This window comes from Canis lupus, chromosome 18, assembly GCF_003254725.2.
Source record: "Canis lupus dingo isolate Sandy chromosome 18, ASM325472v2, whole genome shotgun sequence".
Classification (NCBI taxonomy): domain Eukaryota; kingdom Metazoa; phylum Chordata; class Mammalia; order Carnivora; family Canidae; genus Canis; species Canis lupus.
The window spans coordinates 14,138,799-14,382,591 of NC_064260.1; the positions used below are offsets into that span (position 1 = coordinate 14,138,799).

At 39.3% G+C, this 243,793-nt stretch overlaps 2 protein-coding genes, 1 long non-coding RNA gene and 1 other non-coding gene across 13 annotated transcripts; 2 read left to right on the forward strand and 2 right to left on the reverse strand.

Moving 5' to 3' along the window:
* The first annotated feature begins 28,792 nt into the window (after nt 1-28,792).
* NAMPT (nicotinamide phosphoribosyltransferase) lies at nt 28,793-73,124 on the forward strand. Its single transcript, XM_025449478.3, has 11 exons — nt 28,793-29,154; nt 50,174-50,330; nt 51,775-51,878; nt 54,033-54,161; nt 56,851-57,009; nt 57,566-57,702; nt 62,787-63,012; nt 64,958-65,077; nt 67,097-67,237; nt 68,394-68,528; nt 70,480-73,124. The coding sequence occupies exons 1-11, from the start codon at nt 29,098-29,100 to the stop codon at nt 70,588-70,590; spliced, it is 1,476 nt and encodes a 491-aa protein (XP_025305263.1). The 5' UTR covers nt 28,793-29,097; the 3' UTR covers nt 70,591-73,124.
* Nucleotides 69,931-218,894, reverse strand: LOC112661428 (uncharacterized). 9 transcript variants are annotated; one of them, XR_007403667.1, is made up of 8 exons: nt 218,411-218,613; nt 214,481-214,818; nt 207,292-208,414; nt 201,388-201,468; nt 200,889-200,949; nt 83,547-83,612; nt 73,454-73,573; nt 69,931-70,181 (listed from the first exon to the last, which is right to left on the reverse strand). It is a non-coding gene; the product is annotated as an uncharacterized LOC112661428 (long non-coding RNA). The 9 variants fall into 9 exon arrangements; XR_003137685.3 differs by lacking the exon at nt 83,547-83,612 and having other exon boundaries at nt 207,292-207,609; nt 208,309-208,414; nt 218,411-218,610; XR_007403668.1 differs by lacking the exons at nt 83,547-83,612; nt 218,411-218,613 and adding an exon at nt 218,794-218,894.
* LOC112661543 (U6 spliceosomal RNA) lies at nt 117,885-117,989 on the reverse strand. The gene has a single exon (XR_003137775.1). It is a non-coding gene; the product is annotated as a U6 spliceosomal RNA (small nuclear RNA).
* On the forward strand, nt 217,755-243,089 carry SYPL1 (synaptophysin like 1). 2 transcript variants are annotated; one of them, XM_035701994.2, is made up of 6 exons: nt 217,755-217,849; nt 218,103-218,174; nt 233,345-233,466; nt 234,942-235,149; nt 239,804-239,992; nt 241,643-243,089. In XM_035701994.2, the coding sequence occupies exons 1-6, from the start codon at nt 217,799-217,801 to the stop codon at nt 241,775-241,777; spliced, it is 777 nt and encodes a 258-aa protein (XP_035557887.2). In that variant the 5' UTR covers nt 217,755-217,798; the 3' UTR covers nt 241,778-243,089. The 2 variants fall into 2 exon arrangements, with proteins under 2 accessions (XP_035557887.2, XP_035557888.1); XM_035701995.2 differs by lacking the exons at nt 217,755-217,849; nt 218,103-218,174 and adding an exon at nt 218,917-219,033.
* The last annotated feature ends 704 nt before the right edge of the window (nt 243,090-243,793 follow it).

Sequence of the window (243,793 nt, forward strand, 5' to 3'; positions counted from 1 at the left end):
AAATGGTCCTGTTCCATTTCACTATCATTCACTGAGCCAAAAAAAAAAAAAAAAAAAGTAGTCGTCAACATGCATCCATATGAATAGTACTTCAGAAGATATAATTGTCTTAAGCACTCTGAGAGCATAAGACAATGAAAGATCAATGACTATGGCTTCTAGGCCTACCTATTTTCTTTCTTTTCCAGGATCTTAACTTACTGGTCTCTTTTGAATCCTTTTATCCCCTTTAAACACACTCAATTTTCTCACATTAAAAATAAAGAATAAAGGCAAGAAAAGAAAAAATATTTTAAATTCACCTCCCTTCTGAAGATACTCCTTCACCACCAAACTTATCAAAGATAATGGTTACACTTCCTGACACCATTTCCTTATATATGTATGTTTAGGCAATCTCAAACACACCCACGTCTTAATTGCCATAGATTGTTTTTCTTGGGTAACAATTCGGTTTTTTGTTTTTGTTTTGTTTTGTTTTTGTTTTTAATTAAAGTATAGTTGAGATATTAGTTTCAGGTGTACAACGTAGTGATTCAACAATTATATACATTACAAAATTCTCACCACAATAGTTACCATCTGTCACCATAGAAAGTTATTAAAATATGCTGTACTTTTTATCCCTGATACTTATTTTACAACTAGAAGTATATACTTTTTTAAAGATTTTATTTATTTATTCATGAAAGACACGGGGGGGTGGGGCAGAAATACAGGCAGAGGGAGAAGCAGGCTCCATGCAGGAAGCCAATGTGGGACTCAATCCCAGGACCCCCGGATTGTGCCCTGAGCCAAAGGCAGACACTCAACCGCTGAGCCACCCAGGCATCCCAAAGTATATACTTCTTAATCCCCTTTACCTAGTTTGCCGATTTGCCACCCTCCCACTCTGGCAACTACTAATTTGTTCTCTATATTAATGAGTCTGTTTCTACAGTTGGTTGTTTGGTTTGCTCTGTTTTTTAGATTCTACATATATAAGTGAAAGCACATGGTATTTGTCTTTGACTTATTTAATTTAGCCTAATAGCCTCTGGATCCATGAATCTTGTAGCAGCCCTTTGAAAAATACCCAGACTTACTATGAAAGATTCATTTGCTAATTCTAAAGTGTTGGTCTGAAGCATAGAGGCCTGGGAGTTACTCTCCAAGGATGCAGGCTGATGGGCACCATTTTGTTTTCCCTCTGCCTTGCCAAGGCCAGTAGACACTATCCTTTTCTCTTTTTTTTTCCTTTAATATTTTTTCTTTTTTTCCCCTTTTGAAATTATTTTTCTTTCTTCAGAAAATGCCATCTTTTCTTGTCCCCTCACTTACTCCAGCCAGCGGACACCATCATAATACTCACCTTTTGCTGTGCTCCAGAGTGCCTGTATCTCCCAGAAGGGAATTTCAGCTCATATCTGGTGCCCTAGTTTTTACATCTGGTGACCTAGTATTTGTAGCTGGTATTAGGGAATACCTCTTGATCACCTGGCTCTACAGGCCAGGGTAGCTTGCATTCCAGGGTCCCATAAGATTGTAACAGAGAGACAGTTCTTGACAGACTACTGTTCTAGGCTCCTCAGACAGTATACCAAAACACCCCGACCCCCCCCCCCCCCAGCCTTTCTGTGGAAGAAACCTACTTGCTTATCCTGGAGTTTTGACATTAGGAGGAGGCTTCAGGTTTGGCACACATCTCGAGGCTATGGAGCTGCTCTTGGGGTAAGTCAGAAAATATTATCTTTATGCCCCCCACTGCAGCTCACTGATATTCCCAGAAAGGAATTTATACACTTATCAGGGGCTCTGATATTTTCAGCTGCCACCAGGAGACACCTTCAGAGAGGCTACCCCCAAGGTGGCTATGGGGCTTATACTTGTGGTCCTATAGGACTCTATATTTGCATTCCTTAAAAGCTACTGCCTGCCAGTCTGGCTTCCAATTAGCCTGAATCCAGGTACTAATTGAGAACCTCCCTTTGTGATACTGACTGGTCTTGGCACACCCTCAACTACTGGGATCCATTAATAATAAAATGGGCTGCTTGAACAATCATAAATGCTTGAGAGACAACTAAAACCTAAGGTAGAGTTGACTGATAATGTTCATCTCCTACACCAGACCAGCTTTTCAAAAGTAGACTTGGCTATTTCATCCAGTGCATAGAAACCAACATAGAAAGTCAAGAAAAATGAAGAAACAGAAGATGTTCTGAACAAAAGAACAAAATAAAACCTTGGGGAAAAAAATAATAAAATGGAGATAAGTAATTTACCTGGTAAAGAGTTTACAGTAGTGATCATAAATATGCTCACCAAACTTGGGGGAAGAATGGACGAATACAGTGAGAACTTCAAGAAAGATTATATAAGAAAGTACCAAAGGGCAGTCACAAAGCTGAATAATACAGTAATGAAATGAAAAATACACTGGAGGGGTTCCCTACCAGACTAAATGAATCAGAAGAAAGTATCAGTGAACTTGAAGACAGGGCAGAGGAACTCAGCCAATCAGAGCAGCAAAAAGAAAAAGAGGCTTATGAGACAACAATGAGTGGACCAGAACTGTATTATAGAGGTCCCAGAGGAAAAGAGAGAGAAAGGAACAGAAAGTTTATTTGAGGAAATAATGTCTGCAAACTTCCCTAACCTGGAGAAGAAATAGACATCTGGGTCCAAGAAGCCCAATTAGTTCCAAATTGAACACATGACCTATCCCCCCAACTTAGTTCATCTATGGTGTCTTATATTTCACTAAATGGCACCAAAATCCATTCAAGTGAGCAAGCCAGGAGTTTGGAGGTTGTCCTTGCCACCCAATGCTTGCTCATTCTCCATATCCAAACACTTATGAGGAGTCAATTTGCTTTTATTTTTTTTAAGATTTTTATTTATTTATTCATGAGAGACACGGAGAGGGAGAGGCAGAGACAGAGACACAGGCAGAGGGAGAAGCATGCTCCACACAGGGAACCTGATGTGGGACTCGATCCCAGAACTCCAGGATCACGCCCAGGGCTGAAGGCAGGGGCCAAACCGCTGAGCCACCCAGGCTGCCCCAATTTTCTTTTAATCTCCTCTCTTGCCACCATAGTTCAATCTACCCCCTACTCTCCCTAGACCATTTTATCAGCCTGTTACCCGGTCACCTCATATCCTCCTTCCAATTGTCTACTTTGTTGGCAAATTATTTCTTTTTAATTTAATCTAAATATAAGCATGTCATTTCCTACCTTAAAAGCAATGGATTCCAATTGCTCTAAAGTTTAGAACCAAAGCTTTCCTTGTATATACAATGTTACCCCTGCCCCCTTTTCCTGCCTCATTTCTCAATACTCTTCCCTGATGGGAGTGACTGTCAAACCTCTGGTCACTTTGGTCTTCTTCCACTTCCCAGAACACGCCATTCTCAGTCTTGCCTACAGGCATTGTACAGTGTTTTTTTTTTTTCCCCCTCTCAAATACACTTTTCTTCTCCTCATGTTTACCGAGTTAATTCCTTCTTTTCCTGCAGATTTTAATTCAAACAACACTTTCTCAACGAAGCATTTGCAGAACTACCAGCACAGGTCAAGACCATCTTTTTAGACATTATTCCAGCCTCTTGTATCTTTCACACCACTTTTCATGACTCATAATTCAATATTTGATCCCTCTGTCTTGCCAACTTGACTGTAAACTCTATGGGAGCAGAAATAGCTTCAGTGTTTCCATCACCAGAGTAGCTCAAGCACCAGGCACAGCAGTTGGCACAAAGTCGATGCTGAATAAATAAACAAGTCAGTAATGCTGTTTTATTGTGCAAGGCAGGCAATAAGAGGTAAAGAAAGATATTAATTCTATGCCTCATGTAATAAATATAAAAGGACTCAGGGGAGGAAAGAAATCAATATAAATAACATTTCCAGTGACATATTTATGAACCTTTTAGGAACTGGACCAAAAGGTGGTTGGGAAAGCGTATATAACTCTCTGCCATGTCCTCTGCAGTGCTGACAGATTTAATCTGGAAAGATAAACCTCCCAATAACAGATTCTTTAAGAAAACTGAAAAAAGAATGGACCAAGAGTTTATGATTTGTGAGACAATTGGAAATTTGAGCACTAATTTTGTTATATTAAGGAATTGTTATGGTTTGTTTGATAATGGTATTGTGGATATATTTTAATAGAAAATATTTATCTCTTTTTTTAAACATTTTTTAAAATTTTTATTTATTTATGATAGTCACAGAGAGAGAGAGAGAGAGGCAGAGACATAGGCAGAGGGAGAAGCAGGCTCCATGCACCGAGAGCCCGACGCGGGATTCAATCCCGGGTCTCCAGGATCGCGCCCTGGGCCAAAGGCAGGCGCTAAACCGCTGCACCACCCAGGGATCCCAAAAATATTTATCTCTTAAGAGATCCATATCGAATATTTATACATAAAATGGTGCAATATTTAGGATTTTCATCAAAATAATATTTGAAGTGTTAGATTTAACAATATTGATCCTGAGTGACCATTGTTGAAGCTGGCTGATGTGTGCATCAAGTTTTATAACGTCATGCTCTCTATTTTTGCATAAGTCTGAAATTTATAATTAAAAAGCCATTAAAAAGAAACAAACCAAAGAAATGCACCAGGCCAAATTTGTTCCTGAAAGAATTCCAACAAGGAACTGTTATATTGTATAAACTTTTCCAGAACATAGGAAAAGATGCAAAATTTCTCAACTGATTCTTTGCGATTAATTTAACTCTCATATGAAAACCACACAAGGATATAGTGTTTAAAGACAACTCTAGACTAATATCACTCCTGAACATACACATAAGTAAGTAAAGTCAGTTCAATATTAGGAAATTATTCTATATAACTTAATGCTCTGAAGGATGAAAAGAAAAAGCCATTTCACTAGATACCAAAAAAGTATTTTAGAAAAGTCAATGCCTACTCATGTTTTAGAAAGTGGAATCCATAGCAAAACAGAACATAAAAATCAATTTACAATGTAACAGAACAGATGATAACTACCCTGGTGGTAAACAGTATAATGTATAAACTTGTCAACTCACTAAGTTGTACACCTGAAACCAATGTAACATTGGGTATCAAGTATCCTCAAAAAAATCAATTTACACTTTTTCCCCTGTATAGTCCTGAATTCTATGAATATTCAAGATAACTTATGAGTTTACTATTCCTGGCATAGAGGGTAGAAAGTTCTCAGGCTTAGTATGTCCAATGCAACTGAGCAGTGACAGAGAGGGAAGAGAACAGAACTCAGCAGAGGGGAAGGTGGGAGGTGACGCTATCTCTTACTTGAAAGAGGGCAGAGCAGGAAGAGGAAAGAAAGATGGGTACCTACTCCACCCCCGGGTGTAAGACAGAGCTCAGGGTTTTGTCTAGTTTGTATGTAATCTTTTATTTTTAATTAAAGAAGAGTTGACATACGGTATTATATTAGTTTCAGGTGTACAACATAGTAGTCTGAAAATTATCTACTCGCAAAATACTGTAACAAGTGTTGATTACTATCCTTCACTAGACATTATTATGGTATTATTGACTACACTTCGCTGTAATTTTTTTTGTTCTTTGTTTCTTCGTTTTTTAAATACCACCTGTAAGTAAAAACATAAACTTTTTATCTTTCTCTGACTTATTTCACTTAGCACAATACTAGATAGTTATTATTATATGTTGTCTCAAATGGAAAGATCTCATTCTTTTTTTTACTGCTGAATGATGTTTCGTGTGTGTGTGTGTGTGTGTGTGTGTGTGTGTACACCACTTCTTTATCCATTTATCCATCAAAGGGCACTTGAGTTGCTTTCCTATTTGGGCTTTTGTATATAATGCTGCCATAAGAATAGGGATGAATATATCTTTTTTTGCACTAGTGTTTTCCCTTTATTTGGGCAAATACCCAGGTAGTGGAATTACTGGATCATATGGTATTTCTATTTTCAATTTAAAAAAATCTTTAGGGTAGACTCTCCATACAGTTTTCCATAGTGTCTGTACCATTTTACATTTCCACCCACAGTGCACAAGAGTTCTTTTTCTCCACATCCTGGCCAACATTAATTTCTTGTCTTTTTGATACTAGCCATTCTGATAAGTTAAGGTTTTGATTTGCATTTCCTGCACAATTAATGATGTTGAGCGTCTTTCCATGTATCTGTTGGCCATCTGTATATCTTCATGTCCATTCAGGCCATCTCCCCATTTTTTAATCAGGTTGATTTTTTTTTTTTTTGGTTTTAAGTTGTATGAGTTCTTCATATATTTTCAATATTAACTCTTTATCAGATATATCATTTGTGAATATCTTTTCTCATTCAGCTGGTGACCTTTCATTTTGTAGTTTCCTGCACTGTGCAAAAGCTTTTTATTTTGGAGTAGTCCCAATAGTTTATTTTTTATTTTCCTTTGCCTTAGGAGACATATCTAGAAAAATGTTGCTACTGCCCATGTCAAAGAAATTGCTGCCTATGGTTTTTCTATGACTTTAATGCCTTCAGGTCTCACATTTAGGTCTTTAATCCATTTTGAGTTTATGTTTGTGTCTGGTGTAAGAAAGTGGTTCAGTTTCATTCTTTTGTATGCAGCTGCCCAGTTTTCCCAGCACCACTTTTTGAAGAGACTGGCTTTTCCCCCATTAAATGTTCTTGCCACCTTTGTCATAGATTAGTTGACCATTTAACTGTGGGTTTATTTCTGGGCTCTCTATTGTGATCCATTGATCAATGTGTCAACTTTGTGCAAGTACCATACTGTTTTGATTACTACAGCTTTATAGTGTACCTTGAAAACAGGAATTTTTTGAAGGTTTGTTCTTCTTTCTCAAGATTACTTTGGCTATTTGGAACCCTTTGCAGTTCCATATGAATTTTGAGATTATTTATTCTAGCTCTGTAAAAATGCTGTTAGTATTGTGATATGGAATGTGTTGAATCTGTAGATTACTTTAGGTACTATGGACATTTTAACAATATTAATTCTTTCAATCCATGAGAATGGATTATCTTTCCATTTGTTTGTGCCATCTTAAATTCTTTTCATTGATGTTTCATACTTTTTAAAGTACAGGTCTTTCACCTCTTTGGTTAAGTTTATCCCTAGGTATTTTATTCTTTTTGATACAATTGTAAAAGGGATTGTTTTCTTAATTTCTCTTTCTGCTAGTTTGTTATTAGTGTACAGAAACACAACCAATTTCTGTATATTAATTTTGTATCCTGCAACTTTACTGAATTCATTTATTACTTTTAATAGGTTTTTGGTAGGCTTTTAAGGGGTTCCTATCTAAACATAATCTGTAGGTATGACAGTTTGACTTCTTCACTGCAATATAGATGCCTTCTATTTCTCTTCTCTGATTTCTGTGGCTAGCACTGCCTACTATGTAATAAGACAAGGAGTATCCTACAAGTGGTATCCTTGTCTTGTTCCTCATCTTAGAAGAAAACTCTCAGTTTTTAATCATTGAATATCATGTTAGCTGTGGGTCTGTCATATTAGGCATGTTCTCTCTAAACCGACTTTTTTGAGAGTTTTTATCATAAATGAATGTTAAATTTTGTCAAATGCTTTTTCTACATCTATTGAAATGATCATATGATTTTCTCCTTTCTTTTGTTAATATGGTATAGCATATTGATTGATTGTGAATTTTGAACCATCCTTGCATCCTTGGACTAACTTCAACTTGATCATAGTTAATGATCCTTTTAATCTATTGTTGAATGTGCTTTGCTGATATTTCATTGAGGATTTCTGTATCTGTATTCATCAAAGATATTGGTCAGTAGTTCTCTTTTTTTAGTGTCTTTATGTGAATTTGGTATCAGTGTAATTAATGCTGGCTTCATAGAATGTATTAGGAAGCTTTCTTTCCTCTTCTGTTTTTTGGAATAGTTTGAGAAGAATAGACATGAACTCCTTTTTAAGTATTTGGTAGAATCCACCTGTGAATCCATCTGGTCCTGAGTTTTTGTTTGTTGGTAGTTTTTTTATTACTGATTCAATTGATTAGTAGTAATTGGTCTGTTCAGCTTTTCTATTTCCTCCTGGTTCCATTTTGGAAGATTGTACATTTCTAGAAATTTTTCTATTTCTTCTAGGTTGTCCAATTTTTGGCATATAATTTTTCTTTTTTCTTTTTTTTGGCATATAATTTTTCATAGTAGTCTCATAATCTTTCATATTTCTGTGATATTGGCTATTCCTTTTCCTACTTTGTCTCTGATATTATTTATTTTAGTCGTCTCTTTTTTCTTGATGAATCTGACTAAAGATTTATCAATTTTGTTTATCTGTTCAGGGAATTAGCTCTTGGTTTCACTGATCTTTTCTATTGTTTTATTATTTGCCATGTCATTTATTTCTGCTCTGCTCTTGATACGTCCTTCCTTCTTCTCCCCTTGAGCTTTATTTATTCTTTTTCTAGTTCCTTTAGCTATAAGGTGAGATTGTTTATTTGAGATTTTTCTTGTTTCTTGAAGTTGGTATCTATCACTATAACTTTTCCTTTTAGAACTACTTTCACTGTATCCCAAAGATATTGGATCATTTGTGTTTTCATTTTAATTTTTCTCCATGTATTTTTTCTCTTTGATTTTTTTGTTGACCTATTTGTTGTTTAGTAGCATGTTGGTTAGCCTCCATGTATTTGTATTTTTTTTCCAGTTCTTTAATTGTGATTGATTTCTAGTTTCATACTGTTGTGGTCAGAAAAGATTCATGCTATGATTCAATCTTCTTTGTCTTTTAAACTTTAAGGTGGATCTTGTTTTTTAATACATTCTGCCCCTCTCTGTCTTTTGATTGAAGGCCTTAAACCATTTACATTTAGAGTAATTACTGATAGGGACACCTGAGTGGCTCAATCAGGTAAGCATCCAACTCTTGATTTTAGTTCAGTTCTCAATCTCAAGGTTGTGAGTTCAAGTCCCCTGTTGGGCTCTACACTGGGTGTGAAACTTAAATAAAGAAATAAACATAATAAAGTAATTATTAATAGATATGTACTTATTGCTGTTTTGTTCATTGTTTTCTGGTTGCTTCTATATTTCTTCCCTGTACCTGTCTTCTTCTCCTGCTCTTTCTTTATGATTTATGACTTTATGAAGTATTATATTTGGCTTTCTTTCACATTATATTTGTAGATCTATTATAGGTTTGGGGGTTTGTCATTACCATGAGGTTCATTTATAACATCTTAGGTATATAGCAGACTATATTAAACTGATGGTATTTTTCTTAAGATTTTTTTATTTATTCATGAGAGAGAGAGAGAGAGAGAGTGAGAGAGGCAGAGACACAGACAAGGGACAAGCAGGCTCCCTGCAGGGAGCCGGATGCGGGACTCAATCCTGGGACTCCAGGATCACGCCCTGGGTTGAAGGCAGGCAATAAACCACTGACCCACCCAAGCATCCTAGTTGATGGTCTTTTAAGTTTGAACACATTCTATTAAAAAAGAGTCCACATTTTGTTTGTATGTATACAAAATGTCATATTTTGTCATATTTTGCATCTTTTTATTCATAATTTTTCATGTCCAATTATGGCCTTTTCTTTTCCACTTAAAGCATTCCCTTTAACATTTCTTAAAGGCCAGTTTAGTGGTGATAAACTTCTTTCACTTTTGTTTGTAATGGCAACACTTCTATTTCTCCCACAATTCTCAATGATAACTTTTCCAGGTAGTGTATTCTTGGTTATATTTTTCCCCCCAACACTTTGTATATATCATGGAGCTCCTGCAAAGTTTCTGCTGGAAATCTGCTGATAGCCTTATGAGGTTTCCCTTATACTTAACTTTTTGCTTCTCTTGGACTCCTTTTTAAAAACTCTCTTTATCTTTGACATTTTAATTATATTGGGCCATGGTATGGACCAGCTTAAGTTCACCTTTTTAGGAACTCTCTTCTCTAGATTAAGGACATTGCAGCTAACATTTCTTCAATTAAGTTTTTTGCTTCTTTCTCTCTCTCTTCTCCGTGTGAGCCCCCTGTGATGCAAATGTTTGTTTGTATGGTGTTGTCCCAAGAGGTCTCTTAACCTATCCTCGTTTTTTGAAATTCTTTTTCCTTTTTGCTGTTTAGTTTAGGTGCTTTCCATTATCATTATCATTTCAGATCATTGGCCCATTCTTCTGCATCTGCTAATCTGCTGTTGACCCCCTTTAGTGTATTCTTCATGTCAGTTATTGTGTTCTTCAGCTCCGTTGCTTCTTTATTATATTTTCTTTCTCATTGTTGAAGTTCTCACTAAGTTCTTCTCCTCTTCTCTCCAGTTTAGTGAACATTTTTATAATCATTACTTTAAAATCTTTGCCAGGCATATTGCTTATCTCCATTTCATAGTTTTTTCTCTGAAGTTTTGTCTTACTCTTTCATTTAGGGTATATTTCTTTTTTTAAGATTTATTTATTTATTTATTCATGAGAGACACAGAGAGGCAGAGACATAGGCAGAGGGAGAAGCAGGTTCCCTGCAGGGAATCCCATGTGGGACTCAATCCTAGGCCCTCGGGATCATGACCTGAGCCAAAGGCAGACACTCAACCACTGAGCAACCCAGGTGCTCCTTAGGGTATATTTCTATGTCTTCCCATTTTGCTTGACTTTCTGCTATTGTTTCTATGACTTAGGTGGAAGAGATGCTTGTCCTAAACTTGAAGTAATAGTTTTATGCATGGTTGTTCCCTGTGTAGACTTTGTGCGCTTGGTGAGTTTTTATTAGCATGGTCTGGGGGTTCCAGGATTCTCTGTGCTGGGGTTGCCCTGGTGAAATAGTCACATAAAGTGGGTGTGGGGTGTCACAGTCACAAAGCTCCCCACATAGAAAGTACCCTGATGGGACAGTTGCAGCTGAAGTGGGCACAGAGTCATGCAGCCCCTGAGCTCTCTGCACAAAGGGCAATTGTGTCTCTGTCTCTCTTCCTATTCTTTCTATCTATTTTTGTGCAGAAGCTGTTAAGTAATTCCTCAATCCTTCAAGAGGAGTTGCTATATAAATAGGTATAGTTCTGGTGTGTCCATGGAGGAGATGAGTTCAGGATCTTCCTAAGTTCCCATCTTGGCCCAGAACCCCATCTCTGTGACCTACTTATTTTATAAATTGAAGTTTGTACATCTTAATCCTGTTCGCCTATTTTGCCCATTAATCCACCTGCCTCTCCTCTGGCAACCACCAGTTTGTTCTCTGTATTTATGAGTCTATTTCTGTTTTCATTTAGTTGCTTGTTTGTTTTGATTTTTAGATTCCACATATATGTGAAGTCATATAGTATTTGCCTTTCTGCCTGCCTTATTTCACTTAGCATAGTACCCTCTAAAACTATCCATATTGTTGCAGATGGCAAGATCTCGTTCTTTTTATGGCTGAGTAATATTCCTGTGTGTGTGTGTGGGGGGGGGTGTATCACTTATTCTTTATCCATTTAGCTATCGATGGACACTAACGTTGCCTCCACATCTTGACCATTGTAAATAATGCTACAATAAAAATAGGAGTGCAAAAAAAAATAGGAGTGCATATATTTTTACAAATTGGTGTTTTCTTTTTTTTTTTTTTCAGGTAAATACCCAGAAGTGGAATTACTAGATTATATGGTATTTCTATTTTTGATTTCTTGAAGTACCTCCTTACTATTTTCCATAATGGCTGCACATTTACATTCCCATCAATAGTGTACGAGGTTTTCCCTTTTTTCCACAGCCTCACCAACATTTGTTACATCTTGCTTTTTGATCCTAGCCATTCTGACAGGTTAAGGTGATATCTCATTGTGGTTTTGACTTGCACTTCCCTCATAATTAGTAATACATCTTTTTATGTACCTGTTGGCCATCTAAGTGTCTTCTTTGGGAAAAATGTCTTTTCAGGTTCTCTGCCCATTTTTAAATCAGATTGTTTGGTTTTTGGTGTTGAGTTGTATGACTTCTTTATATATTTTGGATATTAACCTCTTATCAGATATATCATTTGTGAATATTTTCTACTATTCGGTGGGCTGTCTTTTTATTTTGTTTATGGTTTCCTTCACTACACAAAACTTTTCATTTTGGTATATTTTCAATGGTTTACTTCTGTTTTTGTTTTTCTTGTCTTAGGAGGTAGATCCAGAAAAATATTGCTCTGGCTGATGTCAAAGAAATGACTGCCTGTGTTAATGGTTTCAGGTCTTACATGGAGGTGTTTAATCCATGCTGAGTTTATTTTTGTGTAGGGTATAAGAATGTGGCCCAGCTTCATTCTTTTATGTGTAGCTGCCCAGTTTCCCCAACACCACTTATTGAAGAGACTATCTTTCCCATTGCATATTCTTGTCTCCATTGCCATAGATTAACTGGCCATAAAACTGTGGGTTTAGTTTTGGGCTCTCTGTTTTGTTCCATTAATCCATGTGTCTTTTTATGTGCCAATGCCATACTGTTTTGATTACCACAGCTTGATAGTATAGCTTGAAATCTGGGATTATGATGCCTCCAGCTTTGTTCTTTCTGATGATTACTTGGGTTACTCATGTCTTTTGTGGATCCATACAAATTTTAGGCTCATTTGTTGCAGTTCTGTGAAAAATTCTATTGGTATTTTGATAGACATTACATTGAATATATATTCGTTTGGGGTAGTATGGACATTTAAACAATGTTAATTCGGGGATCCCTGGGTGGCTCAGCGGTTTAGCGCCTGCCTTCAGCCTAGGGAGTGATCCTGGAGTCCCAGGATCGAGTCCCACATCAGGCTCCCTGCATGGAGCCTGCTTCTCCCTCAGCCTCTGTCTCTGCCTCTCTCTCTCTCTCTTTCTCTCATGAATAAATAAATAATAATGACAAATACCCACCATTTGCTTCAACGTGGATGGAACTGGAGGGTATTATGCTGAGTGAAGTAAGCCAGTCGGAGAAGGACAAACATTATATGTTCTCATTCATTTGGGGAATATAAATAATAGTGAAAGGGAATATAAGGGAAGGGAGAAGAAATGTGTGGGAAATATCAGAAAGGGAGACAGAACGTAAAGACTGCTAACTCTGGGAAACGAACTAGGGGTGGTAGAAGGGGAGGAGGGCGGGGGGTGGGAGTGAATGGGTGACGGGCACTGGGTGTTATTCTGTATGTTAGTAAATTGAACACCAATAAAATAAAATAAAATAAAATAAAATAAAATAAAATAAAATAAAATAAAATAAAATAAAATAAAAAAAAGAGAAAACAATGTTAATTATTGCAATCTATGAGCATGGGATATTTTTTCATTCATGTATGTTCTCTTCAGTTACTTTCATCAGTGTGTTATAGTTTTTAGAGTACAGGTCTTTCACCTATTTGGTTAAGTTTATTCCTAGGTATTTTATTCTTTTTGGTACAATTGTAAAAATGGGATTATTTTCTTTCTGCTAGTTTGTTAATATATAGAAATACAGATCTCTATATTGATTTTGTATCCTGCAACTTTACTGATTTCTTTTACTTCTAATAGTTTTTTTTTTGTTGGACTTTTTAGGATTATCTATATTTAATATCACATCATCTGCAAGTGGTGACTGCAACTACTTGCAGATGATGCAAGTAACATCTGCAACTAGCGAAGTAGTTTTACTTTTTCTTTAGCAGCTTGGGTATTTTTGTTTTCTTTTTCTTGTCCGATTTCCTGAGTAGGACTTCCAGTACTATATTCAATAAAAGTAATGAGTGGACATCCTTGTCTTGTTCCTGATCTTAGGGGGAAATTTTTCTACTTTTTATAGTTGAATATGATGTTATCTGTGAGTTTGTCATATATGGCCTTTATTATGGTGAGGTATATTCCCTCAATACCAAGTTTATTGAAGTTTTTATCATGAAGGGATGTTGAATTTTGTCACATGCTTTTTCTGCATCAATGAGATCATGATATGATTTTTATTATTCACTTTGTTCATTTGGTATATCACATTGATTGATTTGGAGATATTGACTCATCCTTGAATCTCTGGAATAAATCTCACTTGATTTTAGTGGATGCTTCTTATAATGTATTGTTGAATTTGGTTTCCCAATATTTTAAATATTGAGTACTTTTGCATCTGTTTTCATCAAGGATATTAGCCTGTCATTTTCTCATTTTGTGCTGTCTGTCTGTTTTGGCAACAGGATTGATACTAGCCTCATAGAATAGATTTGAAAGCACCCTTTCCTCTTCATTTTTTGGGGGAAGGAGTTTGAGAAGGATAAGTATTAAGTTTTTTAAATATTTGGTAGAGTTTGCTGGTGAAGTCATCTTGGTATTGGACTTTTGTTTGTTGGTAGTATTTTGATTACCAATTCAATTTCATTATAAGTTATCCGTCAGTTCAGATTTTCTATTTTCCTGATTCAATCTGGGAGATTGACTTTCTAGGACTTTATGCATTTCTTCTAGGTTGTCCAATTTGTTGGCATATAGTTTTTTCATAGTAGTCTCTTAAACCTTTGTATTTTTTTTATGTGAATTGTACCTTCCCTCTTTTTCTGATTTTACTTAAGTTCCTTCTCTTTTTTTTCCTTGATGAATCTGACTATAGGTCTGTCAATTTCATTTACCTTTCCAAAGAACCATCTCTTAGTTTCACTGATTATTTTTTGAGTCTCCATTTCATTTATTTCACTCTGATCTTTTTTTTTTAATTTTTTTTTATGATAGTCACACACACACACACAGAGAGAGAGAGAGAGAGAGAGAGAGAGAGGCAGAGACATAGGCAGAGGGAGAAGCAGGCTCCATGCACCGGGAGCCCAATGTGGGATTCGATCCTGGGTCTCCAGGATCGCGCCCTGGGCCAAAGGCAGGCGCCAAACCGCTGCGCCACCCAGGGTTCCCTCACTCTGATCTTTAGTATTTCTTTCCTTCTACTAACTTTGGGCTTATTCTTTTTTTTTCCCCAATATAAAATATGTTTATTTGAGATTTTTCTTGTTTCTTGAGGTAGGCCTGGGTCAATATAAACTTTCTTCTTAAAATCACTTCTGCAGGGCAGTCCAGGTGGCTCAGCAGTTTAGCGCCTGTCTTTGGCCCACAGCGTGACCCTGGAGACCCGGGATCAAGTCCCACATCCGGCTCCCTGCATGGAGCCTGCTCCTCCCTCTACCTGTGTCTCTGCCTCTCTCGTGTGTGTCTCATGAATAAATAAAATCTTAAAAAAAAAAATCACTTCTGCTGCATCCCAAAGATTTTGGAGCAATGTGTTGTGTTGTCATTTTCATTTGTCTTCAGGTATATTTTATTTCTTTTTAATTTTTTATTTCTTCATTGACCCATTTGTTGTTTAGCCTCTGCGTTTGTGAGGTTTTTTACTTTTTTTCTTGTAATTGATGTTTAGTTTTCTATCCCTGTGATCAGAAAAGATGTTGATAAGATTTCAGTCTTTTTAAATTTATTGAGACTTGTTTTGTGGCCTAATATGTTGCCTTTAATGGAGAATGTTCCACATGTACTTGTAAAGAATGCAGATTCTTCTGTTTTTGGATGAAATGTTCTATATATATGTTAAGTCCATCTTATCTAATGTGTTGTTCAAAGCCACTGTTGCCCTACTGATTTTCTGCAATAGTGTTTAATGAAAAACATTAACAAATAATGCATAAATGATCAATAAGTTATATTGATCAAATTTATTGCATAATTTTCCAGTTCACCGCTTTTATATCTTTGTCAGCCTAGCATTTATTATGTGATCAAAAATAATACAAATTTCTAAGTGTGTAAAAATAATCAGGATGAGTAAATATAATCTGTATAAATTTAATTCCTCTTTGATTAACAAATATCCATATACCAATTAGAATTTGGGACTCATGGAATATTTCTGCCTATTTATGCCTTCTCAAATTATGTAAGTCCTCACATTTCAGCAGATTCATAGCATCAATAATTACTTTGTATAATTTCATCATGAAGAACCTTGTGAATTTTTAGTAAATGCAATCTGGCACAGAGCTTCTAAAATCATTCTTAAAACTTGAATATTGTTGGCACATGAAGAAATATACAAGAATATCCAGAATATGGGGATAGCGTAAGGGAAAAAATTATCTGAAAGCGAAAACAGAAAGCAATGTAATTGTAACACCAAAAGCTGAAGAAATGGTTTACAAATGTGTTACTTGATTTGGAAAATGGTTGATTCCTGTGTCAAGAAGACATGGTTCATATGTCTCTGATGTAAAATAAAACTGTTTCCCCACTCCAATTGCATTGTAACTTGCCTGGCATACTGAAATGGTACCTGTGGGATTTGCACTGTTTTCTGATCTGATACTATCTAGGAGGTACTTTGATTCCAGAAGACCAACAGCCCTAACCTTGACCCCATTGCCTAAATAAAGCTAATTTCTCAGACTTAAATGACTTAATGAAGCTATCCTTTGAGAGTATCTAACGCTCTATGTCTTACTCTGTGTCTGCCAGCCAAATTACTAGTATGTACACTCATTTTCAGAGGGAAACTGCTATACAGATAACAGAATCCCATTGTAAAGTCAAGTTTGTTTCACATTGCAATTTATTAAATTTTCTCTTGAAGTGACCAACCTTGAAGTTACTTATGAGCTTAGTTAGTGTTTCACAGTCTTCGTAGTTTATTATCTTTGAACAAGCAATTGATAGAACTATTCTGGACCAGATACCCTTCAGATATTTTTTATATGAAGAACATAATGGCTTCTCTGGTGTGTCTTTCTTCATTTGCAATAGGTATTTATTCTCAAAATAAGAAAATATCAATAATAAATACCCAACTTACTAATATTTATTTAGTATTTGGCAATTTTCTAAAAATATATTTTATTTCCTTGCTTACGCCCATGCAATGGACAAAAAAGAAAATTACACAAGACAAAAATTTCCATGATCTTGTTCTACTTGAAAAAATTATTTGTCTATTCCCAACAGTCTCATCTGTGTGGACTTGACTTGTGGAGTCCCCAAGGTATTCTGTGACTACAGAAACATAGGCACAGAGCTCACTCTGGGGACAGAAAACCAGTGTCAGGCAGGATAGAGCTCAGAAAAGTGAGAACAACAAAGACTGGTCTGAAAACAAGTGGCCAAGAAAGTCCAAGAAAAAACTGTTGAATGAATAAGGACACAAATTTATTCCTAATTATGGAAGCCTTTGGGACCAGGTATCCATTTAAGCATCAGGCTATAGGAAGGAGAAATCCAACTAGTCAGAAACTCAGTAAGCAAGCAGGTAATCTTATAATTATCTAATAGAAATATCAAGCATAAAGCCCAAATTGAGCTTTTAATTTGATCCCCTAAATCTCTTTCTGAAGTTGTCCACAACTCATTTAATAAAACCACCCTGTAGTTAAAGCCAAAACAAGAATAATTATTGATTTCTCTCTTCTCCATATAATTCTCATTCATAAATCTCCTCCTACTCTCCCACACAATTCTTATTCTCAGTAAGTCCTGTTAGTTCTATTTCCAAATATCTCAAATCCGCTCCCTTTCTCTCTTTCCACTGCTGCTATCTTTTTAAAAATTTTTATTTAAATTCCAATTTGCCATTATATATTTTAACATCCAGTGCTCATCCCATCATGTGTCCTCCTTAATGCACGTCACCTAGTTACCATAAACCCCCACCCACCTCCCCTTCTGCAACCTTTTGTTTGTTTCCCAGAGTTAGGAGAGACTCTATCTTCTTCTATAATTTTTCCCTACTCAGTTCCCCCCCTTTCCTCATGGTCCCTTTCACTATTTCTTATATTCCACAAATGAGTGAGACCATATGATAATTGTCTTTCTCTGATTGACATGTTTCACTCAGCATAATGCCCTCCAGCTCCGTCCACAAAATGTAAATGGTAAATATTGATTCTTTCTGATGGCTGAGTAATATTCCATTGTCTAAATATATACTACATTTTCTTTATCCATTCATCTGTTGATGGATAACTCAGCTCTTTCTACAGTTTGGTTATTGTGGACATAGGGTGCAAGTGGCCCTTCAGATTACTACATCTGTATCTTTGAGGTAAATACCCAGTAGTGCAATTGCTTTGGGCAGTAGGGCAGCTCTATTTTAAAATTCTTAAGGATCCTCCATACCATTTTCCAGAGTGGCTATACCAGCTTGCATTCCCACCAACAATGGGAGTAGTTGCCCTTTCTGTGCAGCCTTGCCAACATTTGTTGTTTACTGTCTTGTTACTTTTAGCCATTCTGACTGGTGTAAGGTGGTATCTCATTATGGTTTTGATTTGTGTTTCCCTGATGCCAGGTGATATGGAGCATTTTTTCATGTGTCTGTTGGCTCTGTGTAGGTCTTCTTTGGAGAAATGTCTGTTCATGTTTTCTGCCCATTTCTTGACTAAAGTATTTGGTTTTGGGGGGTCTTGAGTTTGGTAAGTTCTTTATAGATCTTGGATGCTAGCCCTTTATCTGATATGTCACTTGCAAATATCTTCTCCCATTCTTGAGATTCTTTTAGTTTTTGTGACTGTCTCCTTTGCTGTGCAGAAGTTTTATTTAGATGTAGTCCCAATAGTTCATTATTGCTTTTGTTCCCTTTGCCTTCATAGATGTGTCTTGCAAGAAGTTGCTGTGGCCAAGTTCAAAAAGATTGTTGCCTGTGTTCTCCTCTAGGATTTTGAGGGATTCTTATCTCACATTTAGATCTTTCATCCATTTTGAGTTTATCTTTGTGTATGGTGTAAGAGAACGGTCTAGTTTCATTCTTCTGCACATGGCTGTCCAATTTTCCCAGCACTATTTATTGAAGAGACTGTCCTTTTTCCAGTGGATATTCCTTCCTACTTTGTCAAATATTAGTTGACCATAGAGTTAAGAGTCCACTTCTGGGTTCTCTATTCTGTTCCATTGATCTATGTGTCTATGTTTGTGCCAGTACCACACTGTCTTGATGATCACAGCTTTGTAGTACAACCTGAAATCTGGCATTGTAATGCCCCCAGCTCTGGTTTTCTTTTTCAATATTCCTCTGGCTATTTGGGGTCTTTTCTGGTTCCATACAAATCTTAGGAGTATTTGTTCCAATCTGTGAAGAAAGACCATGGTATTTTATAGGGATTGCATTGAATGTGTAAATTGCTCTGGGTAGTATAGACATTTACACAATACTTATTCTTCCAATCCATGAGCATGGAACATTTTCCCATCTCTTTGTGTCTTCTTCCACTGCTGCCATCTTAGTCCAAGTCACTCATCTCTCATATGGACTGCACTGGTCACTTAGTTGGTTTCCACGCTTATACTCCTAACCCTTTAATCCCATCTGCATACAGCAGCTGTGTTGATGCCAAGTTGATGACCATAGTTGGAGCAGCCAATTTAGACCACAGGATCCAAAGCCTTGAGTTGCAGATAGCAAAGCAGGAGGACAGAGAAAGAGCATGAATTCCCAAAGCATTATATAATTTCTGCATTGCTTATTCTCAGAAAAAGAAATAAATTTTAATCTTATTTAAGGCATTGGGTTTTGTGGGAGGTTTTGGTTTTTTTTTCTTTTGTTATGTTTTTGTTTTTTTGTTTTTTGTTTTTTTGGTTTCTGGTACAACCAACTAAGTGTAGCTGCATCCAAATACAGACTCTGAATGGAATATGTGCTCTAACAAGGGACATGCTTTAAAAGAGGTAAAGCCTATCCCATGTTTCTCTGCCTTCTGTGGTGGCCCTTGCTGACAGGGCCCCATAACATAGAAGAAGGCTGCAGTCTGTGCATCCCAGGCTCTAGGAGCAGCAAGTAATCAGTGATTTGAAGTGGGACGTCAGCAGAGCAAAGCTAAAGTACACCATTTCTGAAGGAACATGAAGAAGGGAAAACTGATTATTGGGTTTCCCTGTAAGATTGTTTGCCCTCAGTAGGTAGAGTTTCTATCATATAAATCCTTGTAGGTCCAACAAGATGTTGAGCATAGTAGCTGCTCATGAAACAATGGAATTCAATAAAGGCCTTTCTGAGAGGCAGCCATCCTTTTGAGCCCAACCTGAGCTTGTCCTTCTCTTGGTCAGCGAAAATTATGAATTTTTAACTAAATCAATTATTTTCCTACGTTTAGTACTAAACCTCTTTGTAAAATCTGTTGCATTGTTTTGTTTATATACCAACTAGATAGAATAGTATTATATGGAATACAGTGCTTAATAAATACTTTGGGATGCTAGTGATAACAATTTATTGAACAGGAGCTCACATGAATTTTTTGAAAGCCTAAGCATTAATGCATGAAAAGGTATCTAGATGGTACCTAGAAACTACTATTGACAGTATGAGAGCCATTACTGTGTTAGATTTAGCATAATGATACACTGGGCACATGATGCAAGATTACAATGAAACTAGTTGAGTAGAGATGAGAATAAGTCATTATTTTGTACGGAGTCCTCAGAGATTTTGATGATCACACTAGAAAAAAGTGTACACATTTTTGCTTGCCCACACACATTTCTCTGAGACTGCATAAAAGTAAACATGGCCTGTTGCTTTACTATAGCAAAACAGGGACAGGGGCCAAGCAGGATGGGAGAATAAGTTGCAGAGGTAGGATTCATTCTACACGTTCTACTCAGGTTGATTCTGGAGTACCAGGAACGCTGCTAGGTATTATATCTGCACTAAGACCACCTGGGAATGGTGAGATTATTATCCTGTAACAAGGAGACCGAAGAGGCCAAGTGTAGGGGCAGATTCCTTCATGTAGACAGAGAATTAATTCACTCAGAGACAGAAGACCTCTGAGGCTTCTTGGCTCATAGCTGGTAGTGATATGATTACTGTTGTTATCCATGCAACAGACATTCCTAACCCTCTTCCTTCTTGCAGGTGGAGCTTTCCTCCCATTCTACAAACTGAATAGTATTCTCACTTTTTCATCCTCCCTCACAGCCACAGCATGGGCATACATCCAGATCTGGCCAGTAAGGCAAAAGGGACGTCTGTGGGCACCTAATAAAGAGAGAGATGCGTTCAAAACAAAATCTTACTTTCTCTTCTTGCTTCTGTGTGTTCTTATGTAAGGTCATGATAGTTAGAGCTATGGTAATCATCTTGTGACATGTGTGACAAAGACACATCTTTAGTACATTGAAGGTAACAATGGGGAGAAAATGGAGAAGAGCCAGGAATCTTGATACTGTTGATGTACTGAGCTCTCCCTAGTAAAACCTACCTTAAGACTTCCTGTTGTAGGGGCACCTGGGTGGTTCAGTGGTTGAGTGTCTGCCTCTGGCTCAGGTCGTGATCCTGGGGTCCTGGGATTGAGTCCCACATCAGGCTCCCCGCAGGGGCCCTGCTTCTCCCTCTGCCTCTGTTTCTGTGTCCCACATGAATAAATAAATAAAGTCTTTAAAAAAAAAAGACTTCCTGTTGTGGATGTAATGAAACCCTATTCCTTAAGCCACTTTTAATAGTAGTTATATTACCTGGAACCAAAAGTATTCTGTCCAAGGAAAGTGAGGGAGACCGTCATCTTAAGACAGGATGGTAGCACCATTCAAATATCCTCTAGGATAAGTAAGCCCCTGAAAAACTGTCCTAAGTATCTGAGACGAGAGAGCTACAAAAGCCAGGATTATTTTTAAGGCTATACTATGAGCTATAATTACTGGTGGTCCAAGAGTCTTACCCAGCACTACAATTTGCAGAAGTATAAAGCCACCATATGAGCACAAGTGCAAGACATGTGGCTGCAGAAGGATGACAAGTGGGCTAGAAGAGCCCACCATCAACCCCAGCAGAGAGCAGAGACAGTGACCCCCAAATCCAGTGCATTGAAGTGAGTCTCTTTGAAGCCTTGAGAAGGGAGGATCTGGGGCAATTTGGAAGGGAAGACTCTAAGTCCTAAATCATGTTGTTTGTTTCACACATTCTTGATTATCCCATAAGGTTGATGAGACCTTGAGAAACAAAAGAAAATCTAGAACAATTTATCATGTGTCTATAGTATCATAGGTGTGGTTCAGGAGAACAGAACACTTAAAAAGCCTTGGCAAACACCATGAGCTTTAATTAAGTTAGATTATTTTAATTGACTAGTATATACAGACATACTGTTCAGTTTTCAGGGTGGTGGCCATGTTCATTCTTATTGAGTCTGGATGAATTTGAAGAGAAGATTAATAGCTGTCTATGCAGCTTAGAGCATTAATTATCTGTGGGAAATCTAGTCTATGTGCCCAACTCAGAATTCTGAATTTCAGAGAAGGTCACAGGGATTCTAGTATGCATGAGGAGCCCCTTAGCCTCCTTTGAAAAACAGGAAAAAGCTCTTCAGGACTGAAGTTGGCCCCAGGATAGTATGATTAACACCCCTGGATAAAGATGGGATCGAAAATGCTCTCTTGCTTCTAATTAACAGATGCAATAGGTGAGCAGAAAATTCACCTCCAGGAAAGAAAGAGGCATCTGGTCCAGTCCCAGGTAAATTCTGAGGTAGATAACAGGTGGTTACTGCTGAGACCTGTAGTCAAGTTCCATGGCAAATGTATAATAATAGGTTCAGACTTCCTTTGGAGAAAATGCTGTCACTCTGGTGTCAGAGGAAAAATGAAAGGGATAATGGTTCAATGAAGAAAAAAAAGGGTTTTTTTTTTCTTTTTATTAGTGTTACTAGCCAATATCTATGAAGTATAAGCATTGAGTCTGCCAAGCTTGTTTGGCCAAAGTGTCAGTGCCACACAGATTGAGGTAGGTAAGAGGAGGAAAGAGAGCAGAGATGGGAGGCAGAGACCTCTTTCTCTGGAAAAGTAGAGGGATATTGTGGTAACTGGAAAAGGAAGTTTGGCTCTTTCAGTTTGTTCTTTAAGATGAGAGAAATCCAAATACATCTGTGTGCCAAAGTAAGTCAACAGGAAGAGGAGTGTTTAAAGGTTCAGAAGAGAGAAGGGTTGATGTCCACTTGAGCAGCTGGAGGAGATGGAATGGGGGTGGGTAGGGAGAGGTGCACCTAGAGCACAGATGAGAGAGATTCATCTGGAGTAGAAGGAGGGACTCCTCTTTCCCTGAGCCTGGAGAAGAGAGAAAACACAGTGTGTTTCCTTCAGGATAAACCTGGTTATACTGTGGTAGCAACCTCTAAAATCTCCATGGCTCGCAAAAGAAAAGGTTTATTTCTCACTCCCACTATGTGTCCGGTGCCAGTTGGCTCTGATTTGGTTCTCTGCTGCCTGCACTTCAGGATTTAGGTACATGGAGCAGCCCCTCTGTGGAACACTGCAGGCTTTGGGGCAGAAGGAAAAGAGAATGACAAGCCATGCCTGAGCTCTTACAGCTGCTCCTGGGAGGGATGCTCATCCCCTCCATGCACATTTCATGGCTAAAGCAACTCCGTGATCACGTCTGAGCTCACCACTACAGGCACCCAGAAAGAGGACTGTGATTTGGGGTGAACAATACAACCTGCTACAAGGCCCAGCCTGCTTTTCTTGACGAGAGAAGTTGCTCCTTCCTTCATTCAATAAACACTTGTTAAGCCCCTACTATATGCCTGGTGCTACACTGGGCTCTCGGAATAAGACAGATCTGCTGCCATAGCTAGGATCACTGACGAGGCTCCCACTGATGGACTTGCTGTTCCTGACTGACAGAGAGGACTCCACAATCTGCTGAGAAGCGAGTTGTTTGCAGGTAATGGGTTTAAGGAGAGAGGTAAACATTTCAAATAACCTCTGAGTTAAATGGGAGAGAAAGCTGAATGGAGGGAATGAAAATGGACCTCCAGACAGTCCTACACATCCTGCTGAGGATGCACACTCATGGCTGTGTGATGTATCCTATCAATGCTCAGTAGCACAGATACTCTCATAGCAGAAAAGGTAAGGGTTTCGGACCAGGGGGGAGATGATGGAGACAGGGATGATGTGGATAATATGAAGAAATGGGGTCTAGGCAAGGTATCAATAAGCAGTAAAGGAAAGTCATCTGGGCAGGTGCTGGGTCTTGAGAGCTAGGTTCAGGAGGACAGTGAGTGAACCAGAAAGGCAGGTGTACTGACCCAGAATGCAAGCCTGCAACTGAAGGTTTCACAGGTAGAGCCTTTCTTGGTACAGAAACACCCCAGGGCATGGATGTGGGTGGCGCTGGTAGGCCTTTTTTCAGGTCTTGCTTTGCAGCAGTCCCTACAGTTAAGGGTTATGTCCACAGGCAACTCTATATTGATCTCAGCATCCCATGCTGAATTTGTTGGGAAAAAGAAGTAACTACCAAAATTTTCTTGTCTCCCTTCACACCAGATCCCAGGGATTTCATGGCTGCTTTGGAAAAGAACCAAGGATAAATATGACATTTCTTGTTGAAGTCCACCAATGCTGCTTCGGATGTGTTTATACATTCCTACTGAATCAAATCACATTGGGATTAATTCCTTTTCCTGCTTCCTACTGAATGGCAGGAAATTCACTTTTGATATCCAGGTTCTATACATGATCACCAGCTTCAATATTTGATATCCGGGTTCTATACATGATCACCAGCTTCAATACTATCCTCTCTCTCTGAGGTGGGTAAAAAGGTGTTCATCTCCAAATCATGTAAAGGAAGATGGAAACAATAAAACATGTAAATAGAAACATAAGAAAACAGAACAGGAAAATGTTTAAAATGGTTTCAAGAAAATCAGCCTTTTTAAAAATTCAGTTTGAGATACAATTTATATACGATAAAATTCACCAATTTTAAGTATAGAATTTAATGAATTTTGACAAATGTATACAATTGTATAATCACTACCCCATTTATCATTTCCATCCCCCCAAAAAGTTTCCTCAAATCTGCCTTTTTACAGTCAATCTGCCTCCCTTAACGCCAGCCTCTGACAATCACTGATCTGCTTTCACCGTTGTTTTGCCTTTCTAGAATTTCATACAAATAAAATTATGTGATACATAGCCTTTCATGGTTAGCTTTCCTCAAGAAAACCAGTCTTTTATCGAGGATAAGAAAATCTTCAGTTATAAGTTAGGAAAGGCCAGGAAAATAGTAAGTTTCACCAGTCTGAATGTCCATCTACTTGGGCTTCATCCTCAGTATCAATTCCCAAGAAAAATCGAGTCTTATATGTTAGGTATATTTCTCTAAAATCCATTAGAAATAAATGTCATTATCGAAATGAGAAATGCTTATCTGAGTACCACTGACACCCATCTGATATACCATCAGTGATAAGCAAGCCACACTCAAAAAAAAACACTGCATTAAAAAACCCTGACAGTTTTTACAGCTCTAGCGGTCTCATTCTCTCAGTCACTGGCTTTGGCCAAGGAGTCTTAAGGTCACCATCAAGAAAATGCATAAATAATTATGATACTCAAATCCTCACACACAGCATCTTAACATGTGCACATCTGCCTTACTTTTAAAAGCGAACTCAAATCTTCTTTTTTCTCTCCACCATTAGTTTCCACCTTATATGGTTGGAATTAGAAAAATTTATGTTTGGGCACAACAGGAAACAACACAACTAATAACAATGGGAAAATTGATGCAGCATACATAGACTGGGAAGATTTCCTGCAGGATATACGATTTGAAGAGGGTTTAACATCAGACAGATGATGAGCCCAGCATTGTCCAGGTATACGATGGGTGTAGCAGTCAGACCACAAGGACATATGCAATGCAATGACTGTGAACAATCCAAGTACATGTGCTAATCCTTCCTATTTGTGGGTTACACTTACGCTATCACTTCTGCTTCTCTTCCAAAAGACTCAGCAGTTTTCTGTGTGTTTGTGTGTGGTTGCAGAGGACCCAGCAGACTGAGTCATTAAAGAGTGCTTAAAAAAAAAAAATAAATAAAAAAGAGTACTTCAAGGGTGGGCAGTGCTGACAATCAGATCTAAGAAGACCCATGTCTCTTTCTCTAGATGAGTAATTCCCAAGGAATTATAACTCTGAGAGGTCCCCAAGTGCTAAGGAAGTTTGAATTTAAAAAGGTCTAAGCTTAATTAAAAAGCTCCTTTACAGTTGTCTTTGTGACAGTTGTTGATGCTAGGTAAAACTAGAGGAAGTTATAAAGGGTGATGGGCAGTACCATTGTCAGGAATTGCAGATGGGTGAATCCCACATTTGCTTCTCTAGGGGTTTTCCCATTTTTTTTAATTAAAAAAAAATTTTTAACAGTGTTCCTTACTGAACACTGAATGAACTGAGGTCAGACTGGAATATCTGAGGCAACTTTGAAATACATAAGTGTACCAAAGTCTGTCCGGGAAGTCTGTGTGGAAAGTGGTGCAGTAACACCCACTTTTCCTGATCAAATATACAAGTGACAAGCTTTCATAACACTCTGAGGGACTTAAATCAGGAGCTAGATGTCCAATTCACCCTGCTTGACTGGCTGTTTGGTAGGAATGGTAGATTAATCCAGGTCTTTGAATAAAGTGAGGGGACCCAAATGAGTCTTTGTATTGACATTATTTGTCATGTGTAATAACCACGAGAAACAGTTTCTTAGAAACTTTTACATGCTACTAGATAAACATACTAAACGCTAGCTGTTAAACTGTTTTTCAAGGGAGGCTATTTCAAAATGAAATCTTAACTTGGTATTTGGTGATAATTTTATAGTTCTAAAGCCTAATCAATTCAAAATTGGTCCCGTATTAAGCATGTAAGTACCTATACAGAGTATGCCTGATTTTTAGGCAAATGATTTTTTTTTAAAGATTTTATTTATTTATTCATGAGAGAGACAGACACACAGAGAGAGAAAGAGAGAGGCAGAAACACAGGCAGAGGGAGAAGCAGGCTCCATGCAGGGAACCTGACGTGGGACTCGATCCCGGGACTCCAGGATCAGGCCCTGAGCTGAAAGCGGCACTAAACCAGTGAGCCACCTGGGCTGCCCAGGCAAATGACTTTCTTTCTTTCTTTTTAATTTATTTATTCATGAGAGACACAGAGGGACAGAGCGGCAGAGACACAGGCAGAGGGAGAAGCAGGCTCCACGCAGGGAGCCCGATGTGGGACTCCAAGAGCGTGCCGTGGGCAGAAGACAGGTGCCAAACCACCGAGCCACCCAGGGAACCCCCGCAAATGACTTTCTATTGCTAACATACAGCTTTTCTTCTGGAGACTGCTGTGAGGGTTTAAGTCACTATTATGTATGCAGGCCTTGTGACTCTTACGCCTAACAATGTGAATACCATATTAACATTTTTGCTTGTACCGATATTAAACTTTTTCACCTTAAAAATATGCAAATTTAACTCAAAGACTGCAAGATCAAGTTTTACTTTGCTTTACAAAAACAAAAATGCCAAAATAATAAAAATTAAAATTAAAATTTAAAAAATGCCTCCATAAACAAAGCCCATTTTGTAATCAGAACCCATTTTTTTTTTTTTATTCCTGCATAAGGCAGCGTAGAAGAATGGTCAGTTATACACACAAGGATTCCAGGAAGCTAAGCCAAAAGAATTTGTCATTTAAGTAAGGTAGGTCATGAAAAATTTTAAATGAAGGAAAAAGTACCAAATCAAGAGACTCCTAAAGGATCATCTTCTTTCTTGGGGTCGCACTGCTTGACTTAATAAAATTTGCCAAAATAAAAAAAAAAAATCTAAATAACTTACTTAAAGGTTTTAAAAAGTAATTTCCCCTTGTAAACACAAGGATCAAACAAAGTCTCTTTTCAACTTTTTTGTTGAAAATACCCTTATTCTATTATCCTAAATGTATTATTTACGACCTGAGTGCATTATTAATTACACTCCAGTGACCTTTGCTGTATGGACTCTACAGATAGGAGGCGACTGTCAAGAATCTATACTTACTCCAAGACCAGTTTTGGACTTAAGTTGCTTCTAATTAATGAGGTCTCCGTTTTGTTGTGATGAAGCTCCCCATTCCCGTCTCAACCCACCCCACAGATAAAAGGAGATCTCCGCTAACTTGAAAAACAGTCTGCAAAGTTCCTGAACCCGTTTTCATTGAACTGCTTTTTCCTGGCAACTTGTATCTCGTAAAACCTAAATCCTAGAATCAAAAAAAACAAACAACAAACAAACAAACAAAAAAAGGCAGCAGCAACAGCAGCCCCTGACCACGTGGACAAAGGAAATTTAGTTTTTACGCAAAAAAATGCAACCACGTAGAATTACGCAAGTGGATGGTCTGCACTTCTGTGAAGTCATCCGACGTCGCTTCCCGTCTTATGGTGGAAGTTACCAAACCATTTCCCAAGATGTAACGATTGCGGAGGATGACGAGGTGGATGCCCTGCACCGCGTCAGCCCTCGGCCCGCGGCCGCCGCCCTCGCCGCGCTCCTGGATGCGGGGGGGCCCGGTCCTGGCGCGACCCGAGCGGCCCGAGGTCAGCCCCCGCCAGAGCCGCAGCGTCCCCGGGCCCGGCCGGGAGCTCGAGCGCGCAGGTGCGGGGAAGCGGAGCGGGCCGAGGCGCGCGGACCCGGGGAGGCCGGCAGGGGCGGGCGGCGGGCGGCGGCGGCGGCGGCGGCGGGCGGGCCGACCCCAGCGCAGCCGGAGACAAAGGTGAGCCGCCGCGCCTCGGGGATGCGGAGCCCCTGGCAGCGACGCTCCTCGCCCGAGCCGCGTGGCCTGACCCGGGGGGCGGGAAAGCGAGCCAGGGTCGGCCGGGAAGGGGGCAGCCGGGGCGGGGCGGGGCGGGGCGGGGCCGGGCCGGGCCGGGCCGGGAATCCCCCTCCCCGCAGTGCCGGGAAGCCAGGCCGAGGCCGGGCCCGCAGCCCCCGGCTTCCCGCAGCCAGCGCGCGTGCCCCACGGCCGCCCCGCCCCGCCCCCGCCCCCGCGCGCTGCGCACGCGCGGCCCCGCCCCGCCCCCCGCGTCCCCTCCGCGGCGACGGTGACGGCGACGGCGACGGCGACGGCGCGGGGGGCGGGGAGCCGAGGCGAGCGGTCGGCCGGAGTCCCCGGCGCTGCAGCGCGAGAGCCGCGGGCGCCGCCAGCCCCCCGCCGCGTCACGGCTCACGGCGCGCGGCCCGCCCTCCCGCGGCCCCTCCTCCCCGCCGCGCTGCCACCTCCCCTGCCCCCGCCCCTCCGGCCGAGCGGTGACTTAAGCAACGGAGCGCGCCGAAGCCCATTTTTCCCCTTCGTCGCCGCCGCGCCGGGCAGCTCGAGGCGCGTGGCCCGCGCAGTCCCGCCCGAGATGAACGCTGCGGCGGACGCCGAGTTCAACATCCTCCTGGCCACCGACTCCTACAAGGTAGAGGCGCGGGGCGGGGGCGCGCGGGGCGGGGGCGGGGGCGGGGGCCGCGTCGGGACCGGCGCGGGGCGCGGGGCGCGGGGCAGGTGAGGCTGGCGCCGCAGTGGGGAGGATGGAGAGATGGACGGCGGGAGGCGGGGCCGCGGGGCGCGGGGCTGCGGGCCGGGAGGCCGGGGCGCGGGGCGCGGGGCCGAGCGCACGCCTCGCCCGGCAGCGCGGCCTCCTGGCCTCGGGCCGGCCTGGGCCGCGGCTGCGGGCGGAGCGGGTCGCTTAGGTAACGGCCCCGGGACTGGCCCGGCCGCCGAGGAGCGGGTCCCCCCCCCCCCCCGCCCGTCGCCGGGCAGGTACGCGCTCCCCGAGGAGGCGGCGGCGGCGGCGGCGGCGGTGGCGGGGAGGACGCTGCCCTGCCCGCCCTGGGCGCCCGCGCCCGCTGCCCCGACCCGCCGCGCCGGCTGCGTTTCCAGCTCCTCGGCCCCCGGTGATCACGCGGACTCCGCATCCCCTGTGGCAAAGGCCGGCCGGCTGCCCTCGTCCCCGTCGGGCAGCTGCGGGATCCCTGGGAGAAGGAAAACGAAACACGAGTTAGATGAGTTGCAGCCTTCACCTTGGAGAACTCCACGGAGCTGTGGGGCAGCCGGCACACGCCTCTCCGACACTTGACTATTGCCGCCCCCATTCGTTTTTGTTTGAAACTCAACACAAACGAGTCAAGGAAAGCATGATTAAGAGGAAAATCTGGCAAATGTCCTTTCCCCTAGTTTCCAGATTACATGCAGTAAACTGAACTACACTTTGCTAAGCTTTGTTGGCCCACACACTCAAAAGATGAAATGTCAGACCAGACACCCTATACCTGGATAAAATGAAATTTGGTGCTTACCTAACGACTCGGTGATCTGGAGTGGGAAGGAACGCATAATGCTCTCACATCTTTGGTTCTTGTTGTGATTTTTTTTTTTTTTTTTCCTTTTTGGTTTCGTTCCTTAAATACTCGGCGGAAGTGTTTCGGAGAATCCCGTGTTCCTTAAGTTGCTGTTTTTCTTCCCAGTCGCATAAAATTCTATTTGTGATCATTTAGACGGATACTTAGGTAAAATAGAGCCAAGTTTCGTTATCATGTAGTATTTAGAAATGGGTTTTTCAAAGTGGAAATCCGCACCATTCATTGCAAGATCAGAGTATTATCAAGTCTAGTTTACTTGGCCTTAAAACTTTGTCTTGTCTTAGTTCCTAGTGTTCTGAGTGTCTTCAGTAGTGATTTTAGAATGATCTCATTGATAATTTTTTCATGACTGAACTTTTTTTCCTGGCTTTATAAATCTTTAAAATGATTTCCAGAAGTTTTCATAATGTAGCAATTAATGATTTCATTGGAAATGGAAAATGTAAACCGATTCATTGGACTAACTTTTAAAAAACAAAACAAGTACAAATTCCTTTAGTTTGTAGCTCCTGTAGCAGTTATACATGAGGAGTGTAAAATTCCCTTAACATCAGTTTTCTGGGATGCTTTTATTTTTTATTTTTTTAATTTTTTTAATAGATTTATTTTTTATTGGTGTTCAATTTGCCAACATACAGCATAACACCCAGTGCTCATCTCAAGTGCCCCCCTCAGTGCCCGTCACCCAGTCACCCCCACCCCCCGCCCACCTCCCCTTGTTCTCCCAGAGTTAGGAGTCTCTCATGTTCTCTCTCCCTTTCTGATATCTCCCACTCATTTTTTCTCCTTTCCCCTTTATTCCTTTTCACTATTTTTTATATTCCCCAAATGAATGAGACCATATAATGTTTGTCCTTCTCTGATTGACTTATTTCACTCAGCATAATACTCTGGGATGCTTTTAATTAAAAGAATGAATTACCTTAAAGTTTTCTAATCTAACAGGACATACTGAATGCACTATTAGAATTTGCATCTATTTAGTAAAGTCTATTTCTGTCCATTTTCACATTAGACCAATGTATTCTCTTTCTCATATGAAACTTTTGTTCTTAATGTGGTTTTAAGTTTTTGTTTTAATTCCAGTTAGGTAAAATACAGTGTAGTATTTATTTCAGGAGCACAATATACTGAGTCAGCACTTGTATACCATCACCCCGTGCTCATTGGGACAGGTACACTTTTCAATCTCCATTGCCCATTTTAACCCATCCCTCCACCTTCTTCTGCTTTGGTAACTATGTTTGTTCTCCATGATTAAGAGACTGTTTCTTGGTTTGCCTCTCTCTTTTTTTCACCTTTGCTCATTTGTTTCTTAAATCCCACATACCAGTGAAATCCTACAGTATTTGTCTGTAACTGATGTATTTCAGTTAGCATTATACTCTCTCTTGCTCCATCCATATGTCCTTGCAAATGGCAAGATTTCATTCTTTTTTCATGGCTCAATAAGCCTTTTTTGTATTTATACCACCCCTCTTTATTCATCAATCAAGGCCACTTGGGCTGCTTCCATATCTTGGCTATTGCAAATAATGCTGCTATAAACATAGGGGTGCATGTATCTCTTTGACTTAGTGTTTTTGTGTTTTGGGGGTAAGTATCCAGCAGTAAAAATTACTGGATTGTAGGGTAGTTGTATGTCTGACTTTTTGAGGAATCTCCATTCTGTTTTCCAGATTGGCTGCACCAGGTTCCATCCCCACCAACAGGGCAAGAGGGTTCCTTTTTCTCCACATCCTCGCAACACCTGTTGTTTCTTGTGTTGTTGATTTTAGCCATTTTGACAGGTGTGAGGTGATAACTCATTATAGTTTTGATTTACATTTCCCCGATGATAAGTGATGCTGAGGATCTTTTCATGTGTCTTTTGGCCATCCGTATGTCTTCGTTGGAGAACTGTCCATTCACATCTTCTGCCCATTTTTCAAATGGGTGGGTGTTGAGTTGTAAAAGTTCTTTATATATTTTGGACACGAACCCTTCATAGGACATGTCATTTGCAAATGACATTCTCCCATTCAGTGGGCTGCCTTCTGGTTTTGTTGATTGTTCCCTTCGCTGTACAGAAGCTTTTTATTTAGATGTAGTCCCAGTAGTTTACTTTTGCTTGTTTCCCTTGCCTCAGGAGACATGCCTAGAAAGAAGTTGCATCGGCTGGTGTCAAAGTTACTGCCTGTGTTCTCTTCTAGGGTTTTTATGGTTTCACGTCTCACATTTAGGTCTTTAATCCATTTTTAATTTATTTTTGTTTGTGGTAAAGGAATGTGGTCCAGGTTCATTCTTTGCACGCAGCTGTCCAGTTTTCCTAACACCATTTGTTGAAGAGAATGTCTTATTCCCATTGTATATTCTTTCCTACTTTGTTGAAGATTAATTGACCATGTAGTTACGGGTTTATTTCTGGGCTTTCTATTCTGTTCCATTGATCTATGTATCTGTTTCTGTACCAGTACAATACTGTTTTGATTAGTACAGTTTTGTAATATATCTTGCACTCCAGAATTGTGATATCTCCGGCTTTTCTTTTCTTTTTAAGATTGCTTTGGCTATTCAGGTGGGTCTGGGGGTCTTTTGAGGTTCTATACAAATTTTATGATTGATTGTTCTGCTTCTGTGAAAAATGCTGTTGGTATTTTGAGAGTGATTGCATTAACTGTGTGAATTGCACTGGGTATTTTAGACATTTTAAAAATATTTGTTCTTCTAGTCCATGAGTATGGAATGTCTTTGCATTTCTTTGTGTCATCTTCAGTTTCTTTCATCAGTGTTTTATAGTTTTCAGAATACAGGTCTTTACCTCTTCGGTTAGATTTATTCCTAGATAGATATCTTACTATTTTTGGTGCAAATGTAAATGAGATTGTTTCCTTAATTTCTCTTGCTGCTGCTTGAGTATTGGTGTATAGAAATGCAAGATTTCCATACATTGATTTTTGTATCCTGTGACTTCACTTAATTCATTTATCAGTCTGGCAGTATTTTGGTGGAGTCTTTTGGATTTTCTATATATGGTGTCATATCATCTGCAAGAAGTGAAAGTTTTACTTCTTCCTTAACACTTTGGATGCCTTTTATTCCTTCTTCTTGTCTGATTGCTGTGTTTGTCTGATTGCTAGTACTATGTTGAGTAAGAGTGGTGAGAGTGGACATCCTTGTCTTGTTCCTCATCTTAGGAACTGAGAACTTTTCCCCATTGAGGATGATGTTCGCTGTGGGTTTTTCATATGTGGCTTTTATTATGTGGAGCTGTGTTCCCTCTACACCTACTTCGTTGAGGGTTTTTATGAATGCATGTTGTTCTTTGTCAAATGCTTTTTCTTACCTTTCTCTGATTGATGTGATATATCACATTGATTGATTTGCAAATATTCAACCACCCTTGCAACCCAGGAATAATCTTTCTAATGTATTCTTGGATTCAGTTTGCTAGTATTTTGTTGACGATTTTTCTAACGATGTTCAGCAGAGATATTGGCATGTGGTTCTCTTTTTTAGTGGTGTCTTTATCTGGTTTTGCTGGCCTCATAGGATGGATTTGGAAGTTTTTCTCCCTTTTCTATTTCTTGGAATAGTTTGAGAAGAATAAATATTAGCTCTTCATTAATTAGTAGAATTTTCCTGGGAAGCTGTCTGGTCTTGGACTTTTGTTTCTTGGGAGTTTTTTTGATTACTGAATCAGTATCTTTGCTGGTAATCATCTGTTCTAATTTTCCATTTCTTCTTGCTTCAGTTTTATAGTTTATATGTTTCTAGGAATTTAGCTGTTTCTTCTAGGTTGTCCGGTTTGTTAGCATATAGTTTTTTGTAGTATTCTCTTATAATTGTATTTTTGTGATGTTGCTTATTATTTCTTCTCCCTCATTTGTGATTTTATTTGAATCCTTTTTCTTTTTTCTTGAGTCTTACTAGATGTTTGTCAATTTTATTGAATATTTCAAAGAACCAACTCCTTGTTTTATTGCTGTGTTCCGTTGTTTTTTAAGTTTCTGTATCATATACTTCTGCTGTAATCTTTATTACTCCTTTTTTCTACTGGTTTTAGGTTTTGTTCTTTTTCTAGCTCCTTTAAGATGTTTATTTGAGATTTTTCTTGCTTTTGGAGATAGTCTTGTATTGTTATAAAGCAGTTTTAAAACTGTTTCTGTTGCATCCCAAAGGTTTTGAACCATTGTGTTTTCATTTGTTTCCATGTACTTTTTAATTTATTTTTTTATGTCCTGGTTGATCCATTCATTGTTGAGTAGCATGTTATTTAACTTCCATGTATTTGTCATCGTGCCAGATATTTTCTTGTGGTTGTCTGCTAGTTTCATAGTGTTTTGGTCAGAAAAGATGTATGCTGTGACTTCAATCTTCTTAAATTTGTTGAGGCTTGTTTTGTGGCCTAATATGTAATCTATTCTGGAAAATGTTCTGTGTGCACTTGAAAAGAATGTGTATTCTGCTGACTTAGGATGGAATGTTATGAATTTATCTGTTAAATCCATCTGTTATTCAAAGCCATTGTTTCTTTATTGCTTTTCTTTTTAGATGATCAGTACCCTGATGTACGTGGGTGTTAAAGTCCCCTATTATTGTATTATTATCCATTAGTTCCTTTATATTTGTTATTAACTTTTATGTATTTGATGCTCTTATGTTGGGTGCATAAATACTTAGAATTGTTATATCTTCTTGTTGGATTGTCCCCTTTATTATTATATAGTGTTCTTCTTTGTCTCTTGTTACAGTCTTTGTTTTAAAGTCTAACTTGCCCAATAAAAGTATTGCTACTCTGACTTTCTTTTGACCTCTATTTGCATGATAGATGTTTCTCCCCCTCATTTTCAGTCTGCAGGTGTCTTTAGGTTTAAAAGGAGTCTCTTGTAGGCAGGATATGGATGGATCTTGTTTTTTTTATCCTTCATGAATTTTGATTGGAGTGCTTAGCCCATTTACATTCAAAGCAGTTATTGGTAGATATGTATTTATTGCCATTTTATTTATTTTATTCATTTTATTTATTTAATTTTTTTGGTGGTTTCTGATGATTTTCTCTGATCCATTCCTGTTTTTCTCTCTTCTGTGGTGTGCTGGTTTTCTTTAGTGATGTATTTGGATTTGTTTGTCTTTATTTGCATATTAATGGCTTTATATTTGTGTTTACCATTAGGTTTGTATATAATCTCTTTGGCATTTAGCAGTCTATATTACATTGATGGTCATTTAAGTTTGAGCCGGTTCTTTATTCCTTTTCTCACTATATTTTAAGTATATGTTGTCATATTTTACATCCTTTTATTTTGTGAGTTTCTTGACTTATTTTTTTACAGAGCTATTCATTTTCAGAGTTTTTGTGTTTTCCTACTCTTATACTGTCACTTTTGGTCTCTGTGTTCCACTCAGAGATTTCCCCTTTAAAATTATATATATATTTGTTTCAGGGCTGGTTTAGTGAATGAACTCCCTTAGTCTTTGGGAAACTCTTAGTCTCTCCTTCTATTCTGAATGATAGCCTTGCTGGATAGCATATTCTTGGCTGCAGATTTTTCCCACTCAAGCACTTTGAATATAACATGCTCTTCTGCCTTGAAAAGTTTCTGCTGAATGATCCACTGATAGCCTGATGGAGTTTCCCTTTGTATGTGACTATATTCCTTTGCCTGCTGCTTTTAAAATTTTTTCTTTATCACTGTATTTTGCCAGTTTAATTACTTTATGTCTTGCTGTGGATATGATTTTTTATTTTGGTGGTGTGTGTGTGTGGGTGGGTTCTCTGTGTCTCTTGGATCTGGATGTCTATTTCCTTCCCCAAGTTGAGGGAAGTTCTCAGATATTATTTCTTCAAATAAATTTTTTTCCCCCTTTTTTCTGTCTTTTTCTTCTGGGACTCCTAGACTATGAATATTAATACATTTGATGGTGTCACTGAGTTCCCTATACATATTCTCATTTTTCATGATTATTATTTCTCTCTTGTTCTTGACTACTTTTTCCATTACTGTCTTCTAGGTCATTAATTTGTTTCTCTGCTGCTTCCAGCCTACTGTTCATTCCATCAAGCTTATTTCTTATTTTATTTATTGAGCCCTTTTTATTGGCTTTGATATTCCTTATCTCTGTGTTAATGGTCTTACTGATGCCTTTCACTCTTTTCTCAAGTTCAGTGAATAGTTTTATGGTCATTACTTTAAATTCTCTATCTGGCATGTTACATATATCTGTTTTACTTAGATCTCTGCCCTTACCCTTGTCCTGTTCTTTCATTTGGGACAAGTTCATCAGTCTTCTCATTTTGTCTTAGTCTCTGTGCATGCTTCTGTGTATTAGGAAAATCAGCTATATCTCCTATTTTGAGGGTAATGAAGAAGAGGTCATGTAGTGCTGTGCCATGTAGTGTCTCCTGTTTCCCAGGGCCTGGCACTTCTGGAAGTATCTCCAGTGTGTGCTGCATGTGCTCAGCTGTTGTGTCCTGGCCCCTTTATCCTTCAGGCCAGTCATCTGCGGAGCCTCTCTTTGCTTGTTTTTGGCAGTGTTTGGTCCCTGGTCTGAATGTAGCACATTAACTAGGTGTGCTTGTGGAATGAAGTTTGTCACCACCACCACTGGAACCGAGGCCCTGCAAATATCCCGCCTCCAGAGGCACTGTGTGAGCAAGGATTTGGGCCAGACTTCTGGGTGAGGGAGCCCACAGTGCTAAGACTGAGGCAAACATGACTGGGAGGGGCAGTTCTATCCAAGCACAGGGCAGAGAGGCTTGGTGTAAGCAAGTTAGGTAAGGAGTGTGGATGCTGCACTGGTTCCCATAAGTGGCCCTGTGCTTATGCTGAGGGGCAGGGAAGGGAAATGGCTCCTGCCAGTTCCTTTGTTCCTTGAGGGGTCTCTCCATGAGTGCTGCCCCTCTGGGACATTGGCCTAGATGAGCAGGTAACATCCCCACTGTGTGCCCCCCAGGTGCTCTTCAGATCACTGTTTCCACACTATGTTCATGGGCTTCTCTCCAAGAGCAGTTCAGTGCCCTCTGGGCTTTAACCCAGCCAAGCCTGCTGACCTTCAATACTTGGGTCTTTGGGATCCCTGGGTGGCGCAGCGGTTTAGCGCCTGCCTTTGGCCCAGGGCGCGATCCTGGAGACCCGGGATCGAATCCCACGTCAGGCTCCCAGTGCATGGAGCCTGCTTCTCCCTCTGCCTGTGTCTCTGCCTCTCTCTCTCTCTCTCTCTCTCTCACTATGTGCTTATCATAAATAAATAAAATTTAAAAAAAAAAAAAAACTTGGGTCTTTAACCCAACTGGTTGTAAGAACTCATGAAATTCAGCTCCTCTCTTTCCAGTTGTTATGGGGATTCATATTCTGGTGTGCTCTCCTTTGTTTTAGTCTGTCTCTAGCACTTTTCTCTTCCACTGCAGTGGCCACCATCCATTTCTCCCAAACCTCATCTCTGTACTTCCTACCTTCTTCTGTGTTGAGTCTTCTCTACCTTTAGTTGTGGGTTTGTACTACCAGTTCATAGATCAGTTTCTAGGGTATTTAGGATGATTTGATAGTTACCTAGTTGTGGGATGAGGCAAGTCTTGTGTTCTACTCTGCTACCATCTTCCAAGTGTGTATAGTATGAAACCTTTTAAGATTTTCATCTTGGGGTGCCTGGGTGGCTCAGCTAGTTAAGCATCTGCTTCGACAGAGGTCATGTTTTGGAGGTCCTGGGTTTGGGCCTTTTGTTGGGCTCCCTGCTCAGTGGTGAGAGCTCACTTCTCCCGCTTTATCTATCCCTCCCTCTAGCTCGTGCTCGCTGTCTTTCAATCTCTCAAAAGATAAAATATTTTTTAAAGATTTTCACCATAGTATGATTTTTTAATTTTTCCCCCAAAAAAATCTCTCAAGAGGATTCAGTCAGGTTGATGTTTTATACCAATCCTTTACAACAGTACACTAAAGTAGATGGTGTATTCTACACTGACGTTTTTAAGTTTTGTTTACCCTACATATTTTGTGGTCCTATAACCTATATTCCATTCCATTTTTACCTTTTTATCTTCTTAGATGAAGAAGAGACAGAAATGATAATCTTGAGATTAGAAATAATGAAATTTTTATTTGGCAGTTACACAGGGCTATTATATTCTTATCAGTACTTACAAACTAGTGGCCAGTTAAAGTAGGTAGGGAACCTAGTGGTTTTAGACGTGTTGATGGAGGAGAGAATAATTGTTTTCTTCTTTCTAAAACTGAAGAAAAAATGGTTGGTTGTCTAAAGACTACAGAAAGATTTTTTGCAAGTAGTAAGGTAGTGTCCAAGCACATAACAATGTGGTTATTTTATCTTTACTTGTATCCTCTCTGGAGGGTTCAAGACAATTTGGACCAAAGGAGGAGCATTGAAAATATATATTCGTTTCTGTAATTTCATTATGTATTCTACGTAATAAGGAACTGAGAAATACGTAAATGTGATTGTTTCTCCATTTTAATCCTGGGCTTTTGTTTAAGCATTTTCAAAATGGCATAAAGGAAAAGTATCTACTGGGTTGTATTTATGTTGTGCTAACCCAGCAAGGGAAAGTTGCATTGGGCTGCTTTAGGCACTGCAGTATTTAAAAAGCATTTGGAACTTTTCATAAGGGGACAGGTCAGATTTTTGTTTGTTTGTTTTTTCTCACCTATCTCTGGAGTAGCCATTGATTAGTTTAGAAATAACTCACCCGTTAAAAGTGCATTTCCATTCTTTGTTCCTTTCCCTTACTTTTATGTAGATAATGTTAGTAACAAACTAAAGCAGAGAAGAGTTTCATTTATGAACATCTTACCTAGTAGCAGATTAAAATGGAAGATGTTATCAACTAAGTTGAAAAATATATATAGTGTACAATACTCATCTCTAAGCAATTTACACATTACACACTGTTAATGAAAAGTGTGTTAAAGCACATCAGCCATTGTTACGAATTGTGCTATCCAGTGTGGGTTGCTTCTCAAAAGGTCATTTGTAAACTGGTTATCTAGAACTCAGCCCATTTTCATTAATTCATTTAATAAAAATTGGAGATCTCCTAGGTATTATAAAAGACAAAGATACCTCTTAAAATTCAGGATGGGTGAAAGTTGTCTTTGGAGAAGTAACAGAAGATTGTATAATTCATGTATGATGATGATGGGCACCCAGTAGCTTTTCTAAAAAAGATTTTGCAGCCTCATTAATGAGAAATTGACAGACTTTAAATATTTGGGCTTTTTAGAAAAAAGAGTTGGAGTCAGACCTCATTGGCAAGTTAGTCCTGTGGAACTTTCTCTGAGGTGTCTTTGAGCTGTTCCTGTTTTCATAATTGCTTCTCTTTCATTCTGAACAGTCACAGTGACTCTCATGGCAGCCTGAGCCTTGTGAGGAGTGGCGTACTGTTGCAGTTCATATGTTAGAAATTACCTGTACATTCATACAGTGCTATTTTCCAGTGAGTTTTATATTAAAAGTTACAGGAAAAGATAAAGCAACAGAAATAAAATCCTGTATGTAAATCACAAATGCACTTCATAGGAAGAATAACTTAGGTCAGTTGTAATTGAATAATATTTTGCAAAAGAAAGATACCAGAAGCTGGTGTGGACTTTGTCAGTTGACTACATCTTTTTCAAAATTGTGGCAAAAAAGTAAAATTGAGGGTGGGGCAAGATGGCAGAAGAGTAGGAGTCCTCAACTTACCTGGTCCCACCAACTTACATAGATAACTTTCAAAACATCCTGAACACCTATGAATTCAACCTGAGATTTAAAGAGAGAACAGCCAGAATGCTACAGAGAGAAAAGTTTTCGCTTCTAACAAGAATCATCTAGGGTGAAATTTACTTAGGTCGTGTTTAAGTTTTCACTTCTAACAAGAATCATCTAGGGTGAAATTTACTTAGGTCGTGGTTGATATTTTTGACTCAGCCCACTCATACAGCCACTCTGCACTGAACAAACTGACTAGAAAGAAGAACTCACCACAAAAGAAAGAATCAGAAACCGTACTGTCTGCCACAGAGTTACAGAATTTGGATTACAATTTGATGTCAGAAAGCCAACTCAGAAGTACAATTATAAAGCTACTGGTGGCTCTGGAAAAAAGCATAAAGGACTCTAGAGACTTCATTACTGCAGAATTTAGATCTAATCAGGCCAAAATTAAAAATAAATGAGATGCAATCCAAACTGGATGTCCTAAAGGCTAGGGTTAATGAGGTGTAAAAAAGAGTGAGTGACATAGAAGACAACTTAATGGTAAGGACAGAAACTGAGGAAAAAAGAGAAAAACAAAATTAAGAGACCATGAGGAAAGCCTTAGGGAAATAAATGATAGCCTGAGAAGGAAAAATCTACATATAATTGGGGTTCCAGAAGACGCCAAGAGGGAGAATGGGCCAGAAAGTATATTTGAACAAATCATAGCTAAGAACTTCCCTAATTTGGGGACAGAAGCAGGCATTCAGATCCAGGAGAGGTCCCCGCCAAAATCAATAAAAACCCTTCAACACCTCAACATTTAACAGCGAAACTTGCAAATTCCAAAGATAAAGAGAAAATCCTTAAAACAGTGAGAGACAAGAGATTCTCAACTTATATGGAGAGAAATATCAGATTCACAGCAGGCCTCTCCACAGAGATCTGGCAGGCCAGAAAGGGCTGGCATGGTATATTCAGTGTCCTAAATAAGAAGAACATGCAGACAAGAATACTCTATCCAGCAAGGCTCTCTTCAGAATAGAAGGAGAGATAAAGAGCTTCCAAGATAGGCAGAAACTGAAAAAATATGAGACCATCAAACCAGCTCTGGAAGAAATATTAAGGGGGACCTGTAAAAGAAAGAGGGAGCCCAAAGGAAATAATACACAAAAACAGGGACTGAATAGGTATTATGATGATGCTAAATTCATATCTTTGAATAGTTACTCTGAACATGAATGGGCTAAATGATCACATCAAATGACGCAGGGTATTGGACTGCATAAAAAAAGCAAGACCCATCTATTTGCTGTCTATAAGAGACTCATTTTAGACGTAAGGACACCTGCAGCCTGGAAATGAAAGAGTGGAGAACCATTTACCATTCAAATGGTCCTCAAAAGAAAGCTGGGGTAGCAATCCTCATATCAGATAAAGTTTATCCCAAAGACTGTAGTAAGAGATGAAGAGGGACACTATATCATACTTAAAGGGTCTATCCAACAAAAACAATCATGAATATTTATGCCCCTAATGTGGTGTGGGAGCTGCCAGGTATATCAATCAATTAATAACCAAAGTAAAGACTTACTTATAATAATAAACCAATTGTAGGAGATTTCAACACAGCACTTTCAGCAAATGACAGATCTTCTAAGCCCAACACCAGCAAAGAAACAAGGGCCTTAAATGATGCACTGGACCAGATGGACTTCACAGATATATACAGAACTTTCCATCCAAATGCAACTGAGTACATTTTTCTCAAGTGCACATGGAACTTTCTCCAGAATAGATCACATACTGGGTCACGAATCAGGTCTCAACTGATACTAAAGGATTGGGATTGTCCCTTGCATATTTTCAGACCACAGTGCTTTGAAACTAGAACTCAGTCACAAGAAAAAAATTGGAAGAAACTCCAACACATGGAGGTTAAAGAGTATCCTGCTAAAAGATGAATGGGTCGACCAGGAAATTAGAGAAGAATTAAAAATATTCTTGGACTAATGAAAATGAAGATACAAGCATTCAAAATGTTTGGGATACAGTAAAAGCAGTCCCAAGAAGGGAAATACATCACAATACAAGTCTCCCTCCAAAAATTGGAAAAAACTAAATACACAAGCTAACCTTGCACCTAAAGGAATTGGAGAAAGAACAGCAAGTAAAACCTATACCCAGCAGAAGAGAGTTAATAAAGATTCGAGCAGAACTCAATGAACTAGAGACCAGAAGAACTGTAGAACACATGAACAAAACCAGGAGTTGGTTCTTTGAAAAAATTAATAATATAGATAAACTATTGGCCAGCCTTATTAAAAGGAAAAGAGAAAAGACACAATAAAATCATGAATGAAAGAGGAGAGATCACGACCAATACCAAGGAAATAGACGATTTTAAAAACATATTATGAGCAGCTATAAGCCAACAAATTAGGCAATCCAGAAGAAATGGATGCATTTCTGGACAACAACAAATTACCAAAACTGGAACAAGAAGAAATAGAAAACCTGAACAGGCCAATAACCAGCGAGGAAGTTGAAGCAGTCATCAAAAACCTCCCAAGACACAAAAGTCCAGGGCCAGATGGCTTCCCAGGGGAATTGTATCAAATGTTTAAAGAGGAAATAATACCTATGCTACTAAAGCTGTTCTGAAGGATAGAAAGGGATGGAATACTTCCAAACTCGTTTTATGAGGCCAGTATCACCTTGATTCCAAAACCAGACAAGTCTCCATGAAAAAGGAGAATTAAAGACCAGTATCCCTGATGAACATGGATGCAAAAATTCTCAAAAAGATACTAGCCAATAAGATCCAACAGTACATTAAGAAGATTATTCACTATGACCAAGTGAGATTTATCCCTGGGATGCAAGGTTTGTTCAACACTCTTAATAATACCACGTGGTAGGTCATATCAACAAGGGATAAAACAAGAACCATATGATCCTCTTAATAGATGCAGAGAAAGCATTTGACAAAATACAGCATCCATTCCTGATAAAACTCTTGAGAGTGTAGGGATAGAGGGAACATTCCTCAATATCTTAAAAGCCATTTATGAAAAGCCCACAGTGAATATCATTCTCAATGGGGAAAAACAGAGCCTTTCCCCTAAGATCAGGAACAGGACAGGGATGTCCACTCTCACCACTGCTATTCAACATAGTACTAGAAGTCCTAGCCTCAGCAATCAGGCAACAAAAAGAAATAAAAGGCATTCAAATTGGCAAAGAAGAAGTCAAACTCTCCCTCTTTGCAGATGACATGATACTATACATAGAAAACCCAAAAGACTCCACCCAAGATTGCTAGAACTCTTAGCAATTTGGCAATGTGACAGGATACAAAATCAATGCCCAGAAATCAGTGGCATTTCTATACACTGACAATGAGACTGAAGACAGAGAAATTAAGGAGTCAATCCCATTTACAATTGCACCCAAAAGCATAAGATACCTAGGAATAAATCTAACCAAAGAGGTAAAGGATCTATACCCTAAAAACTATAGAACACTTCTGAAAGAAATTGAGGAAGACACAAAGAGATGGGAAAATATTCCATGCTTATGGATTGGAAGAATTAATATTATGAAAATGTCTATGCTACCCAGGGCAATTTACACATTCAGTGCAATCCGTATAAAATACCATGGTCTTTCTTCAGAGAATTGGAACAAATCATCTTCAGATTTGTGTGGCATCAGAAAAGACCCCTAATAGCCAGGGGAATATTGAAAAAGAAAACCAGAACCGGGGGCATCACAGTGCCATATTTCAAGTTTACTACAAAGCTGTGATCATCAAGACAGTGTGGTACTGGCACAAAAACAGACTCATAGATCAATGGAACAGAATCCAGAAATGGGCCCTCAACTCTGTGGTCAACTAATTCGACAAAGCAGGAAGGAATATCCACTGGAAAAAGGACAGTCTCTTCAATAAATGGTGCTGGGAAAATTGGAAAGCCACATGCAGAAGAATGAAACTAGACCGTTCTCTTACACCATACACAAAGATAAACTCAAAATGGATGGAAGATCTAAATGTGAGACAAGAATCCCTCAAAATCCTAAAGGAGAACACAGGCAACACCCTTTTTGAACTTGGCCACAGTAACTTCTTGCAAGATACATCCATGAAGGCAAGGGAAACCAAAACAAAAATGAACTATTGGGATTTCATCAAGATAAAAAGCTTCTGCACAGCAAAAGAAACAGTCAATAAAACTAAAAGACAACCTACAGAATAGGAGAAGATATTTGCAAATGACATATCAGATAAAGGGCTAGTATCTAAGATCTATGAAGAACTTCTTAAACTCAACAGCAAAGAAACCAACAATCCAATCATGAAATGGGCAAAAGACATGAACAGAAATCTCACACAGGAAGACATAGACATGGCCAACAAGCACATGAGAAAATGCTCCACATCACTGGCCATCAGGGAAATACAAGTCAAAACCACGAGATACCACCTCACACCAGTGAGAATGGGGAATATTAACAAGACAGGAAACAACAAATGTTGGAGAGAATGTGGAGAAAGGGGAACCCTCTGCACTGTTGGTAGGAATGTGAACTGGTGCAGCCACTCTGGAAAACTGTGTGGAGGTTCCTAAAAGAGTTAAAAAGAGCTACCCTACGACCCAGCAATTGCACTGTTGGGGATTTACCCCAAAGATACAGATGCAGTGAACCAGGAGGACACCTTCCCCCCAATGTTTATAGCAGCAATGTCCACAATAGCCAAACTGTGGAAGGAGCCTCAATGTCTTCGACAGATGAATGGATAAGGAAGATGTGGTCTATGTATACAGTGGAATATTACTCAGCCATTAGATACAACAAATACCTACCATTCGCTTCCACGTGGATGGAACTAAAGGGTATTATGCTGAGTGAAGTAAGTAAATCAGAGAAGGACAATCGTTATATGGTTTTACTCAGATGGGGAATATAACAAGTAAAGAAAGGAATTATAAGGGAAAGGAGAGAAAATGAGTGGGAAAAATTAGGGTGACAGAACATGAGAGACTGCCGACTGAAACGAACAAGGGGTAGTGTGGAAGGGAAGATGGGCAGAGGGATCGGGTGACTGGGTGATGAGCACTGGGTGTTATACTATGTGTTGGCAAATTGAACTTCAATAAAAAATATACATATAAAAAAAGTACAAATTTTCAAGAACTCTGTGTCAGGAGGTTTAGGGGAAGGGGCAATATGATTATAGTGATTTGACAAAATCTCTTCTCCAAAATTTAGTCCAAAAATCATTAAGCCATATTTTTGAGGTTATTATTGCTTCAGAAACCAGATAACAAAAAAGTACTTTCTGCAGCAATGGAAGGATCTCCAGGGCTTGAGAAATCTTAAATAATGTTGAAGAAAAGAAAGAATCATTATTATTATTTTGCTATTTCTAGCACATGGGCATTGACAAGGCAGAAAGTCTGAGGCTAAGTGGATTCTCTTCTGAGTGCCCTTACAAATTATATAGATAATATAACTTATTTGTGACATTATATATATATTAATCCATGCGCTCTTATGTACACATGGTATGTTAAAATTTTGGTTTATGATCATTTCTTAGCTGTTAAAATTATAACTGGTAAAGTAGGTTAGTAGTGGTTGCCTTTGATCTTGTAATCTCACTGTGAGAGGAAAGCTCTTGGAAAAAACATCAAATCAATTTTACAGGAAATATGGAGAAGCTTCAGAACAACTTAGAGTTTGCTCTCGCAGAAAGATTCTCTGCAACTTAAATATTTCTCTTCTATTTTTTTTATTTTTGGTGGGGTAGGAGGATGGGGAGCAGAGGGAAAAGGAGAGAGACACTCTTAAGCAGATTCTGTATCCAGCACAGACACCAACACAGGGCTTAATCTCATGACCCTGAGATCATGACCTGAGCTGCAATCAAGAGTTGGATGCTTAGCCAACTAAGCCACCCAGGGACCCCTCATATTTCTCTTTAAGTATCATACTTGGAACAAGGATATTTAGCCTAAAGATTATAATTTTTAGTTTGTCATGAAGTTAATCACATGAGTGTGAAATTAAGTTCTATTAAAAGAGCTAAAATTTCCTGTGTGTCTATGTTCTTTACATGTGTTTGTGACTGATAGTGCTCTGTTAGCTGTAGGAAAATCATTCCAGTTTAGGAAACATTTTTGGGGGTAGAGTTTGCTGAGAATATATTTTTTTAAATTTTTATTTATTTATGATAGTCACACAGAGAGAGAGAGAGAAGCAGAGACACAGGCAGAGGGAGAAGCAGGCTCCATGCGCCAGGAGCCCGATGTGGGATTTGATCCCAGGTCTCCAGGATCGCGCCCTGGGCCACAGGCAGGCGCCAAACCTCTGCACCACCCAGGGATCCCGAGTTTGCTGAGAATATTATAGAAATTAGCTATTTTCATCATATAAATAATGTTAAATTTATTGTAGAACCATTTTATCTATTTTTTTTCCATTTTATCTATTGATAGAAGTCCAAGTAGTGCTAAAAAAATATATATATATGATTTAGGAGCTCCCTTTCTGTAGTTGTTTAATTTTGAATACTATGAAACTTTGTTTGTATTACTTGATATATTTAAAACTGAGCTCTTGAGTTCCAAATTTATTCCTTCCTCCTCTCACTAAATGGCACCATTATTCACCCAGTTGCTCAAGCCAAAACTGTAGAGAACATTCTTAATCCTCCCCCATTTTATCCCCCAAATAGAATCTATTAACCTAATTCTCCTTTACCTCCAAATGAGCCACTTCTCTCACCTAAGCTAATCTTTAGCCTCTTACCTGATGGTCCTGCTTCGTCTTTAGTCATCCTGTAATCCATTCTCGACCTCACTGTCAAGCTGATCCTTGTAATATATGAACAAGATCATATTTGTTCCAGCTTAAAACATACTAATGGCTTTCTGTTGCACTTGTGTAATATTCAAGCTCCTTGTGGTAACGTACAAGCCTTCCATGATCTTGTCCCTGCATCTTGCTGTGACCTTACCATCTACCTCCTCCTCCCTACTCTGCAAGCACCAGCCACACTGGTGTTGTGTTCTGTCCCTTAAATCAATGTACTTCCTATTTCCCTGTAGTTTAAGTCCTGTCACATGTCACCATCTCAGAGAAGCCTTCCTGGCCCCCTGTGGACAGCAGTTATCAGGCTCCTCTAGCCCCTCATTGTCTTTTAATTTTTCACCCACATTGTCTTTTAATTTTTCAAACCTAAATCTTGATCTGAAGTTCTTTTGTTGATTTATATGTTTTTCTCTGACCTTCGAACCCTCATTTGCCCTTTGAGAATAAAAGCCATCTCCATCCATTTTACTTTCCCATCCTCAGTACTTGAAACATTGTCTGATACCTAGTGGATACACAGTATATATTTGTGAATAAACTATAAAATAACAATTGATTTTTTTTTTTTTTTTTTTTTTTTTTTTGCTGTATCTCATTTTCTAGTGAAGGTTCCAAGGGGTTCAGAGAGAGCAGTTTAGCAGAAAATAAAATGAAGAGAATAGTAAACCTAGTAAAACCAGAATCATTAATTCTCTATTGGCTGTGTTCTTAGAATACTCTTTACTAAGGAGCTCTGTTTAAAAAGTTTTTTCCCAGGGGATCCCTGGGTGGCTCAGCAGTTTAGCGCCTACCTTTGGCCCAGGGCGCGATCCTGGAGTCCCGGGATCGAATCCCACGTCGGGCTCCCGGTGCATGGAGCCTGCTTCTCCCTCCTCCTGTGTCTCTGCCTCTCTCTCTCTCTCTCTCTCTCTCTACATCTATCATAAATAAATAAATCTTTAAAAAAAATAAAATAAAAATAAAAAGTTTTTTTCCCATTAAAACAATGGTACAAGACAATATAAATAGATCCAAACATACTATTTTATTCCATAAATATATCGGGTGCTCATTGGCAGGTGGTTAATTGCCTGAGAATTAGCTTCTTCAGCTAAATTCTACAACAGTTCTCTAAAGTTCTCCAAAGAAGATTTGAGAAGTTACACTTCATTTCTAATTAAGCAGCCTAGACAGTTTCGTGTTTTTAATGACATTTGTTTTTAGAGAAGGCATTCTGAATATTTATACAAAAGTTTTAAGTACATAATAAAATAACACAGCAGAAGTAAAGCTTTAAAATTATAAACATACTCAGTTACTGTCTAGAACTGGAATTGTATTTGTATGATTGAAAAGTTTTAGTAAACTTGTAGGCCAAAGTGGAGTTAAATAGTTTAGAAATATTTCCATTCAGCTTTTCACTGTTTGGTCCACTCAGAAGATGAAAATAATTTATTTGCCTTCTCATATTTTTAAATTCTGATATAAAAAAAGGTAGACTTAAAAGGTACACCTTTAAGTATCTGAACTGCAGAAAGGTCAGACTAACTACAGTCACAACTCTGAATCTGACTTCTATAAACTTGCCTGATGTGATCCAGACCTTTATTTGATTTTTACTTCACCATGGTTGACTTTCTTCTGCTTCACTGATTATTCCCACTAAAGGAATTAGAGATGTTTACATTGTAAACTGGGTATTTTAGTTTTTATATACATCTTAGGTATGTTTTTAGGCGTTGCTACCTTTTTTCTAATTAGTGTCTTAAGTTGAAGTAGTGATGATTTATCACTAAGGTGTCATTCATATATAAATTTTGTTGTCTTTGCTCTGGGTTTTGTTTTAACTATTTCAGTGAGCTACTACTTCAGCTTCCAGTGGTATCAGTGTCAAGGTTCTAACCTTAAAAAAGCCAACCCCCAAACCAAACTCTGGTGTCTATCTCTGGGTTTAAGATTTACCTCACAGTTTGCCTTCAAACAGCATAAGGGCACTGTTTTCTTTTTCTTTCTTTCTTTCTTTCTTTCTTTCTTTCTTTCTTTCTTTCTTTCTTTCTTTCTTTCTTTTCTTTTCTTTTCTTTCTTTCTTTCTTTCTTTCTTTCTTTCTTTCTTTCTTTCTTTCTTTCTTTCTTTCTTTCTTTCTTTTTTTTAAGATTTTATTTATTCATGCATGAGAGACACAGAGAGAGGCAGAGACACAGGCAGAGGGAGAAGCAGGCTCCATGCGGGAGCCCAACGTGGGACTCAATCCCGGGACCCCAGGATCAGGCCCTGGGCCAAAGGCAGGCACTAAACCACTGAGCCACCCAGGGATCCCAGGGTGCTGTTTTCATAGAGTTGCAAGTTGCTTCTTTTGGAGAGGAAAAACTTATTAAACATTTGTGTAGGGTTTTTATGGTGGTTTTTTTTTTTTTTTTGAGGGGGGGGTTCTCTATATAGAGTATATTTATTGTAGAATTTTTGTGCTAAACTACAAAGGCATTTTAGGTTAAAGCCAAGTTTTATAGGGATTGTGCAGTCAGACAAGGAAAACATTGGATTTCCCTAAACTTAGGAACAGAGCTAAACAGGAAGGATGGTCCACAGTGGTCATCCTTGGAAGTTGTTCTGCAACAATCATTCCACTGTTACCTGCTTTACTGCCTTCTATCTTAAGCTTTAAGGCACTTTCATTTCTACTGTTTGAGCAAAGCACATACACATTATTTTTCCAGTTACTTTCTATTGGTAAAATGTGTTAACCACATTAAAGTATAAGCAAATTCAAATTATAATGAACACATGTTTTTCTTAAAACAAAAACATTAACTTTCAATGGTGACTCTTAATCCAAATTCATGGGAGAGAAATGTATGATAATACTTATTCAGCTTTTTAAACTCCTAAGGATTTGATGTTGCATTGGACAGGCATTTATTTCCCAATTCAGGGGGAATTTGAGAAAAGTAATATTATAAAACAGGATTTCTTTCCTGCTGCTGTTGTTTACATCAAGGTTTTCACAGTGTTACTGAAGACCAAAAGGAGTCCTTCTCACTACCTCCCTAAACAGATGAAGTAGAGTCATGGGAAGTCATTCACTAGTGACTTATCAAACATAGCACATTTGGATAGTAACTACTAAATTCTGCTTCCAGTTCATTTTTTATATCATAGGTATGCCCCCCCCACCCCCATCCCAGTCAGCTACATCTTTCTCTGAATGAAGACCATTCCCCAAGATGAAATGAGATACCTTTCTTCAGACTTTGATTTCAAGTGTCCGTCTGACCCCTTAGAGGGCATGTACCTCTTTAGGTTCAGTTTCTTGATTTATAAAATGTAATAGTCTCCTTTGGTTTTGAAATAAAAATCCTGAACTATTAAAAGTATCCTAATAAATTTGATGCTTATTTTTGTATTCTTTACAGCTAGGAAAAGAAGCTGATCAATAGCAAATAAGTGTAATTTCTCTGGTTTTAAATAATTTCAAACCGTTTCTGTCATGATTTATATTCTATTCTGATGTTCTCTAACTCAAGTAATTCTTTTCCCTTTAGGTTACTCACTATAAACAGTACCCACCCAATACAAGTAAAGTTTATTCCTACTTTGAATGCCGTGAAAAGAAGACAGAAAACTCCAAAATAAAGAAGGTGAAATACGAGGAAACAGTATTTTATGGGTTGCAGTACATTCTTAATAAGTACTTAAAAGGTATTATTTTTCCTAGTACATTTAAAATGCTGCTTTTATGTAATGCTTCACAGTTTTTCTCCTATATTGTTATATTCTGTGATTGAAGTAACTCTTTGAATGGTTTAATTACTTATTACTTTGACTATTTTAAGGCTTATTTTGGGATTATAGAAAACCTGTTAATTTGAATGCATTAAATCTTATAATTTGGTATATGTGCTTGTTCTAAATATGAGAAAGATTTTTCTGAAACTAATAAATTTGGGAATAAATTTATAAAAGTCAGTAATTTTCTGAGGCTAATCTGGTAAGTTAATAGATTGAAGTCAGTTCACAGTAAAGGATTCATTATTCACCTGGGAACTCATTTTGAATTATGGTAGCAAATAAAAAATATTTTTCATAGTCCATTTTATCTTAAAGGCCTATGTTTCAGAACTGCCTGACACTGTGGCTTTAGTCTCCGATGCATTTTAAGGTGGAAAAAAACCCAAAATAATTTATTTGCCTTTTTATTTGAAAGTCCACTTCTAGTATGTTTTATAATGGTATTTCTAGGGGGAGAACAGTTCCCAAAGGTTTTATACATTTTGTGAACTTACAATTTCATCTCTGAAGCCGTATAAAATAAAAATAATCTCAAAAATGAATACAGATTAGTTGAATTTTACACAGATAATTGCCTTTTTCCATAATCTTGGCAATTTTAAGGTAGTTCAGATATGTTTCACCATTGAAAACCTATTTGAGTATCCAAAGTACTTTGCAGCAAGACTTCCCAAGATATTTTAAATGAGTTTACTAAGTGACCTTATATAAAGTCACTAAAGACTGATGCCATTCTTCAGTTCTATAGCTAAAAAACTTTATTATTTATTATTAATTATAGCTAAAATTAAGTGCCTATTATAGAGGCCAGCATTATGCTAAGTGCTTCATGTCTTAACCCTCTTAGTCCTCACCGTCATTCTGTAAGTAGGTGTTCTACTATTATCCTCATTTTACAGCTAACAATAACTAAAGGTGTATTTGAGGAACAAAAGCTTAGTACTTGTGAAAATTACTGGATTAGTAGCCCTGAAGATCCCCTTTATGAATAAAGTAAAAAGATTTATCTGGAAAATTATCTGTATCCAATTTGAAGAATATATAAATTAATAATGATAGAAAAAATATCATCTTAGAAGTTAACTTATTGTGATTTTTTTTTTTAAAATACCACATGCATAGTAATTTCTTCTGCACATCTGCTTTTCAGATAACATATATGCTTAGGGTGAGTGAGCAGAAGTGTAAATTCCTTTTCTGGCTGTGCTGTTGACTCTGGGTGATCATTTAACCCTTCAGTTCTTGTTTTTTTATACACAGAATGGTAAAATAGCTAGAGAGATTATTCCTACAGCATCTCAGCAATTTATAGAATGCCTTTAGAAATGTAAACAGGAGAAATTTGTCTTTTCAGGTAAAGTAGTGACCGCAGAGAAGATCCAGGAAGCCAAAGAGGTGTATAGAGAGCATTTCCAGGATGATGTCTTTAATGAAAAGGGATGGAACTACATTCTTGAGGTAAAATAGGGTTTTCATGTTTTGCTCTACTTTGGTTTGCTTTTAGTTAAAAATGTCTTACAAAGGAATTTGAATAGTAGACTATAATTACAACTTTTTCCTGTCTGTGACCCAAATATAATGGCTATTTTAGACAATCTTGTGAAAAGTTAAGGGTAACATTTAATTTTTTTCTCTGGTAGCAGATCATTACTATATAGCATCTATAGCAGGTCTAAGTAATTGGTTATAATATAAATGAATTATAATTTATATCAGTAGCATTTTTCAAAAAGGTGATTTAATCTTTTCATTGAAAATACACTATATAATGAAGAAAGGGCATGGTTATTTGGCAGTTTTGAAATTTAAGTCTATTTTCTTGGCTATAGATTATTTAAGGGAATCGATGCAGGAAGTCTAACACTATCTAGTAATTCTAGGACATTTCCCCGACTGAATAATTGGAATGGTTCTATGTTGATCCATAAAGTCAGTTTTTATTCTTTGTCATACTCTGTCATAACCTAGTATGTTTGGATCAATTACTTAAACTTTTGAGCATCCAAATACCTGGGAATTGAGTAATAAGAGGGTGAATGTCCTCTGGTGGTGGCCTTTACTACAAAGATAGCGTGGGAATGGGATCTTTTGGCATCTTGCCATGTATGTAAACTGTTAATTTTATGTTATAAAAACAAATGTCTTTTCTATCGTAGACTATCAAACACAAAATAATTAGAAATACTTTAACTTTCAGGACTATATCGTAATACTGAGGTTTATTATTTTTTTACTTATTGGTCTTTGAAGAAGTCAGGTAAGCACTCTGTGCTGTACTTGCCATATATCTTAAGTAAGGTCAGTAAAATCTGCTAACTCCTGCACTTACCCCATTTGGCTTATTGAGAAGAGAACGGTAATAGATAAGTTCAGTGTTGAGCTTATTAATATAATTCCCGGTAGCCAGGGTGATAAATCTTTTGATTTTCAGAGAATCTTAGGGATCTGATCTAGTCTTCTCTAACCCTGTTTTAAGATTAGAGTCTGAGACCTAGAAATGTTTAAATGACTTGCCCAGAATCCAAGTCAGTGTTCTTGAGTCCATGCTAGTTTTTCTAAGACAGTATTTCTGCTATATCTTGAGGCCTTCCAGTGCTTCTCATTAAACAGATTTTTCTTTTACCTAGTACCTACCTCAAATCCCATAAAAACTATTAGGATTTCTGAAATAATTTGCCTTCCTAGCCAAAATATAGCTACAGCTTTTACCTTTAAAAGAAGGGAGGCATAATTAAGTACCTGATAATAATGTTCTCTAGCAAATATGTTTCAGCCTAGGTTTGGAGAGAATTGTTAACTCCAATATTGATTGCCAAAGTTTTAGAAAGTACACTTAATGGTTGTCCTGTCTGCTACTAAATTGGTTTCCAGTCTGCTACCAGGATGAAGAGAAAACCTATTTAAGGTTCTTCTACTGGCAGGGATCTCTCTCTTTTCCCCTTTTTTTTTAAAAAAAAAAAAAGATTTTATTTAGTTGAGAGAGACAAAGATAGTGACAGAAATAGCAAGAGAGACCACAAGCAGGGAGGAGAGGGAGAAGCAGGCTCCCCACTGAGCAGGGAGCCTGAAGATGTGGGGCTTGATCCCAGGACCCTGAGATCATGACCTGAGAGGAAGGCAGGTGTTTAACTGACCAAGCCACCCAGGTGCTCTCTCATTTCTTTTTTGTTTGTGTCATTATTTTATGTTGCTAATAGCAGTCCCTTATTTTGTCTTCTAGCCTTCACCTTTTCTTTTATGGAAATGGCTACTTAGAAGAAAGATGGTGTTCTTGGAATATTTTTGGAATATGTTGGAATAAACTTTTTTTGAAAGAATGGGAAAAACTTTTGATGAGTTTGACATTATCTTCTAGTGAGAAATGTTCTTAGAAGTACTTTAATAACATAGAATTTAAAGATTAATATCAATGCCTAAACTATTAATCTTTTTAGCCAATTTTATTTTAAGAGAATAAGGATATTCTGACTACATTACTAGTAGTATAGTAACATGTACAATTGCAGTATCTATGACAGTAAGTTTAGCTCTGTAAGATGTAAAGAACCTTATTAAAACAGGTAAGTACATATCATCTGTTGAATTAATAAATTCATTATTGTCTGTTACCAGAAATATGATGGGCACCTTCCAATAGAAATAAAAGCTGTTCCTGAGGGCTATGTCATTCCCCGAGGAAATGTTCTCTTCACAGTGGAAAACACAGATCCAGAGTGTTACTGGCTTACAAATTGGATTGAGGTGAATTTATTTTAATTATATAACATCAATTAAAGATATGAAAGGATTCAACTGGGATTCTAGTTTTAAAATTTTACTAATAAACCTGTGTAATCTCCTATAATTTACTAAACCCTTCCAGGCCTCAGTTTTCTCCTTTATAAAATGACAGTTGGATTAAATAATCTTTAAGGTTCCTTCCAGTGAAGTCTAATGTTCTGAGACTTTAAGTGAAATTGTTAAGAACTATTATTGTTAAAAGTCAGTTGGCTTCCATCTTGCTCGTTGCAGTCCTAAATGTATATGATCATAGAGAAAACTAAGAAAAATAGCATAGGTTTATTTCTAGTAACTTAAGGTATATTGTAGATGTTCTGTTCTAATTATAATAAAGCAATTTTGTTCAGATTTTTAATAACCGCTTTCTTAATTATCTAATCAGTTTAGAGCCTATGCTTTACCACCTGATATTTCTCATCTAAACACTCTCAAGACTTGCTGATTATTTCGTTTAATATCTGAGCCCAAAAAGGAGGAGGATACATTAAGAGACTGAGTTTATACCGCAAGTCTCTTTGTTTTTCTTTCATCTCTACGTAAGCAGTCCTGTTTTCACATGCTCATAGTTTTGATATTAATAATCTACTTAGCTTCTCAATAGCTTTAGATTTTTCTCTACTAGAGGAAATACCCTAGAAAGTGATTATAGAAATACCACCTTACTATCTAAGAGGTGTTTACGCAGTGCCTAGAAATAATTCTTTATCTTAATAGTTAATTGATTAAACTAATTTGTTGTCATATTGTAAAATCATACAATTGATTTTGTTTATAAGGACTGGAAAATTTAGAAGAATGAAGAGGTCCAAGATTATGTTTGAAAATACATTTTCTAAGTTGACAGAAAATTCAAAGCTTGCTTATTTTAAGACTATGGGACATCAACTTACAGAAGACTGATAGGTCCAGAAAAAAATGTACAATTAATGAAAATAAAGACTTTAAATAGTTTACTACTATGTCTTAAAACTTTGAATTAACTATGAACTCAAAGTAAAAGAAAACATTATTAGTTTGTGTATAGTTGTTACAGTATTTGTACTGGGAAATGCTAGGTATTAAGAGGATGGTATCATAAAAACACAAGAGAAAGAGTTACCCATCTATCCTTTTATGTTCAATGCCAAAAGATCCCAAACAGATAAATCTTGTTTTGAAAATCATCATCTATGGGTAACTTTTTTCCCTTTTTTCCCCTTATTTTCTGTTTGAGGGTTTAGTCGGTAAGTACTGTCCCTTGTGTCTAATTGAACTTCCATAAAGCAGGTATATATGAACATAGAGAACTAATTCCCAGCTTATCTTGTTTCATGTATGTTTTTATCTTCTTCAGAAAGTAAAAACAAAAAATCTAGCCTTTAAAAACAATAACAACAAAAACTCTATTTTAATAATCATTATTATTTTGGTGTATTTCACTTAAAAACCAGAAAGTTATAAATGTTGTATATAAACATCTTAGAGCAGTAGTTTGTTAACAAATACCTTTTTAATTTTAAAATGATTAAGTGTAAAATCCAACATGAGACTGTTAGCTTTTGAAGGGAAAAAAAAGTACATAGTTCCTTGTTTTTATTTGCTTAGAACCTGAAATAGAACTTCTATCAAATTTACTTTCTATTCTGTTAATATATATTATCTTACATAATTTCAGTCCTTGGTAGCTATTTTTATCTAAGCCACAGTGGTTTTATGGTCTGACACATCCCTATTATAGCTTCTGATAGATCCTATGTTTCATAAAAAACTATTTACTCTAAATACCAAGTATCCAGAAGAGACTTCTTCATAGTAACTTTGCATCCTTTGTGGGTTTCTGTTGCAAGGGTAAGAGGAGGCTTATCTTATCTTAATCTTCTCCATCCCCAACCCAAGTTTACCACCTTGTAAATGAGATCTGTTACCAAATCCAACAAACTCGTTACTTACAAATTTAGAGATGTTCTTCAGGCAGTTCTTCATTTAAAACATTTTAAATAGCACTAAGGTAGTATTCCTTCCAATGACCTTTCCCAATGTATGTTTAGAGTTACCACTAATATTCTTTGACTGTTATTCACCATACCCTGAATTTTAAAAAACACTAAAATTATTGAATTGCTTTATCAATATCAGTATTGGTGCTAGAAGAAACCTTAAGTTCTCAAATCAAATTTCAAAACATGTTTAGAAGCGCCGAAGGGTTCTGCAAAGATGTCTCACATTTACAATGGGGCTGAGGAATGAACACATTGGACTAAACATAACCATCTCTTCCCAAAAGCAAAACCAAACCTTTTTGCTGTTAAAAAGAATTATAAAATGGACCGTGACTCACAGTTTTACAGCATATGCAGAAATGTTCCAGGTAGTTTTCCCTTTTTGTTTTTTTGTTTTGTTTTGTTTTAAGATTTCACTTATTCATGAGAGACACAGAGGCAGAGACATAGAGAGAAGCAGGCTTCCTGCAGGAAGCCCAATGCAGGACTCTGTCTCAGGACCCCGGGATCATGACCTGAGCCAAGGCATCCTGCTATACAGTTCAAAATGTCTAACTGGTATTCCTGGTAGTATGGGGTCCAGGACCTACTACCAAAGGAAGCAGGGATTCTCCTCAGAAAGAAGTTAGTATTTTATGTTTTAATATTTGTGATTAATTTTGTCACTACAGACTATTCTTGTTCAGTCCTGGTATCCAATCACAGTAGCCACAAATTCTAGAGAGCAAAAGAAAATATTGGCCAAATATTTGTTGGAGACATCTGGTAATTTGGATGGCCTGGAATACAAGTTACATGATTTTGGCTACAGAGGAGTTTCTTCCCAAGAGGTAAGAAACTGAAATGAACTTCCATTTAGTGGAGAGTGGTTTGTTGGTTAGATTGCCATTATAAATTTGAGGGAAATTATTGATACTGATCTTGTTTCTGAGTAGGCTACATTTTGAAATTCAGACATTCAGTCAATAAATATATATTTAAGTACCTAGAATGTGTTAGCCTCTGTTCAGAGTACATGGAATAAAGTTTTCAACAAATGTCTGTATCCTTTATACATTAGATGGATGGATGGGCAGATAATGTTATGTCTTATAAATATACCAGGTGCCAATGTGCTACAGAAAAGCACAGGGCAGAGTAAGGGAAAAGAGGCTAGTGGGAAATGAGGGGGTAGTCACTAAAAGTCTCTTTGAGGAGGTAACAGTTGACCCCTTAAATATTTAGGAAAAACTGGGTCTCTGTTATAGGAACTGTTATCTCTAATAATAGTTAAATATCTAAGAATAGCTGAAGACAATAATCCCTTTGAGAGATTGAGAGATGCTTTATACCTCTAAGTACAGGCTTTTTCTTTTTTTGGATTTTGATTTGTGGTTGATTTTCCAGACTGCTGGCATCGGAGCGTCTGCTCATTTGGTTAACTTCAAAGGAACAGATACAGTAGCAGGAATTGCTTTTGTTAAAAAATACTATGGAACGAAAGATCCTGTTCCAGGCTATTCTGTTCCAGCAGCAGAACACAGGTAACACTTCTCTTTTCATCCTATTATCTAAACATTTGTTTTCTAAGATGACTTTTTTTACTCTTGTATTGGTAATTCCATGATGTTTTGCTTAATTACAAGCCAGGAACTACAGTAAATCTTCATGAATTTAAGCAATACAAATTCAGTGTTTATACTAGGTATAAGGATTAATATCAGGGAGGTAGAGACCTTTGAACCATCCAAATAAAAACAATTTAAGAGCTTTCTTTCAACTCTTCTATTGCCATGTAAGTCTTATTTTAATGACTTTTTCAACTGCTCTGTTACCATATGCAGATATATTTTATTTGTTAAATCTAGGAGCATCCCTATAAAACTTGGTCACTTTTTCTCTTTTCCTTTCTACATGACCAAGTTGTCACCTGGACCCAGTACCCTCAACTGTAGAAAAGCAAGTAAGGCCCTTTGATGAAAGGAAGAGTTCTAATTCCCTTTATGCTTCCTTATCTGATATTGCTAAACCATCTCAAGTTAAACTACAAAGCAGTTATAACCTAGAATGCAGCTGCTCTGCTCCTAGAGTTAACTTTATTGTAAAGCAGTGGAGTTTTTACAATGTATGCTAAACCTAATCTTTTGTTCTTAATAACAAAAATTATTTACTGTAATCAGTTTGGGGAAGTTATTAGGTTCTACTCATACTTGGATATCGTAGAGTACTAAAACCAGTAGTGTAGTTTTAGAATAAAGCTGAGCTTTTATCCAAGGCAATCTACTGGTGCTATAAGGGACAGAAAGATTAAAAAATTGACCCTATTTTCAGTATAAAAATAAAATACTAGCAACGTTCTGCTCTGTTGATAAGTACTTTTAAAGAGGTTAAAGTGCTCTAGTGGTGCAAGGGAAGGAAAGAAAAGATGTTATCTCACTGGAAGGATCAAGAACGGTTTTGTAGAGACGGTATGTGAAATCTTCACTTCTTGAAGGAATGGTAAAATTTAATGCTAGACATGAGAGATCAATCATTCTCTGAGTAAATCTTTATTGCATGCCTACCACACATCAAGCATTGTCTGAAAGAGCAAGAGTGAAGGAGGAAAGTGAATGTGTTTAGGGAATATGGGCTGAAACATAATAGACATTTTGTTGGGAACATAGGGTGGACTCAAAAGACAGGTTAGTAAAGGACCTCAAATTCATTTGATGTTGAATGTGAACTGTGTGCACCTCTTGCTAGGTTAATTCCATTTTTCAAATGGAAGTGAGCATTGAAGTTCTGAGCCTAAGCAGCTTTGTCGTCAGAGAAATATTTTAGGAAGATTGTTTTTATAGCAGGATATCCTATGAATTGACAGAAAAAGAAGTTAGGAGGCTGAATAGGAAGCTGTTGCAACAGTTTGGAGAGATGACAAGGTATAGAACCAAGGGGCTGTGAATGGAAAAAAGTGGCTAAACATGAGCAGTGGCTTGGGAGATGAAATTGCTAGAACTCAGTTCACCTGGGGCTCAGCTGGTTAAGCGTCTGCCTTTGACTCAGGTCATGATCCCAGGGTCCTGGGATTGAGTTCTACATCAGGCTCCCTGCTAGGCAAGGAACCTGTTTCTCCCTCTCCCTTTGCCTGCCACTCCAACTGCTTGTGTTCACTGTCAAATTAAAAAATCTGAAAAAAAAAGAAATTGCTAGAATTTGATGATTTAGATTGGGGTTGATAGAGGGTAGATTCTGCAAACATTCCCGGGCATTGCTGTATCAGTAGGGCTTTGTTGAATATTCTCAGTCAGGACTCCTCAAAGTGGGAACACAGGAATGTCATCAATAGATATAGGTTCTATGATTATAGTATTCCTATTTTGGACTTAGATGTATGCACATCTTCTAAAAGCTTTAGTATCTAGGGGTGCCTAGGTGGCTCAGTCTGTTGAGCAGCTGGCTCTTCATTTTGGCTCAGGTTATGATCTCGGGGTCCTGGGATCAAGCCGTGTCAGGTTCTGGGCTCAGCAGAGAGTCTGCTTGTCCCTCTCTCTGCTCCTGCCCCCAGTCATGCTCTCTCTCTCTCAAATAAATAAATCTTAAAAAAAAAAAAACAAAAAAAAAACTTAAGTACTATCCATATATTAGACTTTTCACTGATGGTTTTATTTTCACAGTAGTAACATAACAGGTATGATTCTAGAAATCTGAGAATAAGGATGTATCTTCCTTAAGGTTTTCATGTTAAAAGCATAAAATCCATTTTAAAGTCTCATAATATTTGCTACATTTGTAAGTTTGACTCCTTAATATAGAAGAATATTTCAGATGTTCTTAAATAGAAAAAGCTTTTAAATAATAGCGTAGTATAGTAGAAGGAGTTTTAGACTGAAAGCTTGGAAATCTGAGTGACCCAGTAAACCTTACAGTTGACACTCTAGGTGGCCTTGGGCAAGTCGCTTATCTTTCACTTCCTCAGTTCCTCCATCCAACCAATCAAAAGGAGGAGCTAAAATTCTAGATCTCTAACATCAGAAGATCATTATGGATAAATGAGCTAACATCTAAAATAACTTCAAAATAGGGACGCCTGGGTGGCTTAGTGGTTGAGCACCTGCCTTCGGCTCAGGGCGTTATCCCAGAGTCCCGGGATCAAGTCTTACATCTGGCTCCCTGCATGGAGCCTGCTTCTGTCTCTGCCTGTGTCTCTGCCTCTCTCTGTGTGTCTTTCATGAATAAAGAAAATCTTTAAAAAAAAATTTTTAAAAATAACTCCAAAACAAGAGAACTCTAAAATTAAGAGCATTGCCATTATTGTTATATTTTCTTAAGGAATATAGGAATCTGGACTTAAAATATGCTATTATCTTTTGTTTTAACAGGACTTCTGTTTTCTTCCCAATGTACTATCAGTTTACATACTCAAATTCTTATTTGCTCTGTTCCTATAATGATTTTCATATTCCTGATTTACTTATTCTGAGATTGTGCAAAGCCATGCCACACTTTCTTATAGCCAGTGATAACATATCTTTAAAAACCCCACTGAACCCAAAGATGTGGGGAGAGTTTGGCTGACCAAAAAGTGTAAGAGAAGCATTAGAGTATTATTTAATGTGGAACCCAATTTAAAATTGTACATCATGTGGGTAAGAAAATGCTTACTTTTTTGAGCTTATGCAAAACTGCCATGTTAAACTATGTAAGTAAAGCAAAAATAAGTCAATAGAACATCAAGGAGGAAAAACATGCTACTATATAACCTGTCCCTCAAACTTTGGAAAATTATCAATTTGATTTGATGCTTGGAAATTGGAATAATAGTATTAGTAGAATTCACTGAACACATATGAGCTCCATATACCAAACACCTATCAGAAGAATAGGTGTCACAACTGGATTATGTAGAGGGTGCTATAGGAAATGTCTCCATGATGATGACGTAATAAAGATAATCCTCTTCCTACCTAACAAGTGGATCAGGAGTCCAGAAGAAAAACCTGGACTAAGGTAAATATTTTGGAAACCCTTACCACAAGAGGATTTTTTAAAAAGCTTTGAGTGTTTTTCACACAGGGAGGTGGATAGAGGAAAGCACACTGCCCGGTCAGAGCCTGTGGTTAGATCGAAGGAGGAAGACTGCAGAGGAACCACCAGAAATAGAAAAATAATTAAATAAATACGGGGGAGAGGTCACTGAAGTCATGGGAAAGAAAGCTTCAGGAAAGTTCAGGTGCCAGAGAGAAAGCAAGATGAAAGACTAAAAATGAGCAACGAAGTGTGCTACGTGATACTAAGAGCAGAGTTTGGGGGCAGTATTGGTAACAGCACTGGGAAAATATCGCCATAGCCCACCAGCCCTACCTGTAAGAGTTTATTCTCATTGCACAGCTCTCCAGTGTTTGTATTCTTTGAGCTAATTCTCTCCATCCTTATAAAGAGGACAGTAGTAGTTTGTGATGTGAAAAAGGGGTTTCTCTTCATCCATGTTTGATTGCACCTTTAGCCTGCAGATGCTGGCATGAGGTAGGGAGTTGATTTCCTCTGTATTTATCAAGGAGAGTGTTCACTGTAAAATGAGATTTACATGAATAGACATCCTGTCTCTCCATTTCAGACAAAAGTAGTCTCTGGGTAGCGAAGTCTTTATAACCTTGAAGTGTACATGCTTTTTTAGCACTGGCATATCACTGACAGCATAAATACTTTATTCCAGTCCTTTGGAGGGTAAAACAACAACAACAACAAAAAACCCATGTTGAAATGACAGTTTCAAACATAAATTAGTATGTAGGACTCTTCAGTTTTGAGATAAAATCACTCTAACAGTTTTGCCTAGTAGAAACCCTTCTATTTTACTTCCCATCTTAATTATGTTTTGCCCAAACTAAGTATTCAAATTCTTACATTCCCTGGGCATATATTAATTAGTAGTGGATACTCTAGATGAAATAAATGGCTGCCTGTTATTGGCCATATGAAGATATAACCAGTAAAGGGTTATTGGTTGACTATATGTGTTTATGGTACAGTACAAATAATTGCCCAAATAATTGCCTTTAAGGATAAGATTTTTAAAGTTAAAAAAGACAAATCTATGTCCCTGCTATTATTGGTATTTGGTTTTGAAAAGTTACAGAAGGGAGCCAAGTGCTTACATTGCCTAGCAAAATAATAGGAATATGTGGTCATTCTTTCTGACATCTTGGCATAATCTACAGAGTGCTTTTTTCAGTTAACTGATTTGATTTGACTTGGTTTTTTTTAAGTAAATTCTACACACAACATGGGGCTTGAACTCAACCCTGAGATCAGGAGTCACGTGCTCTACCAGCTGAGCCAGCCAGGAATCCCTAGTGAACTGATTTTAAATGAGTAGGTTCAGGAATACCAAAAACGTTGGGTGGCTATGACTTTAAGAGTTAAAATAACTATGGGACAGGAATAAGATTTCTTACAGTCTTAAACATCAGCCTAGGGGTGGCGTGGCCCTAATAGTCAATGAACGTTACAGTGTGTATTCATTAAACTAAATCACTCACCACCTTTGTGGTGTTGATGGTGTAAGTATAGTACATGAGATATGATTCAGGAATAGATAGATAATGTGTCTGCCTAAGTAAAACTCTGTTTTCACTTTGTTTCCTAGTACCATAACAGCCTGGGGGAAAGACCGTGAAAAAGACGCTTTTGAACATATAGTAACACAGTTTTCATCAGTGCCTGTATCTGTGGTCAGCGATAGCTATGACATTTACAACGCGTGTGAAAAAATATGGGGAGAAGATCTAAGACATTTAATATTGTCAAGAACTACAGAGGCACCACTAATAATCAGACCTGATTCTGGAAATCCTCTGGACACTGTATTAAAGGTAAATTTTAATACATAACTTGATTATTAAAATGCCTGTAGATGAGCTATATCAGTACTATTTTAATTTCATTTGTGCACATGCCATTTCAGAACTATCTGGACCAGTCTTCTAATTTTAGAATTGCAGCCTAGAGAGAGTAATAAGTTCGTCCAAGGCCACACATTAGTAACAGGATACCCACAGTTCTGTGTTATTTACATATTGTCAAATAAGTATTAATGTTGAACAGATAACTTTCTACTTGCCTTGAAAATTAGTTAATAATATTAATCCTGTGATTTGGTTACCAAGTTTGTGGTTTGTTTTTCTTTACCACAAGTCTTAATCTCTTTGAAGACCTTATGATAAATATTACTAGCTCTTTTTTATAGACAAAACAACAGTTATTTGAGAGGTTCAAATAACTTGAAGGTCACACAACACGTAAAATATGCCAAGTATTTAGCATACATCTTTCTATTGCCTTTCCACTTTACCACACTTTCCCAGCTAATGATTAGATGGTAAATTACTTAACCCTTGAAAAAGGGGGATATAGAACCAAGAAGTCTTTCCTATCATATTCATTAATAGGCCATTTTGAAGATCTTAGCCTGAAATATTAACAAACTTGATTTTAGCAAACTTAACAGGTTTCATGTTTTTCCTGTTACCTGATAAAAATGTATTGATCTAGTTAAGAATATCAGTTGGTCTAGTTAAGAATAAACCAAGTCATCAATATGGAATTTTCTCATTGGTAAAATCTTTATTTAGGAAAAGGGAGTTATTGGAGAGAAATCTATGTCTGGTAGGTCTTTTTGTATCTCTGACCAAGCTTTCTGAGAAATTTTAGATCACTGTTCAGGAAGTTCAACTGTTCTAAATCTTAGTAGTCAATGAATGAGTGGGATGATTTGCATAATATGTCATTTGTCTTTTTAAAAAAATGGGTATCACCTGTAAATGAGAACTTCAGGGCAGCCCGGGTAGCTCAGTGGTTTAGTGCCTGCCTTCAGCTCAGGGCATGATCCAGGAGTCCTGGGATCGAGTCTCACGTCGGGTTCCCTGCATGGAGCCTGCTTCTCTCTCTACCTGTGTCTCTGCCTCTGTCTCTCATGAATAAATAAATAAAATCTTTAAAAAATAAAATAAATGAGAACTTAAGAGAACCTTGCTTCATTTCCAGCTTTGCATATCATAATTTCTTTGAGGTTTATAATTCAGATGGACTCCTATTTGGGTACTATCAGACAAAATAAGCCAAACAAATAAGCGTGGGTGTGGCACAGTTGGTTAAGCCTCTGACTCTTGTTGATTTCAGCTCAGGTCATGATCTCAGGGTCATGGGATCAGGCTGCATCAGGCTCCACACTCAGCAGAGTCTGCTTGAGATACTCTCTCCGTCTCCCTCTGTCCCTCCCACTCATGCTCTCATTCTCTCAAACCTAAAAAAAATAAGCAAAACAAACTGTTGGGCATAGACAGAATAGATCCAAATCATAATTATAGGTTTGTCAAATAACGTTTTTATATACCTACTGGAAATAGGATATTTACTGTTTTTCATTCATTCACCTCTGGGCTAGGGGGCCAGCATACTTCTGCTGTGCCACTCTGCTCACTTATATTTACTGTTTTAATTTCCTAACGTTAAAGGTTTTATTCTTTAATCTGTATAATTTGAAAGATAGGAAGGAAAAAACTTGTATTTTAAGCGACTTTATGGTATAAATTGACATAGAAAAATAACATGCCTATTTCTAATATAATCAAAGAATTGAGACTTAAGTTTTAGAAGGCTTGTACATAGTGTTATAGAGCTTTCTTAGTGATCTGATGAATTTTTATATTCTCAAGATTGTCTAGCAAAGCAAAGTCGTTTTTTTAACTGTGGAAAGCTTTTACATTTTTTCCCCCCAATTTTAGTTATTTTGTGTTGGGTGTTTATTTTCCCTTACAGGTTTTGGATATTTTGGGTAAGAAGTTCCCTATTACTGAGAACTCAAAGGGCTACAAGTTGCTGCCACCTTATCTTAGAGTTATTCAAGGGGATGGAGTAGATATTAATACCTTACAAGAGGTATGTGTTTTCTATTAAAGTTCAATAAAGCAATCCTTAACTTAAGCTCCTTATCAGTTTATAAATAGCACATTAATAATTTAAATAGTTATGATTCTTATAATAAATGTTTATGATAGTAAATATATTTTCTGTTAATTGCTTAAAATTTATAAACACAGTTGACCCTTAAATAATGCAGGGGTTAGGGGTGCCGACACCTCCTCCACCCAGCACTCAGAAGTCATATATAATTCTGCACTCCCCCAAAACTTAACTCCTAAGAGCCTGCTATTGGCCGGAAGCCTTACCAATAACAAACAGTGATCAACACATATTTGTCTGTTCTGTGTTACACACTACATTCCTAGAATAAAGTAAGCTAGAGAAAAGAAAGAGAAAATACAAGTCTAGACATATCAGCCAAACCACACATACTACTTTCTCTGGGCACCCCTTATGTGGAGTCTAAAGAAATGTCACTGGGAAACAAGAAAGTGCCAGTCAAGGATCACCTCCTTGTATGTAAAACAGAAAGTCTTGACACTGCTTAAATAGGTGTGTTTTATTGGAATGGAATTAAGGAACCCGGATGGTGTTAATATGTGCTTTCTTGAAAACCGTAGAATGGTTTGTCACATCTTCTAATTTAAGTGTTGACTGTCATCACTTGTTAGATGTAGCCAAACAGTGTTGTAGAATCTTAAAGCCTGTGCCTCTGCTTTTTCCCCAGATAAACTTTTAAAGCACTGTAATTTCAATTTAATACATAAAATACTCCACAAAAATTAAGGCCACCACTGATAACAATGTAGACAGTCTACTGTGGTAAACCACTGATATTTTAATGTCTGTCAATCTCAGATAGTATCCACTTGTATAAACCAAGTTACCAAATTTGCAAGAGTGTGGTGAGGTGAGAGTAAGTCTGCAGTGAGGAGGACGACCTGGGTCTAGAGATCTCAGCTGGCATTTTTAATTGCCATCGTCTCCCTCGTTCAGCTAAATTAAAGGTTTCTTACCTTGGTATCAGTAAAGAACTGTTACCCATGCCTGCATTTTAGCCAGCTTAGCAAGTGCCCTCACACACATTTCTCCCCTCTTTTGGATGCAAAATCATGGGCAGGCAGGGCCCATGCCATTTTCAGAGAACCCATTAGTGCAGCATGCTTCCCACTGCTCACACCCGCCAGTCTGCTCTTGACAGCAGGTGCTTCAATTGGGGGTTTGAGCTTCCCTTTAAAAACTGAAACTCTTCAGCTTTCATTTTTGTTTTGTTTTTTTTAATTTTGAGGATGTACATGCATTTTTTTTTTTGAGAATCAGCTTTAGACTTGACTTTCTTTTTTTTTAACTTTGCAAACAAGTTAAATATTGAGGCAGAACCTCGTTGGCCTTGGTGAACAGTTAATGCAGATGCATTCGTGTGTTACATCACCTAAAGGGTAATAATACCTGCTTTGTCTTGGAGGGGGATTAAAATAAGTTTTCAGAACCATGAAAAGGTTATAGCAGTTTTCCTTTTACATATACTGGATGCGTTAACTTTGACAAAATGAGAAAATCTGTTTAATTTCAGACAACTGACTTGTCATTGACTGTCAGCCTTCCTCTTAAACTTTGCTGTCACATCTCATGAAGGTGATGGTGTAACCCTGCTCTAGGTTTCTGTACGGGAACAAATCTACCTACTTAGGAAAAGAGGCAGAAATCTCTCTTATATTGGACACAAAACTTTAAATGTTTTATCACCAGTTCCTTATTCCCTCATTTCTTTCATTCGCCCATCCCTAACCAACCACAGTCACAGTGACACCACCAATTCAGGAGCTCTGAATGAAATCCTATCCCTTCACACCTATACCCTTTTGAGGCAGGTAGGTCTTTTAAAAGAGAAAATGTGGAATACAACTCTGTAAGCGTTACTCTTCCCTCACCGTGTATGGAGTTATGAAATGGCTCTAGGATGTTTTATTCATCAGTATGGCCCCAGGAAAATCCTCTTTCAGGTTACTAAGTTTCTGTTTTTTGATCTTCTAGATTGTAGAAGGCATGAAGCAAAAAAAATGGAGTATTGAAAATATTGCCTTTGGTTCTGGTGGAGCTTTGCTACAGAAGTTAACAAGAGATCTCTTGAATTGTTCCTTCAAGTGTAGTTATGTTGTAACCAATGGCCTTGGGGTAAGTCTTTCAACTTGTACTGCTGTGGTAGTACTTTGCTTATGTGTCTAGTAGGATGCAATTACTCAGTGCAGTAATCAAAGGATAAAGTCCTAAATTCATAATGTGTTGTCAGGTACCACTGACCTTGACTCAAAACAAGGAAAGAAAAAAAACATTAGGTATAAAATAACGTGACTTGGAGAAAGGAGAAAAAAATAATATTTGAGAAATGATGCGGGCCATTCATTTCCCACTGCTTCAGTATTACACCTTTCAGTCAAAAAGCTGACCATTTTGAGTAGGAATGTCAGTTAACATGGCCATCACATATTAAAGATAAGCAAATATGAAAGCACTGGCAGTGTCTGAGAGAGGCAGAGCATGACGCTAGAGCTGTGATACCAGAATCCTGTTCTGATAGCCTGAAAATGGGACCCCACGCTGCCCGTTTTAGGCGGCTGCACAGCAGCCCCTGGCTCTTCTTAGACTCTTGAGAAGCTCCGGATCCAGAGGGGTGATGTGGGATACTAAGAACTCCTCAGAACCCCTACGTTGGTTCCCTGCTTTTACTTCATTTCTGTCTTTGGAAGATTCTGGGGTTCAATCATACTTCTTGCTTCCATTACATTGGCTCCCTAACCTTTCTGATCTTTAAACAAACCTTCTGTTCTCTTTAGGTTCTCTAGGTCGTCTTTGTTTTTTCACAGTAACAAGGAATAGAGTAAAAAGTAACAAAGTTATAAAGTAATGAAATGGAAGTCTACTTTAGCAAAAATCCTAGTTCTCTTGCCTCAGATTATATAATACAGTTGATGCAGATTTTTTAATAGCATGAATGTGCTATACTTGAATCAGTTAAAGGCACTTCAAAATATAAAAGATCTCTTAAGAGTCACATATGTTAACTTCAAAGACTTCCTACAACTAGAGTTTTAGGTGTCTATCGTGGTAAGACAGGATACTCAAGACTTGGATTTTGTTCATACCTTTTTTCCTAACAGAGGACTCTGTCCTCCAACACAGACTAGAACTATGCTTCTAAAAGCCAGATGTGGATTCGTTTAGTTATACCGATGGAAGTACCTTAAGTTTATGTATAAATTATGTCTAAACTTTTTTCTTTAACGGGAATTGAGTGAACATTTCTGCTTAGTCTTCTATTTCTTTCTTCCAGATTAATGTCTTCAAGGACCCAGTCGCTGATCCCAACAAAAGATCCAAAAAGGGTCGATTATCTTTACATAGGACACCAGCAGGGAATTTTGTTACACTTGAAGAAGGAAAAGGAGACCTTGAGGAATATGGTCATGTACGTTATCTATGTTTTTTTTTTTTTTTTTTTTTTTACCAGTAGGTTAGCTTTCCAAATTAAGAAAAGGACTCTTTGTTATATTTTTAAATTATTTTCAGAATAATTCTTTTCTTGAATGACAAAGTAATGGAACAAATTTTGTTGTAAAATGTGTACAGATGCTGACTGAGCCTACCAAAATAAGATGAAAAGCAATCTACATCATAAATGAGATTGTACATACAATGGGTGAAAAACTTTCTAACATTCAAAAAACAAAGTTCTTCCACATAGTGACCAGCAGGATAGTGACTGATGAGCTTCAACAAGCTTTTGTGTATTTGATCTGACTCTTACTGCCAATTTAGCAGCAAATTATTTCTGAAGAGGAACAGCTAAGAATATCTAAAGGATGCTAATTATGTTATAGTAAAACTTCAGTAATTTTGTTAAAACTTAACAAAATCCAGTTGAGATGAGTTTTCTTTAGTTGCATGTGATTCTCACAGCAGTTCTGGGCTTAAAAAAAATTGTTATCTAGTGCGAAGATGTGAAAGGTCATGACTGGATTCTGACTGCATAATAATAATTGGTGACTTAACCCAGTTTTCTGATTCAAATCGGCCAGACTAGAAAAACTTACAGTGTGCTAAAATGGTCCATATGATCTCATGGTCTTCAACATGTAAAAATACACTTACATTCATGAACTCAGAAGTTACAAATTTATTTAAGCCACTAGATTGAGAAAACTCCCTTTTAGAGGGAAAGAGAAACTACTCAAACATTCATATTCTCAGAAAAAAAGTTTATACCAAACATTAATTTATCACTATAGATTCTTTATACCATACAGATATTCTGCTTAGAGTATATTACTCTGATACTCTTTTAAGATTTTGAGCCAGAATCAATTTTTTTCTGTCTTTAATGAAAAATATTTGGTCTCTAAACTAACTTTTAGAGCTAGCCTGTTGTTCGGGGCTTGGCTGAATTAGTGTATCCAGATGGACTAGAGTCACTTTAGACAGGGTCCTAACTATGATTTTTTTTTAAAAAAGGCACTGATTTATGTAAATAATACTCTGGAATGTTTGAGGCAGTAATCAGTTGTAATCCTAAATGGCATTTTGATTTAAGAGTACGAATCACTACTCTTGATACTTAACTTTTTGAAAGAAAAGGTCATGAACCTTAATCTTGATGGAAAACTTAGACATGACAGATTATGTCTTGGGGTGTTTTTAAAGAGAAACTAAAGGCAGGCAGACCTTAGTTTAGGGAGACCGAGTGGCTTTACCAGACCCAAAAGGGGATTTAGTTTTAATTCTCAATCGTTGTTACCCTTGCATAGATCAAATGTATTACATGAATCAGTAACTTTTGGAATATACACAGTTTTTAAATCAGTCACTATGCATTCATCAAGAAATCAATACTTTATTTTTGTTTCTGGTTTGGTTTCTTGTTTTTATAGGGTTGTTTTGTTTGTTTGTTTGTTTTTTTAAGTCCAGAATTCAGTGACTAGGAAATTTGGCAAGTTTAATCAGCATTAAGTCCATTGTCTAGGAACCAGGGAAGGTCTGGCAGGCTTTCCTTGCTCATGGTCAGTCATGATTATCAGTGACAGCCACAATTCTTCTGGGCAGCCAAGCAGCAAGCACCCTCCACCTGAAAAAGTAGAGATGGATCAGCCAGCGATTTTTTTCTTCTTCCTTCAAGGAAAACTTCTAAGAATATTTAGATCATTGCTTCTTTTAAAGCTAAATATTTTTACATAGCCATTTGAGATATTGCCATGCTCACTACCTGTTCCACCAGCCAGCATTGTGGATAAAGTTATTTCATAATTTGAACGCCATCAAACATCTCTGTATTTGACTAGTCAATCTGATTCATCAAAGCATTAATTATTTTGCTTGATAGTCTAATATAATCGTTACATTTTAGTATTGTTATGTTTGTACAGGATCTTCTCCATACCGTCTTCAAGAATGGAAAGGTGACAAAAAGCTATTCATTTGATGAAATAAGAAAAAATGCAAAGCTGAATATCGAACTGGAAGTAGCACCTCATTAGGCTTTATGACTGGGTGTGTGTGCTCGCCTGCGTGTGTGTTGTGTGTGTATGTGCCTGCACGCACGTACACACCTGCGTGTGAGTATGTAATAATGTTTATTGTACAGACGTTGGGGGGGTTCTTTGTGTTTTATGATACATTACAGCCAAATTATTTGTTGGTTTATGGACATACTGCCCTTTCACTTTTTTTTTTTCCAGTGTTTAGGTGATCTCAAATTAGGAAATGTACTTAACCATGTAAAAGATTAATGCTAAAGTAAGCTTTTTAGGGCCCTTTGCCAATAGGTAGTAATTCAATCTGGTATTGATCTTTTCACAAATAACAGAACCCAGAAACTTTTATATATAACTGAAGATCACATAAAACAGATTTGCATAAAATTATCATTGATTGCTTTATGTTTATATTTAACTTGTATTTTTGTACAAACAAGATTGTGTAAGATATATTTAAAGTTTCAGTGATTTAACAGTCTTTCCAACTTTTCATGATTTTTATGAGCACAGACTTTCAAGAAAATACTTGAAAATAAATTACATTGCCTTTTGTCCATTAATCAGCAAATAAAACATGGCCTTAACAGAGTTGTTTGTGTTATTGTACAATTTAAAAATTATGTCGGGACATACCCTATAGAATTACTAACCTCACTGCCCCTTGTAGAATATGTATTAATCATTCTACATTAAAGAAAATAATGGTTCTTACTGGAATGTCGAGGCACTGTACAGTGATTATATACGTTGGTCATTGTATTGTACCGGTGAAATGCCAAATCTGAAGGCCTGTACTGCAATTTTATATGTCAGATATTGCCTGTGGCTCTAACATGCACCTCAAGATTTTAAGATGTTTTTAGAGAGAATTTCTGCTTCCACTATAGAATATATACATAAATGTAAAATATTAACAAAAGTGGAAGTAGTGTATTTTAAAGTAATTACACTTCTGAATTTATTTTTCCTATTCTAGAGTTGATATGACTTAAATGAATTACTGGAATGGGTAGTGAGTGTACTTATTTTAAATGTTTTGATTCTGTTCTATTTTTCATTAAGTTTTTTAAAAATTAAATTGGATATTAAATTGTATGGACATCATTTATTAATTTTAAACTGAATCCCTCAATATAGAATACTCAAGCAAGTTCTTAAATGAGGATAAATTAAAAGCATGATGACATGAGTCTGAATAGAAGAATCTTAACCAAGAATAGTAGGTTGGCCTCATTCAAAGTGTTCAGCATCAAAATGTTCTAGAGTGATGAAATGGTAGATACTGAGTCAGTCATCACATCTGAGTAGAGACCAGTTTTGTTTTAATGCTTCTTTTCTATTTACGGTCTATTCTAAGGCAGGAGTTGGCCAACTAGGGCCCACAGGCCAAGTTCAGACTGCGCTTTTTGTACATACTTATTGTCTATGACTGCTTTCTCAGGACAGTGCAGAAATCGAGTAGTTACGTAGTGACCATATGACCCACAAAGCCTGAAATGTTTATTATCTGGCCCTTTGTAGAAAAAGTCTGTTGACCCCCGGGGTCTAAGAAAAGGAGTGTGCCTTGAATTTAAGAGAAATGTTGATTTCCAGGGAAGGGAGGAAGCTATGTTTGTCTCTCTTTTTTCCTTTCTTATTTAAGAATCTGATCTTGGAAGACTGATTTTGAAAGCTTTAACAACATGACATTAAATGTGAAATTTTAAAAATTGAAAAGCCATAAATCATCTGTCCTAAACAGTTACATGAGAAAGGTACTTGTCAGTAGAATGTCTTATAAACATCATTAAAAAGAACATGGTTTTTGCAGATAATTCTAAACACTTCTTTAATGAGACTAATAAGCATTATTCAGTTTTATTATGAGTTTTCATCCTGTAATTCCTGTTGGAAAATAATTCTGATTCTTTTAAACGTATCTAAGTAAAAATTAGTAGTATTAAAAACACAGCTTTCTTCACAAAATGTGCTAAGGGGCTTATAGAGAATTAAAACCATATTTATTACCAAATAACAACTTTGATAACCACCCATAATTTTGATTTTGTTTAAAACATTGGAATCACACTACAGACAATATTCTTTGTGTACTGTGAATTTCAGGAGTTTCAGAGTAGCTAGAGGAGTTTCATTTTAAACCTTTCAGTGAATGCTAAAATCTGTACATTTGTACGTGGCCATAGAGTGGAGAGGGGGTGGAATGATTAATTCTCTCGGCCACTTGGAACTGATTAATCTGAATTTCTATGACTAAGCACTTAGTATTTGGCCATCCCCATTCTCAGTAGCAAACAGTTGACATAGTTATCAAATAGAATTCTGCTGTCACCTTTAAATCAGCCTAACTCTTCCAAATAAAAGCAAATGGCATGTATGGGTTTGCTTAAGTCATTAGAGATTTGCAGCTGATATCAGTTAATCCTTCTCCATTCATAATATCATGAAGTATTTGTATTTTAAATAGAAGATAGGAGTTCTGTGTTAAGACTCTTTATTTGTACTCTATAATTAAAGTCAAATGGTTTTAATGATTATCCCTTATTTCCTTTCTTGAAATAAATTGTTATGAAAATATTTTCTAATGAAATTCATCTTGGAAAACTAGAAAGAGAAACATGGCAAGGTAATTCTTGTTCTGTTTGCCATAATTTAGAAATTCAACACTTAAACAAGTATTTTGTAGTTTTACATTCCTTTTTAACCCATTCAGTGGAGAATGTCCAGCTTTTCTCCCAAGTTGTATGTTAATTCTAATATGTATCCAACATCAAAGATAAACATGTAATAAACATGGAAATAAAGTTTAGCTCTACTAGAAATGTTAAATTTGTGTGCTTCAAATACTGGCCATCTCTAGACTTACCCTCTTTTAAGTGTTCCACCAATTCAAAGAATTAGAAAACGAGAGGGAGGCATCCAGGACGACCCCTCCATCTTCTGCCTTGTGCAGCCATCTGAATGGCAGTGCCTCTTGGTAAGGACACTGGAGGGAGAACAGATTTGATGGGAAAGGGTAAGGTCCTAGCTTAAGATCTGAACTGCCACAGAGACACTGGTAGTTGGAGGTACAGACTTGGGGACAGGAGGGGCTCCAGGTATGAATTTGCTGGTCATCAGAGACACAGGAAAGGGCTCTGCTCTGCAGAGACAGACTGTGGCCTTGGCAAACCACAGGCCCATCTGTTTTTGTAAATACAGTGTGATTGGAACAAGCCACACACATTAGTCTAATTATTGCCCGTGGCTGCTTTCCTGCTACAGCGGCAGAGCTGAGAAGTTGCGACAGACCTTAAGGCCTGCAGAGCCTGAAATAATTTACTTTATGGCCCTTTAAAGACAAAATGTGCCAATCTCTGCTGGAGAGTTCCAGGGAAAAGAGGAGTGAGGGCAAACCCAGAGGAACTCTAAAAAGTCAAGTGGCAGAAGCTGAGCCGCAGAGAAGCCCGAGGAGTGGTAGCTGAAGAGATGTGAGGGAAACCAGGAGGAGAAAGGGAAGAGGAGGGAAGGGAGTGAGGTGTGCGCGGTGCAGAAGGCTGCTGAGAGACCAGGGCAAGGGATTCCGAGCCACCACTGGGTTTCACCCGGACAGCAACCAGTGGCCTACCAGCACCCCCCCCCCCCAGCACTGGAGCAGCACGGGGAGGAAGGCAGCTACCCGACAAAACTCTGAATTTGGGATGTGAAAAGGAGGCAAGAAATGAGGGAGCAGCACGTCTTCCACTTCCAGCTTTAGCTACTGATTTATTTCTAAAAAGGACTCGGGAAAGCGGGAGAAGCTGAAGCTGAGAGAGAAGGAGTCGGGGATGGTGTTGGGTAAAGAGGGAGGCAGACGGTGGCGTCCAGGGCCCCGGCGGAGAGGCTGGCAGGCGCACATGCAGGCTGGGCTTCCTGTGAAGCCATGGCCCAGAGGGGATTGGGCTTTTGAAAAAGGAGGTTTTAAAAGAGTGGAGGATGAAGAAACCTAGCAGGACTACAGAACCGTGTGGAGGCCCCAACTACATGGTGGCTGAGAGCGTGCAGGGAGAGCTGGCCGACTGGGATTGTGGGGTTCCCCTCAGAGCACCCCGCCCCTGGGTCCAGACGCAGAAGATGGAGATACTTGGTGTTTTGCCAGATGAGTTTGATAAAGCAAAGGGATCCTAATTGAATAACTGCTGAAATAATGGTCCTACGTATCTAAGCTGGATAGGTAGGGACGTGAGGGCTACGCAGAGCACAGGGAAGGTAGCTGGGAGCCAATGGACAGTGTGACAGCAGCTCTGTCCCCCGGGAGTCGCTGGAACAGGCAGGTCCGGAAGGACAGGAAACCCTAGTCTCAGACCAGGACGCGTGGATCATGAGCGGAGAGGAGCACGATCACGGAGCACTTGCAAGGTCGACCTTGCAGTGGCTAAGTGAAGAAGATCATGAGACAAAACAAGATCAGGAAACCTGAAAGGGCAGATGGATGGGTTGGGCGGTGGACATTAAAATCATCCAGGAAGATGGCAGAGGTTGAAGTTGTGGTGGGCACCAGCATGTTCAGTGAAGGGAAGGGACCAGGAGGTCAGCAGGAGGCCGCAACCATGAGCCTCAAAGGGATCAGGCCGTGGAGACCCCTGACCCAGGCCAGCCGGCAAGAGGAGAAGCTCCGCCTCGTTACAGCGGCCAAGCACGTGCGGACAAGTACAGGCCGATACGCAGCACCTTGCGTCTTGCCTTGATGTCCTTTACCAGCACTCCGTTTGTGTCGACATCATGAATGGAGGGAAGGGAATTACTAGATAAGAAATTTCTTGATTTTATTAGCGTGCTACAAACACCCCTTCCACTGACACTGGCCCAAGTGTTCAAGCCCTCAAAGACATTTTTGAATTCTTTTGTTTTGAATGTTTTAAGATTTACATTTTGTTTAGTAGTTCTAAAAAGAGCAGCCAAATAAAACCGGGCACCTCTCATGTATTCGGGTTCTTCCAGCCTTGTTTTAAATTACTGTTCTATTTGAGGTTTCGCGACTTGTTACCTGTTCCCCAGAGACAACTCCACCTTTATTTGGTTCACAGTTCTTTGTGCTAGTAAAACTGACTATGAAATACTTGTTTAGGTTATTACAGCAAAGAGAAATATGTTCTTGGAAGGAATTTTAGAATCAAATTACCAACTTAACCAAAAAATTTTTAAACTAACATCAAAGCGGGTCCTTGATAATCCGGGATTTTGCCTGTATACTATCACACGGGCAACTGAGCCTTCACCTGATTGATACAAAAGACTCTGGGTGACCTAATTAGTATTCAGAGGGGACATGCGACTTTTTACCACTTTTCAGGGCACTCTTGGTGAGCAGTAGAAGCTGCCAGTTGACTTTCTACCAATGTATAGCATAGTCCCTCCAAAAAATTACAATTTTGGTTTACAATGATTTATATTCATCCCAGAAAAAAGAAGCATCATTCTTTGGTTGACAGCAAAATTCAATTTAAAAAGTTACCCTGACCAACTTTATTTTTTTGCTTGTTTTATTCTGTAACTCGTTACTGAGCTGTTTACTATTTTGACTTAAACTTGGGAAAGACATGGTTTTAACTTAAGATGGATTAGCTCTTGTGCTTGTGAGCAATCCTGATGAATTAATTGGGTACAAGTTTAATTCTGATGAGGTTTTTCCGAGTAGCCTGAAGATTTCTACCAGATTTCTGAGCTTGGGGTAAAAATAATTCATCTTCAACTTCTTTCTATTCCTTCCTCTTCAGGAACAAATATGTTCCTATTTCTCTCATCCTTTAAAAAAAAACTAAATCACTCAGTAACACCAATTCTTCTCTCCCTTCTCCCATTCATATCCAGAGTTCTCCGGCTGTGTACATTTCCTGCCTCACTGTGTTCATCCCAGTCTGGTTCTCCTCCCTCATACATGGTGACCTCTTGATTGTCAAGTGTGTTTAATTCTTATCTTACCAGAAGATCTCTCTTCTTTTGCCACTGCTAATAATTCACTCCTTGAAACTATTCCTTTTTTATCTATTTTGTAATATGATAGGTCCCTTCTCTCTTGGGCTCTTCTTCACACACTTGAACTTTTTAAATGCTGTCCTGTCCCATTTATCTCCACATTCATTTTGGCTGATCTTAGCCATTGTCATGGTCTCAGCTATTACCTATCTACTAAAGCTTCCATGCACTGATATCTCTAGCCCAGACCTCTGAATTTTTCTATGATGCATTTCCACCCAGATACCTACTCAATACAGCAGGTCCAAACGTAGCATATTCCTGAAGATCTACCTCATTTGGGGGTGAGATCTCCCACCCCACACATGTAATCAAACCCACACAGTCCTGTTGTTATGATGTCATCCCTCCACCCCCCAGTTCAGACTTGCAAATCTCTTCTGAAACAATACAAAAAGTAGCTAACTAGTTTTCCCAGCCCAGCCCCTACTCCCTCCCATTGTACTACCAGAGTATTAACAAAAGCCAACAGTTCCAGTCCCCTGCTTAAAACATTTGAAGCTCCCTGTAGCCTCCAGGTTCATGCTCGGAATCCAGTCTGACACAAAACCCCCCCTTTGATCTGGCCCATGCTACACAGCCCCTTAGTTTGCTTTTCATGTTCTGTGTCAGGACCGCTGACTTGCTCTACCTTACACAGACTCATGCACACATATTCACAATACACTATTTTTTTTCTGTTTTCTCTGCCTTTGCTCCTGCCAGGAATGCCTTCCTTTGGCCAACTCATTTTAGATGATTAGGTGGTAAAGGAACATTCAACAACTCATTCATCTGCTGTCCTCATTCCAGTGGCCCTTCCTCTGGGCTCCACAAATATTGAGTGTATTTCTCAAATGCACTTGCCATCCACGGGTCTACGTCCCATGCTGTGTACAGTGGCGTTTTATCCCTATTTCCTACATTTAGCATGTAGTAGACCTACAAATGTTTGTTGAATAAACGTCATTATGATAAACACTCTTCTATAATGTTTTGGTACTTCTGTAATGCTAATACCCTGAACATTTTACTAAGTGTTAAAAAAAAAAAGAACATCTTACTTTTTTTAAAAAAAAGATGGATAACTTTCACAGCATGTCCACCTATTACTGTCTTTGCAAAAAATCATTACAGTACATTCATGAAATGAAATAAGGTGTTTCATCAAACTCTGGATTACAGCCTGGAGGTTGGCAGTGGCATGGAGTAGGACGGCCCTGGGGGCTCGCCTCATCCCATGAACACAAGCGATAACAATCAAATCATCCTAAAAACCCCAGAAACTGCCCTGAAGGCTGGCAGAACAAACTCCACAACTAAAGGCAGAGAAGAGGCCATACTGAAGGTAGGAAGTAGGGGGATGTAGTTTGGGAGAGAAATGGATTGTGGCCCATTCAGGGGGGAGGGAGCTGCAGTTGCGGAGAAAGGCTAGAGACAAGACACACGGGGGAGCGCACAGAAAAGTGAATCCCCACAGCCAGGACTTAGAGCCTGGAGTTTCAAAGGCCAGTGGACTTGGCTGATACAGAACCCCAAGGGCACTGTGCAGCTCCTAGACATAATGCAGGCACACAACCCATGCATGTAAGCTTGGAAACTAATCTGAAGAGCAGCTGCGGCACACAGTAGGGACGTTATCTGCTCATCTTGGAGCACATGCCATAGAGAATTCGTGGAGAGAATCTTCTGGTACAAAAGAACGGCCATTTCCCTCTGCCACCCCTCAGCATTAGCACAGGGCCACTGGTGGAAACCAACGCAGCCCCCACTCTCCCCTACTTAAGTTGCTTACACCCAGCCCTATCACCAAGTGCTCCGGTGGAACCACCCTTCCCAGTCATGCTTCCTTCAGTCCCAGGACAGCTGGCCTCCTCCACCAGAAGACTTGCCCAAATCCCTGCTCACAGTGTCTACCAATATGGGGATTTTGCAGAGCCTCAGTCCCAGCAGTGGTGGTGACAGATCTCATTTCACAAACATACCAGAGCACACCTAGTTAAAACACGCCACGTTCAGGCCAAGAACCAAACAATGCCCACAACAGGTAAGGGGAGACCCTGCACATGACTGGCCTGAAGGATAAAGCAGCCAGGACACAGCTGAGCACACAAGGCACACATTGGAGACCCTCCCAGAAGCGCCAGCCCCTGGGGAACAGGATACCACATGGCAGGGTACTACAGGACCTCTTCTTCATGAGGTCATTGCCTTCAAGAACAGGAGACATAGTTGACTTTATTGACACACAGAAATGGGTACAGAGTCTTAGAAGAAATGAGAAGACAGAGGAACTTGTCCCAGTGAAAGAAAAGGATGAGGCCACAGGCAGAGATCTAAGCAAAGATATGAGTAACATGCCTGATAGAGAATTTAAAGTACTGTTCATAAACATACTGGATTCGAGAAAAGAGTGGAAGGTATCAGACCACTAACACACATGAGGAATAACAGAGATAAAAGGCTTAATAAACAAAATGAGTAATCTGCTTGATAGAATGAGCAGCAGACTGGAAGAAGATGAACAAATGCATAAGCTAGAAGACAGTAATGGAAAGTAATCAAGCTGAACAAAAGAGAAAAAAGAATTAGGCAGAATGACAATAGACAGAGGGAACTCACTGACTCCATTAAATGTAATAACATTCATATCATAAGAGTCCCAGAATAAGAAAAGGAGGAAAAATTATTTGAATAAATAATAGCTGAAAACTTCCCTGATCTACAGAAGGAAACATATCCAGATCTGGGAGACATGGAGGACCCCCCCCCAAAAATCAACAAAAGTATATCCACACAAAGACATTGTAATTAAATTAGCAAAATACAGTGATAAAAAGCTTTAAAAGTAGCAACACAAAATAACTTACAAGGAAAACACCATAAGGCTCTAGGGGGCTTTTTCAGCAGAAACTTACCAAGCAAAAAAGGAGTGACATGATATATTCAAAGTGCTGAATGGGAAAAATCTGCAGCCAAAAATACTCTATCAAGCAAGGCTATCATTCAGAATAAGAGATAATTTTCTAGACAACAAAGAAACAAAGGAGTTCATGACAACTAAACCAGCCCTCCAAGAACTATTAAAGGAGATTCTGAGTGGAAAGGAGGACCAAAAACAATAGTATAAAGATAGGAAACACAAAGGGAGTTAAAATGAATATATCTCTAAAGCATCAGTAAAAATAAATTTAATTAATTAATTAATTAATTAATTAAAGCATCAGTAAAGGAACTCACAAAAGGATGTAAAACATGACAACATATACCTAAAACATGGGCGGAACAAAGAAGGGGTTCACTTAAACAATCATCAACTTAATATACACTGCTACATGCAAAAGAAGTTATATGCAAACCTAATGGTAACCATATATCAAAAATCAGTAATAAATATGCAATGAAGAGAAAGAAATCCAAATATATCATTTAAGAAAATCAGCAAACCATGAAAGACAAAAGATCACAGAAAATCGTCAGAAACAACCACACACACACACACACACAAAACAGTAACAATAAATACCTATCAGTAATTATTTTGAAAGTAAATGGACTGAACACCCCAATCAAAAGACATATGGTGATGGGATGGATAAAAAAAAACAAGATGCATCTATATCCTGCCTACAAGAGACTCCTAGATCTAAAGACACTGAAAGGGAGGGGATGGAGAAACATCCATTCTCTAAATGATGGCAAAATAAACCTGAAGTAGCAATCCTTCTATCAGAAAAAAATAGCCTTTACAACAAAAACTATACCGAGAAATGAAAAGACACTATATGATAAGAAAAGGGACAATCCAACAAGAATATAAAACAGTTTTAAGCACTTATGCACCCAACATAGGAGCACCCAAATACACAAAACAGGTAATAAATATTCACCTATATCAATAAACAGACCATCTAAACAGAAAATCAACAAAGAGGGATCCCTGGGTGGCTCAGCGGTTTAGAGCCTGCCTTCAGCCCAGGGCATGATCCTAGGGTCCCGGGTTCCAGTCCCACATCAGGGTCCCTGCATGGAGCCTGCTTCTCCCTCTGCCTGTGTCTGTCTGTCTCTGTCTCTCATGAATAAATAAATAAATCTTTAAAAGAAAAGAAAATCAACAAACAATGCTTTGAATGACACACTGGAACAGCTGGATTTAATAGATATATTCAGAATGTTTCATCCTAAGACAGCAGAATACACATCCTTTTCAAGTGCACACAGAACATTCTCTAGAATAGATCATATGTTAGGTCACAAAACAAGCCTCAACAAATTCAAGAAGATCAAAGTCACACCATGAATCTTTTCTGACTATAGTGCTTGAAGCTAGCAGTCAACCACAAGAAAAAAAAAATCAAGAAAGATGACACATGGAAGTTAAATAACATGCTACTAAACAGTGAATTGGTCAACCAGGAAATCAAAGAATTAAAACATACATGGAAACAAATGAAAATGAAAACAGTGATCCAAAACATTTGGGATGCAGCAAAAGCAGTTCTAAGAGTTAAGTTTATAGAACTATGGGCCTCCTTTGAGAAGAAAAGTCTCAAACAATCTAACTTTACACCTGAAAGGAGCTAGAAAAAGAACAAACAAAATCCAAAAACAGCAGAAGGAAAGAAAGGTTAGAGCAGAATTAAATGATACAGAAACTAAAAAAAAACAATGGAACAAAGCAATGAAACCAAAAGTTGGTTCTTTGAAAAGATCAATAAAATTGGTAAACCTTCAGCCAAACCCATCAAGGAAAAAAGAGAAGTGATTTAAATAAATAAAGCCACAAATGAGAGAGTACAAATGGCAACCAACAGCACAGATATACAATTATGAGAGTATTATGAAAAAGTATATGCCAACAAAATGGAAAACCTAGAAGATATAACTTCCTAGAAACATATTAACTACAAAACTGAAACAGGAAGATACAGACAAGTTGAATAGACCAATACCAGCAAAGAAATTGAGTCAGTAATCAAAAACCTAACAAACAAAAGTCTAGGACCAGATGGCTTTAGAGGCAAATTCTATCAAACATTTAAAGAAGAGTTATTATTTATTCTCAAATTATTCCAAAAAATAGAAAAGGAAGCAAAACTTTCATATTCATTCTATGAGGCCAGCATTACTCTAAGACCAAAACCAGATAAAAATACCGCTAAAAAAGAGTACTCCAGGCCAATATCCCTGAAAAACATAGATGCCAAAATCCTCAATAAAATACTAGTAAACTGAATCCAAGGGTACATTAACCAATTGATTCACCATCGGTGGGATTCATTCCTGAGTTGCAGAGGTGGTTCCATATTCACAAATCAATCAACATGTTATATCACATCAAGAAGGGAAACGATAACCATATGATCATCAATAGATGCAGAAAAAGCATATTAACAGAAAACAATATCCATTCATGATAAAAAAAAAAAACCTTCAATAAAGTAGGTTTAGAGGGAACATGCCTCAACTTAATAAAGGCCTAATATGGAAAATCCAAAGCAAACATCCTCAGTGGGGAAAAACTGAGAGCTTTTTCCCTATGGTCAGGAACAAGTCAAGGATGTCCACTCTCACCACTCTTACTCAACAAAGTACTAGCACTCAGACAAGCACAGCAATCAGACAAGAAGAAGGAATAAAAGGCATCAAAGTGATAAGGAAGAAGTAAAACTTTGACTACTTGCAGATGACATGATACTATATATAGAAAACCCAAAAGACCAAAAAAACTGCCAGAACTGATAAGCAAATTCAGTAAAGTCACAGTATACAAAACCAGTGTACAGAAATCTGTTGCAATGTTTTTAAAGATTTTATTTATTCATGATAGATACAGAGAGAGAGGCAGAGAGAGAGAGAGAAGCAGGCTCTACGCAGGGAACCTGACGTGGGACTCGATCCAGGGAATCCAGGATCACACCCTGGGCTGAAGGCAGGCGCCAAACCAATGAGCCACCCAGGTGTCCCTGTTGCATTTCTATACACCAATATTGAAGCAGCAGAATGAGAAATTAAGAAAACAATCCCATTTACAATTGCACCAAAAATAATAAGATACCTAGGAATAAAACTAACCAAAGTAGTAAAAGACCAGTACTCTGAAAACTATAAAATACTAGTGAAAGAAATTGAAGACAATACAAAGAAATAGAAAGACATTCCATGCCCATGGATTAGAAGAACAAATAAGTTAAAATATCTATACCACCCACGGCAATCTATACATTTAATGAAATACCTATCAAAATACTCATTGCATTTTTCACAGAACTAGAACAATCCACCCCAAATAACCAAAGAAATCTTGAAAAAAGCAGATTTGGAGGCATCACAGTTTTGGACTTCAAGATATATTACAAAGCTGTAGCAATCAAAAAACAGTATGGTAGTGGCACAAAAATAGACACATAGATCAATAGAACAGAATAGAAAACCCAGAATAGATCTACAACTATATAGTCACTATATACATAATGGTCAATTAATCTTTGGCAAATCAGGAAGGAATATCCAATGGGAAAAACAGTCCTTCAACAAATAATACTGAAAAAGTTGGACCACTTTCTTAAACCATACACAAAAATAAAGTCAAAATGGATTAAAGACCTGAACATGAGACCTGAAACCATAAAAATACTAGAACAGAACAAAGGCAGTAACTTTTTTGACATCGGCCAATGCAACTTTTTTCTAAGATATGTCTGAGGCAAAGGAAACAAATGCAAAAATAAACTATGGGGACTACAATAAATAAAAAGCTTCTGTACAGCACAGTAACCAGAGGGTAACAATCAACAAAACCAAAAGAATGGGAAAAGATATTCATAAATGACATATCCTAGTATCCAAGACATATAAAGAACTTACACAACACCCACAAAATAAATAATCCAATTTGAAAAATGATGAGACATGAACAGACAGTTCTCCAAGGAAGATATACAGATGGCCAACAAACACATGAAAAGATGTTCATCATCACTTACCATCAGGAAAATGCAAATCAAAACCACAAGGAGATATCACCTCACACCTGTCAGACTTGTTGAACTCTGCAACACAAGAAACACACTAACAGGTGTTAGTGAGGATGTGGAGATAAAGGAATATTCATGCACTGCTGACGGGAACAGCAGACTGCAAACTGGTGCAGCCACTCTGGAAAACAGTATGGAAAGCCCTCAAAAAGTTAAAAATACAGATACCCTATGATTCAGTAATCACACTACTGGGTATTTACCCAAAGAATACAAGAACACTAGTTTAAAGGGATACATACATCCCTATATTTTTCCTGGCATTATTTATAATAGCCTAGATATTGGAAGTAGCTCAAGTGTCCACTGATTGATGAATGAATAAAGAATGGTAGTATGGTGGTGTGTGTGTGTGTGTGTGTGTATATATATATATATATATATATATATATAATATGTTATACATATAATGGAATATTACTCAGTGGTCAAAAAAATGCATTCTTGCCATTTGCAATGACATGAATGGAGCTAGATAGTATAGTGCTAAGCAAAATAAATCAGAGAAAGATACCAAATGATTTTACTCAACATGTAGAATTTAAGAAACAAAACAAAGGGAAAAAAGATAACTCAAGAAATAGACTCTTTACTATAGAGAACAAACATGGTTACAAGAGAGGTGAGGGAAATGGGTCAAACAAGTGATGGGAAAAAAAAGCAGTGCACCTGTCATGATTAGCACCGATTGATCTATGGAATTGTTAAATCACTATATTGTACACCTGAAACTAATTTAACACTGTATGTTAACTAGAATTAAGATTAAAAAAAATTTAAAGCCAAAAATTAAAAAAAATTAAATATACTTAAAAAAATGCAGTTACCAAAAGGGCAAATTTTTTGTATGTAGTTCACTAGCTATTAATTTTCTTTGAGTCTTAGACTTCTGAGAATTTGCTTAAAGCCATGGAAGCTCTTGGCAGAAAAATTCTTATTTGCAAATAAATAAAACAATTTGCACAGAACTCATTAGAAGAACTCATTGTTCCACAGACTTCACACTAAGAACCCTGGTTAGTTACAGAACAGAGATTCGCATTCAAGGCTCTAACAAACGTCCTTAGCTCTCTTTGAACTTTTAGTGGTGCTCTTAGGAATTTTAAGATTTTAATCATCTTCAGTTGTTTTTGTAAAAGGCAAAGTAAATAAATATAACTTTAACTCAACTCTCAAAGGGTTGTTGAATAACAACAACAAAAAAAATCAGATGAGTAAATTTAAAGATCAAACAGTTCATGGAAAGCAGGCGGCATCCCAATACAAAGGAGCTCCTCTGAGCTTTAGAAAAGTCAACATTTTTTAAAGGCAGAAATGGAGCAGAAAAAAATTATCAGCAAAGAATACACTATGTTGAGGCAAAGTCATCCTCCTAGCGGGAGGAGAAGGGTCTAGTAGGTGGAATACCTCACTAGTGCTGGCCAGGTGATTTCAGAATGAGTGGTTAAAGGTTTCATTCCTGGGAGGTCGAAACTGCAGGTAAGGACACCTGAGTGGAACAGTCAGTTAAGTATCGGCGTTTATTTTTTTTTTTTAAGATTTTATCTATTTATTCATGAGAGAATCAGAGAGAGAGAGAGAGAGAGAGAGACTGAGGCAGAGACAAAGGCAGAGGGAGAAGCGGGCTCCATGCAAGGAGCCCGACGTGGGACTCAATCCCAGATCCCAGGATCACGCCCTGAGATGAAGGCAGACATCCCTCAGCTCAACCACTGAGCCACCCAGGGATCCCCAAGTATCTGCGTTTAAGCTCAGATCATGATCCCAGGGCTCTGGGTTCGAGCTCCACATCAGGCTCTCTGCTCAGCAGGGAGTCTGCTTCTCCTTCTCCCTCTGCCTGCAGCTCTTTTTACTCTCTCTTTCTCTAATAAATAAATAAAATCTTAAAAAAGAAAAAAAAAAAAAGGAAGGAAACTGAGTAGGATAGGCATTAAGGAGTTGGGAGTTAAGATGGTAGAGTAGGGAGACCTTAGCCTTGCCTCTTCCCTTGAACACAGCTAGATAAATATCAAATCATTTTGAATACCCAAGAAATCAATCCAGGGATAGAGAAAATCAAAATGAACAACCAGAGCTGAAAAGAAGAAACTCTGCCACAGCGTGGAAGATGAATTCTCTCCAAAAGAAAGATCAAGTAGAACCCACAGCCAGGGATTTGCTCAAAACAGATATAGTAATATAGCTGAATAAGAATTCAGAACAACAGTCATTAGAATACTAGCTGGGCTTGAAAAAAAAAAAAAGAAGAAGAAGACTCTAGAGAAACCCCTGTGGCAGACAGGATTACATCTTGGCTATAGCATTTTTAATTTTGGCTTACCTAGATCCCAACTGGATGTAATCACAAGGGTGCAAGCTGCAGAGGAATGAGTAAGTGATCTAGAAAATAAAATTATGGAAAATAATAAAGCTGAAAAGAAGAGGGAAAGAAAGCTATTAGATCATGAATACAGACTTAGGGAACTCGGTAATTCTATAAAAAGAAATAAACCTGTATCACAGGAGTCCCAGAAGAAGAAGAGTAGGAAAGAACAATTTAAAAAATACATGAAAACAAATGAAAATGAAAGCTTGACAGCCCAAAACCTTTGGGTTGCAGCAAAGGCAGTTCTAAGAGAAGTATGTTGCAATACAGGCCTACCTCAGGAAGCAAGAAAAGTCTCGAATACACAATCTAACCTTACACCTAAAGGAGCTAGAAAAGGAACAGCAAATAAAGCCTAATGCCAGCAGAGAAAGAGAATAAAAATTAGAAATCAAATAAATGATATCAAAATTTTAAAACTTAGAACAATGAAACTAAGAGCTGGTTCTTCAAAAAAATTAATGAAATTGATAAAGTCCCTAAGCTGGACTCATTAAAAAGAAAAGAGAAAGAATCCAAATAAATAAAATCACAAATGAAAGAGGAGAAATCACAACCAACACCACAGAAATACAAAGAATTATAAAAGAATAAAACTAGGCAAGTCCTAGAAACATACAAACTACCAAAGTTGAAACAGGAAGAAGTAGAGAATTTGAGCAGACCCATAACTAACAAAGAAATTGAATCAGTAATCAAAAATCTCCCAACAAACCAAGGTCCCGACAGATGGCTTCCCAGGGGACTTCTACCAGACGACGAGAGAAGAGCTAACACCTAACCTTCTCAAACTGTTTCAAAAAATAGAAATGGAAGGAAAACTCTCAAACTCCTCCTATGACACCAGCATTAGCTTGATTCCAGAACTAGACGAAGACCTCACTAAAAAGGAGAATTACAGGCCAATAAGCCTGATGAATAAAGATGTAAAAATTCTAAACAAGATACCTGCAAATCAAATCCAACAGTACATTAAAGGAATTGTTTACCATGATCAAGTAGGACTTATTCCTGGGCTACAGGGGTGGTTCAATATTCACAAATCCAACAACAGGCTATACCATATTAATAAAAGGATAAGAACCAGATGATCCTGTTAACAGGTCCGGAAACAGCATTTGACAAAATACAGCATCCATTCTTGATAAAAGCCTTCAAGAAAGTAGAGACAGGGCAAATATACCTCAACATCATAAAGGCCACGTATGAAAGACCCACAGCTAATATCATCCTCAATGGGGAAAAACTGAGAGCTTTTCCTCCAGGGTCAAGAAAGACAGGGATGTCTACACTCACCATTACTATTTAACATGGTATTGGAAGTTTTGGCCTCAGTAATCAGACAATATAAAGCAACAGACAATATAAGGCATCCAAAGTGGCAAAGAAGAAGTCAAACTTTCACTCTTTGCAGGCAACATGATACTCTGTGTAGAAAACCTTAAAGACTCCACCAAAAAATTACTAGAACTGACACATAAATTAAGCAAAGTTGCAGGATATAAAATCAATGTGCAGAAATCTATTGCATTTCTATATATCATTAATCAAGCAGCAGAAAGAGAAATCAAGGAATCAATCCCATTTACAATTGCACCAAAAACTGTAAGATACCTAAGGAATAAACATAACCAAAGAGGTAAAAGATCTGTACTCTGAAAATTATGGAACACCATATGAAAGAAATTGAAGAGGACACAAAGAAAGGGGAAAACATCCCATGCTCACGGATTAGAAGAACACTGTTAAAATGTCTACAGTACTCAAAGCAATCTACACATTTAATGCAATCCCCATCAAAATACCACCAGCACTTTTCACAGAGCTAGAACAAATAATCCTAAAATTTGTGTGGAACCACAAAAGACCCCAAATAGCCAAAGCAATTCTGAAAAAGAAAATACTGGAGGCATCACAATTCCGGTATTCAAGCTACCTTACGAAGCTGTAGTCATCAAGACAGTATGGTACTGGCACAAAAAACAGACACATAGATCTATGGAACAGAACAGAGAACCCAGAAATGGACTCACAACTATATGGACACTAAGCTTCAATAAAGCAGGAAAGAATATCCAATGGAAAAAAAGACAGTGTCTCCAACAAATGGTGAAATGAAACTGGCATCCAAACACCAAACACCACACACAAAAATAAACTCAAAATGAATGAAAGGCCTAAGTGTGAGACCAGAAACCATCAAAATTCTAGGAGAGGACACAGGCAGAAACCTCTTTTGACCTCAGCTGTAGCAATATCTTACTAGACCCATTGCTGGGGGCAAGGGAAACAAAAGCAAAAATGAACTATTAGGACTTTATCAAGATAAAAAGCATCTGCACAATGAAGGAAACAATCAATAAAACTAAAAGTCCACCTATGGAATGGGAGAAGATATTTGCGAATGACATATCTGATAAGGAGTTAATATTCAAAATCCAAAAGGAACTTCTTACACTCAACACCCAAAAAACAAATAATCCAGTTAAGAAATGGGCAGAAGACATGAACATGTTTCAAAAGAAGACATCCAGATAACTAACAAACACATGAAAAGATGCTCAACATCACTCATCATCAGGGAAATACAAATCAAAACCATGATGAGACACCACCCCACACCTCTCAGAATGGCTAAAATTAGCAACACAGGAGAAAACAGGTATTGGCAAGGATGCTGATAAAGAGAACCCTCTTGCACTGCTGGTGGGAGTGTAGCTACTCTAGAGAACAGTATGGTAGTTCCTCAAAAAGCTAAAGATAGAACCACCCTATGATTTACCAAAAGGATACAAAAATACATGTTCGAAGGAGCACATGCACCTGATATTTATAGCAGCATTATCAACAAGAGTCAAACTACATGGATAGAGCCCAAATGCCATCAACTGATGAACAAATAAAAAAGATGTGGTATATATTTATACAATGGAATACTACTCAGCTGTCAAAAAGAATGAAATCTTGCCATTTGCAATGATGTAAATAGAGCTAGAGAGTATTATGCTAAGTGAAATAAGTCAATCAGAGAAGGATAAATGCCATATGATTTCACTCATGTGGGAGAAACAAAATGGATGAAATTATGGGAGGAGGAGAAAATAAGAGAGGGAAATAAATCATGAAAGACTCTTAACTATAGAGAACAAACAGGGTTGATGGAGGGAGGGAGGTGGACGATGGGATAGATGGGTGATGGGTATTAAGGAGGGCACTTGTGATGTTGAGCACTGGGTGTTATACTGTTATACTCAATAAACCACTGAACTCTACTCCTGAAACTAATATGAACTGTATGTCAACTAATTTGAATTTAAATTTTTTAAGAAAAGGATAGGCATTTATTTTATTTTTTTTAATATTTTATTTATGAGAGACATACAGAGAGAGAGAGAGAGAGAGACAGAGAGTGAGAGAGAGAGATGGGGAGTGGGGCAGAGACACAGGCAGGAAGAGCAGGCTTCATGCAAGGAGCCTGATGTGGGACTTGATCCCGGGACTTCAGGATCACACCCTGGGCCAAAGGCAGGCGCCAAACCGCTGAGCCACCCAGGGATCCCCAAGGATAGGCATTTTTTTTTTTTTAAGGCTAGGCATTTAATCTTGGTTTGCTGACATGGGGTTTAACACAAGTGACTTCATTTTGGGCCTGCTGTCTCCTTTTTAACAAAGTTCTGCAGACTTCACCAATGCAGATTCCAAAATCAGTGGCTATTTTAAATGCCTTTTTCTTTTAGATAGAGAAACAGAAGTTTAGGAAGTAAAATCTGACCAGGTGATGATGAAATATTAAGAAGAAAACCCAGGAATCTTTGGTCCAAATCAGCAATATCAAACTTCTGACAAAAGCTTCTTTTGAATTTCTATAATCAGAAGATTTTTGTTTCCAGAAGCATAAGCAGGTTAGGCAATTCTGACCATTGTAGGACTGAAAACAACAAAACTAATGGGTATCTTTTTTTTAACCACTGTTTAGAAGTCGTGATCTAACAGGACAGTAAGAAATTATCACAACAAAATCTAAGTGAAAATGGGACCCTGGAGAAAGAACTAAGCCCGGAAGGTGATTTTGTCCTGTACCATTTACCAAAGCTGGGAACTATGAGCCTCACAGAACATGGTAAACAGCAATCAGAGCCCCTCCTTCAATAAAGCAGGCCCCCAAAGGGCTGCACTTAAGGATGAAGATGAACCAATGCTGAACCTGCCGCCGCACCACTAGGACACTGCGAGACAAGGTGCTTCAGGCAGGCAAAGTGGGGGAGAAAATCCCTACAAAGTTCTGTAGAAAGCTAGCCTTTGCCTCTCTCTGAAGTCCACACCCCCTACGTGTCACAGAACCTTCAAGCCATACACTTAGATTAAACTAGACTGACAGTTCCTTAAATGCCTGACAATGCAAATCCTCTCTCATCCGAAGCCTCAAAAAATTGCCAGAATGTTTTCCAAGGAGAAGGAGCAGTTCACAGTCAAAGTAACTAATTACACAAGGAAACAAGACACCGTGAATGAGGGTGACAGAAAGTGGGCCCATAGAAGGCTCAGATATTAAAAATTATGAAACATTCTAAAATAGCTACGATTAATGTTTTTAGAAAATAAAGTAGCTTGAAAATATCTGGAGGGAACAGGAAAATTTTTAATGACCCAACAGATTTGAAAAAGGGATTAATAGAACTTATGGAAATAAATTAATCAGATTAGACAGCTGCAGAGGGAACAGAAGACAGCTCAGAAGACATTTTGCAGCATGAGCACAAAACAAATGGACAAGGTGCCTGGGTGGCTCAGTTGGCTAAGGATCTGACTCTTAATTTCAGCTCAGGTCATGAACCCAGGTCATAAAATTGACCCTCACGTAAGATTCTCTCTCCCTTTCCCTCTGTCCTCCCTCCCCCCACTCTAAAAATGGACAAAATCAAAAAGAAGTCAAGCAATGAGGAAGAATGAAAGGGCCTAACATATGTGTCTAATCAGAGCCTCAGAAGAAGAAAGAGAAAATGTCTAGAAGCTACATTTCAGGAGATAAGCACTCAGGATTTACCCAAATTTCTAAGAAAAAAGCAACAATCTAAAGATTAAAGAAGCTCAATGAATCCCAAGTACCCAGACACATCACTGAAATTGCAAATCAATAATGGCCAAGAAAGGATCTTAAAAGCAGCCAGAGGAAAAAGGTTGGCATTCTAAAAGGGACTGACAGCTGAACTCTCAACAATAGAAGCCAGGGATAACGCTATGTCTTAAAAGGACCATGTTCTAAAAGGAAATAATCTGCCAACATAGAACCCTATTCCCACTACAAATTTTTTTTTCAGGAATGAGGATAAAATAAAGACATTTTCAGATCACGAAACCGTTCACTGAAGGGTTGCCACCAATATACCTTCACTAAGGGAAATTATAAGAAAAGAAAGAATAAATAACAATAAAAGTATTAATATTTATGGATAAATGAAACAACATTGGCTATATGAAATAATGATAATGTCTTATGGATTTTAATTAAATAATATATAAATTCCACAACTATAGCCTAACTCAGGAACAAGGTAAATGGAGTTAAAAGTGTTCTGAGATGGGACGCCTCAGTGGCTCAGTGGTTGAGCATCTGCCTTCGGTTCAGGGTGTGATCCCCGTTTGGGGATCGAGTCCCACATCAGGCTCCCTGTGAGAGGCCTGCTTCTCCCTCTGCCTGTGTCTCTGCCTCTGTCTCTCTCATGAATAAATAAATAAAATCTTTAAAAAAGTGTTCTGAAGTGATTGAATTGTCAGGAGGAGATTAAATTTATTCATTGAATTCAGATTTTGTTAAGTATGTATGCTGAATTAAGACAAATAGGAACAAAGTATGTTACTTTCAAATAGGAAGGTTTAAATTTCAAAAGAAGTCTAAAAATGGGAGAAAAAAAACAAGTGGGACAAATAGCAAAATTAAAAGATTAATGATACACTCTACAAATATGTAACATATATGAGTAATACATACATATATTCTATGTGTACAGAAAATCCATTAAAAGAGAATGGTTTGAGGGATTTTTAAATATATTTTATTTATTTATTTGAGAGAGAGAGAGAGAGAGAAGGAGCATGAACCAGGGGTAGAGGCAGAGAGAGAAGCGGGCTCCCCGCCAAGCAGGGGGCTCGAAGTGGGACTCGATCCCAGGACCATGAGATCATGACCTGAGCCAAAGGCAGATGCTCAACCAACTGAGCCACCCAGGCACCCCGGGGGGAATTTTTTAATCCAAGTATTTGCTGGTTACAAGAGATCTATCTAAAATGTAAGATGCAAAAAAGTCGAAAATACTTTCTAAATAAGCAATTTATTTAAAAAAACAAATTGCTATTTTCCTTTAAAGCAGATGACCTGTTTGCTCAGTGTTGCTGACCCAGGCAGGCTGAAACAACACGTTGCATCACTGGGCTCCGGAATGGTGCCAACTAAGTGGCACTCACAAGGAACACAGCATTCCAGCTATGTGCTCCTGGCTTTATTTACCAAGCTTTGTGGATAATATGTGCCTCTGGCAAAGAGCTCTTTTGGTCTCCCCCCAGAGCATGGTGATGCCCAGGAAGCCACTTTTGGCATGCCAGGGGACATTTTAGCAGAAACAGTACCTGCTGTTGGTTCTTTTCTGGACTCTCTTGTATCCAATTTCTACATTTCCACATGTATTCTCTGTATCTTTCAGCAGGGTTTAGGTGCATTACCCTTTGTATCAGTAGGTAGAGTAGGAAAGGGATAGGGTGAGAATTATATGTGGGGTTTTTCTGAACCATATTTATTCCTGAACATCTGATACTTGCCACACTATGACAGCAGAAAAGGCCTGTGTAACTTGGAAAAACCACCAGAGAATTCTTAAACACCCATCATCTCTGGTTGAGAACCACTGCCCTATATATAACACTATCCAAACACTGATTCAGGACTTCATCCCTATCACCTCTTTTCTAAACTTTCAGCAGTGTTCTCCCTTCTGCTTAGAGAGCAAGTCAGAGTGAAAGATGGGTCTGTGAGATTTATACAACTTGTCATCATCACCCTAGACTGCCTGAGGAAGGAATGTCACTGTATTTTTCCAACAGGGAGCAAAGAGGAGAATGACTTAGCTCTGGGAAAAGGACACGTTTCATATTATTTCCAGGCCCTGCAAATCATTAACATGTCAAAATGTGTCCTTTCCACTCCTCCTCAGATATGATAACCTGGAAAAATAAACTTCTAAGGAGACTTCTAGCAACAAGTTCCACATACAGAAGAATTCTAGGTATATACTTTTCTGTTACATATATTCTACAAAAGAGGCAAGTATAACGTTATTATCAAGAAATGGCAAGCATTCTTGATAAATGGAATTAGAAGTACTGGCCTAAGACAAGACAGTGCTGTGCCCAGGACTCCTCTAGAAAGGAGTTTTTCCAACTGCTGGAGGTGGGTGAGGAGAGCTTTCAGCTACCGAGAGCCACTGGTCCATTGAAAAAAAACTTAGGACTATGTAACTGAGTAACAACTTAATTTAGCATTGTGTGTGTTAAGTGTGTGTGTATATACACATGTGTACATGTGCATGTGTGTATATATACACATTACAGATATATACACATACACATACTCATTCCTCTCCTTAGCTAGTTTTAAAACTAAAAACAGGAAACAAAATAATGTCTGTATCACAAATAGTTAAAAAGCTATTTCAATCCTACGTCGTGTCCAGGAACACTTTTTTTTTATTGGAGTTCAATTTGCCAACATATAGCATAACACTCAGTGCTCATCCCATCAAGTGCCCCCCCTTAGCGCCCATCACCCAGTCACCCCAACCCCCCCACACCTCACTTTCCACTATTCCTTGTTCGTTTCCAAGAGGTTGGAGTCTCTCAGGTGCTGTCACCCTCACTGATATTTTCACTCATTTTCTCCCCTTTCCCCTTTATTCCCTTTCACTATTTTTTATATTCCCCAAATGAATGAGACCATATAATGTTTGTCCTTCTCCAGAAACACTTTAAATGCTGACAGGCAAAAACTATGATTCACTGGATAAAATGAGATCTTTGGCAGATCTTTATCTGTTCCCACCACCAGATACCTTACTGTCTCGGGGCAGGAACAGCACCTGACCTGTGTAATGACATGTGAGACACAGCACACATTGAACAATGACATGCTGGTCAATGAGGTTTCATCATCCCACCTCACTTCCACCTCACTCCACCCTCCGCTGTCGAGCCACATCTCATTTTCCGGCTGCCTCATCTACTGCACATCTGCTCCACCCCCTGCAGATTCTCATTAACCTGAACCAAATATCTTTTAAGGCCAAAAAGTGATCAGTGGAAACTGGTCAACCCCTCAAGTAGCTCTTGTATACCTGCATGTTGTAGGGGAATCACAGACTGGCATTTCCTTCTGCTTTACCCAGAAAACGTTGAATATGATCAGGCTTCAACAGCCCCCAAAACTACAAGTGGCATGCAGCTCCCAGGATTTCACCATTCAGAAGGCCTGACCTCTCAGGGTGGTTAGAACTCCCTAAAGTACAAGCCAGTCACACACATACACAAATATTACTGAAACCCCATCTTCGTGCAGTGCAATCCAATACTGCTACGTCTGCTCTGTTTGGTTCTTCCCTGCTCTTGCTGTACTCTAGTGCTGATTCTAACCCACAAAATTGGCTTCTTGAACCACTAAAGGTCACAATCTGCAGTTGAAAAACACTGACCTAAACTGGCCCAAGTACGGCATCACCTACCTGGCCTCATAGTTACAAAATCATAGCTAGCTCTCCAGGAAGTCTCACATCAAGCAGCTTCTAAGCCAAGTTTAGGGGCTCCAAGTATAACTTAGATGAGCTTCAAGAATGCAGTGAGTTAACAGACTTGCTTGCTGTGCCATTTCTTATGTAAAGAAAGACTAGAAGGGAAAGAAATTAACAATCATGCTTGGCAACTCTGTGCTAAGCATGCCTGGTAGTTTGTGTGAATGATCTTCCTTCATCTCTTCAACAACTGATGAGCAGATAGAAAGCGACATATCTAAGGCCTCACATCTAGCAAGGAACAAGTGAAATTTCCAGCCAGGGCCATGTGACTCCACAGACTACCACGCTCATCTTCCTGACCACCTTGCAGCAGCCAAGAGAAAGGATATTTTCCCTTATGTCTGTCCACATGAGGCGTCTCACTCCAAGCTTTTAATATATATATATATATATATATATATATATATATATATTTTTTTTTTTTTTTTTTTTTTTTTTTTTAAGTAATCTCTACATCCAACATGGGGCTCAAATTCACAGCCCTGAGATCAAGAGGTGTGTGCTCCTCCAACTGAGCCAGATAGGCACCCTCAGATCTGGCTTTATATGACTTTCTCTAGAAGGGCCCTCCAAGAACCACTATTCATCAACCTCTAGATAAACAGCTGGCACTTTATTTTTCCACGAGATTCTGCAGTGTTTGCTCATTGCATGTGCAGTGCATGTGCACAATACCAAGTGTGTATGAGTGTATGTGCATCTACTGCTCTTCTGCCAAAATCATACACAGGCTTTCAGCAAACAGGCACTTGCAGTTCTCAGGGCTGTATGTTAGATTCCATGATTCTCTTTTCTGGTGCCTCATGTGACCCAGCTACTTGAGGATGACTAGTTAGAACATTTCCAGCTATTTTTAGTTCCTTCTAACACTGACCTAGGCTGTTCACTGAAGAGGCAGTAGAAGATGGGAAGGGCTCTATCAGCCTCATCAAAATGACTTCTCAGGCAGCTGACTGCCTGCAGCTTTGTGACAAGACTGAAAATAAGAAATCATATGTGCACAGTTTTCCAAGGGGGGAAATAAAGGGCAAGCGATCCAGAATGCCCACCCCCTCCGTAATCCAGACTTCCACCACAGCCAGCTGAGGCTGTGGGAGAAAAGAAAGCAAAGAATATAAAGAGGAAAGTAGGGCACTCTTAACAAATCAGCAACCAACCAATCCTTAAGAGTAAAATCATGAAAAAAAAATCAAAGAGTGGTTCCCCTCCCCATCTTCCTCCTTCAGCTGTCCTCAAATGATTTCTGGTGTATGTGGTACCACAGGAAACTGGGAGCAACTCTCCTCAGCTATATACTTGGAGAAGCATTCTGCACTCATATCTTGGTAAAGAGGGCTCCGCCTAATAGAAACAAGGCAAATTCCTTTGATTGGAACATGTTCTTCTTCAGACTGTAATATAACTGTATCTAACTGCCCAAGTATCTAACTGCCCAGGTACCAATCTGACATACATCCTGATCTAATCTCACTTCTCAAAACTTTTCTATATCTAAAGGATAAGAATATGGAGAGAGAGTGCAGATACATACAGATATATGAAAAAAAAAGTATATGGATATGTAGAATAATCAGAGACATTGTAACTCAATGTTTTCATTCTAAATAGACCCTACACGGTGGGGATGATAATTAGTACTTTAGAGAAAAACTGTCTTTCAGTTCTTCTACTTGTACAAATTTATACCTTTGCTCAAAGGGGCTCTGCCAAAAAGAACAAATCAGGCCTTTTCAAATCATTTGAACAGGTATTTTTGTCTTGCCATAGACTAAAAGGAAGTGGCTTTTTAGCCTTTCTATAAGCTTTTCAGAGTAATAAGAGAAAAATATTAACATTTTACAGTATGGTCAATTGTTTAGCTTATTACAATCTGAAGATTGATGTGTCTGTGTTCACAGCTAACAATGTTTCAAAAGTTTTTGACAAATCATCCATCTATCTATGAACACATTTCCTGATGAAGGGCAGTAACATCTATTCCAAACATTTTCAGCATTATCAATGAGCTGATTCCTATGATAGAGTAGCAGAATTGATATGGGGTTCAATTTCATCTCATTTTAAATGAAACCCAAACTTCATTATTTATAATATATTTCTTCACACCTAAAAATAACAATAATTTTTAATATCAATTATTCATTCAGTGTGCAAATTTCTTCAATTGTCTCATAATTCTTAAAAGTCTATTGGAAGTGCACATGAAGCATTCTCTGGGATATATCATATGCTAGATCACAAAATAAGTCTTAATAAATTTAAGAAGACTGATATCATATCAAACACCTTTTCTAAACACCATGGTATGAAATTAGAAATCAGTTACAAGAAGAAAACTGGAAAATTCACAAATATGTGAAGATTAAATAACATGCTACTGAATAAAACCAGTGGGTAAAAAAAGAAATCAAAAGAGAAATTAAAAAATATCTTGCAACAAATGAAAAAAAGAAATGCAATGTAACAAAATTTATAGGATGCAGCAAAAACACTTCTAAAAGGGAACTCCATAGAGATAAATGCCTACTTAAGAAGATCTCAGACAACCTAACTATACACCTCAAAGAAATAGAGAAAGAACAAAATAATCCCAAAGTCAGTAAGGAAGGAATGAAATAACAAAGATAAGAATGAAATAAATAAAAGGTACTAACAAAATAGAAAAGACCAATGAAATTAAGATGTGTTTTTTTTTGAAAAGATAAAATAGATACACCTTCAACCAGACTCCCCAAGAAAAGAGAAAGAAGACTCAATTGAGAGAAGACTCAGATGAAAGAGGCATTACCACCGATACTACAGAAATACAAAGGATCATAAGAGACTGCTGTGAACAATTATATACCAACCAACTGGATAACCTAGAAGACACAGATATATTTCTAGAAACATACAACCTACAAAGAATGAATCATGAAGAAATAGAAAATCTCAATAGATGAATTACTAGAAAGAAAATGGATTCAATAATCAAAAACTTCCCAACAAAGAAAAGTCCAGAACCCAGTGGCTTCACTGGTGAATTCCATCAAACACTTAAAGAATTACCAGTCCTTAAAAAAAAAAAATTACCAATCCTTCTCAAACCCTTCCAAAAATTAAAAGAGGAGGGAACACTTACAAACTCATTTCACAAGGCCAACATTATCCTGATACCAAAACCATACAAAGACACTACAAGAAAAGTACAAGCCTATATCCCTGATGAATATAAACGTAAAAGTGCCCAACCAAATGTTAGAAAATAAAATTCAAAAGTGCATTATCAGGATCATACATCATGATCAAATGGGGATTTACTTCAGGGATGCAAGTATGGCTCAACATCCACAAATCAATGTGATATACCACATTAACAAACGAAGGCTAAAAATCCTCTGATCATCTCAATAGATGCATAAAAAACATTTGACAAAATTCAATATCCACTCATGATAAAAACTTTTCACTGGGAATATACTTCAACATAACAAAGGCTATATACAACAAGCACAAGCAAACATCATACTCAATGATAAAAAAAAAAATAAACTGAAAACTTTTCCTTTAAGATCAAGAACAAGACAAAGATGTTCACTCATCACTTTTAATCAACATAGTACTGTAAATCCTAGCCACAACAATCAGAGAAGAAATAAAAAGCATCCAAATTGGAAAGGAAGAAGTAAAATTGTCACTATTCTCTGATGACATGATACTACATATAGAAAACCCTAAAGACTCCAAAATAACTATTAGAACTGATAAATTAATTCAGTAAAATTACAAGATACAAAAGTAATATACAAAAAATAGTGTTTGTATATACTAATAATTATCAAAAAGAGAAATTAAAAAATAATCCCATTTACAATTGCATCAGAAAGAAAAAAATACCTAGGAATAAATTTAACCAAGAAGGTGAAAAATTTGTACACTGAAAAGAAATTGAAAGAAGCACAATTAAAGAAATTGAAAAAGCACAAATAAATGGAAAGATATTCTGTGCTCATGGATTGAAAGAATTAATATTGGTAAAATATCCATACTACCCAAAGCAATCTACAAATTCAATGCACTCTCTATAAAAATTCCAATGGTATTTTTTAACAGAAAATAGAACAATCCATCCTAAAAATTTTATGGAACTACAAAGGACTCCAATAGTCAAAACACTCCTGAGAGAGAAGAACAAAGCTGGAGCCATCATACTTCCTGAATTCTAACTATTTTATAAAGCTACAAAAAAAAAAAAAACGGAATTGTACTAGCATATAAACAGACACATAGATCAATAAAACACAATACAGAGCCCAGATATAAGTCAATTAATTTAAGACAAAGGAGTCAAGAATACTTAATGAAGAAGGGATATTCTCTTCCATAAGTGGTGAAGGGAAAACTGGATAGCCACATGCAAAACAATGAAAGTAGATAGCCAACTTACAGCATACACAAAAATCAACTCAAAATGCAGTAAAGACTTGAATATAGGATCTGAAACCATAAAACTCCCAGAAGAAAACATAAGCTCCTGACATTGGTCTTAGCAATAATTTTTTGGGTTTCACACCAAAAGCAAAGGCAAACAAAAAGCCAAAAGGAAACAAAAATGAAAACAAGTAGAACTACATGAAACTAACAAGCTTCTGCACAGCAAAGGAAATACCAACAAAATGAAAAGGCAACGTACAAAAAGGAAGAAAACATGTGCAAATCACTTATTTGATAAGGGGCTGATAGTCAAAATATATATGAGTACACTTGCTGTGATCAGCACCAGATGTTTTATGGAAGTTTCACTATATAGTACACCTGAAACTAATATTACACTGCATGTTAACTGGAATTTAAATTAAAAACTATATAATAACATATATATACACACATATAAATTATATATGTAAAAATTTGTACAACTCAACAACAAAAAATAAGTAATCTGATCTAAAAATGGGAAGAGGATCTGAATAGTTATTTTTCCAAAGACATATAGATGGCCAACAGGTATACAGGAAGGCAGTCAACCTCTCTAATCATCGGGGAACTGCAAATCAAAACTACAATGAGGTATCACCTCACACTTATTAAAGTGGCTTTAATCAAAAGACAAGAAATAACAGGTGTTGCTGAGGATTTGGAGAAAAGAGAAACCTTACACACTGTTGAGGGGGCTGCAAATTGGTGCAACCACTATAAAAAACAGTGTGGAGATTCTTCAAAAAGTTAAAAATAGAACTATACCATATGATTCAGAAATCCCACTCTGGTATTTATCCCAAGAAAACCAAATCATTACCTCAAAAAAATCAGCACCCCCTTGTTCACTGCAGTATTATTTACAACAGCCAAGATATAGAAACAACCTAAGTGCCCTTCAACAGATAAATGAATAAAGAAAATGTGGTTTACTACATATACTGCTTTCTTTCTTTCTGATATGACAAGATGTTTCAGGATCATTTTGTGTATTTACTTCCTCAAACCTGGGACCAATCACTTCTCCAAAAAGCCTTAGATTTTTCCCATTTCTTTATATAGGAAATCATACTTAGACACCATTGGATTGCAATGGATTGTAATTGGATTTATCATTCTTTCTAGACTTTTAGTAGACAGATTAGGAAACTTCTCTGTTTCTTTGTATGTCTTATTTTTTGGTTGAGAAGTAGGCATTTAAAATAATATAGTATGAAAAAAATAATAATATAGTATGGCACATCTGGAACTTATATCCTCCACCACGGATTTTTTTTGTTGATATTTATTGTTATTATTGATGGTGTGGGCTTGTCTAGTGGTTCTGGACAAATTTTGTAAAATCTGTATTCTTTGACATGTGTGGCCACTGAAATCTGCCTATTTCACTCAGTGATCAGCTAATAACAGGATACAGGTTTCTTCATGCCTGAGCCAGCAGTCTCCTACCCTTTTCTGACAACTCAATGTGCATGTGGGGACACACCTTCAGTGCCCCATCACCTTCACTCTTGCCTGTGCAAAGCCTCAAGTTTGGCCAGAGATGAGAGAGTAGGACCTCTGATCTTTCCTGAGCACATATAAGCATAAGCACACAGCTTTCTAGATCATCTTGGAGCTTTTTCAAAGTCCCTGTGGAAATCTCCTTCCCCAGTTTTTATTTATGTTTTTGATCAGCCTTGTTAGCCCCAACTAGCAATGCTGCTTTGGGCAACTGAATTGTTAAAATAGTCACTGAAAATTGTTTTAAACAGGTCTCCAAAGGACAGAGTTATTTACACAAAGTCACGTCAAATAAAAACATGTTCTGAAAATGGAGCTTTCCAGTGAGTTTCCAAACACATCAAATAAGGACAATTCTCTATTGCGAATGGGTTTTGGGGGAAGCTCCAAACAATTCTGCCTCTTCAAGTGCCTGCCCAGCAGCTAGTCTTCAGAGCTAACATAGTTGCAAGCTACGATGGAGTCAGGGGTTAGGGAGAGGAGATTAGAGCAAATTAAATGCCACAAAGCTCACTGTTCTTATCAAGAGTCAGTAATTTTTTTTTTAATAAACACTCCTCAAATTGTCACAAGCTTTTAATTTCTAGAGTCCTGAAAAAGTTTATTTTGACAGTTTTTGTCACTGTTCTCATTGCTTTTATGAAGAAGCAAATTTTGGAGAGCTTTATTCCACTATTGCAGAAGTTGGAATTCTGGAAACATTTTTATGGGCAAAAAAACCATGAATTCATCCTAATACTTAAAATATCAGATTTTTGTGGGGGCACCTGGGTGGCTCAGTCAGTTAAGTGGCTGACTCGTGATTTTGGCTCAGGTCACGATCTCATGGGTTGTAGGATCAAGCCCCATGTCAGGCTCCTTACTTGGTGCGGAGTCTGCTTGAGTTTCTCTCCCTCTGCCCTCCCCCTGCTCATGCATGCACACACACACACACACTCTCTCTCTCTCTCTCTCTTTCTCTTTCTCTAGTAAATAAATCTTTTTAAAAATATCAGATTTTTGCTTCACCTTATGGATATCAACCTCATTGATTTTACTTACTTTTTCTCCTTTACCAAAAATCCTGTTTTTCAAAAACACCATCAAAAGTATTTATCTCACGTTTCACAAAGAGCAGATTCAGCGTGACAATACCAATACTACTAAGCACAATATGATTATTGCAAATAGGTTGTGATATTTTGCAGTTCTGTCTTTAAACTTTATACCACTGGGGTGTAGTCAAATTACTGTTTGTAGACTCAATCTGAAAAGATTGTCTCCATGTGGGTTTGCCTCAATGTGGACTGGTAGTGGGTTTCATTTTACTTTCATTTTTTAATAATTTTTTATTTAATTTTAATTTATATGGTTCTAACGTTAAATCTACAAAAGAAGTCATAATCAAAGAACTACAATTAACATCACTATCCCTTCTACCCAATGTGCTCATCTTAAAGGCAGAGCCATTTTTTTAAAGTGTTATAGTTTATTCCTGAATTGTTTTTTAAAACCATTAATACAAAAATAAATAAATAAATAAAATAATAAAACCGTTAATACAAGAAAATATGTGAGTATATCCTTTGGCATGTGGGAAGGTTTATATTTTTGTTCTAATCATCACCTTTATACTATACCTTTACTTAGTATATCCTTAGAGCTCTCTCGCTCTCTCTTTTTTTTTGACTGTTGTCTATTGGGTTTTACCATAAGCAATATTGAAATTATCTAAGTTCTTTCTCTTCCTTTCCTCTCCTTCAGCATCTAATTTGAAGTAATACTGTTTTACTCCCTGATAATACCTATAAGGTGATCACTGAGCTTAATCTCATACACTCACCCTATTCCCCCAGTTTTTGATAGCTGCACTCTATATTATGAGAACACATAGCTCTCACATACCATACTTATACATACACCTAAATCTTCCCTAGATTTAGTTCCATAGACAGATGCTTAATGCCTACCACAAGGTATTTATGTCATTGTCCCTCCATCATTTTGTTGCCGGAAGTGGTTCTTTAGCAGTTTCCTTAGGAAATGTCTTTAAAATAGCATTTCCTAAGTTCTCACATGTCTAAAATAATTTTCCTGGAGACGTTAAAACTGCCTGCCAGCATGATTTAGGTACAGAGTCTTTGGCTCATGTTTTATTTTCCCTGCTGACATAAAACAATACTGTCAAAAAATGTGATGATATTTTAAGTCTTTAAGAAATATCTTAGTCCTTCTTTCTGAAAATCCAAAATTTGTTTTTATATTCCGGTAGTTTTACAAGAGTATGTCTCAGTTACATCTGTACTAAGTCATTTTCCCTCAGTTACACATTGCATTCTTTCAAGATACAGTTTTGAGGTTTATTTTTTAAGGCAGTTTGTCTTGAATCATAATTTTTAGCATTTGTTCTTTTCCATTGATTGGTTTTCTTTTACAGAAATTCCTATTATACATGTGTTTGATCTTCTTTCCATACCTTCTATTATTTTGTCACATCCTAGTTCCATTTTTTCTAAATTTTTCCTTTTTTAAAAATTTTTTTTTATTATTTATTTATGATAGGCACACAGTGAGAGAGAGAGAGGCAAAGACACAGGCAGAGGGAGAAGCAGGCTCCATGCACTGGGAGCCCTACGTGGGATTCGATCCTGGGTCTCCAGGATCACACCCTGGGCCAAAGGCAGGCGCTAAACCGCTGCGCCACCCAGGGATCCCTAAATTTTTCCTTTTAATATTTTTAAATGCATGTGTTTATTCATTCTTATATTCATTATAGTTTAATCTTCATTTCTGAAATAATTTTTTTAATTCCTAATTCTTACCTGAAGTAGTCCTGTCACCTCTATTTTCTGGTATTCCCACTGGCTTTTTAAGTCTCTACCTTTGATTTATGTTGTTCTTTCATAACTTTTACCATTTTCTTACTTTAGCTTGGCTTAAATATTAGAGTTTTCATCTCTTTCATGAACATGTCCTTTTTATGTGCTTTCATTGTCTGAAGGACTGTTATTGTTTCTCCTTGTATTTTTTCTTATAAGAACTTTGTAGGGACTTGTGGCCTTTTCCTGTTGCTCATAATTAAATAAAATGAATTTTCCTTTTACAGGATGGATAGCCAATAACAATTTTTCTAGCTTCACATCTCTAGAGCTCCTTCTGTCTTATCATTTTGTGATACTATGGCCTTAATACTTTCTGAAATACATTTCTATATACCCTTGCCCATTTTTCTTCATTCTCTCCTTTTTCCCTACTGTTCTGCTCAATTTCTAGTCTATTCCCAGTACTTTTTCCTCATTGTGGTACTAAGAAAGTTTAGCAGGAAAAAAAAATATGTCGCAGAGATTGTATGCATGAAGCCTAATTTATTTACTATCTGACCCTTTACAGAAAAGTCAGCTAACCCTGTCCTATAAGCAACTCCACCTTTTGTCTAGAGGTTTCTCTCTATTCTATGTGGTCTAGGTGTCAATCACTGTGCACTAGTATAGCAGTGAGATGCAACTCAAGCAGGAGATAATAAACTGGAGTCTTTCCTGAAGTTAATATGCAGATATGAGAAGAAAAGTCTTTCTACTAGAGTGCTTAGCTGTGGGTGTCAGGTGGCTGGTGGCCACTGCTTTTGGCCACAGTAAGGAAGCCTGTTAACAATGAGAGGGGAAAGGAGGCTCAGACTGTGAACGAGGTTGGAGTAATTAATGAAACTTCTGAATCAATTGGAGGCAGCTGCACCCCTGGACTTTGCAGTTAAATCCTACAATTTTATTCCAATAAATTCAGTTTTTTGCTTGAGCTCATGTAAGGTGGATTCTGATACTGCAATCCCCCCCAAAAAAACAGACTAATACAATTGTACCCATGAAAATACATGTGAATGGCCATTTAAAGGATTTTTCTCAAATTATTCCCTGCTAAGTCTATTTTTTTTCTTTTTAACTGTAAGAGGATTACAGTTACAGTATAGAAAGATCACTTTCTATAATAAAAGAAATAAAAGCTTAACAAGGGATATAAGAAAAATTACTTTATGAACAAGAGAATACTGTAGAGCCAAGATTTTATACATTAGTGTAAAGTGTTTAAATATACACTAAATAAGTGCATCTTATGTTTATAACTAAAATTAACAAAAATAATTGAGTGAGAACAAATAATATCACATTTTGATGGCCCAGTGCTAGCAGAGTTTAAATTAAAAAATATAAAAAAAATATATATAAATGGATTGGTTTGTGTAATGGAGCCTATCAGAACCACCTATATAAAGCTTTTATAAAAAGTAGATTTTGAAAGGTTGCACCTGATAAATAGAAAAGCTTAATATGGATACCTTAATATTTTATATTTTGCTTTTTAAACAATAAAGGTTTTTATATCATAAAGGTTCAAAAGTCTTATTTCTGTCATCTCTAATACACTCATACCACCACCAGATGATTTTGCCAATGCAACATCACAATTTTTCTGTTGATTACACCTATGGCAGTAAGGATCTAGGTAAATTTTGTAAATCTTCTATACCAAGGTCAGATCCCAAACAAAAATTAACAATAATTAGGATACCAGAGAGGCACAGAGAAAAACATTTAAGATTCATTACAGTGTTTAATAATACTATCAGAGCAAAGTCTCTTTATCTTGAATAAGAGAGCAGACAAAAAGCTGACCCTGATAAATAATTTAAGAAGGGCTCTAATTAGCTCCTGATGTGATTCTCTGGATATTAAAATCATTCGTGTGTAAGCATGGCAGATGGCAAGCCCCTCAGGCTCCTGAAATCAACCTCCTTTTTCTCTCATCTTTAGAGGGGCTGAAAAGGACCACTAAATGCTCTCTTAGATACTATAGCAGGACAACAAGAGGCCCAGAATAACTACAACTCACCATGCAAGGCCTAAGGATGAAACAGAAGGTTCAGTGATTCTTTGGAAAGGACCCATCAGTACTGTTCAGTGGCAGCCTCTAGACCAAATGTGTGAGGGAGAGCCCATTTCAGTTCTATTGATAACTACACTGTAATTTGTCCACACAGAGTTCTGCTTAATCCCAGAAGAGATATATGTGAGAAAGAGGGCAGGCCAGGAAGAATTAAATATCTATCATTTTCTTTTCTTATAATCCATTACAAAATAATTCTTTTCTATACTTTTTCCTTAAAATTTCTGAAATCAAAAGAACCTAGTTCTTGGTTTGGATGAGGGAGGGGATCAAAATGATGCCTACATCTCCTATATTTTGCTTAATTTCTTCCAAAACAATAAATGTACTTCTCCCTGATTTGATCTTCTAAGTGTTTCCTAGGCAGCTCTAGAGGCTAGCTAACAATCAGAACTTGGGGCACAGATTGGAAAACAATTATTTGAATAATGCTTCTGGCTTTCCCACAGATCCTGTCCCCAAACACTTCCTATAAGTTCAGGGTGACTTGTAGCAAGTTTGTTATTCACTTCCTATCTTAATCCAGTCTAGAAAGAGGACCTCCCACCCAAGCCCTTAATAATAGTAGCAGCTGTAATAGGCAACAAACCAATCTGACAAACATTATCACATGTGATTTCTAAGCAATCCTATGAGGGAAAGCAAGTACTATGGACTTTTTATAGATTTACAGATAAGATTCATTAAAGTGAAAGTAGAAATGGAAAGAGCAAGCCCTTGAAATTCCGGTCTTTTTGCTATAACCTAATTCGAGGATGTGGATTCCGATGTTCGAAGAGGTTCTATCACTTGCCCAAATTATCTCAACTAATTTGTTACAGACCCTGAAGCTGATAGACCAGATAACTACTGGAACCAGAGAAACCAGCCTCTCAAGTGTTAATAGGAGTCTAAAAATGAGCAGCTAGTTTTGCTTCCGAGGCCTTCCCATGAAAGATGAAATAGCTTTGCTCTGTCATGCTCTAAAGAGCTCACTGGTAATAGAATGGGAAAATGGACTTTAACTTGACAAAAGAAAAATATATCTAATACTTACAGTCATCAATTATATGCCTCAGACATAGAGATGGTCACCTTAGAGATGGTCTAAAAATGTAAGCCATTCAAGGAGACTCAAGCCATGTATGGACTCAGAAAAACATCTCTTGTCTCTCCTAATCCCCAAATTTCTGAGTCCCTGGAAAAGTGGAGGAGGAAGGAAAGAGCCTGTGAAAGCAGAAGTGATGATTCAGTGATGATGATGATGGCTGCATTTTTACTCTGGACAGTGAACTAGAGAATAAAGAACAGATTTTTCTTTATTTTCCAAGATGCAGGTAGGAAGAATGGAGGGCAATGGAGTAAGAACACAACTGGAATTGGAGACACAAAAGAATGGGGGGAACAAGTAAGTAGAGAGAAGAAAAAGAGGAACATATTGTTTCCTGAGAACTAGTTGGAGGGACACTACATCTTAAACCTGGTAACTAATAAACTCAACTCTAAGTACTCCATAAAAATAAGATAAAGGTATCATCTAACTGAAAATAATTCAAAAATCTGTATTTATTGCATTTCTTTACCTCTTCCATGTGTATATATATATATATATATATATATATATATATATATTTAATCAAGCATTGCAACTGGTGTTATGGGCTGGTTGAACTCTGTCCTCCAAAAAAGACATGTTGAAGCCCTACTCCCATTACCTTAAAATATGACCTTCTTTGGAAGCCAGGTCTTTACAGAGGTAGCCAAGTTAAAGTAAAATCATTAGAGTGGACTCTAATCCAATATGACTTTATTTATGTCATTTTTTTTTAAAGGGGCAAAGCGAATGTAGACACGAAGACAGGCACACAGGGAAAATGCTACATAATGTTGAAGGCAGAGATCTGGGTGACACGTCTACAAGCCAAGGCCAAAGATTGCTAGCAAACTACCAGAAGCTAGGAGAGAGTCAGGGGACAGATTTTCCTTCAAAGCCCTCAGGAGGAACCAATGCTGTCACCTAGACTCCACAACTATAGAACAGCAAATGTCTATTGTTTAAGCCAGCCAGTTGGTAGTACTTTGTTACAGTAGGCCTAGCAAACTAATACAACTGGCTATTCTGAGTTTCACTTTCCCAGATACACACCTTCTAATAAAGGTCTGGAGTGCTGTGCTATTGTGAAGCTCAAAATCAAATCAGAACAGAAAATAATCAAAAAGGTCACTAAGCACAACTCTCAGTTTACAGACAAGAAAATTGTAGGTCAGAAAGAATGAAGAGTTTGCCCAAGTTCTCACAGTTGCAGAACCATAACTAAAACCCAGGCATCCTGACTTCTAGGTCACAGCTCTTTCAACCAAGACGTGATAGAACCAAAACTGCAAAGACAGCTCTTGAATGACTCCATCCTGACTGCATGCATCATAAGTGTGATACTTAAGTGTGATACTAAGTGTGATACTTAGACTGGAGTTGCATGGACTGCAGTGGCATGACAATGGCAAGGGGAGGATTTTATTCCCTAGGGAATCTAACCAAGAGCTGCATCAGGAAGGCCATAGGTGGGAAGAAGAGATGCACCTGCTATCTGCAGACCCACTGTGTTGCTGGTCCTTCCCCACCTCCCTCCTCTGGAACCCTGCCTAGATGGTCAGATGATGGAACTGAGAGAGGTGGGAAGGATTCCACATTAGCTCAAATGTCAAGAAAAAAACCAGTAACTACAACATATATTTGCTAGGATCTTATGGAATTCAGCTAAGAATAAACTTTCTGATGCCCAAGTAAATGTTAAAGGATAGAGGCATTTTTTATCTCCTCTACCTCTATATGAAAAGATAGTACTGAACTACTTATCCCCAGCCTTACAGATTGGAGAACAGAGGCCTGGAGTTTTTAAATGGCTTATCCTCCCAAGTCAGCAGGCATTTGGGTTAGTTTCTTCTCCAAAAGTCCTCAAAAAGTACAAGAGGAGGGGCTCCTGGGTGGCTTAGTCAGTTAAGTGTCTGACTCTTGGTTTCAGCTCAAGCCATGATCTTAGGATCACAGGATTACACCACACATCAGGCTCTGTGCTCAGTAAGGAGTCTGCTTGAGATTCTCTCTCTCCCTCTCACTCTGCCCCTTCCCCCTCTCATGTATCTCTCTGTCTGTCTGTCTCTCTCTCTCAAATAAATAAATCTTGAAAAACACACACAACACACACACAAGAGAGAAAAATAAACTCACAAAGGGCATTGGGTTAAGCAGACCCTTGATTTCTGTCTCACCCCGTAAACACTGAGTGCCCAATAATTACACAGTTAAAGGGGTAGCAGTTAAGTAAAATCCTGGTGAATAGGGCATGGTTTTGGTTTTGACTACCAATTCAGAGTGAAGGAGAAGAGGAGAGGGACTTCTTTCTCCTACTGTCTCCCTGAGACTGAGTTTCTCTGGTTTGGTTTTTCAGCAGGAGGAATGAAGCAGGAGACAGTTAAAGTGGCCCAGAGCTCCGTGGAGTTGATGATCACCTGTACGATAGGGCACCAGTCCTTGGTTCAGATGCTCAAACATGGGACCATGGAAAGAAAGGAGGCAGTTTGAACACTAAGAGTTTGAAATACAGTTCACCTGTCTGTTTTCTCCAGAGCTACTGAGCTACCATCCTTCTTACGCTTTCTCAAACCTTACTCCTACCCCAACAATAATCGGATAGAATTTTGCTGAAATGATCAGATTCTCACCCTCCCTTTTTAATATATTTTTTAAAGATTTTTAAGTTTACTTTAGAGGAGGGGAGGGGCAGAGGGGAGAGAGAATCTCAAGCAGATTCCAAACTGAGCAGAGCCCAATGTGGGGCTCAATCTCATAACCCTGAGATCATGACCTGAGCTGAAACCAAGAGTCAGACAACCAATTGTGCCACCCAGGAGCTCCACACCTTGATTTTTTTAAAAAACCACTGTTTTCAGCTTGGTGCAGACAGGACAGTGAAGGTGTGGTCTGTTTTCTTTCAAGGTATAGAATCAGAGTTTTCTCTACTCGTGGCCTGACCACCTGCCCAGTCACTTTGTACATTTCTGGGCTTCAAAGAGGACTACATGGATCCAAAAGTAAATAACTATCCTTGCAATGCCTTTTAGATACTTTATATATTTTATATATAGACACACTATGGACTGAATTTTATATATAGACACACTATGGACTGAATGTTTGTACACCCAAAAATTCATATGTTAAAGCCCAACTCACTGTGTAATATGATGGTATTTGGAGATGAGGCTTTGGGGTACTAATTAGGGTTAGATGAGATTATGATGGTGGGACCTTCAGATGGGATTAATTCCCTTTTATGTAAAGGAGACAAGGAGAGCTCTCTCCACCACGTGAAGACACAGTGAGAAGGAGGATGTCTATAAGCCAGGAAGAGGGTTTTTACCAGAACTTAACCATGTTGCCACCCTGATCTTAGACCTTCAGCCTCCAGAATTGTGAGAAAAAAATACTTGTTGTTTAAACCAAGGCTATGGTATTTGTTACAGCAGCCCAAGATCACTCATTTATATATGTTTTTTTTTTTTTCCAGAGGGCGGGGTTTGCCCAACCTTCCATTCTCCAACCTTGACATGCTTTACAAAGAGTTGCCCATCTCCTCCTTATCCACAAAATTACTGAGAGAGGACCTATAATGGGACAAAGTCCCCTGTCTCTCTAAACCATAATACCCTCTTAGCCTATTGGACCACACAATGTCCCCTCCTGAGGAATCTGGAATTTAAACTGAGATGTTGAGCCCCAATCAGGCTGTGCTCATATATGGAGGAGATACAACACAGGAGTTGTTGGCAATGGTCATTTTCTGCCAAGCATATTGGGAAGTAGAGAAAACTGCTCTTCAGCCAAATCGATGGATAAACAGTGAGGGAACCCTTAAATTTCCATGGGGCTTTAATTCCTGGTTCCATAACGTCTCTAAGAGCCAGCTGCCCCTTCACCTCATGTTCCTTGAAAATCCTTTAGCTTGAGCTAGCCCACATAGTCTTCTGTTCTTACTGCCAAAATTAAGAAACCATCCATGAAACCACTGGTTGGGAAATGGCTAAGAACAGAACACCATGGGACTCCCCTGAGCGCACCTCCCAGAAAGCCTTGTAAATTTACCTAATTGTATCTTTCAAGCCATATTTTATGGCCTTGCCCATGAGGCTAAAATTTGAGTTTCTAGGGTGACTTGATGACACCCAGACACTCTGATCATCATCACTATTTTACTCTGAGCTGGTACATTGACTATAACCAAAGTCTTGCATTCATTCCAGCTGTTATGTTTTAAGGAGAGTAATAGGTCATACTCCCTTATCTGAAATTTTTTAGGACCAATGTTTTTGGAATTCAAAATTTTTCAGATTTTAAAAAGTGTGACCCATACATTATAAATTACACCCTAGCAGGGGCTGTCCATGAATCAAAACACATTAATATTCCTGTAGGAAAGAGCACAAGTATTTTTTAAAGTGAATTAAGTAAGATAGTAGTTTCCTATCAAGTTTTTCTGCCAAATAGGTTCTCACATCAGCTTAGGCCCTCAAGTGATTTAGTAAAACCCTTCATTTAAGGGGAGGGGTTCAAGATGGTGGAGAAGAAAGAATCTGAAGTCACCTCCTACATATAGACTCTATACCCATATAAGAGTAATACCTCCTAAGAAGAACTGAGGGCAGTTTGAACAGCTTCTGCACAATAAAGGATAGAGGGATCACACAGAAAACATTAGGAAAGACAGAGACGTAGTAATGACAGGAACCCAACTCCTAATGCTACCAACTGCAGGAGGGAGGATAGCACTGAGTGCCCCATGAACAGCTTTGCACAGATTTTCCCTGAGGTGCAGCAAAAACAAAAACAACAAAAACCAGACTACATGTGAAGAAAACTCATTTCCTCATCCTAGAGCATGGGCCATATGGTAACTTCCGGAAGTCTCTCTGGGGTCAGAGGTGGTGGCAAGCACCACTGTTTACATTCCCCCTCCATTTTGACAACACAGACCAGAGTAGGATCTGGGTGCTCTAGCTGGCCTGCCACCTCAATGAGCCCAGACCTTATCCTACACAACCTCCAACAATCCCTCAAGTCGGCTCCCATGTCCACATTTGCTGTAGCCCCAGCCATCCCACCAGAGTGCCCCCCTGTATGAAAAGCTCTATGCCCATTCCAGGCATCCTATTAGGGTAGCCCCTCTGCCCATTCCAGACACCCTACTAGGTTGCTCCAGCTGCCCCAGGAGCTCCTCGGACTATGTTGACTTCCACTCCAGCATTCCCACCAGGGCAGCCCCAGTGCACAGCACCTTGGGAACACCTGGCCTGTGCCCATTCCAGCTCAAGCCACCCCAAAGAGGTGGCCCCCATGTAGTATCTCAGGACTCCTGTTCTGCACCATCAGCCCCAGCCAGTCAGCCAGCACTGACAGACACATGCAGTCTATATAAGGGATGTTCCTACATAAGGCCACTCCTTCACGACTGGGAGACATAAATTTTTTGCATAATTCAGTAAAAGAAACAGAGAAAGTCCAATGAAATAGGAGACCAAGGGTTATGCTCCAAATGAAAGAACAGATAAAACTTCAGAAAAAGAACAGAACAGAGATAAGCAATCAACCTGATAAAGAATTCAAAGTAATGGTCATAAAGATGCTCAGTAGACTTGAGAGAAGAGTGAATCTTCAGATTCAGAGTGAAGGGATAGAAAAACATATACTATATAAATGGATGCACACACACACACACACACACAGCCAGGTAGCAATATTTATATAGATAAAATAGACCTTAAAACAAAGACTGTAGCAAGAGACGAAGGCCAGTAATGATAAAGGGATCAATCTAACAAAAAGATCTGACAATTGTAAATATTTATGCACCCCACACTGGAGCATCTAATTACATAAAGCAAATACTAACAGACATAAAGGGAAAATCTGATAGTAATACAATAATAGTTGGGGACTTTAACACCTCACCTGTATCAATGGATAGATAATCCTGAAAGAAAATCATCAAGGAAAGAGTGGCTTTGACACCACAATAGACCAGATAGTTTTAACATCAATATACAAAACACTTCAACCAAAACCAGAATACACATTATTTACAAGTGCAAATGGAACATGCTCTAGGGCAGATCATATGTTAGGCCACAAAATAATTCTCAAAAACTTTTAGAGGACTAAAATCATATCAAGTACCTTCTGTCTACATCAGTATGAAACTAGAAATCAGTTTCTGTAATACATACATACTGTATTGTATGTATACATATTTACATGTAATACTGTAAATACATACATACATACATGCAAACTCATGGAAGCTAAACAACATACTACTAAGCAACTAATAGATCAATGAATACATCAAAAAGAAAAAAATAACTGGAGACAAATGAAAATGGAAATACAACAGTTCAAAACCTTTGGGAGGCAGCAAAAATAGTTTTAAGAAGAAAGTTAACTGCAATACAAGCCTACGTCAAGAAACAAAAATATGAAATAACAATCTCACCATACACCTAAAGGAACTAGAAAAAGAAAGACAAAGTCCAAAGTTAGAAGAAAGAAAATAAATAATAAAGATCAGGGCATAAATGAAACAGAGACTAAATAAAAAGAGACTAATAAAAAGAGAACAAAAAAAAAGAGAACAAAAAAATAGAAAAGATCAATGAAGCTAAGAGCTGGTTCTTTGAATAATAAACAACGATAAACACTTAGCCAGGCTCATAAAGAAAAAAAAACAAACAGAAAACTCAAAATTGGAATTGAAGAGAAGTTACAACCTACACCACAGAAATACAAAACATTATAAGAGATGGCTAGGAAAAATTATAGACCAACCAACTGGACAACCTAGAAGACACAGATAAATTACTAGACATATACAATCTTCTAAGACAGAATCAGGAAGAAATAGAAAATCTGAATAGACCAATAACTAGTAACAAAATTGAATCACTAATTTAAAAACTCCCAATACACAAAGTCCAGGACCAGATGGCTTCACTGGTAAGAGATATCTAATATTTAAATAAGAGTTAATATCTATCTTTCTCAAACTATTACAAAAAAATAGAAGAGAAAGGAAAGCTTCCAAATACATTTCACAAGGTCAATATTACCAATATTACCAAAACTAAAGACACTACAAAAAAAAAATTAGAGGTCAATATCCCTGATGAGCATAGATGCAAAAATCTCCAACAAAATATCAGAACCAAATCCATTACCAAATACATTAAAAGGATCATTCACTATGATCAAGTGTGATTTATTCCAGGGAGGCAAGGATGGTTCAATCTGAACAATCCACATATCATCATATCGAATCAACATGATACACTACATTAACAAAATGAAGGATAAAAATTATAATCATCTCAATAAATGCAGAAAATGCATTTGACAAAATTCAATATCCATGGTAAAAACTCAACAGAGAGTGTTAAAAAAAATGTTATCTCAACATAATAAAGACCATCTATGATAAGCCCATGACTAACATTAATTATACTCAATGGTAAAAGGCTGAAAGCTTTTTCTCTAAGATCAGGAACAAAACAAGATGTCCATTCTTGCCACTTTTATTCGACATAGTACTGTATAAGTCTTAGCCACAGCAATCAAATAAGAAACAAAAGGCATCCAAAATAAGGAAAAAGTAAACTGCCACTATTATCAGGTGACATATTTTACATGGAAAACCCTAAAGATTCTCCAAAATAATTATTAGAATAAATGCATTCCACAAGGTTGCAAGAAATGAAATTAGTGTACAGAAATCTATTGTTTCTATACACTTACAGCAAAGTTGCAGAAAGAGAAATTAAGAAAATAATCCCATTTACAATGCACCAAAAATAATAATATACCTAAGAATAAGTTTAACCAAGGAGGTGACACACCAGTAGGATAAAAATTATGACACTAATTCAAGAAATTGAAGAAGACAAAAATAAATGGGAAGATACTATCTTTTCCCTCATTGTATATTCTTGTTTCCTTTCTTATAGATTAACTGGCCATATAAGCATGAGTTTAATTCTGGACTCTCTGTTCCATTGATCTTATATGTCTGTTTTTGTATTACTGGCATACTTTTTTTATTACTATAGCTTTCTCCTATAGTTTGAAATCTGGGATTTTGCTACCTCCAGGTTTTTTTTTTAAGATTTTTGTTTATTTATTCATGAGAGACACACACAGAGAGAGAGAGAGAGAGAGAGAGAGAGAGGCAGAGACACAGGCAGAGGGAGAAACAGGCTCCATGCAGGGAGCCCGACGTGGGACTCGATCCCGGGTCTCCAGGATCAAGCCCTGGGCTGAAGGCAGCACTAAACTGCTGAGCCACCTGGGCTGCCCCCAGGTTTTTAATTCTTTCTCAAGGTTGCTTTGGCTCTTTAGGATCTTTTGTGGTTATACACAATTTTTAGGAGTATTTGTTCTGTGAAGAATAGTATTGCTAATTTTGAGAGGGATTGCATTGAATTTATAGATCACTGGGGTAATTTAACTATTAATTCTTTCAATTCACAAGAATGGTCAGAAATCACTATTAACCCCCATGTAACAGATAAATTAACAAATGACCAGAGTGAGTTAGTAGTTTACTCAGGGTGACCCAGACAATAATAGGCCAAATTGGAATTAAACCCAGGAAGCCCAGCTCCAAAGTTTACAGCCTTAACTACCACCCCATCTTGGCATTCCATTAATTATATTGTGTCTCCAATTTGACACTTGTAAGTATCGGGTTATTAGGTTGGTTCCAGATCTGGAAAACCACATAGAGAAAAATTAAGAGAACTATAGCCATTTAGCAAAGAGTAGAGAAAGCCAAAAAGGAAACATAATCATTGTATTCAGATACCTGCCTCCTTCCCAAATTCCTTGACTCTGTTTTTAATAAGTGGACATCAGGCTACCAAAGACACCAGGAGCAACTCCAAGGATAAAGAGTCTGAGATTCTGAGAAACAGGATCTGAGAGATGTGTGTAGGATAAGCAATCCTAGTCTTTGCTTAAGTAGAGCAGAGAACAGCTATGAATTAGAGGCTACCTGCCAACAGCCTCAGATCTTTATCTTCTAGCTTACTCATTTATCAAGCACTCACAGGGTACCTATCCTGTGCACGCTGTCCTCAGTGCTAGGAAATGACAAAGAACAAACTGTTCCCACCTTCCTTTCTGATCTTATATCCTCTTTCCCTCTCCTGCAAAATCCACACTGGTCCTTCTATAACCACAAACCCTCCCAGATCTTTCCCCCATCAGGACCTTTGTACCTGCAGCACCCTATTCCTGGCATGATCTGTTTCCTCTTTTCAAATGATTCAGTTTATACATCATTTCTCCAGCAAGGGCATCCCTAACCACTCTATCTAAATAAACTTGAGTTGTTTGTTCCCACATCACCTTAATTTTCATCTTTGCATTTATTGGTTATCTAATATTTTTTCCAATTTTTAATTTCTCCCTCTATTGAATTTAGTTTAATGACATTTATCTTGTTTTTCACTTTAAATAGGCTCCACACCCAAATCAGAGCTTGAACTCATGACTCTGAGATTAAGAGTCACATGCTCTACCAACTGAGCCAGCCAGGCATCCCCAGATTTAGCTTAATGAAATCAGGAACTTCATTTGTTTTGCAGTCTTCTGTATTTGTGATGTTTTGAATAGTACCTAGCACATAGAAGTAGTCTATAAATATTTACTGAATATATTAACAAGCAAGAAATTATGCACATTTTTGGGGGATGTGTTAGCTTTGTTATTTTGAAAGCCTGTGGTTGCTAGAGAAAATATAATGTGAGTTATGTGGATGACATGGCTAAGTATACAAGGACATCCAAACTTATCTTCTTTAATATCAGGACTCCTGCTGGAGTTTACTTCCTCTGGCCTCCTTTACAACAAGGATCTGGTCGGGATCCCTGGGTGGCGCAGCGGTTTGGCGCCTGCCTTTGGCCCAGGGCGCGATCCTGGAGACCCGGGGTCGAATCCCACGTCGGGCTCCCGGTGCATGGAGCCTGCTTCTCCCTCTGCCTGTGTCTCTGCGCCTCTCTCTCTCTCTCTCTCTGACTATCATAAATAAATAAAAATTAAAAAAACAAAAATTTAAAAAAAAAAAAAAAACAACAAGGATCTGGTCAATGTGCATAGGTGGAAAAGTGAGATGTGCCATTTCTAAGTCATGCCCTTGAAAGAAAGGTAGATGCCACCACTGGCCCTCCCCCTGCCCACCCCTTCCCACTACCAAATGATGTCAGGATCTAAAGCAACCACTTTGGATCCAATGATGGAAATTTTGTGTGTTAAGAATGACAAATCTGCGTTGCCAGTCTTAAGTAGCTTATCTCTGGAGCATTATATGGAAAAAAATAAGCTTCCATTTTATTTCAGTCACTGTGTTGGGGTGGGGGTAGGGGGTGTTTACTTAGTCACAACAGCTAGGCCAGTACTCTAATAACAAGTCTTAAGTCTTTTTCAGCAATTTAAAGGGTCCTCTCTACACCTGGTCTGCCTCTCTCAGGAATTACTGCTCAAATACTATCTCCATATATTTTTGTTTCTTAAAAATTTTATCCTCACCATCTTTCAAGTTAGGTTCTGTATCCCATAACACATTGTGTTTGCAACCTTCTTTCCACATGCAGAAAGGGAAAGGAAACACAGTTAGTGAATGCCTGGTAGGAGCCACTTACTATGCTAAATATCTTACCTATAATATCATAATTCTCCCAAAAGGTCTATGAGTCCAATGTCATTTCACTATTTTAAGTAAGAAACAGGCTTAAGGACATTAGGTGTTTTGTCCAAGATCACACAGCTAGTAAGTGGCAGAGTGAGACTTTGAGCCAGGTGATAGCCATGTTGGTTCTTTCCACTACTCTATGCTGATACCGTGGTTTGCACAATGACTGAGGTCTTGCATTTGTCTTTTTAGATTTTTTGGCTATAATTTATTTTGTTAATTGCATGACTTTCACTTGTTATTTTCTTTATGACATCTTTACCCAACCCTTAGGGCCATGTTTGTTGTTTTTATAAATTGTAGTAAAATATAAGATAAAAATTTACCATCCAGCTATTTTTAAGTGTATAGACAGTTTAGTAACATTAAGTGCATTCACATTGTTGTACAACCATCCACCAGTATCCACCTCCAGAACTTTTGGATCATCCTTGAAAAAAATATGGGATGCTTCATGAGTTTGTTTGTCATCCTTGGACAGGGGACATGCTAATCTTCTCTGCATTGTTCCAATTCTAGTATACATGCCGGCCAAGCCAACACAGGGAGCCATGTGTTTAAGTCATTGGTTTTCTACTTCTTGACTCCTCTCCTTTACTTTCCTTCTGTGACCTGCTTCATACTGCTTAGTAATGAACTGGAGTGTCCTAGTGATAGATGTGCCTGTTCAAAGTCATGAGCAAGAGGAAGGAGAAATAAACATAAAAGGGCCTTGGATCCTATCTTTATCCTCTGTCCAAACCAATCCCCAGGGGTTTGAGCAAGGAAAGGGGGGATTCACAAATAGCCTAATTTAATACTGAATCATTTTGAAGTTTCTCAGCCCTTCAAGCAGTAAATTGTTAACCCTGACCTGCTCCACCCTGTATGAGTCACTGTCCAGTTTGAAATCCTGCCTCAGTTTCATCCTCATCTCAGGGACCCATGCCCTATCTCCCTTTCCTCCTTTCCTTCTTCCAACTCTCTCTCTTCTGGAGGTTCTCCTTGTCTGCAGAAAAGTGTGGCAGGGTGCATGGCTTAAGAGGAGGAAACAAGTTTTGTGCACCTTCTGTTTTCCATGAGAACACCAGTATTTGAGAGTTTCCTGAGTTCACTGTCCTCTCACTTCCTCATGACCATTCTCTAAATCTCTACAACCATGGAAGCTGTTCCACTTCTCCAAAAAATGCTTTGTCCCCACAAATACTACTCATGGGAAGAGGCTCTGAGTTTAGTCTGTTCCTGCCATTTGATTATTTGTTTATTGTACAGATTCAACATATACGTAAGCATTTGGCCTTCTAATTTATACTCTACGCAATTTTGAAAGCCTAATGATTCTGGCATGGAGAACTTGAAGGGACTGCCCTGTGGATTCTATTACCATGCTTGCATGAGCCTGAGCCTGCTATCTCCCCTTCTCTTTCACTCCACAAGGGGCTCTTGGACAAAGTATGGGGTGCAAGCCAAGCAGCTCTGCCTCTACCCAGGACACCTTCCAAGACCGGGTGGGAGCAGACTGAGGCTGTGCTGAGCCTATCAGGAGAATAGGAATGGTGTAGACACCCAGGCCTAATCCTTGAGAAACCAAAAACATTATAGGCAGGAGCAATCAATAATATACAAAGCTCTACCTGCCACCAGTGAAAAGGTTAGCTTCTTTAAAAAATAAGTTTGCAAGGGACTCCTGGGTGGCTCAGTTGGTTGAGCATCTGCCTTCGGCTAAGGGTATGGTCCTGGGTCTGGGGATCAAGTCCCGCATTGGGCTCCCTGCAAGGAGCCTGCTTCTCCCTCTGCCTATGTCTCTGCCTCTCTCTGTCTCTCATGAATAAATAAAATCTTTTTAAAAAATGAGTTTGTGAGAGTGATAGTAATGATTAGTGGAAAGTAGGACAGTAATAAGGTCTTCCTTAGCAGAAAAAGTCTGCCAAGGTAGTTTCAGTAGAAATAATTATTCTTGTTAAATTTTATGGGATGTTCTCATATTAACAGCAATACATATTCTTGGTAGAAAAGTTAGGAAAATTCTATATATATTCAAATCATTCCAATCTCACAATACAGAGATAACTATTATAAGTATTTCTTTAGAAATAATTCCATTTAATTTTATTTGGAGTTAGTGGGGGCGGGGGGAGCTGAAGTGAAACTAAAGGAGCTGAATTTTTTTTTTAAACAAGCTATTAGTTACTAAGGAACTCTTCAAATAAATTACAAAAACATGAGATTTCGACACTAGTGTTTATGCATATTATTTAAAGTTTATACTTCTTAATGGCCACAAGTTTGTTTCTAAATATTCAGGTTTAGATGACTATCTGGTCAAAATCCAAAGTCACGTTTGCTATGCTAAAAACAACAAAATCATATATATTTTGGGGGGGGGCGGGGGGGGACAGGGAAACCGAAAGAGAAAATGAGAACAAAACTTTATATCTAGTTTACTCCCTGGAGGATTCTTCAAAAGAATGATTGGGAAAAATCTGATCTATAAAAAATAGTATGCTATAAAAACGGCAATCCAGTTTCAAGAATAAAAAATCTCACACTTGACAACAGGGAAATGTGTATACCCATTACTCATTACAAATTCAAACGCATTGGGCAGCCCGGGTGGCTCAGCGGTTTACCTACGCCTTCAGCCCAGGGGGTGATCCTGGAGACCTGGGATTGAGTCCCACGTCAGGCTCCCTGCATGAAACCTGCTTCTCCCTCTGCCTGTGTCTCTGCCTCTCTCCCTCTCTCATGAATAAATAAATAAAATCTTTAAAAAAATCAAATGAATTTAATTCTGAGAGTCCATCACTGTCTTTTAACACCAGTTGCTCAAAATCTAATTTGCTTCATATTTAGACCATGACTTTCCTATAGAGTGTTTTACTCTATTTCCCAAATGATCCAGCGGCCATTCTTTCTCTTGTTGAAAAGTAGACTTGTGCCACTGTGTCATTGATAGTAAGCTATCAACGTGATGCTTCTAGATCCTAATCACAAGATCTGTGTAGTGTTACCCACTTTCTTCCTGAAGACTGTTTCCATGGAGTCTTCTGACTTCCTGTTCTAATTTGGACTCACCACTATCTAGGCATGTGGAGGAACTGTCATCGTCGTGGGCTATCCTAGACTGGTTTCTTGGATCCCACATTTTCCTCTTTCTGGGGTTCTGTTTCTGCTTGACTCTTGTACAGTTGTAAAGTAACTCTTCTAGAAAAAGTACTTAGAAGACAATTTGTCTAAGCCCTTGCCTGTGTCTGAAAATATTTTTATGCTTAGTCTCGCTGGGATACATTTTGATGTTCAAATAATTTCCCTCAGAAGGTGTAACTCCCCGCTCCATTGTCTTTCAATATCCAGTGTTGCTGATGGGAGTCTGATCCAGTTTAACTTGAGTTCCTTCACAGGCAAGCTTATATTTGCTCAGCGGTTTAAGGATATATAGATAGAAAGGAGAGTAGAAAGGAACTTGCAGGGCAGAAATTTCACCAGTATGTATCCAGATGGACCCTTTCAATCTGAAGACCCGAATCATTTTCTCTATTTTGAAAAAAAGTTATGCCCTCTCCCTGTGTTCCTTCCATCCTTCTGAGAGCACATAGAGGGTACACTACTTAGATCTTTTCTCAGCCTCCTTCTCTTCTTTCTCATCTCTTTTTATATCACATAGCTAAGTTTTGAAAGGTTTTTTTTTTTTTCAATTTTATCATCCAGATTACTAATTCAGTCCTTGGCTGCTTCTATTTTTTAGACATCCATGAAATTTCAGCTAATTCTGGTAATCATATTTTCAAGATTTCACTTTCAGGAATTCTGGTTTTCAACAGCAACATGTTTTCAGTGTACACATATAAAGTCCTCTTAAATATCTCCACAGCTTTGCATTTGTTTATTGTTGTTGTTTAGAGTCACATGCTCTACTGACTGAGCCATCCAGGCACCCTCCTCAATGGGTTCTAAAGAGACCTTAATAAACCCTACCTCCCAGTCTTATCTCCATTTACTGTAGGGGTAGGGTAGGCTGTGCTATTTGCTGGACTCTTGTGCTGATGGTTTTCTCTAAGTCCCTAGTTATCTTTGTCCTGAGATCAGGACCAGATTGCCCTGGGTTTCCCCTGAGCTGCATTTTGAGCAGTATTTTGAGAGATAAGGACTAGAGATTGGCAAAGTCTGAGTGAGGCATCCCAGCTTGACTGTTTCGTGTTTATTGTGTTATTGTAAGCAAATCAGTCAAGGCAAAATATTTAATAGGACTAGAAAAAAGATATTGTGCTGGGGGTAAAAAAGAGAGTGATAAAACTGGAAGGTTTAGGGTGAGTTTAAGATGGTGATTGACAAAGGATTTTTTAATGGCAGGGGGTGCAAGTACGACAGTGCAATAGGAAGTGGGAACGCTTCCAATTTACTGATCACCAAAGATCCTACCACTACCACCACCTGCTGGTGTCCTTCCAGAGAGACATATAGACTGACTTCCATTGTCTACTGGCCTCCTAAGAAATATCTGCTCCTGCCTCTCCACGGGGTTCTACAGAACTGAGAAGCCATGAAACAATCTGAAAGAAGAGCAGCCCTATTGCTTAGGGTCCAAGGATATAGCACAGCTCTGGCAAGTTGTTCAGTCTCTGGCTCAGCTCCCACTTTAGGCAGCCTACCTTATTGCTCAACATTACTAGGATAAGGCCATGTCCCTTCCTAGTTGACCTTCCACGTCAATTTGACACATAACATCTCTGCTACTTAGCCAACTCTGATTAGTGCAGCAATCTTGATGGGCTTTGCATGCTACCACTTCTTCTTTTGAAGCTACTACTTATGAAAAATTTCAAACATATTCAAAAGTAAAGAGAAGAGTATAATGAGCCCTCATGTGCCTGTCACCCAATGTCTTATCCATCTGGGCTGCGGCAACAGAATATCATAGACTGGGAGGGCTATAAACAACAGAAATTTGTCTCCTCACAGCTCTGGAGGCCAAGATAAGGGTACAACCAGCCATGGTAAGATTCTGGCAAAAGCCCTTTTCCTGATGCACCAACAGCCATCTTCCCCGTGTCCCCACATAGGGGGTGGGGGGAGGGAACTCTCTGGGGTCTCTTTCATAAGGGCGCTAATCTCATTCAGGAAGACTCCACCTTCACAACATCATCACCTCCCCAAGGTTCAATCTCCTAAAACCATCACAGTAGGGGTTAGGATTTCAACATATCAGTTTGAGGTAGACACAAACATTCCAGTTTCAACAACTACATCAGGTGTTTTGCCAACTTAAAAACCTACTTTTAAGCAGCACTCATTTTTCAAAATGAGACTCTCCTTTTTCATGGACATGTGGCTAAGCCCCACCTCTGGAAATTCTGTGATCAAGCCCCCAAAAAACAGTTTTTAAAAGTTTCACAGGTAATTTTGATGCTCCCAGAATATTGAAAGCTACTGCTGTAATGAAATGAAAACAGGAACATGATTCTGACACATACATAGCATTCAAAAGGATTTAATAAGAGAATACCCAGAAGACATAAAGGAAAAATGGTTAAATAGATCTATATGAAAAATGGAAAGGGCAATATAGCAAAAGATCACAAAAGAAAAGGAATACAAATAATACAATGAGAGAAATATTTTCAACATATAATATCCTTAATTCATGGTAAGTTTTTATAAATTAGCAATATTTATTCAAAAGAGCAATATTTGTAAAACCCCACAGACAAAAGCTCTGAACAGCCTGTTCAGACTTAGAAGAAACTCTGAAAATGGCCAAAAAGCTATGTACAGATGCTAGGTCACTTCAGAGGTCAGTAAAAAGCAAACAAAAATGATAAAGAAACCATTTCTAAACATCCTGTTAGCCAAAACTAAAATCTCCCAGGCTGGTGAGAGTTGGGAAGAAGGCCACTCCCATTTAGTAACAGTATGACAGTAAACTTTTAGATAGTAATCAGGCACCATGTATTAAAATCGTAACCTATACACTCTTGGACCCAAAATCCCACTTCAAGGCATCTAGCCAGGAGAAGTAAGTCTAAATTTGTTGAGATATGTAATAGTAATTACATATATTTCATACTAATATCATAATATCATGTTTCATAATGTCAGCAACTAACATTTACTTAGTGCTTACTATGTGCCAAGAGGTGTGCTAAATGGTCTACAAAGGGCATCTTTATTAATCATTATGAGAACTTTAGGAGGTAGTTACCAAACATTTGTTTTTAAATGTGCAAGTCAATGCTGCAGCTGGAACTTGAAACTGTCAATATGACTGCAGAGTTCACACTCTTAGTCACCGCAATGTGCTGCCAAAGACAAATAACCCAAAAAGAAAACCAACCCAAATGCCCTTGATAAAGGAATACTATTTACAATGACACCAACTACTAGAAACACAAAATGTCCACTTTGGTTTCACAATTACAATCCACCTTGGGGGAAGAGAAGTTAGAATACATGTTTTCCATGTTAACAGAAAGTAGAAGTCATGATGAAGAAGAGACACGTATGAAAGTCTTTGCTGGATGGATAGCTTCAAAGAGATTTCTCTCCTAAGCAACCTCAAGTTTTTCCTGTAAATTCCTGGTGAGAAGAGTTCTAACCAAGCCATGGATGAGGTACAGGTTCCCCAAGTTTACAATCAAAAGCAGCTTTCTGGTCTCACCCCAACTGGCCCTCCCAAGGAAAAGCACTGATGGCGTGACCAACATTTTTAATCGGCAGAGGAGTGGTGCTTATGAGGATTCTGAGGGCACTGAAAACATGGCCTCAATTTTCCTGGGAAATCACCACTTGTTTTGGTTTATCTCCTTGGAATTTGGAGAGGATGACATGAATACTCTATTCTTACCAAGCCTGTGGCTGACTCCGCCCTGAAATCTTACTTATTAACTCCTAGTGGAAGGGAGGGAAGCTTCTTACCAATAACAGGGTCCTTTGCTACCATGTTTAGTGGACTCTCCAAAGCCATTTCCCTCTAGGTTTTATGTGCCAAGTGGGGGAAAAGATTCCACAGATAAACCAAATGCCAGAGCTGTGGCTCTGGGAGCATATACTTAGAATATGTTCTCAATTTGCTTTAAAACAGATTTAAATCAATCATCAGTATGAACAAGTCACAAGGACCAGTGTAGACAGTGTGTAATAAACACTATTAATCTAACTGTGTGTGCCTGAAATTAATACAAAATTAACAAGTAGCAAGTATTACCTCAGTACGCTATTTAAGAAACTGTGACAACCAGTCTCAGAATTATTTTTTCTTTTTGTCAACTGTTATTAATAGCTACTGAACCTAACCTTGCTCTCTTTTCAGACTCATGGGAGTAAACACACTTCTAACTTGTGCAAAACCCCGCCTTACAGTAAAATCTTTGAAGTATATATACTGCTCAAGTTCAAAAATGTGGTATTTCCAAATGATTCTTCACGCCAAGTCCTTATAGAAAGCTCCTATTAAACTATTTTCTTGTGGAAAAAGTTTGCTTATCACCAGCTTGTCCAAGAAGGCATAAAGTTGCTCCCTTAACATGCTCAAGAACCCTAAGCACTCTGAACAATCACACATCTCAGCTTGCAACCAAAGTAGAATGAGAAAAGACTGAGCTGAAACATTAGATACACCAGAAGTGCTCAGATTCTGGTAAGATTATTATTTGGGTTCAGATCCAAATTCTGCCATCTACTAGCAAGATTCTGTGCCTCTCCTATACTGTCTGTAAAATAGGAGCAATAAATGTCCTTCTTTCACAGGTTTGTTTTAAGAAGCACTTGAGAAACTGCATGAAAAACATATAGCAGTAGGTCTACACAGAGGAAATACTCAGTAAATATGATCTATATCTGCCTTGAGTGTCGTGAAAAAATATCCTGATGGACCCTCCTTGAAGTTGGAAGAGCGGTTAAGTCCTTAGCTCTGGCACCTAGCACATTTGGGTTCAAATACAGTTCTGATATTCACTATCCGTGGACCTCTGATTTTTTTTTCTTAACCTTTAAGAGTCCTTTTTTTAATCTATAAATATAGAACTATAATACTCCACTTGCTGGGGTTGCTAAGAGGATTAAAGGAGATAATGGATGTCCTCTCCAATGCCTAGCACATTATTAGTGTTCAAAGTATTATATTTTCCTTTTATACTTTTTATTTCAATTTCTGCTTAAATCAAGTATAGTTGACCCTTGAACAACACAAAGTTGAACTATGCAGGCCCATTTATCAAATTTTTTCAACAAATACAGTATAGTACTCTAAGAGTATTTTCTCATCCCTATGACTTTTTTTCTTTTTTTTTTTTTTTTGAGACGGAGAGAGGGAGAGGTGGGAAGAGCAGCAAAGAGAGAGGGAGAGAGACAATCTTAAGCAGGCTCCATGCCCAGCACAGAGCCCAACGCAGGGCTTGATCTCACAACCCTGAGATTATAACCTGACCTGAAGTCAAGAGTTGGGTGCTTAATTAACTGAGCCACATAGGTGTCCCCTTATTTTCATCATAACATTTTCTTTCCTCTAGTTCATTGTAAAAATACAATATATAATATACATAATATAAAAGATAGGTGTTAATTAACTATGTTATCAGGAAGGCTTCCAGTCAACAGTAGGCTATTAAGTTCTGAGGGAGTCAAAAGTTAAACAGGAATTTTCAACTATGTAGGGATCAGCTCCCCTAGCCCCTATGTTATCCAAAGGTCAACTGTACTTAGTAATTAGAACACAATTGATTTCCCTGTTTAAAAAATGCAGTAAATCTGCAAATTTTGTCAGTCCATTTTTGGGAGGCATATTCTGACATAGGAGTCAGAATATAAAGACTCTGTCAAGCGCTAGCCAAGTGATCTCAAGCAATATCAGCAGCTTAGGTTTCTTAACCACAAAATCAAATAAAAATGTCTTCTCGGAGATCCCTGGGTGGCTCAGCGGTTTAGCGCCTGCCTTCGGCCCAGGGCGTGATCCTGGAGTCCTAGGATCAAGTCCTACATCGGGCTCCCTGCATGGAGCCTGCTCCTCCCTCTGCCTGTGTCTCTGCCTCTCTCTCTCTCTCTCTCTCTCTCATGAATAAATAAATAAAATATTTTTAAAAATGTCTTCTCTTATACAGTAGTAAGATTTTCATGGGGTAATAGATGAAACATGCTTTGTAAACTCTAAAATACAAAAATGTAAGACATTTTCCCAGGTTAAGTAAAGACTTAATAAATATAAATAGAGAATAAAGACCAATCAAGTGATTTCTCCATTGGCTGAATTTTTTATTCCTAAGTTTAAAATGGTTAATAATCTCTTGGGTTGAAGCTGGATAGAAGGAAGAATTCTACCTACAACCATTAGTTAAGCAGTGAATGTGCTTTCAGAAAATGATGTCAAGAGAATGGAGAAACAGATCAGCCTTCAGCATATGGAAAAAGGAGCTAACCTTTACTTCTAAGTGCCAAAGTTGTTGGATCATGGATTAAGCTTTGACACTTGGTGGATAATATTTGCTTCTTGCTAATTTTTATTCTGTATCTCAGTAAACTCTCTCATGCAGACAAATAGCTAAATATCTGAAGGTCTCTTAGTCTCGATCTCTTTCTCTGAAAATAAATCTATAAACATCTATGGAATATGGTGGGCAAGTGTTCACACTTCTACTAAAAATGAATAGCAATTAAGCAAAAAAGAAAAATCCATCATTATTTCCATTCCTCAAAACTGTATTTTTCATTGTTTTGTTGTTGTTTTCTTTTTTAAAAAAGAATATACTTTTTCAATCAAAGCCATACCATGCATCTTTTCTGACCACAATATTATGAAACTAGAAATCAGCCACAAGAAAAAATCTGGAAAGACCACAAATACATGGAGGTTAATAACATGCTACTAAACAATGAATGGGTCAACCAAGAAATCAGAGAAGAAATAAAGAATTACATAGAAAGAAATGACAATGGTCCAAAATCTTTAAGATGCAGCAAAAATAGTTCTAAGAGGAGCTTTATAGCAATACAGGCAAGAAGTTAGAAAAATCTCAAATAAACTACCTAAGCTTATACCCAAAGGAGCTAAAAGAACAAACAAAACTCAAACTAGCAGAGAAAAGGAAATAATAAAGTTTAGACCAGATATAAATGATATAGAAACTAAAAAAAGAATAGAACAGGGATCCCTGGGTGGCGCAGCAGTTTGGCGCCTGCCTTTGCCCCAGGGCGCGATCCTGGAGACCCGGGATCGAATCCCACGTCGGGCTCCCGGTGCATGGAGCCTGCTTCTCTCTCTGCCTGTGTCTCTGCCTCTCTCTCTCTCTCTCTCTGTGACTATCATGAATAAATAAATAAAATCTTTTTAAAAAAAAAAAGAATAGAACAGATTGATAAAACCAGGAGCCGAATCTTTGAAATAACTCAACAAAATTGATAAACCTCCAGCCAGATTTATCAAGAGAAAAAGAAAAGGATTCAAATAAATACATTACAAGTGAGAAAGAAGAAATAGCAACCAACACCACAGAAATACATAGGATCAGGGCAGCCCTGGTGGGGCAGCGGTTTAGCCCAGGGCGTGATCCTGGAGACCCTGGATCGAGTCCCACGTCAGGCTCTCTGCATGGAGCCTGCTTCTCCTTCTGCCTGTGTCTCTGCCTCCCTCTCTCTCTCCGTGTGTCTCTACGAATAAATAAAATCTTAAAAAAAAAGAAAGAAAAAGAAATACATAGGATCATAAGAAATTATGAACAATTATATGCCAACAAATTAAACAACCTGGAAGAAATGCATAAAGTCCTAGAAACATATAAACTACCAAAACTGAAGTGGGAAGAAATAGAAAATTAGAACAGACTGACTACTAGCAAAGAAATTGAGTCACTAATCAAAAAACTCCTAACAAACAAAAGTCCAGGACCAGACAGCTTCACAGGCAAATTCTACCAAACGTTTAAAGAAGAGTTAAAGGGCATCTGGGTGGCCCAGTTAGTTAAGTGTTCAGGTCTGATCCCAGGGTCCTGGGATTGAGCCCCACACTGGGCTCCCTGCTGAGCAGGGAGTCTAATTCTCCCTCTCCCCACTCTTCTCTTTCTCTCTCGCTCACTCTCTCAAACAAATAAAGTCTTTAAAAAAATAAAGAAGAGTTAATATCTATTCTTCTCAAACTATTCCAAAAACAGAAGAGGAAGAAAAACTATCCTATATGTACAATATCACCTTGATACAAAAACCAGATAAAGAAACCACTAAAAAAGAACTACAGGCTGAGATCTCTGATGAACACAGATGAAAAAATCCTCAACAAAATACCAGTAAATTAAATCCAACAATACATTACCAAAATCATTCACCATGATCAAGTAGAATTTATTCCTGGGATGCAAGAGTGGTTCAATATTTGCACATCAATGTTATATGTCACATTAGTAAGAGAAAGGATAAAAACCATATGCTTATTTAAATAGATGCAGAAAAAGCATTTGACAAAGTACAACAACCATTCATGATAAAAACCCTCTGCAAAGTAGATCTAGAGGGAACATATCTCAGCATAATAAAGACCTTATATGAAAAACCCAGAGCATACATCATCTTCAATGCGTAAAACCTGAGAGCTTTTCCCCTAAGGTCAGAAACAAGACAAGGATGTCCGTGCTCACCACTTTTATTCAACATAGTACTAAAAGTCCATGCAACAGTAATCAGACAAGAAAAAGGAATAAAAGGCATCCAAATTGGTACGGAAGAAGAAAACCTTTCACTATTTGCAGATGATATGAACTTACATATAAGAACCCTAAAGACTCCACCAAAATACTGTCCAAACTGATAAATGAATTCAGTAGGATTGCAGGATATAAAATCAATGTACAGAAATCTGTTGCATTTCTATATATTAATAGTGAGGCAGCATAAAGAGAAATTAATAATCCCATTTACAACTGCACCAAAAATAATCAGGTACCTAGGAACAAATTTAACCAAACAGGTGAACGACTTGCACTCTGTAAACATTGATGAAAGAAACTGAAGACGACACAAAAAAAAAAATGCAAAGACGTTCCATGCTCATGGACAGGAAGAACAAATATTGTTAAAATGTCTAAAATACCCAAAGCCATTCACACATTTAATGCAATCTCTATCAAAATACCAACAGCATTTTTCACAGAAGCAGATCAATCAATCCTAAAATCCTAAACCACAAAAGACCCCAAATAGCCAAAGCATCTTGAAAAAGAAAAGCAAAGCTGGAAGCATCCCAATTGCAGACCTCAAGTTATGTTACAAAGTTGTAGTAATCAAAACAGTATGGTACTGATACAAAAAAAAAAAAAGACATATAGATCAATAGAACAAACAGAAAACCCAGAAATAAACTCAATTACATGGTCAATTAATTTTTGACAAAGTAGGATAGAATATCCAACAGGGAAAACAGGGAAGTCTCTTCAACAAATGGTGTTGGGAAAACTGGACAGTTACATGCAAAAGAATGAAAGTGGACCACTTTCTTACACCATACACAAAAATAAATTCAAAATGGATTAAAGACCTAAATGTGAGACCTGAATCTATAAAAAAATACAAGACACAGGCAATAACTTCTTGGACATTGGCTTGGCCATAGAAATTTTTCTAGATATGTCTCCTGAGATAAGAAAAGTGAAAGCAAAAATAAACTATTGGAACCACATCAAAATACAAAACTTCTAAAAAAAAAATAAAATAAAATAAAATAAAATACAAAACTTCTGCACAGTGAGGGAAACAGTCAACAAAACTAAAAGGCAACCTACTGAATGGGAGAAGATATTTGCAAACGACATACTCTATGAAGGGTTAGTATCCAAAATACAAAAAGAACTGATACAACACCCAAAAAACAAATAATCCAATTAAAAATGGGCAGAAGACATGAGTAGGCATTTCTCAAAGAAGACATACAGATGGTCAACAGACAGATGGAAATGCTTTCATCTTACATTGAATAAATCAATGTGCAAAGAATCTGAGGCATGCCATCCACAACTCATGCCGGCCCACAGTAAGTCAGTTAAGTGTGAGATCACAGTACTTCCTCCTAGTACCTGAATCTATTCCTAATTTCCTACTTAAAAAAAAAAAAAAAAAAAAAAAAAAACACTCCAAGAAAGAAAAAGGGGGAAATAATAAATTGGTGGTGGACACATATGGTTGTGTGTATAAACACGTATTTGATGTGTATTTACTGAGTGTCTAAGCTGAGCACTGGCTGGCACACAAAGCTAAGTGAGAAATGGTCAGCTCTGTGTAGATGTTTCCTTCTAGGAAAGCAGACTAGACAGACCAGATGGTGGGCTAGGATTCCCACCCAGCCCCACACCACTGTAGACCATCCTCTGAAGCAGGTCATGCATGCTCTTCAAAACCTTTTCCTAGGGGTTACAGAAGCCTCTCCACTTAATCCTGACTCTTCATATTCGGGTTTAATCTTGCATTTCCACCCTTCCCCCAGCACTCCCCATCCACCTGGAGTATGGGGAGCTTCCTTCAAATGCTATAAACAAGGTGTGACTTCACCCTGCCCATGGCTTGAGCTCTCTTTGCTACAAGAATAGCCTTTCCCTTACCCAACCCTCACACTGCACTTGGTCCAGCTCACCCTGGACTTCACCTCTTGGGGAATCTTTTCCCTTTCCCCTCATGCAGGCAAACTCATCCCACCCTCCCTGCAACCCACTTGGCCTGAGTGGCCCCGCTGGTCAGCACCACCAGGAGAAGCAGACTCCCTTGTTATGTCTGCTCATTATTCCCATGAAGCCATCATTCTCATGGCTCCACCAAAAGCCTGAAAGGCAAAGACTAAGCTTTTATCTTTTCTATTTCTATGCCCTAAGCAGATCATAGAGATACTTAAGAAATCTGATGGCTTGACTTAAATAGAATACTCTAAGGGAGCCTATGCTAACCATCTTCTGAGGGACCCCATGCTAATCGTCTTCAGATGGACCCATAAAGGGTTTTGAAAGTCCAGTGGAAGGATAGAGGAAAGGGTCTTCAAAGTCACAGAATTCCTTCAACAGTCTTTACAAAATTGCAAAGCCTAAAATCTCAGAAACATACAAGCATAAGAGCTCCTACAAATGCCAAGTGAAACCCTTAGCAAAAGGAACATGGATGGAGGGTCGGAGGGGAAGAAACACAGTTTTGAGCTCTAGGAATTCTATCGAGGTGACTCCTGGATCAACTTCTGAAAATGTTTAGGGTGTCTTCCTTCCTTGCTTCCAAACTCCAATATTCCAGCCACCTGAACATTCACTTGATTTCTCAAACCATCCAGAAAAATGCCCTCCTTCAAAATACTCAGAAAGCAGGGGAAGAGGGCACTGGACAAATGGCAGTGACACTCATCTCAAGCACACCTGACTTATTTTTTCACTACAGAGAGTCTGAATATTGGTTTTGTTCCATTTCTAGCAGTGGCAAGCCATTGGCACAACAGGGACGTGGCCCCAGTGCAGCCCCCAGTCCTTCGCATTCGTGCCTTTTTTCGTTAAATGCTATTCACCCAAATTCCACATGCCCTCATGTTGTCCCAGATCCCTTCTATCACTGAGTAAAATAATTTGGATAATTTGTTCTAAAGGAAGTGTTAGTGTGGCTCAAATGCTATTTTTCCCAGCATTGACCTGGGAGACAGGACAATAAAACAAAGGGATTACTCTCTTATGGTGGAACTTCAGACAACGTGGCAGACAGGAGGAAGGAAATCTTGGTATCTTGGGGTGAATGACCTATGGTTCACCCAATCCAAGACTTACTGTGAATTACCTGTGCTGTCCGTGCACAAAAATAACCGTGGAGAAGGGGATCCCTGGGTGGCGCAGCGGTTTAGCGCCTGTCTTTGGCCCAGGGCGCGATCCTGGAGACCCGGGATCGAATCCCACGTTGGGCTCCCGGTGCATGGAGCCTGCTTCTCCCTCTGCCTGTGTCTCTGCCTCTCTCTCTCTCTCTCTGTGACTATCATAAATAAATTAAAAAAAAAAAAAAAGAGTGTCTCATGGTAAAAAAAAAAAAAAAAAAAATAACCGTGGAGGGAGACAGAACATAAAGACTCCTAACTCTGGGAAACAAACTAGGGGTGGTGGAAGGGGAGGAGGGCGGGGGGTGGGGGTGAATGGGTGACAGGCACTTGACGGGATGAGCACTGGGTGTTATTCTGTATGTTGGTAAATTGAACACCAATAAAAAATAAATTTATTATAAAAAAATAAAATAAAAATAACCGTGACTGCCACCAGGGCATGCCTCCCAGATCTAGGGTGGCAAGGAACAGAACTGCCTGAGTGGAGGTGAACCCCCACTGCATCTGCACTGAGGCCATGCTCCACATACACTGGACACGAGGGCAGCCCCATTCGTGGGAAAGCCAGGACTTATTCACTGGGAAGTTTGGGCTTGAGGCGTCCACATCAGCCCAGCCGAACCTTTCTTAGAACTACACCACAATCTAAGACTCTAACTTTGCTTTCTCCTCCCCGGGTCAGTTTTACATCTCTGACAGCTCTCTCAGCCTCTTTCAGCTCCCTCCTCATTTTTCTTAAGGCATGTTCCCTAAATTTCTTGCACTTCTAATTCTGCCTCGACATCTGCTTCTTGGCAGAGCTGAACTAACACAACACATCCGCCTAGCGCCCCACTCCTGCAACCCTGATGTAGTAAACGCCTCCAGTGTTTACATCACCTCGTTCAGCCCACCTGTAGGAGCACACATTCACCTTGTGCTGACAGCATCCTGCCTCCAGCAAGAGTCAAGGTTCTACTGTCTCTCAGAGCCTTCCCTGCCCCGCCCCCCCCCTCCCCCCAGAGGCCCCTGGGCTGGAGGCAAGTTCAGATCCGATATGTAGGGAATGCTTTCCTCCCAGGTGAAAATGCTCAGTCTTTGGGAGCTGGGAGCTAGTGCTTAAATGTCTCAGCCTTCCTTCCTTCTGTATCCTTGGCAGGTCCCAGAGAAATGAAGTCCATAGTGGTCATAGCAGCACCCCCCACACACACAGTATACCCTTAGGCTTTCCCTTCTTCCCTGCCCTACCATTCTCACTCCCTCCCTCCTGATTCCTGGGATCACCTCTCAAATGAACTCCCTATACTCAAGTCCTTTTTTTTTTTTTAGATTTATTTATTCATGAGAGACAGAGAGAGAGGTGGGGGGGGGGGGGGCAGAGACACAGGCAGAGGGAGAAGCAGGCTCCATGCAGGGAGCCTGATGTGGGACTTGATCCCGGGTCTCCAGGATCGCACCCAGGCCAAAGGCAAGCGCTAAACCGCTGAGCCACCCAGGGATCCCCTATACTCAAGTCCTTATCTCATATTCTGCTTCCAAGAGAACCCAAACCAAAACACCTGTTATGTGAGTTTTAGCAATGCAATCATGGGAACAAAATGCTCCTTTGAGAAAAACAATGCTGAATGTCTATATGGACTGCCTAATTTTAAAATATTCTGTCTTTAAGTATCCATACCCAATGCTTCCTTGCAGGGTGTGGTATCCAGCCTCCAAGATGGTGCCACTGTGGGTCACCTCCCAGCAATCATGCCCTTATATGGTCCCTCCCATGATGAATATGAATAGGATAAAGGAGAAGTGGCAGTGTGTGACTTCCAAAGCCAAGCTATGAAAGGCATCACAGTTCCACCTTGGTCTCTTGACCTCTCTTTCTAGGGGAAGCCCACAGCCATGTCACAAGGCCACTCAAACAGTCCTGTGGAAAGGCCCATGTGGAAGTACACTGAGGGCTTCTGCCAACAGCCGTGTGAGTGCCAGGGGGTCCTCCAGCCTGAATCAGACTTCAGATGACCACAGCTCCAGCAGGCATCTGACTACAACTTCAGGAGAAATCTTAAGCCAAAATCACCCAGCTAAGCTGCTCTGGAATTCCAGGCCCTCAGAAACTGTGAAAGAAAACAAATGATTCTTGTTTTAAGCTAAGTGTTGGGATTTGTTATACAGTAATAAATAAATAATAAGAAGGAAGATTCTGAGTGTTCTCACAGCTTCACATATAGAAACTCATTAACACTCATACCAATCCTATGAGTAAGAAGGGTTTAGTAGCCCCATATATTTTTTTTTCCATTCCTCCAGGGAAAATCTTTGCTCAACACCCCAGCATGATGTAGTAAGATGAGTACAGTCTATCAACAGCCTTGAGAATGTTTAGAAAGTAAACATTCCTGAGCTTCCATTTATTTATCTGAGCTAGGTGACAACCAGGATTCCCTCCCATGTTCACTTCTATTATTATATGTCTACCTATTTAACTAAATAGCATCTGCCTCTACTTTAATTTTTTTTTAATTTTTATTTATTTATGATAGTCACACAGAGAGAGAGAGAGAGAGAGAGGCAGAGACACAGGCAGAGGGAGAAGCAGACTCCATGCACAGGGAGCCCGACGTGGGATTCGATCCCGGGTCTCCAGGATCACGCCCTGGGCCAAAGGCAGGCGCCAAACCGCTGTGCCACCCAGGGTTCCCCTGCCTCTACTTTAAAGAGCAAAACAAATAAATGAAAAATGAAGACTTAGCCAAACTTTGGAAATTAGGGTGTTTAATGTTAGGACAGGAAGAGTAAGCTGCTGGTTAAAAATCAGCTTGAGGCCCATAAGAGGACAAACACAGATATTGATAGGGCAAAACAAATATTTAGTATGTGCTATCAGGTATCTCTCTTTAAAAGCAAAGCATCATCTCTTATAATTGAAGAATAATTCTGGATATGAAAGAAGAAAAGTCTGGTGAGGAGTGACTTGAATGAACAAATCCTGAACCAGATCTCAATTGCTTTTCCTATGCTCTGGTGTTCCGAGTTCACAGGGAAGGGTGTGGAGTGCGCCTCACTCAACATGAACTCAGGTTCCACAGGCAGAGACAACCTCGGGCCCTGTTTTTGTAGCACTTGTGGTACGTCAGCTTTTTGGTTTGGAAATTGCCAGGGTGGTTTCCTTCTTTCTGCAAAATAGAACCTCTCCTGTTCCTCTCCTGGGGGTACCTCCTGGTAACACATTCTCAGTTCCATCTTCTGGTGGCCTAACATTTTGCATTGTCCTTGCTTGGGTCGATGAATCAGTAATCTGTGCCCCTGGGAACATTTACCTTACTTACTAATTCTGTTCCCAAGTTACCCCAAGAGGAGACTGAGCTCCCTTGTCCATCATTTAAATGCATTTCAGTTGGTTTATTAATCTGCGCAATTATTTATGAAATAACTTGCCACCAGAACCACCTCAATGACACCATTTTTTTTAAATTTTTATTTATTTATGATAGTCACACAGAGAGAGAGAGAGAGAGAGGCAGAGACATAGGCAGAGGGAGAAGCAGGCTCCATGCACCGGGAGTCCGACGTGGGATTCGATCCCGGGTCTCCAGGATCGTGCCCTGGGCCAAAGGCAGGCGCTAAACCACTGCGCCACCCAGGGATCCCAATGACACCATTTTTTAAAGCAACTTGACCCACACTAGCATGAACATTGGTAAAAAATAATTACACGTACACCTATCATGTTCGTATATAATTTCCATGTTCCAGGTTGCTTACTCTTCGGGTCTATTTAAAGATTCTTAAAACAACTCAGTATTTTCTGAAAAAATGTACGAAGATAGATTCTAGACTTCTGTCATCTGGATTTTTTCTTTTTCTTCATTTTAATTCTGATAAATATTCAAAGACATCTTAGGTTAACCAACAGCGGACTCCCGATACTCATTAGGACTTGAATGAACTCAAGGAATATCATTCAACTGGCTACTGTTTTTGCTCATCCTTGCTTTCTGTTATTTTGCATGCACTAAAACATGAATGTATTTTATTGAGCACCTGCCCGTACCTAAGTACACTGAATTTCGACATCACCCTAACTCTATTAGTTTGGAATTATCATCAGCATTCATCAGATGAGAAACAAAGTCTCAGAGGTTCTATCACTCGTCTGAGGCCACACAGCAGATGAGGTGCGGAGGTGAGTCAAAAACGAGTTTTTTTACTCTTTAAGTCAGTATTTGCCTAACTTCCTTTTTCCATCTGGTAAAAATATCAAATTCATTAATTATACTCTTCTATACAGATTTAACCTTGATGAATGAACAGGAATTTGATGTATGGCTTCATATTTGATTATTTCCTCATCCTAATATCTGATTTTTTTTCTAATATCTGATTTTTTTAATTGAAGTATAACAACATTGACATGATTTACATTCGTTTCAGGTGTACAACAGTGATTCAACAATTCTGTATGTTATGCTACACTCACCATAAATGTAGTTACTATCTACCCCCATACGGCACTATTACAATACCACTGACTCTATTCCCTATGCTATACCTTTCATCCATGTGACTTGTTCATCCCATAACTGCAAGCTTGTACCTCCCATGCCCTTCACCCATTTTGCCTGACTCCTCACCCTCCTACCCTCTGGCAACTATCACTTTGTTTTGTTTTTATGGGTCTGTTTTTCTTCGTTAATTTGTTTTGTTTTTCAGATTCTACATATAAGTAAAATCATATGGTGTTTGTTTTTCTCTGACTTATTTCACTTCAATATAATACCCTCTAGATCCTTCCACATTGTTGTGAATAGCAAGATCTCATCTTTTTTATGGCTTAATAATATTCCTCTGTGTGTGTGTGTACTGACACTTAGGTTGCTTCCATATCTTGGCTCTTATAAATAATACTGCAACAAACACAAGTGTGCAGATACCTTTTCAAATTAGTGTTTTGGTTTTTTGTGTGTAAATACTCAGTAGTGGAATTATTGGATCATATGGTATTTCTACTTTAAATTTTTTTGTATTTTTTTTATTGGAGTTCTTTAAATTTTTTGAGGAATCTCCATACTCTTTCCACAGAGGCTGCACCAGTTTGTATTCCCACCAACAGTGTACAAGGGTTCCCTTTTCTCCACATCCTCACCAACACTTGTTATTCTGTGTCTTTTTGATTCTAGCCATTCTGATAGGTGTGTGTGATATCTTATTATAGTTTTGATTTACCTGATGGTGAGTGATGCTGAGCATCTTTTCATGTGTCTGTTGACCAATCTATATGCCTTCTTTGAAAAAGTGTTTATTCAGGTCCTCTGCTCATTTTTTATTTGTTTTATTTGGCTTTTTGCTATTCAGTTCTGTAAGTTCTTTATATATTTTGGATATTAACGTCTTATCAGATATATCATCTGCAAATATCTTTTCACACTCAGTAGGTTGCCTTTTTGTTTTGTGGATAGTTTCCACTGCTGTGCAGAGCTTTTTATTTTGTGTAGCCCCAAAAGTCTATCTTTGCTTTTGTTTCCCTTGCCTGAGAAGACATGTCTAGAAAAATGTTACAAAGGCCAATGTCAAAGAGATCACCGCCAGTATTTTCTTTTAGTAGCCCCATATTTAAAACAAAAGAAAACAAGGCACTGAGAAGTCAAGAACTTAGGCAGGCCATTCACTAAGTACAAAAGCAGGGATGGAAACCGGGCACCCTGGCTTCAGTGTTTGTGCTCTTAGCCACCACACTGCCCTGCCCTGGTTGTGAGAGTTGCCTTGAAAAGAAAGTATTTGTATTTCTCAACTTATTCAGAATAATACTTCGTACCCTAAAAAATTTCCTCTCTGCCTTGGCATTTACGCATAGCTCTTTTTTAGAAGTGGACTCCAGTTCAGGACATGATTTTTGATTTGGAGTAAACATCACTTTCTTCCAGGAAACACACTTCTAACACTATAAAATATCATTGGGAAAAAAGTATTCAGTGATTAAAACTTCACTGCCAAGCTATCTGGAGGCCCACACTCTTCAGAACAAGACCCTTCTTTCAGCCCATCAGCGGTGTGTACTTGTCCTGAGTGGATGTATGGAATTTCAAGAAGGCAATATGCAAACAGCTAGTGGTTAATCTTCCTTGAATTCCCACCACTGGAGTTAATCTGCATAATGTGGCATTTGTTCATACTCTCTTGTGTTTTTGACCTTCTCTGTTAACCATCACCCTAGTTCAATGATCTGCTCTTTGAGTGAAAAGACTAATAGCTTACATCTCCTCTACCCTCTGTAGTGCCTTGCACATAATAGGCTCTCCAATGTTTGCTTATTTAAGACATTTAACACTTTCAAAAATAAAAATCATTCTATTTGTTCTCTGAACAGCTCCAATTTCTACAAGCTTCTCTTGCCTCTTGCACTCATCATTTCTGTGCTGAGAGCTGATTAGCCCACCCTGTCAGGTTGGAAATAGAATGATAGTGTTCCAAGGGTTCTAACTGTGCCCAATGGAACCAAGCCAAAAACAACTGTAGGACTACTATACTTAGTGCTCAACCCCACACTTTAGGAGAGGCTTCAGCAAACGGGAGCTGCCCAGAGAAAGCTCTGAAAACCTAACCATGCAGCAGGCTAAAAACACAGTGATGTTCAGTTTGGAGAAAAGTACACTTGGAGCACATGCTCAGGATTTGAAAAGCTATCCTGGAAGAGGAAGATCATGCTAATTCTAATTGAGGGACACCAGAGCCTTATTCCTCCAAGCTGTTTCCAATGGGATGTTAATATGTGGCTATCAAGACAAGGGTTGGGTGGGTGAATAATCTGGAAAATGCTACAAAGGCAATCTTTCTCTGAGATTCACAAGGCACATTAACATACAAAAGATTCTGAGAAAATCCTCTCAAAGAAATCTTTATTTACCATATTTATTGTGTACCACAATCCTCTCTTTCATTTCCCTATTTAATGCCCACTAGCATCTCATATACAGAACATTAGGAAAAGCTGCCCTAAGAAACCAAACTGGGGTGGTTTTGAGAAATTACCAGGAGGTAGATTTTGATACAATATAGAATATTTCCTGCCATTCAGGCTAGCCAAAGACAATGAGCTGTCTTGCGAGGTCAGGAGTTCTGTGCCACCGAAGTTGTTCAAAATAGGCCAGATGCTGTGAAAATCATGTATCAGGCCTGAAATTCTGGATCCCATGATAATTGGCAGGAAAAAGAAGGAATTTCCATAATAGAAGTTTCCGTGCTCAGTTGGTCTTCCATCTGGAATCAGGGATCTCCACTTCCTTAGAAAAAATTAGCCCCACTATTCTTGTGTTCCAATTACATTTATAGCATTATAATTATTTATAAACATGTCTGTCCCTCTAGACAGTGACTCACTCTGCAGAACACAGTCCACCTGCTCCTCAGTTATGCAATAGAAATGATAATAATACTTACACCATAAAGTTAGTGTAAATATTAAAAGAGTTTGGGGCGCCTGGGTGGTTCAGTAGGTTAAGTGTCTGCCTTCAACTCAGGTCATGATCTCCAGATCCTGGGACCAAGCCCGGCATCAGGGCCCATGATGAGCGGGGAGTCTGCTTCTCTCCCTCTCCCTCTGGCTCTGCCTCTGCCCCACCACACCACTTGTTCTCTCCCCCTCTCTCTCAAATAAATAAACAGTTTTTTAAAAATTAAGAGTTATTTCATGTAACTCCCTTTGAACTGTATCTGGCACTGCTTAATAGATCCAGCAAATATCTTTGTAATTACATGTGTTGGGGCAAGAGCAACTTTGAGAGCTCTTATACTCGACATTAAATTCTTTGAGATCACCATCTATTTCTTATTTTTGTCCTCATCACTTATTGCAATCTTAGATATATAGGAGGCATTTAATAAAGCCTTACACAACACATGGATAAGTAGGGATGCCTGGGTGGCTCAGTGGTTGAGCATCTGCTTTGGGCTCAGGTCATGATCCCGGAGTTCCAGGATCAAGTCCCATATCGGGTTCCCTGCAAGGAGTCTGCTTCTCCCTCTGCCTGTATCTCTGCCTCTCTCTCTCTGTCTCTCATTAATAAATAAAATCTTTAAAGAAAACAAAAACATGGATAAGCAGAAGGAAGGGAGGGAGGGACAGTCTTATCTCCATTCCAGTAGCTCTTGGTGTCTCCTTGAGCTTGACCCATCAACATCTCTCTCCAAGACCTCTGCACAGTTGCAGGCCCTCCATAAGAGGCACCTCCTTCCTTTGTTTTTAGGGGTACTGTAATTTCTGAGCAAGCCTTCTCAATCTTTTCCACTGAAGCACCCCTAATCCACGCAGGAGAATTGTTGGAATGTCCCCGCTTTCCAGAGTCTGAGGGCACAGCCTAAAGTAATCCAAGCTCAGTATTTTTTCTAAGTCTGATTTTCATCTTAAAATTCAAGAAAATTTATAGTTTATAGCATAATATGTCTATGTGCTTTTAATCAATATTTTTAACAGGTAAAATGGACGTTCCACAATACTGACCTGTTCATCCTGTGGTTTTCAGCCCCTCTGACACTCCGATGTGTACCTTCAAGAGATATACACTCCTCCAGTTCCAGAAATCTAAAACTTCTCTTCACCCAAAATCCAATTACTCTATTTTGTTTGTTCTGTGTATAGATCCATACCCTGGAATTCAAGGTTTCAGATCCATTTTTGTCCCTGCCAATAATAAATCTCTAGCAACATTCTGGAAGGCAAGTTTATCACATTTACTGATGTATTGGCTTTGAGGCATAAATGGAGAGGACACAGACGTGGAGTCTAAGGATATTCTGACAAAGAAAAATGACCATTTATATAACTTTTAAAGTAGCAGTTCTCAATTTAAACACCACAACCCCTGAAGACCACTTAGCACAAAAAGTGCTAAAGACTTTAAAGAATATATTACATAGAAGATAAATGCTGGAAATCTAATAGGCTCAAAAGAGGGTTTTTTTTAGCTCACAAAAATGTTGTAATTTCAAAATATAGGCCAGGACGTCATTCTGCTAAGTACTTTCTGTTTCCCAGTTTATCTAAAAAGTTTCTGTACTGTTTGGCTTACCAATCCTTCAGGCCCAGTCCCCTAATCTATCCAGAGTTCCTCCTATATCAGACTTCCTACTTGAGAAGCAGGATTTCACCTACAAGAACTAAATCAGAAAGCCAGGGCTTACAGAGATCTTAAAATTAATAAGAGAATATAGAAGGTAATTTTTAGGGGTGCCTGAGTGGCATAGTCTGTTAAGTGTTTGACCCTTAATTTCTGCTCAGGTCATGATCTCAGGGTTGTGGGATCCAGGCCCATGTCGAGCTCCATGCTTGGCATAGAGTCTGTTTGAGATTCTCTCTCCCTCTCCCTCTGCCCCTCTCCTCACTCATGCTCACCCATGCTGTCTCTCAAATAAATAAATATTTTACTTATAAACTAACTTTTTAAAGAAAAAAATTGTACCTATACTCTCTGGCCCTCTCTTACCTGGAATATAAATAGCATTGCCTCCTTCACAGTCCACAGGAAGGGTGGGACTCTCCAACTCCCCACCCCAAGCCCAGTCCCAAGATCCTAGCTGAGTCAAAGCCCCAGACCTTCTCTTCAGTCAGAAGGGAAGATGGTAAGAAGACCCTCCAACTGAAGTTGAATACAAGGAATAATTTTCCCCCAGTATTTCACCAAGGCCTTGACTTTGATGACAGACTCTGGGAACTTCTACGTCTCACCAAGATGGAGTAACAGGGAATGTATTTATTCTCGCTCCTGAAACAACTTTAAAAAAATAAAAAATACATGAAACTCTGGTTTACAAGACACTGGACACCAGGCAACAGAGAAAGTGATCCTTTCAAGACAGGAAACAAACAAGAAATGAACCCAGCAAGCCTGACGGATTCTGAGTTAAAAAAACCACAGCTGAAAGGCCAAGATGACCACAGTAGTTGGGATTCCCATGATCTGCACACAGGCCTCAGTACCGTAGAGAGAGAACTCCACAGAGAAAGAGAGAGAGAGAGACAGAGAGAGAGAGAGAGAGAGACAGAGAGAGAGAAACCCTGCTCCAGCGATCTGTAGAGGGTTCCCCCTGAGTACTCAGCAGGGTACTGATCAGAGTACATGTGTGAGGAACTGCCTGCAAGGGTCAGAGATAATAGTACTTGGTACACATGCCGAACCAGGTTCCTGCCAACCAGATCAGAAAACATTATAATTCATGGGCTCTGTGGTAAATATTCAAAGTGTTGAGCATGAGTAACGAGGAATAATTAATCCTAAACTAAAGACAGCTCTAGCTCTGCTTAACAGTCTTTTTCATTTTTTTTTTAAAGATTTTATTTATTTATCATGAGAGAGGCAGAGACACAGGCAGGGGCAGAAGCAGGCTCCCTGCAGGGAGCCTGATGTGGGACTTGATCCGAGGACCCAGAATCAAGACCTGAGCCAAAGGCAGACACTCAACCACTGAGCCTCCCAGGTACCCCCACTGCATAACAATCTTAAAGGCAAGCCCCGAAAGGATCAAACTGTTCCAATTAAATTAACAGCATTCTAGAACAAAGCTCAAGAATATTTCTAGAAATATATAAATATCCAGTATCCAACAAGGTAAAACTTATAATATCCAATCAAAAGTTATTAGACATGCAAAGAAGGAGAAAACTACTATAAGGAGGAAAAACCAATCAGTTGAAGCTAACCCAGAATGGATACCCTTGCTAGGAATTGCAGAAAAGTAGTTTAAAACAATTACCATACCTATATTGCTAAGTTCAGAAAGCTGGAGGAAATACTGAATATGCTAGAGCAGAGACATGAAGATATTTTTAAAAGACTCAACTTGCAGAGATTAAAATTACAATATTTGGGATGAAAAATACATTAGATATGCCTTAAAGCAGATTAAACATTACAGTAAAAAGATTGGTGAATTTAAAAAATATACCAGAAGAAGGTATTCAAAATAAAACCTAGGGACAATAAAGGACTCAAACATAAATAAACAAAGCATCATCAAACTGTGGGAAAACATCAAAGAGCCTAATAATATACATATAATTAAAGTCTGCAAAGGAGAAAAAGAGAGGGAGAAACAGAAAAATGTGTGAATAGAGTCACCTGGGTATCTCAGTGGTTGAGTGTCTGCCTTTGGCTCAGGTCATGATCCCAAGGTCCTGGGATCGAGTCCCACACTGGGTTCCCTGCAGGGAGTCTGCTTCTCCCTCTGCCAATGTCTCTGCCACTTTGTCTCTCATGAATCAAATAAAATATTTTTTAATGTGTGAATAAGTTATCCCTGCAATCTCCCAAATTTTTATTAATTTTTCAGAATCCCAAGAAATTCAACAAACTCCTGCACAAACATGAGACACATAAATAAAACTTCCCCAAGCACATTATATATAAAATTTCTGAAAGCCCAGTGTTAAAGGGAAAAATCTTATAACTGGATAAAGAAACAAAGGCACCTTACATTCAGAGAAACAAAGAGAAGCATGAACTTTTTTTGGTAAGAAAAAATAAAGGGGGTTAACAACGAAGCAACATCTTTAAAGTACTGAAAGAACAAAACAGTCTTTACTTCATGAGAATCTCTTTTAAGAATATAAATGAAATAAAGACATTGAGACATAGAAAAGGGATAAAGGAAGTCCTTCAGGAAGGTAAGAATGAGAAAGGGGAAGGAATAGAAAGGAAATGATGCCATGTAGAAATGTGAATCCATACTAAAGACTGAGCACCAAGGGAAATGATAACTATATTGGTAAGATATTTTTCCTTATTGTTTAACTCTTTAAAAGACAACTTGTATTTAAAATGGATAATATTTTGTGACCAAGGGGAGAGGAGTTTAACCCCAAGAATGCAAGGTTAATTTAACACTGAAGATTCAATTAACATTTTATAAATGGAATTCACCATATTAGCAAACTAAAATGAAAAACCACATGATCATCTCAAGAGATACAGAAGAAACACTTAGCAAAACCCAATGTTACTTCTGATAAAAACAGAGCAAAGTAGAAATAAAAGGAAATTTTCTTAATCAGAGAGCATCTATGAAGCCTATCATTAACATCAGATGAGGGGAAAGGCTGAATTCACACAGAAATTAAAGGGACTAGAAGAGACCAACAGCTTTGAGAAAGAAAAAGAAAACTGAAGAATTAATATCACTTGATTTCAATGGTTATTATAAAGCTACAGATATCAAGACTGTGTATGTGGTATTAGTATAAAGATAGACAATTAGGTCAATGGAAGACCATTAAAGAGTCTAGAAAGAATAACACATGGGTAGACAACTGATTTCGATGAAGGAACAAAAGGAATTCAGAAGAAAAAGGATGGTCTTCTCAATAAATGATGCTGAAACAACTGCATAGCCACAGGGGGGGAAAAAGACTATGGCCCATACATCACACATAATCAAGAATTAACTCAAAACTGGAGTGCCTGGGTGGTTCAATAGGTTAAGTATTTCAACTCTTGATTTCAGCTTAGGTCATGATCTCAGGATTGTGAGATGGAGCCTTGCATCAGGCTCCCAGCTGGGTGAAGAGCCTGCTTAAGATTCTCTCTCTCCTTCTCTCTCTGTCCCTTCTCCTGACTCTCTCTCCCCCTCTAAAAACAAAACAACAAAAAACATAAAAGACAAATCATATCTAAATATAAACCCAAAACTATGAAAGTTCTAGAAGGAAACCTAGGAGAACATCTTTGTGACATTATGTTAGGTGAAGATTTCTTAGCTATGATACTAAGTATATAATCTATAAATGGAAAAAAAATTAATAAACCAAACTTCATTAAAAATAAAAACATCTTCTTTTTGAAAGATGGGTTTTCTTAAGCTTCTATTAATTTATTTGAGAGAGAGAGCATGAGCAGGGGAGGGGAAGGGGGCAGAGAGAGAGGGAGAAGCCAACTCCCTGCTGAGTTGAGTCATATGCTTAGCCCACTGAGCTACTCAGGCACCCTTCTTTGAAAGATACTCTTCAGAATGAAAAGACAAGACACAGATTGGGAGAAATTATTTATAAATCACATATCTGATAAAGGACATATATCCAGAATATGTAGTGAACTCCAAAAACTCAACAAGAGAACCACCATGAAAAAAAAAAAATAGGCAAAAGATTTGAATGGACACTTCATCAAAGAAGATATAAAGATGGCAAACATACACATTTTTTAAAGGATGCTCGACATGATTAAGCATGAAACTCAAATTCAAACCACAATGAGATATGATCATCCACCTGTTAGAATTGCTAAAATGTTAAGAAGTGCACATACTGAGTGTGGTGAGGTACAAAGGAACTATAATTCTCATGCACAATGCAAAATGGAGCAACTGCTTTAGAAAACAGTATGTTTGGTTCTTAAAAATGGTAAACATACTCTGGCCCATGACCCAACCATCCTGCTCTTAGTTAGCCAAGAAATGAGAACAGAACATTCCCACAAAGACCAGCATGAGCGTTCACAGCAGCTCAGTGTGGAACAGCCAACACTGTTCATCAGCAATAAAAGGAAGGAGACACAACACTGATGAATCTCAATATAACAATGCCGACCAAAAGAACTCAGAGAAACACATATAAACTGTATGATTCCATTTCCATAAAATTCTTTAAAGCACAGATGGTTGGTGATAGTTTCGTGGGCATAGACATGTGACAAAACATCAAACTGTATACTTTAAGATGTGAAGTTGATTCTATGTCCTTTATACCTCAGTGGAGCTGGTAAAAAAAAATAACAAAGGCAAAAAGAAAAATGCTAACTTGATTAAACCAGTAAAAGTAAGAAAAAGAATGAAGACGAAGCAGCAAAAATGAACAACAAACATAATTTGGCAGAAGATGAGCATTATCAACTGTCATGAAATGTAAATAAACTGAATTAACCTATTAAAAGACAGAGATTGTCAAACTGCCTTAAAAACAAATCTGGGGCGCCTGGGTGGCTCAGTTGGTTAAGCAATTGACTCTTGGTTTCGGCTCAGGTCGTGATCTCACGAGATCGAGCCCCACGTCAGGCTTTGCACTCAGCATGGAGTCAGATTGAGTTTCTCTCTCCCTCTGCCTCTACCCTTCCCTCCCATACTCCTTTTTTCTAAAATAAATAAATCTTTTTAAAAAATAAGTCATGTACTATATTTAAAAAAAAAGATGCAAAACAATAAAGTCGCAAAGAGTCGCAATATACTCGCAAATAAAGGAGTATCCAGGGGAATACCAGGCATATGCAAACAGAAAGTAGAAACAGCATGCTAATTAAACAAAAAAGACATCTGGGGGGGGGGGGGGCAAACTTCCCTGAAAAATTATGGAAAAATTATGGAAAAGTTATGTTAGTAAATCAGTGATTTGTCTTGAATATATGAGTTAAAACTTGGGATACTTACTGATGTAATTTTACAAAAATGATGATCCAAGAGAGAATCCAGCATTGATTTTTAAATTAATAATCTATCTAAATTAAGAATTTTTTAAACAAGTATGTTGTCCGACTTGGAGGCTCATGTAATAAAACTACTTGCTTGGAGGTACTGGTTGAATCATACACTGTGCTAGCCTGCAATCTCTTACACCCATGGCTTCTAAATTGTTGCTTTTAAGTAACTATATGCAATGAGAGTTGAGAGGAAGGGGCAATTGTAATGTGTAATTTAACCCATGAGTTTTTAACATGTTATCATTTGGAAAAAGACTGGAAGACACAGGTTTAATATATTCTTTCCTTGCTATTTGTTTATTTTATTTTATTTTTTTTTTATGATAGTCACAGAGAGAGAGAGAGAGAGGCAGAGACATAGGCAGAGGGAGAAGCAGGCTCCACGCACCAGGAGCCCGACGTGGGATTCGATCCTGGGTCTCCAGGATCGTGCCCTGGGCCAAAGGCAGGCGCCAAACCGCTGCGCCACCCAGGGATCCCTTGCTAAACGCTGGCGGCCAACAGATGTGACCTAATCTTGGATAAGAACCCTTTCTTGTGATCCCCGTTCTTTGGGCTCTGTAATGACTGACTCTGTATTTTGTTGTTCATTAATGCTCTCATCCTTGGTCCAGAGAGTCCATCCAGGTGGGAAACAAGGATTATGTCCAATCGATGACATGCCTGATTGGCGTGCTACAAAGGACAGGAACTCAGTAAATACTAAAGTCTTTAGTGGGTTCCTGCCAATAAAACAGTCCTGGAACAGTGGTCCTCACACTTTAGCCTGCCTCAGAATCACCTGGGGGTTTTTAAAGGCAGATTTCTGGGTCCCGGCCCCAGGGTGGCTGACTCAGGAGGTCTGGAGTGGGGCTGGGGACATGTGTGTCTAACAAGCTCCCAGGCACTGTTGCTACACTGGAGGGACCACAATTTGAACACCATTTCTGTTTCAGCTTTTCAGACACAGTTTCAGGCTTTAGTCACTTTTCTTGCCCTCTTGGGGGTAAAACACATCTGGTGGCACAGGTCATGGTGCCTCCCTCAGATCCTTCTTTAAGACCTAGCACATCTTATTCCTCAGCTGCAGGGATGTTAGGCATGTACACACACGCACGCGCACACACACACACACACACACACACACACACCTCACATCACTGGACACTCCGAGACCTCCTGCATGGCACTTGGGCATCAAGAGTTAAGCAAAGACACACAGATAATTTTCCAAGGCACTAGCGAGGTAAGGAAGAGGGGAGCCTTTACTGCCTTCCCTGCCCCGGGCTCATCACAGGGGATGATGCTGTCACTGCTGCCAGCGGTTGTCAGCTGGACACCCAGCCTACTGGCCAACCTGCAAGCAGTCTCCATAATGATCCATCTATGTGTCTGCTCTGCAGCAGAAAACAGGCAGTGCACAGGTGTGCACAACCACGCAGGCAGGTGGAGTGAGGAGGGCGCAGCTGGGGAGGAAACGGGTGGAACCTGGAGGGTCCATAGCCACGTGACGGTTGCTGGGATCTCCTAGCCAGTGCCCCCACAAAGGCTAGAATTCCTACCCTGGGCTCACAAACGCCCGAGAGACATTAGGTCTAAGAAATGCAGGGCAAGGAACAATGGTTTCACTGGCACTTTTGTTTTTTCAGTTATTCATTTGAAAGATATTTGTTTGAGCTTCTACTGTGCTGGGCTCTGGGTTAGATCCTGGGATCCAAATCAGATTCAAACACAATCTCCTTCATCAAGGTGTAGGAGGCAGACAGGAAACAAGTCCCAGTGAAGCATGATGAGAGGCAGTGTACACTGTAGGTAAAGCTCTGGGGCCAGATAACTGTGTGACTCTGGGCAAGTGGGTTAACTTCTCTGGGTCTCCATGTCCTGTGTGTAAAAGGGGAACAATAGCAGTGCCTGCCTCATGGATAGGTGTGAGGGAAGGTCTAAATGAGTTAACAGATGCAAAGGGTTTCAAACTGGCCCGGTGCGCAGTCCCGACGGTTAGTTCCTGTTAGTGTTGGCATGGTGGAGAGAGAGGAGCAGAGGACGTCAGGGAGAGGTCAGGAAGCCAGATAAAAACTGACAACCCCCGAGAGCTGCAGCTTGTCTTTTGTAACATGAGCAGATCAAAACAGAGGATCCCAGGGCCTCTTCTAGTAGGAGAGCTGTGGGCTAGGGGTGCCTTCTAGTGGACACCTACTTCGTGCCCTGACTGCCAGGCACTGGGCACAAGTAGTAGTCAGATTTCTCCTGCCTTGGACAGGAGTGAGTTAGACAGAGAATACGGTTTCACTTGGATTCACAGGTCTGACACCTCACAGCCAAGGGCACGAGCTGAGAAGGCCAGGGTGGTTCCCAGGATCTGGCAGGCCTTTCCCATACCCAGAACCTCACACTGAGGGGCTGCGTGCTCCCATTCTGCGCAGCTCTCCTACCCACACCCTCAATGCCACCAGCTCCACCTCTGGGCCCATTTTCCCCTTCTATTTGTAACTGCCACTAAAAGCCTGTGAGTTTGCACATACATCTGCTTTTTTGGCCAGAGGGACTACCAGCCCCACAGCACACGCTGGCTGGGAACTTCCAGAGGGCTATGGGCCAAGGCTTTCGGGAACGTACCCTCTGTCCAATAACACTCAGGTCAGGAAAGGACACTGGATGACACATGAAGAAGGCTGGAGCAAGGCTGGCAACTCCTCGGACAGTGACTCAGGGGTAGCAGGCAGGGGAAGAAAACAGGCCAGCAGGAAGTCCATCATTGTGCAATGCAGACCATACCCTCCTCTTGGCCATCGTTCAGGGGTGGCTCTGGCCACGTACATCATCTTCACTGGGCTTAGCTGAAGAGGACGGTGTCCAGCTCACTACCTCCCAGCATTCACATGTCCTAACAGTGACGGTCGTAAGGAACAGAGAAATGACCAAGCAAATTCAGAGGGTCCCCAGGGTCTGTCTCTCTACTACTTCTTGCCTTCTCCTTTCTTCTCGACTCCAATGAAGAAAAAGGGGGATTATGGGGGAGGGTAGAAAACCAAGCCCTTGGAACAACCTGGACGCTAATTTCAATCCAAGGCAGTGGGTTCAGTGAGCCCTGGCAAGCAGCCCTCGGCACCGTCCAGCTTGGCCACCCTGTGTTCCTAGGGCTGAAAATACCAGAGCATCTGATGGAGCAGCTGCAGTTAAATTTAGCCCCAGCAAACCTAGACAACCTGGGAGCTGGAAGCAGCCGAGTGGACCCACGAATGCACCCATCACAGGTGGGGGAGCCTCCAGTTAGGTACCACGTCCCACAGCCAGGGTGAAGGAGAGCAAGGAAAGGGAGATGGGGGTGGGGGGGGGTCGAGGCCCAAAGGCAGGTCTCTGGCGGTAGCTCTTTCAGGACCCATCAGCCTGGTTCTTCCACCAACATGGAGGGCAGGGATCATGGATGAGTGAGGCAGCAGAATGGAAAGGCAAGATGGTGGGGACTTGATGGACTGCAGGGCGAGGACCCCTCCAAATCCACCGAAACTTAGCCACGTTAGCCAAATAAAATCCTGCGTTAGGTCGGCCAACTTTCAGTGAGCCTCCAGGGTCTACCTGTATGCAGCAGGCAACCCCATGGCCATTCATTCATTCTTTTTGTTTGTTTGTTTTTTTCGGTCTCCTGTTAAAATGGAAACAGACCATGGGCTTTAAGGTTTCTTAGCTAACTCAGTTCTCCTGGATGATCCCTTTGTTTAAAAGCGGAAGGAAGAAGAAAAGAAATAATCAGCACATATGAATAAATTAATTGGTAAATAAGCATGTATTAATATGTTCAGAATGAATTCAATGTCAGCTGTATAAATAGCAGTTGTTGAATGCAAAGAACACTTGGCTTAGAGTCAGACAGTCTTGAGTCTAAACCCTGGCTTTGACACCCACTAGGAAATTAATTAACTTCCTTCCCCAAACTGCAGGTTCCTCTTTGGTGGAAGAGGCATACTGTGCCTTCCTTGCACTGCTATGGAGATGAAATAACCCTGGACAGTGTCGAACAGGAGATAATTTATGTACGGTAAGTGTTATATGAACTTTAATCATCTGAGAGCCAGGTTCTGTAGGACAGGGACAAAGAGTGGGAGGGGAGGAAGCTGTGGGACAGCCTCTCACCCTCCAGAGCTTTCCTGGAAGCTGGGAACTGCCCTGATTTTGAGTTACAGGGCTTCAGAGCCACATGGGGCCACACTGCCCCCCGGTGTCCACTTTCCACACTGCAGCCACACTTTGGCTGAATTGCCCCTTGCCTTTGTCCTGCCGCTTGACATCGTGGAATATGAGGCCAGCAGACCTACTTCATCATTTCTACTCCCTCCTTGTGAGCTCCTCATGCAGTCTGGTGCCGAGCTGAAGGTAATCTGAGACTGCAATGCCCTAGCTTGTTCCATCACCCACACAAACTGCCTGCACTGGGAGCATTCGTTTAGCCTCTCTGACCCAGTGTTTACACATTTCTAGCCCTGACAGTGTACTGGGATACCCCTGAAGGGGTTTTCAAATAAATCGCCATTTATACATCACACCCCACTCCAGACCTACAGAATCAGAATCTCCGAGGGTAGACTGGAAAAATCCAGGTGCAAAAAAACTTCAAGGTATCCCCAATTCAGCCAATTTTGAAAACACGTCACTTTATCCCCTACTGTGCTGCATCTGGTCACCTCCTGGGTCTTGGCTTTGTAAACAACACTAGCAAGAAAAAGTGCTCCTTGTGCTGCAAGTCAGTGTTCTAGTGGAGCTGAAAAAGTGAGGGGTAAACAGGTGAGAGGGAGTGGGCTGAGAATAAGCGAAAAAGAGAGACTAAGAAACATGCAGAAATAAAGAAAATCTTTAAAAAAAAAAAAGAAACATGCAGAAAGGCAGAAAGAGGGGGAGACAGAGGCAAGCACATGCACACACAGAGAGAGAGATGGGGGAGAAATGGAGAGAGAGATGGGAAGGGAGGTACACGTTCAGGACCGGGCCAACATTTTGGTATGGCAAGAGAAAACCTAAACCAAACCACTGGATGAGTCCCAGGTAAAGAAAACACTTTCCAGTCTTGGCATGGGGTTATTATCTACAATATGCAAAAGGTCTTACATACTAGCAAAGATACAAACAACACAATAGAGAAATGAGCAAAGATATGAAGAGATAAACAGCCAACACAGGAAAAGGTGGGTGAGTTCGTTCGTGGGTTGGGAAATGCAGATTATCGTTTTATACCCAGGAGGTTGGCAAAAATCAGAAAACCATGTACTTATTGCTCAGAGGATGTAGGGAAAATGATTTCTTTAAATCCTGATGGTAAAAATATAGTCAGAGAGCTTTGAAAAGCTATCTGATACCATCTAACAAAATTTACCAATCACTTTATCCACCTGTTCATTCCTGGGACTTGATGCCCTAAAGATTAAAAACACCAGTACATAATGATGTAAGTTTGGGAATGTTAACTATGGCATTGTTCATGGTAACAAAAATATTGGTAACAAAGGGAAAGTCTGTTAACACAATACTACCAAATCAATGTTGATATATCTAGCCTGCTTAATATGATTTCATACAGCAATTAAGAATGAATAAAAGCCACATCACAGTTGGAATTTTAAGGATTCGATTTTGTTGTATAAAAAACAAGGCAAAACATGTTTATAATATTGTCATTTTTGTAAAATAAAAAGTGACAGAAACTGTTGCGTGTGTGTGCACACGCGTGCAGAGCTAGCATTCGGCCAGCAGACGCTGACAGAGCCACACTGAATGTTTCAGCTAGTGTTCATTCTCATTGATCAGTGCTTTGCCATACTGGCTACTACGTATTTTGAATGGCCCTCCTGCATATATGTGTTCATATTATTATATCTGAGTACATAGAAATATAAAGAAAAATCCAGATAGGTACAAACTAGGTTGTTAACATAGATTACTTGGGAAGGAAAAGGGGGCTTCTTTGGGTAGAATTGGGGGAAAAAGGGGGTTGCTAACCTAAAAAGGACAAGAAAAAACTGTGACTAATAATTGTTGCAATGCACTTATGTAAAATTATATATATATATGTGTGTGTGTGTGTGTGTGTGTGTGTGTGTGTTTCTATGTATACAGAATTTTGTAAAATGTAACAGTTATGGGGTGCCTGGGTCATCCAGTCAGTTGGGGGTCTGACTTCTGGTTTCCACTTGGGTCATGAAATCAAGAGCAGCACATTGGGCACCATGCTCAGCCCAAAGTCTGCTTGTCCCTCTCCCTCTGTTCCTCCCTCACTTGTGCTTTCTCTAAAATAGATAAATAAAATCTTTTAAAAATATATAACAGTTAAGAGCTTATTAGTCAAACCATTGCTATAATAATCCTGTATAACAAACCAAACCCAAAATCTCAGTGACACACAAAAAAGGCATCTTTTTCTCACTCACAGATCTATGGACAGGCAGGTATGGCTCCTTCAGGCTATAGGTCAGCTCCCTGTGACTCTCATTCTGAAGCCAGAACTATCTGGGGCATGTTGTTCTCATGGATAATGACAGAAGCAAAGAGGCCAAACTAACTCATACAAGCACATTTAAATCTGCTCACAGACTGCTGTCACCATCATGAAGGCATAAGATGTCCTCATTCTTGGTCCCACTTTTTAACAACTAATTAGGCATCTATCCATGAAGAAAAGTGTCTCTGTGGGAACTGTGGGATTCAGCACCTTATGCGAAGGGACCCAGAAGAATTCTTGTCTCACCACTTGTGCACCCGGTAATAGGCAGACAGAGACATTGGCGTAGACTGCAAAAGCAGCAAGAGGCAGTGAGTCTGCCCCAACCCCTCTAGGCTGTGGTTGGGAAAACCCTGAAAGTGCTGACTTCGACAGGAACCAAGAACAAAAGAGACTTTATAAAAGTCCAGCCTTCTCAAGGGGATTTCAGTATACCTTTGGTAGTAAAAACACAAGTTTTTGACATACTGGAGCAGGTAAGAGGCATTGCACCAGTACTACCCCTCCTCCAAGGCAACACTGTGCGGGGCTGACCTTAAAGAGCCCTTATTACCTCTTCCACAGGATAGAGCAAGAACAGTGAGTGAGGGTTCAGCTTCCCCAGCTATGCTGGATGCTGCAGGGAAAGCCCATTTGTAGCAGCACTCAGAGTACTGAGATGGGCCTCCATGACTGGTGGGAGGGAGGAGGTCAGAAAAGAGCCAAGTAAGAATGCCAAAGGGTGTTAAAGGGATGTGATTCCTGCTGACAGCACTCAGGAATTGAGCAGGATGCCGTCCCATAGCCTCTGGGAGAACCTGAGGACTTGCCCAGTGGCACCCCAAACATGCTAAGTGTGACACCCACACTCTCCCAAACTCCGAAGCCAGCTCCTTGTGTGTGCTCTCAAGTACAGCGGCAAGAATCCCGTAAATGGCATGCTCTCTGAGAAACAGACCTGGGTGACCAAGGGAGAAACCACAAACTTGACCTGTAGCACCACCTTCTGGAAAACTAAAGAGAGGTTTCTAGCTGCCAGTCTGGTGAGTTTAAGAACCAGGGAAGATACACCCACTTATGAATTTTGTCACAAGAAAGAAGTATGGGCAGGTGTATGGATACAAGGTTAAGGAAAACCTCAGATTTAACAAAACCAATGAACAATATATCCCACCTGAAAACTGCCAGTAGAAATTTGAGAAGCTATCAGGTACCTTAAATGCAAAAGAAGCAACACAAAACTATAAGGAACATGAAGAATCAAGAAAGCATGTCTCACCAAAGATAATAATTCTCCAATAAGCAAATTCAAAGGCACAGAATTTTCTGATATAGCTGTTAAAGACTTAAAGAACTTTTTTTGAAGAAACTCAATAAGCTATAAGAAAACAGACAATTCAACAACATCAGGAAAACACTACATGAACAAAATAAGAAATTTAACAAAGAGATGGAAATCATAAAAAAAAAGAACCAAACAGATTCTGGAGCTGATGCATTCAATGAATGAAATGAGAAATGCATTGCAATAGAGAGCATCTACAACAGAGCAGACCAAATGGAAAACAAAGTCAGCTAGAGGATGGGAAGTTTTAAACAGCCCCATCAGAGAAGAAAAATGAAAGAACAAAGAAAGACTACATGACGTATGGGAGTCTACCAAACACAGATAGTAGAATAATTGGGGTTCCAGAAGGAGAAGAAAGGGAGAAGGGTCAGAAAGTTTATTTAAAGAAATAAGAGCTAAGAAACTAAAAAACTAGAGGAAATACATGGACATCTAAGTTCATGAAGCTAATAGATCACCCTAATATTTCAATGCAAAAAGACCTCCAAGACACATTATAATGAGAATGTCATAAATCAAAGGTAAAGAGAATCCTAAAGGCAGTTGGAGAAAAAAAGATTATAACAAAAAGAAAGAAGAAAAAAGAAAGAAAGAAAGAAAGAAAGAAAGAAGAAAGAAAGAAAGAAAGAAAACAAACCATTAGCCTATCAGTGGATTTCTCAGCAGAAACTCCTATAGGCCAGGAAACAGGAATGACATATTTGAAGTGTTAAAAGAAAAAATTGACGGCCAACAATACTCTATCCAAAGTTACCCTTTATATATTTCATATGTAACATACAAAAGTAATATGAATATAAATATTATAGATTGTATATATATATATTTATATATTTGAAATACTTTCCTAAACAACAAAAGTTGAAGGAGTTTTTCACCACTAGACTTGCAAGAAATACAGAAAGAAGTTCTTCAAGCTGAAATAAGAAGATGCTAAATAGTGATAAGAAAACACACAAAAGTATACAACACATTGGCAAAGGTAAAACAGAATTAGAAAACTAATTCTATAATAGGATAATATGTTAACCACTTAACTATAGTATAAAGGTTAAAGAGAATATTAAGAATAACTACATGGGATCCCTGGGTGGCGCAGCGGTTTAGTGCCTGCCTTTGGCCCAGGGCACGATCCTGGAGACCCGGGATCGAATCCCACATCGGGCTCCCGGTGCGTGGAGCCTGCTTCTCCCTCTGCCTGTTTCTCTGCCTCTCTCTCTCTGTGTGACTATCATAAATAAATAAAAATTAAAAAAAAAGAATAACTACAGCTACTATAATTTGAAAACAAATTTATACACAATATAAAGTAAGTTATGACATTAAATACATTAAAGGGGAGAGTGAAAGGGTGAAGTTTTGGTTTACAAAGTTGCTAACAGCTTAAAATAGACTATTTTATCTATAAAATGTTTTATGGAAGCCTCATGGTAACTACAAAGCAAAAACCTGGACTATATTCATAAAAAGAAGGGGGAAATAGAGAATACTGTCACAAAAACACCACCAGTTTACAAAGTAGATATAAACAGAGAAAACAGGGACAGAACTACAAAACAGCAATAAGATGGTAAGAATAAGTTCATATAATATACCAAAACTTACTCTAAATATTAATGGACCGAATTCATCAATCAAAATACACAGAATGGGGGTGCCTGGGTAGCTCAGTCAGTTAAGCATCTGCCTTCGGCTCAGGTCATGATCTCAAGGTCCTGGGATCAAGTCCCTACTTAGCGGGGGTCTGCCTCTCCCTCACCCTCTTTCACTCCCCTTCTGTACTCTCTCCCTCCTATCAAATAAAAAAAATAAAATCTTAAAAAAAATACAGAGAATGGCTAGACATTAAAAAATAAGCCCTCAAAGAAGAAATAAAAAAAGAAGTTAAAATTACCTCAGAACAAATGAAAATAGCAATACAACACACCAAAACCTATGGAATGCTACAAAAGCAGTTCTAAGGGAAAAGTTGATGCCAATAAATGTATTAGGAAAATAGAAAAATCTCAAACAACCTAACTTTACACCTCAAGGAACTAGAAAAAGAACAAACTAAGCCTGAAGTTAGAAGGAAGGAAATAATAAAGATCAGAGCAGCAACAAATGAAATAGAGACTAGAAAATGAACAGAAAAGAACAAAACTAAGAGCTAGTTGTTTTGATGAATAAATTTGGCAAACTTCGAGCTAGACTAACAAAACAATGCAATGAAGAGGGAGAAAAGACTCAAAATCAGAAATGAAAGGAGATATTACAACTATAGAAATACATAGGATTGTAACAAATTATGAATAATTACATACCAACAAATTGTATAACCTAGAAGAAATGGATAAAGTCCTAAAAACCTACCAAGACTTAATCAAGAAGAAATAAAAAATATGAACTGACCAAAAATGAATAATGAGATTGAATCAGTAATCAAAAAATCTCCAACACAAAAAAAGCCCAGGACCAGATGGCTTCACTGGCAAATTCTACCAAACATTTAATGAAGAATTAATGCCAACCCTTCTCACACTCTTCCAAAAAATTTTTTTGAAAAAAGAGGGAACACCCTCAAATTCAGTTTATAGGGCAGTACTCTCCTGATGCCAAAGCCAGATAAGGACACTACAAGAAGAGCCAACTATAGACCAATATTCCTGATAAATGTTAGATGTAAAAATTCTCAACAAAATACTTGCAAACCAAATTCAATGGCACAACATGACCAAGTGGGATTGATCCCTGGGATGCAAGGTACAACATCTCCAAATCAATAAATGTGATAAATTATATTAATAGAATGAAAGATAAAAATCATAGGATTATCTCTAGAAATGCAGGAAAAGCATTTGACAAAATACAAAATCCTTTTATTATAAAACCCTCAACAGGGTGCCTAGGTGGCTCTGTGGATTAAAGTTAAGCATCTGCCTTTGGCTCAGGTCTTGATCCAGCCCTTCAGGCTCCCTGCTCTTGGAGAGTAGGCTCTTCCTCTCCCTCTGCCCCTCCTCCCCCACACTCTCCCTCAGATAAATAAATCTTTAAAAAACAAATAAATAGATAAAAAAATAAAGCCCTCAACAAATTGGCTATGGAAGGAACATTCTAAACATAATAAAAGCCATATACAACAAACCTACAGCTAACATGATACTCAATGATAAAAGACTGAAAGCATTTTCTCTAAAATCAGGTACAAGACAAGGGTTCCCACTCTCACCTCTTTTATTCAATATAGTACCAGAAATCCTAGCCAGAGCAAATAGACAAGGAAAAAAAAGGCATCCAAATTGGAAAGGAAGAAATAAAATTTTCATTATTTGTAGTTGATATGTTCTTATATGAGAAAATCCCAGAGACTCAACCAAAACACTGTTGGAATTAATCAAATTCAGTAAAGTTGAATATAACAATCAACATGCAGAAGTCAGTTGCACTTCTATACACTAATAATGAAAAACATGTTTTAAAACCATCCCATTCACAATTACATCATAAACAATGAAATACTTAGGAATAAATTTAACCAGACAGGTAAAAGATCTGTATAATGAAAATTACAAGACTGATTAAAGAAACTGAAGGTGACACAAAAAAAGGGAAAGATACTGTGTGTTCACATTTTATAAGAATATTGTTCAAATGTCCATACTACCCAGAACCATCTATAAATTCAATATAATCCCTATCAAAATTTCAGTGAAATTTTTCACAGAAATAGAACAATCCTAAAATTTGTATGGAACCGCAAAAGATCCTCAATAGCCAAAGAATCCTGACAAAAAACAAAGCCAAATGCACCATTCTTCCTGATTCCAAAATATACGACAAAACTAGAGTAATTAAAACAGTATGGTACGGACATAAAAAGAGACACTCAGACCAACAGTATAGAATAAAGAGCCCAGAAATAAACCCATATATGTGGTCAACTAATATTTGACAAGGGAGCCAGAAACATGCAATGGGGAAAGGATAGTCTCTTCAACAAATGATGTCTGAAGAACTGGATAAGCACATTCAGAAAAATGAAACCAGACCCCTATCTTACACCACTCACAAAAATTAACAAAAATTAAAAATTTAAACCTAAGACTTGATACCATAAAACTCCTAGAAGAAAACACAGGGAAGAAGCTCCTTAACATTGGTCTTAGCAATGATTTTTTTTATTAACACCAAAAATACAAGCAACAAGAGCAAAAATAGACAATTGAGACTGCATCAAACTAAGCTCCTGCATAGCAAAATAATCAACAAAATGAAAAGTCAATCTACAGAATGGAAGCAAATATTTGCAAATCGTGTGTCAGATAAGAATACCCAAAATATGTAATGAACTCGTACAATTCAATAACAAGAAACAACCTTATTAAAAAATGGGCAGGGTCACCTGGGTGACTGTCTGTTAAGCATCTGACTCCTGATCTCAGCTCAAGTCTTGATCTCAGGGTCCTGAGCTCAAGCCCCATATTGGGCTCCACACATGGCATAGGGCTTATTTAAAAAAATAAAGGGCAGAGGAAATGAATAGACTAGTACAAATGTCAACAGACACATGGAAAGGTACTTGACATTACTAATCATCAGAGAAACAAGAATCAAAACCATAATGAGATATCACCTCACACAGGTTAGAATGGCTATCATCAAGAAGACAAGAGATAACAAGTGTTTGCAAGGATGTGGAGAAAAAGGAAACTTCTGTGCACTGTTGATGGGAATGTAAATTGGCACAGCCACTATGGAAAGCATTAGGAAGGTTCTTAAAGATGCCATATGACCCAGCAATCCCATTTCTGGGTGTATATCCAAAGGACATGAAAATAGGACATCCGAAAGGTTATCTGCTTACACACACACACACACACACACACACACACAATGGAATGTTATTCAACCATGAGAAAAAAGGATGTGTCACATACATCCATGTGTGACAACATGGATGAAACTTGAAGGCATTATGCTAAGTAAAATAAGTCAGAGAAAAACAAATATTGCATGATCTCATATGTGGAATCTGAAAAAGCAAAACTCATAGAAATAGCAGTGTGGTGGTTTAGTGCACACCCTGACAGTTGAGGGGTTTTTTTTTTTTCTTCCTTTTTTGTAAAGCAAGTGCCTGACTTAAGTTTTGATGGCCAACTCATCCATTTCAAAGATGACTATCTCAAATAAATGCACTGCCAGCCATAGGACTTGATAAAGAGACAAGCCACCTCCTCACACCTCCTTTATTTCAGAGTTCCTAATTGATTATGATAACTATTTGGGCCACTTATTTTTCCTCTTCTTGCACTTTAAATTCACCAATAAAAAGGGAGGCCATGAAACCATAGGCCTCCACCCTCTACCTCTAATAAAAGCAGAACCCCATGCCTGTGTGCTTGTGCTATGTGTGTATATGTGTGTGTAGCTCCAGGTGTACTGTGCAACGTTCAGATCCTGTAAGTAATAAACCTTCTTTTTCCTAAGTTTCCTGATTGGTTATTGCTGAAGGGCGTCTTGCAATTTTAAGAACCAAAAGAGCTAATCCAGCCACCACATTGGTTATTGACAGGCTGACAGCAACACGAAATAATTGCCTTAGTCAACACGAATGCATGACTGCCCTTTCATCTAACCAAGGGTAATGCCCTTTAGCTGCAACTTGCTTACTAAGCACCTAACTCAGGTAGGTAACACCATCTGGGAAATGAGCACCACTTGCTGGGGGTCTATGGCACTGCTACGTGCTTCGGCACATTGCCTCATCACATGCTGCCTGCAGCATCCAACCCAAAAGGTCATAGCTGTCATAATAATCCAGCAGTCTTCCCTGAGCAGCATGATCAAGGGTATATAGTCTAACAAGGGGATTAGACCATTAATTATTAAGGCCTTAATTGGCTATTAATGTGCATGAGGATCCTTCACTCCTCAAGGCCAAGAAGACCCAAAGAGGGTGGACTGGGTTCCAAGGCTACTGTCACTGTGCAAGGCAAGGCTCTGGGTTAAAAGCATGAGGAGCATGGTGAGGAGGATGAAAGACCTCTGCCTCCAACCACTGAGTCAGTGGGTCGTGCCCAGACTACATGTCCGAACCCAGAGGAGTGAAATAGCCTTGCAACTGGAAGCCAATGGCATCACCAGAAAGAAAGTACAACAGAAGCCTATGGCCCATGTCACCACTTCACTCACTGCTGTCACTCTTCGTCCCCGGACCCAGTGGGATACTATGGGTCCAATCCCTGGTGTGACGTTGTTAAAAAAATAATAATAATAAGTGGACAAAATGTCCTGAACATCTGGTGCCAGCACCTCCTAAGAACCCTGAAGAGATACCCCAGCTTCTTGATAAATGGAAACACCATGAAGCTCACTGAGCATTGCTCAGTGACATGCACATCACATCAAGACTCTAGTTTACCCTCCAGAGGCCTAAGAGCTTTTTCCCAAAGACCGTGTGTGTAGCATACTAGAGGAGGTGGATACCAAGCCCAGAGAGGTCTCTTGGGACATCCTGGAAAGGAAAGTGACTACCTATGAAGAGGGCCCACAGGGACATCACCCCAAACTTTCCAGTAACAACACATAAGATTACATTAACAGGATAAAATAAAGAAGCAGAAACACAGATCAAAAACTGCCTTACCGGGGCAGCCCGGGTGGCTCGGCAGTTTGGCACTGCCTTCAGCCCAGGGTGTGATCCTGGAGACCCAGGATCGAGTCCCACGTCCGGCTCCCTGCATGGAGCCTGCTTCTCCCTCTGCCTGTGTCTCTGCCTCTCTCTCTCTCTGTGAGTGTCTTATGAATAAATAAATAAAATCTTAAAAAAAAAAAACTGCCTTACCTGAAATTCAAAGCTTTCTTAAAGATTTCATGCAGCAGGAAGGACAGAGGGGAGCAACTGGATATTTCAGGGTTTTTTGCTTGTTTGAAATGGGCTCTGAACTGTCCATGACGGCAGGCAAAAATCTATCAACTGGGTGGTATCTCTAAAGACCCTAAACTCCATGACTTTCTTAAAGATCCACCTTGGCTATATGTTCATTTCCTCTGAGATACCATAGATCCTGAGACCCCTAGGCTTTCCTACGGGGAAATGAATGAGGCAAAACTAAAAAAATATGCCTCGCAGATGCCTCTGCCACCAAGGGAAAAGCTGACAGGGTGATGGAGGCCTCTAGAGAGGGAAGGGAAGACAAAGGCCCCCAGAGCCAAGGATACTTGAATCAGGGACCTCCCTCTCTCAACTTGAATATTTATTGCCTTGGGCTGTGCCCATCCTTCCATCATAATGATCACTGCTAAGGCTCATAGTAAGTGGAAAACATTAGATGAGGTCCATCTCCTGCTGCACAAGATTGGTATGGTTCAATAGGTTAGTCATTTCGGTGACCACAGTGACCCAAATGACCCCTTCTTCATTTCCAAACCTAAAGAGACCCCATTTGACCCTGAGTCCAGAGAATTATTCTCTACAAGGTGCTCCCCCTAATTACTGGGTGACACTACCACATGTTAATTGGGACTGCCAAAATTTCTTGGGTGGCTCAGTTGGTTGAGCGTCTGCCTTCAGCTCAGGTCATGGTCCCAGGGTCCTGGGATCAAATCCTGCATCAGGCTCCATGGTCAGCAGGAGTTTGCTTCTTTCTCTCCCTCTGCCCTCCACCCTGCTTGTGCTCTGTCTCTATCAAATGGACGAATAAAATCTTTAAATAAATAAATAAATTTTATATATAAAGATCTCTTGCCTCCTAAGGTTATTTGTCAAAGACAAATACAGATCTTAAAAATCTTCTCCACAAGTATTAGTAAGTTTTACCCATTGGATTGGGTAACCTTAGCTTGTTCTGTCTGCCAGACACAATTTGGATTAAAATGTTACTTATAAACTACTATTGTTTATATTGTACTTGATTCACGGCTAAAATTAAAAATGAAAGCTAGAGGGTCTCTGTGTCTGTCTGCATGTTTATGTATATGCATAAACTAAAATATGTGTATAATGTGATTTTTTTTTCCTCTTTACCTCTGTATGGTATTGCCAAATTTAATTTGTAAAACATCTCCATCTAACTGGCGTAAAGAAAAATAAACGTTTATCCAATTAAATATTTCTAGACTCTCAGAAATGTAATAGAAACTAACCCAAATGTTTTTCAAGTTCACATGGCCTAGGAAAATCTCTCGTAAATAAGAGTTAAGTTTGTTGGTTTAATTAAAATAGGCATGTCTTCAGAGTTATCAGCATTATATATAATGGGGACATTCAACTTTTATTCTACCTGGGTTTACAAGCCAAATAAGCTCCTGTTATCTCTGTTGCAAAAAATTTTTTGTCAGCAAGAAAAATAAGCTGATGGACAGCTCTTTTAATGTCTCATGAGATTTTCATATGTAATCTAAATATAACTAAGATCAAGTATATTAAATAAATGTAAGTGAAATAAAAGCTGTTAAGTAAACTTTTCAACAATTAATGTGTTATGATAGGTCTACTTAAATAGGTTCTCAAATATCTTTGGTAATTTATACCCTTAGTGTTTTGCTCAATTAAATGGTGGAAAATCATTAAATGTTTAGATCGCTTCCAAATAAGATAAAATACTAAAACATTAATTGCTAAACAAGCTTATCTACTCTTAATCTCTTATTCAAAGGAACTAAAAATATTTAGGTCTACTAGTAAACATGTTTGTGCCACACTGAAGAATTGTACCATGAGGAAATGTGTCTTCCTAGAAATACTGAAATGTATTCATAAATTTGCCACTCTAAAAAACGCTGGCCTGATGGTTCACAATTGCTTACACTTCTTAGTCTTCATTAGAAATTAAAATATTAAGGGTTAAGAATTCTAAAAGGATAGATCAATGAAATCAGGATCTGGTTCTTCGAAAAGATCAACAAAATTGAGGTACCCAGCTGGTTCAGTCAGTAGAGCATACAACTTTTGATTTGGGGGTTTTAAGTCTGAGTCCAATGTTGGCTGTACAGATTTTTTTAAAATAAAATCTTTACAAAATTTTTAAGAAATTTTTATTTTTTATTTTTTTATTTTATTTAAATTCAATAAATTGACATATAGTATATTATTAGTTTCAGAAGTAGAGTTCAGTGATTTTAGAAAAAAAATTAGGGCAGCCCGGGTGGCTCAGCAGTTTAGCGCTGTCTTCAGTCTAGGGCCTGATCCTGGAGACATGGGATGGAGTCCCACATCGGCTCCCTGCATGGAGCCCACTTCTCCCTCTGCCTGTGTCTCTGCGCCTCTCTCTGTCTCTCTCTCTCTCTCTCTCGCCTGTGTCTCTGTGCCTCTCTCTCTCTCTCTCTCTCTGTCATGAATAAATAAAATCTTTAAATAAATATTAAAAAAAAAATCAACAAAATTGATAAACCTCTAGCCAGATTCATCAAAAAGGGGGGAGGGGATTCAAAACAAAATCACAAAGGAAAGGAGAAATAACAATTGACACCACAGAAATACGAATGATTTTAAGAGATTATAAAAAATTATATGCTGACAAACTGGACAACCTAGAAGAAATGATTAAATTCCTAGAAATATAAACTACCAAAACTTAAAACAGGAAGAGTAGAAAATTAGAACAGATGTGCAATTTATCAGCAATGAAATTAAATCAGTAATCAAAAAACTCCTAACAAACAAAAGCCCAGGTGAATTCTAAAAAGCCAGAAACTACCTGAGCAACTCCTACACATTGGGCAAGTGAAAAAAATACATCAAATGGGCAGGAAAGGCTGAGACACACTCTCGCCATAAACCCCACTGCAGCACAGTGCCATGCGATCTCAGCTTCTCGCTCATGAGAAAAGTGCTTGGACTCTACATTGACAGCCCCAACTTTAAGACTCCCATGTGAAGGTGAATTCTACCAAACATTTAAAGAAGAGTTATCTATTCTTCTCAAACTATTCCAAAAATTGGAAGAGGTCAAAACTTCCAAATTCATTCATACTCTTCCCATGAGGGTGTGAAGGTGTGGGAAGAAAGAATAGGAATGAAGGAAGAATAAATACTTGCTAAATAAAAATGTCATGTGGGAAGCTAGCCATGAGTCATGTGGGAAGCTAGCCACGAGATCATCTCACCTTGGAGGGTACTCGGGTAATGATAAAGGAAAAGACAGAAGTGATGATGCTAACTGCTAGTTGTACAAATGGCCGAGTCAGCTGAAGAGCACAGAGAGCGTGTTCCTGATCCCAGTGGAAAAGAGACTCGTTGAAGGAAGAGTATAAACTGGTGCAACAGTTTTGGAAGGTTGTTCAGCAATATTTGCTGCAATATAAAATGCAGGGGCACCTGGGGTGGCACAGTTGGGTAACCATCTAACTCTTGGTTTCAGCTCTTGTCATGATCTCAGGGTCGTGAGATCAAGCCCTGCACTGGACTTCACACTCAACATAGAGTCTGCTTAAAACTCACTTTCTCTCTCTCTCTTTCTCTCTCTCTCTCCGTACTCAGTGCAGAGTCTGCTTCAGACTCTTTCCCCCTCTGCCCTTCCCGGCTCATTTGCTCTTTCTCTCAAATAAATAAATATCTTTTTTTAAAATGGGTAATAACCTAAATTGTTAAATAAATCATGCTCTATCCTTAAAATGAGACATTCTGCAATTGTTAAAAAACAAAATTCACTCCACACATGCATATGTATAAAAAGATCTCCAAGATATATTATTAAATTTAAAAAATCAAAGTTCAGAAAAATGACCAAAAAATGCAAACAGGCTAAAAAAAAAAAAAAAAACCTATAGGAATGAAAACCCAAATTGTCAATATGAACACATGCTCAATCTCAGCAGTAAAGGATTTATAATAATAATAATAATAATAATAATAATAAACCATTCTACCCTCAGAAAATTGACAAAAACAACTTCTGATAATACCATGTGTTGGAAAAAAAAAAAAAAAAAAACGGGAATAGCAGGGACCCTTACACATCAGCAGTAGTATCATTCACGAGTGAAAAAGGCACCTGCCTCTCAGGACTTCTTCCTGACCAAAAAACAGCTGATGATGTAGAAGAGAGGAGACCTTTCATTTGCTTTTTTTTTTTTTTTTAAAGATTTTATTTATTTATTCATGAGAGACAGACAGAGAGAAGGAGAGACACAGGCAGAGGGAGAAGCAGGCTCCATGCAGGGAGCCCGACATGGGACTCAATCCTAGGTCTCCAGGATCACACCCTGGGCTGAAGGCAGTGCTAAACCGCTGCACCACCTGGGCTGCCCTCATTTGCTTTTTTGATAAAGTTATAATACTGCAGATCATGCATAGGATATGAATTTTAACAAATTATTTGAAAACGACTTTTTTTTAAGATTTTATTTATTTATTCATGATAGTCACAGAGAGAGAGAGAGAGGCAGAGACACAGGCAGAGGGAGAAGCAGGCTCCATGCAGGGAGCCCGACATGGGATTCGATCCCGGGTCTCCAGGATCGCGCCCTGGGCCAAAGGCAGGCGCCAAACCGCTGCGCCACCCAGGGATCCCTGAAAACGACTTTCATGACATCCAGGAGGAGAATCTGAAGCTATGTGGGCTGACAATCAGAACAATTAGGAGCATGTGCAGCTGGCTAAATAAACAAAGAGCTCAGATTGATTAATCAGCCAATACCAGCCAAAAGGAGTGTAGACTGGGTTTTTTCAACATCTTGAGTGACAGAACAGAGCCTGCTTACCCACTGGGCAAATCCATCATCCAACATAGTGCACATCCTACTCATCTACTGGATGAAGCAAAAGATTCAAAAAAGACATGGCAGGTCTTTTTCATTTTTCATTAAAAGATCAATTCAAGAGACGCCTGAGTGGCTCAGCAGTTGAGCATCTGCCTTAGACCCAGGGCATGATCTCAGGGTTCCAGGATCAAGTCCCACATCGGACTCCCTGCGTGGAGCCTGCTTCTCCCTCTGCCTGTGTCTCTGCCTCTCTCTGGGTCTCTCATGAATAAATAAATAAAATCTTAAAAAAAAAAAAAAAAGATAAATTCAAGTGAACAGTATAATGTGGCTACCCTTTCCCCACTTCCACCCCACCCCCTGAGAAAAAGGTTTATTACAGACTATATTATTACAAGAGTTCAGAAGATGGTGAGCTAATTAGGTTATCTGAAGTGCCAGGTTCATGGTTTCTGTATTTGAAGGGGTAATGTAACATTAGTTCTATTGAGGATTTATGAAGCATTTACTATGTTGCAGGGACTACATACACACACACACACACACACACACACACACACACACACGTTTTGTGTCATTTAATAGTTATATTACGAGACAGGAACTAAAAACTCCGCTCTATAAGAAGCTACAACTCAGAGAGGACATGTATGTAAAGCCCTGGCCCATGATTATAACATTCTACTACTCACACCTGGAACGTGGCCAAAGAAAGGCTGAGCTAGAGAAGAATGTTCCAACAGTGAGAATCATGGCGAACAGAACTTCTGCAGCAAACAACATGCAGTACTTTCCTATGATTTCAGGAGTTGAACTGGGCCCAGAAGGCTGATACGCACAAGTCAACAACTAGTCATGAAGACAGAAAATAAAAAATAAGTATGAACACTTTAACAGACGTATAATGGCTATTAGCAGATAATAGTCAATAAATAAACTGATACCCAGTGAAGACACTTAGCACTATCTCATCTGAGTCATCTGTGCTCTGTTCCACCACCTAGATTTTATTGGAGGTTCACCTATGACAAAAACACAAGCAGACGGAACTCTGGGATCACCTTTAGCCTAAGATAGAACTCAGGGAGGTTCCAAGTGGGGCAGCTAGGTAGACCAACCTTGAACTCTCCAGTTATAATCACTTGGGTGTTTCTCAGCCACCAGAGGAAGCAGCATAAGGAAAAAGTAATGCTAAATGTGCCTGAAGGAAGTGATCCGAGTCAGTTTTATTAGACTGAATCCCAAGAACTTGCCTTTATCCAACGCAAAGGAGAAAGGTTGTCAACTCATAGTCTAGCTCCCTCAAAGGAGCTACCAGCACCATTCTGACACCATATAAGGAAGTTCTACTGGTAACAAAGGACCACACGGAGGAAAGCATCGCTGGGAGCCAGGGTGAGAATCCCAAGGTGAATATCTGTACCTGTTACTCATTGCTATGTAATGAATTATCCCCAAACACAGCATTGTAAAGCATTGATTATCTCACAGTAATCGATGGGCCGCAATGCAGTGCAGCCTAGTTGGGTGGTTCTAGGTATACAGCTAATATAATGACCAGGACTACAGCCTTCTCAAGGCTCCACTGGAGGAAGCGCTGCACTCACATGGCTGTCCACAGGTCACAGAGGACCATGTCCCAGCTCACTCACGTAGCCTTTGGCAGGTCTCAGGTTCTTGCTGGCCATTGGCTGGAAACATTAGTTTCTTACCACCTGGGCCTCTCCATAGGGCGACTCACAACATGGCGACTTGACTCCCCCAGATCAAGAGCTCTAGGACAGTGAGAGCAAGCAACTGTCCTAGAGCCACACAGAAGTCACAATCCTTTTACAACCTAATCTCAGAAATGACATCCCACTACTTCGGCCATATGCTACCTGTTAGAAGCAAGCTTCTAGGTCCAACCTACACTCAAGGTAAGGGAATTACACGGGCATGAATACATACCAGGAGAAAAGGATCATTGGGAACCATTTAAGAGACTGTCTAACACAACATTATTTGAGACCCTGGAGCCACGCTGGGCCTGAACACAGACACTTCTGGTCTTTTTGGTTATGAGACTTCTCTTTGCTGAAATCAGTTTGAGTAGGGTTTCAACCAACTCGCATGTAGCCCAAAGGAGTCCTTCACTAAAATGTCAATATACATACTTAAAACAAACACCATCATCAATAAAACCAAAATGGCAATGGTGAGGTAATCAAAACAAGTTTTCCCTGGAGTGGATGTGTAAGCCAACCAGTACTCCTAAACATTCAGTGGGATCTTTGACGATATTTTTGCTTTTTTTCTGCCTGGATTTACTCTGGCATTCTGATCATCTTCTCAGCTAATTTGGCATGCCTGTGTCAGTGTGAGAGCATGCCAAACTCAGAACTTCACTGCCAAAAAAACGATAGTGAATAGAACTAGACCATCAGGAGTGCAATTTGTCTGACCTGCTATTAATGCTCCAACCACGAACACAGAAGGAAAAGCTTGAAAAAACTGGAAATTAAAATAAGTTTAGCTCACTTAAAGGCAAACCATAAATTCAAGTTTGATGTTGTTTTGTTTGCAATGCCAAAGAAAATAGTATCTATACACAAATGACATGAAAATCTGACAAGCACTTGCATAATTTTAGCAGAAAGACAAGTTATCATGCGTCCATGGCTGAGACACTACAACAAAGACAATACAGAGACTTGGTAATCTTTCCTCCTAAACCATCCTTAGAATGTACCCCTTAGCCATAGTGTCACCTCCTATGGTTTCAGTTACTTAGTTGAAAAGCAAATGATCTGGGGCACTGGGTGGCTCAGTCGGTTAGGTGTCTGCCTTCAACTCAGGTCATGATCCCAGGGTACTGGGATCAAGCCCCACATCGGGCTCCCTGCTCAGTAAGGAGTTTGCCTCTCCCTCTCCCTGCCACTCCCCCTGCTTGTGCTCTCTCGTGCTCTGTCAAATAAAGAAATAAAATCTTAAAAATTACAGCTACTTCCATATAGAGCTAAGCTGTTGTTAGCTGTCTCCATACAAGAATGTCTTTCATAATTATAGTGTTATAATTGTTCTATTTTATTATTATTATTGTTATTCTTGAATTGTGCCTAATTTATAAATTAGACTTTATGACATGCATGTATGTATAGGAAAAAAACATAGCATGCATAGGGTTCAGTACTTCCATGGTTTCAGGCATCCACCGGGGGTCTTGGAATCTATCACCTGTGGATAAAGTGGGGAGGTCTACTGTACTCTATTCAGCAACCAGTCATGGTAGAGGAGGTCACTCAACCCGGAGAAAAACTGTCAGATAAATCAGTTTGCTTTGGGAAACATAATGTGTATAGTACTGCCTGTTATTTTTTTTTTTTTTGCCTGTTATTTTTAACAAAAATTTCACTAATTATCTTTTGAACAGAACATTTTCACATGCACAGTGGCGTTTCCACTTCCCTCTAAATCAGGTATTGCTGAACTTAACTGCACTTCCAGATCATCTAAGGGCTTTTAAAACACAGATGGTGGGGCCTTACCCCCAGAATTTCTGATGTTAGTCTGGGTTGAGGGCCTAGAATCTGCATTTCTAACAAATTCCCAGGTGATGCTGCTGGTAGTGACTGGGGACCACCCCTGAGAACGGGGCTCCTCCCAGAGCTATTTGCAAGCACACTGCTGATTCCCACAGCTTCTAGGGCTCCCACCTTCTGGGCACTGAGAACTCCTAGTTCTTATACAATACACTTCTTTTTCTATTCCTGACACTTCAAACCTCCAAGAAAGGCAAGCTGTGCATGCTACTAACTTCCTCAAAGAATTTTAGATTTCTCAGTCACTGAAGGATTTTTACAGTTTTACTTTAAAAAGTGGGGGTGTACAAAGATACAAATGTAGTGATCCAAAGAGGAACCTGCACCCCAATTTTACAGCAGCAATTTCCACAATAGCCAAACTATGGAAAGAGTCCAGATGTCCATCGACAGATGAATGGATAAAGAAGATGTAATATATATATATACACACACACACACACACACACACACACACACACAATGGGACATTACGCAGCCATCAAAAAATAAAATCTTACCATTTCCAACGAGGTGGACGGAACTACAGGGTATTATGTTAAGTGAGATAAGACAATCAGAGAAAGACAATTATCATACAATCTCATTCATATGTGGAATTTAAGAAACCAAACAGAGAAGCACACGGGAAGGGAGGGAAAAATAAAACAAGATGTAATCAGAAAGGGAGACAAACCACAAGAGATTCTTAACCATAGGAAATAAACTGAGGATTGCTGGAGGGGAGGAGGTGGGGGGATGGGGTAACAGAGTGATGGACATTAAGGAAGGCATATGATGTAATGAGCCCTGGGTATTATGTGCAATTGATAAATTACTGAACTCTACCTCGAAAATTAATAATACACTGTTATGTTAATTAGATGAATTTAAGTTTTTAAAAAGTGGGTGTATGGGTGTCATCTGACCTCTTGTTGAAGGAGTAACAAAATTGGAGCCAAATCTTTAACAAGCTTAAAATATTAGCAAGAGAGAATTTTGATTATACAGCCTAAGAAAATTTTATTACCTGAAAGATATTATACTAATTCAATTAAGTTCCCAATTTAAAAAAACAAAAAAAAGTTCCCATTTTTTTTTTAATAGTAGTAAACAACTGCTTGGAAAAAAGTTTTAAAAAATTCAAACTAGATTTTAGTGCTATTCAGAAACAAGAATTTCTTAAGTATATTTTTTCTTTATGCAGTGTGCTTAATCAGAGCCTAGGCAGCATATAATCAGACTTCAAGGAGAAAATATATTCAAAACAGATTAAATAATTCACTTTATTAGTTGCACAAAGAAAAACCATCCAATTTTCTATGTCAGTCTAAGAAAATTTGAAGTTGTTGTCAGCTGTAAATGAACAGGAAAAAAAGCATTTAAAGAAATTCTACAGCTCTTTGCCTTCATTCACCAGACTGCTAAAATAAATTTTTCAGAATCACTCAGAATGGAAGGCCATACAGGGTGGTTTCCATGGATTTCTAATGAAAATACTGCAGTCTTTATTTTGATCTCCATGTGAAAGAGAATTGATGTGCTGCTGGGTTCTTTTATTTTCATTTCTTCCCATGTTAGGGCTTCCCTTCCCCAATGAGGAGCTAAATGGGATGACTAAAAGTTGCTGAATGGAACTGCTGTGTTTTCCACTCTGTATATAGTACTTCATACGTGGCTGGGCATCCCCACTTGATTTGTAACCAAAGTCTAACTAGCTAGCACTCCTTAATTTATTCATTCATGCAGACATTAAGTACCTGCTAGGTACTGGGGATACAAACTTAAATAATGTATGGTCCCTGCCTCAAGTCCACAGTCTAGGGAAAGAGCCCCAAATGGATAGTTACTAGGCTGAGACCCAGCTTCAGAAGCCAGAGCACAAGAGTATCAGCTGCCATCGTGAGAGTGGATGGCATCGCTCCGGGGCTCTGCATAGACTGACATGCTGGGAAAGGATAGAAACTACAGTAATATCAACATTTTGGAACAGAGCAGTGGGAGAGGAAATCAGAGCAGGTGCAGGGCAAGGGTTATGCCACAGAAGCCAAAGGACTTGTTTCCTTAAGGGAAAACATTCAAAAGTGTAAAATACAGTGGGGAGGGCCAGTGAAATAGGTCAAAAAGAGCTGTTATGACTCAGAATTTTTTGGACAAGCCCACAGAGGTGATATCAGTGGAGAGATGAGAAGCTCAGCTCAATGCTCATGCTAGGAGTACACAGACAAGGATTTAAAGGACAGGAGAACAGAGGAATTCTTCCCCAACTAAACAGATGATGAAAAATCATTCCAGGCTGGAGGAAAGGTTCCTCATGAAGGACTGGTAAAAGCAGAGGAATATCTACCATGAATCAAATAAATCGACTTTAGTCTTCAGGTCCCTTACCTGCATGGACCCCTGCCAGGCACTGGGAGAGGCCCCCATAACAGGTTTACATGGGCATGATTTTGTATAATTTGCAAAAGAAAGATATTTGAGCTGCAATTGGTTAGGACCAGTGTCGCTTCCACTCTGACTTCCCCTCCTAGTTCTCCTGCCAGTTATGTTGAAGTGAACACAGGCTCTGGGGATCCAACTAAAGAGAAGATGAGGATATACATGGCTTGAGTTTAGTGGGATATACTTAGGTTATTTACGGTTACTTCCATATAGAAATAAGCTGTTGTTGACTTTCCCCATACAAGAATGTCTTTCAGGAATATTCCTACCGTCTATCGTGACTACTTAACTAGGGTCATGACCTGGGAGCCCAAAGGTCATTTGTTTGACCATATGATCATGCCTTATGGTGCCAGCTCTGGAAGTATGTGGATAGTTAGAGAGAAACTAATTTTGAAAGATAGAGAACCAGAAGCTTAACTATGGAAAATTCTTCCAGCATTCATAACTCATATGTGAGGACACTTGTCTGAGATTTCCCAAATTTTACAGGCTAATTCTAAAGTTCTAAATAACATTACCAATAATGAATTATGAAGCTGTAAATAACTTTTCTGAACTTTTTTTAAAGGAATTTTGATCAAACCATGGTAAAAGGAACAATGTATGTATGTCTTAGCCCATTCAGGCAACTGCAAAGAAACAAAAAGAACAAAAACAAAAAACAAAACAAAACAAAACAAAAAACAGAGATGGTGTGGCTTAAAGAACAAACATTTGTTTCTCTCAGTCCTGGAGGCTGAGAAGTCTAAGCTTCAGATGCTGGCAGATTCACGTCCAGTGAAAGCCCGCCTCCTGGTTCATAGACGGCTGACTTTTTGTCCTCACTGGGCAGAAGGAACAAGGGAACTCTCTGAGGCCTCTTTTATAAGAGCACTCATCTCATTCATGATGGGTCTGCCCTCAGGCCTAATCCCCTCCCACTACACCTCCTAACACCAGCACATTGGGGATTAGTCTTTAACACCTGAATCTAAGGGGAGCAGAAACATCCAATCCATAGCACCATCCTTCTGTCACCTCTTACAAATCATAAAATCCTCTATATACAAAGATGTGCTCAAAGAGTAAGCAGTCATGAATATAGGAAAAAAGTACTATAGAAGGGATGTTAGGCAGGCAATGAATAGCTTTTGTTATTTTGCTAGATTTATGTGACATATCTTATTGGCTAGCTTCAAAAAAGGTTTAATTTATGACTTATGTCTCATTCTAAATACCTTCATACCTAATATTTATTCTATTTTGTGTTGTTTTCTTCAAAAAGCACCACAGAACACACACAATTTATCTAAATTTCCAGGTCCACAACACTTAGATCTGCCCCCATGGTGTGAGGTTTCATGGGAAGAGCCTTGAGAGAAGGCAAAACAAGGGTGAATGTCTATCCTGTCCTAAGACTGACTTCCACCTTCTACCTCTCCCAAATGGGCAGAGAGAAACTCACTCTGACCTTCCAGAAAGTGTCCCAAGCACTGAGTTCCAAGAGGAAGGTTGTAGGCCCTAAGGGATGGCATGAAGAAGTGGCCTTCCCACTAGCCCTGGTCACCAAGAGACTTCTAATCCTTCCAGGACCAGGGCTGGATGAAGCCAGCTAGGATCAGGAGATGCTTGTGAGAGATAGCACCTGTTGCCTGTATCACAGCAGGTGTCAAATCCAGTAGGATTTTGAATATTCTCCTTGGAAAGCAAAGCTTCTAGGGAAGGGAGACAGAAAACCTGTGGGGTCTATCTCTCAAATAAATAAAATCTTTTTTTAAGAAAGTAGCATGGACTCACTTGGGATTGGAATGGAAGATGAATTTCTCTTCACATAAGTCATGTAAGTTGTTTTTTTTTGCGGGGGGGGGGGTGGTTGTTGTTTTAATAAGGATAATAGCAGAATTGTTTTTGAAGTACAATGGAGGACATTTTCTTCCAGCTGGATCCTGGTACCTAAGAACAGTGTCAAGTACTTGATAAATGTTCAGTAAATGTTTGTTGACTGACTTGACTTCTTATTAATAGGGAGGGGAAAACACTGTTGGAATAGGGATCAACTGGAGGTCAAAATATTAGAGTAGATCTTTCCTTGGGTTCTCCGCAATAATTTTCATTAATTTTCGTCAAATCTTGAACATAAAGGATTGTACATTCTCTAGTCACATAACAGCATTATGAAGGAGGCAGATTCTGGTCAAAGATGAAATGCCAGTCATGAACCACATCCTTTAAAATTGTCCTCTCAACAACTGCTTTGAGTGAAGAGAGGGCTATAAAATAAAGCAATACATTGAGAGGCCACTAGAGGGCAACAAAGGGCCAGGAATTTAATGAAGAGCCAATAAAGTCCAGTGAGGGGGTAGGAATGACCTAACTGCTAGTTAGGCCAAGTTTGCATGACCCAAAAGGCAGAGGTGAAAACTTATTGCAAAGAACTGATAAAGACAGAGCTGAGGAATTAAAAGATGTCAATCCAAAGCAGCAGAGAATAGGGAAAGTAGGAAATATTTAAAAGGCATGGATACAGGGATCAGACAATATGTTCCTTTTTTTTTTTTTTAAAGAAAGATTTTATTTATTCATAAGAGACACACAGACAGAGAGAGAGAGAGAGAGAGGCAGAGACACAGACAGAGGGAGAAGCAGGCTCCATGCAGGGAGCCCGATATGGGACTCGATCCCGGGTCTCCAGGATCATACCTTGGGCTGAAGGCGGCGCTAAACCACTTAGCCACCTGGGCTGCCCAGACAATATATTCCTAACAATGTTAAATGCAGGACTAGAAATACCAAGGACTATAAAGAATATGCAAAAACCAAAGTCATAATTCACTAGAAATTCACAATTCTGAATACAGAAACCAGAGGACACATAGTCCAGTAAACCCAGGCCTCCCCACTCAACCTTGAGCAAAGAATGGACTCAAGCCATCAGTAGTGACTGATCATTCCTAAACTGCATCCTGCAGTAAAGAAGACACATTTTAGGCAATCGGGATTGCTCTAGCTTTCTGCGTTGCCCGTCATCCTAGAAGGCAGTAGCCTGCTGACAGCATCCAAGGTAGTTGCATTTTAGGGGATGGATTCAATACTGGTCTCACATTATGGAAGACTCAATACTTGAAGGTTGATCCAAATATCAAGCATTTCTATTGTCTCAGGCTGGCATAGTTCACAACACACTCAACCAGCCAACCATGAAGTTACAGGATTCTTGACAAATTTGGAGTTGAGGGGAGGTGTGGTGATATAGATATTTGCTTCATTTCAAATTTTTCCCAACAACCTGATACTTTAATAATTTTATTACACTATATCAAAATTCCATTAAATATTATTATTTAATCAAATGAGTCTCGGGCACAAAGGACCTAGAGTAGACCTTGACGTTTTTATCTGTCAGCTTTACTGCATAACAAAACACCCAAAACCAAAACGCTTAAACCCACCACCATTTGCTAATTCTCACCTATCTCCCAGTTAAGCTGGGGAGATGGCAAATCTTGGCCAGCCTTGGCTGAGCAGTTCTGCTGGTCTCAGCTGGGCTTACTCGTGCATTGACAGCCAGCTAAGAATTGAATAGTCTAGCTGAATTTAGCTCAGCTTCCCCTATCATTTCATTCTTCTCCTGGGATTAGCAAGCCAGTCCAGCACATCCCTTTCATGGAAATAGCAGACGTACAAGAAAGCAAGCAGAAACACAAAAAACTCTTGAGGCCTAGGCTTAGAAGTGGAGCACCATCTCTTCTGTTTTTTCCATTGTCCAAACCAAATCACACACACACAAGTCCAGATTCCAAGACAGGGCAACAGAATCCGCTATCTGACACACACACTGTGTCTTTTCAAATCGTCTCCCACAACTAAAATGTGAATGCTCTAAAAACAGAGATCCTGTCTGTCTTACTATTTTACTTGTGAGGAAATTAAGGTATGGAGAGATCACATAGGTACGAAGTGGTAGAGGCAGGATTTGAACTAAAGTCTGGCTCTAAAGTCCATGATATTAATCACTATATTAGATCATCTCTGCTAATAAAAGAAATGAAAGTAATTAGACGGACTAGAAGACTCTGGGCTCTAAATTAGACCTAAATAATAATGGTGTTTTGGGTCTTCTTTTCCCTGAAGCCAGAGTGTCTACAATAAGTATCAAGTCACTATGTTTATTATTGGGATCAGATGGAAATATAGACAAGCAGCAATAAGAAAACTGCATTTATTAGAAAGATTAAAAGTGTTCATAAAACAACCCCGAAATGTCATCTTGTCCATCCCTCTTCCTCCAAGCAGGCGTGTACACCAGCGTTACTAAGAACACTATATTAGGAACACTATAGTCAACTGTGATTTTTAGTCTTCAGAGACCATTTCCACAACCAGCTCTGGAAACACATGTGAGTGTCTCATGATTCTGTCAGCAAGTTTTCTCTGTTAGACCCAAATTGTCCAATTTAATTGCACTATGACTTGGATCAGCTCTTCTTTGTAAAATTTAGATCAAGGGTTGCAAAGTGGCAGACTATGGGCCAAAACCAGCTTACAGACATATTTTGTTTTGCCTGTACCAACAAAAATGTTTCAATGGTTGCCAACATTTAAAAATAGGGATAGTTATATTTAAAAAACTCGGTTCTTGCTGAAATAAGTTGAAATAAGTGAAAGGGTTTACTTATAATTAGATCTAGTCTTTGAAAGTTTGAAGAAAGTCACCTATAAAACCTTCTGAAGTTGAGGTTTTCTTAAAGGGATCATGTGAATAACTGATTCCAACTTATTTAAGGAACATAAAACTTTTTTCTATTTATTTTTGGGTCAGTTAAGTAAATTCTATTTTTCTATGAATATAATGATTTAAACTAAGTCTTCCAGTGTATGGACAAAAAGTTTTTCAAAATATCCTTTTACTATCATAATGTCTACAGAATCTATAGTTCTATTTCTCTTTTCATTCCTATTTGTATCTCCTTTTTTCCCCTTGTATGGGAGAATTTTGCCTGAAGTCTATTTTATTGTTGTGAATCAATTCTTGGATTCATTTATCTTCTCTGTTGGATCTTTATTTACTATGTCAATAATTTCTGCTGTTATTTCTAAATGGCTATATTTCTTTGGCTAGAATATGCTAGTTTATTAAATTTTTCAAGTTGTACTCTTAGATCATTAATGTTGATCTTTTCTGACAAAATCTGAAGCTGTCAATTTCTGAGTGTCTTTTTAACTGCACCTCACAAGTTTTGATATATTCTATTGTTCAAGACTAAATAATTTCAAATTCACAGTATGATTTTTTTTCTTCTTTGACCCATAAGTTGTGGGGGATTTGGGAAATTGGCATTTCTCATCCATGCCAAACCTCTTTCTAGTTGCCTTCTAATCCAGCAAAGCCTGGAAAGATAAAAGCTTCATAGGTCAGATTCTCTTGCAGCTGAAAGTGAATTAAGTTTTTCCAGGGGATGTACCTACACACGATTTGAAAGATGGAACAGAAGTAAACATCATTGCAGGCAGTCTTCATAGATGGCAACAAGGGAGGCTCCTGAGCTCCCCTCCTCCCATGGACACACAGAATGAACAGCTACACATGGAAATATTCTCTATAAATGTTCTGAAAGAAATCCAGAAATGACCTGAGCAATACCTGCACACTGGGCAGATCAAATGGGTAGGAAAGGCTGAGTCATAAACCCCACTTCAGCACAGTGCCACGCGATCCCAGCTTCTCCCTGATGAGAAAAGTGCTTTGACTCTACATTGACAGCCCCAACTTGAGGACAGGGCCCCAAAACACCTACTTCAAAAGCCAAGAACGCTTGCAACCCCATGACTCCCAAGACTAGCATAAGCAAAGAAGCAGATAATAACACATAAGCACTTGCCATGGCTATCCCCCAGGGGCTCAGGGAAGAGAGGGCAGGCAGAAATATCTACCTCCCAGCCTTTTCCTGAAATGGATCTATTTGCATACTTCAACAGCTGCTGCCTAAGCACCAGTCTTCTAGCTTAGGATACATCTGGGGGCTGTGATTCTCTGCTGAGACCAGGGAGGTCTGGACAGCCCCCCTGCCCTTTCATAGCCCATTCCAAGTACCAGTAGCTCCCTGGAAGGAGTTTGTATACAGATCTGGTGCCTCCATGTTTGCTGCTGCCACCTGAAAAGCACCCTCCTGAGTCACCTGGCCCTAAGAGACAATGGGCTTGCATTCAGGAGTCCCAAAGGACTATAACAAGCAAGAAGTTCTTAACAGGCTCAGGAGCACCTTCCCACAGATATAGGCCCAGGCCCAGTGCAAAGGGAGCAAATAAAAAAAATAAAAAAAAATAAAAAAATAAAAAATAAATAAAAAAATAAAGCCTATCTCCCAATTTTTCTCTGGAAGAGGCCTACCTACATATTCTTCCAGGGGCTGCCTAAAGGTTCAGTCAGCTTCCCAAGTAGCCTGAATCTAGATGCTAACCGTGAGCCGCCCATCCTTAGGACACAGGTAGGTCTTGGCACACCCTCAACTAGTAGGAGCCACTGAGAAGAAGGAAGGCAGCTTGGACAATCACAAAGATTTGAGAGACACTCAGGAGCTAGGCTCCTTGATGAAGTCTATCTCCTATACAAGACCACTATACAAGAGGTGGCTGTTGTATCTAATGCACAGAAACCAACACTTAAAGTCCAAAGAAATGAAGGTAAAGAAGAATATGTCCCAAACAAAAGAACAAGATAAAACTGCTGTAAGAGATCTTAATAAAATGAAGAAAAGTGATTTACCTGACAAAGAGTTCAAAGTAATGGTCATAAAAATTCTCACCAAAATCTATCCATGAATAAAACATAAATTTCAACAAAGAAAACTTTTTAAAAGCACCAAACAGGGAAGCCCCAGTGGCTCAGCAGTTTAGCGCTGCCTTCAGCCCGGGGTGGGATCCTGGAGACCTGGCATCGAGTCCCACATCGGGCTCCCTGCATGGAGCCTGCTTCTCCCTCTGCCTGTGTCTCTGACTCTATGTCTCTCTCATGAATAAATAATTTTTTTAAAAAAATAAATTAAAAAAATAAAAGCACCAAACAGAAATCAAAGAGCTGAAGAATGCAACAACTGAACTGAAAAGTTCAATAGTGGTTTTAAACAGCAGAACACCTCAAACAAAAGAATGGATCAGTGAATTCAAAAAGATGGTAGTAAAATTCATTCAAGCAGAGGACCAAAAAGAAAAAATGAAAAAGAAGGAGGATCATTTAAGGGACTTTTGGGATACCATGAAGAAGACCAATATCCATATTATGGAAATCCCAGAAAAAAGAATTGAGAAAGATGCAGAATGATTATTCAAAGAAATAATGGCTGAAATCTTCCCCTTCTTGGGGGAAAAAAGAGACATCCAGATCCAAGCCCAAAGAGTATCTATATAAGATTCATCTAAAAAGACCCAACCTAAGGGGCACCTGGCTGGCTCAGTTGGTGGAGCATATAACTCTTGATTTTGGAGTTGTGAGTCCAAGCCCCACACATATAAAAAATAAAAATTTTTATTTTTCCTTAAAAATAAAATCTAAATAAATAAATTAAATACATGCAACGAATATACGTTAAATGATCAAAAGTTAAAGATGGGGGGAATCTTAAAAGCAGTAAAAAAAAAAAATCAAAACAAAACAAAACAAATTATACCACACAAGAGTAACCCTATCAGCATATTTTTCATCACAAATCTTACAGGCCAGAAGGGAGTGGGATGATATAGTCCAAGTGCTTAAAGAAAAAAACTGCCAACCAAGAATATTCCGCTTAGCAAAGTTATTCTTTGAAATTGAGGAAGACACAAAGAATTTTAGAGACAAGTAAAAGATGAAGGATTTCATTAGCACCCAATTGGCTTGAGAAATGGTAAAGGGAATACTTAAAGCTGAAACCAAAGGATACTAATCAGTAACAGGAAAACATATGAAAGTATAAAAATCACTGGTACAGGAAAATGTATAGATAAATGCAGAATATGCTAATGTTGTAAAGGTAGTTGGATAAGTTATTTTTAACTCCAGTATAAACACTAACAAAAGTATTAAAAATAATTAATTTATCAGTGGATATACAAAATAAAAAGATGTAGTTTGTGATTTCAAAAACATAAAATGTGGGAATTAGGTAGAAAGTAAAAATGTAGAGCTTTTGTATGACTACTAAGTTATCAAATTAAAATAGACTATTGTAAATATAAGATGTTTTTATGTAAACATCATATTAAATACAAAGCAAAAACCTACAGTAGATTCACAAGAAAAAGAGAAAGGAATCTAAGCACACTACACAGATAATGATCACATCACAAAGAGAGAAAGAAAGAACCAAAACAAGGACTCAATTAATAAAATGGCAATAGTAAATCCATACCACCTATTGATAATTAGTTGAAATGTAGATGGACTGAATTCTCTAATGAAAAGACAGAGTGGCAGAATGGATTAAAAAAACAAGACTCAACTCTATGCTGCCTAGAAGGAACTCCACAGAAAGAGGGGAAAATGAAGGAGTAGAAAGATCTTGAGCATACCTCCTCCCACAGACAAACCAAGTCTCCAACTACTTATAGGGCAACTCACTGAGAATGACCTGAAGACTACCAGAACAGCTCTTCCACAGCTAAAGATTAAAAAAAAAAAAAGCCATCAAGAATCATAGGAGAGGCAGAGATACAACTGGTGCAGCAACCCACAATCAAGAGGAATATCACAGGCATGAAAGTCCTCCCTGAGGAGCAAGGGATCTAAGCCACATATAGGGCACTCCTGATCCTGGGGATCTGCATCAAGATGAGCCCCCATAATGTCTAGCTTTGGAAATCAGAACACCTTGACTCCAGAAGAGCCAGGGGAGCTAAAGAAACCCAAGACTTTACTTTTAAAGGCCCAGCATACACTATCAGGGACCCAGCACAAAGGCAGCAATTTAAAAAGCATCTGGGCCATATATGAAGGAGACATATTGAATTTACTTAATTTTAGGGCATGCCAGAGGGGCAAGAATCTGTAAGAACTTTTTCTAGGAACAAAAGGGTTAACAGGCATGATCTTTCTTGCCTTCAGTTTAGCTGCCCTAATGATGAGAGACACCATCTAACACTCTCCAAGTCAGGCAGACTCACCCAGGACTGGTGTGCCCCTCCCAAGTGACTTGCAGTCCACCCATCAGCATGCCTGAAAGAGTCACAGCCGGGCCTCACAGTCAGCCACACTGGGACCAACCCCCCCCCCACCAATGTACCCACAGCAGTCACAGCCCAGTCACAACAGGAGGCTGCATGATCCACATAGAGGAGATACCCCTGGAGCACCTGGTTCTGATGAGGAGAGGATTTTGCCAGTAAACCCCACAGGATGCCTCCTCCATAAGGCCTTTACCTTTAAGAAGGGAAGAGACAGGTAAACTACTGAATATATAGAAACAGAAACAAAATGAGGAGACAGAGGAATAGGTTCCAAATGAAAGAACAAGACAAAACCTCAGAAAAAGAACTAAGTGAAACAGAGATAAGCAATCTACCAAATAAAGAGTTCAAAGTAATGGTCATAAAGATACTCATTGGACTTGGGAAAAGAATAGACAAACTCAGTGAGAACTTCAGCAAACATAGAAAATATAAGAAAGAAGAAATATGCTGAAAAATAACTGAAATGAAAACTACACTAGAGAGAACCAGCACATCAGAGGATGTAGAAGAATGGATCAGCTATCTGAAAGACAGGGTAGTAGAAATCATCCAAACCGAACAACAAAAAGAAAAAAAGATTTTTTAAAATGAGGGTAAGTTAAAGGGACCTCTGTGACAACATTAAGCATACTAACATTCACATTATGGGGATGCCAGAAGGAAAAGAGTGAGAACAAGGCAGGAAACTTATTGGAAAAAGTAACAGCTGAAACTTCCCCTATCTGGGGAAGAAAAAAGACATCCAGGTCCAGGAATCATAGAGAACTCTACCTGTGAGGGTTATCATTCAGAACTGAAGAACAGATAAAGAGTTTCCCAAACAAAAGTTAAAGGAGTTCATCACCACTAACTAGTTACAAGAAATGTTCAAAAAGGACTCTAAGAAAAAAGAAGAAATCGGGGATTCCTGGGTGGCTCAGCGGTTTGGCGCCTGCCTTTGGCCCAGGGGACGATCCTGGAGTCCCCGGATGGAGTCCCGCATCGGGCTCCCGGCATGGAGCTTCTCCCTCTGCCTGTGTCTCTGCCTCTCTCTCTCTCTCTCTTTCTCTCTCTCTCTCTCTCATAAATGAATAAATAAATCTTAAAAAAGAAAAAAGAAGAAACCATGACTGACTAGAAGATTAAGCAGGAAAAGTTTCCTTATTAAAAGCAATCATACAGTAAAAGTAGTAGATTGATCACAAATAAAGGTAGTATGAAGGTTAAAAGACAAACAGTAGGGGCTCCTGGGTGTTTCAGTAGTTGAGCATCTGCCTTTGGTTCAGATCATGATCCTGGGTTCCTGGGTTTGTGTCCCACATCAGGCTACCTGCAGGGAGCCTGCTTCTCCCTCTGGCTGTCTCTGCCTCTCTGTGTCTCTCATGAATAAATAAAATCTTTAAAAAAAAAAAAAAAAAGACAAACAGTAAAACAAATTATATCTATGCTAATTAAAGGATACACAATATTAAAAATTTTAAATAGGGCATCAAATATATAAAATGTGGGTGGGGAGGTAAAAAGTGTACTTTTAGAATATGTTTCAACTTAAGCAAGTATCAACTTAAAATAGACTGCTAGCTACATAAAATGTTATCATATGAACTTCATGGTAGCCACAAACCAAAAACCTCAAATAATACCAAAAGATAATAAAATGAAAGGAGTCCAAGCATAACACTAAAGGAAGTCAAGATACAAAAAATGAAAGGAACAGAAAAAAAAACACTGGAAAAAACAATTAAACAAATTGGCAATAAATTTGTAACTATCGATAATTACTTTAAATGTAAATGGACTAACTGTTCCAATTAAAAGATAGAGTGACTGGACTTAAATTTTAAAAAGTCTATATCCTGCCTCTAAGAGACTCACACCAGACCTGAAGACACACAAATGAATGGAAAGCAAAGCAATAGAAAAATATATTCCATATGCAAATGGAAATAGGGGGAAAAAACAATACTTATCAGGCAAAATACACATGAAAACAGGTATTAATCAAAGATAAAAAAGGCCAATAGAGAATGATAAAGGGATCCATCCAACAAAAGAATATAATGATTATAAACATCTATGCACCCAAACGTAGGATCACCGAAATGTACAAAGCAAATATTCATAAAGGGAGAAACTGGCAGTAATACAATAATAGTAGGGGGCTTTAACACCCCATTTCCATCAATGAATAGATCGTCCAGTCAGAACAATCAACATGGAAGCAGTGGCTTTGAATGACACATTAGACCAGATGGACCTAACAGACATATACAGAACATTCAATCCAAAAACAGCAAAAAACACATTCTCTACAAGTGCACCTAGTACAGATCACATAGTAGGCCACACAACAAGTCTCAATAAATTTAAGAAGACTGAAATCTCATCAAGCATCTTTTCATAAGGGTATGAAACTAAAAATTACAAAAAAAAAATTAGAAAAAACACAAACACATGGAGAGTAAACAACATACTGCTAAACATCCAATGGGTCAATGAATAAATCAAACAGAAAATCAAATACCTGGAGACAAATGAAAATAAAAACACAACATTCCAAAATCTTGGGCATGCAGGAAAAGCAGTTCTAAGAGTTTACCTCAAGAAAAAGAAATCTCAAACAAGCCAACCTTACACCTAATGGAACTAGAAAAAGAACAAAGCCCAAATATAAAAGGAAATAAAGATTAGGGCAGAAATAAATAAAATAAAGACTTAAAGTAGAAGAGACCAGTGAGCCAAGAACTGATTCTTTGAAACAAAATTGATAAACCTTTTACCACATTCCTCAAGTTAATAAGAGAAAGCTCAAAAGCAGATGGGGAAAAAAGAAGTTACAACTGACATCAGTGAAGTACAAAGGATTATCAGACACCACTACAAACACTTAGACACCAACAAAAAATCTAGAAGAAATTGATAAATTCTTAGGAGCAATAACCTTCCAAGACTGAATCAGGAATATAAAATATATAAAAAAAAAAGGAATATAAAATATAAACAGACCACTTACTACCAATGAAATTGAATCTGTAATCAAAGACCTCCCAACATGCATTAGTCCCAGACCAGACAGTTTCAGAGGGGAATTATTTTTTTCTTTTTTTTTTTAAGATTTTATTTATTTATGTATGAGAGACACAGAGAGATAAAGACACAGGCAAAGGGAGAAGCAGGCTCCATGCAGGGAACCCAACACAGGACTCGATCCTGAGACTCTGGGATCATGCTCTGAGGGTAGATGCTCAACCTCTGAGCCATCCAGGTGCCCAGAGGGGAATTCTATGAAACATTTAGAAAAGAATTAATATCTGTCTTCCTAAAACTATTCCCCAAAAGTTGAAGGAATGCTTCCAAATTCCTTCTACGAGGCCAACATTACCCTGATACCAAATCCAGACAAAGATCCTGAAAAAAGGAAAGAAAGAAAATCACAGGCCAGTATCCCTGATGAATATAGATGCAAAAGTACTCAAAAAAAATTAACAAACTGAATTCAACGATACATTAAGAGATCATTCACCAAAATCAAACAACATTTATTCCAGGGAGATAAGAATAGTCTCAGTATCCAAGAAATTGATCAATGTGATATACCACACTAACAATATCAAAGCTAAAAATCTTGTGTTCATCCCAATAGATGCAGAAAAAATACTTGACAGTATTCAACATCCATTCATGAAAAAAACTCTCAAAAAAGTGGGCACAGAAGAAATACACCTCACCACGTCAAAGGGTTCATACAACAAGCTCATGGCTAACATCATATTTAACAAGGAAGAGCTGAGAGCTTTTTCTCTAAGATTAAGAACAAAACAAGGATATCTATTCTTACTACTGTTATTCAACATTGTACTGGAGGTCTTACCCACAGCAATAGACAAGATTAAAAGGCATCAAAAAAAAAATCCAAATTGCTAACAAAATGGAACTTAAAAAAAGTAAAATATTATTTAAAGATAACATGCCATATATAGAAAACCCTGAAGACTCCCTCCCCCAAAAAAAGACATTAGAATAAATTAATTCAGCAAAATCACAGGATACAAAAATCAGTTGCATTTTATACAGTAAAAACTAACAGAGAAAGACACAATCCCATTTACAATTCCATCAAAAAGGATAAAATATCTAGGAATATATTGGTTAACCAAGGAAGTGAAAGACCTGTACTCTGAAAACTATAAGACAATGATGAAAGATATTGAAGACACAAATAAATGGAAAGATAGTCCATGTCCATGGATTAGAAGAATGAATATTGTTAAAATGTTCATACTACCCAGAGCCATTTAGAGATGCAATACAATGCAATCCCTAACAAGGGAAGAGGAAGAGAATCTCAAGGAGCCTCCTCACTGAGTGAGGAGCCCAATACGGGGCTTAATCTTAGGTCTGAGACCATGACCTGAGCCAAAACCAAGGGTCAGATGCTTAACCAACTGAGCCACCCACACGCCCCTTGAGAAACATTCTGAGAATAGAATCCTAGTTTGAATTTTCTATTAATAAATTTAAGCTATTATACCATGGTCTCTGGCCTCCATTTTTGCTGTTAAGCATTTAGCTTCTCTAATTGCTGTTCCTTTTCAATATAGCTAATTTAAAGCTCTCTTCTTTGTACCGTTCTATGTAGCTTGGTAAATTTCTGTTTATCTGTGCTAGTGGAGATTTCTTGGGCTTCCTGAATACAAGGATTGCTTGCTTCCACCAGACTTGGAAAATTCTCAACCATTGTCTCTTTGAATGTTGCTCTCATTGACATGTCTCCTAGAATTCTGGCTAGAGGAACTGCTAGATTCTCTCTCTCCAAGTCCTACCTCTCTCTCTCTCTCTCTCTTTTTTTTTTTTTTTTTTTTTTTTGGTCTTTGTCCTTCTGATATGCATTAGGGATAATTTATTTCAAATTATTTTCTAGGGCAGCCAGGGTGGCTCAGCGGTTTAGCGCCACCTGCAGCCCAGGGCGTGATCCTGGAGTCCCAGGATCGAGTCCTGTGTCAGGCTCCCTGCATGGAGCCTGCTTCTCCCTCTGCCTGTGTCTTTGCCCCTCTCTCTTTCTCTCTCTCTGTGACTCTCATGAGTAAATTAATAAAATCTTTTAAAAAAATTATTTTCTAGTTCACTACTTCCCTTTTTGGCTTCACCTAAAATCTGATATTTAAACCATTATTTTTTTTAAGGATTTTTTTAAAAGATTTTATTTATTTATTTGACAGAGAGAGAGCAAGTACAAGCAGGGGCAGCAGCAAGGGAGAGGGAGAAGCAGGTTCCCCACCGAGCAGGGAACCCAACACGGGGCTCAATCTCAGGACCCTGGGATCATGAACTGAGCTGAAGGCAGATGCTTAACCGACTGAGCCACCCAGCAGCCCCAAAAACTTTTTATTTCTTCAAATTTACTTGGACATTCCTTAACAGCCTTTTCCAATCATATTTTTAAGTTTTTCTTTAAACACACTAAATATGTCCGTTTTTGTTGTTAGGCTCTGATAATTCTGACATCTAACATCTTTAGAGTCGGTTTCTGTTATCTTTTTTCAACTGGTTCTCAGCCGTGTGCCTCATTCCTGCCCTCCTCAACTTTAAATTTTTTGATCTGAAACTACTCGCTCACTTGGAAGTGAAGAAATTCTCTGTAAAAAGTCTATGAAGCTGTTGCTGAGGTTGCTTTCCTCCAGAAAAGGTTGGTGTTTGATTGTGCCATTGCCCTGGGGGCACTGTGAACTGAGAACCATTCTAAATTTAATGATCTGTTTGAGTTTTTTTTTTTTTTTTAACCACACAGGTTACATAAATTTGGACCACAACTAAGAGAGCCAGCTTGTCACTGCAAATTCTCAGGGGAGATTTTTTTTATCCCCTTCCATCTGGTGTCAAGGTTACAGTAGTCAAGTCTCCTTGCTGTCCTCTGCAGCACATCAGGTTTATTTCTTGTTCGTACTTACCCTCAGATCCAACCCTCAGCCTGTTGGATCCCCATCCTTACACAGAATGGTCTCCTAATAAACTTCCCCCTCGGGCCTGGCCTAGTCTTATCCCCTATCCCCCCAGCTCTCTGAAGCTATCAAAGAGGAAGCTCATGGTCTCCACACTTCAGCAGAAACCCTCTGTGCAGAAGCCACCTTTGTTATTATAAGGTTCCTGCTTTCCTTCCCTTTTTTTTTTTTTTTTTTGACCTCTGTAGATTTTAGAGAAGCTTAATAATACATTTTTAAAACACTTACCTAGCATTTTGGTGTTTTTCAACTGGAAGATCACTCAGACTATCTAGTCTGCCATATGAACAGAAACAGCCATTCCACTCCATGGAGAGTGGGGCACCGGGATGGGTAGGGCCCTTTGATTCTGGGTCTACAAGCATCTAATGCCAGAACAAGTGGTCCAGTATCTCCGGGACCAGCTTGGGCTTTGTAGAGGACTGCTAGGGGGTCAGGCTTCAGAGGGTTTGAGCATCCCAGAACTGAACAGGATGTTAGCACTACCTTTCTCTAAAGAACATCCTGCCATGGGAAACCATCTCCTTTCAGGTGTAATCCAACTAATCATTGAAATGGAAAGGAAATAATAGTTTTACAATGTCGCCATTTCTCTAAACCCAATGAATCAGTAGATCTAGGCACTGAGAATCAATGGCTAAAACATCACAATCAGAGGTTAGGATATAAAAGAAGCCTCGTCACCTAGCAGGAGTATGGATATATAGAGATAGACAGATAGATGTCTTTTATACTTGTATGCACGTATGGACACAGAGTAACAGTAAGTAACTTCCAACAGTACCAAAATATGGAATAAAGGGGAAAAAGAACAAAATTCCTACCTACCTTCCCCAGCTTCCCCCACCGCCACGCCACGTATGTGCTAATCTCTACACACACTTGACCATTCCCTGATCCCAAATGCCAGCTCTCTTTTCCCTCCACTCTAGATCTTGTTCCTGCTGTTCCCTTGATGGGATACTCAGACTCCCCCTCCCCTGCCCTCAGTTGTGTTCTCTGCTTTTCTAACACCTGCCCTAGTCTCTAACTGAATAGGAGTTCTCTCTCATCAGAGCCCCATCACTATCTACTATTCTCTTTGTGGGGTTTACCTTAATCCATCTTAGAACTATTTCCCCTCCTCCTGGATAATACGATTATAAATTCAACACAGAGAAAAACTGTTCAACACATTCTACGCACAATACCTTAGACAGTACAGTTGTCAACGGGCTTTTGTCTTCCTGCTTTAAGTGCAAGAAATGTCTTTTCTTTCTTAGTTAATAATTAAGTTGACTTAACTATCCTCCTCAGTTGCTTTTTACTACAGCTCTGTTGATCAATTCTGTGATAATACATCATTGATTGTAACTTAGCATTCAGTTACAAGTCACTAAAGTCTGCAACTTGCTTGTCAGCATCCCTGTGGGTATCAAGTATTGGCCGGAAGCCCTAGAGAGCCTTGGAGGTAAATCCTAGTGGTGCTGGCAGCACCATTTTATCAGAGGGCAGCAGAGAGCCAAGGGCGGGGCAGGACCCTGCAGCAGGGCTCCAGGGTGCATGTCCGGCCTGAGTCCCAGCAGGTGGACCCAGAAACCTCCTGTTTCAAAGCAGGCTTCCAGAGTTAGAGAAGAGGCTTGTGAAGCCTCTTGGAGCTCAGAGAGACTGTAGCCCTGGTGGATCTGCACTTGTCTACAGTTCAGATTGCTGGGGCATGGGGGTGGGGAGTCAGGGGGCTCTACTGCCTTTTCTGAAACATCTGCAAGCAACTTTCTCCTGACAAGAAATCAGCTGCCTGGAAGACCACCTTACTGCTTAACGCCACTTCCCTCCAGGAATTCCTCCAAGAGAAAATTTCCCTTTGTTCTCTGAGAATGGGGCCAATGTTTGAGGCAGCTGCAGGTCCTCCTCTGGGAGCTGCCCCCTGCCTTAACTAATTCCCATCCGTAGGTTCTTCCTAGTGAAAGACTGGCCTGCTCAGGTTTTGAAAGACACCACCCTCGTTCCAGGCCCAGATAACCTATCAGCACAGATTTTACTCCAAACTTTAAGGGGTACATGCTTAAAAAGGAAACTCCATGACCCTGTTCCTCTAAGCATCTGTCTGGCAAAAAGCCCATCTCTGGGCTCTAGGGGTCTCTGGGTCTCACCACTTGTGGACTTCCTCATCCTCAGAAGGGTACAGGCTTCCTCTGAAAAACCCAATGCCAAGCAGGTCTGTGACTTTAGTGACTATCAAAAGAACACCAGGTACCTCCCAAGTACACAGAGACAAGAAGGAGATATGGGGATGACAAGAGCCTCCCTCTCCTGTGCTGGTATCCACGGGTCAGCTGTACTGAGACAATTATGACCACCACCCTGTGGCCAATCTGCTACACTGAGCCCTGACGCTGACCTGGAAGAGAGCCTGGCCGACCAACTGCTGCAAAAGAACCATCCTAGTGAGCAGCTCTTCCCATGCGAGTCTTTACAGCGCCTTTAGTATGCCAATTTTTCAAAAATCCAATCTGATCCTGAAATCTTTGGAACATGTATAAACTATGGACTTCACTGAAAAATAAAATAAAATAAAAGCAGGGCTTTTAGAGATTTCTTGTTGCCTGCCCAGGATCCTTCTCCCTCTTTTTTAAATTTATTTTTATTTTTATATTTTTTTAGTAACAGAACTCTCAGGTAGGGGTGCCTGGGTGGCTAAGTCAGTTAAACATCTGTGTTCAGCTCAGGTCAGGATCCCGGGGTCCTGGGATGGAGCCCCACATCTGGGGTCCCTGTTCAGCAGAGAGTCTGTTTCTCCCTCTCTCTCTGCTGCATCCCTTCCCGCCCACACTCCTGCTCTCTGTCTCTCAAATAAATAAATAAATAAAATCTTAAAAAAAAAAACTCTCAGGTAGTGTGCCAGATTCTATATATACATACACATGTAGGAATAAATACATATATGTATAAATGCATAAATAAAAAGAATAAAACTATATTCAGAGCCTCTTATGCAGACTGGGAGCTACCAAAGAGGAGGGCAAGCCTTAGGTGAGGCTGCTTGGAAGGCATGTTTCCACCTTTCCTCCAACTGCAGCTGAAACAAGGACACGATGGCTAAAGGTCTGGCCGTGGTCTTGTGAGCTCAGTGTCAAGAGTCGCCCACCAGGAGTGGCAGGGCACAGAAGGGGACCCTGGTTCTGACAACCTTCAGGAACCACCACCATATCAGCCCCAGACTCCTCCCTCCATCTGGTACCTGAGAATAAATCCCTAATTTTTTTTAGGATTTTATTTATTATATTTATTTTATTTATTATTTATTATTATTTTATTTATTCATGAGAGACATAGAGAGAGAGAGGCAGAGACCCAGGCAGAGGGAGAAGCAGGGAGGGAGGGAGCCTGACGTGGGACTCGATCCAGGGTCTCCAGGATCATGCCCTGGGCTGAAGGCAGGCCCTAAACCGCTGAGCCACCTGGGCTCCCATTCCTAATTTTCTTAAGGCACTGACACTGACCCCCACTATAGGCTGCAGGAGCCAACCCTGACCAAGGCTATGTCACTGCCAGGCACTGACGAAAATCAGAAAGAAAAGTGCCATCGTGTGTATCTCCAATCCAGAGAGACTTCTTCTGATTATTCCCCCCATATTGCTATGAAAATAACCTTAGCCAGAATCTCGGGGAGGGGGAATGGATGTGGGCAAGGGGATCTTTTGGTCCTGTCCCCAAACTAGAGGGAACCTTATATTTTAGCAACTGATTAGTGACCAACATGTGGCACACTACACGTTACAGGTGTATAGGATACTTATGTGTATGAGTAGAAATTGATCATAAATGCTGATTCTAATGGTAATTCATCAATTCAATTCCTTCCCCCATCCCCAATGAGTTAGGTTAAAGGAGACAATCCCAGTAATGTTCCCTTTTTTAGTCCTAATTACAAAATACAAAAATTCCTTTAACCAGGAAAATCTACAGATAAACATAGAAAATAGACATTAAAAGAAAAACAATTTCACTCCAAGACAACTACTTTTAATCCCATGGAAGTAACCACACAGGTCCTTTTCAACAGATATATACACATACAAGCATTTATTATTAGATGAAATCATGCTATAGGTACAGGTATGCAACTGTACTTGCAACCTCTACAATGCAGCACACTGAGCTTTCCACTTCACTATAACAAGGGTGACCTAGCCCTTGGCCGCTCCACGCTGGTACTAGACCAAAGACTGTCCCTCCCATAGCCCCACTTCCTTCTGTTCCTAGAAAGGCTTTTGAGGTGGTGGTGCCCTTCAGAAGAAGGCCTTGGGGCCAGAAAAGCAGAAGCCACTTTTCTATGCTGTTATCAACTAGCATGGCTTGGGGCAGTGGCGGGTTGACCCACTGCCCCTGGGTGTGCAGTCTAGTCTGACACCAACTATCTCCTGTGGTTCCCCCACTCCAGCCTCTCAACTTCCCCAAGACCACATCTCTTTCTACTCTTCCCTAGGCCTTCACCCGAACCAGCATGCTCTGCAGGTACCTCCCTCTCTGCTTGCTTCCCAGTCTGTTAGAGGCTTTAACTCCTTGTTCCACTACACTGAGCTCTTTCATTTTGGTTCCCCAATCAACAAACCCTAGGTTTCTTCCTGCGACGTACAGTAGCTCTAAGAACCCAACTCTCCTTGGGGCCATGTGTACATACCCTTGACTTGAGAGAGGTCCACAGGGTGGTAAAAACCCCTCTACACCAGTAGAGGCAAAAGCTGAATTAAAACCGCTGTTCAGTACATCTAGAACAGGACCCTGCGTGTGACTCTCCAGTCGTAATATCTAGAATCTTGGAAATGCTAGGTTCAAATTGCTGAAGGAGTCAAATATATTAAGTGATTTTCAGCCAAGGAAAATCAATTATTTTCCCTTCACACTGCTGAGGGGCAGATGACAATATTAGGAACACCCTATAGAGTTTGCAACGAGTAAAGCCTCCTGCATCTCAGAAATGCAAAAGGAATGTTGTTTTTGTCATTCTCCTAGGTGAGTCTCAAAGCCATTAGAAGGAAGAGGAATTATTCCCAAGAATAATGGCAACCAACATTTACCAAGCACTTATTCTACGCCAGGCCCTTCACATATACGATCCCGTTTAATCTCTACCCACATCCATGATGTAGATACTAAGAGCCCATTTTACTGATAAGGAAATTGAGGCCAGGGAGGTTCACTAACTTGCCCAGGGTGTCATAGCTAGTAAGTGGTATGGGCTAGTAAATGGTGTACCCCCAAAAAAACCCCAAAACTCAGACTCCAGAGCTCATTCTCTCTCCAGGGTGCAGTCCCCAAAGGAGGGGTCAAAAGAGCCCCTCTATCACCCATTTCCAAATATCAGGTGATTTCTCTTACAAAGGTAATAAGCTATTCAAGATTCAGTTGCTACATTTCAGCCTGTTCCAAGAAACAGAATGTAACAAATATAGGGATTCTAAATATTGGACTTTTATGGTTCATATCAGAAATTTTAACCCATGGATGGGAAAGTTCCTGGAAAAGACCAACTGGGAAGTCAGCAAGTCACTTCCAAGAACAAAGCCCAGGAAATAATACTAAGTCCATGATACTGATTTCAAAAGGACAACTCCAGGTTTGAGTCTGTCCTTATGTAAAATGTCAAAATCTTAGCCAAGTCATTCTTGAACTAATACAGAGGAAAACCTGCACAATTGGATGTCACACTCATTACAAAACCAATCACGTTGGATGTCAACACTCATGACAAAGCTACAGTAGCTATGAAAATGTGTTGGTCTGATGATTGCAAAATAGACCAACAGACAGAATGGAGATCTTCCAAACAGACAAGCACATAGGGGCCCTGGGCTTATGTTGCAGGTAACACTGAAGTACTAGGGAAAGCACACTTTTTAATAAATAGTTTTGTAGGGAGGAAATGAAACCTGGCCTATGCCTCACTCCATACACAGAAACTCTTCCGGGAAGATTTTATTCCCTTCAGTTGCTTTTCACAATTGGATCTAATCTAGAAGAATATCCTTTTGACCCCAGTTCAGGAAAGTTTTCTGTAACATGTCACAGAAAGATTGATAAAGAAGACATTATATGTAAGAACTTCTACTCGAAGCATTTTCACAAGCATAAGAAAGCAAACCATAGAGTTGGAGAATACGTTTCCACACATATCCAGAATTTAAAAAAAAAAAAAAAAAAACACCTCTAACAAATCAAGATAAAGAGAGACAGCAGTAGAAAAACAGGCAAGAGACTTGAAAAGGCACATCATCAGAGAAAACATCCAACAGGTAAGTGTATGAAAAAGTGCTCAATCCCATTAGAAAGCCAAAGGCAGGAGTTAAAATCACAAGACTAACCTAAGGAAGCCATTAGCCCAACTTCAGCCTATGGGAAACACCAGATGCCAGTGAAACACCAAGAATGCAGAACATGAGGCCTCAGGACAACTGACCCAGCCTTTTCAGAAGGTCAGGGTCAGGAAAACAAGAGACAAAGATACAACTAAATGTGATGTCTAAATTTTGAATGAATCCAGATTTCAAAAAACTAGCCATAAAAGACATTTTGAGGGCAGCCTGAGTGGCTCAGCGGTTTAGCGCCGCCTTCAGCCCACGGCGTGATCCTGGAGACCTGGGATCAAGTCCTACATCAGGCTCCCTGCATGGAGCCTGCTTCTCTCTCTGCCTGTGTCTCTGCCTCTCTCTGTGTGTCTCTCATGAATAAATAAAATCCTTTAAAAAAAAAAGAGACATTTTTGGGTCAACTGGGGAAATTTGACTAGGTACTAAATGTTATACAACGTTAATTAATTTTTTTTTATTGTGGTTAAATAGTAAAATATCCTTCTTAGCAGAGTTATGTTGAAATATTTAAAAGGAAGTGTCCTCACAACTGCTGTTTTCATACAATTCACACCCACAAAACAGATGACAGATTTGGATAAAAGAGCAAATATACCAAAATGTTAATAGTTATTGACTTAGCGATAGGTATGTGGGTGCTCTCTTATTCTTTATGTTTGAAATTTTTTTCAAAAATTGTATTTACTTGAGAGAGAGAGAGAGAGAGAGAGAAATCACAAGCAAGGGGAATGGCAGGCAGAGGAAGAGGGAGAAGCCAGCCCCCCACTGAGCAGGGAGCCTGACACGGGGCTCTTGCAATTGGGATCATGACCTAAGCTGAAGACAGACCCTTAACCAACCGAGCCCCGATGTTTGAAATTTTTAATAAAATCAATCTAATGATAAATATCAGGTTAAAAAACACTCTCACACAATTATATTCCCATGATACTAACAGAAAAACTAACTTTGCAAAGACTAGCATCGCCAAGTGTTGATGAGCACGTGGAGCACTGACACCTCTCAGGCACAGCTGGTGAGGGCATAAATTAACAGAATCACTTTGGCATCATACAGTCAAGTTGAAGGAAAATAGACTATGACCTGGCAATTCTAATCCGAAGTATCTACCTTACTCAAATGTACAGGCAGACATGCTTGAGAATGCTCAGAGCAGATGTATTCATAAAATCCCCAAACTGGTAACAAGTAAACATCCACAATTAAGTGCATTTGTAAAAATCAGTTGACTATTCATACAATAAAAATACAACAGTGACAATGAGCTAACTACAGTTGTGTGCAACAACATAAAGGCATTTCACAAACATTAGGTTAGTAAAAGAAGCCGGACATAACACATACTGCATGGGTCTATTTCTATAAATTTCAGCAACAAGTTTTCTTTTTTAAAGGGGGTCCATGGATGTACATTTATGTAGTAAAATTTAAAAGAAAAGCAAAGAAGCGAATGACCAGAAAAGTAGGGACAGTGATTACCTTTGAAAGGGGGAACTGCACCTGACAAGGATATGCAGGCGAGTTCCAGGGTGCTAACAGTATTTCATTTCTTGACTTGATAGGGGCTTATTTTACATTTTAAAAAAGTACATATTGTAGGTACTATATTTTTCTCTTTAAGTGTTAGAATTCACAATAGAGTTAGAATAAACGTCAAAAACAACCAGCAGAAAAAATAAAAATCTAGCCTAAAATCCCTCATTGTTATCAGGGATTTTCCACCATGTTTGACTGGGAGAAGATGTCCTTTGAAATGAAATAGGTTTAAGCCTCTCTGGATTTCCACTGGTTTTGCTGCAAAGGGACTGGTCAATTGTCATCAGACTCTGAGCTCCAATATCCATGAAACAAGCTAAAGTATTTGTTTCTTTCTGGAAACGTGCCCATCCTACCAGTGAGGTAATTCTTATGCCCCCAACCTGTAAATTCCATGAGGGAGGGTGAAAAATCTCCTGTCCTTATTACACCCAGGGCCTAGAGTCCAAGGCAGAACACAGGGGATATCACAACGTGGGGTGGGACAGGAGGATTCAGAGCACAGTCGTCTTGACACTGAGACTTGGGGATAGAGTGACTGGCTCAGGGGGCACAGAATAAAACAACAGGTCTGGACCTCAACCCAGGCCAGACGCACCATTCCATGCTCCCAGAAGGAAAGCTTCTCCTGTTTCCCTTCACTTAGAGCTTTTCCTTAATTTTCTCATTCATCAGTAAGGAATTTCATTCAGCTGTGAGTAATAGAACCCAAGAGAACAAGGTGAGGTTTTCATTTTCACTCATCTAACAATGAATCTCAAGGTGAGTGGTTGTTGATTCAGTGATTGGATGAGGAATTTGGGGGGGGAGGGGTGGGCAAGGGAGGAGCATGAGGCTTCTGTGGTTCTCTTGGCCTGCTGGCCCCAAACCAGAGCCAGCATTAGGACATGTGGCACTCTTGTACAAAGTACAAAAAGACACTCTCCTGAGCAAGTGAAGTCCAACAGGACTCACTCCACCCCTGGGTGAACAATTTGCTAAAATACACTTCTGCCAACAACATCTAGGTTTTGTGGTTGTCTCTACATACAAATGTGAGGGCATCTCAAATGAACCTCCAGAGTTTTTCCACGTAGTACTGAAATCTCAGTTACATAAAGCTTAGGACCTGAGTTCTGGGGTAAAACCACCCCCCCCACCCCCCACTACTGGAAATCAAATAGTGAGAGGCCCATCTAGTGGCACTACCCAGGCAATGCATCCAATAAGCTCACAGAGTTCACTTGCAAGCTGGGTACACAGCTAGAAGGGGCATATAGCAAGTGTCCTGGCAGAGGCAGGTCCTGAGCCATTCAGACACAAGTTCAAAGCCATGGCAGTTTCAGCGCCTGGGAACATATATACCCTGGGCTATGCAGGCCCCAGGCCACAAAAATGCTAGCTCTAATGTGGCATCCAATGTTATGCCTTGGTCATCTTGCTCTCAGAATTGAGGGAGAGAAATTCACTTGTACCCAAACACACACTTCCCCAGTGACAGGAAAAAGTGCGAAGGGGAGTGGTTTTCATCACCAACGGGTGGAGATGAGAGCTAGGTTGGGGGAGGGAGAGCACACAGCAGGTTAGCATTTGAGCCAGGTTAATATTTACAATTGAGAGCACACCAAAGCCCTACAGGGAGGGGATCTGGGTAACAGGTGCAGGAAGCAACTACATTTATAAAGTATGAATCAAACCCTTACATTTATAGCTGCCAGATCACAGTCTACACAGCAAACTTGGGGAAGGGCCCGCTATTTTCTCTTCGAGATCCACGTCAATCCTTAAAAAGAGCTTTACAGAAGCCCTGTTTGCGTCCATTTCCGGAAACCAAATGTCCACCCGGTTTGTACTTAGGTTTTACCCTACTTTCAAGCTAGTAAGTTGGCCCATGGCTGTTTCTTGCAAGTTGCCAAAGAGAAGGGAGAAGTCGGAGAAGAGATCTTACCACTCACAGCACAGCACCCTGCAGGACATCAGCATCTTTGGGTGGGACCCCCTCACCCTGAGTCTCACAGGAGCGGGCAGGCGGCATCACTCCACATGCAGCATGCATGCACCACAGCACAGGAACGCTGAGTTTGGGGGATCCACTGCTTTTATAGCAAGCAAGCCTGCTCTTGAGGTTACAGGCTGCATCCATGCCCCTGACGCATGGTCGCCAGCACAGAGCCTTCCTGACGCACAGGCAAATCCATCTAAGAGCGCTCCCCGCCCCAACAGGGACCACCTGTGTGGCCCTCACCTGACAGTTGCCCGAACCTGACTGGGGGCGGAGGGGGGGGGAGGGGGGGGCAGTGTGGGAGCACTTGATTACAATTCAAGACTCAAATTCCACCTCCTTGATGTATTCAAACACTTTCAGAACTTAATTACCCCCTCATTCTGTCTGCCTTTTCTCTTTCCCTTCTTTCCCAGCTCTGACTCCTTTTCTGCCCTCTCCTTCCAAGGGTTGGCCAAAGCCAAAGAGGAAGGCATAACGGAGTGTCTTTAGAGATGGGGATTGTCAGCAGAAACAAGCCATGTCAGTTCCTGCCCCATCCTCCACCTCAAACCTGAAATTAAAAAAAAAAAAAAATCCTCTTGAGAGATTCAAACATTTCTACACCGATTTGCACGCCTCTGTGGTGATGTGCAGTGTCTTTGCAGCCCTCTGGTGGGGTGGCTCATGTTAACCGTGTGCACAAGGACACGTATCCACCTGGAGATGAGGAGCTGAGGAGGAAGTGGATGCTGCTGGCCATGCTGTGCAGGACGTGGATCTTAGGGGACCAGGTTCATCACACTTGCTTCTCTGCGTCCTGGTGACCAATGGATTAGATTTCTAACAAAGCTAACAACGATTAGATACCCAGGAAAAAAGGCAAGGCCTCCTAGTTTGACCTCCTTAGCACAGTGACCCATTCTTCAAACACTAGCCTAACTCTAGAGCAGGGACGGCAAACAAGGTTTACCTTTCATTTCCAACACAAAATAATTGATACTGACTGCCCAGAGCCTGGGTCGGATTTCATATGCATAAAGGGTCAGATAAGTATTTTAGACTTTGTGGACAGAATGGTCTCTGTGGCAGTTACTCAGCTCTTCCATTGGATTATGAAAGCAGCCATGGACAACACATAAACACATGAGCTGTGGCTATGTACCAAGAAGACTTTATTTATAAAAACAGGTAGCAAGCCTGAGTATGGCCTGAGAGCCACAGCTTGCCAACCCCTACCAAAGAGACCACTGTGTTGTAAGGAAGTATAATGATGTCTCCAGGCTCAGGGGCAGTCTACACAGGTGCTGTAAGGGGGGGTAACGTTCTAGATCAGTGGTCCGCAAAGTGGGCTATGCCTACCTCAGGATGTGTACAATATGATCCATTGAGATATGGGGAGAAGCCATATTAGAATTTCTCTTATTTTTATCTTATCTGTTTTCATTTTACACTATTGATCTTGCTACCCCATCATGAATCCATGAAATTTGCAATGAGTGCATCCATTCATGCTAATCAGAAGGCAGGTTTACAAACCTCTGAAAAGGATATCACAGCAGATGTGCCCTTGAATGGCGATATCTGTCTGTTGCCTCATCCTGCTGGTCTGGTCTGAGCTATGTATGTCTCCCAGGAACAGAAGCCCCTAATTCCTGGCAGGCAGTTTTTTGGAAGAGTATGGTGGACTTGTCATGTTAGAGGAGTCATAGGCTCATATGTGTGTCTTAAATCTGATCAGCAGCTCAGTTATTGATCAAAACCCAAAGAAAAGGAACATCCTCACCCACCTCTTCATGCGCGCGTGCGCACACACACACACACACACACACACACAAGCACTAAACAAATTGTGCTTTCCTGGCCTCTAGTGGCCTACCTCTCTCCTTGATCATTAAGGCCTGCCATCTATGGGTGAACAGGTCATACACTGCCCAAGAGTGGCATATCTAGGGAGGAGGCATCATTGGCATTGTATACATGTTATACTTATTGTGACAATATTCTAGAATATTGCAGCATCCTGTTCTAATAGAATCAGTCCATTATGACAATTTCTGACCAATGGATGTAAAGCATTGAGGAATGAATGCCATTTTAGTTTCACAAAGGTACTGCGCAAGCTAGCAGCGGCCACAGCTAAAGGACACCTGCATTAGGTAAAGAATAGACAAGAAAGAAAATACACAGAATATAACAGATTCAAATTCATCTGGACAGAGCTGTCTTATGAACACCCTCTACAGTTTGGGGAGACTTTTCAGTGACCCAGCGTTTGAGCACTGAAGCAGTAGAACAAACCTTTAAGAGTAAAGGTCCAGAGCTGATTGTTTACCCTCAAATAACTAGCACTACTCCTGACTGGATGTAAAGGAGCAAAGGAACAAAAATTATTTCTTTCCCCATCCTAGCTGCTCTCCCTTTCACACAGAGAAGAGGAGCTGAAAGAGGCAGTCAAGGCAAGGAGATATGTTTGGTGCTAACCCACACAGAAGCAAGTGATGAAGTAAGATTCTCCTTAAAGACAAGCCAGCTGTTGTCTTGTGGCTTCCTAGTATCCGTTCCCCTTTCTCCTGGTAATAGCTCCCTCCTTTCCCTTTGGGAAATGAGTTCAGCTCCATTGTGCAAAGTCTCTGGAATTGCCCAACAACCTGCATTCTACTGGACAAAGGGATGGTCATGTGACTCAAATTAGGTCAGATGTGCTCTCTCTCTCTCTCCCCCTCCCTCTCTATGATGGTTAATTTAATGTGTCTATTGGGCACATGGGATGCCCAGCTACTTGGTCAAACATTATTCTGGGTATTTCTGTTCTGGATGACACTAACATTTTAATTTAAGGTGTTCTGGATGACACTAACATTTTAATCATATGTGAGTGGGACTTGTCCAATCTGTTGAAGGTCTGAATAAAACAAAAAGACCAGCCCTCCCCCGAGTAGGAGAGAATTATCCAGTAGACTGCCTTTGGGCTTCATCTGCAACATCAGCTCTTCCTGCCTGATGGCCCTTGAAGTGAAACATCAGCTCTAGGTCTCCAACTTCAATCCACCCTGCAGATTGGGCTTGCCAGCCTCCATAATTGTATATGCTAATTCCTTCTCTCTCTCTCTTTCTCTTCCTCTCTCTCTCCCTCTCCCCCACCCCTTTCTGTATATATTCTATTGGTTCTGTTTTTCTCTAGAAAATTCTCATACACTCTTTCTCTTTCTCTGGATTTTGATGCATGGGTATACATACACACCCAAAAACATAAGAGTAGCTGGAGAGCATTCATTTCAGCAGCAATGTCATGAGGAAATTGTCAGGGACCCCAGTCCTGCTACCTAAAACTCCTCGAGAGATGCTTCACTTCAGTTGAGAAACCACTGTCCTGGAGGTGTTCCTGTTGGGGCAGCTGTGAACGAGGCAGCCCTACACTCATGGAACTTAATTTCTAAAAAGTCCTTTTCTTCTTAGGGAGGTTAATTCTTTTAAAGAGTTGGTTTCTCTTGCTTGTCACCAAAGGATCCTGACCGATACCAACATCCTCCCTTCCGAGGCTGCTGGCTCTGCCCCTTCTCTAGATCATCCTGGATAAGCCAGACACCAGTCCTCTGGAAGAAGTCAAAGAGAAACCCCCTGGCTCGTGCAATTCTTGAAAGCCACTTCTCTCTGATTACCCCGAGAAAACAACCTGGGAACCCACCAGTGGACTTATCTAATGTGCTCCCTTTAGGATAATGAATGACTCAACAGGAACACCTACCAGACAGTGGCTTCTCAACCAGATGGCCTCCATCTAAACCACGGATGCTCCTGCTTAGTACCTGAGAAGATACATTACAATGAGCATTACATTGCTGGTGCCTCATTACCATTTATTTCAAGTTTAATCTTCTTCACCAGCAGCCTTGTGGATGCCCTCCCCCCAGGCCCACAGGCTTTATTCTGGGATTTAGGCAGGAGCCTGAGATGAGAGAAGCTGATAAAAGTGGCCAGACAGGGCTTTCTCCTCGGGTGGCACCTGGACGGTTACTTAGCACCACTGCCCCACTGTGGGGGTCCCAGTGACTGCAGCTGAGAATTGTCACGGTCTCGTTTAGCACTCCTGGCAAACTCTGGAGCCAGTTTGCATAATGCAGCGTCTAAAGAACATGATTCCAGTTGAACGGAGCATGTTTGCAGTTAAAAATAGAACTCAGTCACATAACAACTCATACATAAACCGTGAGGCTGTGGGAGGAACAAAATTAAATAATACTCACAGGGGGTTACTGAACACCTGCCCTGGTCACTCAGAGCCCACGCTCTCTGGGAATTGCCAGCACCCGGAAGCCGACTCTGCCCTAAAATTGAAAGGCAGATATAAACAACTGAACTGACCCAGTTAAATCAAGAAACATGAGTGCACCTTTAAGCAGGCAGCAATTCAGGCAGCCTCTCCAGGCCGGGCCCCCTGGGAGATTTAGCTCTGTGTTCTAAAAGAATTAGCTGTTACAGATTCAGTGGCAGACACGCTGGGTTTACAGCTGGATGGAAAGCTGAGACCGGGTTAGGCCTGATTCCACGCTCACTGATGCATTGTCACTGCGTGTGCACGTGTTGCACTCTGTCCAGAATGCACTAAACGGGGTCCCTGGCTCCTCCTAAACAGATGCAGGCGTCTCCTGACCCCCTGCTTGGGCTTGCAAAGAGCTGAGATTTAGAAAAGAAAGCTATGGGTTTTCCTTAGGGAAACACATTAAAACAGCAGTAGAGCTCTCATTAGAAAGGTCACTCCAGGAAAGGAGTAGAGACCTCCTGCCTGAGAGCATATGAAGCTAAGCCGTAGAACTACTGATACTGTAATACACTACCAGAAAAAAAGGTGTGCAAGAACAAAAAGAAAAGGAGGCTCCTCCTACCTCACCCCTGCCCTCACCAGCCCTCCCTCCTAACAAATTACTTCTCTCTCTGCCTCTCTTTCCATCTTTAAAATTGGCCTATGATGATGGTTTCCCTTCCAAATGCATCAGAATGGTAGAAAGTTTAATTGGACACTCATGTCAGTTCTTCGTTTCTCATGATGGAATTCTAGAGCAGTGATATCGTCTGGGGAACTTATAAAAATTACAGTACCTGGGCCTCACCCCCAGAGATTTTGGGGTGGTAGGTGCCAGGCATGGAGAGAGATTGAAAAAGTCCCCCAAGTGATTCTAATGGGCAGCCAGGGCTAAGAACCACGAGCCCCAACAGGGAGGAAAATTGCCCTACTGCTTCCCCAGGGAATGGTGGAAGATGAAAGACACATGGATTCCCCACCTCCTCCAAATCTTCAGAGGGTTTCTTTTCATTGGGTTAGACAAATTGTCTTGTTCCCAGACCTTCTCTCACCAACTTCCCCCACCTCTCTGCCAGCCTCGTTCAGCAAGGAAATGAGCTAACTATGTTGAAAAAGTGGCTGGGGAGAATTTTTATTGGTTTTAATTGAAGCCAAAGCCTACGTAGCACCCAAGTGTATTATGGCCTTTACCTTGAACTTAAGCTTTCAGGATTTGCTCAGCCCTGGAGTATCTGTAACCAAGCAGAGGGTCTTACAGTCCTCAGTCTGTGCTGTCGTGTTCAGAACAGGCAGCTGGCTTCAGGCCCAGCTGGTGACACTGCCCCTCTGCCTTGCCATAGGTCATTAGTAAAGGATGCCTGGGGGTTAAGCACCCCATCTTGCAATAAAAATGGAGGACTCAGGGTCGAGAATGCACAGTGAGTCCCTTAATAAGGGACTTACTGCCTCAGTGAAGGCTGGTCAGTCCGCTTTCCCTGCACCCTCAAGGAGCTCCACGCCCCCCTGACTAAAGCCTCTGGTATTACAGCTTTGCTCCACAGATCAGTTTTGTCTCCCACTGGAATAAGTCCTGGAAGACCCATGGTTCATTCCATGTCTTCCTAAAGCCTATAGTTTGTTCTTTCCCCTTGCAAGCACTCCGTGTGCCTCTGCTCTATGAATCTGACATTTGGAAGGAGGTGAAAACTTTGAAAGATCAACCAATGGACACAACAGGGTCATAGTGATGTGGTTAAGAGCTGGGGAGTCAAATAGGCCTCGATTTGAATCCTGTCCCCATCACTTTCTAGCTCTGCACCTGGGATAACATATCTAACCTCTCCGAGCCTCAGTTTACTCAACATAAAATAAGCTGAGTTATAAAATCTGTATCATTCGATTAGGAGGATGAAATGAGCTGTGCCTAGCCTTATGTGACCATCCCAGATGTCAGTCACTATTGCCAGTTATTATTAACAAAGTTAAAAGTGAGGAGTGGTAGACAGTGGCATCTCCCCAAAATCAAGGTGAGCTGTGGAGCGACAGGATCTGGGGGAGGAAACCTGAGTTTAAAGCCATCCCTTGGGCAGCCCAGGTGGCTCAGCGGTTTAGCGCCTTCAGCCCAGGGTGTGATCCTGGAGACCAGGGATCGAGTCCCATGTCAGGTTCCCTGCATGGAGCCTGCTTCTCCCTCTGCCTGTGTCTCTGCCTCTCTCTCTCTCTCTCTGTCTCTCATGAATAAATAAATAAAATCTTAAAAAAATTCCCTTTCTCTATAATTTTAGACGAGCCACAGAATAAGCCACAGAAGCTCTCTTCAAGCTTCGGTTTCCCCAGGTACCAAATTGCAACAATAATAATATAATAATGATGTGGACTGGTTGGAAGGACTAAATGTAACAATGCATATAAATGTGCTTTGCAAATTGCAAAGAATCATATAACATCAGTAATTACAACTCACATCCAATTCTCAACACTTCCTGGGACAGGTCCTGAAAATTGGTAAAAGGAATAAATGGCTTCTCTATGATTAGACACAGAACAAAATGAGACTCAACTCTCATGCCTTTAATGCAGAAGCTCAATTAAGTCTAAGCCAAGGGGTGAGCCCCATAGAGAGTGAGGGATCTGATTAAAAGGGGGCACCCAGGCTGGGCTTAATTGTGTTCTGGAATATTCCTTCCTTTGATTCAGCAATTGCTAGTGTTTATTTACCATGTTATCTCCCATTGCCTCAGGAGACATCCTTACAATTAAAGTTATTGATTTTCATAAATGATGACCTTCATAAAAGATGGCCTCATAGGACAAAAAAAGGGCAGAGAAAATATCACAGTGTGTGTTTCTGTGTGTTTACACAAGGAGCCTTTTTTCTTGGCTCTCATATTCTTTTAGCATTTAGTTTTTTTTTTAAAGATATGTTGGGGGGATCCCTGGGTGGCTCAGCAGTTTGGTGCCTGCCTTTGGCCTAGGGCGTGATCCTGGAGTCCTGGGATCAAGTCCCGCATCAGGCTCCCTGCATGGAGCCTGCTTCTCCCTCTGCCTGTGTCTCTGCCTGCCTCTGTCTCTCATGAATAAATAGATTTTTAAAAATCTTTAAAAAAAAAAAAAAGATATGTTGGGTTTGGGTGACACTTTCCTGGTATTTTTTTGAGGGTTTTTCCAACCTCTCCTGACTTTGCTAACCTACATAATTTTCCACTGCTACCATAAAAAAAAAAAAAAATTCTAATTTGAAAGTTAAAAGCAGGGAGCACCTCCACTGGCAAGAGAGAGGAAGTTTAATGTCAAAAATGTTACTTACCACCTATACGTAGTCCTTGGAGGGCTTCTATCAAAAGTGGAAGCTCTCTTTGGGTTCTGAGCTACCTAATTACAGACTCTCTTCCTCTATCCTCCAGCTGCCATCAGAGCCCCCGCTGACCCAAGATGCTCCTCATCCACATTAAAGATAGAGATGACTTAGGACACCTTAAAATGCCAGTCCTCCAGTACAGTGTTCTTTTAGGAACATTCAAAATTTAGCCAAAGGAAAGAAATTCTGAGAGAACTGCAGGCTTGAGTAGAACTGCAGGCTTTGATCTTGGGGGGCCCTGAGGTACTGTGGGAGCAGGCAGTCATTTCTCCAATAATCTCTGCAGTCAGTGGTATGAAGTCTTTAGATGACTTCCTACTTCCTTGCCACCATCCACTAGAAAGAAATTAGGGCCAACTGGATCTGTGGACATTGGAGGGGGACGAAAGAAAATCTGCAAAGAGTACACAGGAGTGCCACTCCTCCAGAATTTTTTACATGTTTATGGAGGACACGAGGATAACTCAAAGGGAAGAGAGGCATTCTAGTGATGAAGAATGTTCTCTCTCCTCAAAAGGGCTCTGAGGAGGAGTGTCTTGGAGTTGGGGCATGTGTAAAATATGCACTAGTGATAAGGAGTGCCTCTTTTGAGAGCTTTTTTCCAATCCCTACATAACTTAATTTTACCCCCAAATTAGACAACTAACTAAGAGCAAGAAAGGAAAACTTGAACTCACTTGTTCAAATCCATAAAATCAAAAGCTCCATTTATGCAACACTTTTTACCAGCCAAAATAGGAGTGCTCATTTATTTTAGTACCTGGCAAGTATTCAAGCACAAGAACCTGTGGAGTTGCTGTGACAAGCACGGGCACATAATCGTATAAGGCAAGCAAGCCAGGTAATGGATATTCTTAAATGACCAAAAAGAAAGGGGATCCTGATGAAAATGATATCTACCAGCTACCAAGCGGTCTCGTCACCCTTTCAGAGGCTCTAGACTTGTAAAAGAATGACCAGGTACTTACTTGTGACTTTCACAAAGGAGCCAAAGCATCCCTGAAATGAATGGAAGTCTGCATGAGTGACCTCAGGTCCCCATGCCCAACTCCTGACACACTGGTCAAAAAAAAAAAAAAAAAAAGGTGCCCTTGCCTTGCTGGGTCCAGCTCTGCTCCCCGCCCTCCGCCAACCAAAGTAAATATTAGACAAATATTTAATTGCAATTTAATATTGCAGCTGACCAATGGCAGCTGAGCCAATAAGCCACATACCCTGACATCTTGGCTTCTCCCACCACTTCGGGACTCAGCTGAAACACAGGCTGCGTGATCTGGTTTCCTTAACTGCCACCAAACGGGGCCAGAGGAGTAACTCAGAAGTGGTGCCCAGGGGAAGCCATCTTCACATTGGAGAGACCCAGTCTGACAGCTTCCTTCACCCTCCTCCCTTCCAAGGACTACTCCAAGGCACAGTGTCTCTGAAGATTTCCCATGTGGCTGAACACATGCCTGCTCACCAACCCTGTGTCTTCAGAGTTCTTCATGAAACAATGCTAAGGCATCCCTGGCATTACTTCTCGGACCTTTCTCTGCCTCCCTTCACTTTTCCCTCACCCTCGTTGCTCAGGGATTGCACTTCATAAGTAAAGCAACAGGGGTGCCAGTCGGGTAAGCATCTGACTCCTGATTTCAGCTCAGGTCATGATCTCAGGGTCTTGAGATCAAGCCCCATTTAGGCTCTATGCTCAGCCTGGAGCCTGCTTGGGATTCCCTCTCTCCCTCAAATAAATAAATAAACTCTTTTAAAAATAAAAATAAAAAATAAATAAAGCAACAGCCTGGAAACAAGGCTTTCTGGTTTTGTCTTAACTTATTTATTTTGTTACTCTTAAGAATGTGATAAGTACCTGCAAACCTACCATCCCAAAAACTAGAACCTTGACATAACCTTCATCTAACTCCTCCCACTCCCTTCCTATCCCCACCCAATAAAACTATCATCCAGAATTCCTCTGCTTTTTAAATATGCAGTTTTATTGCATCTATGTGTACTTCTAAAAGTATATTCTTTTTTATTGTTATGCTTTTATTCATTATTTAATCTACTTAAACAACAAACAATGTTGAACTCTATTTTTTCCAGGTACTGTGCCAGGCCAGGGGGATACAAGGATAAATAACACGCAATACCAGCTTCTAGAAAGCTCATGGTCTAGTTGTACTCTCGATAGTATCTTTTTATCCTCTCAGTCACCAAACATATTCCTGCCTCAGTCTATGCTTAATCGTACACTGGAACAGATGACTCCATTTTCTGTCAATCCAACTATAGCTATGATTCAAGTTTTACCTCTTCTATCAATCCTTAATGATTTCAGGCAGTATTTGAATGAACCAAGATCTAAGATTATAGAGTATATTCTTATATTAGTTGTTTTCAACTCTATAAAAATTATATGATATTGTATACTTTTAGGACATCTACTTTCTTCATTTCGTGTTTTATTGTTTCATTGCTAGGATTTATCCACATTGTAGTAAATAAGCGTATTTCATTTGTTTTTATTACCATATTAATATTCAGTTGCATGAATAGATCACAATTCATCCATCCACTCTCCTGTTGATGGGCATTTGAGCTGTTCCAGGTTTTCACACTGTGTCAGTGCAACTATGAACATTCTTGCACATCTCCTTTTGCATATCTGCATGAGTTTCCCTTGGGTCCATCCCTTGGAACAAATTGTTGGATCGTAGGCGTAATGTTCAACTTTAGGAGATATGCCAAATGGTTTTCCAAATTAGTTAACCAAATTTGTGCCCTTTCTATCACACTTCAGACTTTTCTCTAAAAGCCAATGTTTGTAGTTCTCCCTTGTTCTGATAGCTGCCAAAAACAAGAATTGCTGGTCAGCAGGGCAGTACCTCATGTTTCCTCTGAGTATTTGCATTTTTTAAAAGGATGCTGGAGAGGCAGTGCTTTCATCCAAACCAATAACCTTCTCAGGCTGAATGCTGCAAGGCCTCTCTCTCTCTATGGGCCCTTCCAGATTCACTGACATGCTTTCTAAGCTCTGGGGCTGTGTAAGACCTTAATGATCCAGGAGTGGGAGACACAGCCGTACCTTCAAACATTCTAAAGTCTGATGTGTGAGAAAGACAAGGAGACTAATTATGTTGGGTTTTGGATGCTATTTCAGTCTTCCTATTTCTTCCTCACTTTTTTTCCCCCCTAGGTGAATGGGAATGCAAGCTGACAGAAGGCAGGGAATGGGAGGGTGGGGAGTGTGGTGCACAGGAAGGCTTCAGAGAGAGCCGGCAGGTGTACACTAAACTTGAATTTGCCCAAAGGCAAATAACTTCAAGTAGTCCCATCTGGTTATTTGTTATCATCAGTCCTCTTCCACTATAAATTTCCTAGGAGAAATTGTCCCCTCTTGACAAGGACAACTGGTTCTATAGTGAGTCAGAGACCTCACTGCCCAATTCCTAGAGACTGGTAGAAACCTGTCCTCCTACTCGGCTTTACCCACACAAGGATTTCTTAGAATGGATATAGTATAGAGTAGGACCTCCCTGCCCTCACTCCCTATCCACTTGGCTTCATCTTCAAGTTGATTCCATGTGTTGACCAGATGGACTCTGGCTGCTGTAGACCTCCAGAGTTCCTAGAGCACGTGATTTCTGGATAGCTGGTAAATAACCAGAGAGACATTTGGTAAATACTCTTTCAGGAACTAATCACTGTGACTAGAAAGATAAAATACTTTGATTGGCTGAGTCTGGATCACATACCCATCCTTGGGCCAAACCAACTGACCAGAAATATTTTTGAATGAGGGTGGGAGATGTGCTCCCCCAAAAGAATGCCGGGCAGATTAAAAAACAAAACAAAACACTGTGTGCCCATGAAAAGGCTCACAAAGATAGAAGTTTTACTTGATTTCTCTAGTTCACATTCCTTTTATTACCCCTTTCACTAGTGAGAAACAAGGCATGACCATATTTTACATTGTCCCTCAGTATTCTATCAACTGTAGCACAATGATCCTTGTAATAGAGAAATAGCTTAAGTCATCTAGCCAACTTCTACTGGTAGTGGCTTTAGTAACCACTTGTATACAAGAATGTTAAGGATTGAGCATGCAGCCTAACATAGATTTATAGTCCCCTAATAGCCGAGCAAGCAGGGACCTCAAGTGGCTCCCCAATCTAGTCTTAAAGTTTAGGAGGAATTCTGTTCTCCATTCTTCTCTTTACCTGGGTTACTGATCGAAGTATTGTGAGTTCACTGTCCTACATGGAGCATTTTCAGCCAGTATTCTTGATAACCTTTTTTCTGAGGCTCTGGGTATATTCCTTATTTCTCTCTCTTATCACCAGCAGCTCCATAACTAATCACCTTTCTCTGTTTTCTTCTCCATCAGCCAGTCTATTAGAATTCTCAACCCTGGGGGCACCTGGGTGGCTCAGCCGGTTAAGCAGGTGCCTTCAGCTCAGGTCATAATCCCAGGGTCCTGGTATTATTGAGCCCCGCAATCAGCTCCCTGCTCAGCGGGGAGCCTGCTTCTCCCTCTCCCTCTGCCAATCCCCCTCCTTATGCTCTCTTTCTGTCAAATAAATAAATAAAATCTTAAAAAAAAAAAGAATTCTCAACCCTGGAGTTTCTGGAGATGCAGCTAAAGGATGGGCATTGTGTTAGGGTGGGGATAGCAGACAGAGGATAAATCTTAAACTCAAACCTCAGCGGTCCACCTCACCTAGATTGAGGTGGGGCCCCTCAGTGCTTAGAATGCTTAATCTAAAGAATTTCCAAGGGTTCTGAGAATGCCATAAGATTATACCTAGAAGTTCTACACAGGATTTCTTACATGGGACCCTAAGTCAATAGTAATTGATGATGTAAATTATGAAGATTGTAGTCATTGCCAACCTATCTCTTTGTACCACAGATTTTGCAAGTTGGTCAAAGTGTAAAATGTAACACAAAAAATACAGAGAGTGTGGGTTTTGTATTCTTCATTGCAAGTATCACAACTTGAAAATACATTTTCTCTTGTCTTTTTGCTTTTGGCCCATCTTTCCTCTTAGAATATAAATTCTCTGAGGACAAAACTATATGGTTCCTTTTTATGATGAGCACTTAACAATGTGCCTAGTCCATATGGATTATCAGTAAATATTAGAAGGAACAGGTCTCTATTCAGGTCTCTCTTTCTTCTCAGATGGTTGGCAGTTACTGAAATTAAATGTTTTAGGAAAATTCAGTCTTCCTAAAATTAAATTGTATAGGAATCCAAGTATATTGTAGTTCTGCTTCCCATTTTCCTTGTCTTTATTTTTATTTATTTTTTTAAAGATTTATTTATGATACACATAGAGAGAGAGAGAGGCAGAGACACAGGAGGAGGGAGAAGCAGGCCCATGCCGGGAGCCTGAAGCGGGACCCGATCCCGGGACCCCAGGATCGCACCCTGGACCAAAGGCAGATGCTAAACCGCTGAGCCACCAGGGATCCCCTTTCCTTGTCTTTAATACTGAACAGCTTCCCCAGCATCCTTCCCAGGCACTCAGTGTCCCTTCTGCAACTTCTTGGCAGCCTGAAACTTTTTCCTTTGGTTAAGCCTGTCTTTCTAGGATGGTGTGCAGATTCCAAGATTACCTTTTTTTCCTACACTCTAATTAAAATTCCCATTTTTCTCACTGCCAGGAGGAAAATAACCAGACAATTTTCCATTAAAGTGTTATGCTGTAATAGATCATCTAATGCAATAATTCTCCAGGGTGTTTGACTTTTAAAATGTGAGGCTGTAGGGGTGCTTGACTGACTCAGCCAGTGGAGTGTGTGACTCCTGATCTCAGGGTTGTGGGTTCAAGCCCCACATGGGATGCAGAGATCACTTAAAAATAAAATTTTAAAAAATAAAATAAAACATTAGATAAAGTAGTAGGATGGCATTTCAGGATCCCTGTGACAAGGCAGTAGGATATATGTATATTTCCACAGACAGGTGGTAGGGTGCTTGGGGCTGTCCTCCTCTCAGGGTTTTGCCTTGATAAAAAAAAAAAAAAAAAAAAAAAAGCAAAAGTCAGTAAATTCTAAGACTTCTTATCATATGGTCATTCTGGGAAATGGAAAAAAAAATTAAGAGAAATAAGAAAATGGAGTTTTGGGCAGCTCGGGTGGCTCAGCGGTTTAGCACCACCTCACCTTCAGCACAGAGTATGGTCCTGGAGACCTGGGATTGGGTCCTGCGTCGGGCTCCCTTCGTGGAGCCTGCTTGTCCTTCTGCCTGTGTCTGTGCCTTTCTCTCTATGTCTCTCATGAATAAATAAATAAAATCTAAAAAAGGAAGGAAGGAAAGGAAGGAAAGGAAGGAAAGGAAGGAAAGGAAGGAAGGAAGGAAGGAAGGAAGGAAGGAAGGAAGGAAGGAAGAAAGAAAGAAAGAAAGAAAGAAAGAAAGAAAGAAAGAAAGAAAGAAAGAAAGAAAGAAAGAAAATGGAGGAGTTTAAACACAAACAAAAAACCTTGCTTGTGTCTAAAAAAAGGGGGGACGGGAGACCAAAGAAATTGTTTCAGAATGCAAAGACCAATTTACTTAGTTTGTGAGACAATTACAAATAATTGTTGCTTTAGAAAAATGGGATAAGCAAAGAGAATAAAAAATAAAAACCTATGAAGTATAAGGTATTATCACAAGGAGGTTCTCCAAAAGAATCCTTTAAATAGCCAACTCCTGAAGTGCATTTAAAGTGAAATTCCACTTGTAAAAATTACATTTACAGTTAATGTTCTAGAAACCATGCTACTGTATAAAATACTTTCTTCTAGGCAGCCCGGGTGGCTCAGCGGTTTAGCACAGTCTTCAGCCCAGGGCCTGGTCCTGGAGACCAGGATCACACGTCGGGCTCCCTGCATGGAGCCTGCTTCTCCCTCTGCCTGTGTCTCTGCCTCTCTCTCTGTGTCTCTCATGAATAAATAAAAATCTTTTTTAAAAAGTAAATAATAAAATACTTTCTTCTGTCTCCAAGAAAAATTGTAAGCAAACTTCCATTGCCCAATTCCGTCAGCATCCGAATTTTCCTGGCCAGCGTCTACTCAGGGATTTCTCTATTTACCCTCTTCATATCATGTTAGAAAATTGATTTTTGACGTTGGTAAGATTATAGACCTGGGCATGTGACTGGTCAGCTTTGAAAGTGGTGGCCTGTGGTAACCTGTTCTCTCTTAATAAATACTAAAATAGGGGCGCCTGGGTGGCTCAGTGGTTGAGAGTCTGCCTTCAGCTCAGGTCGGGATCCTGGGAGTCCTGGGATCAAGTCCCACATCAGGCTCCCCACAGGGAGCCTGCTTCTACCTCTGCCTGTGTCTCTGCCTCTCTGTGTGTCTCTCATGAATAAATAAATAAAATCTTTAAAAATACATACATACATACTACAATGTCACTCAGAAAATCATGGAGATCTTGACACAAAATCCACAGGACCAGAATTAGGAGGAAAGGGTATTTCTTTGGATTTCCTATGTTAGATACAGAAAGTTCAGGTCCTGAGGCAATCCTGTCCAGTATGCTAAAAACAAAGCACTTCATCCGCTCAGTTTACTGTCCCAGATCTATCACACCCTGTTCTCTCCCTGGCAGGAAGTCAGTTCTCTGGACTTGCAAAGAGAATAAACAAACCGTCCATACACAACTAGTGGACATTTGGTTTTGTTTCCTACCAGGTTTCAAGAGAGATCCCTGGGTACAATACAATACTAAAATTGAAATCTCTGTATAGATCTTTGGGGGCACTCTACTCTCCAGGGAGACAAAATGTGGAAGTCCTCTGAATAATTACTTCTGATAGAAGCAGCTCAAAATCGGATTCAAAAAAATCTCCATATCCACCCTGCTACATAGCTTGGGCAGCCTGCTGAACCCTCTATCCTGGATATGATTCTGGGACCAGCCTAAGACATTTTGACATTTGTCTTCACTCCCAAGTCCTGATTTTATTGTTGGAAGTACTCCATCGATATTAATTAACATACTTAGGTTGATGCTATACAAATACTGTACTCGTGTTACACAGAGATAAGCAAAAGGAAATTAAATGATAATGCTTTAGGAAAATTTCTAAATCTGATAAAAGCCAGAGCAGGAACAAGTGGTTTCTGCACCTAAATCTCGTGCTTTCGTTGCAGGCAGTATGGTGCTGCTGGTACTAACCTGGCTGTCTGCTTCTGCTCCTTGTCATCCATCTGGGACCTGAGATCTCATGACCAACAGGTTTATTATTTTTTTTTAAAGATTTTATTTATTCATGAGAGACACACAGAGAGAAAGAAGGGCAGAGAGAGAAGCAGGCTCCACGCAGGGAGCCTGACATGGGACTCGATCCCGGGACTCAAGGATCATGCCCTGGGCCGAAGGCAGACGCTAAACCACTGAGCCACCCAGGGATCCCCCCCTAACAGGTTTAAAAAATATCAGCTATCTCGAAACCACCAAGAATCTTTTGCGGTTACCTTTTATATTATTGTCATAGTGATATTCCTAAACTGAAACCTGATCAGGTTATTCTCCTTTGCCTCAAAGCAACTTACTGCCAGAGAATAAAGCCCGAGCTCCTAGCCTGGCATATAAAGCCCTCCCTCTACATTGCTCTCCTTAGTCAAAGCATCAGATATATTGGGGTATTTGGTCCCACAAAAGAACTCCCCTCTCCTCTACCACCATTCTCTTCCTTCTGCTGCACTTCTACCTGGACCCCCCCCCCCCCCCGCACCTCCATCTACCTGGTGAAACCCCTTTGCATCCCTCAAGCTTCAATGCTGTGTTGTTTCTGCTATGAGGCCTTTTCTGATATGCTTTCAGCCCTCTGAGCCTGTGTCGCAACAAAATGTGGATCATAATTCCTCCACCCTCCCTTAGTTCAAGAGTCATATGAAAAAGAGAGTATGAAAGGTCTATGAACAATGCCAGGTACGATTCAAATTCTGAGTTATGTTACTGTAAGTTATCATACAATATGCCTTTTTTTTCTTTAGAAACTTAATTGAAGTGCTCATGATGATTACTATAAAGTTAACCTCTACGAATTAGGATATTTTTCCCATTTTTCATTGCTTAAATGTGAGCTAAGCTTAAGATGGTGATGAGAATTGTGCTCACTTCAGCCACAAATAGATTAAAATTAGACCCACACAAAGAGGATTAGGATTAGCATGACCTTTACCCCCACATGATTTGAAACAGTGAAAAACTTAATTTTCCTTAATTTTTAGAATCCTATTCCCAAGTTTCATACTTCTTTCCTTTTATCAGTGGAATAGTCTTCCTTAGAACTCTCATCCTCTTCTAGCCAATAAATAGAAATTTAATTTCCTTAAATGAATTTTGCTCTAGCATTGAGTCTTGGTCCCTTCTTGACCACCCAACTAGGAGACTGAGCCTACCCACGATTTCTGGAACACAGTGATAATAACAGGTAGCATTTACTAAGTGCCTACTCTGTACTGGGCACTCTCCCCTATGATCTCTGAAAATTATAAAATTCAAACCTCACTTCAACTCTCCTTTCATCTCTGTAAAATGGGAATGAGAAAAGAAGAAACTCAGGAAGGCTAAAGCTTTTGCTGAAAGTCACAAAGTAGAGGCAGGGTCCAAACCAGGAGTCTGACAACACAGCTCTGCTACTGACCACGGAATTGTAACCACAGCTTAATGGATTGTAAGGCAGCAAGAGGGCTCCCCTGCGCTCCAGAAACTTACCTTGAGTACAATGGGTAGTGGGGCCCAGGGCTATGAGAGCAGACACCAGACTGTAGGACTGCACCCGAATCAATCATATGTCACAGTGGGTCACCACCACCGATTGGGATACCAACATCTAAAGTAGCCAACCAAGGGGAGGCAGGCGCTGACATCCAGGTAGCCATGAAGCAGGGAGCTACTGGGGCCAAAGCCATTTGCCATATACTGAATCCTCATGCATTTTGTTCCATCTTCAGCAGAATGGAAAGTGATCTTGTCTTATTCATTTCCCTCCATTCCTGAACACTCCTTCAATACAGATCTGGATGTTTAAGTATGGTATCCCAGATTAGATCCTGAAGCAGTAAAAAGACATTAGTGGACAACTAGTGAGGTTTGAAAAATTCTGTAGTTTAGTTAATATTAATACACCAACATTAATTTCCTTGTTTTGACACATCTCTTGGTAATAGAGGATGTAACATTAGGGGAAGCTGGGTGAAGTGTATATAGGAACTCTGTACTTTGCAACTTTTCTGTAAACCTAAAATTATTTTTAAAATTAAAATATAATTTTAAAAGACCCCAGTTTAATTATTTTACGATTAATTACTGGGTCCAGTGAGTTAATCTACTGCACAATTTAAGTAAATTTAGAGTGATTTTTACATTTTTCTAAAAGTTTTTTTTTGAGATTTTTAAAAATTTATTTATGTGAGAGAGAGAGTGTGTGCAAGAGTGAGCAGGGGTAAGGAGCAGTGGGAGAGGGAGAAGCAGGGAGCCCGATGTGGAACTCAATCCCAGGACCCCAACATCATGACCTGAGCCACCAGGGTGCCCTGATTTTTACATCTTTCTAAGACGATGTTGAATACATCAGTGAAAAGAAAAGAACTGTGTTTACTGACAAAATTCAGATTTTGAATTCAGGAGTAATTAAAACTATCTTTTCAGGATAAAGACAAATATTGGTTGAGAATGAATTATGAAGTTTCATCTTCCTAACAAAATGACCAGAGCTTTGTACTACCATTGACAAACACAAAGGAATGGTATAGTCAGCCACCAATATGACTTCCCTAACACAAACTGCCTTCTCACCTGTTGACATCCTTAAATCCCAAGTATCGTAACCTGGCACATTTCATAAACAGCAAAGAGAAAGTAAAATAACGACAAATTATGTACATGAGCCAGTCATAATTATACTACCATGGACAGAACTCTGTAAGACTACTCAGATAGGACAATTTTGCATTACAAGTATCATTTTCCATAACAGCCCTGGTAGAGAGTGGAACGTGTTGTGTCCAGGGCTTCTGGCTCTTAGCTCAGATTTGAAGAACAAATCAGAAAATGACCAGTGTTGCAGTCAATGTGATAGTCATCTGAACATTCTTCCCAGATTTTGAACAGTTGTGTCTTCAATGAGATGCTTTTGTTTAAACGCTCTTGTTTTTCCAGGATCAAAAAAATTTACAACTCTCTGGTTGCCTAATCAGATCTCACTTGCTCTGCCAGCCGCCACCAGCTCCTTCTCAGGAAAGTGGGGGTTCCTCTGAACGGAGATGACTGGCAGTAGCAATGCTAAGCCATCCGTAACTGAAGTGACCTGCAGTATTCACTCCTGCCTTGTGTGGCCCGTGAAATCCTGTGAACTGGTCCTGACAAGTGACCGGATACTTTTCTTCTGCTCACCTTAAGCGGTCTCTATCTTTTCAAAACTAGTGGCACATAGCACATACTCAGGGAAGAGAATTTCTTAAAGTTTAAGGTACAAACTCTAGCACTAGAGGTTTTCTGGTGAGAAACAACTGTGCCTCCCACTGTTGGCTGTGAACGAGAAGCAGGAGAGAAAGCAAGGAGGGGCAGAAAAGAGGAAACACAAAATCAAGCTTCTCAGAAGCTGAGAAAGGGTCTGGCCAATTCGAATTTCTTAGACCTTCAAAAAAGTGAAAAACGGATGCCAAACATGGGTTGCTAAACCACAGTATAGTTTAGATTTTTAAAGTTAATAAGTAAAATTGCAAAGTGAACAGCATTCTGATCTGGCAGCATGTATGGCTCATTCATAAATGTCAAGAGCCTGACGTTGCATCTTTGAGACTATGGATCCCAAGGCCAAAATAGCACTAAGTACCCACAATGCACTCCCAGGCCTCAACAAAACGGAAATAAAAGTTTGGAAAAGTGGACCAAAGAGAATGCAAAGAGTAGAGCAGCAAGAAAGCCAGTAAGGACATCACTACCTTGGAGCTCCCATAAACCCAATGCCAGGAGAAAAGGTCCAGAAACAGAATAGAAAGGAAAAAAAGGAGCAGCGGAAACTTATAATGGCCTCAGATGCACTTTAAAAGATGTTCTGGGGATTGGGGATCCCTGGGTGGCTCAGTGGTTGAGCGTCGCCGTCAGCCCAGGGCATGAGCCTGGAATCCCAGGATCGAGGCGTCGGGCTCCCTGCATGGAGCCTGCTTCTCCTCTGCCTGTGTGTCTGCCTCTCTCTCTCTCTCTCTCTCTGTCTCTCATGAATAAATAAAATCTTAAAAAACAAAACAAAAACCTAAAAAAATAAAAGATGTTGGGTAACAGCTGCCAGACCGTCCTAGAGAAACGGCAACGGCAAGGAACCGAATTCCCAGGCCCGTGCCTGAGAGCTGGCAGCGGGGTCCCGTTGTGCTCGAGGGAGGTCCTCCTTGTCTGCTAGGCGTCCCACCCGCGGCAAGGGGCCGCCCTTCCAGCCGGCCAGGAACCTCCAGGGTCCTGGGGGGCCGCTAAGGGCAGCTCAGCATAAGGGGGTGGACGCCCCCCACGCCGAACCAGCGGCGTCCGCGGAGACACCGGAGGCCCCGGGGCGGGGGCGCGCCCGCCCGGCTGGGAGCTGGGGGAGGCGGGGGGCTACTATCCGCTCAGGGCTTCCCATTCGGTGGACATCCCTTCCCCCCCGACTCCAAATGATAATTTTGCAAAACGCTCAATGTCTCTAAGAACGGTTGATGAACCACGCCTCCGCGCTGTTCCGCAGCAGCTGTCCAACATGCTACTCAGAAGGCCCGGAACGGCGGCGGGGAGCGCGGCTCGGTCCACAGACCCTCCGCAAGCTCCCCCACGAGCTGGGAACCGCGGAGGGACGCGCGGCCCCGGGAGGCGGGAGGCGGGAGGCGGGAGGCGGGAGGCGGGCGGGCCGCGAGCGAGGGGCGGCGCGTACTGCGCAGCTGCGGGGTGGGCGCGCACATGCGCAGAGGCCCCGGAGCGCCGGGGGCGGGGGCGGGGCGGGGGCGGGGCGGGGCGGGGCCGGGGCGGGGCGGGGCGTCAGGGCGCGGGCGCGGCGCACGCAGCATGGCGTCCAACATCTACTTGTTTCGCCAGCGGATCAGCCGGTTCGGCCAGGTGCGGCCCGGGGAGGCGCCGCCCCTTCCCGCCCCTGCCCGCCCCTCGCCCTCCGCGGCCGCCCCTCGGCGTCCCCGCCTGAGCGCCTCGGCCGGCGGCTCAACCGCCCCGCCCCGCCCCGCCCCGCGGCGTCCCGGGCCCGCCTCCCAGGGCTCGCGGCGCTCGGCCTTGGTCGCGGCCCGGCTGCTCGGCGTCGTCGGTCCCGTCCTCGTCCGCCGCGCGGCCCTGACTCTCTGTCTCCCTCCTTCCTCAGAGGATGTCCTCCTTCCAGCTCAACGTCAGCCCGCTCAAGGAGCCGCTGGGCTTCATCAAGGTCCTCGAGTGGGTGAGTGCAGCCCGCGCCGGCGAGGCCTGGCCCCGCGCCCCGCCGCGCCCTCCAGCCCGGGCGGGCCGCTGCCCTCGGCGGGGAGGCCGGGGCCCGGGGCGGCGGCGGCGGCGGCGGCGGCGGCGGGAGCGGGAGCCGGAGCCCACCCGGGTCAGGCCGAGGCCGAGGCCGCCCCCCCACCCCCAGGGCGGAGGCCGCGGCCCGCGCCAGGCCGCCCCCCCCGCGCCGAAGCTCACCTCCGGGCGCCGCCGGGGCCGCGGGAGCTCTCGGCCCTCCCGGCTGCACGCCCGCCCGCAAGGCGGCAGAGGCGTCCCCGGCGGCCCAACCGAAACCCGGGCCGCAGTCGCGCTCCGGGGCCGCGCGGCGCCGCCTCCTCCCAGGGGTCTGCCGGGCGCTCCGCTCTCAGTTTGCTCCTGAGAGGCCTCCCAGTTTAAAAAAAAAAAAAAGGGATAAAAATAGACTGTGGGTCGGGCGAGCAGGACCGGGGGGGGGGGGGGGGACTTCTACAGAACGCGCCTGGCCCGTCCGGTGCTCAGACGCGGGCCGGGAACCGCCGTCCAGCCTGTTGGGTTTCCCGCGACCGCCTGCAGCCCGGTCGGTAACGTCGGAGGAGACTTACTAATACGACCTTGGCCGCGGTGAGTCGTGGCTTGGAGGAGCCGGCGGATGCACCAGGCGCGGCACATTTGCCTCGGATTTCGCGGCCCAGCACAGGTTTCAGGGCTGATTTTTTTTTTTCAGGCCGGGATTAACCGGCAGCTGGCATCTGTCCACTGTGCGGGCGAGTTGCTTTTATGGCCGGCAACACTGACATCCGTAGCTCTTTTAACCTTAGGTTTTAGGCATCAAGTGGCGAAGGGTAAGAACTTCCAATTTCCTGTGTTAAATAACCCCACTGAGAGTGTGATGGGGTTTTTTGTTTTTGTTTCTAAGTAGCACAGAAACTCGGATTCCCTCCTGGGTACTCAAGCTGATTTTCAAAGAAAGGTTCCTACCATTCCCCCAAAGTTTTACTTGCCTTCTGAAAACTGAAACAGTGCTGATTTCACACAAACGTCTACTTTAAAGACACCTGCACATATATGTATTTTACACACACACACACTTTTTAAAGACACCTACACATATGTTATATGTATTTTACACACACATACACTTTTAGGGTTCTGTAAACCCAGATTCAGATAAAAAGAAAAATTGAGTGTGTAAAAATTTGAAATTGCAGGAGGAAAATCATGTTTAGTTAGGCTTATCAAATACAAAGGTTAAGAGAAAGCCTTTTTTTTTTTTTTTTTTTTAAGATTTTATTTATTTATTCATGAGAGACACAGAGAGAAAGAGGCAAAGACACAGGCAGAGGGAGAAGCAGGCTCCATGCCGGGAGCCCGTCGCGGGACTCGATCTTGGGACTCCAGGATCACGCCCTGGGCTGAACGCAGGCGCTCAACTACTACTGAGTAGACCCCCAGGGATCCCAAGAGAAAGTCTTGTTGAGGGTTATAATTAAAGTTTTCACTTAATAAATGAGGCAGTTGTTAGGTTTGTGCTTATGTTATTTGTCAGTCTTTTTAAAAAAGAGAACATTGACATGACTTTTTTCCTTAATATTTTAAAACATCAGTGATAGATTCATTAGTGATCACAGGTCTGACGTATTTTGAAAAATACCCTGTTCTAAGCTCTTTAAAGAAACACTACTTTCGGTTTGAACAGCATAGTAGTACACAAGAGAACCTGATAAGTACTTTAATGAAAATATAGGCAAAGTATAGTAGGTGAAAGAGGAGAAGTCATTTGCTTGGAGGAACTAGGGGGTATTTCATACATGAAAGAACACTTGAAGGAGGAGTATTTGTTCACTTGGGGAGGATGTGGGAGTGGCTCTCCAGGCAAAAGGAAACTTAAGCTCAGTGGTGTGAAAAGTTGAAGCAGCATAGCCTGGTTGAAAACTTAAAAGTAGTTGGGGTTGGTTTAAACTTCTGGGAAGGAGGGTATAGCCTGAGATGATCCTGAAAGGTTTCATAGGGCTAACAGAAGAGCTAGGAGTTTATCCTGTGGAACGATCTTAATCCTGTGGGGTTAACCTTTGATAACCTGGGTCCTTTCTTTAGGAAAACGTGTATTTTCAGGGTACAGGATTTGGAGTTGTTTATCGGGTACTTTCTACTTAAGCCCAGAATTCCTACCATTTGAAGTTGGAACTCATTTAAGTGTTTTAAGCAAGTGAATATTATAATTAGGTTTCCTTTTTAGAAATTTTTATTTTGTCAGTAGTGTAGAGGATGGATTAGAAAGGTCATAATTGAAAGAAGGGAGATCTGTTGCCAGAGAAATTGTGAGGGCCTAAAGTTAATTGCAGTGGAAATAGAGGAGATTTGGAAATTAGAATGTATTTGGAGGTTGAAGAGGGGACAGGTTGGTAGTGGTACCTTTGTCCAAGATACATCGCTAAGAATCAGATTTTTGGTTGAAGATCAGTTTTAGATGTATTAATTTTGTGGTCTCTAAGTCATATAAAGGAGGTATTCTTTAGGCAATTAGCTATATGGAGTTTAATTTTTAAAAAGGCAAGAATAGGCTGGAGATTCAGCAGATACCTACCAGCACGAAGGAGAAGAAATAGTTAAGAAGATGGAGAAAATAATTAATAGTTAAGAAGATGGAGAAAAGTAACATCTTAGCATCACTATTAGAATTTCAAGAAATTCAACAATATCAGGAGGTGCAAGAGAGATTAAGTATGTAAAATAGGGACTAAAATGTGAACTAAAATGTGAACCTTGGTTTTGGCGATCCAGAGGCTGTTGGTGGCTTTATTAAAGCAGTGTCCGTAAATTCAGAAACCAGATGGTAATAGGCCAAATGGATGTGTGGTAAGAAAGTGAGAATGGTGAAAGTAAACCACTATTTGACCTTGAAGGTAGGAGGGATTTTGTGGTAACCGAGTTTAAGGACGGGAAAGACTGCATGTGTTTGTGGACTTGAGAGAAGAAATTGTGAATAGAACTGTTGAAGGTTAAAAACAGAGCGAGAGGGGATGAATGATAAAACAAGGTTCTAGAGAAGGGGCCATTGTAAGAATTTTTCTTTTTTAAGATTTTATTTATTCATGAGAGACAGAGACAGAGAGAGAGAGAGAGAGAGAGAGAGGCAGAAACACAGGCAGAGGCAGAAGCAGGCTCCATGCAGGGACATGGGTCTCCAGGATCACACCCCGGGCTGCAGGCGGCGCTAAACCGCTGTGCCACCAGGGCTGCCCCATCGTAAGAATTTTTAAATCTGTTTTTGTTTTTTTTTTTTTTAATTAATTAATTTATTTTTTTTTAAGATTTTATTTATTTATTCATGATAGTCACACAGAGAGAGAGAGAGAGAGAGAGAGACATAGGCAGAGGGAGAAGCAGGCTCCATGCAGGGAGCCCGACATAGGATTTGATACCTGGGTCTCCAGGATCGTGCCCTGGGCCAAAGGCAGGTGCTAAACCGCTGCGCCACCCAGGGATCCCTAAATCTGTTTTGAATAAGTTGTTCAAGTTTCCTAAAGCATTGATTGAGATGTGGCGGGTTACTTCTAAAAACAGTCAATAAATAAGTTTATAAACAAATCTAAAATCTAGGTAATGGCTGCTTACCATTTATATAACGGAAAAAAGAATTCCCTCAAAAAAAAAAAAAAATTCCCTCAATCAGCTTATCTCTAGCAAGGTTCTAGAATATGTTAGACTAAGATACAATCTGATGATATGTAAATTTCGATGCCCAGTAAATAATTAATAACAATAAAAATATAATCACCGGAGCAGAAACTTTGGGACTTTGCTTCTAAACTGCAGCCACCATGTTGTATTCCTTCTCTTTTTCCTTTTTTAAAAGATTTTTTTTATTTGTTCATGAGAGACACAGAGACAGAGAGAGAGAGGCAGAGACACAGGCAGAGGGACAAGCAGGCTCCATGCAGGGAGCCTGAAGTGGGACTCGATCCTGGGTCTCCAGGATCAGGCAGTGGCCGAAGGCAGGTGCTAAACTGCTGAGCCACCTGGGCTTCCCTCTTCTTTTTTTTTACTCTACTCCTGGCACCTCACTCTTTGTGTAATAAGTACTCAGTAAAGGTTGAGTTTTTGTTACACTTCTATGGGAATAGCAATACTTCGTAAGGCTGCTGGAATGATTGAGTTAATATTTAATTATGTGAATGATTATAATGTACTTGAATAATTCTTAGTAGGTTCTTCAGGACGGAGATGCTGTGTTTCTAGGAAGACTAGACCCAGACAATGGATAGACTTGAGCCCCATATGTCTAACAAACATATCTCCTAGTCCTTCAAGATTACTCAATTCTCTATCACCTGTTTTAAACTTTAAAAATGATACATTGTGTGTATTTCACTTGTCTGCAAGTTTTGATAGGCCTTTAGGAGCCTATCAAGGTGACAATATAAAATTTAGGTAGGAATAAATGACCCATGTATACAAGCAGAACATAGAAGTAAAAGTCAAAGATTAATTTCATCAAAACAGCTTTTTTTTTTAAGTATTTAAGATTTCGCTGGTAAATTTTAACTTGGTTTTTATATTTAGTCAGATATCTCTAATATTTAGATAAAAGCTTTTCATTGAAGTGATTTTATATTTTTAAAATATTAAACACTGTTTTGGACTTTCTTGCTGCTATCTTGCATGGGGGGATGCTGAACAAATATTTAGCACTTAAAGAATCTAAGCATATGCTTTGGGGAGTATATAAGGAATTACGCACTAAGTTGAACTTTAGAATTATTAACCATCTCTGAATATTTTTGTCTGTCCTGGTCAAATGTATTCTCAGTATTAACATATTTATTGAATATACATATATGTGCCAGGGCTTTATCTGTATTTTCTCATTCAATCCTCTAGCAACCTGTGAAGGTTGTTATCTCCATGTTAGAGAGATGCAGGTAACTTATCCATTATGGTCACTACATCTAGGACTCTAACACTCTGTTCTTAGTCATTTTGATAACTTACCTTTGCATTTCTAATTGGTCTTTTGATAAATTAATAAATAGATTACCAAAAATTGCAGGCTTAGAAAACAAAAGCCTAATGTATCTCAAGTGATTTTTTTTCCTTGTTTGTTAGGTGCATGTTTATAATAAGATCTTACGAGTTAAAAACGAGTAGGATATTCTTGATTCTTTTATTAAGTTTGAATGTTTTTCTGATTTTATACTTGCAATTAATGAGCAAATGCAAAAGACGACATTTGAGAACATTACTTTGGGGCAGATTATTATCCAAGAAAATTAGTGTGAAAAAAAAAGTAAGAAAATCTTTAATTCTTTGGGTATTGCATATATCAATTTGTTTAAACAACAAACTTTCAAATATACACAATAGTCTATATAAAATACCTCATATTTAGTCATCTCAAGTAACTTATAAAATTTTTGCAATCAGGAGCAATGTTTTATCCTAATTTTGTGGTTCAAAAACAGCACAGAAGAGCACCCTAAAAAAAAAAAAGAGCACCCTAGAAAATTCAAATTGTATTCCACAATATGAGGGACGGGGCAAATATAGACTGATGGTTTTCATCCATTTGCTTAATTTTTACATTTTTAGGCTATCAGTCTGTAGATCTTTTTAGGAAACTTACCTTTCTCTCAGCCTTGCTATTTGCATATGCTCCCCCCTCGACCCCCACAATGAAGACGGAAAAGGATTTCAAATAGCATTTTATGCCCACGAGGACCCTCCGGACTTGAAGCTTGTTAATAGATTTACAGACTCACCCCTTGGCCTTTTGTTTTCTGTTTCTTCTACTTGATTCTTGATTATATACCTTGAACACTCTTACCAGGTAGATCTGATGTCATTTTCATAGATAACATATATATATATAAGTACTTTGAGAACACACAGACATATATACACACTCACCCCACACATAAATAGCAATCTCTGATAAAATATAAAAGAGGAAATTAAGATAACAGCAGTATCTTAATACAGTGGTTCTCAAACACGTTGGTCTCAGAACCCCTTTATGCTCTTAAATATTGAGGACCTCAAAGAGCTCTTGTTTATGTGGGTTGTATCAATTGATATTTGCCACATCAGAAATTTAAGCAGAAGCTTTTAAGGGAATACTTATTTATTTTAAAACCATAATTATTCACTTAAAAGCTTGAATTGCACCAATGCAACAAATGCTACCAGTTTTCCTTTAACTAAAAGGCTCACTTCATTCATTTTTGAGAAAAATATCTGCCAGATATCCATGTCTGAATAACTGGGTTTTGTTTTTTTTGTTTTTTTGGGGGGGGCTTTTTTGTCTATTACTAATTCTTTCAAGTAAAAATGGTGTTTCATGAAAAAAAGAAATAGTTCAGCATATAACTCAGTTATTTTAGATGCTTTCCCTGGAGACAACCATGTGTGCAGGTTAAAGTAGTTTGCACATCCTGTTTCTTCATCATGCAGAATATTAAGAAGACTCAAGGGTCAGGATTTAATAAAAATCGTAATTTTCACTGCTTCAACAAAGACATTCTTAAGTAAAACTGGCTTTTTTTTTTTTTTTTTAACAGAGAGTGCATGGCAGTGAAATAACTTTGATGCTATTGCTTATTCTTACTAAAGCCCAATAGTTTCACCCACAAATGCTTTTGCTCAAATAGTGCAAATGTCAACACAGTGTAAAAGGCTAATAATGTCTTAGTAATATGAAAATATTTTTGACCTCTTGAACCTTCTGAAGAGTCTTGGGTACTCCCAACACACCACAGACCACATGTGAAGAATTGCTGTTCTAATACAGTAAATTGGAGACCAGAAATGAAACAGAAAATATGGGTGGAAGAGGGACTGTTCATGATCTGGGAAATAAATCTGGAAAAAAGCTTTGACCTATGGTCTGGATTTATGACTAAGTAGAGCCAAGTACTTCAACAAGTGGAAAGAGAGATACTATAGCCTTCTAAGACCTGAATCAGCTTACCTTTTAGCTTGAGATCTGAATTTGTGAACATTTGAATATTCTCATATGTTGGTAGTTTGGGCATACCATCATAAGATGTGGTATTTGCAGCCAGGTAGAAGTGACTGTAAAAGTACTAGACGGGTATAGAAAAAGAGGAAAAAAGCAAACTCAATTTGATTGAGCCTACATCAGATATCCTAAAACACTTGAAAAAAAACTCATTTTCACTTAAAAGGTCAAAATCAGTGGCACAAATACACTTAAGGACAGCCAGCCAGATCAACAATTAAGATATGTATTTACTTCAAAAACATAAAAGTACGACAGTCTGAAATGATTTAAAATAAATATATTTAAGTTCCTCAGAGATTTCTAGTTCCATATTCAATAGCCTGACAATTATTTAAGGATAAAGGCAGCATAAAGATGCTTTCAATAGGGGCATCTGGCTGGCTCAGTAGAGTATGCAGCTCTTGATCTTTGGTGGTGTGAGTTCAAGCCCCACATTGGACATAGAGATTACTTTGAAATAAAATTTTGAAAAAAGATATCTTCAATGTAGAATAGTTAAAGAGTTATCAAAAAAATTTATGTTTACTTCAGCAGGAACTCAAGTTTACTTTGTATGATCCATATTCTTAGGGGTTATGGAACCGGTACTAGCATGCTGACAAGCAGAGGGAGATCATAGAAGAATGAAATGGAAGCCTTTTGTAACAGACTTCACTGCCCAGTACATAGCGGGAATAAAGTGAAATAGCATCAGTAACAAAACATTTTTTAAAATGAATGTCTTTAGTAAACACGTAAGGGCTTTAACTCATAAAAATCAGTACCTTGGAGGACGCCTGGGTGGCTCAGCGGTTAAGCATCTGCCTTTGACTCAGAACGTGATCCCGAAATTGAGTCCCACCTCAGGCTTCCTGCATGGAGCCTGCTTCTCCCTCTGCCTGTGTCTCTGCTTCTCTCTCTGTGTGTGTCTCATGAATAAGTAAATAAAATCTTTAAAAAAAAAAAAATCAGTACCTTGACTCTAGACATCTAATCTTACTGATTATAAAGGCAGACATGCCGTGATAGTTCATTTTCAGCACTGATTCTTTGATTTAGTAAAAGAGCATTCATTTGATTTTGTGTATAAATACTCATACACGGTATACTTTTTTTAAAAAAAGATTTTATTTATTGTGGGATCCCTGGGTGGCTGCTTCTCCCTCTGCCTCTATGTGTCTCTCATGAATAAATAAATCTTTTTTTTTTTTTTTAAAGATGGGAGAAGCAGGCTCCATGCAGGGAGCCCAATATGGGACTGGAGTCCGATGTGGAACTCAATCCTGGGACTCCAGGACCACGCCCTGAGCCAAAGGCAGGCGCTAAATCACTGAGCCATCCAGGGATCCCACAATATACTTTTAAGTCTATTTCTTTTTCTTTTAGATCTATTTTCTGTTAGATTTCATTTAGATCATTTTCTAGGCTAAACCTTGGGCAGAAAGTAGATGACATCAGATTAATGATGAAACCAAATAGCAATCAGGACACTGCAACTAGAAACTTGTAAAAGACACCCAAATTAAAGAGTAGCCAGTGCTAAGCTCTGAATACTAGTGTTCCCAATAGAAGCATCAGTGAGCTGAGCAGGCTCTAAAAATAGGATCAAGGACTGGGACTCTGGCTATAGGCTAAATAACTCATTGAAAATATCAGGGGTCTCTAAACTTTTTATCATGAATGCCTATCAGTAGAAAATTTTATGCATAGAGTCCCAATATGCAGCCATAACTTAGATGGATATTTTACTAGGTCAGTATCTTTTTTTTTTTTTAAGTGGGTTTAACTAAGGACTTGAACTCATGACCCTGAGATCAAGACCTGAGCTGAGGTCAGGAGTCAAATGCTTAACTGGCTGAGCTACCCAGGCATCCCTCAATGTCAGTATGGTACAGCATTATTACATGATTGGGGTAAATTTCATATTTTTAAATCCTAAATTCAAATGCTTATCTGGCATATATATATATATACCATCATCTTGTGATCTGATTAAGTAAAATCTGTTTTTCCTTGGAATGTGGCTAATGAATATAGCTCATAAAGGGGGTTAATGCTTCTATTTTCTCTTTCGGACATGAGTTTTTGTATTATTAGTCTATAGTTTCCGTGAAGACATTTTTAAGCCATTGGTCTGTTTTGCGAAGGTTGGTTTGGTTAAAACTAGATAACTTATTCATTCCATCAACTCACTTAGCCAGGCATACTCACATTGCAGTACATGAACAGAATAAAAATAGGTGAAGGTATCCCTGTCCTTGCATGTTATGAAACTCCTCTTACCTTCGGGATACCCAGCATACTATACTGGCATGTGACACGGACCTACAGATCCAGCATGGGTTTCAGTGATCTATTGATTTCAGTAAAGCTTTCATTCCTTCTTTAAGTCTAAAAATAAATATAAATAGTTCAAATATTTACTCATATACCAATTAACTGACTATTGCAGTTTATTTTGGAGAATAGTGTAGAGAACCAAGCAGAGACGTTAACTCCAAAGTTACAAAATTAATGAGGGATCTGCCATGTGTCTAGCATCTTTGGCAACTTGAGGCTGTCATTATGAAATATGGAACCTTTTGACCTCAAGAGAAGCTTACTGTCCATCTTGTCCTGGATTCTTACAAGCTCTTCTACAGATAGAAGTTCATGTTAGCAGTTTTAGCCATTCTTCATGGAATAGAGAGGAATGGGAAAATGAATTTCATAAGTGGTAAGGCAATATAAATCATACCAGTACTCGTTGTTTAGACTAGGAATACAAACTGAAGTGCACATAGGAACCACCCTCATAAAGTAAGTGAGTGAAACAAGCTGTTTGGAAGAAAAACAAGAGTATAAGCTCATTGATTGCTGGTAACTAACATGCATCCTGAGTATTGTTGAGACAGCCGAGAATGGCAACAGTCTGGAAAAAGCACATGCCCTGTCTTACGTGTCATCTGTCATTCAGTTCCACATGGTTGTTGCTTTATGGGAATATGGGCCTGATGCTGCCATATTTTTAGTTTCCCCACAGCAAGGAAAAGCAGGAAATCCAATTTTTTATGTGCAGTATGCTGGTATTAAAAGACAAACAACAAACTCCTATTTTTTATGGATTCTGGGAAGATCACACAAATATTATCTGGAGGCCAGGTTTCACCATGGGCTGCCAATATAGAATTTTGAATGTAAATCAAAATAGCAGTAGAATATAGGGAGAAGTAAGATAGTTGGATAATTTACCCTCAGGTTGTTTTGTATTTCATGTAATGAAATGTGTGTATCTTGTCCCTTTTATCCCATGAGATAAAGACCAGAATTACAAACATGACATTTATTTATACTTATAACAAAAAGGTAGCTTTGAAATGATGGTTATGTAAGACTTGAAATATGATTTTATTTGTAGATTATTGGAAATTGGGTTTTTTTTTCTTTAAGCAGTTATTTAATGAGCATTTACTATGTGCCAGACCTTCTGCTGGATAGACACCGAAAATCCTGAGTAAGACCAAGTGCAGACATGACAGTCTGCCAAGGGACAGGGAAAGGCATTAGGCTTAAGAGCAATGAGCTTTAGTACAGTATGCCATTTATTTACTAATTTTTGTATTTAGTTAGAAACTAGTTTTTATTTTTGTTTTGGGTTTTGTTTTTAAATAAGGCAAGACACAAGAAAAATGGCTATAGTAGAGTTAATGAACCCAAGTCTGTGGCCGCCCAGGGGACAGAATAGTTCTACCATAAGAAGCTGCGTAGGGCCTTTAAGATGAGCTTGTCAGAGAACAGCTTTGGAGTGGGACAGTTCCCTGACAGAAGACACAAATACACTGAAACCATAAATACATGATAAGTTTCAGGGGGCAGTAGTATTACAGAGTGACAGTCGTACAGTATCTGGCAGGAAGTACAGTGCATATAAATCTAGAAGGATAAGATTGAGGGTACATCAGCCATGCCTGTTAGGCCAAGTTAAGAAGTTTGGGCTTTTGTCTTTTTGTAAATTTAGTTCTGGAAAGTCATTGAGGAAATCCCTTTAAACAAGGGAGTAACATGACCAGATCTTCATTTCAGATCAGTGTGACATCACTGTAAAGCACCTGTCCAACAGAAACAGAATGCAAACTACAAATGCAAGCCACATAATAATTTTAAGTGTTTACTGGCCACACTAAAAAGGTGAATAGAAACAGGTGAAATTAATTTTAATAATGTATTTTATTTATAAATCCAAATATTGTTTCAACAAGTAATCAATATAAACGATTTATTATCAATGAGATATTTTACATTTTGTGTACTACATCTTTCTAATTCATTGTCTAATTTACAGTTAAAGCTATCTTAATTTAGGCAAGCCATTTTTTATTTTAGACAGAGAGCAGGCACAGGGATGGTGGTAGAGGTTGCAGAGGGAGAGGGAGAGAATCCCAAGTAGACTCCCCAGTGAGCACTGAGCACAGAACCCTGGAACCCTACACAGGATTCAGTCTCACAACCCTGAGTTCATGACCTGAGCCAAAATCAAGAGTCTGAAACATAAAACTTACACCACTGAGCCACCCAGGAATCCCTAACCAAAGGTTTTAAAAGAATGACATCAGGAACGCCTGGGTGGCTCAGTGATTGAGGTCTGCCTTTGGCTCAGGTCATGATCTGGGGGTCCCTGGGATGGTGTCCCCACATCAGGCTCCCTACGGGGAGCCTGTTCTCCCTCTGCCTATGTCTCTGCCTCTCTATTTGTGTCTCTCATGAATAAATAAAATCTTCTAAAAAAAAAAATGACAGGCAAAATGCCAAAGAATGAAAGCTTAGGCAACTTTTTTTCCCCCCACTCAGCGTTAGGTTTCTAGGATTCATTCATATTGACATGGGCAGTTGTAGTTCATATATCTTTATTACTATTAAACTTCCCATTGTAAGTGTATACTATCCATTTTCCTGGTGCTCCCACTTTTTCTGTGTTTTGATACTATAAACCATGTCACTGAACATGCTTATGCATGTTCTGTAGTACACATGGGTAAGAATTGCTCTTAGATCTATGTACTAGGAGATATTAATCCTTTGTGACATTATTGCAAATATTTTCACCTAGTTTGTAGCTTGTTTTATATTAAAAAGCTGACTTTTCATTTCAAAAGTTCTTTTTCTGTAGTTGAATTTAACAATCTTTTATGGTTAGTATGTTTGATTTTTAATCTTAAGAATTTTTTCCTTTACGGACACAGATTCCTTTTATCATCTTAAAATTTTTTAAAGACTCATATTTTACATTTGTCTTTAGCCTATCTGGACCATTTATTGAAGTCCTTTTTTGTATTTGTTATTATTGCTACATAATAAATTACCCCAAACTTAACACATAAAAAAGCAGACATTTCTTATTTCAGCTAATATGGGTCAGAAATCTGGGAGACGCTTAGCCTGGAGAAGTTTCAGCCCAGAGTCTCTCAGTTCGCAGTGAAGCTGTTGACTGGAATGGAGTCATCTCTAGTGCCCAGCTTACTCACATGGCCATTGGGAAGCCTCAGATGATACACTTCCAGGCTCACTCATGTGGTTGCTGATAGTCTGTGGTTCCTCATCACAAGAGTATCTCTATAAGTTGCCTAAGTCTCCTCTCAACCTGGCAGCTGGCTTCCCCCTTAGCCAGTGATTCAAGAGAGAAAAGAAGACAAATTGTAGTCTCTTTATCACCTAGTCTCAGAAAGAATGTTCAACTCATTCTGTCATATTCAATTTACTAGAAGCAAGTTACTATGTCCAGTCCACACTTAAAGGGAAGAAAATTAATCTTTCCTCCTGAGGGGAGGAGTATCAGAGTTTGTGGACATATCTTTAAAACCACCACACTTCTTTCCTTGGTGATCTACAAGGCCAGCTTTGTTAGATGGAATTTATCTAGTCACACACAGGTCTCTTTCGGACTCCTCATTGTTCCGTTGGTTAAATTTGAGTATCCGGTTTTCTTTTTCTAATCCTAAATGGATATGTGCCCAGTTTTCTGGCCTTGTGTTTTCATTCTTTATTCATGAACATTTATGGGTAGAGAGTATCCATTCTCTTTAACTGAAGATTCCAAACTATGTACTGCATATCATCTCAGACTCTTCATACCTGTAACCAGATTCCTTCTATGTCTTTACAGGGAAAAAAAAATCTCTTGATAGTAATTATCCTGGTTATGGCCTGATTCAAGGCCTAATACTAATCCATGAGAGGCATTATATCAGTGTTTAACAGTATGGGCTTTGATACCAGACCTGCACTGAATTTTATCTATTTGGTAGATGAATAACCTTGAGCAAAACAAAGCCTCCCTGCCTTTGAGTTTATATTCTTTTTTTCTTTTTAAGATTTTATTTATTTATTCATGAAAGACACACACACACACACACACACACACACACACAGAGGCAGAGACACAGGCTGAGGAAGAAGCAGGCTCCATGCAGGGAGCCCGATGTGGGACTCGATCCCGGGTCTCCAGGATCAGGTCCTGGGCTGAAGGTGGCGCTAAACCGCTGAGCCACCCAGGCTGCCTTGAGTTTATATTCTAGTGAAAAATGGACAAATACTTAAATATTAACAGGTAGTGATAAATACAATGGTGGAAAAATAGAGCAGCATGAATAAAGAAAGAAGGTACTGTGGATTGGAGCATTATTATTTGATATAGTGTGGTTAGGAAAGGCCTCTCTGATAAAGTCCTTCTGCATTAAAATTCTCTACCACTGAGCTATACCCCCATGATAAAGTCCTTTTGGAACAGGGAGCGGTGAAGTAGGAAGTGAACCATGTATTCCAGGCAGAGAGAGTAGCCAGTGCTAAGCTCTGAGAAGTTTACCTTCTTATCTTCAAGGAATAGCAAGGAGACTTTTATGCAAAGAGATTCGACAAGGGTAAAAGTAGCAATGTGTAAGCAGAATTATTAAAGGAAGAAAGGATCTTGTAGACCATTATATGAACTTTGATTTTTATTCAGGAGAACTCAGAAGCCACTGGGGAATTTTGAGTGGAGGATATAATGTTTTCTGCCTCGTATTTTTAAAATATCACCCTGGTTGATATATTGACAGTAGACTGAAGGAGGGACAAAGACAGGAGCAGCATTATTTAGAAGGCTTTTAGAGTATAATTCAAACGAGGTCGTTCAGCTCAGGATGTTGTGATGGTGATGATCAGATTCGAAATATGCTTTTTAAATAAAGCTATCAGAATTTGCTGAAGGATTAAGCTTTTGGCTACTGCACCATATTTGGGGTTTTTTTTGTTTTGTAGAAAATTTAGAAGTTACAAATAGAAAAAGAAATTCTTTATTTTCTGTTTAGAGATGACCACTGTTAAAATTTTGATATATAATGTTTTTGTAGTGTGTATAATATCCATAGGTGTAGACACATGCACAATGTATGTGTAAAATAACATTTAAGTAAACTCTACCCCCAACATAGGGCTCGAACTCACAACCCAGAGATCAAGAGTCACATGCTCTACCAACTGAGCCAGCTAGACCTCATAAACAAACTATATGTAACAAATATTTTTCACTGTCATTAAATATTGCCCAACATTTCAATGACTGTATAATATTCTATCCTGTGAATGAATTACAGTTTATTTGATTCCATATCAACATTTAGGATGCTTAGGATTTAATGCATATACAGCATTTAACGGAACATTGCATTCTTTTAAGCATATGCACAATCAGGAAGACAAATTTCCAAGTACTCGAGAACTGAAATACTGAAATATTAAAAAATGAGGTCCTGCAGACTCATGAAATAGCATCTCCTCTTTGCTTATCAGTCTCGGCTTAACAGTTACCTCCAAATCACCCCTTTTGATTTTGATACTAATAAATAACACTTTGTCTGAATTTCATACTAATATTTGGTAGGCACACTGGAGTATGACCAGAAGAATTGTTATATGAGCTGGTAAACTATCTTCTCTATTATACTTAGGGGAAAAGAAAATAATTTATTGACCATTGAAAATGAGTTTTTTAAGTATTTATCACCATCTACATTAATTTTGTAATTAAGAATTTCTAGAATGTTAATGAGCCAGATTTTAGTAATATATTTAGGCTTTAATGACTCATGTTTTGAATACAGTAATGCTTCTTCCCCATTTTTTGGTCTCATTTTGTATAGATTGCTTCTATCTTTGCTTTTGCCACCTGTGGAGGTTTTAAGGGCAAAACAGAAATTCAAGTGACTTGCCCTTCACTTACTGAAAATAAAACAATTACAGCTGCTTTTGCTTATCCATTCAGGTAAGAGATTTATTTGTTTGTTTTGTGGTTAAAAACTTTTTACTTTCGTACTGACTCGATAACATTTCCAGCAATTTATTATCCTGGGGGATAGAAAATTTTAAATTGCACACATGCTCATTTTTAAGTGCTAATCATTGCTTCTCAAACTGTGGTACATGGACCAATGCCTGTCTGCAAACTGTGTTCCTGGCCTGTAATGAATTAAGTAAAGAAAATGAGAATAAGCATTTAGAAACTTTTTATTCTGTCATCCCACGGTGGATTGAAAATTTAAACTCAAAACAGAGACTGCTCGGGATCCCTGGGTGGCGCAGCGGTTTGGCGCCTGCCTTTGGCCCAGGGCGTGATCCTGGAGACCCGGATCGAATCCCACATCAGGCTCCCGGTGCATGGAGCCTGCTTCTCCCTCTGCCTATGTCTCTGCCTCTCTGCCTCTCTCTCTCTCTCTCTCTCTCTCTGACTCTCATAAATAAATAAAAAAATAAAAATTAAAAAAAAAAAAAGAGAGAGACTGCTCCATTACCTTAGCGTGAGAAGCCATGATGTATGTAGAAGCAAACATAGCTTAAGAAAATTGAAATTTCGCATGTATTATTTATAATTACTAAATAATAGCATCCCTATATAGTTTTAAGGCATATATTTATATAAAGTGAGGAGTTTCTGTGTTTATTTTCTTACTCAAACTAAAATGAGTATTTTGTGATTTCTGTTTAACTTCAGTGTTGATCGAATATGTCCTGTGTTTAAGCCATGGTGTAAATCATCTTACACTTAATACTTACCTGACCTCTCTAGGACTAGAAATTTCTCTACACTGAGTTGGAAATATTACCTCTTAAGGTTGTTTTGATGATTAAATAACACCTTACGCTAAAAATATGTCAGATAGCAGGGCTTTGGTTATGAATCCTTGCCTGTCCATTTGCTAGCCCTTCTCTTATAAAGTTCCTAATGAGGAGATTTTATGACATATTTAGTGATAGATCCTTTTGAATTTATAGATAAGGAAATTTAAAAACAATCTAAACTTAGCAGCTAATTAATCTAGGGTTAAAATGTGAAATCATAATTGGCTCTCCTAGTGCTAGTCACACATAATCTGGCTCCTAGAATGGAATAGCATGTCTCAAATTGCAAACTATTTTGTATCACCTCTCTTAATCTGCTGAATTTTTATTGCAGGAAAATAGTATAAGGGTGTGAAAGTGTTTAATGCAGTCTATATTCAGTCTATCATAAACCAATTAATTACGAGGCATAATTTATAATTTATGTACATTTCTTAGGAAATTTTTAATTTAAATATTTGAATTTTCCCCCAAAGGAAAATGTCTGTAATATATTTTGGGAGTGTTTTTTTTTTTTTTTTTTTTTGAAATGTCATTTCAGTATTCTACTTATGGATTTCTATCCCTATTGGGAAAGTCCAAGTAATTCACAAATTTATTTGAGCTTTTTTTTTTTAACAGGTTGAATGAAGCATCATTTCTAGCACATCCAGATGTAAATGTGTGTGACGTAAATTGGAAAAGCTATGTCCTTATTGGAGATTACTCTTCTTCCGCACAATTCTATGTCACATTTGCAGTCTTTGTCTTCCTGTACTGCATCGCTGCTCTTTTGCTCTATGTTGGTTATACGAGCCTGTATCGGGATAGTCGAAAACTTCCCATGATTGTAAGTAAACTATTTTTATACAAAAATCATTTGTATAAAGATATTATATTTGGAGTTAAATACAGATTTTCTTACACTGGAAATGAAAATTCTTGGCATGAATCAGTTCAACATATTTTGATCTGTTTACCGTGAAGTTGAGCTTTCTCTCATTGTCACGTTGAACCTAATTCTTTGAGCCTATTTTCAACACTTTCTGTGTACTCTAGGGAATATAGAAGTCTGTTTGTTTCTAAGTCTTATTTTAACCTGGAAGGATCTCAAATATATAGAGCATATTAGGTTGCAAGTAGAGAAAGTAAGTAGAAATTAATGCCTTTGATTTGAGGAATTGCTGACCATACTAGTAGTCTCATGATGGTGTTCCTACTTCTTATCTTTCTTCTCTTTTCTCAAAGGCCCCCTTTATTGCCTCTACGATGTTTTATTGAGCTTAATAGTCAATATCGGAAATCAGCAAACTATGGCCCACAAGCCAAATCTAACTCGCTGCCATTTTTTTTAACGAAGTTTTCTTTATAGCACAGCCATACCCGAACATTTCCATACTATTACTGCTTTCATGTTACAGTAGCAGAGTTAATTAAGTAGTTGTAAGAGAGACCAAACATATGTATTGTCTGGCCCATTTCAGGAAAGTTTGCTGATTCCTGGTCTGTATTCCTAAATTCCTTAAATTAAAATCTGACCCAGTTAATTCTGTAAAAATTAGAGAATTCGCACTAATGGTATTCATGAGCTAATTTTGAATCTTGGAGATGTCAACAAAGGATTTGGATTTGAAGTCCTAACACCTTCCTTGGCTTCAGAGTCTTCTGAGCTAGAAATAAAAATAATCTCTGAGATTTAGGTAGTAAAATCTCTCCTCTGGATTATTGGTGCAAATGCAGAGATAAGCCGTGGTTTTAATCCAGAGGTCCACAACAAAAGAATAACTACAAAGTCAGTATTAGTGTTATTGACTTAAAGGGAGAAGAGAGGTGCTTTTGAGATACTGGTCATTTATATCTTTAGAAAACACTCCTCAGTTAATTACTTGTGAAGTTAAAGCGAAGGCTATTTGAGTATGAAGAAATTATTAAATAAGATAACAGTTTATTGTTTATTTTTAATTTTTGCTGCCTGGATCATAAGAATGCAAATGGTAAGTAGAGAATAAAACAGTCTGTTATAATTCTTATTTATTTCATTTCTTATATCTGAGAAGAGATTCTTAAAGCTGACATTTTCATAAAATATTTTCTTGGACATCTTTCAGAAAGATATCAACTATTTAAATTTGCAGTGTTTAATCAAGAGAAATTACATATTAAGAATATGTAACTTCTGGAGACTTTCCAAGACTTACTTAAAAAGGAACTGTGGGAGTGCCTGTGGCTCAGTCAGCTAAGCATCCAACTCTTTTTTTTTTTTTTCTTTTTCAAAGATTTTACTTATTTATTCATGAGAGACACAGAGAGGCAGAGACACAGGCAGAAGGAGAAGCAGGCTCCCTAAGAAGAGCCTGATGTGAGACTCTATCCCAGGACCCTGGGATCATACCCTGAGCAAAGGCAAATGTTCAGCCACTGAGCCACCCAGGTGTCCCTAAGCATCCAACCTTTTTTTTTTTTTTTTAATTTTTACTTATTTATGATAGTCACAGAGAGAGAGAGAGAGAGAGAGAGGCAGAGACATAGGCAGAAGGAGAAGCAGGCTCCATGCACCGGGAGCCCGACGTGGGATTCGATCCCAGGTCTCCAGGATCACGCCCTGGGCCAAAGGCAGGCGCCAAACCGCTGCACCACCCAGGGATCCCAGCATCCAACTTTTGATCTGAGCTCAGGTCTTGATCTCAGGGTCATGAGTCCAAGCCTTGTATTGGAGAGGAGTTCAAGCCCCCCATGGAGCATACTGAAAAAAAAAAAAAAAAAAAAAAAAAACTATGGTAATCATATAGATATTATATTTTGTTAAAGAACTTTATAATTTAAATACTAGACGAAGACATTTCTTGCCATTTTGTCATTAATCCCAACAGACTTTTAAGTTAACTCTAGCAGTGAACCTTTTTTGTTTAGTGCACTTTTACAAATCACACTTTCTAAGGCAGCATCCAAGTCTATTTTTGTAGAGAGTTTCTCTATTAAAACTATAAAACTGTAACTAGGTGCATCATTCAGAAAGTCAAAAGACAGTTTCCATCTCAAGAGTGATCAATTGATGGTCATAGAGAGATAATCTAGAACTAGCCCTTTAAATGTTTTTTTGTTGTTATTGATATAATATATAAAGGATGCTTCGTGTCTGTAAAAATTCAAGCTTCTAAATTAAATTTTGAATTCTTCTTTTAATTTAACCATATAAATGTAAAAAAAAAATTTCTTGAGATAGCCAAGTTTAAAATCTAGCCAAATATGACATTGATTTTTTTTTTTTTTTAAGTACTCTTTGTTAATGAGGACATGCCTTTTTGGCAATGTACTCAGTTCTCTACTAAGATATTTCTAAGAGCATTTCAATTGTGGTATTTAAAATCAACTTCCATTTTTAAGCGAACGTAGCAATATTTTTTTGGTGTTAAAAGCAGGAGCTTAAGGGCCATGTGGAAAATCAGAAATAACAAAAGAACAAGACTAAACAAAGATAAAGTATCCCAAATCCTAAATATCTGCTGTGAAACAGATCCCAATTTATGGGTGGGACCAAGGCTGCTAGGATGCCGCAAGCAGCTATGGTTGTGCGTTGCAGAACTGCATCCTAAAAACACAGTCCTCTCAGTAGGTAGGAGAGAGATGATCTTCAGAGGCTCTCATTCCCCCCACCTCCCCTCACCCTAAGGTTACTTTGTGCATCATTTTCAGAAAAGTTACCTGCTTTTGAAATACAAGAATGTCATGCCAGCAGCAAAGTAGACTTAAGGAACATAATCAGAAAAACATCAGTGTGCTTTTTAATTAGGAATCTGGAAGGAAGAAACCTGGAAATTAAAAGGATTTGACCTAATAGATTAGTCAAAGCTACGAACTTTAACCCAGAGAGAACTTAAGGTGTGATAACCTTGTACTATTTATCAGTTCTCTGAAAGGATTGTGTTCCTAGCAAGTGATTAGAAAATGTCTACCCTCAACAAAAGTACAGTTGAGTGTGGAAGCAGAAAGAAGAATACTCCCATGCCGCAAAAATTTCCTGTCCTTTTTTCTTTGATTTACATTTTTTAATTTTTTTATTTACACATTTTTAAAAGAAGACCAGGAGCCGTGAAAAGCTCAAATGCAAAATGCAAACTTTGTAAAATTAGTCACTGTTTTTGGTTCTCAAATCACAAGGCATTTATTCATTGTCATCTTGACCTGGTGAGCAAGCTATATATAGTAGTTTCTATATGTCATAAGTGATTACTGGTGTTTGGTCTAAATAAATGATTAAAAAGTAATTAAAAAACAATCAGATTGATTTGGTGGGAGGAGGGAACACTGATAAGCTCCAAAACCCATTTGTGAGCCTGCAGAGATTTTTGCTGCAGATGTGTAAGAAATCGTAGCTTTGGGTGTACCTGAATGCTGAGAATATATAATATAAAAGATACAAATTTTACATTATTCCCACTTTGGTGGTTAATTTAAAGGAAAACCAAACAAGGTGGGACTTAACACTTTTTATCATACGAATGCATTCTTCAAAAGTCTTACTTAGATTTTTGTAACCAATACTGGTTAACAAAATTTTAGTTCCCCAGCAGAATAGATTGAGTAAAGAGAATACACTTTTTTCTTTCATCATCTTACTCAGTAAGAAACTTATCCAGAATATTTAAAACTTTAGTCCTATTCTTGGAAATATAATAAGTAGCAAAGACTAGAATAGAAAACTACTAGTCAGAAGATGCCTTGAGAGATTATTATTTTTTTTATCTGCAATATAATGAGTATTCTTAAAATTTTAGGGTCATGAATTTTAAGAGAAGCAACTCATCCTGGATGCATGCTTTTTACCATTTCATTATCCAGATCATTGGCAACCAGATTTTTTTTTTAAGTTTTTTATTTTAGTTCCAATCATGGGGGATTAAACTGAAATTACAGTTTTGCCAAAATAGTAGGAGAGAGCAAGAGAAGGTAAGGGAGTTGAGTGTGTGCAATGGGGTTGTAATAAAGGACTTTAGAATAGAAATTAAGGAGGAAATGAAATCATGAGTGAGGTAGAGAGGAAGAATGTGATAAAATCAGATTGTATGTCTCAGTGGGGTCATAGGAGTTTTGAAGTTGGGGTGCCCAGAGGAGAGGGAGCTGGAAAGAGAAGTGATCTTGGGAAAGTTGGGGAGGGAGTGAAACTGGGATGATGAGGGAATATAGTTATTGGTGATAACAGGGAGTGAGGTGTAATCCTGCAATGGATGGTTGTGGTGAGGGCTACATGAAACTGATTCCTAGTGTCAAAATCTTAGACTCCAAAGTAGATGATTAAGTCTTGTTCACCGCCGAAACTCCGGCACTGTGCTAGTAAACAGCAATGTGTACAATGCTGAGTGTGGCTTTTCTTACAAGGTATGTCATGTAGGCCATTTCTCGATACCACAGAGTTCAGTGAGATCTCAGTTCCTCCATCATGAATTTGAAATGTAGTAGTTTTAAATTAACTCTTCATTATTAACTCATACTTATTTTTGCTTTAGGACTTTGTTGTTACTCTTGTTGCTGCTTTTCTGTGGTTGGTGAGCACTTCAGCCTGGGCTAAAGCTCTTACAGATATTAAAATAGCTACTGGTCATGGTATTGTCAAGGAACTTCAGCCTTGTAATCATCAAGGAGTGACGTGTTATTTTGGCTCCGTGACTAGTATGGGATCCCTGAATGTATCTGTGGTATGTATGCAGTATTTATAAATATTTTATCATCACTTAGAAAAACTTTACTAGTGATAGAAGAAAGCAATAGTTTTTAATAAATTTCTGAATGAATATATTGTTTTCATTTTTGCTAAGCTATCAGAAGCCTAGCTACCAGATAGCCTTTACCTTTATAAGAGTGAAGAAAAATGTCAGAAAAATTATTACTTGTTAACCGGTTTGGACAAGATCGTGATTGATTCTTTCTTCTCATTAAAATTGACTAGGCAAGACTTTCAGCTGAAAGGCACTAATAGTAGTCACTACCATTTGTAAAGACTATGTGTCAGGCATTGTGCTAAGGGCATTACATTACACTCATCTTGTTTAGCTTATCCAGTAACCCTAAAAGGAATGTGGGAGGTAGTAGTATTACCTTCATCTTTACAGCTGGGAAAAAATGTAGCTTGTGCTTTAATTTGCTCAAAGTAACACAGCTAGTAAGTTGACAAGCCAAGGTGTGGGCTAGATATGACTTAAGGCCCATTCTCTAGTTTGACAGGCTTTGGGTCTTTGAAAGTAGTACTTTTATGGTTTCTTAAATGATCTAAAAAGAATTGGTATATATAAATTTAAATTATATTTAGTCTGTTTTACCAAAGTACAGGTAAGTGTATTACTAAATACATTATTAATATACTGCACGTATTATGTTTAAGGAAGTCTTCTGTCTTCTCAAGAAAGTATTTTTCTGGGGGATGAGGTCAGTACTGCCTTGTAAAGCAATTTGGCCAGATTTTTCTGTTATAGCTTTGTGATTTAAAAGTCTTTTTGTAAAATAAATAAATAGATAAATAAGTAAGTAAGTAAGTAAGCTTTTTTGTGCATTTATATTGACCACAATCAGAGATGGACAATTTCAGAAATGTTTTTGTATGCAAATATGCAAAAAATGTAAAGCATTTGGTCTTCAGTAATATGCTACTCTTAAGCTCTTTATCCCAGTCTTAAATCATAAGCCACAATTGTTCTTATATTTGGAGGAAAAAAATGATAAAAGGGTAGCTTCAGTTTATTCATCTCTGAGACTTTGATCTTGTCAGATTTGTGACTGGAAGACTAATTTCTTTTATGTTGACTAATGTAGAATGTGATGTAAAGTTCTTTGTGTGACCCCCATTCTCTTCTGCCTGTAGCTGTTGGAGTAGGAGAGATAAATAGTAGTGGAGAAAGAAGGGAAACAGGAAAGGATAACCAGGGACAGTTTATAACCATTAAGATGGAGGCAAGTGAAAGCCCCCAGAGAAGGAAGCATGGATTCCTGTTCCTCTTCACCTGAAAGCAATAAAGTCTAATTACAAAGTAATAGGATTTTACTTATTTTTCTCAAATGTAATCCCATCTTTTTGGTAATGTTGAGATGCAAAGATTAAGATTTCTTTTAGTCATAATTTTATATGTTAAAGATGTAGAGATTTTAGCTTTATTTCATTGGTAATAAGTTATTATATATACAGATGTAGCATTGACATGGAAAGTCTTCTTTTTTTATTCTACTTTATAGGTAGTTTAAACTTTAAATGAAATAATGGTTTACTGCCTAGAAATGTTAATTTAAAGGAAAACGAAGATGGGTATAAATTTTTAAGTAGATTAGATTTTCATGTTTACTTTTCTCTTCCTTAGATCTTTGGCTTTCTGAATATGATACTTTGGGGAGGAAATGCATGGTTTGTATACAAGGAGACCAGTTTACACAGTCCATCAAATACTTCTGCTTCCCACGGCCAAGGAGGTATTCCACCTCCTTCTGGAATATAATTATAAAGGGAGAAATACACTGTATGAAATATGTGACTATTCTATGACCTGTTGCCAACATCTTGAGAAGCATTATTTGTTTCTAATAAAAGTAATGGCTTTTTCAATAAATTGGTGGGTTTAAAATTTTGCTGCTTTTTTATATAAAGCCTGTGCCTTTCCTAGAAATTTAAGATGTAAATGTATTCTCACATGTAAATTTGAAAATTCAGGGGTCTATTATGAGATGATACACATTTTTAAATGACTGGTTATTTCTTTACTAAGTTGTTTGCCTTCCAAAGTGTTTACACCTGAAGCCTTAACATATATCTTCACTCAGAAAAGAGTTACATTTTCATATAATAATAGGAAGAAAATCTCTATTTGGAATATACACTACTGTAAGTTTGTACAGATCATATACCTAAGACCTGTCTTTGTTTAAGAAAGCCTTGATTACATAAATCATATTTAGGAAAACATATTTAGTTCAGAATTTGTATCTGAACATTGTTTATATGTTATGAAAAAATTTTAATTGCAAAGACTGGTTGTATGTTTTATTTCTGTTTTTCTAAGTGACCTATAGTACTTAATAGGTGTGCTAAAATTGTTTTGGGAACGGGGTTTGGAAATTTCTAATAGATGTATAGTTAATTTAGTGATTCTGTCGCATGAGGTGTAAGCTTCCATTATGCTGGTTGTTTAACAGACTTGCTGTATAAGTAGAAAGAACTTGGTTCAACTAGGTATTTTGATATGTACGGGCATTACTCTTAGTGGTATTTGTTGTCCTTTGTTGCTCATCCTATGTAAGTGCAGGCTGAGACCTAGTCTCCTTGTAAGTGGAATAAAATAAGCCACCTGTTTTTGCAAACCCTTTCATAGGGTTAAAAAAATTAAGATTGCCTTTTACTTTGGAAACATTTAATATTTAGATTCAATGAAGTTGCTATTTTGAGTGTAGTATTGATATTGTGAAAATAAATGGAATTTGGATTTCATGTTTCTTGATGTTCATTCTTATTTCACCAAATGGATGATTAAGGAATTATGCATCATAAACAGGAATTTAAGTGAGCTGTATTATGGGTGCACTGTCTTTACACACACTTTTGGGTATATTCTGAACACAGGGATTACTCATATTTTGCTTCCTAATCTTTTTGTTGTACAGGGCCAGATTTCTTGTTCTTACCACGTGATTGTTTATATGTGAAGCACATCTTGCTGTTGCCTTATTTTTTGTTGCTTTTGTTCATGACAAGAATTGTCAATATGAGAATGTATATCTTTTATGCAACAAACTTAATAAAGAAGTTAAAAGAAAGAGTCCACTGATTGTTATATTACAAAGAAACCTTCATCTTAAAGGCAGAAGCAATGCAAAATGGAATTGATTTCCAAAGTAGGAAATAGAATATCCTAATAGTTTTTTAAATGTTCCTCAAGAAATAAAAGAGACAAAAAAGTGCTTTGGAGACCCTGGTTCTATCCTTCTTTCTTTCAGTCTTGTTTTTAAAATACTTATTTGTAAAATTCAGGTTAAGCTTTCCTGATAAACTTTTCTCACTGACTGCCCAGTAGGCAGCAAAGTCTTAGTTTGTGAGTGTATTCTCTGGAACCAAACTGCCTGAATTTGAATCTTGCCTTCACCGTGTGCTAGCTATTAACTTTAGGCAGATTACTTACCCTCCGTGTGTTCCAATTTGCTTATCTGAAAGAAAAATGGGAATAAGTACTGACCTCAAAGAGTGTTCTTGAGGATGAGTTAAGTTAGTAAATGTAAGGTTCTTAGAACAATATTCAGCAGTAAGTACTTTATAAACGTTGGCTGCAATTACTAACTTTTGGTGGCATCTAATACAAAGACTTTTAACCTGGAGTCCTGAGGTTAGAGCTGGAGAGGGGAATGTGGTCTTGAGCAGAAAGGCAAGGTAAGCTTCAGGATTACATAGATCTCCCTTAAGATTCCTCAAAGAATCCTGGATATTCTAGCATTTATTTTCTGTTGGTCCGTGGTTGTACATAAAG

Bases quoted from the DNA above. Each gene is read 5' to 3' on its own strand.
- NAMPT (XM_025449478.3), top strand. From the start codon at position 29,098: ATGAACGCTGCGGCGGACGCCGAGTTCAACATCCTCCTGGCCACCGAC. The intron at 29,155-50,173 runs GTAGAGGCGCGG...TTTTCCCTTTAG, and splicing joins TGGCCACCGACTCCTACAAG to GTTACTCACTATAAACAGTA. The intron at 50,331-51,774 runs GTATTATTTTTC...TTGTCTTTTCAG, and splicing joins TCTTAATAAGTACTTAAAAG to GTAAAGTAGTGACCGCAGAG.
- SYPL1 (XM_035701994.2), top strand. From the start codon at position 217,799: ATGGCGTCCAACATCTACTTGTTTCGCCAGCGGATCAGCCGGTTCGGC. The intron at 217,850-218,102 runs GTGCGGCCCGGG...CTCCTTCCTCAG, and splicing joins GGATCAGCCGGTTCGGCCAG to AGGATGTCCTCCTTCCAGCT. The intron at 235,150-239,803 runs GTAAGTAAACTA...TTTTTGCTTTAG, and splicing joins GTCGAAAACTTCCCATGATT to GACTTTGTTGTTACTCTTGT.